Source organism: Rhinopithecus roxellana, chromosome 10 (assembly GCF_007565055.1).
Source record: "Rhinopithecus roxellana isolate Shanxi Qingling chromosome 10, ASM756505v1, whole genome shotgun sequence".
Lineage (NCBI taxonomy): Eukaryota > Metazoa > Chordata > Mammalia > Primates > Cercopithecidae > Rhinopithecus > Rhinopithecus roxellana.
In genome coordinates this window covers 73,994,849-74,215,828 of record NC_044558.1, presented here as the reverse complement: position 1 = coordinate 74,215,828, position 220,980 = coordinate 73,994,849, and the positions used below count along the sequence as shown (strand labels likewise).

Sequence of the window (220,980 nt, the reverse complement as noted above, 5' to 3'; positions counted from 1 at the left end):
TCACCATCGCCACCATCTTTCCACCTAAAATTGCCACCAACAATCCTTTAACCTCAGTGGACCTCCGCTCCAATGATCCCACCACAGTTTGATTGTTTATCATTTCCATCCTGTCCTCACTTCTTATTACCCACTTTAGATTTCATGGCCTATTAGACTGATCATCTCCTCTCTGCATCTACTGTTTACTTCCGTCTTGCTTTTTTTCTAGCTCCTTCTGGCAGAACCCCCAAAACTGGTTCAAACTGGACTCTCTATTCCATGCCTGTCCCCAAGCAGCTAAATGTAGCTGGAGAAAAATTATTCTGATTTTTGTCACTTTACATTCATTGTCATTAATTCCAAGGGCCTTTATGTGGCCCAGCAGTCTGCTGCATTTCACTGGGTAATTCCCCTCCACTCTTCCACTATCCAGTTTTCTTCTATTTCTGTTTATAAACTTTCAAATTCCTTTGTATGCTGTACTGTGTTGATGACATTTACTACCTATTTTTCAGCATCATTGCATTTTCTTTTCTTTTTTTTTTCTTTTCTAGTTGGAGTCTTGCTCTGTCACCCAGGCTGAAGTGCAGTGGCAGGATCTTGGCCCACTGCAACTTCCACCCACTGGGCTCAAGCAATCCTCCCACCTTAGCCTCCTGAGTAGCTAGGACTACAGGTGCACGCCACCACCCCCAGTTAACTTTTGTATTTTTTGTGGAGACGAGGTTTCACCATTTTGCTTAGGCTGGTCTCAAATGCCCAAGCTCAAGTGATCTGCCCACCTTGGCCTCCCAAATTGCTGGTACTACAGGTATGAGCCACTGTGTATATGAATTTCATTATTTTAAAACCTTCTTTTATATCTCTTCTCAAATCTTTTTTTTTTTTTTTTTTTTTTTTTTTTTTTTTTTTTTTGAGACGGAGTCTCGCTCTGTCGCCCAGGCTGGAGTGCAGTGGCCAGATCTCAGCTCACTGCAAGCTCCGCCTCCTGGGTTCACGCCATTCTCCTGCCTCAGCCTCCCGAGTAGCTGGGACTACAGGCGCCCGCCAGGTCGCCCGGCTAGTTTTTTATATTTTTAGTAGAGACGGGGTTTCACCATGTTAGCCAGGATGGTCTTGATCTCCTGACCTCGTGATCCGCCCGTCTCGGCCTCCCAAAGTGCTGGGATTACAGGCTTGAGCCACCGCGCCCGGCCTCAAATCTTATAAAAGAGTGAGAAAGAGGAAGAGAGAGGCAAAAAAAAATTGATATATATCAGTATCTTCTACTCCATAATCTTATCTCTATTAATTTTCATAATTTACTAATATTCATATTCATATAATTATCACATATATAAAAATTATCATTATGTATCTGCATAACTTTCTAGGGCACACATTGTAATGTTTTCATAAAATCCCTTATTTTCTTTTATGAATATGATGGGAAATGCTAGATCCAGGAATAATGAACAAAACAAAGGAATATAGATGCTTCATGTATTTATTCAACATTTATTGAGTGCTGACCAAGTGACAGACACAATGAAGACTCTGACGCTATAGAGGTAAATGGTCAACAACAGCAATAACAAATCTCAGGTCTCAAATCCTAGTAAAGAATTTCACAATCTAGTATGTCAAAACATTAGCATGCTTAACAACTATTGTATTCATGGTGCAAACAGAAATAGGCCTGTACGTTGAAAAGTAATAAAATTGTGAGACCGATTTTTCAGGATATATAGGGTTGTTAAGTTTGTTGAAAAAGTTTGGGAAAGTATTTTGATAATGAGATAAATTACGTATTACTAGAATTTTAGGTTTATTTTAAATTTTCTTTAAAATAAGTAAGGGATAAAGTAAGTAATACTCTAGTGGTTTAACAATATGTCCACATATTTTTGGTCTCCTTCCATTCAATGATTGGAGCCTAATTTCCCTTCTCTTGAAAATAATCTAGAATTAGTGACTAGCTTCTAATAAGAATGTGGCAGAAGTAATAGCATCCAACTTCTGAGACTAGGTCATAGATGACATTGCTGATACCATGCTCCTCTCTCTTGTATTGTTTGCCCTGGGGAGAGTCAGCCATCTGCGATGTCATGAGGACACTCAAGCAGCTCATGGAGAGGCTCACATGGGGAGAAAGGGAGGCCTCCTGCCAAAATCCAGCAACAACATGGCAATCATGCGAGTGAGCCACCTCTGAAGTGGAACCTCCAGCCCAGTCCAGCCTTCAGATGACCAGCACTCACTTTCCTGACTGCAACCTCATGACAGACCCAAAGCCGGCATTGCCTAACTAATGTGTTCCTAAATGTTTTGACCCACAAAAACTGTGAGAATAATCAATGCCTATTGTTTTAAAGTCACTTAAGTTTTGGGGTAATTTGTTATACTGTGATGAACAGCTGCATACAAATTGAAGTTTATTAAATTAGAAGTTGAAGGAGATAAATAAAAGTCAAATTCTAGTAGTCAGTAAATTCTAAAAGCTTATGATACTAGTTAGTTTTTACATCATAACATAATTGCTTCTTTTTTTTTCCTGGGCAAAATTGCTATGGAAAAACCCAACTCAACAGTTAGCGAAAGAGAAATACAGTTTTCGTTTAAAAGGCAAAGTACAGCTTTGCTGTAGGTCTTAGATAAAAATAGATTGTATAATCTGAATACCTACCCACAACTTTTTTGTGAGTTTATATTATTTTCTCCTTTTAAAAGATTATTAAACTGCCAACTAAAGGAATTTCAGAAGAGAACTGCCATAAAACATTTTAACTTCTTGTACAATGGATAGACTTATTTGCTATTTGTACAATATATATACTATGAAATATAATTTAGAATTGATTTAGAATTGTGTAAGTTTTTTTGAAAATAACTCTGGAGGTATAAGTAGAAGCTTGACTCTGAAATCAGACTTTTCCTAACTCATCCTCTTTCAACTAAGAAAAAAACTATCGGAACTGGGTGAATAAGGAAATATCAGACAGAATACGGACAACTGCCAGAACTTGTGGTTTTTTTTTTTAAAGGACTTGGGCAATGACCATGGTTGGTGTCATAATAAAGCACATAGATTTTTCTTTTAAAAAACATTTGTAAAAGAGAGTGGATTAAAGAAGTTCTTTATCTCAGAAATGGCATATACCCATGTAGGTTGTTATTTGTTGTATTTTCAATTGACTACCTTTCATACTTGGGATTCCCTCAAAGAAATAAAGTTCTCTGAAAAAGCTTTTGGTACTTTATTAAAAAATCCATCATATGAAGAATATGAAATAAAAAGAATTAGTTGAACTACCTGTATCTAAAAAACCACAAAACAATGTTGCTTAACAATAGTGAACTTTCAGCTGGGCACAGTGGCTCACGCCTGTAATCCCAGCACTTTGGGAGGCTGAGGCAGGTGGATCACCTGAGGTCACGAGTTCAAGACCAGCCTGGCCAAAATGGTGAAACCCTGTCTCTACAAAAATACAAAAATTAGCTGGAGATGATGGTGGGTGCCAGTAATCCCAGCTACTTAGGAGGCTGAGGCAGGAGAATCACTTGAACCCGGGAGGCAGAGTTTGCAGTGAGCTGATATCGCACCATTGCACTCCAGCCTGGGCAACAGAGTGAGACGCCATCTCAAAAAAAAAAAAAAAAAAAAAAAATTAGTGAACTTTGTACCTGATAATTATTTCTTTAGATACTTTCTTTAGATACTTTAAATAATGATTTTACATAGATATATATGTATTTGTACATCTCATGGAAAATGTTAAAGACAAGTCAGATATGAAAGAAAGCTAGTTGTTCTAGAAAGAATGGCAACACTCCGAAGCACAAATGAAGGAAGTCTTGTTGATGGAACTAAAAGAAGCACAGGCAATTAGGAAAAACGTTGAGAACTTAGATGTCAAGCTGGAAAAGAAAAAAATAAGTTAATGAGATACGCCCATCGAACTGTTTTGAAACATGTTGCTCAGAAAAGGAGGTCAAATTTATCTGTGTCTTGATCAAAATTTATGACTGGATCCCCCCCAAATCAAACATGGTTTGTAAAAGCAATGTCGTTTAATCGTTAAGACTGTGACCTCTGGAGCCACATTGCCAGGATTTGGACCTCAGCTATTGTTGTTATTGGTTAAGTCTCTGTGCCATTGTTTCCTCATCTATAAAACAGGAATAGTAAGAATTGGATCTCCCAAGATTGTTGAAAAGAGTAAATGAGATAAAATGTCTAAAAGTCTTAGACTAGTGCCTAAGCATAGAGTAAGTAAACTATTATATGAATTACAATAATGGTAATATTATTATTAATTTTAATAATACAACTACTGCTAATAAAAAAAGAGACAAGATCACAAGAAACAAACTAGAATGACTTCCCTGGAGAAACCCAGATCCAAAACCTCCTGAGTTGTTCTCTCACCAGTAGGACACATGAGACTATGCTGAATTAAATCAACTCTTAAAATGACTGAGGAACTAAGCCATTCCAGGAGAAGGTAGTCCTGGCCATAGGCACCAGGTAGATCCCGATGCTGAGACTGAGGTGAAAACAGAATTAGAAAGGAAACAAAATTGAGCTTCAATTTCTTTAAACTTAAACTTAAAAAATGGACAGAAACTTTACTTTTGGACTTTAATTTCTTTCTGGGATTTAATAATGGAAGTGAAACGTTCATTTCAAAGCTGGGCTGAGGATGTTATTTCATAACCAATCTCTGGTGAGTATTTTAAGACTAATGGCTGAGTATATTTTGAAATAGAAATTAGAAAATGATTTTTTGGCTTAGGTTGTACCATGTCTGTAGAATCAGCTAATTTCTATCTCTTTCTGACCTATTTCAAAGATCACTGTAGTCCAGTGCTAAACTCTGCAGTTCACTGAGTAAGGAAGACACAGGGGAACAGACATAAGCAGGCTCATGAAGGTGGGGCAGGCTGGCCCACATGCTCAACTGGTCTCCTCAAGAGAAATATATGCCCAAACATAGGCTTGGCTATTTTACCCAATGGGATAAGAAGAAATAAAATATTGGAGAGTGAGAACTTCTGTTTTTCTCCTGCATTTCTGCTTCTACCAATAGATTTAATAAAACTCCTACAAAAACATCTTTTCCCCACTTGGGAGAGAGTTGGAAGGGAAGGAACACTTACGTATTTTCTCTCCAATCCATTCCTTTTTCAACCCTGCATTAGTTTCCTAGGACTGCCATAACAAAGTACTGCATACTGGGTGCCTTATTATTTCATAATTATTATTTCATAGTTCTTGAGGCTAGTATTCTGTAATCAAGGTGTGGTAGCGCCATGCTTTCTTCTGAAGACTCTAGGAAAGAATCCTTCATTGCCTCTTCCTAGCTTCTGGTGGGTGCCGGCAGTTGGCATTCTTTCCTGGCTTTGCAGCTGCATCATACCAATCTCTGCCTCTGTCTTCACATGGTTTTCTGCCCACTTGTGTGTTTCTGTGTCCTAATGAGTCTCTTCTTATAAGCACACAAGTCATTGCACTAGGGTACACACTAATCCAGTATGATTTCATCTTACATTGTTTTTTTCTTTGTTTTTTGAGATGGAGTCTTGCTCTGTCGCCAGGCTAGAGTGCAGTGGTGTGATCTCAGCTCATTGCAACCTCTGCCTCCTGGGTTCAAGCAATCCTCCTGCTTCAGCCTCTTGAGTAGCTGGGACTACAGGTGCATGCTACCACGCCCAGCTGATTTTTTGTATTTTTAGTAGCGATTGGGTTTCACCATGTTGGCCAGGATGGTCTTGATCTTGACCTCGTGATCCACCTGCCTCAGCCTCCCAAAGTGCTGGGATTGCAGGCGTGAGTCAGTGCGCTAGGCCAGTCTCATCTTACATTGATTACATCTGCAAAGACCTTATTTCCAAAGAAGATCACATCCGTAGGTACTCGGGTTTAGTGCTTAAACATATTTTTTGGTGGGGCACAATTCAACCTATAATACTCTCTCACAGAGGAGATGGTAATTCTGGTAACTTAGAACTTGACATTCACTGATGCATATTGAATGTTGGGCAGGCTTTTTATGCTTTATGGTTCAAGCTTGATGATATGCCACACTTAGTTTACTTTCTGCATGCAGGCACAAGTGGCTCTATTGTGTATGGTGTGGCTGAGTGGTATTTACACCTGGCGGGCCTACCCACATAGAAGAGAGAACCACTGTTCTCTGACTCGGATACAACTTCCTGCAACTGGGTGATCAATTCATATTGGGCCCAGGCTATGGAATCAGCTGCCTTCAGTTCAGAGGAAAGAGACCAGGAAGTCTCACTTCTGTTTCAGATCTAAACTGCATTCTCCAATATAGTTTACTAGAAACACCAAATTTGGAGGGGTTAAAGCCTGTTGGTCTGGTTTAATCAGGTAGTGCTTCGTTTCCTATTTAGGTTGCACTTCTGCATATGTTCCAGTACTGCATACCTATAACTCACTAAAAGGAAGAACTTATGGAAGAAGTGGTATTTGAGCAGAGATCTGGACACAGTGAATTAGCCAGCCATGATAAGGTGTTGAGGGAGAAAATTCCAGACAGGAAACAGCAAGTGAAAATGATGAGAGGTGGTAACACAGAGAATCTACGTAAAGGTCAGAGTTACCTGAGAAGAGTGAACAAAGTGAAGTGGGTTAGAAATGAGGTCACAGAAGGACGCAGGTCTGGAGTATGTAAGGCCTTGTAAGACCTGGCAAAATCTTTGTACTTCATTCTAAGTGTGATGGGAAGCTCTAGAGAGATTTTGAGCAAAGGGGTGACATTCCATGATTGAGGTTTCAAAGGGTCGTCCTGGTGTGGTGTGGAGGAGAGAAAGTAGAGCCAGACAGAGAGGTGATGGTGAGGAAAAGTCAGATTCAGAAGGTGAAAATGTCAGGCTACTGCTGATTAGATGTAGTGTGACAGATGAACGCTGTTAGATTCCAAACAGTGGACAGATCATTAAGTAAAAATTCTTGTTAATTATACAAGTTGAATAGCACAAAGTTGTGTCTCCCTGCAACTTCAGAATATGACCTTACTTAGAAATAGGACCTTTGTAGATGCAATCAAGTTACACTGAAGTCATACTCAATTAGGGTAGTCTCTAATTCAATGACTGGTGGACTTGTAAGAAGAGGGAAATGTGGACACAGAGACACACATGCACAAACGAAAGAACACTGTATGAAGATGGAGGCAGGAATTGGAGTGATGCCGCTGCAAGCCAAAAAATGCTAAGTGTTGAAAGAAAAACTTTAGACAAATTAAATGTAATATGGTTTGTTTGGGCGAATAATGATTTGTGAATTAGGCAGTCCCACCCCTTCAACCAGAACAAGCTCAGAGACACTCCAGCACCCACTACCATATGGTTGGAGAGAATTTATGGACAGAAAAAGGAAAGTGACCTACAGAAACTGGAAGTGAGGTACAGAAACAGCTGGATTGGCTATAACTTGGCATTTGTCTTGTTTAAACAGGGTTTGAACAGTTGGCTACCAGTGATGTGCTAAATCTCTGTTACTGTTGCAAGAGTAAGTTACAGTCTGTTTATACATACAGTTAGCCACAGTTCACTATGTATGGAGAAAGCCTTTAGGCTGAACTTGCAGTCACCTAATGAGTTCTTCCTGCTTGCTACACTGCTATACACTCAAAAACCAATTCACTGAGACCATGGCCATTGCAGGTAAAGACAGAGTTTAATTGACACAAGCCCAGGTATATGGGAGAACTAGAGTTATCATTCAAATCAGTCTAAGAACTCAGAGGCTAGGGTTTTTATGGACAATCTGGTGGGTGGAGGATAGGGAATGGGTGCTACTGATTGGTTGGAGATGAACTCATAGAGGTGCAGAAAGCAGTCCTCGTGTTGAGTCCACCTCTGGGTGGGGGCCACAAGACTGGTTGAGTTGCAAGTCATGGGTTTAGGCAGAGTCAGCCTGCAAAACATCCCAAAAAAGCAACCTTAGGTTCTACAATAATAATGTTGTCTATAGCAGCAATTGGGAAAATCACAAATCTTGTGACCTGTGGCCACATGACTCCTGAGCAGTAACAGATTATAGAAACTTTGCCTACATTTTAGCAGAACTCAGGCCTCTCCCATAATCCTAATCTTGTGGCCTTTCATTAGTCTTACAAAGGTGGTTTCAGTCCTGGATCAAGGAGGGGGCCACTTTTAGAGAAGGCCTATTGTCATCCTCATTTCAAAGTTAAACTATAAACTAAATTCCTCCCATGGTTAGCTTGGCCTACATCCAGGAATAAGCAAAGACCACTTAGAAGTTAGAAGCAAGATGGAGTCAGCCATGTCAGACTTCTTTTTTTTTTTTTTTCTGAGGTGGAGTCTGGCTCTGTCGCCCAGGCTGGAGTGCAGTGGCGCAATCTTGGCTCACTGCAAGCTCCGCCTCCTGGGTTCATGCCATTCTCCTGCCTCAGCCTCCTGAGTAGCTGGGACTACAGGTGCCCACCACCACGCCCAGCTAATTTCTCATATTTTTAGTAGAGACAGGGTTTCACTGTGTTCGCCAGGATGGTCTCGATCTCCTGACCTCGTGATCTGCCTGCCTCGGCCTCCCAAAGTGCTGGGATTACAGGCGTTAGCCACCATGCCTGGCCTGTGTCAGACTTCTTTTACTGCCATAATCTTTGCAAAGGTGTTTTTAAACTTAAAATATGTAAAGAGGCAGCTTTAGGCTAAATTTAAGGCAAGGATTGCCAGTAAACACCAGATGCAGAAAGAAACAAAAGAGGATCTTGTCCTAGTACCTTTAGAGGGAGCATGTCCCGGCAGACACATTGATTAGAGGTTTCTAGCCTCCAGCCTTGCCAACATGGTGAAACCCCGTCTCTATTAAAAATACAAAAATGGGCCGGGCATGGTGGTGTGCGCCCATAGTCCCAGCTACTCGGGAGACTGAGGCAGGAGAATTGCTTGAATCTGGGAGGTGGATGTTGCAGTGAGCCGAGATTACCCTGCTGCACTCCAGCCTGGGCAACAGAGTGAGACTCTGTATAAAACAAAAAAGCAACAACAACAACAACAAAAAAACACCCAACATGCTAATTAAGATGAATAATAATATTTTGTTTTAATTTGCTTTTCTTGAGTGCCAGTGACTTGGAGTCCTTAAGTCTTTTGAGCAGTAGCTCTTCTTTTTAGTTTTCTGTTCACACCCTTAGCCTTTTCACCATTGTTGTCTTTGTGTTTCCTCATTGATATGTATGAAATCTTTTCTTCAAAAGGTTTAACTCAAGGCTACATTTCCTACAGTGTAGTAAGGTTAAACTGTGTGTGGTAGTCTTTTGCAAACATTTCAGATTTTGTTTTTATTTAAGTACAGATTAAAAAAAAAAAAAAAGACATGGACATGTTTTTAAAGGAATTTGAAAGAAAGTTTCTCCAAAACTAGAATTGCTCATTTCACTTGCATGGTATTATAATATTAGAATGTATAATTGCAAAAATATTGCTTTTGGTAAAACTAAAAAAAAAAAAAAAAGAATTCCTGTGGAATACATATCTTTTCATACACTATGCTTGCATATGAATTTTCTCTCTTCAAAGAAAAAGTCATGCTTTTCTGGTGCTTCTATTCTATATGTATGGAGGAGGCAGAAGAGGATACTTCAAAATTAGTGACTTTGCATAAGCACTGAATTTAAACTGAGATAATTTTTGGAATTAACTCTGAATTTAATAAAAATAAATACATAGTTTAAAATGTATAGTACATGGTATGCACTTTGAAGCTATGTACTTTCTTTAAAAAGTTGATGTTTAATGTTTTAAGTATAGAAATCATGTTTATAGTTTTTCTGATTACTTGCATTAAGTTAGAACTGATTCCAACTACTTATTCATATATCAAACTAAACTTTTAAAAACATAAGTTTGTAAACATCATTGGGCGTTGTATATGTGTATACACTGTCTTCCCAAATACAAAACTCAGAGTCATTGGCCATGTTTACCTACTTAATTTGTATAGAAGACTCGCAATTTTTGGATGGATTCTCTTATGAAGAGGTATTTGTAAATTGTTCAAAAATCTGAGATAAATTAGCCATGACTTAACGATAAGGCAAAAATGTCACTGAATGTGCTTACACTGTCATACTAATCAGCCTGCATGAGAGCATTTAGAGGTTGCAACTTTTGTTAATTTCTTTCTTTTTTTTTTTTTTAGTTGGAGAGTTGGAGGCTCACTGTGTTGCCCAGGCTGGAGTACAGTGGCGCGAGCTCAGCTCACTACAGCTTCCACCTCCTGTGTTCAAGGTATTCTCATGCCTCAGCCTCACGAATAGCTGGGACTACATGTGTGCGCCACCAAGCCTGGCTAATTTTTTGTATTTTTTAAGTAGAGATAGGGTTTCACCATGTTGGCCAGGGTAGTCTTGAACACCTGACCTCAAGTGATCTCCCTGCTTCAGCCCTCCAAAGTGCTGGGATCACAGGCATGAGCCACTGTGCCTGGCCAGATTTACTCTTTACTGTTAACAGGAGCTCAGACTGTGAAGTTAGACATTGCTTTCTCAAAGACTGTTGGTTTGTAAATTATTTTTGTCTCGTAGAGAAACAAATATTATTTTTCTAGTAGAAGAGATAAAGCCCAAAAGTTATGGTTTTATTGCCGTGACAGGTATTAATCAGTATTTTTAAAATCTGATTTAGCAATCTTTTTTCAGCATTCTTTCTTTCATTGACTTGTATATACTAGTCTCTCCTTTCTTCTTTTGAACCAACTTTACCATTCTTCTATTTCCCTCATTAAGCATACATCTTTGATGTATGCTCACTAATATTTGTATGAGGGTCTTGTTGTTAATTTTGGAAATGCATACTTTCACAAAATGAGAACCTAGAAATAATAGATACTGTGGTTAAGCCCCAACCATGTCTGCCCCAAGTGAATTTCCTCCCAGATGCACCTGGTATAACACATAATGACAATTTAAAAAATTAGACTATTACAATGACAGTAATTTTAAAAAATACATTGAGAATTTTATTTTAATAAACATTTTTTTCCTTTTTTCTTTTTGGGGACAGAGTCTTGCTCTGTCACCAGGCTGGAATGCAGTAGCACAATCATAGCTCACTGCAGCCTTGACTTCCTGGGCTCAGGAAGTCTCACCTCACCTCAGTCTCCTGAGTAGCTGGGACTACAGGCATGTGACACCATGCTTGGTTTGCTTATTTATTTGTTTACTATTTTCTGATAGAGATAGGGTCTCTCTATGTTGCCCAGGCTGATCTCAAACTCCTGGGCACCTCCCACCTCCACCTCCCAAAGTACTGGGATTACAGGTGTGAACCACTGAAACAGCCTTTGAAAAATTGTGACTGAGACCATGAAAGAGATCTATCTTAATTGACTCCATCTTGCTTCTGACCTCCAAGCTGTCCTTGTTCATTCCTGGGCACACACTGAACTAACTTTTAGAGAAACTTATAGTTTAAAACAAAGACGATAACAGCACTTTCCCGAAGCAGACCTTCTTGCCTGGGGACTAGATTGCCTTTGTAGGACTAACATTAGCGGCAATACTAGAAATTATGGTTTAGGAGTCATGCAGCTGGAGCAAGAATCTGACCCTCCCTAAACTGCTACTAAGATCATTCCTTGAGAAATTTTGCAGACCCTGCACTTGACGGATCATCGGGCACTACCCAGACTGATTAACTGGATCATCTGATCTTGTGGCCCCCATTCAGGGACTGACTCAATACAAGAAGCAGCTTCCACTACCTATTATTTCATCCCTGACCAATCAGCATTCCTGGCTCACTGGTTTCTCCCACCCACCAAATTGTCCTTAAAACTCTGCTCCCCGAATGCTCAGAAAGACTGATTTGGCTAATAATAAAACTCTGGCCTCCCACAAAGCCAGCTCTGCATGAATTACTCTTTCTCTATTGCAATTCCCCTGTCTTCATGAATTGGCTGGAAGCAGTGGGCAAGGTGAAGCCCTTGGGTGGTCACACCACCCTGCCCGGATTAATGAACTTTTTGATGACAGGTTTGATTAGAGGATGAGAAGAAAGCAGTGTCAACTGGAACATGACAAGTTCACAAATTTGGAAAGAAGAACTTTATTTCTCATAAAGGGCTGCAGTCTGCAGGGTGGCCATTCTGATAGGCTGGGAAGAGTAGCCTCTGGGCAGAAGCCAGAAACTGCACTTCACAGGAGGAGCAAAAAGGATAGGAATTTGTGCTGAGCATGGTAGCTGAATAGCCATATTTATGAAACTCTAGGAGTATCCATTAATATTTATGATAGGCGAAACATGCACATGTCCAATTGAGCTTCATCCAGTCATGAGTAGCACGCACAAAAAAATGGCAGCATTAGCATGATCCACGGGTGGAGATTTTGGGCCTCTGGTATCAAAAGGTGAAGCACAGAACACAGAAAGTCTCAGTGTGCAGCCTCCATAGACTGGCTAGAGCCACTCTGTGGTCAGTGGTCTCCTAGCACTAGTGAAGGCTGGTGGATTGTTTTGTTGAAATCTCAAAAGGGAAAGGCAGCATCAGGTGGTTGGTTGAAAACAGCCATGCAGTGAGTCTTTAGAGAGAACCAGTCCTCAGTGAGTCTTTAGAGAGAACCAGTTTCTGTTTAGCCCTATGGAAGAAAGCCTAACAGCGGTTAGCGAGGGAGGGGAGTGTTCTACTACCCTCTGCATCATGACCAGGAATGCACTTTGAAGGTTTCTCCAGTGTCCCCTTAGCAAAGAGGGAGTCTGTTCAGTCAGTGGGTGTGTGGTGGGGAAGGAGCTTAGGATTTTATTTTTATTTCTCAGTAGGTAGTGGGAGGCATTTATAGTCATCTATCCTGATAAAACATTTTAAACATGCTCAATACTTTTAGACATTTAATCCCATTGGTTCTTTATTGTTCACTCTTATCTCAGAGTTGCTGGTGTATGTTCCTTGATGTGGGTGTATTTTCACATCAATTCAAAAAGTTTTATTTTTTTTCAGTCACAGGCAGGGTTACTGGGTATAAATATTAACTCAGCATTATGTGGCAGGTACTCTTATTAACACATCTGCTTTACAAATGAGGAAACTGAGGTATGATAAGCTAAGTAATTTACAGCCGTCAAACTAGTAATTAAGAAGCAGAAATATCCACTCAGGCAGGTTGAGGCCAGAATCCACCTACTTATCCTCATACAAGCTGACCTGACTCTCAATGCTGCCTTTGGAAATGGAACTCAATTATCTCAGGTCACCAGGAGGGAAAATTGAGGTCCAGGAGGCTTCAAGCAATTTGCTCAATGTTAACTAGTTCATTAGTAGTGACTGGGGTTATTTTGTTTCACAATAAAAAAAAAGAAAAGAAAAGGAGGAAGCTAGGATACCAAGAAGCAGTGAGATCTTTTTGTGATAGTTGAACAAAGGCTGGAAGTGAGTAAACTCAAAGGAGAGGAAATTATTAATCAAAGTGGGTTTACATGTTTAAAAGTTGCCTCGGGTAGAATTGACTGAAATGTACAGCAATAAAGGTAGAAGAAACTGGGTGCAGTGGCTCATGCCTGTAGTCCTAGCACTTTGGGAGGTTGAGGTGGGAGGATCACTTGGGCCTAGAAGTTCAAGACGAGCCTGGGAAACACAGGGAAACTTTGTCTCTACAAAAAATAAAAGCAATTAGCCAGGTGTGGTGGTGTGCACCTGTAGTCCCAGCTACTTCAGAGGCTGAGCTGGGAGGATTGCTTGAACTTGGAAGGTCAAGGCTGCAGTGAACAATGATTGTGCTAATGAACTCCAGCCTGGAAGACAGAGCAAGACCCTGTCTCTAAAATAAATAAAATAAAATAAAATAAAAGTAGAAGAAAAGGTTGAATACAGAGACAAGGCAGACAGGAAAGAACAATGTTGTGAAAGTGCCTCTCTGTAAGGTGTTATCTGGGGTGAGGGATATTGTGTGGTGGTGCTATTCCAGCACAGCAGTGTTCTGTAGAGACCGTACAGAGCAAAGACTAGGGGAAGGTCAGCAGTGCATAAGATGTTCAGAAAGACAGGCTTCAGGTCTTGAACGCATCTTCACAGTCATCTATGTCTTTTCACAGTTATATTGCTATAGTAAAGCACTTTTCATGAATGCTATTGCTGATGATAAAACTCTAACTTATATAAAATAGGTCATTTTCAAACTACTTATTGCACAGAACATCTTACTTTATAAGCCTTCAGTAGGCCTTTATTAGAGTCCATGGTCCACCAATTGTGGATTGGTAGCAAGAAAAGTGCAGAGATTTCCAACTCAAGAAAATGAGTTTAGTGTATGACGATTAACAACTTGTTTACATTTATTTTCCTGGTTGGTGTCTTAAATAAATGAGTTCATTGAATGTCTTTATTCTTAGGAAAGGCATGCTGAAGTATTTAGGAGTGAGTTGTTATTGTAATATTTTCAACCTATTTCCAGAGGTGTATGTATATACACATGTATGTGTATGTGTGTGTGTGTGTGTGTGTGTGTATATATATATATATATAGAGAGAGAGAGAGAGAGAGAGAGACTCTAAATGTGGTAAAATGTCAATTCCTGAATCTAGGTGAAGGATATACAGGTATTCATTGTACTACTTTCAACATTTTTGTAAGCTTGGATTTTTAATACAAGTGGGAAAAGATAAAACAGTGTTATAAACCAAAAATAAAGTTCTAAGCCCCACAACCAACTGATGGAACCCCCTCTTGGCCAATGGATTCCGAAGTAAACCTGAAAATCTAGTTCAGGTCATGATGGGAAGGGGTGAGGATGAGACACGCCTCATTATACCCTCTTCTCTTTGAAATCCAGGCACAACTGACCAACATTAACACTAAAACAGAGATCGTAAGACTGACAAGACAGGCTTTTTGTAGCAATAAGACATCAAGTATAAGCATCACATGACAGATAGCAGGCCCAAAAAGAAATAAAGGTATTTTACCCCAAAATATATTTCTTGGACACAACTGGAAATGGTTTTGCAAAGCTGTCTCTTGTGGGGAAAGGCTTCATCCTGTAGAGAATCCCCCTTCCTCTCCAGGTCTTTCCTCTCATCCAAGAGAGACTTAACTAAGAGTCTGGCATCTTTTTAGGCTTGATAAGAGCTCTCAAGTCTGCTACAAGGAGGCTTCATCTGCGTGATAAAACCTTTGTTTCCACAACCCCTTATCTTAACCCAGGCATTTATTTCTATTCATTCCAGGCCTTCAGATAATAACTCTTTCAACCAACCCATTGCCAATCAGAAAATCTTTGAATCCACCTGTGACCTGAAAGTTCCCCACCCCATCTTCCAATTGTCCTGCCTTTCTGGACCAAACCAATGTACATCTTAGATGTCTCCCTAAAATATAAAACCAAGCTATAGCCCAACTACCGTGGGCACGTGTTCTCAAGATCTCCTGGGGCTATGTCATGGGCCACCAGTCACTCACATTTGGCTCAAAATGAATCTCATCCAATATTTTACAGAGTTTGACTCTTTTCATTTACACTATAATGAGTAGAAAAGATTCTTTCAGATTCTAGATTATGTTTTATATCAAGAATTGTAGTCCTGAGTGTTATTATTTTAAGCCAATGATTATTCCATAATTTTGTCTTATTTTTAAACATTTTCTCATTTTAAAATTATTTTAAAAAATTTTGATAATAGCTATTATTTATTTAATACTTATTTATTAGGAATTTTACATATATTACCACTAATCCTCACAAGAGTTCTGAAAGGTATGTATTATTGTCTCAATTTTTCAGGTAAGAAAACACATTTATTTGCCCTTGGTCACTTGCAACTATAAACGTTAGTGCCATGATTTGTGCCTAAGTGTGTTGGAATACAAACTCTGAGCTCTTCTCATTACATCACCTGATCCTCATGATAAGGAACTTCATTTGTAAGTTGGTGGGTAGGTGGTCCTTTGGAGGAGAGCCCTTTAGGCCAATTAAAATCTATTAAAACTTATTATTTTATGCCAAATGAGCAGGAAAACTAGTTCTGCTGCTTTTATCTGTGTCTCAAAGTCTTAACAACAAAGTTATCGAAATCTGAAGATCTCTCCAAAACCTTCTTATGAAGGTTCCATGCCTTATTTAATTGTATTAATTATCATAAGCAAGAGGTAATATACCAACTGCATGTTTAATAGTACTATTTCAACATACATTGATATTTGGTTGTTTCTTCTAATTTTCTACTTTCAAACATGCATATTGTTATCATTAAGTGGCACTTTCTTCCCATAAGGCAAAGCATTAATCATTCATTCAACAAATACTTATCGAGCACTTAATAAGTGCTTATCACACCATGTGTGCATTTTATGGAACATTCTATTGCAATCTTAACTACATTTTGTTCCCATTAAAGATAGTAACATTACACAATTTTCTTCCCCTTCACAATTTTAAAGTTTTCTGGCAGTAGCAAAGCTTTCATAGGATAGTTTTCTGGTGAACTATTTTTTAATATATTTACCCATAAACTCCAAATTAAACAAGAATATTTAAGTCCACAGTTCAAGAAAATTCACAAAGTTTTTCAGAGTTATTGATAAAGCCCCAGGATATTTTAAAAGAAAGGATCCTGTAATCCCAGCATTTTGGGAGGCTGAGGAGAGTGTATCACCTGAGCCCTGGAGTTCAAGACCAGCCTGGGTAATATGGCGAAAACCTGTCTTTACAAAAATTAGCCAGGCCTGGTGGCACTCACCTGTAGTACCAGCTACTCAAGAGGCTGAGGTAGAAGGATCTCTTGAGCCAAGGGAGGTCTTTGCAGTGGTCTGTGTTTGTGCCACTGCACTCCAGCCTGGGTGACAGAATGAGATCCTGTCTCAAAAAATAATAAACAAACAAACAAATAAGTAAAGGATCTTCTTGACTTTGGGATGATTTCAGTAGAGAGGACAGACGAGAGATGATCCCTTAGAATCACCTCTAAAATTGTGTGCTTAGATATATGATGAGTAGTAGTGAGTGTAGGCATTCCTGTTTTATTTTTACATTATTGGGGAAAAAAGTGTATTTTCTTGAAATTTTGCTCATTAAGCTTGGGTATATGACTGCCATTGAGGTAAAGAAGCTTATCTGTAATGGATAATTTTCTCAAGCCCTGCTTGATGAAGTGAGATGCTGCCAAGATTCTCTTTACCATCAGCTCCAGGGATTTTTGAGCTCATTCATCTGCAGATCTTTCTCCCTTTAAATGCAAAGTTAGAGTTCACTACTGGATGTGCCTCAACTTGTGTTTGCATTTACTTAAGTTTATTTATTTTTTCTCATTTAGAGCTTGAATTGTAAACTCTGCTTTAGAAGCAGTACCAGTCTTCTTCCCTCCCTCCATTTCATCCATCCCAGGAGCATTCAGAGAGCATTCTTAGAGGTGAATCTGTAAAGGGGAATTAAAGGCAAGCATTGATTCCAGGAAAGACAGAGCAACAACAGCTTTTGCTTCTAGGGCTACAGTGGCTTTGCCAACAGTAAGAAGAGTCTCAGAAATTGAGAAAAAATTAAGAAATAGATTATTTCTCTTGAGTCATGTCATTGACCACATTTCCAGGCTCTTCCTTCATTTTTAGTTATGAAGCTTACCCTTTTCAATGACCTAGTGGCCTAAATCTCTAGGCAGCCTTAATTAAGGATACAATTTTCAGCTGAGAAACCAAGTTACATCAAGATGTTAAGTTTTTTTTCATAGATGTTAGTGTTTTAAAAAAATAGTTATGTTGAGAAGGCAAAGTGTCACTTATAGGTGATTTTCAGAATCAAAAGGATCCTTTGATATGCTTCTAGTTAAAACATGTTGGCAATTTTCTACTTGATAATTGATGCACTATTGAGGTCATCACTAATCATTAAAAATATATGGATGGGTCACTTATGATCAGATATTGGAGAACTTGTTGTTATCTAGGTCATACAATTTTAGAAAGTCCAGGAAAATGTCCCTGACTCTCATTATCTGCCATATCCGACAGCAGTGATGTAGACATTTGATTCTTTAATTTGGGATTTGTCCTTTCCAGGACTGATCAGTGGATATCCAAACACTGTGGATGTGGTAAGGCATATATAGTTATTGCTCTTTTCACCTTAGAATAAGTTACTTCATCTGTTGTCTGGAGAATGAATGGAACAAGACTGAAAGGGATTATATATTAACCATCACTTATCAGCCAGAGTGCTATATGAGGCCTCTGAATAGAGTTGGGATAGATAGATGGATAGAGACATAAAAACCTAATCTCAGCTTTGCTATAATCAACAGGGCATCCTTGTGAAAGTCACCTCCCTTCTCTGGGTCTCAATTTTGTAATTTTAAAAAAGGGTATTAGATTAGAATGATCTCTCAGTTCCTGCACAGTAATGTGAACCCCAAAGATCTGAGACAGATCTCAGCTAATTTAGAAAGTTTATTTTGCCAAGGTTGAGGACACACACATGTGACAGAGCCTCAGGAAGTCCCAACAACATGTGCCCGAGATGGTTAGAGCATAGCTTGGTTTTGTACATTTTAGGGAGACATAAGACATCAATTGGCATATGTAAAATGAACATTAATTTGGTCCAGAAAGGCGGGACAACTGGAAGCAAAGGTAGGACAACTCAAAGTGGGGACAGGCTTCAGGGCACAGGTTGGTGAGAGACAAACGGTTTCATTCTTTTGAGTTTCTGATTAGCCTTTTCAAAGGAGGCAATCAGATATGCATTTATCTCAGTGAGCAAAAGGATGACTTTGAACAGAAGGGAAGCAGGTTGACCCTAAGCAGTTCCCAGCTTGAATTTTCCCTATAGCTTAGGGCTTTTGGGGGCCCAAGATATTTTCCTTTCACATATCCCCCCTTTTCTTTCTAAAAATCTTTTGGAGAAAGCATTTTAGAAGAAAATGAGCCTCCGGTTCCAAGTTTTGTCTGATCTCTCATGGCTAGGTGGTTTATTCCTAGGCACGTAAGTCCTGAGTTATTAGGAAAGGTCATTTTTAGAAGGTTGTGAAGTCTCATGTTCTATGAAGAGAAAATGCAGAGAGGAAGGGAGAAAAAAAAACAATAAACAAAAGAACAATCCTGGATAATTGACATAGGCCACATTACTCTGAAGTCCATACATTAGTAGGTAGGTATGAAAGTGGTTTATGTAAGTAAATAGGTTGCTGTTATTTTCTTCTGAAGTTTAAGTTGTCTAGCTTCAGTTCACAGGGCTTTTCAAAAGCACAGCTTAGTTTTCAGTGACTGCAAATTAGGAAAAATGGGGGAAAAAAGCAGGGGAAAAAATGAAAAATGCTATATTGAAGAGTTGTAGCCAAGAAAAATTAGAATTCAGTCCAAATGGTAGAAAATAATAAAAATGGAAAAACATTAGGCAAGATTAGAATCTAACAACAGGTGTACTATAGTTTTTGAAATGTAAGTTTTCTCTCTCCAATTTCCCATTTTTACTAAAGACAAATCATGGTAGAACTGTTTTGTTTTATTATACTGGGTCTAATTATTTGTATACAGTACAGTGAGAATAATTATTTTTTTACATAGGCTTTTATTTTATTTATTTATTTGAGATGGAGTCTCCCTCTGTCACCCAGGCTGGAGCGCAGTGGGGTGATCCTGGCTCACTGCAACCTCTGCCTCCCAGGTTCAAATTATTCTCATGCCTCAGCCTCCTGAGTAGCTGGGCTTACAGTTGTACACCACCACACCTGGTTAATTTTTGTATTTTTGGTAGAGGCAGGGTTTCACTATGTTGGCCAGGCTGGTCTAAAACTCCTGACCTCCAGTAATCCACCTGTCTCAGCCTCCTAAAGTGCTGGGATTACAGGTGTAAGCCACTGTAGCTGGCCTTACATAGGCTTTTAAATTGGATTTGATGGAACTGTGTTCCATAGAAGGAGTCCCAGATGAAACTTTCTAAAGCTGAGCCAGGCCATGGAGTTGTGCCATTAAATACCTATGAGTTCAATGATCCTTTCCTCCTGAGGTTCCAAGATAAACTTAGGGCTCCTGGGCCTGTTAGCAAGTGACATTCCTTACTTGCCACAGGTCAGAAAACATGTACAGGGTCTATATAGACAAATGTATGAGGCCAGTTTTCCCAAGGGTCTTTTATTTGTTCCATAAGTTAAGTTTCATTCCTTAAAGAAAAGCACACCGTTTCAGTAAAAGCCTTGGTAAAATAACCAGTTTCTCGAGTTGTGTCCTGTTACAAATGAAAAGAGATTCTTATTACACTTACGCAAAAAACTATATTGTCGTAAGTTAAGAATACTCACAAATAGGTTCCAAATTTTGAAGAAATCAGGTAGAGAGAAAGAAATATGCTCTACATTTTGTTCACAGGAGTATAACTTACTCAATTATTAAAAGCTGTAAACAGCTTAAAAGTTTTGACTCTGAGAAACAAAGAATCAGCAATATTTTGACCAAAAAGTTAAAAAGATTACTTTAGTCTTCTATTAGTTCAGTTCATGCAGTTTACTCCTCTTCTCCTTGATATTCATGAATATGTCAGCCCTGCATGAGAGTATTGAAATTGTTTTCGTCTATTGTAATGTCACAATCTCCAAAGTTATCAGAAACCTGCTTTTAAGGACACCTGTTAGAGTTTTATAGCTGATTATAAAACCACCTTCTAAGGAGGAACAAAACAAGACAACAATTGTCCACGGATGATGAAAAGGTTTTATGGCAGTCATAGTCAAAGACACAATTGACAAGGAAATTTGTTACCTCTGTGGCACACAATAATTTAACATAACAATTAAAATTATCACTGATAATGTACACTATTATAATTATTACTGATAATGTACAGTCATATCAGAAATATAGAAGTTTCCCATGATTTTGGAACATATAGCAGTAACATATTTATACAGATACAGCCTAAAAAAAAACAAATGCCATTTCATATTTGACAATGTTTCCTGTGTAATTTGTATACCAAATAAGCCAAATTATATCATTTTTGGACTTTAGGGAACCTAAAGTTCAGAAAAAGACATAAGTTATCATTTGATTTTGGAAAGTTTGTCAAATATCAAAGGTTTAAAACACTTGATGTCACAGGTAATTGTATAATAAATCATTCATTTGACCAAAATGATAACTTAAGAATTTCAAAAAAAGATATTAGGTTCCCTAAGGTCCAAAAAAAGGAAAAAACCTTCATTCTTTGAGAGAGGAGACTGAATTTTCCAAACAACAAAGCCCTAATAAAAACAATATGAAGCCAATTAGATTTATTTTCCCAAATTTTATAAACAATTTGTAAAATTTTAATCTTAACCATAAGATATAACTTCCATAAGCCTTTCATAACTTTTATTTAGGAGGTGGTAAATCTGAAATGGGCCTATATGCTGGTATTGCCTAAGTATGCCTTTGACATTAATTATTTATTCGTAGAGAAACTGAACTTACTTTATCTCCCAATATCGGCCCTTCCGATGTCACACTGCCACCTCTTCCTTGATAGTCTCTGGGACTTGAGGACTTGAATAGCTTTAATTTCTGTCTGTGTTTCAGGAAAGCAGTTTATTTTGATTGGCGTCTTCTACCAGACCTGAAAATGGGGCTTTAATTACCATCAGTGTTTAAAATTTAGCAGGACTCTGTGTTCTTTTTAGACAGGAGTCAAAGCCCTGTAACTCAATTTCACAAGTACCTTAAAAGCACATACAGAGAGATACATAGATGTAATAACCTTAACTAAAAAAAAAGATTAATTTCAGTTTTTTTCCTAAGAAAACCAAACCATATTAATAATAATATGACAACTTGATTATTTAAAACTTTGGGGTTTTAAAAAAATAAATCCTCTTACTGTAACTTACACATACCATTCGTGACATGCTTGAACTGTCTGGTTTGTCCTGAACATCCCTCTTTCTTAAATAAGCAATCATTTTACTTTAGGACTAAATTTACCATACAAGATTCTTTTGTATATGAAATTATTTCTCATTAAGCTTTCTTACCAAGAAAAACCTACTTATTTTTATAACTTTCTTTACATCTTTTTTATTTCGTGGTTCCTTTTACCTTGTTTTATACATGACCTTTAAATAAGCTTTGAATTAGATAAAAATTGCTCACCTTCTTTTTTAAAGGACACATCTTTTTTTTTTTAAGAATGTTTTCCTACAAATATGTTTTTATTGGAAAATACCCAAATAACAACATATCTTTTATTTAATTTAATATAACTTTAGATTCTAAATTATAACAAGTTTGTATACAAATATTTATCCTATTACATTTACCTAATTATTTCATTTAAATGTTTACCTAGAGTGTTTATGAAAACTGTGATAGTTATCATTTAAGTTATGGATCCGTCATTGCAAAATTATAACTGAGACAGTGAAGAAAATTTGACTTCGCTGACTCCATCTTGCTTTTAACCTTCAAGCTATCCTTGTTCATTCTTTGGTGTAGACTGAACTAACTTTGGAAGGAATTTATCGTTTAGCTTTAAAAACAGACTATAACAAACTTTACTGCCTGTGGACTAGACCACTTAAAGCCACAGGATTAAAAGTTATGATAATCTTATTAAATTCAAGATGTAGCTATTTTTAATAAACCAATATTATTGTCTTATTTAATTAAAGATTACACAAGCAAAGATCATTCTGTTTTGTCCTGGATTTATAGTTTTGTAATCTCTATGACAAATTTTGACACCTTAGAGTACTTGTCAGGGATAAGTATAAAATTGCTTGACTAATAAATGCTAACAAAAATGTATACTGCCAAATTCTTAAGACATTTCTAGTATTATTTTACCAATAATTTTAAAGCCAGTTTATTTATTAAAGATTTTACTTAAGTCATGTGAACTTGAAAAAGCATTTTACTAGTCTTTTTTTAGTATCTGATTTTAATGCTTTTATTTTTTAAGCCAATTAATTAGAGCTCTTTTATATATTTTTAGTAGTGAAATATTGTGTACACAGCACATATATACAAGTATTAGGCATGCCAGTAGAAGTACATCTTATAGATTCAGAAAGACTTCTATTTTTTTTCCTTTTGAAAAAAAACCTTACCCTAGGCCATTGTCAGCTAAATAGCCTTACATTTGCATATTAAAGGAAATAACTCTGGTGAAAATCAGATAATAAAATTTACATCATAAGGTATGAAGAGAAAGTCTGGTGAGTTATAGGAAAATTAAAACGGATTTAATGGCCAATTAAACATAAAATTATAGAAGTCTATTTATAGGCCCTCAAATCTATACACATACACATATACATATACACATACACACAAAAAGATTCTATAGCTTTTACTTCAGTACTCTAGCCTTTTGATACATACACATTAGCCAGCTTGCAAAAATCAAAACATTTTAAAAAATACCTGTTAGATCCAAACAGTTGTTTTTATCTCAGTAGAAATGTAACAGCAGATTTAAAACAGGCAGAAATGAAAATAGAGGTAAAGGGAACCTAGGAACTCTACAGTTTACAGGTTGACTTCAGGGCACTTTTTCATTAATGTAAATGTACACAAAGACCATATTACTTCCATTTTACTCTGGCAAGTAGAAGTGCCATAAAACCTACAGAGTGCTTGAAAGCAGGTCATTCTCCTTGTTTTCTCCTAATTCTTAGATTATCTGTTTCCTGCCTTTTTTTTTTTTTTTTTTTTTTTTGGTCTCAAAAGGAGGAACTGAGCTGTGACCTGGGGTTTTTGTGTGGTGGATTGATGCATGCTGCTTGTAGGCAGGACTCCATAGTGTGTCACCTCTGAATTGTTTCCACCCGCTTAAGTGTCTCAGTTTCTCTCCCTTTTCAGACCTCTGAGAGGGCTCAAAATGCCGGGTAATCAGCCTTATATGTGTTTCCTGGATGAGCTATTTTTAAAATTAATTTTTGTTGGGGATTTTCCTGCAGGGCCACTGCACGTCGTTATAGGGGTCAACCCCTCAGACACTCTCACAAGGGCCCTTGTCACCCATGGGTGCCTTTCGGTTGGGAGGCCCTTTCTCTTCAGAGCTGAGAAAACTTTGTCTCTCATTTACCTATGAAAACAACAGTTCAGTTCCTCATGCAAATGCACACAGACAAACCTAACTGAGATTATTTTGGGAGGAAAAGCAATAAAGAAAATCTTTTAGAATGTATCACCGAACTAGAATTAGGATCCTTAAAACAAACAACTTCGTAGGAGAAAAAGAAAAAATGACAGCCAAGACTGTCCTGTAAACTGTATTCAGCCACTTGTAAATTTGTAGCTCTCATTTGACATTATACACACCAAGGTCAAATCCTGTCACAGTGCAAGGTTATCTCTGGTATTCTCAAAACCATAGAGGTCAGGTCATGCAATACAGGAGAACGGAGCTTTAGACCAAAGAAGAATCTGCCCATGGCTCTTAAAACTCCACAAAGAAAATAGAACACCCCAAAAGGGGTGAGTGGCACCTTTGTTCTGAATTATTTAAAGGGGTTCAAGTCATTAGAAGCCTTCTCTAGATTTTTTTGGTATTGCAGGAAGCAAACATAAAAACCGAATGCGTGCTTTTTTGTTTTCTGTTTTTTTTTCTTTTGCAGCTGTAAGGAATTTTGGCCAGATTAAAGAAACCTTGTTACCTATAATTTTGATTTCTTACTCTTATTTGATCAAGTCAGGTAGAGTTGATCAAACCTGATGGGAGAAAAACCAGAACAAACAACAACAACAACAACAACAAAACTCCAACAATATGATCACTGAGTGCTGTAATGGTAAGGAGAAATTAAGATCAGCTGGTTGTTAAACTTTAGCCAAGACAAAAACTCCCATTCAGCTGCTTACATAGGGATGGCTCTCAGGCTGAAGAATGCTTTCTGCCATTTTAGAAGCAGGAAAAAACTCAAACTCATCTTCCCTGCTGGGAGCGAGCTCAAACTCTGCCTTCCGTGGTCATCGTCATGGAAACAGGAAATCTTGCCTTCCTAGTTGGAAGCAAGTAAAACTTCAAAAAAAGGAGTTGTACAGCAAAATATACTTTAGATCTCGACCAAATTTGGGGAGAGAAGGGATTCTCTAAAGGCGATGCTCCCAGACCTCAGCAAATTGTCCTATTGTTTTGAGTCATAAAGTTAGCTCGTGTTGGCATGAAGCACTGCTAGGAGATTTGTCAGATGTAAATCCTGAAAATCTGAGACAGGTCTCAGTTAATTTAGAAAGTTTATTTTGCCAAGGTTGAGGACGTGCAGCTGTGATACAGCCCCTGGCAGTCCTGACAACATGTGCCCGAGATGGTCAGAGCATAGCTTGGTTTTATACATTTTAGAGAGACAGGTGACATCAATTGACATATGTAAAATGAACATTGATTTGGTCCGGAAAGGACGGACAACTTGAAGCAAAAGCTGGACAACTCAAAGTGGGGATGGGCTTCAGGGCACAGGTAGCCGAGAGATGAACAGTTACATTCTTTTGAGTTTCTGATTAGCCTTTCCAAAGGAGGCAATCAGATATGCATTTATCTCAGTGAGCAGAGGGATGACTTTGAATAGAATGGGAGGTAGGTTTGCCCTAAGCAGTTCTCAGCTTGAATTTTCCCTTTAGCTTAGTGATTTTGGGGGCCCAAGATATTTTCCTTTCACAGTAATAATGTTCCATGAGGCTGTCCCTTCCTATTCTAAAACTTGGTGGTCTGGTGAAGAAGTTTACAAGTGTCCTATCTGCGTCCATCATCATATTATGCTCTTTGATTTTACCTTATTTCATCTGTTCAGACTAAACAGCCGTAAGTATTTGCTCCTATAGAAGCAACTTTATCTCCTATGCTACTTTAGTATTCTCCTTTGATCCTCCCCAGATTCGTTAAGTCATCTTTACAGTTTCTTATCCCAGGACTTCTTTTGAATGCCTTAGAGAGAAGGTGGATACTAAAAAACTAAGCTAGACAATCTGCCTGTTTCATAATTTCCTTCCTTCCTGAGAAATGACTGGTGTTTTATTGATTCTTTTGACCAAATAATACCCTATACTAATGTTCTGAAGGTCTAATTATGCTGCTGTCTTTGCTAGTTACAGTCTTTGTCTTATTAATAGCATACGGATTATTTTTCCCTCAATAGGTTACGTTGCTTTTTTCCCAATTGAACCTTATTTGTTACTTGAAGGCCTGGCTGCATTGCCCAATTTGCAGATACTATTCTTGCTACCTCTTGGGCACCAGCACACTCTCAAGTACAATATAAAACAGGAGGAACAGAACACACTGCTTCCATCAAAGTAAATCATGCTTTTCATCTTCTTCCTACTTCATCCTCAGGAACATAAATCTCAGTGGGATCTCTAGAGGGCCTATCCCATAATGTAAGTTCTAGGGCTTAACCATTGATATGTACAAGGTTAGTAAATGGAGCCTATGGTTCTACGACCAGATTGGGGATGTTTTCTGGGTGGCTTTGGCCCCAGTACATCAAACTCATGAGTCATAGATGACCCCTATTCTTATGCTAAATGTGCCACTGTCCTCAAGGTAAAAACTATCCCCACTAGAGAGTAGGAGGGATAATACCTAGAGCCAATGTGCTTTCCTTCCTGTGAGGCTGTTTGTTCTTGAAGCCACTTAGATGTGTTTTCTATCTTTACCCAAACGTTCTGTCATCATATTCTTTGTAACTATTTCCTTCATTTCTTATTCAACATATTTCTATAAGGCCAGTAGAAAGATAAGATTCAGTTCTGTAATCTATATTATATCCTTAAATATAATTTGTTTTTTTAAGTAAATGGAACATGAATTCAGTGACAAGTGGGAAAGAAGAAATGCTCAAATCAATTGGCCCATGTTTAGCAAAAATAATTTGGCAGAGCACCTACATTGGTCATGAGACCTTCATTAATTTAATAAATATTTATTTAGTCCTTAATATGTTCCAATCACTTTTATATTTGAACAGGCCAACATGGTACCTCATTCTTTTGGAGGCTTATAAACTACCAGAAAAGAAAAATAGTAAACTAGTAAATCTAATTACATAGAAGAAGGAAGTGAGCTCTAAGAATTAAAGATATACAAAACTGAATTTTGAGGGAAGCAATAACAATAAGAAATGCATATTGCCAGGCACTTTATATATATTAACTTTTAATCTTCATAACAGTCTTATATCAGTTTGCTGGGGTTGCCATAACGAAACACCACAGATTGGGTAAACAACAGAAATTTATTTTATCACAGTCGTGGATGCTGAAAGTCAAAGAAAAAGATGTTGGCAGGTTAGTTATCTTCTGAGCCTCTCTGCTTGTCTTGCAGGTGGCTGCCTTCTCACTGTGTCCTCACGTGGTTTTTCCTCTGTGCATGCACACATCTGGTCTCTCTCTCTCCACACATACCTCTCTCTCTCTCTCTTTCTCTCAGTGCATGTGTGTGTGTGTGTGTGTGTGTGTGTGTGTGTGTGTAAGCATGCACAGGTGCACAAGAGCCTAGAACAGAGAGAGAGAGAGAAGGGAACAATTAACTCCAAGAAATAAGATCAGTCATAGGCAATCAGACATATACACTAGCTTGTCCAGTAAAGAAACTTGGGACAATAGATATCAGCTTCTCCCCAATTTTCCTATTAAATAAATCTCTCTTCTTTTGGGAAGTAAAAGGGTGGAGAGAATCATGGCAGCTTTTTCCCCAGAACTTCCCCAAGGAAGGGTAAGTATTGAAGGGAGGTCACTAGTACTTCTTGAAAGGCAAGAAGATTTGGTGGGAGTACCTATTTTATGACTGACCCTAGAAAGAAATGTGAAGAGATGAAGAGAACAACTTCCTCCAGATTTATCACCGAGGATTTTTAGATGTGCATTTATGTGTGAAAAAAAAAAAAAAAAAATCAAAGAAACACTAAGGCTTTATAAATTTAGAAAGACTAATTATCACAAGTTAAAATATACTATATTATACCCTAAAGGGGATATATCAGAATCATCTGTGGGTCAGGGATGGAAGATACGTAGTCTGAAAAAACTCTGCTAGTAATTCTGAAAGGATCCCTCAATTCCCCTCTGCCCTCTTTCCCTACACACATAAATTAAGAATCATTGATCTCAAGCAAGAAGGGAAAAGTGTCAAAAATAATTTGGGGAATATCAATATTTGGGATTTAAGCCAATGAAGATAAAATTATGAAATAGATCAATAACTTCCTAGAAAATTAGGAGAATGCCAGAGCAAGGTGGATTCCTAAAAGCCAAAGGTGCAGATGGTTTCAAGAAAGGGAAAATAGTTAATATCAAATGTTGCTTAATGGTCAATAATATCATTACTATTATTCTGATTTCAAATGAAAATGTGCCAGTTGTTTCACATCTGTTATCTCATTTGATCTCTCAACAATTGCATGAGGTAAAACTGAAGATTCGAGATGTTAAATAACTTGCTGGGATATAAATTCAGGCCTGTAGGATTCAAAGCCCGTCCTATTGCCACACTGTTCTGTGAAGTCATTGGTGGTCTTGGTGGGAATGGTTTTGGTAGATTATTAGGCACAGAAGCCAGAAAGTTTTGAGTTCACAGTTAATAAAATTTGAGAGCGGATAGGCTGTGAGGACACCTGAAGTTTAACGGACAAACATGAGAGAGATGGAACCAGAGAGGTGAAATGAGTTCACCCTGTGTTTTGTTTTGTTTATATGATGCAGTTTCGTACAGCGACTTAGATCACATGCTCTTCATCCATACTGCATCTGCTGGAATCCCAGGTTGCCCATCAGCCGTGTGTTATTTAATCTTTGAGTTACTAAATGATATTGAGTTATTTTAAAATTTAATTTCCAAACATATTTACTGTTTGTTTCTTTGTTGTGTTTTGTTTGAAGACAGGGTCTCGCTTTGTCACACAGGTTGGAGTATAGTGACATGATCGTAGCTCACTGCAATAAATACTACATTCACCTTGTCTTTTACTTTAATACTGAATTAGTATTCAGAGACATAATATTGTCTAGGATACTTAAGAGCTTTTATGTACATGATAACATTTTTTGTTGTTGTTCCCAGACTTAGAAATAACTGCAGTTGACAATACAGGTTTGAGCTGCACAGGTTCACTTCTATGCAAAGTTTCTTCCACTGCTGCCGCCCCTGAGACAGTAAGTCCTACTCCACCTCTTTCTCCTTCTCCTTTGCCTACTTAATGTGGAGAGAGTAAGGATAAAGACGTTTATGATGATCCACTTCCATGTAGGGAACAGTGAATCTATTTTTTCTTCCTTATGATTTTCTTTACATTTTCTTTTCTTTAGCCTACTTTATTGTAAGAATTCAGTATATAATACATATAACTACAAAATATGTATTAGTCAGCTGCTAATTTTTTTTTTTTTTTTTTTTTTTTTGAGACAGGGTCTTGCTGTGTCACCCAGGCTGGAATGGAGAATGCAGTGGTACTATCCTAGCTCACTACAGACTTGAATGCCTGGGCTCAAGTGATCCTGTCACCTCAGCCTCCTGAGTAGCTTAAGGCTACAGGTGAGTGCCACCATGCCTAGCTAATTTTTAATTTTTTTTGTAGAGACAAGGTCTCACTATGTTACCCAGGCTGATCTCAAACTCCTGGCTTCAAGGGATCCTCCTGACTCAGCCTCCCAAAGTGCTGGGATTACAGGCATGAGTCACCATGCCCAGACAACGGTTTATGTTATCAGTAACATAAACAGTTGCTGTCAACAGTAGGCTATTAGCAGTTAAATTTTTGGGCAGTCAAAAGTTATATGCTGATTTTTGACTGCATAGGGAGGTCAGTGCCACTAACCCCTCCAACCTGGGTGAAAAAGCAAGACCCTGTCTCAAAACAAAACACAACAAAGAAACAAAAAGGAAATATTTTGGGAAATTAAATTTTAAACTAACTCAATATCATTTAGCAATTCAAACTCATCAAATAAACCAAACAAAAATATTATTCAAAGGTCAACTGTACTCAATATAGGTTTAAGTTTCCTCTTTTTATTTTTCCAAATACATCTTTTTTTTTTTTTTTTTTTTTTTTTTGAGACGGAGTCTCGCTCTGTCGCCCAGGCTGGAGTACAGTGGCCGGATCTCAGCTCACTGTAAACTCTGCCTCCCGGGTTTACGCCATTCTCCTGCCTCAGCCTCCCGAGTAGCTGGGACTACAGGCGCCCGCCACCTCGCCCAGCTAGTTTTTTGTATTTTTTAGTAGAGACGGGGTTTCACCGTGTTAGCCAGGATGGTCTCGATCTCCTGACCTCGTGATCCGCCCGTCTCGGCCTCCCAAAGTGCTGGGATTACAGGCTTGAGCCACCGCGCCCGGCCCCAAATACATCTTTAATACTGCTAAACTCTAGGGCCACTATTTTGGATAATTTTTCAATTATATTTTATGTATGCTTTTCGAGCATTTACTATAGGGAAGATGTCATACTAGATGCTAATGCCAAATTTCATGTTTCATATTTAAAACTGGCTCAAAGTGCTTTTGGTTTTGGGTTCCTTGCTTCAGTTCCAGAGATATAAAAAGAAATATACAGATGTTATTTGAAAATATTTCTTTGACAACAAAGCAGTAAATTTTAAACTGTTGTTGAAGAACAATCAGGAATCAACGATATAGTTTTTTCCTTAGAGGCTGCTAAATCATAAAAGCCTATTTTAAAATGTTGCAATGCTCATACTTTAAAATTCTTTTCTTCCAAAGATATTAAAATAAGACATCAACACCCCAGCAATTTTTATGCATCTGGAAGGGTGTCCTGGCAATGGGATGCTGATGCTGTAGGGAGAATAATGGTCAGCATTTGAGACACAGGCAGCCCATCAATGGATGAGCTCAGGGTGGGTTCCAGCCAGCAAAAACCAAAGGGTTGCCAACTCCCCAAGGACCAATGTAACTCCCAGTAAATGCTCTCTGCAGAAAGTGTCATATTCTCAAAGTAAGTCTCAAGCATAAAATATGGTAGTTTCAAAAGAAATATTGGCCAGGCATGGTGGCTTGCACTTGCCCAGCACTTCAGGCTGAGGCAAAGGATTGTTTGAGTACAGGAGTTCAAGACCAGCCTTGGCAAAACAACAAGACCCTATCTCTACAAAAGATAAGAAAACAAATTAGTCAGGCATTTTAGCAAGAGCCTGTAGTCCTAGCTTCTTGGGAGGCTGAGGTGGGAGGATTGCTTGAGCCCTGGAGTTTGAGGCTGCAGTGAGCTATGATCATGTCACTGTACTTCAACCTGGGTGACAGAGCAAGACCCTGTCTCAAAACAAAATACAATAAGAAATAAAAACAAAATATTTTGGGAAATTAAATTTTAAAATAACCAGTATCATTTAGCAACTTTTTATTGGAATTATAGAGATTTCTAAAATAGAGGAGGTAACATCTTTATTACTATAAAAAATAAATATTCATTGAGTGTTCGTCTTGTTTCATATACACATTGCTCATCAAATATTACCATTTGTTACTGAAATTTTAGATGGAAGAACTTAAAGAAAGGTTCAATAAACTGCCTGATGTTAAAAAAAAAAAAAAAAAAAAGAGAGAGAGAGAGGGGTAGGTGTGGTAGCTCATGCCTATAATCCTAGCACTTTAGAGGCTGTGGTAGGAAGATGGCCTCAGAAGGAGGCAATACTTAGCTCAGAGGGGGAACAAACTGAGCTCAAAGTTAATAGAAGAAAGGAAATAATAAAGATCAGAGCAGAAATAAATAAAATAGAGACTAACAGAAAAAAAATGACAGTAAATATGGGTTTCTGAAAAGACAAACAAAATTCACAAACTTTTAACTAGACTAAGAAAGAAAGAAGTCTCAAATACATGAAATCAGAAATTAGAGAAGACAGTACAAGAAATACCAGAGAAATACCAAGAATCATTAGAGACTACTGTGAACAATATATATGCCAACAAACTGGATAACCTAGAAGAAAGGACTAAATTCTTACAAATATATAATCTACCAATACCAAATCATGAAGAAATGGAAAATATGGACAGATTTATAATAAGTACAGAGATTTAATTAGTAATCAAAAATCTCTCATCAAAGCAAAACCCAGGACCTGACGGCTATACTGGTGAATTCTACCAAACCTGTAAAGAATAATTGTCAGTTTTTCCCAAACTTTTTCAAAATATTTAAGAGGAGGAAATACATTCAAACTCATTTTATGAGGCCAACATTATGCTGATACCAAAGCCAGACAAGTACCCTGTAAGGAAAGAAAATTACTGGCCAATATCTCTGACGAACATACATGCAAAAAGCCTCATCAGTTTCTAGCAAACAGCACATTAAAAGGATCATACACCATGATCAAGTGGGATTAATCATTGGGATTAATGGGTTGCTCAACATACACAAATCAATAAATGTGATATATGACATTAACAGAATGAAGGATAAATATCATACGATGATCTCAATAGATGCAGAAAAGTACTTGAAAAAATTCATTATCATTTCATAATGAAAAGTTTGAACAAATTAGGTATAGAAACGATGTTCCTCAATATAATAAAGGCCATACAATACAAACCCACAGCTAACATCCTACGCAATGATGAAAAGTTGAGTTTTTCCTTTAAGATCAGAAACAAGACAAGGAAAATTATTTATGTTGTTTTAGGATAATTTTAGGGCCTCTTCCAGCTTGCAAGTAAAATTTTTTTTTTCACATGGTATACTGATGTTTGAAGTCACAACATAAAATTTAAGGATCTTTAGTATACTTATATTAACTAAGATTCATAAGGCTTTATCTATGCCTCATGTAATTTATTAATCTTTTTCTTTAAATTATATTTCTACTCTTTTAAATAAATTCAAAATGTCCCTTCCACTTAAAAGATACTACGTTGCCAGGCGCAGTGATTCATGCCTGTAATCCCAGCACTTTGGGAGGCTGAGGCGGGCAGATCACGAGGTCAGGAGATCGAGACCATCCTCGCTAACACAGTGAAACCCCGTCTCTACTAAATATATATATATATATATATATATATATATATATATATATATTTATATTTATATAATTAGCCGGGTGTGGTGGCGGGCGCCTGTGGTCCCTGCTACTCAGGAGACTGAGGCAGGAGAATGGTGTGAACCCAGGAGGCGGAGCTTGCAGTGAGCCAAGATCAAGCCACTGCACTCTAGCCTGGGGACAGAGTGAGACTCCATCTCAAAATAAATAAAAGTAAATAAATAAATAAATAATAAAAAAGATATTATGTTATACAAACTTGAAAAACATGTAATAAACCCAAGCATATCAATAACCCAGAAAAATTATCAGAATTTTATCCCGTATGCTTCATCCATCTATTTTTTCTTTTTCTTTCCTTCCACTGAAGCATTTAAAGCAAATAAAAGACATGTTATTCCACCCCTACATATGAATTTCTAAAGCTATAGGTATTTCTGTACATAACCACAGTATGTTCTTTCCATTTGGACAAGATGAAGATGATTTTAGAAAAGATAGCCTCTAAAGCTGCTTAAACTCCACACATAGAGAGGAAGATCCACTTAAATAATTCTAAATGTTGTATAATAGTTTCAAGAATTCCATTAGTAGTTCTTTACATTGTTTTTCAGTTCTAACTGTATCAGCACCTTAGAAATCTCCCTCTGACACTTATTATGAAGTACCCATTAAAACACTCAGCTATGTTTTTTCTTTATATGTTCAAATCACAAGAAGAAAGTAGGATTTTTAGAGCTGTATATCATTTGTGAACAGCTTGCTATTTCTTCTGAATGACTAATGTGAGGAAAAAAAAGTTTTAAATAGCTGTGGCTCACCACAAGAAATGTAGGGTATAAAGTTAATTCTGCAAAATATAGTATGCTTTTTTATTTTTTTTAAATAAAGGGGAACAAACAAAAAAGAAACCCAATGAAGTATTACATTTTAATATTTTATCTTCCAGCATCTATATTCTTCTCCTAGAAGTTTAGTTTCCGGCATTCTTAATTTTTTTTTCAAATTTGTTTCAATCTTTTTTGTAATGTGCCATTTCCTTTAATTGTAAAAATAGATGCCTATGCTACCAAACAGGTTTAATGAGCAAAAAAAATAAGGAAGAGATAAAAATCACCCACAAATGCCAGCATCCAGAAATAACTAATCTATGTCAATGTGATATATAGATATAAATAATAGTCTGTTTCCATACTTTGACATCATATTATGCAGTGTTTTATACATACTATTCTAATTTATACTTGTATCATGATATTGTCAAACCATTTGTATATTTTTTGGATATTAGGATTTTTCTTTATTTTTTGCTATCATATACATTGTTTTTAGACAGCTTTATTGAGACATAAGTCACATACTGTACAATTCACTCATTCTAAGTGTACTTTTATGTGTTTTTTATCATATATATAAACCTGTGCAACCACCACCACAATCAACTAATGAACATTTTCATCATCCCCAAAAAAAACCCTGTACCCTTTAGTTGCCATCCCCCTATCCACCCATCCTAGTGTCTCCCTGTCCCTCAACCCCAAGCCACCATTTCTCTATGGTCTTCTTTCATTTGCCACAATGTTTTCAAGAATTGTCCATGATGTAGCATGCGTCAAAACGTCATTCCTTTTTAAAGACTGATTATCACTCTGTTGCCCAGGCTGAAGTTCAGTGGTGCTGATAATGGTTTGGCTGTGTCGCCGGCCAAAATCTCCCCTTGAATTGTATCTCCATAATCCCCACGTGTCAAGGGAGAGAAGAGGTGGAGATAATTGAATCATGGAAGTGGTTTCCCCCATGCAGTTGTCATGATAGTGAGTTTGTTCTCATGGGATCTGATGGGCCTGCCCTCCCTCCCTCCCTCCCTCCCTCCCTCCCTCCCTCGGTCTCCCCTCCCTCCCTCCCTCGGTCCCTTCCTTCCCTCCCTCCCTCCCTCCCTCTCTCCCTTCCTTTCTTTCTCCCTTCCTCCCTTCCTCCCTTCCCCCCTTCCCCCCTTTCCCCCTTCCCCCCTTCCCCCCTTCCCTCCTTCCTTCCTTCCTTCCTTCGAGTTTTGCTCTTTAGCCCAGGCTGAAGTGCAGTGGCGCGATCTCGGCTCACCACAACCTCTGCCTTCTGGGTTCAAGCATTCTCATGCTGCAGCCTCCCGAGTAGCTAGGATTACAGGCACCCATCACCACGCCCGGCTACTTTTTGTGTTTTTAGTAGAGATGGGGTTTCACAGTGTTGGCCAGTCTGGTCTCAAACTCCTGACTTCGTAATCCACCCGCCTTGGACTCCCAAAGTGCTGGGATTACAGGCACAAGCCACCGCACCCGGCTGGGGTCTGATGGTTTAAGGAGTTTCCCCCTGCGCTTGGCACTCACTCCGTCCTGCTGCCTGTGAAGAAGGAGCCTACTTCTTTGCCTTCTGCCGTGATTGTAAGTTTCCTTAAGCCTCCCCAGCAATGCAGAACTGTGAGTCAATCAAACCTATTTCCTCTATAAATTACCCAGTCTTGGGTATTTCTTCAGAGCAATGTGAGAATGGACTACTACAGGTGCCCATCACAGCTCACTTTAACCTCAAACTTCTGGGCTCTAGCGATCCTCCCATCTTGACCTCCCAAAGGGCTGTTGTTACAGGCAATGTGTGAACCACTGTGCCCAGCCTCATTACTTTTTATTGCTGAATAATATTCCATTGTATAAATATACAACATTTCATTGATTCATTCTTCAGTGATGGCATCCATAATGTTTGATCATGAATGCCTTTACATTTAATCTTTGCATTTCTATTATTGTTTTTATTTGATATTAGAGTTTTAAAAAGAATTACTTGAACAAAGGGCATGAATTCTTTCAAGGCTTTTAACACATATTATCAAATACTATCAATTTTATAGAAAAGAATAGTATTGCCATTACTGGTTCAATTTGTATTTTTTGATTACTTGAGAAGATAAATTTTTTCATGTTTTTAAGTTAATATTGTGTTAATTTTGGTATATTTTGCCCCACTTTATTTTGTGATGCCAGTTTTTTTTAATTGGTTGCAAAAGCTCATTATCGAATGAAGATCTCACCTTGGTACACATGCTGCCCTGTCTCCATGTGCAAATCTTGCTCAGTCTTCACTTCTTAACTTAATTGCCGCTCCTGCCAACCACCCGTCCCTGCCCTCCTCAGTTCTGGTTAAGAGCCCCTACTCTGCATTGCTTTGCATCTTTATATAGTAATTGTTTAATTGACATTTTTACCTATTAGGTTGTGAGCAGAACTGGAATGTACCCAAATAGGGCCCTGCAAGTTTATTGCCCAGGGGTAAAAACTGAGGCTAGCTAGTGGAGCCTGAAATCCAGTCCTTCTTAATTCCACAATCTGTAGTCAACAGGGGCACCTTTTTCTCCAGCTCCCGCAGAGGTACCCTGTGGACAGCAGCAGTCCTGGGAACTAAATCTATGTTTGCCTTTGAATCTTTAATTCCTACACAGTGTTGGCCAAAACTTAATATACGTTTGTTGAAGAAAAGAAAGAAGGAGAAAAGGAAAAAAGAAAAGATAACTTTTTACTCATCATCTGTTTTTCAAACATATTCCCTCTGTCCTTTGCCAAATAAATTTTAATATATTTTTATGTACTGACTTTAATTAATTTTTCTTTCACGAATCAGGCAGCCTCCAAACCAGAACAGGTTCAGAGAGGCTCCTGGAATTTAATTTTTAAAAATTCAATTAAATGTAATAATCTTTCTGGTGGACTTTTAAGACATATGTGCTCAGAAAGCACTTCCACTTTTTTTTTTTTTTTTTTTTTTTTTTTACAAAGTCTCATATCCATCTGGAATTTAAAAAGATGATGTTTATTTTATTTTATTTTATTTTTTTGTTTTTTATTTTTATTTTTTATTTTTTATTTATTTTTATTTTTATTTTTGAGACGGAGTCTCGCTCTGTCGCCCAGGCTGGAGTGCAGTGGCCGGTTCTCAGCTCACTGCAAGCTCCGCCTCCCGGGTTTACGCCATTCTCCTGACTCAGCCTCCAAGTAGCTGGGACTACAGGCGCCCGCCACCTCGCCCGGCTAGTTTTTTGTATTTTTTAGTAGAGACGGGGTTTCACCGTGTTAGCCAGGATGGTCTCGATCTCCTGACCTCGTGATCCGCCCGTCTCGGCCTCCCAAAGTGCTGGGATTACAGGCTTGAGCCACCGCGCCCGGCCTATTTTTATTTTTTTTGAGGCTGGAGTCTCGCTCTGTCGCCCAGGCTGGAGTGCAGTGCCGCGATCTCGGCTCACTGCAAGCTCCGCCTCCCGGGTTCACGCCATTCTCCTGTCTCAGCCTCCTGAGTAGCTGGGACTACAGGCGCCCGCCACCACGCCCGGCTAATTTTTTGTATTTTTAGTAGAGACGGGGTTTCACCGTGGTCTCGATCTCCTGACTTTGTGATCCGCCCTCCTCGGCCTCCCAAAGTGCTGGGATTAGAGGCGTGAGCCACCGCGCCCGGCCAGATGATGTTTATTTTGATACGTAAGTAAACTTGATATCCTTTTTCAATAATTTGTGAGTTTCTTCAGAGCTATTTACATAATAATCAATTTGTTCCCCATTGATTCATGATGTTTACTAAGTTCTCATGTACGCTAAACTCTGTTTTAGATCTATCAATTCTGTTTCATTGCCTAACAATATTTGCAAAAATTGCCTATTCTATTATTTTTGTGATATAATATACCTTAATATCTTATAAAGAAAATCTCCTATAATTTTTGTTTCAAAATTTCCTTAGCTTTTCTCACAAACTTGCTTTTGAATTTCCAAAACATCATGTTTAATTCCGATAATGATAATATAACCAGTGCCACCTTCATTGGAATCATGTTAAATCTGGGATAAATTTTATGGGTCTTTATCATATGAATTTTCTTGATTTAGAAATGTGGAATAGCCATCTATTTAAACCTCACCACATATTTGGATAGTTTTACGATGTTTTCTGCGTGTGTGGATGTGTATGTATGTGTTTAATAGACGCTGACACGTTTCTTGTTAGGGCAATTTCTAGAGATTTTTGTATCGTTTTGCTTTGTAATTTTCCTTTTTTAGACAGGTTCTCACTCCAGGTTGGTGTGCAGTGGCACGATCACGGCTCACCGCAGCCTCAACCTCCCAGGCTCAAGAGATCCTTCCACCTCAGCCTCCTGAGTATCTGGGACTACAAGTGCATGCCACCATGCCTGGCTAATTTTTGTATTTTTTGTAGAGATGGGGTTTTGCCATGTTGCCCAGGCTGGTCTTGAACTCCTGGGCTCAAGTGATCTATCTGCCTTGGCCTTCCAAAGTACTAGGATTACAGGTGTGAGCCATCATGATTGGCATTGTTTTGCATTTATTATTTTGTTGCTATTTGTATAAATCACTTTTCCCTATTTATTTACACACTGTTGTTGTTATGCTGCAAATATTTTAATATAAAGTTTATATTCTACCGCTTTATTAAGCTCTGTTACTAAATCTAAAATTTTTGTAATCACTCTATTAGGTTATCTAGACTCATAAAAATACCCGTTGCAAATAATGAAGCTCTTTCAAATAATTACTGCTCTGTTTCTGTTAATCTTATGCCCTTACCAGAATTTCCAAAGGAAAGCTAGGTAACAATCTCTGTTTGCCTCATTAGACACTAGAGCATGTTGCTAATGACAAATTGTATGAGTATCTGAGTTCCTTGAGACCAGAGCTCATGCTTTCTCCATTTCTGAATCTTCAGCACCTGTCACAATGCCTAGACTAAAGGAGGTGCATGATAAAAGTGTATCTCATCAATAAGCTGGTTGAAGTGAATAGAAATGTCTCTAAGGTTTTCTCATTAGTTATTATCCATGTTAAGAGTGTATCTTCTTATTCACAAATTTATGAGTTTGCATTTTAATTAATGCTACCTAATTACAAGAGTGGGAATTACTGATACTGATTTGTTACATGTTTCTAGAGGATTATTCTCACTAAATATAGATACTCTGTACGTTCTTTTTTATGGATATGCTTTACAGTAAGAAGTTATGCCAATAAACACAAACCTACTGAGTGCTGTGTTCGTGATGTATTCAGTCTTTGAAAGTATCTATAGTAACATGGAGGTAAAGAATTATATAGCTTAGTCAAGTGACACAGGTATATAAACATTAGTTTTTCTTGGAATTATGCCAGGCATAATAAATAACAAAAAAAGTTTTAAGCATATTTTTTAGAGATATTTTACCTATGTTACTTTTTGTTATTGTTGTTAATTTCATCAAAGGACTGTGATAATAAGTTTTGAGATTTTAAAAGTATTTTTTAAATGTTACCATTAGACCCACTTTTGCATAACTGCCTTCAAAGGAATCATAGTTTTCCAGGTGGCCAGTCACGGTGGCTCATGCCTGTAATCCTCATCATTTTGGTAGGCCGAGATGAAAAGATTGCAAAGAGTTAATGACCAGCCTGGGCAATGTAGTGAGACCCCATCTCAAAAAAAACTTCCCAGGTAAATTATGATCTCCAAATCTATTTCTTTTTTTTTTTTTTTTTTTTTTTCTTTTTTTGAGACGGAGTCTCACTCTGTCGCCGGGGCTGGAATGCAGTGGCCGGATCTCAGCTCACTGCAAGCTCCGCCTCCCGGGTTCACGCCATTCTCCTGCCTCAGCCTCCCGAGTAGCTGGGACTACAGGCACCCGCCACCTCGCCCGGCTAGTTTTTTGTATTTTTTAGTAGAGACGGGGTTTCACAGTGTTAGCCAGGATGGTCTTGATCTCCTGACCTTGTGATCCGCCCGTCTTGGCCTCCCAAAGTGCTGGGATTACAGGCTTGAGCCACCGCGCCCGGCCTCCAAATCTATTTCTTTTAGACAACTGTGGTATAGAATTGTGACTAGTGTATTATTTTGTGATCTCTTTTGTTACATCCTTAGTGTCCAATAGGATTTTTGTTGCGTTTGCTTTAAATCTGAAATTCTGCATTTTAATTCAGCTACATAAATAATGCATGTTTTCAACAAAACTCAGATACAAATAACGTTCTAATATTGTTATTTATTTCCGTATAGCATTAATCTCTAGTAAGTCTAACTTCACAATCTCTTTTCTCACTTTTCAGTATACCTCTAGCTTCCAGCTGTTTTACCTAGAGACTCTAAGGCCTGTGACTGCCAGAATGAAAGATTGTTACTCTTTTCCCTTGCTTATTAAGGTAGGAGGCCATGATGACGCACTTTCCTCAGTCTCTTGGCTTTAACTAGATTTTAGCTTGGGAGAGTTACAGTGAAGGAATGAGTAATTATGGTTTAAAACTTTGCTTCTGTGTCATACAACAATGCTGCATCATGAAATGTTGAGTCTTGTCTCTTTTCCTGGCAGAGGGCCAGAGGGTGTGATGGCTCCTACTTGACTGATATAATTGAAATCAAAGACTTGCCAAGTTATACCAGCAACTCCAGCAAAACTGTGAACTTACTGGCCTTGGAGGACTATGGATTGAAACACACAAAACATCTTTGGCTGTGCATGCCCTTCACACCGACTGCCTAGTTCCCTCACAGAGGACTGTACCATGTGGTGGTTGGTGTAAGAAACCATTGTGTATATGAATTTTGTCTTGAGGACCTAGTGGTCAGTACTCCTTCACATTACAGAACAAGGAAAATATAGTATGTATAAACTCTTCATCAATCCCTATTTTAGGGAGCCCAAATTCAATTCACCTAAATTGAAAAAGTTCAAATATAACAAAGGATTAGATCAGTTATCAAGCTAAATAAATCCCAAAGCATACTGCCTTCTAAACTAATTTTATTCTATACACAGCTGTAAGATTACTATGTAGATGGACTTTTTTTTTTTTTTTTTTTCAATTAGCTTTGTGCCACTCAGGAATGCAAAAAATGTTTGGAATATCTTTTTGAATCCATTGTTGTTCCCAAATATTTATAAATTTCTTTCAATTTTAAGCCCAAATTCTGTTGCACACTGTGGAATATAAAGTCAGCTGAATTATAATAGCTTGTTCATCCAACTTCTGTGAACAGGTAGACATTCACTGGAATCTTTCCAAGCCCTTGGCAATGGAAATATTTACCTATTGGTTAAGGCAACACTCTTTGCATTTCAAGTAGTGAACACGATGTTAATGCTTAAGCTATCTTAATTTTCCAAATGCTAATGGCATAGCTGAAAGTGTTAATAATATGACTATATCAGATCTTGTCTTTAGGGGGGCTTAATTTATCCTATCCTTGAGCAAACCATCTGGCATTGCTGAGCCCCAAGTTGCCTGGGCCTGTGTAACACTGGGTGGGTTTTAATTCTTTTGTCTAGCCTAGTAAATCATTCCATATGGTTAGTTTTTAAATGCTGGCTTGTTTTCCAAACTGAAATAGTAAGAGCTGATGATATAAACCAAAATTGAAACTAGAAGAAATTTCTCCTTCCTTATTTTACACAGAAGTGGGCTGGAGCTGCTGCAATCATGGGGACGTCTGACATTGCAACAAAGGAAGCAAAACAGAGCTAAATGACTCCTGTGCAATGAGGAGGCATATTCAGGTAGTGGCCAGAAACTAGAAACTGCTCTTTTCTGGTTAAAAACATTTGTGACCCATAAAACCTTCTCACTGCTTACTGAATAGCACAGCTCTGAGATACAAACCAGCAAATTTATAAATCACAATGCTTTTCCTGGTGAACCAATAGCTGTAGCAAATATGTATGTAAGTTGCGATGGAAGAATGAAGACCTCTTTAGAAGCCTGAAGAAAATTTATACTAGATAGGAAAGTTTGAGCAATCACATAAAAGCCCCAGTCCCTTAACATTGCTTTTAAGGTCATCAGTGTCCTGGATGTTGGTGACTTCCTTGGACCCATTTCTCCACTCCCCACCTTGAACTTCATGTTTAACTCTTATTTCTTCCAGTACTTAGTGAATACTCTCCTCTCTCCAAGCCTTTTCCTGGAGGAACATTCTCTTGTCTGACTTCCTAAGTCTGAGTTAAGTGGTCTCCTATGTCTCCTCTAATAAACTTATTTTACCCTGTCATTATTCTTAGCACGCTTGTTTAATTCCCTATTTACTGGCTTGTCCTGCTTCTAGGCTACAAGCTCTGGCATATCTGTCCTGTTCACCATTGTATCCTGAATGCCTGGCACTTAGAAAGCCTTCAATAAATACTTTTTGAATGGAGTTCATTGCAGAAACACTAAAGAATTTTTGCATGGTTTTACATTACGAAAAATCTTAGTAGCAGGATCAGATCTCAGTCATATAGTACACTCAATTGTGCACATGATTCCTGTATTTATATTCTTTACATAAACTGAATTTTAATTCCAAACTACCATTTCACTTGGATGTCAAGAAATGTAATCTCAGTCATTTAGGGGCTGGATCCTTCCCTGGGATCTCACAGAATCAGGGAGGTTTATATGAGATCCACGAAATGGCTGAAAGGGCTCCACTGTCTTTCTGGTCCTGCTCCTAGTCCACACATGAGGAAAGAAGCCCTGTCTATCTCTGCTCCTAAGCTACACAGGGTTTCAAGAATCTGAGCTGCTTCTGGGAAGCCCTGGCCCAGAGCCCCACCTTCCTAGTTATTCCTGCAAAGAATTTGCTCTGAAGCCTGGTCACTGCCTCGCCTTCTCCAGTTCACCCTACCTCCATCAACTCTGACCTTTTTTTTTTTTTGATCTTAGAAAAATTTTACCTCCTTCACTTCCTTCTCATTTCTCCCCTGAATACACTTTCCCCCTTTCATTGGCACTTAACCTTTCAAAATAGGACAGGCCTTAGAATAACAAATGCCAGGAAAGCATCTTGTTCTCAAGCCCCATAAATCTTGGGCAAGAAACATAAAAGGCATGAATAATCAGTTACAAATAGGAAGTGGAAGGAAATATACAGAGAACAAATATCCAAAATAATTTTCAACAGAGAAGACAACTACAAAATCCTGCTACTTCTTGATTGCCTTACGTAAAGATTTGCCCAGATGGCCCAAGATATTAATAATGTTAGATACAGGATTGGAGATAACTGCAGATGGGCAAAGATCAGAACCACTTCCCTCAGGCACAAGCTAAAATGGGTACCAGCTTTCAGAAGCATTTGGAAAGTAGCATCTAAAACACACAGTTTTATTTAAAGTATATTTTTCCTTCTTCTCTTTCATATTTATATGTATACACACGTATATCAATCATATGTGTATGTGTGATAAGCTTGCATATAATATACATATATACATGCATACATATATAATACATGTTATATATAAGTATATAGTATAACACGTATTTTGTGTTTGTTTATTGTATATTAAAGTATACATTATATTTATATATTGCAATATATAATATGTTAATTATATTAGATACAATTTGTATATTGCATGATATTGTATGTTATACAATGTGAAAGGAAAATATCTTGTGCCCTCAAAATCACTAAGCTAAAGGGAAAATTCAAGCTAGGAACTGCTTAGGGCAAACCTGCCTCCCATTCTATTCAAAGTTTTCCCTTTGCTCACTGAGATAAATGCATAACTGATTGCCTCCTTTGGAAAGCTTTGGAAAGGCTAATCAGAAACTCAAAAGAATGCAACCATTTTTGTCTCTCACCCACCTGTGACCTGGAAGCCCCTTCCTGCTTCCAGTTGCTTAGGAAAAAAATAAGAATTAAAAAAAAAATTAAAATTCAGATTATTACATGTGTGTATCTCTCTGTGTGCACTTTCAAAGTACTTATGACATTGAGTTACAGGGCTTTGACTCCTGGGTCCTCAAAGGGACACCAAGTCCTGCTAAATTTTAAACACTAACAGCAATTAAAGCCCCATCTTCAGGCCCAGTACAAGATGCCAATCAAAATAAACTGCATTCCTGAAACACACAGCCAGAAATTAAAGCTATTCAACTCCTCAAGGCCCAGGAACTGTTTTGGAAAAGGTGGATGTGTGAGAATGTAAGGGCCAATTTTAAGAGAAAAAATGAGTTCAGTTTCTCTATAAATTAATCATTAATGTCAAAGGCACACTGATGCAAGACCAGCATATGGACCCTTATCAGATTAACAAGGTTTTCTTGAAGCAGTAGCCAACTCTTAAATAAAGTTTATAAAAGGTTTATGAAAGTTATATCTCATGGTCAAGATTAAAATCTTGTAGATTGTTTATAAAATTTTGAGAAATAAATTTAATTGGCTTCATGCTGTTTTTATTAGGGCTTATTGTTTGGAAAATTCAGTCTTCTCTCAAAGAATGAAAGTTTTTGTCTCTTTTTTTGAAATTTTTGAGTTATCACTTTTGTCAAATGAATGACTTATTTTACAATGACCTGTGATATCAAGTGTTTTAACCCTTTGATATTTGACAAACTGTCCAAAATCAAATTATAAATTATGTCTTTTTCTGATCTAACTAATCCTTTAAGATATTAGGTCCCCTAAAGTCCAATAATGACATAATTTGGCTTTTTGGTATAAAAATTGTACAGGAAACATTGTCAAATATGAATGGTTTGTTGTTGTTGTTGTTGTTTTTTGAGACAGAGCCTGGCCTGCTGCCCAGGCTGGAGTGCAGTGGTATGATTACAGCTCATTGCAGCCTCTGCCTCCTGGGTTCAAATGATTCTCCTGCTTCAGCCTCCTGAGTAGCTGGGACTACAGGCACCAGCCACCATGCCCAGCTGATTTTTGTATTTTTAGCAGAGACGGAGTTTCACCATGTTGGCCAGGCTGGTCTCAATCTCCTGACTTTGTGATCCACCTGCCTCAGCAACTCAAAGTGCTGGGATTACAAGTGTGAGCCACCGTACCCCACCGGTGTTTGATTTCTTTTTTAGGCTATATTTATATAAATGTGTTATTGGTATGAATCCTCAAATCATGGGAAACTCCTATAATTCTGATATGACTTGGTGTACATTATCAGTAATAATTATCATTGTTATGTTAAATTGTTGTGTGGCACAGAGGTAACAAATTTTTTTGTCAATTATGTCTTTAACTATGACTGCCCTAAAACCGTTGGTCATCCATGGGCAATTGTTGTCTTATTTTGGTCTTCCTTAAAAGGTGACTTTATAATCAGCTATAGAACTCTAACAGGTGTTCTTAATCGCAGATTTCTGTTAACTTGGGAGATTGTGACATTAGAATAGAGGAAAACCTTTCAGGACTCTCATGGAGAGCTGAAATGTTCATGAATATCAAGCAGAACAGGCGTAAACTATGTGAACTGAACTAATAGAAGACTAAAGTAATCTTTTTAACTTTTTGGTTAAAACGTTGCTGATCCTTTGTTTTGTTTTTCAGAGTCAAGAAAAATTTTCTTTTAAGCTCTTTACAGCTTTTAACAATTAAGTAAAGTATATTCCTATAAACAAAATTTGAAGCATATTTGTTTCTCTCTACCTAATTTCTCCAGAATTTGGAAACTAACTGTGAGTGTTCTTAACTTACAACAACACAGTTTTTTGTATAAGTGCAATAAAAATCTGTTTTCATTTGTAACAGGACACAATTAAAGAAACTGGTCATTTTACCAAGGCTTTAACTGAAATGGTGTGATTTCCTTTAAGGAATCAAACTTAACTTATAGAGCCAATAAAAGCCCCTTGGAAAAAGTAGCCTCATACCTTTTTCTACACAGCTGCTGTACAGGGTTTCTGACCTGGGTTAGGTAGAGAATGTCAATTTCTATCAGGCCCTGGAGCCCTGGTTTATTGTGGAACTTCAAAAGGAGAGAGTCATCCATCTCATGGATATTTAATGGCACAAATCCATGGGTTGGCTCTGCTTTAAAAAAGTCTTATCTGAGAGTCCTCCTAAGGAACACAGTTCCCTCAAAGCCAATTTAAAAGCATATGTAAAAAATAATTAGTTTTGCAAGACTGTATGCAAATAATTAAGCCAAATATAACAAAGCGAACCAGCCCTACCATGATTCATCTTTAGTAAAAATGGGAAACTGGAGAGACAAAAATTATGTTTCAAAAACTACACTACACCTGTTATTAAATTCTAGCCTTGCCTAACGTTTTTCAATTTTTATTATTTTCTACAGATTGGACAGGATTCTAAGTTTTCTTAGCTATAAGTCTTCAAAATAATGTTTTCAAATTTTTTCTTCTTTTTTCCATTTTTCCTTATTTGAAATTACTAAAAACTAAGATGTGCTTTCATATAGCCCTGCAAACTGAAGATAAACAACTTAAACTTCAGAAGAAAATAACAGCAATCTGTTTACATACATAAGCCACTTTCATACCTGCCTATCAATATATGGACTTCAGAGTAATGTGGCCTGCATTTGTCTCTCACCTCTCTGTTACCTGGAAGCCCTCTCCCTGCTTAAAGTTGTTTCACCTTTACTTCAAGTTGTTCTGCCTTTCTGGTCCAAATCAATGTTCATTTTACATATGTTGATTATGTCTCATGTTTCCCTAAAATGTATAAAACCAAGCTGTGCTCTGACCACCTTGGTTACATGTCATCAGGACCTGACTGTCTTAGGCCATTTTTGCTGCTATATCAAAATTCCTTAGACTGGGTAATTTATTGACAAAAGAAATTTATTTCTCATCGTTCTAGAGGCTGGGAAGCCCTAGATCAATGTACCTTGTTGCTCTGTTCTCAAATGGTAGAAGGTGGAAGGGCAAGAAGGGTCTTGTTAGCTCCCTTGAGCCCTTTTATAAGCTTACTAATCCCATTCATGAGGACAGAATCCTCATGACTTAATCACCTCTTAAAGGCCCCATCTGTTAATACTGTCACATTGGGTCTTAGAGTCCAATGTATGAATTTTGGGGAGACATATACATTCAAACCATAGCATAGGCTCTGACGTTCTACTCACTGACTCATGAACCCTGTGGGCTGGCTTCAGCGCACACCACCCTTTTGTAATAGTTCTTGGCAACAAAATCACTACGTCCCTGCCACTAATACTAAGAGACATGGTGGCACGTTAGCTCCTTGAGCTTATTTGTCCTTACAAATATCCTTTTCTGTCCATTCCTTAAGTGTTGGTATTTGCTATGGCCTGAATGTTGGTGCCCCCTAAATTAATATGTTGGAACTTGCTACCCACTGTGATACACTACTAATAAGTGGGATTTTGGGGAAGTGATTCAGGAGGGTAGAGTCTTCATGAACATTTTTAGTGCCATTATAAATGAGATTGAAAGAAAAGCACTAGTTTCTTATACCCCTTCTGCCATGTGAGGACATAGCATTTGTCCCTTCTACCATGTGAAGACACAACATTCACCCCTTTTGCCGTGTGTGAATGTAGCAAGAAGGCACCATCTGGAAGAACAGGTCTTGACCAGACAACAGATCTGATGGTGCCTTAGTAGTGGACTTCCCAGCCTCCAGAACTGTGAGCAATAAATTCTGTTGTTTATAAATTACCAATTCTAATATAATTTGTTATAGCAGCCCAAACAGACAAAGACAGTATTTTTTTGATTTCTGTCCTAGGTGTTCTTTTCCTACTCTATAGCTTTCTCTGAGATATTTAATTTTTTCCTAAGAATAATTTATTATTTTTAAATTGGAGGCAAACCTACTGGAAGCTACATTTTTTTCCCTCATAACTCTTGACCTACAGGTATAGCCACATACCACTTGGATATGCTATTCACATGTAACATCCCGGATTCCAAAATTGAACTAGTTACTCCTATCCCTGCCCCTCCCCAACTAAGCCTTGTTCCATCTCTGGTGGTAGTTGGCTTGGTGAATACCACCACTATCACTTATTTTGTAAGCATTCATATTCCTTCCTTTGCACCCTCACATAAAATCAGGAAACCAATTTAACCCATTCTGTGACTGAAATTTGTCTCAATTCATCAACTGTTTTCCAATTCTGTTGCCATGGCCCCATTCAGGCTGCCATCCTCTCTCTCCTAGATCCCTTCAATAGCCTCCTAACATTCCTTCTTTTCCTCTTCCTCCAATCTTGTCATTTTTGTCTCTTTTCCCACCCTAAAAGAATAAACATGGGCATAGTGATCACTTAAAAGTACACATTTTTTTTTTTTTTTTTGAGACGGAGTCTCGCTCTGTCGCCCAGGCTGGAGTGCAGTGGCCAGATCTCAGCTCACTGCAAGCTCCGCCTCCCGGGTTCACGCCATTCTCCTGCCTCAGCCTCCCGAGTAGCTGGGACTACAGGCGCCCGCCAGGTCGCCCGGCTAGTTTTTTGTATTTTTAATAGAGACGGGGTTTCACCATGTTAGCCAGGATGGTCTTGATCTCCTGACCTCGTGATCCGCCCGTCTCGGCCTCCCAAAGTGCTGGGATTACAGGCTTGAGCCACCGCGCCCGGCCTAAAAGTACAAATATTTACACCTCACTATCTTGAGGAAAACTTTGCAGTGGCCACCTTGTTTTGTTTAGGTAAAGTCCAAAGCCCCTAACCTGACTTACAAGACCCTTCATGATGTGGCCTTGGCTTACTTTCTCAGCTTTATCTCTTCTCTCTCACTTATAATCATGCTGTCATCCAGCTACCAGATCTGCCTTCCAGACTGAAAGGTTTATTCTGACAGCTACTGGCACTGCTGTTGGTAGTCAGCCCTCAGCTGTCATCCCTTTTCGGAACTGCATATATCAAATGGCTGATATACATGAAGTTACTGTAGAGAACTGGTCCTGTCATTTCAACTCAGGACAGCTCTGAAGGGCCATCTCAGCTTCAGAGCTCCTGGTGAGGTTGGCTGAGGCTTCTGTTAAGACTATCACAGCCCGACTTTTCTCTCCTCTCAATCTAATTTCCTTCCCTTCTCTCCCATACTACCTGGTAAAGATAAACCTTCTGCATACTAATCTCTGTCTCTGAGAATCTGCTTCCAGGGGAAAACAACTTATAACAACTCTCTGGTTTGCATTCCTGGCTGTAGCCATACTGGATATCATTGAGTTTCTAGAATGCCTGTCTTGCTCTCTTTTGTCTTCAGGTTTGTGCCAGGAACACAGGCTTGAAGAAAGCCTTCTCTCATTTTATATCTTATTCTAAAAAGGTTGCCTTTTAAATGTATTCTCATAGTACCCTCATTTTAATTTATTCTCATTCCCTCATTGTAACACCTGTACTACTCAGCACTATAACATCCCGAGATCATAAACGATGTTTATGCCTGGTGAATAACAGATTCTCAATAAACAATTGCTGAATTCATTTGTTCATTAATTTTGGTAATAGGGTAGCTTCACCAAGTGTCCAAAATCCAGTAGTGAAGACATGCTTTCCAACAGTTCAGTCTCCTTTTCCTCTACTTTTCTACCAAAATTTATGTACTTTTCCTAGATGGCAGTTACTCAAGGTTGCTGCTTGCTTTTCTGTATTTTCATGCTCAATCCCTTTCAGATAATACACTTGTTCTTTAGATATGTTAATACATGTAATCCGTTAAATATACTGTTGCCTGCCTGGATACAGTTGTCTTTCTTCAAAGTGATTTTAATACACTAGTTTTAATCTGATCTGCTTTTGTTGATTTTATCCTTCAATTTTTCCCCAAGATCTTATGGGGGTGAGGAGTTTCTCTCTATGGTTCCCATGTTCTGGCTGCTAATTACAACATAGCCCTGTGGTGGAGGGGACTGTGTCAACATTCTTAATGGTTTAATGTTCCTTTTCTGGTGTACAGTAAAACAAGCATGTTTTCAATTCTTTATAGCAACTTAAATTGTGTTTTAGCAGGGTTATTGCTTTTACTTGGAGAGAAACACTAATTTCATGGAAAAGGTGACAATGGTAATGTAGAGATAATAAAAAGAGACAAGAAGTAGATTCAGAAATAATCTTCTTAAAGATAGTTACAATGGGAAAAAAGCCACCTCATTAATATATATATATTAAAAAACACCTGAAGATTAACTTCACCTGTAAAATAGTCATCCATTCCCATTCACAGCCCAGTGAGCATGCTACAGTTGGATTTCAGAGCTCACCACTGTGCAGAATTGTTCTCAGTAAGGTCGTCACTGTTACCCAATCTCAAGGGCACTTTTCAGTTCTTCCTGCTTTTAACCTTACTGGTAAACACTTCTCCTTTTAAGTACCTGCCTCCACTCTCTCCTTTTTTTCTCCTCTCACCCCGTCCCTGTACCTCCTGAGCCTCCTCTTACTCTTTCACTTCTCACATTCCTGAGTCCCTTCTCTTTCTTCCCTTCTAAGCATGGTGAGTACATCAAACTCAGGATTTTCTAGGCAGTCTTAGGAAACTTTCCCTTTCTCCCCTTATAACAACTACTATTGTATAATATAATGTAACAGTGTTGTATTGTTTCTTAATTGTTTGAGAATTTGTCTCACTAGATTGTCAGCTGCTTCAGGGTAGAAATTGGGTCTTTTGCTTTCCCAACACACAGAGCAGAGTCCACAAACAATAGGTACACAACAGTTGTTGATTTAATAAATAAATACCCTGGGAGATACTTGTTCCTATATATAAATATACTTCTTTCTACATAAATTCTTGTCAGAATTTGCCTTCTTATTTCAGAAAGTGCTCTAAACAAAGTAAACAATCACATTTAATATACTGTAGAAAGATGTGTGCTCCTAATAGCAGGTTTAATTAAAATCATCCATATGACAGTAAAAAAAAAAAAATCTGGATGTTTCAGAAACTCTATTACCAGTGGTGAAGGATATAATCCAAACATTTTTTTTTTATTTGGAAAATGTCTTTATTTTATAATTACCTTGGTAAGGTCATAAAACTATATTCTAAAGATATTTTAAAGTTATTGACTTGAAAAAACAATGTTTCTGCAAAAAGAAATTTCAAGTTACTTTTTCCTATAAAGAAGTGTGATAAAAAGATTCATCATCTTATTCTCGTTCTTAATATAGTAGAGATTAAATACCATGCAGAGATTAAATATCATGACTAATAATTTAGTTTAATCCAATCAATATTTCTTTACCTATAATATAGCCAGCAACCTGAAGGCAATGATCTGTTTTGGGTGAAATAGGCAACGGTTTGGTTTCAGCACTATACGAGTTCTCTCTGATACACTTAATATATACATGCACTTTTAAAACTTTTAAACTAGAATACAATATTGCCATATTGTTTTGGAAGACTGCTTTTTCTGAGAGAACCAAGCACGAAGACTGTGGATACTCTGCTGTTCTAATCTCAGAGTGACTCGGATTTGACTTTAATGAGCGATTATTTCAACTAAGATATGAGAATATCTTACCATAGCGCAGTTGTCATTTTTATCTCTATTTCAGAAACCAGAAAAAAAGTTTTTTTTTTCAGTATATATAAGGCACAGATGATAAAGAATAAGTGCAGTTTCAGCGATTAGATAGCTTATCTCTGGTTTAATGAAACTCACCTAAGAACAATAAAGTGATGGAAAAAGTTTGGATTGGGAAGCTGGCATCACACAGTACGGTTCTGCCTCTTAGTAATGCCTTTGAGAAGGTCATTTTATTCTCCTGGTCTTCTATTTCCATTCATTCAGTTATTCATCTAAGTATCAACTATTCCTCCAATGGCTCCTGTGTGCCAAGAACTGTTTTGAAGAGTTGGTAGAGAACAAAATCCAGGATGTCCTATGGAATTTTCAGTTATCAATGAAGTACAGTTGACCCTTGAAAAATACGAGATTGAACTGTGTAGTTCCACATATAAACCTTAGATGCCTTCACTAGTGTGCCTCCTCTTCCACCTTCTCTACCTTTTCTTCCACCTCTGTCAACCCTGAAAGGGCAAGACCAAGTCCTTCTCCTCCTCCTCCTTCTCAGCTAACTCAATGTGAAGATGATGACGATGAAGTCCTTATGATGATCTCCTTTCACTTAATAAACAGTAAATGTATTTTTTCTTCTTTATAATTTTCTTAATAGCATTTTTTCTCTAGCTTATTTTAAGAATACGGTATATAACACATATACAAAACTATGTTAATTGAGTGTTTATGTGACCACCTAACATGAAGCATTGTTACGTGTGTTATCTACTTTCAGTAGTTTTATTAGGCATGTACTTTTTTGGGTGTTTTTGGAAAATTTGGATGAAAATTCTGGAATTTTATGACATTGTTTTCTCATATATTGTGAACAATTTATTATTTCCTCATATGAAACTCCCACACACATTTCAAAGACTTCTTTCATAATTTGGTGAATGAAAAGGGTTAATTTGTTGATTTATTACTTTGAGCATCAGTGAAGTTGAAAATATGTTTAATTATTTTTATTATGAAATAAGTTAGAAACAGAATATGGGTAATAATATAATGAATACCCATGTACGCAATGACAAGCTTAAAGAAAAAGTTACAGATACACTTGTAGCCTATAAGATATCCTTCCTGGATGCATTTCTACTTTCTTCTCCCCAGAGATAACCACTAGCTAGAATTTGGTAAGTATTATTCCCAAGTCTAATTTTTATACTTTTATACATACATATATATCCCTAAAGTATACGAAACCTTGCATATTTTATATCATTGGAGCACTGATATCATGCCATAAGTATCCTCTGCAACTTGTAAAAAGCCCAGTATTACAATTTTTTGCTATTTAGCCATTTTGTTATTTTGCTATGGAGCTCTAGTTTAATAATTTTCACAGATTTATAAAAGTTCATTATATGAATATTTCCACTTTAAGTGTTGAAAGATATCATATGGTCTACATTTTCATTATAAGCAAAAAATGATGCACTGAAAATTCTTACATAAATGTCTTTATGGACATTTGAGAATTTCTCCAAGAAACAGCCTTAGAGTGAAAATGTCAGGTCATAGGATAGACACATCAGCTTTCCTAGATTTTGCCATTTGCTCTCCAAGGAGCTTGCTCTGATTTATACTCTTACCAATACCACAAAAAGTATTCTAGTTGCTCCACATCCCAGCCAGTAGTTATTGGTAATCGGATGGTCGTGAAATAGTATCTCATTATGGCTTTAATTTTTATTTCCTTGATTACTTGTGTAATTGAGCATCTTTGGATAGGTTTATTAAATTTATTGGCTTTTCCTCTTCTACATATTGCCATATATATATATATATATTTAGGCAAATTCTCATCTTGTTGCCCAGGTTGGAGTGCAGTGGTGCAATCTTGGCTCACTGCAACCTGTACCTCCTGGGTTCAAGCAATTCTTCTGCCTCAACCTCCCAAGTAGCTGTGATTACAGGCATGCACTACCACAACTGGCTAATTTTTGTATTTTTAGTAGACACAGGGTTTCACCATGTTGACCAAGCTGGTCTCGAAGTCCTGGCCTCAAGTGACCCACCCACCTTGGCATCCTAAAGTGCTGGGATTAACGTATAAGTCACAGTGCCTGGCCATATTTTTAAAACTTATATAAAAACCAGGCTACTTATCTTTTCCTTTATAATTTGTGATAGTTCTTTTTATATATTCTTCTTATTAATTTTTACTTGTTATAAGCTTTCCAAAAACCTTCCAGCCTATGGTCATCTTTTAACTTTGTTGATGGAGTCTTTTGTATAGTGTTAATTTTAATGTCTGTAAATTTAGTAATTTCTTCCTTTATGAACTGTGATTTTATTTTATTTTTTTTTTAGTTTAGAGAAAGGACCTTGCTCTGTCCCTCAGGCTGGAGTGCAGTGTGACAATTGTAGCTCACTGTAACCTGTAACTCCTGGGATCAAGTGATCCCCTTGCCTCAGCTTCCTGGGAAGTTAGGACTACTGGAACACACTACCATACCTGGTTAATTTCTAAATATTTTGTAAAGACAAGGTTTCTCTATATTGCCCAGGATGGTCTTAACTCTTGGCCTCAAGTAAGCTTCCCACCTCGGCCTCCCAAAGTGCTTGGATTACAGGTGTAAGCCACCATGCCTGGCCTGAACAGTAATTTTTTTTTCCCCTTTTAGTGTCTGATACTTTTCTATTTTTTCAAATGTTTTCTTTTCTTTTCTTTTCTTTTTTTTTTTTTTTGAGATGGAGTCTCCCTTCTTCTCCCAGGCTGGAGTGCAATGGCATGATCGGCTCACTGAAACCTCTGCCTCCCGGGTTCAAGCAATTCTCCTGCCTCAGTATCCACAGTGGCTGGGATTACAGGCACATGCCATCATGCCTGGCTAATTTTTGTATTTTTAGTAGAGACGCGAACTCCTAAGCTCAAGAGGTCGTCCCACTTCGGCCTCCCAAAGTGCTGGGATTACAGTCGTGAGCCACTGCACCTGGCCTATTTTCATTTTTTAGGCAAAAATATTCAATCCATGTGAAATTTATTTTTGAATATGGTGTGAGGTAGACATAATCATTTGATGCTTTTTCCACAAGCAGTGGTCTCAGATTCATTTATCAAATTGCCCTTTTTTTTTTTTCCCACTTGATACATAATGCAACATGTCTCATATATCAGGAAAGATGTATTTCTGGGTTTTCCATACTTTCTCATTGGTCATTTTGTACAGCTGTGTCAATAACATGCCAATTAATTTCTATAGCTTCAAAAAATATAATGCTTCCTATACTGTACAAGTTGTGTCCTCCATAAGAACACCAGGGTGAAGAAATGGGTAGAGACTGAAATCCAAATCCTGCTTGATACTCCCAGACATAAGGCTGTGTCTACCTGGAAGGAGGGGCACCTTTTTCTAATTCACAGAAAGACTGCCTGCTGGATAAACTATGTGCTTTCAGGGCTCCCCACTTTCATCCTAGGGGCACTTTTTCCTTCTTGGGAAATTGATAGAGAAAGTGTACTATATACTCTGAATGGATGTCAATTGGACATCCAAAAGGACAAGATGGCAATTCTCCCATCTTGTCCTTCTTCAAAAGTGTCTAGTCTATACTAGGTCTTTTGATCTTGCTGAAATCTATATAAATCTTGTTGAGAATTTCACTAATCTTGCATTGTTTTTTATTACTTTGTAGAGAATTGATATATTTTTGAATTTTCCCATTAATTAATATGTACTATCCATGTATTCATGCCTTTTTAATACCTTTTAACATAGTTCAATAATTTATTCATAAAGGTTTTGTAAGTATTTGTTAGATTTATTTTCAAGGTTTCTCTCATTGTCATGATACACACACACACACAATTACACTTTATAATTGTGTGCCACTCAGGTTTATGAACATACTTTTTTTTATAATGATGATATTAAAAAATATTATTGGGCCAGGCGTGGTGGCTCAAGCCTGTAATCCCAGCACTTTGGGAGGCCGAGACGGGCGGATCACGAGGTCAGGAGATCGAGACCCTCCTGGCTAACACGGTGAAACCCAGTCTCTACTAAAAAATACAAAATCTAGCCGGGCGAGGTGGCAGGCGCCTGTAGCCCCAGCTACTCGGGAGGCTGAGGCAGGAGAATGGCTTTAAACCCGGGAGGTGGAGCTTGCAGTGAGCTGAGATCTGGCCACTGCACTCCAGCCTGGGCGACAGAGCGAGACTCCGTCTCAAAAAAAAAAAAAAAAAAATACTTATTGGTCATTCAAAGTGAATTGCCTTTTCAAAACCTTAGTTTATTATTATTTTTTCCTGGTCTATCTGTGGCATAATACCCTCCTCCCAGTGATTTGTAAGAACTTTTGAAAGTTAAAGGCAAATTGTGTTTCATCATATGTATTACAACTTTTTTCTTCCAGTTTGCCATTTGACTTCTAGTTTCATTAATGGGTATTTTTTCTTTGACTGCAGAGAATTTAAATTTGATGGAGTCACATACACCAACCTTATGTGATTTCTTTCTTGTTTTTATGTTTTCTTATTCAAGATTATATAACTATTAATTTATATTTTATTTTTGAAGTTATTTTTATTTAACTTTTTAATCTATCTGGAGTTTGTTTTGATGTTTGCTGTAATTAGAAATGCCAGTATTATTTTTTTCTTTTCAGGAAGTTAGCCAATTGTTCTGGCACCATTTTATTCTCCACTGAGCACTGCTTCCATCATAAATTTGTGCCTGTAATCTTCATTGTCAGTCTTGTTAACTACCTGAAGAGTTGATAAATCTTGGAATTTTAGTCAGCCAATTAAACATTTTTGAAACCTAAGAGAATACTTCACCTTAACACTGTAGTAGTTCATGGGAGAATGCTCCCAACAGATAATTCATATTTTCATACTGCCTACTCACAGTCTGGCCAATATAGAGTAGATGATAAATAGGCAATAGATGGATGAATGAATTGTGGAAATTGGAGACATCTTTTTTTTTTTTTTTTTTGAGTCTCGCTCTGTCGCCCAGGCTGGAGTGCAGTGGCCGGATCTCAGCTCACTGCAAGCTCCGCCTCCCGGGTTTACGCCATTCTCCTGCCTCAGCCTCCCGAGTAGCTGGGACTACAGGTGCCCGCCACCTCGCCCGGCTAGTTTTTTGTATTTTTTAGTAGAGACGGGGTTTCACCATGTTAGCCAGGATGGTCTCGATCTCCTGACCTCGTGATCTGCCCGTCTCGGCCTCCCAAAGTGCTGGGATTACAGGCTTGAGCCACCGCGCCCGGCCGGAGACATCTTTTAATTTAGATTTATTTTTCGTTGGAAGGGAGGTAGGTTTTAATTTCTTGCAAGGTTGTAATTCAGTAGAATAGGAAGGGAGAAACTAATGCAGAGGAACAGAAGGAATGCATGAGATCGAGAATGCCTAGAAATATTTGAGACATTGATTAAGTCATCAGAAATGGAAACAAGTTTAGAAACAATTTAGAAAAGAATACACTGTAGGTCTGATAAATATTGTTAAGATTAGGATTTTTTTTTGTTGTTAAATTATGGAAAATGTTATATAGAAAGAATAGTAGAACAGACCACACGAACCCATCTCTTACTATCTTCAACAATTACCAGTTCAAAAGTTGTTATTGTTATCTCTGCCTCCACACATTTCATCTTTTCCTCCCCCACTGGATGACTTTGAAACAAATCCTAACCCTGCTACCATTTCAACTGTAAATATTTCAGCATGTCTCTGTAAAAACGGAAGACTCTACAACAACAAGACATAGATCTAATATCCAGGTTGAGTAGGAATTTGCTATCTTACTAATCTGATGAATAAACAAAGTCTAGAGCATTTTTATTAAAGTGGTAGAGCATGAAGAACCATCTACTGGGTATTAGGAGATTTGCCTGAGTTGAAGTCCTGGCTCTCAACTTCCCACCTGTGTGACTCCAGCAAAGCTCTTCACTTCTCAACTCCAAATCTCAATTTCCTCATTAGTGAAAGAAGGATACATAGTAGTAGTTTTATCCATTTCAGACTTGTCATCAGGATTGAAGTAACAGATGTGAAAACAAATCTAAAATTGTGAAGTAGTAACTTCCAGTCCAATCCTCTTCTTTGTAAATAACCTTGAGCACAGACACATCAACTGAAGGATAGATCATCTTTGCTTAGCCTTGTTTACAATGTTCTTGCTGGGTTTCTCTTTCTAAAAACACATTATTTAGGTACTTAACAGAACAAACACTCAAAAAACGAAACCAAAAAACTTTGGGGTTATAGACACCCATACTCATAAGTAATTCTGAATGCCAAGAGAAGAGTATTTCGGTTTGCTTCTCTCACCTTTTCACCTTTCATTTCATGTACCCTGTCCTTTGTCTTAGTTCTAATAGCTCTGAGAGCTGATTACTTTTCCGGTGTCCCACGTATCAGGATCCTGCCTAGTGCAACTCAATTCCAAAAGTTAATTTACTGGCCTTTTGGTGACCAGTGCTTCAGATAACTCACAGGGAAACAATGTTTATTTCCTCTCCCACTAACAGTCACAACAATAATAAAAAAGACAGTAGCGGGGCAAGTTTTGATGGCTAACCTCTCTCTCCATCCTTTAAGGGGAGAACTCTATAAAGAGAATGTTTTCCTAAAGGGGCCATCTGGGCGGTGTCCTCTTTGTCCCAGCGCCCTGATTTCTATTCTTAGATCTGGAGATAGGCGGCTTTCATTTTTCCTGCTGCCAGTTCCCAGACTTTCCCTGGGGCCGCAGGATCCCCGGCTGGCGGGTCGCGGAGGGTGGCCGGTCGGGCTGCGCACTGCGCGCCTCCGCTGCGGGGCTCCGGGCCTTGGGACTCGGCCTAGTCCGCTGAGTCAGTTTCTTCCTGCGCGACTCCCCGCCGCGCCGCCGCTGGGGTGGAATGTGGTCCCAGGAGGCGGCGCCCGCCCAGGGTCCGGTTTAAGTGTGCGTGGGGGCCACGGGCACGGTCATCCCGGCCAGGCCCGGCTCCAGCAGCCCCACGGCCGCCGCCGGAGTTCTGCGCGGCCCGTCGCCTCGGCTGAGCCTCTGGCAGGCCCCTGAGCTCGTTTTTTGGGGCCTGGCTGGGGGAGGAGGAAGCCGAGCAGGAGGGCTCTGGAGAGGGAGGGCAACGCGGGGCGGGGAGCCGCCGCCTTCCTCATAAACAGGCGGGCGTGGGCGCCGACGGGGCCTCCGGGGAGCACTGGCTGCGGGCGGTGAGCTGAGCTAGCTCCCGAGGAGCTGTGGCCGGCGCCCCTGCCGGTTCCCTGAGCAGCGGACGTTCGTGCTGGGAGGCGGCGGGTTGGAAGCAGGGGCCACCATGGCTAGTGGCAGCTGTCAGGGGTGCGAGGAGGACGAGGAAACTCTGAAGAAGTTGATAGTCAGGCTGAATAATGTCCAGGAAGGTAAACAGATAGAAACGCTGGTCCAAATCCTGGAGGATCTGCTGGTGTTCACGTACTCCGAGCACGGTAATCACTTGCGAAGAAACTGTGCTTCTATTTTTGCAAACTTTCGCCCCCTCCTCACATTTGCAAACTTTGTCCTCCTCCGCTGACGCTGCTCAAACCCGGACTCTTAAAGAGCCGTAAACTCCCATATCCTTTCCTTAGGGCGGAAAGGAGCTGAGAGTTCCAGGAAGGTCTTCACCTTTTTGACTTTTCTCCTCTTTTCAGACTTAAAAGGAAAGGGGGTGCTGTGGATTGTGACTTTGCTTCTTTTCCCCACCCACTTGTTTTCCAGCCTCCAAGTTATTTCAAGGCAAAAATATCCATGTGCCTCTGTTGATCGTCTTGGACTCGTATATGAGAGTCGCGAGTGTGCAGCAGGTAAAGGCATTGTTTTCACTTCAATTCATTCGCCCTTCTGTTTGGAAGGAGACGTTTTACTGGCAGTGTTATATAGCCGGGAGTTCTTGGTTATTTTCGAAATTTGGCTTGAGGAACCTCCGACTGTGATTTTCAGATGGGGACATTGTTAAATTTTTTGACAATGTAAAAAGGGATGAAGGGCCCCAGTATGTGTTCCCTGAGTGTCTTTAAGAAGTAACTTTATAAAACCAACAGTATGGGTGGTGGTAGAAGGGGGATAAAAATGGGTTCGGGTTTGGTCCCGTTATTGGCAAGATGAATTAATTACTGTTTAGACCTGATTATTCCAGGAATCTTCCCAATGTAGAGCATGTCCTAGATGAGAGGATTATGAGTAGTTTGGAAAAGGGGAATAACTAATAGTGATAAAATGCCACTTTGTCACTGGCAAACTCTTGTAGAGTTCAGCATTTCTTAAAATTAAAAGACAGATTTCTAGCCTTTAGTTGTAGTATACCTTGTAGTATCTAAAGAAAGTCATGTCTTTTGAGACCCTCATAATTTACAATAAAATGCATGTAAAACTGAAACTTTTACAATCTGTACCATAGGAAACCCAGAAATTTGCTAAATACCTTGGATATATTTTTTTTTAAGGGGGGGGCTTTAAAATGGTAATTAAGAATGATTTACAGTCAAAACAAAATTATAGGCCAAGGTGATAACTTCCTTTGGAGTACTTAGAGATTTGGGGAACTGAAATCAGTTTTGTCATCTGCATGTTAACTCATGCAAAGAAAGAGAGCTGTACTTTGAACTCCATGGAGGTGCAGTCAGAAAGCCAATGTTTCTTAATACTTGAGAGGCTTGACAGACGTAAGGCATCTCAATCTTTAAATTGGTGTGGGTCTATCTTTATGCTTATCTCTGTATCTAGCTGTATCTAGTCTGGATGAACCATCTTCTTTCATATGAGGACATTTGTATCTGGAAGAAATATTTTAATTTGTTTTCAACTGTGAAATATTTTCCATCTGACTGTTATAGATTTTCACGCCGCTATCAAATCAAACCAAGAAAAGATGGAGGCATAATAAAGATGCTGTTCTTTTAAGACTCAAAGTCGGAATTTTGCCTGTGGAATATGAGTCACTCTTTGGGCAATGGCCTATTGTGCTTCCTGCTCTGCACCCACGTCATCCCTTCTTGCCTCTGCTTTGGTGTTCAGAAGTGCCTGATTCTGGTCACCTTCATTCCCTAGACTCTGTACTTCATAGAGTCACTCCTGCTTGATACCGCTCAGGACAGTCAGACCCTAGGTAGGCTTTGGTCTGCAAGGTCTAGATAAGGGAGTGCTAGACTTGAGAACCCAAGGGACTCTGAAACATACCACCTAATTCTTAATTTTAGAAATTGCTCAAGCTTGAGCATGCTTGTCTGGAGTAGTTATGAGTGTGTCACTCAGTATTTCTGCCCAGAGGATACTGGAGGCAAAGTATGATGGAAAATAAGGAAGAGTCTTTTTATAAGTAATTAATTACTTTTTTGGATGTATCATAATTGTATATATTTTTGGGGTACATATGATATTTGATACATGTATACAATGTGTAATGTTCAAATCAGGGTACATTTTTCTTTGTGTTGGCAACATTACAATTCCTTTCTTCTAGCTATTTTGAAATATGCAATAAATTCATACTTTTCCTACTGTACTGTTAAATACGAACTTAATTGCTTCTATCTAATTATATTTTTGTACCCATTAACCACCTTCTCTTTATCCCTCCCCATCTTTTCATTCCCAGTCTCTGGTAACCACCATTCTACTCTCTCCCTCCATGAGATCCACCTTTTGGCTCCTAGACATAAGTGAGAATATGCAATATTTTATTTCTGTGCCTGGCTTATTGAATTTAACATAATGACCTCCATTCCCACCCATGCTGTTGCAAATAACAGGATTTCATTTTTTATGACTGAATAATATTCCATTGTGTATGTATGCCACATTTTCTTTTATTTTTAGTTAAGTAATTAATTTAGAGACAGGGTCTTACTCTGTTGCCCAGGCTGGAGAAGAGTGGTGTGATCAAATCTCACTGCAGGCCTGAAATCTTGGGCTCAAGTAGTCTTCTTTCCTCAGCTTCCCAGGTAGCTAGGAGTATAAGCGTGTGCCACCATGCTCAGCCAATTTTTTTTTTCTTTTTTTACTTTTTGTAGAGATGGAGTCTTGCTATGTTGCCCAGGTTAGTTTCAAACTCCTGACCTCAAGCAATCCTCCTGCCTTCGCCTCCATATTTTCTTTATTAATCTGTTGATAGACATATAAGGTGATTCTGTATCTTAACTATTGTGAACAGTGCTGCAATAAACGTGGGAGTTGAGACATGTGTTTGATATACTGATGTTCTTTCTTTTGGATATATGCCCAGCAATGAGATTGCTGCATCATATGAAAGTTCTATTTTTAGTTTTTTAAGGGACCTCCATATTGTTTTTCATAATGGCTGTACTACTTTATATTCCCATCAACAGTGTACCACCATTCCCCTTTTTCTACATCCTCACCGGCATTTGCTATTTTTTGTCTGTTTGATAATATAGCCATTCTGTCTGTGGTGAGATAATATCTCATTGTGGTTTTGATTTGCCTTTCCCTAAAGATTAGTGATACTTAGGATTTTTTTTTATGTGTGTGTGTGTGTGTATCTGTTAGCCATTTGTCTGCCTTCTTTTGAGAAATGTCTATTTGGATCTTTTGTCCATTTAAAAATAGGATTTTTTTTTCCCACTAATTGAGATTTTTGAGTTCCTTATGTATTCTGGTTGTTAATCTTTTGTTGAGTGGATATTTTGCAAATATTTTCTCCCGTTCTTTATGTTGTCTCTTCACTTTGTTGATTATTTTCTTTGTTGTGCAGAAGCTTTCAGCTTGATATAGTCCCATTTGTCTATTTTTGTTGTTGTTGCCTGTGCTTTTGAGGTCCTATCCCAAAAATCATTGCACAGACCAGTGTCCTGTAGCGTTTCTTCTAGTAGTTGCGCAGTTTCAGGTCTTAGATGTAAGTCTTTAATCCATTTTGAGTTGATTTGTGTATATGGTGAAAGCTGTGCATCTAGTTTCCTTCTCTGGCATAGCTAATATCCAGTTTTCCCAGCACTATTTATTAAAGAGACTGTCCTTTCTCCATTGTAGGTCTTTGGCACCTTTGGAAATAGGTTGCCTATAAATGCATGGATTTTTATCTAGGTTCTCTGTTCTGTTCTGTTGATCTGTGTGAGGAATAGTCTTTTGATTTGGTAATTTAATGCAATAGAATTATTAATTTCAGCACCATATGTGTATAAGTCTATAAGGGGCATTGCATATTACATGATTTGATTCTTACTGAAATCTCACTGCCCTCTCAGAAATCTTACCGGATGGTTTACTCTCATAGCTCAGTGAGAGTAAGCTACTAACTGAGGATCAAAGAGCTTGTGACAAACCTAAGACCCAAGTCTTCTCACACCTTCAAAATCTCTTTCCATCATACAATCTACTAGTTGCTGAATTCACAAGCTTTTTGTGCAAGCTCGTAAAAAGCAAAATGGTTTGGTTTTTGCTTTGGCCATGCTAGGTACAATGACATCAATTTAAATTATCATTGGTCTTACCAAGGGGATGTAGAAAGGGGTCTCCTACTGACATTTTAATACTCACTTGAAAGTAGTATTTTTCCTTCAGATTTCTTTATATAATTAGTATAATTACTGTAAGTATCTTTTAATGTTTTATATGTTGAGTTAGCTAGAAGTGCCAAATTAAAACTCTTAATGATGAATTTAAGGTATTAAGGTAAATTACTCCTTCATTTAATTTAATTGTAATTCTTAATTACTATTTAAAATAAAGATTAAGGTTTGTTTCTAGATGCCATTTAACATGATATTACATGCTGTCAGTTTTATTTTTGAAGTTTATTTCATATTTTATTAATGCTTCTTCATAAATGACAGTCTTTAGAAAATTGGTAGTTAAGCTGCCTTTATATTTTTCTTTTCCCGCCCATCATTTCACTGTGCTCCTAAATTTTACATCTCTTTATTCTCACGGTTTCAACCTTTGAAGAAGGGGAGCAAAATAAATGAAAGTGGCTAAAAATTTTTCTTTAACCCCTAGACTCTTTCCTGTTGTGCCTTAATTACATGCTTGAGTTTTTAGAATAATTATAATAAAGTAAAACTACCAATTTAATTGTATTGTAACTGTGCAGGATGGGAACCTTCTCTCTCTGAAAGATAAGCTTTTAATTGAATAGATTAATGGATCAATTGTTAACTCTGCTTTGCTGCCAGAGATTCTGTTTAATCACAGAAGTTCCTTGTAGTACTGGAGAGCTCAGTTGCCTGAATCTTTTTGCAAAGCACTTACTTATACTGTTGCTTCACCAACCAAAACAAAACAGGTTCTTTCCTTGAGTCAGCTTTGTAGGTATAGGGATGAGTTTGGCATCCTATGTGAATTTTTTCACCACCAGAAGCTGTTCAGAATGTTATTTTCTTAAATACTTCAGAAAAAAGTCTTGATGTATTTTATGAAAGCACAAAAATAGTTGGTTTCTATGACAGCTGGATTGTCAATGTCTGTTCAGCTTACGTGGAGGAGGATATCCTACTTAAGTAGTATAGGTAGAAATAGCTGTCAGAAATTGCTGCCTTTGAAAGCAATTTGAAATTATGTAAAAGGAAGTAATGACGAAATAAAGCAATTTCTGTTTAATCTGGAAAAGATCCAAAAGTAATATTGTAAAGAGATCTTGAGTAATCATTTTTATCTTCCTAAAATAGCCCTTGTTTACTCCTGTAAACAGGTAAGAAACTTGTGCCATTATTCCTTATTGGATGCATATAGATTTCTCACCTTGTCATTCAACTCCTTGCGATGTTCAACTTTACTTATGCATACAGCCTTATCCCAAAATAGCCTCTTTCCTGTAGCGGCTTCCTTATTATGTAGCAGCCTACTCTCCTTACCACTCAACAGTTCTTATACAATCTGGCTCAAGCTCTACCTCTTCATATTATATTCGCTGAGTAATTTCAACTCACACTGAATCTTACTTTCAGTATTTCTATTGTATTGGTATTTATTACACATCACACTTAGGTACTTTTCCATAAGTCTCTAGCGGGTGGGGTGTGTGTGTGTGTGTGTGTGTATATATATGTGTATATATATATATATAAATGCTCTTTCTCTTTTTTTTTTTGACCATGTCCAGTATAGATCTATAGTATAATAGAATTGGAGATCCTTTACATTTAGAGAGGAGTCTACAGTAGGAGGAGTAGGTTAATTTTAATCTGTGGTTTGAAATCAGGACTTTCAATTTTGTTTTCAGAGGTAAAGAGCAACTTAGGCAAGTTGGCATCTTGTAAACAGACTGAGTGAAGATATACTTAAAGTGCATCCATAATTTCATATTTTATTTCAAAATGTGAAAGAGCCTACTAGGGGTGTCTGTATCTCTAGACCTTATCAATTCATTCTAGAGAAATCTAGAGGGAGCCATTGAGGAGTTCTACCTCCTGTCTATGTTATAGAGCCCTTTCTCTTTTTCTCCTATCAGATGTAGAGCCAGTTGCTAAAAATGCCACGTTTCTTGCCTCTATTATTCTAGCTTCATTAATTGGGGAGCAGCCATTCTGATAACTTATATTTTGCTACTAAAATTTTCAACTTGCCCTAATCCTTCATTTTAAGCCACTTCATTTTTTCCTATAATTAAAAATTTAAATATGTGGAGGAAATTCTGTCAGGTAGCTATCACTTAAAAGTTACTAAGGACCAGGTGCGGAGGCTCACGCCTGTAATCTCAGCACTTTGAGAGGCCATGTCAGGAGGCTTGAGCCAAAGAGCTTGAGACCAGCCTGGGCAATATAGAGAGACACCTGTCTTCACAAAAATGTTTTAAAAATTAGCTGGGTGTGGTGGCACATACCTGTAGTCCCAGCTACTTGGGAGGCTGAAGTGGGTGGATCACCTGAGGCCATGAGTTCTAGGCTGCAGTGATCTGTGATTGCGCCATTGCACTCCAGCCTGGGTGACAGAGTGAGACCCTATCTCAAAAACAAAATCAAAACCAAAAAAAAAAAAAAAACAAGAAAAGAAACGTACTAAGGATCCAGTATAGCCATTCCCGCACATAATAATCTTGGTACAACCTCTGAAACTATTTTTTGTAGTTTATTTTATTTTGCCTTATTTAGACAATAGGCATGTCTATGTTCTTCATAATTTAGAAATTATATATAATTATATGTGTGTGTGTGTGTGTGTGTATTTTTTTTTTTTTGGAAATGGAGTCTTGCTCTGTCATCCAGGGTAGAATGCAGTGGCGCAATCTTGGCTCACTGCAACCTCTGCCTCCTGGGTTCAAGCGATTCTCCTGCCTCAGCCTCCCAAGTAGCTGAGGTTACAGATGCCCACCACCATGCCTGGCTAATTTTTGTGTTTTTAGTAGAGACAGAATTTCACCCTCTTGGCCATGCTGGTCTCGAACTACTGACCTCGTGATCCACCCGCCTCCGCCTCCCAAAGTGCTGGGATTACAGGTGTGAGCCACTGTGCCCAGCTGAAATGTTATATTTTTTGTATGTCTTTCTGGTCTGATTTTTGGAGAAAGGTGTATCCTAAGGATATGGCTTGCTTTTGTTTCTCGGTAAACATTTTAGGGTATCATTTTGTTTTATAACAATTATTTACAAGCGAGATAAGCATATATTCCACTAAGATTGAAGAGATTCATGTTTGACTCAGTATGTTCTATTAACATTCTTTAAAACATGTGAATATATGTCTTTCTTGTTTTCAGGTGGGTTGGTCACTTCTGTGCAAATTAATAGAGATCTGTCCAGGTACAATGCAAAGCTTAATGGGACCCCAGGATGTTGGAAATGATTGGGAAGTCCTTGGTGTTCACCAGTAAGTATGATAGATATGTAAAAACAAACTGCCTTGAGTATTTATCTATACACATGAAAACCTTCCCTTGATACATTGAATTTGCAATCCAAGGCTACTCTTGTGAAATTCTTTGAAATACAGATATTTTTCCTTGAGTCAATGATTTACATTTATAGAGAGCTTTAAACTCAGAAGTTTGATTTAGAAAGCAAACATTTAAGGTAATATATCAGGAGTTATTTTAATAATATAATCATATAATTATAAAACTGGTTAAGTTGTAGATTTTTGATGAGTACTTTTTTTTTTTATTTTTATTTTTTTTTTATTTTTATTTTTATTTTTTTTTGAGGCGGAGTCTCGCTCTGTCGCCGGGGCTGGAGTGCAGTGGCCTGATCTCAGCTCACTGCAAGCTCCGCCTCCCGGGTTTACGCCATTCTCCTGCCTCAGCCTCCCGAGTAGCTGGGACTACAGGCGCCCGCCACCTCGCCCAGCTAGTTTTTGTATTTTTAGTAGAGACGGGGTTTCACCGTGTTAGCCAGGATGGTCTCGATCTCCTGACCTCATGATCCGCCCGTCTCGGCCTCCCAAAGTGCTGGGATTACAGGCTTGAGCCACCACGCCCGGCCCGATGAGTACTTTTGAATTCAAACCATGAAGAGATTTTGCCCTTTAATAATAGAACTGATACAAACCACTAGTTCTTAAAAAAATGGGAACTGAGAGAAGTTAGTTCTGTAAGTAGTAATTTGAAAGTTGATGTTCTGTCTTTAAGTAGTACATTTATATATATATTCATATATATACACAGTAAATTTAAACTACGGCTTTCAAAAAGAGTAAGAAAGAGGAAATTACCTTTCAGCACATCTGCAGCCAAATCTTGATGGCAATTTTACCAGCTATGTTTTTGCAGTTTGCAGCATAATGACTTTTTTTTTTTTTTTTTTTTTTTTTGAGACGGAGTCTTGCTCTGCCGCCCAGGCTGGAGTGCAGTGGCCGGATCTCAGCTCACTGCAAGCTCCGCCTCCCGGGTTCACGCCATTCTCCTGTCTCAGCCTCCCGAGTAGCTGGGACTACAGGCGCCCACCTCGTCGCCCGGCTAGTTTTTTGTATTTTTTAGTAGAGACGGGGTTTCACCGTATTAGCCAGGATGGTCTCGATCTCCTGACCTCATGATCCGCCCGTCTCGGCCTCCCAAAGTGCTGGCATTACAGGCTTGAGCCACCGCGCCCGGCCAGCATAATGACTTCTTAAATGAGACTACTTCCTTAGCCACAATTAATTAAGAAAACCTTTTCTGAAGAAGAATGTGTTTCCAGGAAAATACATTGTTTCTTGACAGTTAAAAAATATCTTCTCAGCTACTCGGGAGGCTGAGGCAGGAGAATCACTTGAACCTGGGAGGCGGAGGTTGCAGTGAGCCGAGATTGCAGCACTGCTCTCCAGCCTGGGTGACAGAGTGAGACTCTGTCTCAAAAACAAACAAACAAACAAACAAACCTTCTGTCATTAACTTTAAATCTTTTTTATACCTAATGTGACTTTTCTTTACCACAGAAAAGGAAGTTGTGAATATTTTTGGCTTACAGTGGTATACAGTTTATGAAAATTTAATTTATGAAAAATTTTTAGGTGTTTATATTGGTGATCAGCATCAAGTAGTGCTACAAATTTAGACAAATTAGAGTTATGTGTTTGTCCATAAGTGAACATGTCTGTGCTTATACATTTTCCCCTCTTTGACAAATGTGTTGCTCTTCTTGTTTTCAGTACATAAAGGTGTGTTTGGAAAGAGCATATTTACAATTAATTGGAGTTCTCATCTTCAATCTAATCTTTGTAATTCTATGTTTCAGTTCTAAAGTATACAGCTTTTGATGAGGAATTACTCAGAATATACCAGTAATTAGCAATTGTAACTTTAAGCGTCCCTTGGTTTGGTTGAGAATTTCCAAGATGTCCAAAGATGAGCCAGTCTATAACCTCAGGGAGTGTTTGGGAAACTCATCTAGTCATATTCCTGTTCAAACTAGCTGTTCAAATTAAATTACATAAATGTTTATATAGGAAATTTGTACACTCACTCACTTACTCATTCTCTCACTTTGTTCATCCAGTCATTCATCTTCCATTCATCAAATGTTTTTTAAGTCCCTCCTCTAGGCCAGAAACAATGCAGTTGTGAAGAAGATAGACACACTGCTCTCTCCAGTGGAGTGTATTAGATCACTCCCAGCAAAAATTGATTGCAAAATAGATTTCTGTTTTTTCAAGGCCTTTTCTCTCCAAAGACTTATCAGTGCTGAAGAAAAATTTCTTCCGTGGTGATAAAGTCAGGAATAGTGGGATTGGTACAGGGAGAGGTAGGGGCAGGGTGATTAGGAGGAAGACTGGCAGAGAATTGAAGACTGGCTTCATCCAGTTCCTCCAACTGCCAAATGGAGATTATGCAACGTTTCTTGAATACATACAAAGCTCTAGATGTGGTCAGCTCAGTCTTTTCCCAACAATTCGCCAAACAATGCTGTGCAGGAATAGACTAGAGATTATATTTTGGGATTAATAATATAGGGATTAAAATCTCATGAATTTGAACTAAACATTATTGATATGTTAAGTTCACTTTTTTTTTTTTTTGAGACAGAGTCTTGCTCTGTTGCCAGGCTGGAGTGCAGTGGCCTGATCTCGGCTTACTGTAACCTCTGCCTCCCAGGTTCAAGTGATTCTCCTGCCTCAGTCTCCCGAGTAGCTGGGACTACAGGAGTGCACCACCACACCCAGCTAATTTTTGTGTTTTTAGTAGAGACAGGGCTTCATCATGTTGGCCAGGATGGTCTCGATCTATTGACCTCATGATCCCCCCGCCTTGGCCTCCCAAAGTGCTGAGATTACACGTGTGAGCCAGCGCTACCGGCCCACTTTTTAATATATTATTAATTTCTCTTTTAAAAACAGTAGCAATTAATAATTTAAATATTGAAATGAATTCTTAATTTATGTATACAAACTAACATCTTTATTGTATCTCTATTTTAGTATATCAACATGTCTAAGATAATTTATAAATTTATATCACATGTAAAAACAGGTTTGCTCTTGATGTATATAAGACTTCATGATATTTTGAACATGGAGTTGGGTGAAAATAGTGAATCTGAATTTTTGAATTTGAATATTTATTGGAAAATAAGTAGCGCTTTTACCTTGTTAAATGAGACACATAATAGTTCCCTGTTGATTTTTTGTTTGTTTTTTTAACTTTATTAAAGTAGAGTTGACAATTAGAAATTGTTTATATTTAAGGTATACAGTTGATGATTTGATATATGTGTACATTGTGAAATATTACCACAATCAAGCTAATTAGCATTCCCTGTTATTTTTTATAAGCCTGGTTCAGGTTTGTAGAAAGAAACAAACACACATGGCCAGGCCCGGTGGCTCATACCTGTAATCCCAGACTTTGGGAGGCCGAGACAGGAGGATCACTTGAGCCCAGAGGTTTAGACCAGCCTAGGCAACATAGCGAACTCTGTCTCTCCAAAAAATAATGAAAAAATTAGCCTGGTGTGGTGGTGTGTACCTGTATCCCTAGCAACTCAGGAGGCTGAGGCAGGAGTATTGCTTACTTGAGCCCAGGAGTTTGAGGTTTCAGTGAGCTGTGATTGCACCATTGCATTCCAGCCTGGGTGACACAGCAAGACCCTGTCTCTAAAAGCAGACAACAGACAACAAAAACACATGAGCTTCGCTATAGGGAATTAAATACAATGAGAGTAATAAAAAATAGGTGAGCAAAAAAATCTAAATAAGCAAATTTCTGAGTATGATATTTCATTCTTATCTTGATTTCTGTTTTTAACTCCAGATTGATTCTTAAAATGCTAACAGTTCATAATGCCAGTGTAAACTTGTCAATGATTGGACTGAAGACCTTAGATCTCCTCCTAACTTCAGGTAATACATGTATATGGTTTTCGTGTTGATTCAGTTTAAAATCAATTGATGCCATTAACTTAATTTTTTTTTTTTTAAAGATCAGGATTAGGGTAGCTTGATTTAAATGTCCTAAAATTGCATCTTTTTTTAGACCTAGTGATGGGACAGCCACAATGTAATCTAAATATCAGTTATTTCCAAAATTCTTTCTGTTTCCATCTTTTCTCCTTATCTCTTTTCTCTATACTTTGCCTCTCAAAAAATCTCATTCAATACCTTGGTTTTAAACATTACCTTATATATTATCCCCAAATCTCTGTTTGTAGCCTGATGTTTGCTCCCAAAATCTGGACCCATATCTCATATTCTCCCTAGGTTAGTGGTCATTAATGCCCTTGCATTATTACTTCTTTCTCCATATTTATCTTTCATATATTTTCTATAATATATGTTCTGGAGTGTGCCATAATAGTTACATTTTGAAAATACATAGCATTGCTTCTTGAGTATTTGCTAGATGCCAGTCTTCACAAGTAAAATGCTTCACATGCTTTTAAACACCTAAACCTGAAAACACCCCTCGTGATAGGGATTTTATCTCAGTTTTCTAAGTGAGAAACACTGAAATGCAGAGAAGTTGCTTCGGCCACTAAGTGGTAGAAACAGGGTCTGATTCTCCATGTCAGGTTCCTTCCCTGAGAAAACTTTGGCCTGGAAAATAACGGACCTGAAAACAAAAAAATCTTGAAATGATGCAACAGTTGTGGGCATTGCTGTGCTGGACACTGGCTATTATATAAGGTTCTTAGAAGAAAGGCTGCTCACAGGGAGCTAATCTTGTAGGGCTGGGAGGAGTTTCCTTCCATGTAGGGGAGGGCTTTTTAGGTTGAGAGAAGTATGGGTACAGAGGCCTGGGAGAATAGCATAAGAGAGGCTGGACATGTGATTGGGAAGGTTTGAAATGTCCTCGTCAGTCCCCATCAGTCCTGCTAAGAGATGAAGACCTTGCTGGAGAAAGAGAAAGATGAGAGTATGAGGGAAAAACAAGAAAGTACTCAGCATTTCACCACCGCTTTTTATGACCATATTCTATGGAATGCACTGTCTTAACCATGATTTAATGTAACCTCATCCTTGGGAGGTATTTTTTTTTTTTTTTTTGAGGGGTATTCATTCTTCATTTGGCAATGGACAGGAAGATGAGGGTTTATTAATCTGAAAAATCTCTCAACACTGGAATATGTTAAAGTTAGCCTCATGCAGTACTACCATTCCTATTCCAGTATTATTATTTTTATTGACAGAATAGATGCTGTTTGTGTTATGTTTTGGATTATGATAGGAGATGTTTGGTATAGTAAAAGGCAAGAGTATGACAAGCAGTTAGTCCAAGTACAAAGAGGTAACAAAGAAAATGTTTAGTGAGGAGCAGAGTTTAGCATATTTGGAGTGAAGACAATCTGCAGAAGGATAAGGGACTGATGAGATACATGTACTATAGTCAGTTGTGTGAAGGGTCTTTTTTTTTTTTTTTTTTTTTTGAGACGGAGTCTCGCTCTGTCGCCCAGGCTGGAGTGCAGTGGCCGGATCTCAGCTCACTGCAAGCTCCGCCTCCCGGGTTCACGCCATTCTCCTGCCTCAGCCTCCCGAGTAGCTGGGCCTACAGGCGCCCGCCACCTTGCCCGGCTAGTTTTTTTGTATTTTTTAGTAGAGACGGGGTTTCACCATGTTAGCCAGGATGGTCTCGATCTCCTGACCTCGTGATCCGCCCGTCTCGGCCTCCCAAAGTGCTGGGATTACAGGCTTGAGCCACCGCGCCCGGCCGAAGGGTCTTTTTTTTTATACTAAGGAGTATGAGACGATCTTAGAAGATTCCAGCAAGGGATTTGCAAGACCACAATTGTGTTTTAGAAATATAATGCAGGCAATAAACTAGTTGGTTAGAAACTGGGGCCTGTAGAGCAATTAAGCAACTGTTTTTGCATTCTAGATGAGAATGCAAAACACAATAGGAATGAAGGTGCCTTGTTCAAAAGGCATTTTGTTCAGAAAGAATCTTCAAGATGTGTAGGAGATATACTTAAAGGACTTGGTAACGAATTGATTTGTTGTTTGGATAGAGAATGAGAAGAGAAAGGACGATGGAAAAAGAAGATGACTCAGGAGTTTCTCATGGGTAGCTATTGGATTATGGTATCATTGATGAAGACAGGGAACAGGAGTAGACCAAGTTTGGGGTACCTCTGGAATATTCAGATGTTGTCTAAGAGGCGTAAGCATGTATTTCAGGTGTTTGGGGCAAGTTATCTAGGGTAGAAGTACTGATTGGGACTCACGAAATTGTAATAAAGTGAACTGCGAATTTATCTCATTTATAAAGATCTAGAGCTTGATAAGTCTAACATCTAAGGCAGTTAAGTGGTTTGTCAATGAACAAACAAAATCGTGAGTCTACAAACCATTCACAGTCTTCATGTAAAAATTAACACATTAAATGTTAAAGCAGATCTTTACTCAGAGCATATTATTCTCTTCAAAATAGGTAAAATCACCTTACTGATATTGGATGAAGAAAGTGATATTTTCATGTTAATTTTTGATGCCATGCACTCATTTCCAGCCAATGATGAAGTCCAGAAACTTGGATGCAAAGCTTTACATGTGCTGTTTGAGAGAGGTATTTTAAAATGTCAAATTCCTTAAAGTATATATAAGAAAAAAAGGCTTATACTGGGAAAAGTAGAACACAGTTATAAGAAGAAGGTTTCTAAAATCCTGCTATTAAGAAGGGGGAGTTGTCTGTCAGGGGTGAGGAATGGTGTTAATTCAGCAGTATTGCTTGTTTTGGTGGAGTGAATTTCATTCATGGGTTATAAATCATGCCACTGGTGTAGACTTTCTTCAGTTGCATAACAAGGCGTAAGATTTACTTTGAAAACTGGATGTGTGGGTGTTATGAAAGAAGAAATACAACTGAAGCCAAGCATGGGTTACATCGGGATTATGATGTTGAGTCATCACCAGAAATCTTAGAAATTGATAAAGGCTCTGCATAAAGAGCCAGGAGGTTTACAAAGTGTCTCTCAGGAAAAAGACTAATATGCATTTCATAGCCTGGCCCTGAGATTGGTAACTGAGATTGTCATGTAATTTTAGAGTTGGTTGGAGTCCTTGTTTAGTCTTTCCATTGACCTGAGGAGGAAATGGGTCACAGCAGTGAAGTGAGCATCCTGCCTGAGGGCACAGAGCTTGTGACAGTACAGTTCAATTAGCAATTATTTTGAGAGCCCTTTTTGTATCATTATGGGAGCCAACCATGCTAGGGGTTTAGATAAGAATGATTTATGGGGGCCCTGTGTCAGTTATCAGTTTACCAGTCTAATTTCTCGCAGTTCCCAGAATGGGATAGATCACCTAATAACTGAGACAGTTCCATGATATTCTTCACTTGTTAGAAAAACTTAACTGATTTCGCATTATATTATAGGGACACTGGCATAAAATTAAAAAAAAAATTAATGTTGATCACTTAGAGTGCCGTGTTTTCTAACATATTTCTGGCACCATTTTCAAGCTAGATAAACTAGAATTTTATACATGTTTTTGAGGTTGTTGCCCAATAACAGTGACTCCAAATGGAACTTACTGGCTTGATCAAATGACTTTAATTGTGAAAATTAATGATCTATATTTTTGCTGTCTGATGGAAAATCACTAAGACAGAGTATTTCAAAGTCTGATTACTTGCCATTTGCTCAAGTTGACAACTCTTGAACTGAAACATTTAGCCGAGCTGCCCTTCAGCAGCCTACCATTAATGCCTCCCTTTTAAATACTGCAATATGTCCAATTCCAGTTGGCCATCTTTATTAGTCACTGTCAGTTTTCTCTAGAATTTCCCAAATGAAACTGTAAATAATTTTGTTTTTCTGAGAATGACTTGCTGACTAGCACTTTTACATTTCAAAACATTGAGTACCGAACATAGACTGAAACAAAATTATTTTAATCTCCGTAGCTTGCTTTCCCATTATAACATTCTTAGGAAGGTCTGTTTTCACAGAAATATATTTTTTATTTAAGGAAATTACATTTTTTTACACAACTATCATGAATGTTGTAATTTTTGAATAATTAAACTTTTATATCATCTTTAGGCTTACTCAGTATTTTGTCTTTCATTTTTTAGTCTCAGAGGAGCAACTGACTGAATTTGTTGAGAACAAAGATTATATGATATTGTTAAGTGCGTTAACAAATTTTAAAGATGAAGAGGAAATTGTACTTCATGTGCTGCATTGTTTACATTCCCTAGCGATTCCTTGTAAGTAGCATTTATATGTGATTTCTTTTTAGTATCTGAAAAATCACAATATATCTCTTTCTGAGTATATTTTAACAATATTTTTATTATTTAGAAACTTGTGGATGCTAAACCCATTCATTCATTTATCCATTTAATTAATTTACATTAATTGACACTATACTGAAGTTGGCTGTGGGCTTGGTGCTGGAGAAACAATAGTGGAAAATACAAATGTGTTCCTTACCTTTTCAGAGTTTGTAGTACAATGGGGGACACAGATAAGTACAGAGGTGATTACAATTGCAGAAGTGATGGCAGAAGTACCCAGAGTTAGGAGAACAAATAGGAAGTGAGGCAATGTCTCTTAGCAAAGATTGAATAAGTAGAGCTTCCTGTGCACAGAGATGTGAGCTGAAGTGAGAGTGCAGGCAAAGTGGCCCAGGCAGTGGGAATGGTTAGTGTAAAGATGCTGTAGCAAGAGAGAGCAGACTGCCTTCAAGAAGACAAAAGTAGCTCAGTAAAGTGTGGGGTTATGAGTGTGCATGCGTGCATGTGTGTGTGCCACTGTGCATGCGCATCCCCAAATACCCTGTCCGTTTGTGTCTTCATTGACAGAGGCAAGGGAGAGCTTGATAAGAAGCAGTGGATGAGGCCAGAGACATGGAGTGGACAGCATGAAGGGCCTAAAAAGCTGCATGAAGGAGTTTGAATTTTATTGTGATTCTTGATTAGCATTTTAATGATGCTTTGAAATTTAGCCACCTTTTTCACCAAAAAATATTAATCAGAAGAAATTAATTTGATGTGTATGTTACCAATGATTGCTAATAAGCTAAAATAATGGCTCATATTCTGTTTTGTTTTGTAAATGCCCATTAACACTTTGTATTTCATGTGTGTTTCTACAGGATATACATATGCATTTATCTAGTGATATTTTCATGCTCACACATGTGAAGTTTTGAGGATTCAATGAGTTAAAAATGTAGAGTAGTACCTGGCATGTAATAAGTGTTCTAAAATCACTGACAGGATTATTACACAATATGTATTTTATATGTATGTTGTATACTATATGTAATTGCATTTATGGTTTCAGATATGGTGTGTCAGTCTGAAGGTGTGAGCCTTCAGTGTAGGCAGAGTAAAAACCCAATGCCCTTTCAGAATGCCTTTTTTTGGTGATGTTTATAAAATCACAACGTTTTCTTATCTACAGGAAATTAAACAATAGAAAGTGGGTGGGGCTGAACAATAATAGAGAAAGGCCATGCTTTTACATTTCTCTGAGTCATCATTGCCAACAAACTGAATATATTTTTCATTATACTTTTCCTTGGCTGTATTTATTCATTTATTTATTTATTTTGGGCTGGCAGTTTTTGGAATCCATTGTTTTCCACCCACATCTGACATAACTCCAGTAAAAATGTGTTGATTCATAATGCAAAAGTCAAAGAAAGTGGCAGCTAAAAATTAAGAATCAAGAGTTTTTAAAGCACTGATTCTAACTGAAAAACATTTGCTTTTCAGTCTTTAAGTCTATTGTTCTGAATCAAAGCAGGTAACTCATTTAACAGACCATTTCCATACGTTATTAACTTTTTTTCTATGTTTAAGCATTATAAGACACTTTTTGTGAAAACAGTTGATTAGTTTTGGCTGTGCCAAAAGAGATACTAAAATGTTTTGCAAACAGCCCTTTAAAAAAAAAAAAAAAAAAGAACAGATAACATTTGATGCAGAAATAGACATATTTTCTCCACGTAGGTTCACACTTCACTCCTTTTATTGATTAATTGCTTTTTCTGGTAGAGTCTTTGCTTCCTTTCTGTTTCACCTGTGTTTGTCCCTTAGACTTATATTTTAATATTGTGCCTCCCCTTTTTCCTTCTCCCATCTTTTCTTCCACCTATTTTGGAACCTTCAGGAAGCTTTATTTTGCTGCCTTGTACACTGGTTGCTCTCCTGGAATGGAGGAGGAAACAGGTCATAACTGATTTTAACTCTTCTATCTGGTGACATATTCTTGATTTTCTTTCTTTTGGTTGGGGAAAAAAAAAAATGCAAAAGTCATTATCCAGTGAGGTTAGCCTTGTTAAGAAAGAGACCCTCCAATTTATTTTTTGAAAACTTAGACCAATACATTACATTTCTAGACTTTCATTTTCAGTACTTTTCATTTCATTTTCAGTACTAAAAGTACTCTGAATTTTTCCTTTTTTTTGATCTTAAGGCTTTAAGCCAAGAAACAGGAAAGAAGTAAATTTTCCTTAATGCTAAAGATGAGTCCTACATCCCATTATGTTATCAATGAACAGCATAGAATTTTTTACAGCTGCTTAACAGAACATGATGTTTAAATTTGGAAATGCAGTCATTATGCTGCCATCTATTTACAATCTATATAAGACGTCTTTGCATATTTGAAAGGGGAAAATGGTTGCCTTATTGATAATTATGATCTCTTTAAATTCAGGCAATAATGTGGAAGTCCTTATGAGTGGCAATGTCAGGTGTTATAATATTGTGGTGGAAGCTATGAAAGCATTCCCTATCAGTGAAAAAATTCAAGAAGTGAGTTGCTGTTTGCTCCATAGGCTTACATTAGGTGAGTTTCTTAGTTAATATATCATCACAATCTGTATGATATACATATATATAATATATATATGTTGCATAATGATGGATAAGTAGCATATTATCATACTTTGAATGAAAATATTATAAAGTCCCGGAAAAAAAAAATTAAAAAAAAAAGAAAATACTGTAAATTACCAAACTGTTTTGCTATGCTTAGATGGACTTTTAAAAGGAGTGTCAAAAATAGGAATGTGTAGAATGTGAAAGAAGTATTATCTTAATCTTATTTTTGTAGAGATAGTTCTATAGATGAGTTTTTTATTGTTGAGGCTATATTTAAAATATAATTATGTAAGAATTGATATATACAAGAAATATGCATAACATATACAATGTAAAGCATAATGCAAAGAACTCACCATTCAACTTAAATATTGTATATTCCCAATGGGGAAGCTACCCTGGGCTGTTTCTTGCCCTTGCTTTCTCTATAGAGGTTAACACTATCCAGAATTTTGTGTTTACAAATCTTTTGCTTTATAAATATGATTTACTACATTTTCATGTTTCTTTAAGTAAAATTGTTAACACTTGCCTGCTTTTGCTTCATCACAATGTAATTATATTATATGTTGTCTTCTGCAATTTTCAAATACCAATGCTATGATTATAAGAATCAGAAATATTTTTGCATGTGGTTGCTAGTAGTAGTCTATTATTTGGAAATACCACAATTTATTTTTCCATTTTTCTATCAATGGACATTTGGGTTCTTTCTTGTTTTATGCTACTACTATCTGTGTTGTTAGGAAAATATAAATAAGGGTTAATATTTTAAAAAATATTTACTTGCCATTGGTAAGTCCTTCTTTGTGAAATACACAATCTGTCATTTATCAATATTTTTCATAGGATAGTCTGTCTTTTTAAAACTGATTCATAGCTTCTGGATAATAATATTTTGATGGTAGGTTATATGTATTTAAAATACCTTCCCTTGACTTGTAGCACGTCTTTTCACCATCTTTATGGTGGCTTTTGTGATATAGTTAAGTTTAATAATCAGTTCCTTTGTGATTTACTCTTTTTATGTATCTTGTTTAAGAAATCTTTCCTTTCCCGAGATAATAAATATATTGTATATTTTATTCCAAATCTTTCTCATTTATTAAACTGTTGCAGTTTGTTTTTGTAAAGAACCCGATTCCCCCTCTTTTTTGCAGTGTGGAGAGCTAGTTACCATCATAGCACAATTTATTAGAGGTTCACCTGTTTCCCAGTTGTGTGGTACACCGACTATATGTATTTATGTTTCTGTCCTTGTTGTTCTGTTGCATTAATCTGATTTGTCTGAATCAATATAACACTATTTAAATTAATAGTTCTGTAAGTCCTGATATCTGAAAAGCTAGTAGGTCAAGTCACTACACATTCTTTTTTAGGCACAGCTTGCCTTTTTTTGGGGGGGCCTTTACTATTCCATACATATTTTAGAATTAACTTGTCCAGTTCCTTGGAAAAGATTTTGACTGGAATTGCACAAAGTATGTGATCATTTTAAGAAGAACTGACATCTTTACATTATAATTTCTTCTATACATGTCTTGCACATCTTAGTTATTGCTACATATCTTATTTTTATTATTATTGTAAATGGTATTTCTTTTTAAATCGTATTTTTGAACTGTGTTTTCATAAAGAAATGCAAATGATTTTTTTTGTATATTGAGCTAACCTACCTTTCTAAACTCTTCTGTTAATTCTGACAATTTGTTTCCAAATGCTCTTAAGTTTTCTATATAGCAATTATATAATTTGTAAATAATGAGTCTGAGTTCTTCCTTTCTGCTTCTTATATTCTTTATTTCATTTCCTTGTCTTTTTACATGACCCAGAATTATTAATACAGTGTTGAATAGAATCAGTGATAGTAGACATCCTTGTCTTGCTTTTTCCTGATTTTAAACAGAATATTTTTAATGTTCTCCCATCCAAAATAATGCATCTTACAAGGTTCTACATTTTTTAAATAAATTTTAAGAAATTTTATTTTATTTCTTCTTTGCTTTTATTTTTACAATGTGGGCTTTAAAAAACCACAGGTGAATATTTAATTTTATCAAATATACTTAAAATGTAGTAAGTCTTTTTTTTTTCTTTTCGTTTTGTTAATATGAAGAAATACATCTACAGGTTTTCTAATACTAAGCTACTTTGCACTTCCTGATAAATTTAACTTGGTCATTTATTAGATTTTTAAAAACACTTCTAAAAAAATCTTCTCTGTTTATTTTTGCATATACCAGGTGAGTTTTGGCAGCCTCTTGTTTTTTTCTTTTTTACCCTTTCTTTTTTTAAAAAAAAATCCTTCTATTTCTTTAATGATTAATACATGGCTATTTTGTGTTTTGTATCTGATAACTATATGCAAAGTTCTGGGGAGTCTAAGCCAACTGCTTCTAGGCTGACTGCCCATCAGTCGCAGAGCCTTGTTTTCTTGTATGCTTGTGAGTTTCTCTCTGATTGAGTTTAATCTTTGAACAACCTGAGGACTTAAATTAAAGATGCTCTTTCAGAGGTGTTTGCCAGAAGTCAGAGTCCAGGACTGACCTGGGAGCAGTTTAGGATCTTAAGATCTAGGCTTAATATGGTAGACTCTGGTTGAATTACCTTACCTTGCAGAGAGTCTGAAACTGGATTGTTGAATGCAGCGCCGGAATTCACGCTTTCCCTCGAGACTACTCTGGCGTTCAACTCACAGCTCTTGTTTCAGCTTCTTTTTGAACTCCCTGTGCCCCTCAACACACACCTTGGCAACTTCCTTGATATTTTTGTGAGGACAACAATGCGTGTAAAAGGGAGTGGTTGGTGACTAATAAGGAATGATCGCTAACTGTTGGAAATTGATTCTGATGATATTTTCCCAAAAGGATAACCAGGAATATTTTGTGCAAAATTAGGATTATTATAATAGGCATTTAGTTTTTCATCATTACAAATTTTTGGGAAAATCATTAATCATTTGAAAAAACTAATTGACACATCTCCATTGTAGCAACTCGTATTTTCGCTTCTAGTATCATGATTATATCCCCTGTATAATTTGGAAATTGATTTTAGCATTAGGAAAGTTCCTAGTTTCAGTTAAAATGAATTTTTTGTAAGTTGAATTCTATTTTAAATGCACAATTTTAGTTTGTTATTTCTTTCCTTGATAAGCATTTATTGAATGTTGTTATATGACTAAAACTGTAAGATGATCATATTTAAATATTTTCACATTTCTTTCATAGTTTCCAAAGTGTATATATATACTTATATATTTGATATGTATGAATCTACTTATGTACTGTATATATAAATATAATAACATTGTATATAAATGTGTATAAATTATATACACAAATATAAATACTGTGCATATATATATATACACAGTATATATTTATATTTGTGTATATAAATGTGTGTATATATATATACACACACACGCACACACACACACACACAGTGTTTTTTGATCCATGCAACAATCTTGGGAGATGGGATATTGTTATTATTTTTACATTTACAGATGAGGTCCTGTGGTTCACCAATCTTTGTGTTTTATTCAAGATTATGTAAGCATTAAGGGGTGAAATCAGGCTGAGAACCCAGATTTCTTCATCCCTAAACAAAGTATTTCTTCTAAAATGTGGTAGCCATTTACTAGTTTATCTCTATCAGGTTACCCTTTATTCATTATTTTTCGTGAGAAGGTTGTAGTTGTACAAACTGGCTGATATCTGACAATGTTTTAATGTAATTCAAAGTTGATTTCTTAAATCCAGGTGTTAGAGTAGCACACTACTGTACAATTCTCTGTTTCATGTTTTACACAGTCAAGTTACAACTTGCACATGTTACATTAAAATGTGAGTTCGCCTTCATTTCTTGAAATGAGCCAGAGGAAGAAGTGATTTTGTTTTTGTGATTAGGGAAATGCTACTTGACTGCCAAATTGGTCTAAAAGAGCACATTAAAGGTGCTTGATTTTATACTGTTAAAATTAAATAAACCATGGCAACTGTCATGTCATATGCAACTTTTGTATTATTCTGTAAGATTTTTTGAAAATAAAAAGAGATCAAACTGATCTTCAGGTAAAGATGCTTTTTTCTCTTGTTTATCTCTTAGTGAATGATTATTAGTTCCATTTAATGGGTAGAGAATTTATTGTTACTGTTATTGTTTCAAAAGTAGCTGAATAAAATGCTTAACTTTTTCTTCATAGTTAAAATTAAAACCTCAAGTAAGTAAATATTTAACGTTTTGCCAAATTATGTAATCTAATTATGGGCTTAATGCATTTAAGGACTCTGTACAGTTTGCTATGTATTTTCACACAAGTTGTCCGAACATAGGTCCAGTCTTCCTGCCGTTTTCTGAGTCACACAGTGAGTCAATGACAGAACAGCTGTAGGCAGTGGTGTGGGTATAATAGGGGGGGACCACCCAAGTTTAGACAAGCTGGTAAAAGTAGAAGAAAATCTTTTTGAGAACACTAGTGATCTTTAAGGGCTGTGGAGAATGTTTGCTTGGTGAGTGAATGTGGAAGAGGCAACAGCATGGGAAGGTGTTGGTAAAGGAACTCCATAGTTGCTTAAACTGCCTTTTGATTGTGAGGCCGTTGATGAATATTTGGGCTTTAGGTTTTTTATGATACAGGATCTTTTCCATTTCTGGCTTTGTATCTCAGAGATCACTTAGTTACGCTTATAGATGAATAGGAGTTTTAATTCTTTGTTTTAGAAAAAAGCTTGGCGACTGTTAGTGAGTTACAAATAAGCCAAATGGAAAAAGGTACATATTTCTGGAATATCATATAAAGGTACATATTTCTGGAATATCGTATCATAAGGATTTAGACTCTTGGGTGTCATATTAATTCTCAGAAGAATGGGTATAAAAAGATATGGGACTTCTCCCCAGGGTGGGTTAGAGGTGGTGAAATGTCTCATTTATTTTAGTTTTTATTTTTTTTTCTGACGTCATCATAGACAAGATCAAATAATGGTAAGCATGCCAATGAATTTTCTGAACACTATTCCTTTAAGTGAAAGAAGAGGGTTTCAACAAAACTATTTAATATTGGATCTTCTAAAAGACAGATTTAAGAGTTTCATCTTTAAAAGTCAGAAAAATTAAGTTATTTTATACAATGAATATTGCCGTGCCATGTGTAACAGACATGACATGAGAGGGAATCAGAGAACATGCAGTTAATACAACCCAAACTAGTATCATTATTTTTGCTCAGTCACTTCCATTGTCTAAGTAAGATAAATAAATGACAGCATAAAATAAAATTTCAAAACTTTACTCAATCGTATTAAGCTATTTTAATTACAGTAAATGTTTTAATGCCATTAAATATTCATCACCATTCAAAATTATTGATGTAAATAGTGTTATATGTTAAAGGTAATTTAACTTCCATTGATGAGAATTCAGCTAATGTTCACTTAACTTTTAGGTAATTTTTTTAATATCCTGGTATTAAACGAAGTCCATGAATTTGTGGTGAAAGCTGTTCAGCGGTACCCAGAGAACGCAGCATTACAGATCTCAGCGCTCAGCTGTTTGGCCCTCCTCAGTAAGTAACTTCACTAAAAAGGAGATTCTTCCAGAGGCATTTGACATCCAGTGTGAACAATGTAACAAGAGAATCATATGTACAGATGGAAGTTCTGTCCTGTGTAGTTCATTTTCTAGTAGAGGATACTTTCAAGGAAACTAACAGTTGTGACAAGTATACACATCTCCATGTAGAGTTTTGCTTTACATCATTCTTGATTTAGCTTTGTCATTAAGCAGCTAATCTTTTTTTAAAGAATTTTTACTTGTGGCTGGGCATGGTGGCTCACGCTTGTAATCTCAGCACTTTGGGAGGCCAAGGTGGGTAGATCACAAGGTCAGGAGTTCGAGACCAGCCTGGCCAACATGGTGAAACCTCGTCTCTACTAAAAATATAAAAATTAGCCAGGCATGGTGGCAGGCGCCTGTAATCCCAGCTACTCGGGAGGCTGAGGCAGGAGAACCGCTTGAAACCAGAGGGTAGAGGTTGCAGTGAGCCGAGATCATGCCACTGCACTCCAGCCTGGGCAACAAGAATGAAACTCAGTCTCAAAAAAAAAAAAAAAAAAAATTTGTATTTTAAATTCTGGTGTACACACGCAGGATGTGCAAGTTTTTTACATAGGTAAACGTGTGCCTTGGTGGTTTGCTATACCTATTAACTCATCACCTAGGTATTAAGCCCAGCATGCATTAGCTATTTTTCCTAATGCTCTCCCTCCCGCAGTTGCATCCTCCAATGGGCTCCAGTATATACTGTTCCTCTCCCTGTGTTCATGTGTTCTCATTGTTCAGCTCCCACTTATAAGTGAGAACATGCAGAGTTTGGTTTTCTCTTCATGTGTTAGTTTATTTGAGGATAATGGTTTCCAGCTCCATCCGTGTCCCTGCAAAGGACATGATATCATTGCTTTCTATGGCTGCATAGTATTCCAGGGTGTATATGTACCACATTTTCTTTATCCAGTCTATGATTGATGGGCATTTGGGTTGATTCCATGTCTTTGCTATTGTGAATAGTGCTGTGATGAACTAATCTTTTCAAATAATCCTTCTCTAGTCTATTAGGTTTTTTTTTTTTTTTTGGTACTCTCTTCCTCATTTTCTTATTTATCTGTATAGGATGGTAGTATTATGAGGTGTGTAATATATCAAAAATTATCTTTATAATTGACCAAGGCTTCTACTAAAGCACACCTCATTCTGTTGGTAATATTTCAAAATATTGAATTAGAGTTGGTCAAACTGTTAAGTAAATCGTATATATAATGTTTTTATTTATTTTTTAATTTTTTTCAAGCTGAGACCATTTTCTTAAATCAAGATTTAGAGGAAAAGAATGAGAATCAAGAGAATGATGATGAGGGGGAAGAAGTTAAATTGTTTTGGCTGGAAGCCTGTTACAAAGCATTAACGTGGCATAGAAAGAACAAGCATGTGCAGGTTGGACTCTCATAAATATTAGAGTTACTCAAAATTATGTTTCTAATCATTTATATTTTGACAGATTTCTTTTTTCTCCCCTAATCCAGGAGGCTGCATGCTGGGCACTAAATAATCTCCTTATGTACCAAAACAGTTTACATGAGAAGATTGGAGATGAAGATGGCCAGTCAGTAGTTTTGATTTTATATGATAGAAAATTTCAGTTATATTTTAAATCAATACCTACAAAATAACCATAACTTTTATTGTTAGAAATATTTTTGATATAGCCTTTTAGTTTTAGATGTTGCTGCCAAATAGTAGTATGTATGTAGCATTTTGATCTCATTACCTCCAGGAGTTAGAAAAGGTAGCATGTTTGAGAGTTATTATTGAGAGATTTGGAATCAAGAGTCATTTGGTAATTCACAAATCATGGAGAAAGAATCTTTCTGTTTCCTGGCTGATCGTTTTAAAATGCCATATTAATTCATCTTGGGTGATAGAAATTGCAGAGCCATCTGTGATCTTTTCTTCTGTGGTGACTAGCAAGCAGGTTGTCAATATCAGGAATTAGATTTGGTTAGAGAGCTTCCTATGATGAGTTCCCATCTGATGTGACAGAGTTGACCTATCTTCTTTTGAGAGGGTTATTTGAAGCTGTCATCTCCAGATAACTCTTTCACTAGGAGTGCCATTCAAACATCATAAGACTGGCACTCTCTCCCAAAGATACAAACTGTAGCAAGGAGTTTTGTGCATATCAGGTTTGTTTCATATCCGTGAGCCTTTGTGTTTTATGGCAACTGATTATGCTTGTGCTATTTGCAATGGATATCCTCTGGGTTTTAAATTGTGAATGGCTTATTTTGGAAACAAATAGTAGTATTTTACATCTGAAATCTTGACAGTCTATTTGTTTAATTATCTATTGCTGATAAGAAGGGAATTAATAACACAGATGCTACTTAATTAAACATTTTCATTTTGACAAGAAACAGTAGTTCTTTTGAAAACTAGGCTAAATTGGCATCTTAATAATCTCATGTTGAGCAAGGCTTTTGGAGATTAGGGTAAGGGAGATTCATGTTGCAGTTTATAAATTTTAGTTCATAGGATACCTGTTTCTCAATATCCGTAAGAGAACTTTAAAATAAATATATTATTAAAACAAAGAAAATAAATTTATGTTGTACATCTTTAAAACCTGTCTTGCTTCTTGACAGTTTTTATTGTTCTTTTCTTTTTACCATTATCTTCTTTTCCTTACTTTACGTTTTTCCTCAGCATCTCTTTACATATCTGCTAAGCTTCTTTATTTCTCTCTGCTGCTTATTGGTTTTTGAAAAAGCATAAAAATACTAATTTTTTAGTATTTAATTAATTTGAGTCTTAAAAATGAACTATAATTAACTCTTGTAAGGGGAGGTGGCATAAAATATTGTTTACATGCTCTTAATTGTTGTTAGAGATATTTGATGATGGTAAGCGAGAATAGTTATTTAAAAGATTACTACTAACATTTTCGTTGAATTTTTGAAAGTTTCCCAGCTCATAGGGAAGTGATGCTCTCCATGCTGATGCATTCTTCATCAAAGGAAGTTTTCCAGGCATCTGCTAATGCATTGTCAACTCTCTTAGAACAAAATGGTAAGCAGTGTGCCATATTTTCAAATAAAGGGAAACACATTTTTGTGGTAGTTTTAATTATAAAAGCTATATATTGTGAGAAACTTACATAATTTATAAAGCTATATATTGTGAAAGATATCTCTGTGTGTAGAGATATATTGACATGTGGATTATGAACATATAGGTAAAAGGATGAAGAATAAAATAAACATTTGTTGTATATTTTTGTGGACTTCTATGTGTAAACTCACACATGACAAATACAAAATTTTACGTATTTTGTAGAAATATTATACTCTTTTATAACCAAATTTTATTTTCTTTATGTTGATACATGAGTATTCTCACATTATCATTTTTTATTTTTAATTTTTAAAATTAATTTTTGTTTTTAGATATGGTCTCACTCTGTCACCTAGACTGGAGTGCAGTGGCATGATCATGGCTCACTACAACCTCAAACTTTTGGACTCAGGTGATCCTCCCACTTCAGCCTCCTGAGTAGCTGGGACTACAGGTGTGCACTGCCATGCCTGGCTAATTTTTTGCAGAGATGGTGTTTTGCCATGTTGCCCAGGCTGGTCTCAAATTCCTGGGCTCAAGCAATCGATCTGCCTTGGCCTCCCAAGTGCTGGGATTACAGGCATGAGCGATTGTGCCCAGCCCAAATTATCATTTTTAAAAGCTATGTAGTTTTTCAGTGCATGCCTGTATTCTATTTTATGAACCAATTTCTTATTGATGAAGTTTTAGTTTGTGTCTAGTGGGATATTTCTGAAACCCATAATACATACCAATGATCACTTTCCTCCTCTGTTTTCCTTTATACATGGTTCCTATTATTTTCTTGGGAAAATTTCATAGAAATGCAACTGGGCAGAAAGCTATTCACCATTTTAAAATCTGGTAAAATTGTCTATTATAAATTTTCACACTATACTTTTTTAAAAAATGTTTCTTTACATATAATTCTTATAAGTCTTACAGCTCTGTATAATTAAGAAGAGAAAATGGCTTGTATACCTTCAGAAAGACGTGAGTTTTAAGCTTATTGTTCAGGCTGCTCAAATTTCTTCCCCCATAAACAGGAATACTGCCAGAAATCCTTAGGTGAAAACTCATCATAAAGGCATTGGGACTTGGCAGCTTTTGTAGGAGATTTTTATAGGGTGAAAATTAGAGAAAAACACTGAAAGTCAGAGACAGAGACCAGTGTAAGCACCAGCTTTTAATAGAGAACCTGGGTAAGGTGGAAAAAAAATAAAGCAACCACCTCATGCATGTTTCTTTGTATTATTATTGAAGCTAAATAAAGAGGACAATCATTTCTTCTTCCTCTTCCTTCTTTTTCATCTCACCTCTCTGATGGCACTTTAATAAAACGCTTGGAGTGGCAAGGGCACTGACAGACAGACAGGGGCTGCTCTCAAGGATAATGAGTCCGAGTAAAAGGGGAAGGAGAGGAAATCGCTGTTCTCGAATCTCTCATATTCTACTGTGCAGTTAAAGAGGGCTGGACAGGGATTTCACTCCCAAAAATGAGGAGTGGACTTTGTGGATTCTGTTGAGGCATCTTAGAGTGGAGGTAGACTTTTACTATGTACAGACAACATTGCATTGGTGACATCATTCATAACCACCTGGAAATCTCCTTTGATATGCAAATTAAACAACCAAAACTTCGTGAAATTTCGACTGCTTCCTATTATGATGTCTGAGGACTGGTTACATTCAGAGTCCACCCTGATGTCTTCGTTCAGTTCTCTGCTCTTTCTAGTTCCCTACTTCTTTGTTCCTGACCACCTGTCAGGTAAAATGTCCTCAGATCCTTTTGTATTGTCTTTGGAGTTCTGCCTTAATAAAGCATGAAGAACTTGAGTAGCTCATTCATCACCTTTCTTGGGCAATTTCTCATTGAAAGACACTTGAGAACCTTTGGGTGTACAGAGCTGGGCATGGCTTTTTTAGAAAAATGGCTACACTGGCAGGCAGAAGAACTGGGTCCTTGGAACCATGGAGGTCCCAAGGTTGCACACATCTTGTGTGACATTTTCCATTCAATTAATTAACTAATATTCATTGAGCTCCCGAGTGTCTAGTGTCTGTAGGCACTTGGGATACATTCATTAAGTAAAAATCCCAGGCTCATGGAATTTAAACTGTAGTGGGGAAGATAATAAGACTAACTAAAAAATGTAATATTTGAGGCAGTTAAGAATAAAAAATGAAGCAAGGAAGGAGAATATGATATGTTAGAAATCAGAGGAGATGAAGTTGTGAATAGGCAGCCAGGAAAGAAGGTGTCTATTGAGTAGTACCTGCAGGGTGTTGCATATTGTTTTTTGCCTCTTAAAGCAGTTAATTTCCTGTTAAAATGGAGTGGATGAGATCAAGAGTATTATGTAGATAGCTGGTAGATGCGATAGCATGTAAAATGTTCTGTAAAGTCTAACGTGACTTTATGATGAAATTTCTTCTCCTAGGTTTATTGCTTGCAATTTTCAAGTCACACATGGGGTTACTGTCTAGGATAGTGATTCTTAAAGTGTGGTTCCTGGACCAGCAGCATTTGCTGGGGAAACTTGATAAACAATGTAAATTCAAGGGCCCCATACAGACTTTCTGAATCATAAACCCTGGAGTTGAGACCCAGCAATCCATGTTTTAATAAGCTCTCCAGATGATTCTGATGCACGCTAAAGTTTGAGAACCACTGATCTAGTGTCATTTTTGTCTTTTAAAGCGTTGTCTTGGCTAGAAGCTAGCCACTTTGGGAAAGGTTGTTACAACTTCTGATGTGATCGAGCAAAGTAACCAACTGTTTATTGTATATTAACGTGTGATACTCTGAATGTGTTTAAAAGATACGAGTTTTTCAGGTTCTGGCAGTATTTTAGAATGTGTATGTGATTTCTATTTGTTTCCATGTGTTGTCCTATCTTCTTGAGATAGACTACTTATTTTAAAAGCAATACTTAAGTTAAAACTTTTTATGTTTCTTTTTCTGCCACTTTCAAAGTGTTGAATCACAGTGTGTAATGTTGGAATTGATATTTTTATAGAGGCTTCAAGACAATTGATGTTTATGTGGAAACTTGAAGACAATAGATTTATGTTTAGTGAAGGAAGTTTATTGCAAAGAGGAAAATTGGCCTGTTGTGATGGCTCTTGTCTGTAATCCCAGCACTTTGGGAGGCCAAGGCAGGAGGATTGCCTGAGCTCAGGAGTTCAAGACCAGGCTGGGCAACATAGTGAGATCCCCTCTCAACAAAATATTAACAAAAATTAGCCAGGCATGGTGGCACACTTGTAGTTCCTGCAACTTGGAAGCTGAGACAGGAGGATCACTTGAGGCCAGGAAGTTAAGGCTGCAGTAAGCTATGATCTTGCTGCTGCACCCCAGCCTCCGCAACAGCGAGATATGCTGTTACAAAAAGCAACAACAACGAAAAAAGAAGAAAATTATTGCTTAATCATTATTGCTGGAATATAGTTACTTTCCACAAATAAATGAAATACCAGTTGTAAAGCATATCTCTATGTTTCCTAGAGTTTGGCATTACTTTGTGAAAATAACCGTAATTACTTATATTCTATGTAAATGCTTTCCATTCCTTTGTATATGATGGACTATATTCTAAATCTTATGGTAAAATTATGAAAATGTGCTTTCATATCCATAAGTGACACTTTAAAAAATCTCAGTTAATTTCAGAAAAATCCTGTTATCAAAAGGAATATACCTGAATGTTTTGGAGTTAATGCAGAAGCATATACATTCTCCTGAAGTGGCTGAAAGTGGCTGTAAAATGCTAAATCATCTTTTTGAAGGAAGGTAATATAGATTCATTAACTTGTACAGAATATATCATATTGGGCCAGGTAGAATATCAATATTTCAAGCGTATTTCTAACAATGAAAAGAAAAAGAAAAACGTAAGACACTTGAAAATTGAAGCATTTTGCAATGTAATCTCGTGTCACTAGTACCATAGACTGACTTTATCTGACCACTGAAAGGAATGGCAAGATTGTGGAAACATGTTGGAAGTTTGCTTTTGAACCTGATGCTTGATGTTGACTATATTTTGAAAAGTGGTAATTGTATAGCATATAGCATACAGCAGTTTTTCTAATATTGTGTGTGTGAAAGTTATAAAAGATAAAATCAGGATATAGCTTCTAATTGTTGTTCTTTCACAATGAATATATTATTCCTTCATTTGAATGAACTTTGGCTTCTCTTCCTGCTCTCAATCTTTAGTTAGGGAAAATTTTAACTACATCTAGTCCAAGTGCAGCGATGTTAAGATTATACAGCTGCTGGTTAGTGGCACAACAGAGACCAGGTCCTTTGATCTATGTGTGGATGGTGGTGGGACAGAGGGGGATGAGGTGGGGGCAAGGGGTGGTAGGTGTGGGCAGAACTTGTGGCTTAAAAAAAAAAAACCTGTTTAAAAGACTAAAAATGAATAATATGCAGAAGGTACCTACTGTAGAATAGGCTCAGTGCCTTTTTGCATTTTGTTAAGCCAAAAAATATGATGTAAATTTGGCATTGTCTGAGTAAATTTCAAACAAAAAGAGGCTATATAGAAAACTCTCATGTGTAGACAAAATAATTGGCACAGAAGTTGCAGTAAAAACTAATTTGGTTCCTGGCTTTGCCACTAATTTGAGCCAACTGTTTCATTTCTAAAACTTCACCTTCCTCATTGGTAAAGAATGATAATAACAACCTTGAAAGTTGTAAGCTTAGAATGTAAGGATTAAATAAATTAATTTTTACAAAGGGATTAGGATAATGCCTGCTACATTTTAAGCACTCAACAAATTATATCTATTGTTATACTGTTATTAAGTGTGAATAGATGAAGTGCATATAGCATGAAATGTAACATAACTGCAGACTTGTAAGAAGTAGGGTTACACTGTTTTTATCATCAGTCTAGCTAATCTATGTTTATGTATCTCTTTAAGCTGTATTTCTCTTATTTAAATGTTGTTTTTGAACACTGAGATGAAAAGTTTATCTTAAATGTTGATTTTAATGGTGCCGGAAGTGTGCAAACCTTTATAAATGAGGCACAAACACAGTGGAATAAACTCCAGTCTAGGATTCTGTAGATTCTGGGCAAGCCATTTAATGTTTCTGGCTGCATGCTCTTAAGTAAAATGTGTGCAGTTGCAGTCCTGGAGATTCCACATTGGCTCTGGCAATGTGTCTGCCCCTAGAGAACTCACGTTAGTTGAGAGACTGATATGTAAACAGGTTATTATAATACAGTCTTAGAATGCAGTGACAGTAGTGTGTAAAATACACAATGGTAAGAGTAGAGTGGGCCCAGCTGAGGTTACCTAAGGAGGGGAGGCTCCAACAGAAGGATGTGTTTAAACTGGGACTTTAAGTTGGCAAAGAAGGAGTATATCTCAGTGTCCACAGAACCGTGCAAAGTGAGAACATGGTTCTGATATGCACAAGTTTCAGTTAGCAAGTAAAGCAAGGATTGACTGTATTAAAGTTCATAGTACCTACCGCATTCTAGTCAAGTGACATTTGCTCATATGTAAAAGAAAGAATAGCTTAAATACCCTAGAGAAAACAAGACTGTAAAACAAAAATAATTAAGGATACTATATAAGAAGTCCAGTGATGTTAATCTGGAAGAGGAAGGTTCATGTGCTGTAAAGAGGCCTTATCTTGGGGTCAGACAAGTTTGGGTATCAGCCTTGTCTCTGTCACTTTCTAGTGACAAAACCTGAGTTTTTTTTTTTTTTTTTGAGACGGAGTCTTGCTCTGTCGCCCGGGCTGGAGTGCAGTGGCCAGATCTCAGCTCACTGCAAGCTCCGCCTCCCGGGTTTACGCCATTCTCCTGCCTCAGCCTCCCGAGTAGCTGGGACTACAAAAACCTGAGTATTTAACCTCTATCTGCCTAAGTTCTTCATGTAGAAAATGGGGATAATAACACCTGCCTGCTGGGATTGTTGTCATTGACCCATCCTAGGTCAGAAGGATGTTGTTAGTTTTATGAAATGAAATAATTCCCAGGTTACTATGAATTCTATCTTATGAGTTCAAAGTTTAGACAATTAAAATTATGTATGCTTATACTACTGATTTCAAATGCATTTTCATATATTCTTTCCTGATAAAATATATTGGTTCTGTCCTCCTGTACTTACTTCAATTTGGTGTTTATACCACTGAATCAGATCGGTCTTCCAATGAACATGCCAATTTTATATCCCCAGCAACACTTCCCTGGATACAATGGCAGCAGTGGTCCCCAAAATAATAACAGTTATGAAAAGTCATGAGACATCATTACCAGTACAGCTGGAGGCACTTCGAGCTATTTTACATTTTATAGTGCCAGGTAAGTTACATAGTTGATTGTGGGAACAGATAACAATTTAAAGGGATTTTTGACTTTTCATGAAATAGCAATTTTCTAGGCAAATATTAAAAGACTAGTTTCTGTTGACTAAATGTAAATCTTTCTGTTACACCAAAAACAAAAATAGGGGTTAAATATGATGTAGAATTGGCATTTAGATTAATTTTTATAAAAAATATAAAATTCAGTAATTTATTTATTTTAAATAACTACAATGTAAGATGCGGAGATTTTATTTTTAAGGAGGGTGTTCATCTCTGATAATTGTTTTCTATTTTTGTTGCCGTGATCTGAGTTCAAACTTTTTTTCACTTGTTTGAATTGTACTATTAGCTAATTTTCATAACTATTCTCTTCCTTCATTTCCATCCTTTTCTTACTCTGTGATTGAATTAATCTTTCTCCAATGTGGCGTGTACTCATTTACCTCAATGGCTTCCACCCTCCGCCCACCTTTAATTCCTACTTACATCTGTTATCACCTTATTTGTTCTCAAAAGCCCCTTTAAAATACCCATGTCTCTATTCATTCAGCACATTTATTAAGTGCTTCTTATGGTCTAAGCACTGTGGTGCTGTTAAGCTTTGAAAGATGAATTGGAAAAAAAGCACAACTGTACTATTATAGGAGCTTAGAGGTAGATGGACGTGTAAATAATTAATTAACAGGCAGTGTGAGAGGGGCCATGATAGATGCATGTATAAAAGGCTTTGAGAATATTGATTGAGGCACAAATAATTTCTTCAGAGGAGTAGGACAGAGGTTATAATATTTGAGGTGGAAGGGTAAATAGAGCTGGCCTGGCAGAAAGACCAAGGAGGACATTTCAAGCAGAAGAACATGCACATGGTCAGGGGTGAGTGAGGCATAGAGGATGAGGAGAGTAGTACATGGGGATGAGTGTGGAAGGACAGGCTGAGGCCCAAAGAAAAGGGGCTTGAATGCAGTGTTGAAAAATCTGTGCCTTTTAACAATGGAGGTCAATCCAAGTTTATGAAAAGTGTTTACAGATTGTAGTGTCACACCGAATTTTGCAACTAAAGACAATAGCATTGTGGTGTAAAGGATGACAGACAGGGAGAGAGACTAGATAAAAGGAGATTGGGTTGGAGGTCTGTGGTAGTCAAGTGAGACCTGGTGAAGGAACCCTGCAGTGGAAACACAGATGAGAGGGCAGATTGGACAGATGGTTGGGAGATCTGCTTGATGTGACATCGTGATCCCTAAGTATGAGGGATGATGCTTTGTTCTGTGAAGTTCCCAATCTTTTGCAGTCGTTTTTGCTTTGTTCTTTTAAAATGAAATCTTCCTAAATCTATCATTTTCTCTAGTTATATAGACATTTTATGTTTCTCTGTATAAGAGTATTATTCGATATAAAAGTTTTTTAAGGACAGAGCTTTCTTCAGTCATGTTTTTCCAGTCCTCTGGTGGCTATTCAATCGGTGTTTTAAAAATTGAATCATTTCATAGTTTCAGCTTAATTTTGAGACATAATTTAACAGATGTAATTTTGCTTGCAAATATTATTGCAGGTTTTATTGAATTTTATTTTTAGATTGTAATTAAAAACAATAAAAATGCCTTTTGATTATCCTTAAAGTTGACAGCCTTATTCTTTTGAGAGAGGTTTTGAGTTTTAAAGATAACCAGAGGACACTCACAAACCGTATCTGTTAATGAAATAATATTCTTTTAGTCCAAAAGTAAGTTTGGAATACAGTATTTCTTTTCTTTTATTGTTCTTAAACTGACCCTGAAGCAAAATTGTTAGTCAACAATCAATCAGTTGTATTATGGGTGGCCTTGAAAATAATCACTTGAGGACTGTACTTTATGTAAAAGAATACATTTTATGAACATATTAGTATGTAAGTACATTCTTCTGGTAGGTAAAGGCTTAATCATTTACTCTATGCTAACATATTATACTACCACATTACACCATACTGTATTGTACCCTACCATTATGTACCATGCCGTGCAGTACCATATCATTCTAGGTATCAACAAGTAATTATGGTAGCAATACTCCGGTAGTTTCTAGGTTGAATATGATTCTGTTTTGAACATGCTAAGTTGAGGTTCTTATAAGATACCTAGGTGTACATGTATTCATTTATTAACTAGATTATATTCAGGTTTTTTAGTGGCAAAGATGTACATTATGGCAAATGTGTATAATTTAGTGTCCAATTAAGGATAACGTATTGCGTCTAGTATATGTATCTTAAGTTTCTTCCAATTTATTACTGTACATTTTCTCTTTTACTTTATAACAACTTGTTGAAGACATTGAACTGGTTGCTTTAAGAAAATAATAGGCCGGGCGCGGTGGCTCAAGCCTGTAATCCCAGCACTTTGGGAGGCCGAGACGGGCGGATCACGAGGTCAGGAGATCGAGACCATCCTGGCTAACACGGTGAAACCCCGTCTCTACTAAAAATACAAAAAAACTAGCTGGGCGAGGTGGCGGGCGCCTGTAGTCCCAGCTACTCGGGAGGCTGAGGCAGGAGAATGGCGTAAACCCGGGAGGCGGAGCTTGCAGTGAGCTGAGATCTGGCCACTGCACTCCAGTCTGGGCGACAGAGCGAGACTCCGCCTCAAAAAAAAAAAAAAAAGAAAATAACAATAAAGACCCAGTTACTTCAATAAAATATCATTTGACTTGTTGTTTCTTGAGTTACTGCTAGTTTTAGAGGAAATAATGTGAAATTCTTTAAGAAGGGATATAGGCGAATAGGGAAGTATACAGAAGAGTGATTAGGGAGATAAAAGCACATCAAAAAGAGCAATAAAGGGAACGGAGATTGTTTTATTTGAAGAAGAGATGACTCAAGGGGATATGAAACTCTGTTAAAATCTACTCACTTACAACCAGTAACAGTAATAATACTAAACGAACATGGAGAACTTAAAAAGTATTAGTCATTGTTTGAAGTGTTTTAAGTATATTAACTCTTTCAATTCTCACAACACTCCATGAGGCAGATATTATTATTATTATTATTATTGTTATTTTGGTATTGTATGGACGACAAAACTGAGGCATAGAATTGTAGAGATTTTTAAGGTCAGGCCTGATATAACAGCACCAGATTTTCAGCGTATGCAGGCTGGCTCCACAGTAGGCATTTTAAAATAAATGTTTGTGCAACAAATTTGTCCTGAACAACTGTTGTATTTAAAGCACTATGTCTAGAATCCTTAAGGTCTGGGGAGATGATGAGGTTATGGACACTGCTCTCAAAAAAATGTACAATCTGCACAACTTAAAGGACTGTTATGTAGAAAGGAGATTATATCCATTTGAATAGTAGGATCTCAAGTGATAGAACAAAGACTGGAGAAGAAATGTACAGGAATGTTCATTTGGTCTTAATATAAGGAAGATGTTTAGTAAGACCCATTACATGTAGCATGATGTTTTTACTACTCAAACAGGCCAGTTTTAGTGGTCACATTTTCTTAAGGCATAATAGGCAGCCTCAGAAGTTAGTGTGGTCTTGGTCATTGGAAATGATACACAGAGAGTTTAAGGGACTTGCCCCAGACCACACGACTGCAGTGAATGTCAGAACCTCTTTGAATATATTTTAAAATAAGGACTGAAAGTTAGAGGAAGGTGGTTATCAAGGCTGCCTTCTTTACCATAGTATTCCCAGCACTTAACAAAATCCTTGGCATGTAATTGGAATTCAAATTCTTCTTAAATAAATGAAAAGCCTGCTGTAGCCAGCTTATAGTTTGTATTAATGTAGATTATTAAAGTGGAAGATTATAAATGATTGTTTGTTAACAGTTATGTCTATAATCTTAGGTTTGGAAAACATTATTCATTCATAATATTTTACTTATATGTTATATTACCACATTTTTGACTTGTAGTGTTTTTAGCACAGTTCAGCCATAGTGTAGCTTAATAAGGAATATGATTTTTTAAAAATAACAATGCTATTCTATAGCCTTTACAGGACTTCTAAAAAACGACATGTTCTCTACCACTTTAATACTGAAACTCAAATCTTATTTTTTTGCCACGATTATTCTAGCTACTCTTTTTTGCCTACTTTTCATTTCTGACCTTTTTATGTTGTAGTCCAAATAACTTTGAACTTTTCTCAAGTTGTCCATTGTTGCATACAAATCTTCCAGCATCTTAAAGCACAGCCTACTCACACAAAAAAGTGATGGCTTGCCACAGAAAATTGCTTCACCATCACAATTTTTTGCTACTTCAAATTCAGTAAGCATTCTTACACATTATATTTATTTTATATTCAGTGATGAACTATCTTTATAGATTCCTTAAAATTTCTGGTTATTTCTTTGATAAGGAAACATGTACTAGAAAAAAGTACAACACATATATTGTACGAATAATTATGACAATTTCTAGAAAGTAACAGTCTGTTCAACTCAAATGTTTATAAGAAAAGTCTTTATTTATTTATTTATCTGTGCATTTAGGCATGCCAGAAGAATCCAGGGAGGATACAGAATCTCATCGTAAGCTAAATATGGTTAAAAAACAGTGTTTCAAGAATGATATTCACAAACTGGTCCTAGCAGCTTTGAACAGGGTATGTTGCATATAAGTTTTCTTTCTTTCCACTGTTAACTAAAGTATTAAATTTGGAGAACTAGGGGGCTTTTTCAGTCGAAGTTTTCTATTCTCCGTTTACTATGATTGCAGGAAGTCATGTGGTTAGAGACATAAGATGTGGGAAGTGAAAAGATACGTACTAAGCTAAGTCCAGCTAAGTGTATTATCAGTTGCAAATGTAGGCAAGATTCTTTTGATTGCCAGTAATATAAATCCACTCTAGTTTGCTCAACCAAAAAGAGAACCAAAGAGCCAGATATGCAGCTAGACCTCATGAGTCATGCTGAGTACTATGGCTGCTGTTTTCTCTGTCTGTCCTCTCCGGCTACTTATCTTTCTTTTCTGGTCTCATGGTATATGGTTTAGCCCATGAAGACATACCAGGGTTAAAAGTAAAGTCTTCGGCTGGGCACGGTGGCTCAGGTCTGTAATGCTAGCACTATGGCGAGGCCGAGGTGGGTGGATCATGAGGTCAGGAGTTCAAGACCAACCTGGCCAACATGGTGAAACCCTGTCCCTACTAAAAATACAAAAATTAACTGGGCATGGTGACGCGTGCCTGTAATCCCAGCTACTCGGGAGGCTGAAGCAGGAGAATCGCTTGAACCCAGGAGGCAGAGGTTGCTGTGAGCTGAGATGGCGCCACTGCACTCCAGCTTGGGCGACAGAGTGAGACTTCGTCTCAAAACCAAAACAAAAACAGAAACAAACAAACAAAAACAGTAAAGTCTTCTTTGATTCCTTGTGCTCCTTTTCATTGCTCTCCTAAGAGATAACCTCTGAAATGATTTGGTATACATTGTTTCCATTTTTTAGCATTTATATATCTATGTTCCTACATTATAATTAAAGTATCAATAAATCATACTGAATATGAAAAAGAGAAAAAGGGAATTACATTTAAATTGTGTAATGCAAAAAGTATTGGTGGAATTAAGTTTTGGAAATTTTGCATAAGATGCATTGGTTCTTTATTAAAGATGTTAAGAATAAAGACATGATTAGTGTGAACGTTTTTATAAAAGGAGGAGCCTATTTAAAGTAATTAATGGAAATGATTCCATGTGATTTGATACACTTTGATAAATGTCATAAATTAATTAAAGTAGCTTCCAAAGAGATCTCCCTTAAAAATTCATTTTAAATTGAACTTTATAATGTTACTCACTGCCTATAATATATTTGAGTCATTTATACTCAAACTTTAATACAATCCTTGCGTATGGCAAGAATTTATGTTGTAATGGGTTAAATTTAACTTGAGAAATATTTGTTGAAAATAAGTATATGGAGGGAAGCTGTTAGGCATTTAGAAGATAAATAAAAATGCTTTGTACCCTTCTCTCCTGAATCTCGTAATCCGGTTATTGATGTCTGTTGTGAAACCTCGGTGCTTTTCTGTAAACAAGAGACACACGGCAGAGGAGATGCAGCATCGAGTAATTTATTGCAAAAGAAAGAATATTTTGCAGGTTAAGTGAGGAATAGACACTTTTACCCTGACAGAATTCAGGGTGGGCTTTCTAGTAAGGAGGAGACTGCATAGACTGACACTAGGAAGACTCCATTTGTGGGAGTCATACATGACTTTTCATAAGCAGATGGGAAGAGGTGTTACTAGTAAGCATAGTCTAGGTTGTCCTCTGGGTGCACATGTGCAGTAGCTGTACATGCTTGTTCATATATCCCATGTCTCATAACTCTCTGAAATCTCCATCCAGCGGTGTGTGTTTTACTATTATAATGAGCAAAGGGTCAGTCTGAGGACAGGGAAAATCAAAATGTGCATGCTCCCTACAGGGGCAATTCCCTACTGGAGATAGCTTTGCTTGAATGAGCTGGACTACAATGCGAATGCTGAAACTTATTATGTTGACAGTAAGATTGCCACAGTTGCCGCGTCCTGAAGACATGGTTACTTCCTTTTAATACCTATCTTGCCTCATTGTGAGAGGAGTAACAACTGTGCATAAAATCAGTTGTTCTACACGAGCACTTAGGAGGGATACCAGCATTGTGAACATAGGCTAAGTACATAGAGGAGGGAACAGTTAATTTTATTCATGGTGAGTGTTGGTGAAAAGTGGAAGAGGTACCAAAAAAGCCATATATATCACTGGTTCCAGTTAGCCCACATTCTCTAAAGTTATTAGAGAAGCCTAAGTGAGATGTAACCTCAGCAGTCGGGAGCCAAGAGAGCAGGTAAGTGCTGTGATGTGGAGAAAATCACTTTGTTCCATCAGAGAAGAAATGGTTGAACACTGCTTTTCCCCCCATGCCAGTACTTCAGTAATGACACACAGCCTTTCACTCAGCACTGATTATCGTTAGAGGTGGGGAGTTAAGGTCATGGAGAAACACAAGTAACAATATTTTATTTCAAAAACCTCTCCAGTGTAATTCCCCTAATCCTTCACCATGGTTGAGAAAAATGGCTGTAAGAGATGAGAGTGATTACTGTAGCTTCAAAATTCTGTGATTGCATGTCTTACTCTGAATAGTAATTACAAAGCATCAGAGGTTTTAGGTCCAAATATTGCAGATACGATAAAATGAATTACATTTTAATACATCTAAACTTGGAGAGCAGAGTTCCAAATAAGGTAGAACTTGAGATTCAACTCTGATTATAAAGCAGAGACTAAGAAGAGTATTTATGAAAGCGAATCCATGTTTGGATACATAAAAATGCAATAAAATTCAAGCTGAAGTTAAAATCTCTGTCTAGAACAGCGATGTTCCATTTATGCCTGATCCTTTTAGCTTTTCCACAGATGAAGACTTTGTCACCTGTTCCAGAGAAATATATTTGTCCATTATTGTTTCCAGAGAAAAAAGCAGAAAATAGACTCTACACATTTTGGCTGCATCTGTGTTTTATATGTGGTGACACTCCTGTTCTCTTCAGTGAGGAAATCCAGTAAAGTAAAACAAATCTTCAGATGAAATGGGCACAAATCAGAGAACTTGCGAGCTTCACAAAAACCTTGAAGCAAAATATACTCAGCTTAAATATTGAATATATTTATTTCAGTAGTCAAAAAAGCTCATCTGCAAAAGCAACACCAATAACAATAACAACAAATTGCATATAAGTAAAATTTATAAAAGGTTTACAGGATGAATATACAGAAAACTACGAAGCTTAGGGGTAGAAGGAGTAGCTGAATATATGAAAAGATACATCTTCTATTTCGATAAAAGGACTAAATTTTTAAAAATGAAAATTGATCTATGTTTATGAACCCTTAGTAAAAATAACAATAGTATTTTCTGGAACTAAGTAAGCTAGTGTAAAATTTGCATGAAAAAATTAATACATATGAGTAATCAGGAGAATTTTAAACAAGAGTGTTAATTCATATGGCCTAACTACCAAAGATAATCAAATGTATTATATAATTTTAGTGATTATAATGGTGTGATACTGGCACTAGAGGAGACAGATCAGTGCCACATAAGGGTGGCTCAGGAAATAGACTTAAATAAAAATTTGTAATGTTATGATATTCCTCGACTGCTGGGAAGAAAATAGATTACTCAGTTACTTGTGTTGGAAGAACTAACTCTTCAGCCATTTGGAAAAAGCAAAAGAAGCTGAATATCTTACTCCTTTTGCCAAAACAAATTACAGATGGATGAGATTATAATCTATAATGAAATTGGTATATGTACACATTAAAAGTTTCAACTATAATTGTTATTAATGTAAATGATAACGAAACAGCTTGTTGGAGAGAAATTTGGTAATATCTATCAAAATTAAAATGCCATATTTTCTGATCAGCAATTTCATTCTAAGAATTTTTAATGTAGATATACTTGCTCATGTACAGAAAGATTATTAGACATGAATGTTCACTGTGGCATGATTTGTAATTGAAAATGTGGCAACAAACTAAAAGCTTACATGGTAATCATTCATGCTGTTTGCCAAATAGTTTTAGTTTTCCACCTTCTGGTGATTCTGGCGTAGGATTTAGTAGTTAGGTTGAAGCATGTGACTAAGTTTGGTCAGGGAGTTGTAAATGGAGGGAGCACTGCAGTGTTTGAGATAGTAGTTGCTCTGTCAGTGGAGGTCCCTGAGGGACTACAACAAGCAGAATCCCCTCCTGACCTGCAACACATATGTAGCATGAGCAATAATGGAGCTTATTATTTTTGCACCCCATAAAATTTTGAGAATTGTTACTGCAGCTTAATTTAATCGTTCCTGGCAATGCAGTACCCATCAATAGAGACTAATCAGATAAATTATACCATTTCCAAATTATATCATCCTACGTAAATGTTAAAAAACAATGAGGTGAGATTCCTAATGTACTGCTTTGGAAAAATCTTCAATTTTCTATGTGTATGAATGTATTCCCCAGGTATTCGTTTTTTTTCTTCCTGTGTGTTGACACCTATGCACCCTTTTGGCTGAAATTAATTTATTTCCACTGCTTTATGTCCTCTCCCTCACTTTTATCACCCAATTGTAGCAAATTATATGTTCGCTTTTATAGCTTTAGCTATGTAAAATTTTCTAATAGCTAAGTTTGTGGTTTCTGGAATTAAGATATCTGAATTTAAGTCTGACACTACTACCTACAGACTATGCACCCTGGACAAGTACTTAATGTCTTGGTTTTATTATGTATAACATGGAGATAATAACTGATTTTTCAGTTAGAGTCGTTGAAGATTTTATAAGATAATTCATGCAAAAGTGTCAGTATAATGATTGACACATAGTACGCACTCAATAAATGTTAATGTTATTACTGTTAGATTTAAAAGTATCTTTTGACCCCTGGCTATATAAGATGAGAGTATTTGCACTTCTGATATCTCCTGTTTTCCCACCTACTTTCTTTCAATAAACTAACTCCACATTGGCAGAGTAGATAATATTTATATGCAGCTTTCTAATTATGCTTTCTAAGTTTGTGTTTATCTTATTCCTACAGTTATTTGGAATCAGTCTTCATCTCAAGTCCTTTTGTTATTGTTTTTCCATTCATCTTTTAGTTGTCTGAATTTCTTTAGAAAAGTTTAATTCCTTGAATATCTAATGTTTATATTTCATTGTTGCTGTTTTTGCCTTTATAAATTTTGCACTCTTAAAAAAAGTTATGTTGGTTATAAAATATTGTGTTTTTTTTTCCCCTGAAGTGTTTGTAGGCATTTCACTGTGATCTAGTACTGAATGTTTTAGTGGAGAAGTCTGAGACCAGCTTCATTTGTTTCTTACTGTTAAATGCTTGGATTCTTTGCCTGGCGCTGAAAGAATTTTTTCTCTTGAAATCCATCCACTTTAGTAGGATATATCTCAATGTTAGTCCTGGGATATGGTATTCTCATTCTAGCTATACATTCAACTTTTTTTCCTGGAAAGTTTTATTGAGTTGCATCTTTATACACATGTATATTTCATATACATATACATATACATGGTAAAGATATTAAGGATACAGTTAGATGCTTTATAAATATCAATTCGATATAATTTTGGCATGAAGATAAACCTGTGGTGCATTTTGAGTTTGGAAGTAGAACTGGATATACTTACTTATTATTATTTTTAATACAAAAATGGAGACAGGGTCTCACTATGTTGCCCAGGCTGGTCTCAAACTCCTTGACTCAAGCAATTTGCCTCGACCTCCCGAAGTGCTGAGATTACAAGTGTGATGAGCCACCATGACCAGCCTAAATATCTGTATTTTTTTCTTTCATTATTTTAGCTCTCTTCTTTGAGGCTATCAGTCATATGATGTTGGATCTCTTTTGCCTTAGTCTTTTAATTTTTCAAAGACTAATCCAGAGACACTATCACCATGCCACTTACTTATAGACAAGGGAGATGATTCCAAACATTTAGCTTATTTATCAAAATCAGAGATGGGATTTATAAGAAAAAAAGGAGAAAGGGAGAAAACAAAACACAAATTATCTGGGAACGTGAGTCTGTTTTCCTTTCTTTGGCTAATCTACTTACCTAGTAGCTAGGAAAGAGGCCAGCGTGAGTATTTTTCCGTTGAGCTGGCAAGCTCACTCATTAGAGAAACCATTTCAATATTTATGGATTCTCTGAAAAAAACTTGGAGAGTAATAAAGCATAGGTGGTAGGATGCTGCCATCCTTCTGTTGGCATCTCCAGAGTTTCACTTGAAAAACACCTTCTAAGTAGACACTAGTAAATTGATTTTAATCCCTATTTGAGCACCAGTGCAATACGTTACTATTGCAAGATGGAGCATTAGATAACTGAAGGAAATTCTATTGTAGGTTTGTAAATATCATGATAGTCATACCTATGTAATACATATATGTATATATAAATATTAATTTTTAAACATTTACTTAGCTATTAAAAATCAAATGCTCATATTTAAAATTATGAGTTTATTAATGCACCATCACATGTTATCATGTGATACTCTGAATTCTCTTTTTGCATAGACAAATCAGAGATTATCTGTTACAAGTCATTAGTAATCATTGACCTGGACTGAAATGGTTAGAGCCTAGGGGAGTTCCAGGTAAAAGGACCAGTAAATGAGTAGAAACTCATTAGATGTAGAGCTATTAAGGACAAAGGTAGGTGCTTTATAAATATCAATTTGATATAATTTTAACATAAAAAGAAGCTTATGATACGCTTTGAGCTTGGGAGCAGAAGTGGATATGTAATTGTGTAATAAAATGGAAATGCACTCTCCTTGTTTGAAAATTATTAAGGATTTTACAAGGGTGACGACGGAGCATTGAAGCAAGTGCTCTCTGAGCATGAAGCCGTATATGATTGTACAAATACACACCTGTGAAGCTGGCCTTGCCTGTCAAACAGGAATATTGGTCCTATTAATCAAACAGAAAGTTCAGAATGACAATCTGACTTTGTTTTGTAGAAGATACTAAGTTTTGGCCTTGAATATTTGAATTTAAGATACTGGTGTCAAGCAAAAATAAATTTGGGCTTAGAACTTTAGAGAGTTTAAACTTGTGCTTTGACTTGTGTGCTCACATGTCTCTGTGTCACAATTTTTTTCATCCGTACATCAGGACAACAATAGTGTGTCTACATCACAAAGGTTTTGGGAGGATTAAGAAGGTGAATACATATGAAGTACTTAAAAGAATGTCTGACACAGAGCGAGTGCTACATAGGTTTTGGCATTGTCATTGTGGTCATTGCTATTGTTATTGTGACTTGAAGTCATCTTAGTGTATGAAATCCCACCCATGAATAGAAGATAGAAAGAACTTTGGGCAAGGTTTGGAGGTGAAAGAAGAGATTGTAAAGAAGATGGGTAAAGGAATGGTTTTAAAGATTGCGAATAATTAGGGGAGTACTGTGTCATGGAAATTAAGGGATGAAAAGCACCAATTAAGTTGTTATTGGACTTTTTTCTTTGGTTTATGTTCAGAATGGCTAGGAAAGAAGTCTGATTATAGGAAATTAAAGGGTAAGGCGAATGTGGAGGTAGTGGGAGTCGACTTTTCTATTAATAAGTTTAGAAATAAAGGAAAAGTGGTAACTTGAGGAAAGAGAGGACCGATTAAGGGAAAAATCTCTCATTAACTCTGAAGTTTTTCATCTCTGAGGACAGCGCTTAGCTTCAGGCCTGACCTGTGATGATTGCTCTCTCCAGGTCTGTTCCATGGACAGAGCCATCTCATCTCCTCCTCATCACAGCCTGCATTAGGAGAATTGTTTTAGAGATGAGGGAGCTGAGACACACAGCAAACCAGCCTTCCAATTTCACTTCGCACGACTCTGAATTTCTTTATATTTCTTGAATAGAAGTTTCACTTTTTACTTACCACTTCTTAGTAGTCATTGTCTGAGTAATTGTTACTTCATTCATTTAATGGTTCTCAGATTTATTTAATGGTTCTCAGATTCGCAGAATTTAAACCCAAATTTAATTGGCCTCCAAGCTGATGTGCTTATGGAAACAGTGACAGGAAACAAAAACGTCACAGGAGACAATGTCTTATTAAGATTATACATGAAATGATGTCCAAGCTGAGCAATTAAAGTGTGAAGTAGATGGACACAGGGTGAGAAACTGATACTTCTCAGCCTCTGTAAAGAAGATGATGAATAAAGATAATTGAGAGGCATTAGGGGACTAGACTGAGAAAGGGATAGAAATCTGTTCACTGAGAGTACAGAAATGAGGAAGCTTGGAAGGCAGAAGATTTCGGTCAAAGACATCCGGCTTGAAGCTATTTCAGCTCTTTGGATTATCTGTGGTGGAGGCCATCACGTCTTTGGAGTGGAGGTACCATGAAACAAGTGTCTGCAAAACATCATCTAAATGAAAGCAAAATTCCTGGGAAGGATGGCATTATAATTTTTGAAAGAAAAGCTATGAGTTGAGCATTCACACCAAGGTAGATGTTTGGAGCGTATTGCTTGTGTGTGAAAAGGCAGAGATGACCAGAATAAGAGTTAGATGTATGTTGCATTTTCTTCTTGGTTGATGAGTAGGATGGTCTGGACAAAGAAGTGACCTGTATTAAAATGCCTTTATAATGTCAAAGCATCTGGAGGAAATTCAGATTAAAGAGGTTGGATGATGTCGTAATGAAGATCCTGGGCTTTTAAGGTGGAAACATTTATATTCAAGTCCCAGGCCCAGTGCGTATTAGTTCTGTGACTTGAGCTCTTGTTTCTGCATCTGTAAAGTTTGGCAAACCTATTACATGAAGCTGTCGAGGAGACAAATGAAATAAGGCATGCAAAGAACTTGCAGTAAAGAGTAATTATCAATATTTTCTTTGTTGAGAGGCAGCATTGCATTTTACTGGTCATTACATTTTACTAACTATTAAGTTAGTGTGGACTTTGAGAATAGTTCTCAACCATTCTAATCCTCAGTGAATTCTTCTTCTAATGGGAATGATATCAGTATGGATTTCATGAGATTATGAAAAGAAAATGCCTACAAAGTATTTATTACAATGCCTGGCACAGAGCAAGCTCTCATTAATTGTAAAAATGCTAACTCTTATTCTTCATAATGCATAAACGTAATTAATATTATAGAAAACAAAATCAAGGATACTAATTTGTGTTTGGATTAATTGATTTATATTTCATCAGTCTATAACTGGTCTTAACTAAGGTAAGTATTAAGATCTCATTTTTAAGAGCAAGTATTCTTTTGATTTTAGTTCATTGGAAATCCTGGGATTCAGAAATGTGGATTAAAAGTAATTTCTTCTATTGCACATTTTACTGATGCATTAGAGGTGTTATCCCTGGAAGGTGCTATGGATTCAGTGCTTCACACACTGCAGATGTATCCAGATGACCAAGGTCAGTACAATTTGAATTCTGGATTTAGAATAGATTTTTGTAGGCCATTAGCTGGCGACTGGATGTCTGTAAATATTTTTCTTCAGTTTTGAGATTTAAAACAATTCTTTTTTTTTTTTTTTTCTCCTAGAAATTCAGTGTCTGGGTTTAAGTCTTATAGGATGCTTGATTACAAAGAAGAATTTATGCATAGGAACTGGACATCTGCTGGCAAAAATTCTGGCTTCCAGCTTATACCGATTTAAGGATGTTGCTGAAGTACAGACTGAAGTATGTGCATTATCTTGGAAAGAATTTGGGAACTTGTGCAAATTTCACTTTTGGAGCAGTTTGTGTAATTCCCACTTTGCGTGAATGGGGTATTCTAGTTAATGGAAAACCATTTATCATTTTGTAGTTATTTTAATTATACAAGCAAAGAAAATTGGATTGAATCTCTAAAGATCCAGTGTTTCATTATTAAATCTCTAAAGTCAGCATGTTTATTCACCATTTATCTTGCCCATAAAAGTTCAGAGACTGTGCTAAGAAATCCCAGCTAGCTGAATTTATTCACTTAGATTTTAGATAAATAGAATTTATAAATATTCCAAAGTTTGTCACTCTCTGGGTTTTATTGTAGGTTGCTTACCTCTAGTAATTTGACTTGTTGATTTTTTTCCTTGCAGTGAAAAAATGTTTTTAACATTTTTCATTAAGCAAAATTTAAAACATGATATATAATAACTATCTTTGTAAGGAATTCAAGATATTGGCCTAGAGTGAGTTCAGGGGAGATTAAGAAATAATTTTCTTTTAAATTGTAGCAAAACAAATAGTTTTTCTTCAAGAGTTTCTGTCTTGGTTGTGGAGTTTGCAACTTTCATAAACTACACTAAGGAATTTTTTTTTTTGGAGACAGGGTCTCACTCTGTCACCCAGGCTGGAGTGCAGTGGAAGATTTCAGCTCACTACAACCTCTGCCTCCTGAGCTCAAGTGATTCTTGTGCCTCAGCCTCCTGAGTAGCTTGGACTACAGGCATGCACTCCCATTCCTGGCTAACTTTTGTATTTTTTGTAGAGATGGGGTTTCACCATATTTCCCAGGCTGGTCTCAAACTCCCCGGTCTCAAGCAGTCTGTCCTGCTCAGCCTCCCAAAGTGCTGGGATTACAGGCGTGAGCCAAGGTGCCCAGCCGACTCAGGAAATAATTTTTTGTAACTGGCAGCATTGACCAGAAATAAAAATACCTGGTCCCTAATCTTTGCACAGACACCATCAGTAAGTGAGAGAATGTATGTAAAGTGTTTTAAAAAATTATGAAGTTAAGAACATACAAAATTCTTACATTAATAACAACAATGTGTTTTATAACTGCTTTTCATAATGTGCTTCAGGATAGGCTGATTAGACCAAGATAGGATTGATTAAACGTAATATTAGGGAAAGGAAAGGATTTTATGCAGGTATGGAACTCTCAGTCACTCTGGATTAATTCATCTAGGCATAAATTTTAGAATCTCTACAGTAGAGGTTATGAACTAAATCTGTACTGCCAACATATTTTATTTGTCCAGTTCAGTGTTTTGTTTTATTTTTTGAGACAGGGTCTCACTCTGTTGCCCAGGCTGTAGTGCAGTGGTACAATCTCAGTGCATAGCACCATCTGCCTCCTGGGTTCAAGCGATTCTCCTGCCTCAGCCTCTCTAGTAGCTAGGACTACAAGTGTGCACCACCATGCTCGGCTGATGCTTGCATTTTTAGCTGAGAGGGGTTTTGCCATGTTGACCAGGCTAGTCTCAAACTCCTGACCTGAAGTGGTTCGCCCACCTCGGCCTCCCAAAGTGTTGGGATTACAGGCATGAGCCACTGCACCCAGCCTTCAGTTCAGTGTTTAAAAGTTTTTAATTCGATTGATGTGCTTTCTGCACATTTGCATGACCTGCTCTGCTGCAGCATTCACTCGTTTTCAGGGACCTCTGGCTCTGGAGGCATGTAGACCACCTGTCCCTCAGACATACATAAATTAAGGCTACTTTGCTTATCAAATATTAGTATTTGTAGAAACTCAGCATCATAAGAGTTTGAAGTAATAATTTTAATATTTAGATGATTTAACTTAATTTAAATTTTTTTTGAGATGGAGTCTCTGTAGCCCAGGCTAGAGTGCAGTGGCACAATCTCGGTTCACTGCAACCTCTGCCTCCTGGGCCCACCCTCCTGGGTGGGCTCAAGTGATCCATCTCATTCTCCTGAGTAGCTACAGGTGCACGCACAGCTAATTTTTAAATATTTTTCATAGAGACAAGATTTTGCCATGTTGTGCAGGCTGGTCTCAAATTCCTGGGTTCCAGAAATCCCAGAGCGCTGGGATTACAGGTGTGAGCCATGGTGCCTGGCCAATTTTATTAATATATAATTTTAGAGGTAATAAAATGTTAAAAAGTTAAGATGATCTTTGGGTTTACCCAAGCTAAATAATACTAAAGTCAAATCCCAATCTTTCATTAAAAACATCACATGGGTGAAGAGGACAGACTCTGGGGATGTGCTTAAGGTGGTTCTAAAAAAGTAATGGTGTTCTTTATAAATAACTTATTGTTATAATGTAATCCTCAGAGTGCCCTCAGTGCTTCTGTATTACACTCAACATAAATGAAACCTAAGAGTCCACACTAGCCTTTTTGAGGTAAACTTTTCAGAAGACAGCACAGAAAGTTGGGGGATATGCTAGGCTCTCTAGAGAACCTACTGTTCATATTATAATAAAAATAAAAATAAAAATATATATAATCATATTATAATAAAAAATAGATTATTAAAAATATAATAATCTATTTTCCTATTTGGATGTGTAGCTCTGCTGATCCAACTGTTTTAATCCTGTTTAATATCTGGGTTTCATCCTACAACTATGGCTTTAGACAAGCATCTTTGAAAACCAAATTTGAAGGGATTAGTTCTTTTTTCTGCTTTGCTACTGGATGGTTAACTAGCATTTTATTTTTTGTGCCTGCTATATTTCTTAGTCATGAGAGAGAGAGGGAGTATTTATTTACAGGATAAATACTTTCAAGCACCAACCCAGTATATCTATAGTTAAATGAACATCCTAGGTACTGTTTCATATACAAACTCTCTGCTTTATACTGTTTATTCTTTTTGCCTGTAATTGCTTATTTTATTATTTTTTTCTTATACTTTTAGGGATTTCAGACAATCTTAGCAATCCTCAAATTGTCAGCATCTTTTTCTAAGCTGCTGGTGCATCATTCGTTTGACTTAGTAATATTCCATCAAATGTCTTCCAATATCGTGGAACAAAAGGATCAACAGGTACAATGTTTTCCACTTGCATCCTAAATGTTATGTATTTATCTGACTCTAATTCTCATTTCCACTCTTTTTAGTTTCTAAACCTCTGTTGCAAGTGTTTTGCAAAAGTAGCTATGGATGATGACTTAAAAAATGTGATGCTAGAGAGAGCGTGTGATCAGAATAACAGCATCATGGTTGAATGCTTGCTTCTATTGGGAGCAGATGCCAATCAAGCAAAGGACGGAACTTCTTTAATTTGTCAGGTAAATATTAAAGGCCTCACTTGTGTCTTTGCTCATTATTCTTATCAAGTGTAGCTGTGTATCTCTTACTTACATCATATTATTCTTCACTATGGAAATTTACCAGTTTATTGTAATTGCTTGTGTCTTGTAGTAGGGATTTAGATTTATAGAATTCCAGAAGTAATAGGGTCCTTTAGGTGTTATCCAGTCTAATCTTTCATTTCATCTGTTGGCTTATCTTGTTAAGTTGATAAATAACTTTTCAAATGTGTCCCTTAGTAGGCATCTCTACAACTTGTTCTCCAGATACACTCCACATAACACATAGTTCTAATGTTTTGATAATTTTTTAACCATTTTTTTCCATGGTTTTAGTTTCTTCGCCTACAGAGTTCTCTGAGGGCTACCACACATGGCTCTGCGGGCTGTGAATGTCACACTTTTGTGGGTGCCATTTACACTGACATGAGTTGCTATTGGCCAAAGTTGTATAGTACTGTGGTCTTTCTTTCCTTCTCTCTTCCCTCCTGAACCATGCAAACACATATCTGTCTGATTGTTCTGCTCTTCCTTCAAAATATAATTCAAATTGCCTTTCTTTAATAAAGCCCTCCCCACACCTCCAAACAAAATTAAGATTTACTTCTTCTGTCAGTTCATGAAAATATATACATATCTCTTGTATACTTGGTGAGTTGTGTGAAAATAACCATGTACAGTGTTCGTCTTTGTATAATTCAGAATATCTAGCTCATTGCTTTACATACAGTGTGTATTCAATAAATACTAAGTTCATTGCTTATATTTCAGATTTGTATTATTTGTATAAGTGTTAGAGTTTATACTAGCATTCAGGTAGCACTATGTCTATTTTTTAGAAATTTAATATTTTTAACAAATATTAAATTTCAGTATTTAATAATCAGTATTATTATCAGTAAATAATCAGTAAAGTACTACGTTTGCCAATAAGTTACTTTTTAAGCCTTATTGTATTTAATATCCCACTTGCCTATGAATTGAAGTCAATTTGTTGACTGTTAAGTCAATACTAATTAGTAATCAATATAAAAAGAAACAGAACGTGTCACCCATTTTCATGCACCATTATGTTTATGCATTAAAATCACATAAATAATCTAATTATTTAAATTTAGTCAAATTTCTTTTAAGCAAGCAAAAATTAAAATAGTAGTTCTACTATATTAAAGATAATTAAATTTTTCCATCAATAATATAATACATTTTTATGGTGCATCTTTTGCATGCAGATTATTGCATCAATGTTAATTGAAAATACTGAAGAACTAAAAAGAAACTTCCCCTTCTAAGTCCACATTAAGGAAACAACATACCTAAAAGCACCTGATACAACTTTACTGCATTCCCCACAGTAAATCGTCTCTGCTTTTCTTTCCATTTATCCAAATCTTCTTATACAACAGGATTTTTACTTTATTTCTCTTTCCATATTCTTTTGGCCTTCATATGCTTATTTTTATCTTTTCTTTTCAAAACAAAATCTTAAATCCAAGGATTATGTATTAGACTTAAAGAATTTATCCCAGTTGTCAGAGGTTATTTATACCTAGCAAATAATAACTGCTGATTAAATCTTGTGGATGAATTTATTGTATGTACCTTATTTGTGCCAGAGCAAAATAAGGTAATGAAGACTATTCATTTACCAAGAGGTTGCATGTTGAAGGAGTATCTAGTGCACGGGTGGAGTTGTGTTAGGCTTTCTGCAGAAAATTTAATAATGGAATGTACATGACTGGTGGAGAAGAATATGAAAGGTTAATACTGGATATGCAAATGCGTAGATAAAAACCTCAAGGTAAAACTCATCAAGTCACAGTGGAAAAAGTATAGTGAAGTCTGAATAAAAATAATAAGAGGCTGGGCATGGTGGCTCACATCTGTAATCCCAACACTTTGGGATGTTGAGGTGGGAGGATCACTTGAGCCAGGAGTTAGAGACCAACTTGGAAAACATAGTGAGACTCCATTTCTGCAAAACAAAACAACAAGCAAAAACTCATGTATGATGACACACACATGTAGTCCTAGCTTCATGCAGAGTGGCTCATGCCTGTAATCCCAGTGCTTTGGGAAGTCAAGGTGGGAGGATCATTTGAGCCCAGGAATTTAAGACCAGCCTGGGCAACGTAGTTACACCCCCATGTCTACAAAAAGTCACAAAATTAACTGGGTATAGTGGTACCTGCCTATTGTCCCAGCTACTTGGGAGTCTGAGGTGGGAGGATGACTTGAGCCCGGGAGGTTGAGGTTACAGTTAGCTGAGATTGCACCACTGCACTCCATCCTAGGCAACAGAGCCAGACCCTGTCTCAACATAACACAACATAAAACATAACGTAACATAACATAGCATAACATAACATAACATAACATAACATAACATAACATAACATAACATAACATAACATAACATAACATAACATAAGAAGGCTGAGGCGGGAGGATCACTTGAGCCTAGGAGGTCAACGCTGCAGTGAGTTATGATTGCACTGCTGTACTCCAACCTTGATGACAGAGTGAGACTCTGTCTCAAAACCAACCAACCAACCAACCAACAAAAAACCAACAAAACCAAACACCTCCATCATACGCATTACCAGCTGGGCACTGCTCCAAATACTTTACACAATTTAATCCTAATGACAACCTATGAATAGGTCCAGTAGGTTCTAATGTTATTCCCATTGTACAAGTGAGAAGTTGAGGCACTGAGGGATTAAATAACTTGCCTAAGAACAACCTCCTGGTAAATAGTGCAAAATCTGCCTCCACAGTGCCTGCTTTAATTTCTTGGCTACACAGCAGATTCATGGTAGTGGTGGTAGTGGTGTTCATTTACTCTAAAATAACAGTTTGAATAATTTGATTTTGATAATGTGCTGCATTTATTATAAATTAGATGATCAGAGAAAGATTGCAGGGATAAGAAATTATGCTTTTGATAAACTTTAGTTATTATATTCTGAATTTTCTTCATTATTATTTAAATGTAAAAATAAATATCTGTAAGCAGTAGTACTTTCCTGTCATGAAGTTGAAATTACTTTCATAAATATGTGTGAATATTCTAAAGAGAATGACTCTGTAGGATTTAAAGAAATTAATTCTTATTTTTGCTGGCATTTATTTCTTTTCTCAGATTCACTTTCTTATATATCTCTCTCTTCATGGCACCCATATGCCTAAAGTCAGCTTGGATAGTTTGGATCCTCCAAGGAAAATTCCTTCCACAAACATGTGCAGAGCACAGTGCTAGATAATTAATAGAGAATATATAAGGGGTTTCCTGTTTCACGAAGTTTATAGGTCTGTATGTGTTGGGACATTGACAAGAGAATAAAACATAAATCACCTTAGTACAAAGTAAGGAGTGAGTGGCATATCTTAGAGAAAAAAAGTTACTGGGCTACAGGAGAAGGCATTTGTGAGTTTTTCCCTCCCCTCCCCTCCCCTCCCCTCCCCTCCCCTCCCCTCCCCTCCCCTCCCCTCCCCCTCCCTCCCCTCCCTCCCTCCCTCCCTCCCTCCCTCCCTCCCTCCCTCCCTCCCTCCTTCCTTCCTTCCTTCCTTCCTTCCTTCCTTCCTTCCTTCCTTCCTTCCTTCCTTCCCTCCTTTCTTCCTTCCATCCCTCCCTCCTTCCTTCCTTCCCTCCTTCGTCTTTCACCTCCCTTCCTCTTAATTTTGCTATGAGCCCTTGAAGAGGATTTTAGTAATTTACTACTTAAATTAAATATACATCCTAGGTGTTGTGCTAGGCTTCAGGAATACAAGTTGAATTGCAGTAATGTACAGGCCTTTGCATTCTAGCAATAAAACAGATAGGTGTGTATGTTTGTTTGCTCAGTGCTACATTAAATGAAATGGATGGGAGCCAGGAGGGGAAATGGTGTGTTTGACCTGAGAGGTTAGTAGCAAGGACTTCTCCGCAAGAAATTTTGAACCCAATTCTTCAAGAATGAACACCTTTTTGCTGGGTGAAGAGTAGAGGAAGGCATTTAGGGTAATAGAAATAGCACAAAAGATAATGAGGTTTGAAAAATTACATGCTGTGTTTGGAAGAATGTCCGGAGCAGTGGCATTTTAGAAGGTTTTTAAAGAGGACGGTGACTTGATCAGACCTCTGTAGTGCTTTGAGTATGGGTTGAAGGTAAGTGTACTTGGAGACTGGTGGGCATTTAATTGGTGCCTTCCAACCACATGAATGAACATCCCCTCAAATCCCTTGGAAGCACTTTGATTCTAGAAAATTCAAGAATTGTCCCCAACATCTATTTTCTCTGAGTTGGTACCCTGGATCTTTGAGTCTTCTTTTCTTTCCTTTTTTTAATGTTTAATTTTGGGTAATGAAAGTCGCACAGGTTTTGAAGCCAGCAGATTTGGCTTCATATCCAAGTTTCAGTTGCTTGCCAGCTTTAAGGGACAAATTATATATCATTTCTAAATACTCATCTATAAGGTGGGAGAAATAATTGCTATGGCATAGGATTTTTTTTTTTTTAAAGATTAGAAATCACGTGTGTACAGAATTTAGCACAGTAACTGATGGATATTATTTCTATTACCTGTTATTTTTGTCTTCTAGTTGATAGCTCCTTGCTAATGTCTAGCTCCTTTCCAAAGCTCTTCCTGAGTAGGGCCAGTGTGCAGTGCTTCAGGTTGCTAAGGCTTCTCCTGGCTTGCTCAGTTGTTCTAGTTTTTATAGCACCTCGCGTGCTAACCCACCCTGAGCACATGCTCTGAAAACATAGCATTCAGAGGAAGGTTGAGGACTGAGAGACAAGGTATATATTTGAGGAAATTCAGATGCTTGTCCTGAGGAGATCAGGAAAACCAGACATGAGTAATGATTGTTGTTTAAATGTGGCATTAATAAATTTTACAATAGCTAAGTCCCCATTTAGTTATTCTATGACACAAATAAAGACAGGACAGTACTATTTACTGTGTTAAGGTACTGGTTTCCCAGATATCTTATAGTGAGAAGACAGAAGCTCAGAAAGTGTAAGCAATGTACATACTTGGTGGAGTCTGGATGTAAACAGAGATCTTGATGCCAAACCTATGGAACTTTGTCTCCATATAATATTGTCTCTTTTGTGATAACTGACTGGCATGTGGCAGATTATTCATGCTATTCTGACAGTTACGGCATTAATATCATCTTATTTTCCCAATCTATTCAAGGATCAGTTTTGTCTTATTTTATTTTGTTTAATTCTAAATTGGAGATGTAGAGAAAAATCACATGAAGTTTGATTTGCCAGTCTCCTAAAAGGAAGAAAACTATAGATTTTTAATATACTTAATTTTTTTTTTCTTTAACAGGTATGTGAGAAAGAGAGCAGTCCCAAATTGGTGGAACTCTTATTGAATAGTGGATCTCGTGAACAAGATGTACGAAAAGCGCTGACGATAAGCATTGGGAAAGGCGACAGCCAGATCATCAGCTTGCTCTTAAGGAGGCTGGCCCTGGACGTGGCCAACAATAGCATTTGCCTTGGAGGGTTTTGTATAGGAAAAGTCGAACCTTCTTGGCTTGGTCCTTTATTTCCAGATAAGACTTCTAATTTAAGGAAACAAACAAGTAAGTAACAAGGAGAATATTTTTGACAGTTCTTATTTTTAATAGTATTTTTTTAAGTCACTAGTCTTTTAGTGGTTATTCATGTCAGTTTGAGGGACCTTAAGCCAAAAACATTGCAAAGGTTTGGATTTTTTTGGCTATGAAATACTTCAAAATGACGCATTTAAGTTCTTTATGAGATAACAAATAGGTACTTATAAAATTAGAGCAAAATAGCGGAAGTGTTTTGAAGAGCTACTTTTTAATATAGTCCTTTTTTTATTTTTAAAGTAAAGCATCCTTGTTTTTTAAAAAAGAAAACATAAAATTATAAAAAAGAAAATAAAAATAACTTATTTTTCCCTTTTAAGTAATTAATATGGATATTTTTCCCTAACTTTTTGTATGCTTACATGTACCTATGCATTCAGATGTGTGTAAAAGCATACACACATATTCAGTTGGCATTTTTAACTTAGAATATACTTTATATTTCAATTGGTAATGCATTTTCTTTATATGTTCAAGCTCATATGTATTTTGTACATATTATGTGTATTGATCATAAGTTGCCATCCTCTGACACTGTTTTTGTCTTTTGAGCTCTTTCTTTTTTTTTTTTTATTATCATTATACTTTAAGTTCTAGGGTACATGTGCATAACGTGCAGGTTTGTTACATATGTATATTTGTGCCATGTTGGTGTGCTGCACCCATCAACTCGTCAGCACCCATCAAGTCATCATTTATATCATGTATAACTCCCCAGTGCAATCCCTCCCCCCTCCCCCCTCCCCACGATAGGCCCCAGTGTGTGATGTTCCCCTTCCCGAGTCCAAGTTTCCTCATTGTTCAGTTCCCACCTGTGAGTGAGAACATGCGGTGTTTGGTTTTCTGTTCTTGTGATAGTTTGCTAAGAATGATGGTTTCCAGCTGCATCCATGTCCCTACAAAGGACGCAAACTCATCCTTTTTTATGGCTGCATAGTATTCCATGGTGTAGATGTGCCACATTTTCTTAATCCAGTCTGTCACAGATGGACATTTGGGTTGATTCCAAGTCTTTGCTATTGTGAATAGCGCCGCAATAAACATACGTGTGCATGTGTCTTTATAGCAGCATGATTTATAATCCTTTGGGCATATACCCAGTAGTGGGATGGCTGGGTCATATGGTACATCTAGTTCTAGATCCTTGAGGAATTGCCATACTGTTTTCCATAATGGTTGAACTAGTTTACAATCCCACCAACAGTGTAAAAGTGTTCCTATTTCTCCACATCCTCTCCAACACCTGTTGTTTCCTGATTTTTTTAATGATTGCCATTCTAACTGGCGTTGAGATGGTATCTCATTGTGGTTTTGATTTGCATTTCTCTGATGGCGAGTGATGATGAGCATTTTTTCATGTGTCTGTTGGCTGTATGAATGTCTTCTTTTGAGAAATGTCTGTTCATATCCTTTGCCCACTTTTTGATGGGGTTGTTTGTTTTTTTCTTGTAAATTTGTTTGAGTTCTTTGTAGATTCTGGATATTAGCCCTTTGTCAGGTGAGTAGGTTGCAAAAATTTTCTCCCATTCTGTAGGTTGCCTGTTCACTCTGATGGTAGTTTCTTTTGCTGTGCAGAAGCTCTTTAGTTGAATTAGATCCCATTTGTCAATTTTGGCTTTTGCTGCCGTTGCTTTTGGTGTTTTAGACATGAAGTCCTTGCCCATGCCTATGTCCTGAATGGTACTACCTAGATTTTCTTCTAGGGTTTTTATGGTATTGGGTCTAACATTTAAGTCTCTAAACCATCTTGAATTAATCTTCGTATAAGGGGTAAGGAAAGGATCCAGTTTCAGCTTTCTACTTATGGCTAGCCAATTCTCCCAGCACCATTTATTAAATAGGGAATCCTTTCCCGATTTCTTGTTTCTCTCAGGTTTGTCAAAGATCAGATGGCTGTAGATGTGTGGTATTATTTCTGAGGACTCTGTTCTGTTCCATTGGTCTATAGCTCTGTTTTGGTACCAGTACCATGCTGTTTTGGTTACTGTAGCCTTGTAGTATAGTTTGAAGTCAGGTAGCGTGATGCCTCCGGCTTTGTCCTTTTGACTTAGGATTGTCTTGGCAATGCGGGCTCTTTTTTGGTTCCATATGAACTTTAAAGCAGTTTTTTCCAATTCTGTGAAGAAAGTCATTGGTAGCTTGATGGGGATGGCATTGAATCTATAAATAACCTTGGGCAGTATGGCCATTTTCATGATATTGATTCTTCCTATCCATGAGCACGGTATGTTCTTCCATTTGTTTGTGTCCTCTTTGATTTCACTGAGCAGTGGTTTGTAGTTCTCCTTGAAGAGGTCCTTGACATCCCTTGTAAGTTGGCTTCCTAGGTATTTTATTCTCTTTGAAGCAATTGTGAATGGAAGTTCATTCCTGATTTGGCTCTCTGTTTGTCTGTTACTGGTGTATAAGAATGCTTGTGATTTTTGCACATTAATTTTGTATCCTGAGACTTTGCTGAAGTTGCTTATCAGCTTAAGGAGATTTTGGGCTGAGACGATGGGGTTTTCTAAATATACAATCATGTCATCTGCAAACAGGGACAATTTGACTTCTTCTTTTCCTAACTGAATACCCTTGATTTCTTTCTCTTTCCTGATTGCCCTAGCCAGAACTTCCAACACTATGTTGAATAGGAGTGGTGAGAGAGCGCATCCCTGTCTTGTACCAGTTTTCAAAGGGAATTTTTCCAGTTTTTGCCCATTCAGTATGATATTAGCTGTGGGTTTGTCATAAAGAGCTCTTATTATTTTGAGGTACGTTCCATCAATACCGAATTTATTGAGCGTTTTTAGCATGAAGGGCTGTTGAATTTTGTCAAAGGCCTTTTCTGCATCTATTGAGATAATCATGTGGTTCTTGACTTTGGTTCTGTTTATATGCTGGATTACGTTTATTGATTTGCGAATGTTGAACCAGCCTTGCATCCCAGGGATGAAGCCCACTTGATCATGGTGGATAAGCTTTTTGATGTGCTGCTGAATCTGGTTTGCCAGTATTTTATTGACGATTTTTGCATCGATGTTCATCAGGGATATTGGTCTAAAATTCTCTTTTTTTGTTGTGTCTCTGCCAGGCTTTGGTATCAGGATGATGTTGGCTTCATAAAATGAGTGAGGGAGGATTCCCTCTTTTTCTATTGATTGGAATAGTTTCAGAAGGAATGGTACCAGCTCCTCCTTGTACACCTCTGGTAGAATTCAGCTGTGAATCCATCTGGTCCTGGACTTTTTTTGGTGGGTAGGCTATTAATTGTTGCCTCAATTTCAGAGCCTGCTATTGGTCTATTCAGGGATTGCAACTTCTTCCTGGTTTAGTCTTGGGAGAGTGTAAGTGTCCAGGAAATTATCCATTTCTTCTAGATTTTCTAGTTGATTTGCGTAGAGGTGTTTATAGTATTCTCTGATGGTAGTTTGTATTTCTGTGGGGTCGTGGTGATATCCCCTTTATCATTTTTTATTGCATCTATTTGATTCCTCTCTCTTTTCTTCTTTATTAGTCTTGCTAACGGTCTGTCAATTTTGTTGATCTTTTCAAAAAACCAACTCCTGGATTCATTGATTTTTTGGAGGGTTTTTTGTGTCTCTATCTCCTTCAGTTCTTCTCTGATCTTAGTGATTTCTTGCCTTCTGCTAGCTTTTGAATGTGTTTGCTCTTGCCTCTCTAGTTCTTTTAATTGTGATGCTAGAGTGTCCATTTTAGATCTTTCCTGCTTTCTCTTGTGGGCATTTAGTGCTATCAATTTCCCTCTACACACTGCTTTAAATGTGTCCCAGACATGCTGGTATGTTATATCTTTGTTCTCATTGGTTTCAAAGAACATCTTTATTTCTGCCTTCATTTCATTATGTACCCAGTATTCATTCAGGAGCAGGTTGTTCAGTTTCCATGTAGTTGAGCGGTTTTGATTGAATTTCTTAGTCCTGAGTTCTAGTTTGATTGCACTGTGGTCTGAGAGACAGTTTGTTATAATTTCTGTTCTTGTACATTTGCTGAGGAGTGCTTTACTTCCAATTATGTGGTCAATTTTGGAATAAGTGCGATGTGGTGCTGAGAAGAATGTATATTCTGTTGATTTGGGGTGGAGAGTTCTATAGATGTCTATGAGGTCCGCTTGGTGCAGAGATGAGTTCAGTTCCTGGATATCCTTGTTAACTTTCTGTCTCGTTGATCTGTCTAATGTTGACAGTGGGGTGTTGAAGTCTCCCATTATTATTGTATGGGAGTCTAAGTCTCTTTGTAAGTCTCTAAGAACTTGCTTTATGAATCTGGGTGCTCCTGTATTGGGTGCATATATATTTAGGATAGTTAGCTCTTCCTGTTGAATTGATCCCTTTAGCATTATGTAATGGCCTTCTTTGTCTCTTTTGATCTTTGATGGTTTAAAGTCTGTTTTATCAGAGACTAGGATTGCAACCCCTGTTTTTTTTTGTTCTCCATTTGCTTGGTAGATCTTCCTCCATCCCTTTATTTTGATCCTATGTATCTCTGCATGGGAGATGGGTCTCCTGAATACAGCAGACTGATGGGTCTTGACTCTTTATCCAGTTTGCCAGTCTGTGTCTTTTAATTGGAGCATTTAGTCCATTGACATTTAAGGTTAATATTGTTATGTGTGAACTTGATCCTGCCATTATGATATTAACTGGTTATTTTGCTCATTAGTTGATGCAGTGTCTTCCTAGCCTCGATGGTCTTTACATTTTGGCATGTTTTTGCAATGGCTGGTACCGGTTGTTCCTTTCCATGTTTAGGGCTTCCTTCAGGGTCTCTTGTAAGGCAGGCCTGGTGGTGACAAAATCTCTAAGCATTTGCTTATCTGTAAAGGATTTTCTTTCTCCTTCACTTATGAAACTTAGTTTGGCTGGATATGAAATTCTGGGTTTAAAATTCTTTTCTTTAAGAACGTTGAATATTGGCCCCCACTCTCTTCTGGCTTGTGGAGTTTCTGCTGAGAGATCTGCTGTTAGTCTGATGGGCTTCCCTTTGTGGGTAACCCGACCTTTCTCTCTGGCTGCCCTTAAGATTTTTTCCTTCATTTCAACTTTGGTGAATCTGGCAATTATGTGTCTTGGAGTTGCTCTTCTGGAGGAGTATCTTTGTGGCGTTCTCTGTATTTCCTGAATTTGAATGTTGGCCTGCCCTACTAGGTTGGGGAAGTTCTCCTGGATGATATCCTGAAGAGTGTTTTCCAACTTGGTTCCATTTTCCCCCTCACTTTCAGGCACCCCAATCAGATGTAGATTTGGTCTTTTTACATAATCCCATACTTCTTGCAGGCTTTGTTCATTTCTTTTTCTTCTTTTTTCTTTTGGTTTCTCTTCTCGCTTCATTTCATTCATTTGATCCTCAATCGCTGATACTCTTTCTTCCAGTTGATCGAGTCGGTTACTGAAGCTTGTGCATTTGTCATGTATTTCTCGTGTCATGGTTTTCATCTCTGTCATTTCGTTTATGACCTTCTCTGCATTAATTAGTCTAGCTGTCAGTTCTTCCACTCTTTTTTCAAGATTTTTAGTTTCTTTGCGCTGCGTACGTAATTCCTCCTTTAGCTCTGAGAAGTTTGATGGACTGAAGCCTTCTTCTCTCATCTCGTCAAAGTCATTCTCTGACCAGCTTCGATCCGTTGCTGGTGATGGGCTGCGCTCCTTTGTAGGGGGAGATGCGCTCTTATTTTTTGAATTTCCAGCTTTTCTGCCCTGCTTTTTCCCCATCTTTGTGGTTTTATCTGTCTCTGGTCTTTGATGATGGTGACGTACTGATGGGGTTTTGGTATAGGTGTCCTTCCTGTTTGATAGTTTTCCTTCTGCCAGTAGGACCCTCAGCTATAGGTCTGTTGGACATTGCTTGAGGTCCACTCCAGACCCTGTTTGCCTGGGTATCAGCAGCAGAGGTTGCAGAAGATAGAATACTGCTGAACAGCGAGTGTACCTGTCTGATTCTTCCTTTGGAAGCTTCCTCTCAGGGGTGTACTCCACCTTGTGAGGTGTGGGGTGTCAGACTGCCCCTAGTGGGGGATGTCTCCCAGTTAGGCTACTCAGGGGTCAGTGACCCACTTGAGCAGGCAGTCTGTCCCTTCTCAGATCTCAGCCTCCGTGTTGGGAGATCCAGTGCTCTCTTCAAAGCTGTCAGACAGAGTCGTTCGCGTCTGCTGAGGCCTCTGTTGCTTCCCCTGTTGTTTTTTTAGCTCAGCCCTGTCCCCAGGTGGAGTCTATAGAGACAGGCAGGTTTCCTTGAGCTGCTGCGAGCTCCACCCAGTTCGAGCTTCCCAGCGGCTTTGTTTACCTACTTAAGCCTCAGCAATGGCGGGCACCCCTCCCCCAGCCTCGCTGCTGCCTTGCGGTTAGATCGCCGCAGACTGCTGTGTTAACAATGAGGGAGGCTCCGTGGGCGTGGGACCCTCCCGGCCAGGTGAGGGATATATTCTTCTGTTGTGCCCATTGCTTAAAGCGCGGTATTGGGGTGGGAGTTACCCGATTTTCCAGGTGTTGTGTGTCTCAGTTCCCCTGGCTAGGAAAAGGGATTCCCTTCCCTCTTGCGCTTCCCAGGTGAGGCTATGCCTCGCCATGCTTCAGCTCTAGTTGGTCAGGCTGCAGCAGCTGACCAGCACTTATTGTCCAGCACTCCCTAGTGAGATGACTCCAGTACCTCAGTTGAAAATGCAGAAATCACCGGTCTTCTGTGTGGCTCGCCCTGGGAGTTGGAGACTGGAGCTGTTCTTATTCGGCCATCTTGCTCCGCCCCCTTGAGCTCTTTCATTTGTTCATGCTAAATGTGTTTTTAGCGTGTGAGCTCCCAGCTTTTCCTATGTTAATTTAGTCCCATGCCCATCTCCTTCCCCATGGTCATCATACTCCATGACTCAACACCTTTAGGACCATCTTGCAAATAACATGTTTGCTTCTCTCATTTTTATGATGCACTCAATAGCAAAACACCAGTTTTGGTCAGTCTACCAGTCTACTTTTTCCCTCACTTTCACCAAGATAACTGAGTGCTGTAGATAAAAGTACCCATCCATGCAATTTGGTGCCTTTATACATCGAGGTTTCCAACCTCTCAGTAGGCTCCAAAAGTGCCAGTCAGGCTGAATTTTCCTCGGTTTCTCAAACACTTCATGTACCCTTACTTCCAGTCTTTTTCCACTGTTACTCTCTCTACCTAACTCTAAATTCTCTCTTCACCTGGCTGTGTGTTCATTCTTCCTGTCTCAGCACCATCATCAGTCTGGAAGGTCTTCTTACTCATTGTCCCTATGGCAACTTATTTCTCACCTGTACTACCATTCACCACATTATATAATTTAATTTTTCATATTTATAATCTACTTTTTGGTAGATTGTTAGTACCATGAAGTCAATGTCAATTTTGTTCATGGTTGTAACCTTACCATTGATACGAATGCTTTGCACATAGTAGATTATCATTTAGAATTAAACATTTAATATTGGCAAAAATAAAAATTATGTAATACATTATGTTGCTAAGCATATGTGGAAACATGCTTCATACATTGATATGAATTTAAATTGTCCTCTTTTGAGGACAATTTGGCAATATCCACTAATATTTTTTAATATACAAACATACTTTTTTGACCTAGCAGTGTACTGTTAGGAATCTATGATACAGACATTCTCAATGTGCACAAAAAATTATGTACAAAAATGCACATTAAAACATTGTTTATAATAGCAAAGGAGTAGGGAAAAACCTAAGTATTCCCCAAAAGGAACTATTCAAATAAATAGTGGTACATTCATGTAGTGGAATGCTTTGCAATCATCGAGGGAAAAAAAAAATGTAGCAAATTTATTTTTTTATTTTTATTGTTTTTTTAATTCTCAGAATTTTAATAGGGTTTAGATAAAAGGAATTTAAATTATTTCAATTTAACACATGTTTATTATATACAGAAATGCACTTTATTGGATACTGTGGAGGAATCAGAATGGTAAAATACAAAGTCTTACTGTAATAAGCCTTTGTTGAGATGATCACAATTAAATACTTTAAGATAAACTAAGAAGGAAGTTCCCCCCATATGACATAAATTACTTAAGTTTTATCAGTCTGCTCTTTTATGTCCTCATCTACTATTTCCACAAAATGTCAGCCACTAAAAGACTTTGGTTTGGCCAAAAAGTGGGGTCATACTCTTCTCTGGAGGTATATGCTAAATCAGAAAATAATCAAGTTAATAATCTGTCACCATTACAAATGCTTCATTTCTGAAACTAACTTTGTGAAATACCTTAACAATTAATACATTCTTTTTTTTTTTTTTTTAATACTTTAAGTTCTAGGGTACATGTGCATAACGTGCAGGTTTGTTACATATGTACACTTGTGCCATGTTGGTGTGCTGCACCCATCAACTCGTCAGCACCCATCAAGTCATCATTTATATCATGTATAACTCCCCAATGCAATTCCTCCCCCCTCCCCCCTCCCCATGATAGGCCCCAATGTGTGATGTTCCCCTTCCCGAGTCCAAGTTTCCTCATTGTTCAGTTCCCACCTATGAGTGAGAACATGCGGTGTTTGGTTTTCTGTTCTTGTGATAGTTTGCTAAGAATGATGGTTTCCAGCTGCATCCATGTCCCTACAAAGGACGCAAACTCATCCTTTTTTATGGCTGCATAGTATTCCATGGTGTAGATGTGCCACATTTTCTTAATCCAGTCTGTCACAGATGGACATTTGGGTTGATTCCAAGTCTTTGCTATTGTGAATAGTGCCGCAATAAACATACGTGTGCATGTGTCTTTGTAGTAGAATAATTTATAATCCTTTGGGTATATACCCAGTAGTGGGATGGCTGGGTCATATGGTACATCTAGTTCTAGATCCTTGAGGAATTGCCATACTGTTTTCCATAATGGTTGAACTAGTTTACAGTCCCACCAACAGTGTAAAAGTGTTCCTATTTCTCCACATCCTCTCCAACACCTGTTGTTTCCTGATTTTTTAATGATTGCCATTCTAACTGGCGTGAGATGGTATCTCATTGTGGTTTTGATTTGCATTTCTCTGATGGCGAGTGATGATGAGCATTTTTTCATGTGTCTGTTGGCTGTATGAATGTCTTCTTTTGAGAAATGTCTGTTCATATCCTTTGCCCACTTTTTGATGGGGTTGTTTGTTTTTTTCTTGTATACTTGTTTGAGTTCTTTGTAGATTCTGGATATTAGCCCTTTGTCAGATGAGTAGGTTGCAAAAATTTTCTCCCATTCTGTAGGTTGCCTGTTCACTCTGGTGGTAGTTTCTTTTGCTGTGCAGAAGCTCTTTAGTTGAATTAGATCCCATTTGTCAATTTTGGTTTTTGCTGCCATTGCTTTTGGTGTTTTAGACATGAAGTCCTTTCCCATGCCTATGTCCTGAATGGTACTACCTAGATTTTCTTCTAGGGTTTTTATGGTATTGGGTCTAACATTTAAGTCTCTAATCCATCTTGAATTAATCTTTGTATAAGGAGTAAGGAAAGGATCCAGTTTCAGCTTTCTACTTATGGCTAGCCAATTTTCCCAGCACCATTTATTAAATAGGGAATCCTTTCCCGATTTCTTGTTTCTCTCAGGTTTGTCAAAGATCAAATGGCTGTAGATGTGTGGTATTATTTCCGAGGACTCCGTTCTGTTCCATTGGTCTATATCTCTGTTTTGGTACCAGTACCATGCTGTTTTGGTTACTGTAGCCTTGTAGTATAGTTTGAAGTCAGGTAGCGTGATGCCTCCGGCTTTGTCCTTTTGACTTAGGATTGTCTTGGCAATGCGGGCTCTTTTTTGGTTCCATATGAACTTTAAAGCAGTTTTTTCCAATTCTGTGAAGAAAGTCATTGGTAGCTTGATGGGGATGGCATTGAATCTATAAATAACCTTGGGCAGTATGGCCATTTTCACGATATTGATTCTTCCTATCCATGAGCATGGTATGTTCTTCCATTTGTTTGTGTCCTCTTTGATTTCACTGAGCAGTGGTTTGTAGTTCTCCTTGAAGAGGTCCTTGACATCCCTTGTAAGTTGGCTTCCTAGGTATTTTATTCTCTTTGAAGCAATTGTGAATGGAAGTTCATTCCTGATTTGGCTCTCTGCTTGTCTGTTAAAGCAGGAAAGATCTAAAATTGACACTCTAACATCACAATTAAAAGAACTAGAGAGGCAAGAGCAAACACATTCAAAAGCTAGCAGAAGAGAAGGAATAACTAAGATCGGAGCAGAACTGAAGGAGATAGAGACACAAAAAACCCTCCAAAAAATCAATGAATCCAGGAGTTGGTTTTTTTGAAAAGATTAACAAAATTGACAGACCGCTAGCAAGACTAATAAAGAAGAAAAGAGAGAGGAATCAAATAGACGCAATAAAAAATGATAAAGGGGATATCACCACCGACCCCACAGAAATACAAACTACCATCAGAGAATACTATAAACACCTCTACGCAAATCAACTAGAAAATCTAGAAGAAATGGATAATTTCCTGGACACTTACACTCTCCCAAGACTAAACCAGGAAGAAGTTCAATCCCTGAATAGACCAATAGCAGGCTCTGAAATTGAGGCAACAATTAATAGCCTACCCACCAAAAAAAGTCCAGGACCAGATGGATTCACAGCTGAATTCTACCAGAGGTGTACAAGGAGGAGCTGGTACCATTCCTTCTGAAACTATTCCAATCAATAGAAAAAGAGGGAATCCTCCCTCACTCATTTTATGAAGCCAACATCATCCTGATACCAAAGCCTGGCAGAGACACAACAAAAAAAGAGAATTTTAGACCAATATCCCTGATGAACATCGATGCAAAAATCGTCAATAAAATACTGGCAAACCAGATTCAGCAGCACATCAAAAAGCTTATCCACCATGATCAAGTGGGCTTCATCCCTGGGATGCAAGGCTGGTTCAACATTCGCAAATCAATAAACGTAATCCAGCATATAAACAGAACCAAAGTCAAGAACCACATGATTATCTCAATAGATGCAGAAAAGGCCTTTGACAAAATTCAACAGCCCTTCATGCTAAAAACGCTCAATAAATTCGGTATTGATGGAACGTACCTCAAAATAATAAGAGCTCTTTATGACAAACCCACAGCTAATATCATACTGAATGGGCAAAAACTGGAAAAATTCCCTTTGAAAACTGGCACAAGACAGGGATGCCCTCTCTCACCACTCCTATTCAACATAGTGTTGGAAGTTCTGGCTAGGGAAATCAGGCAAGAGAAAGAAATCAAGGGTATTCAGTTAGGAAAAGAAGAAGTCAAATTGTCCCTGTTTGCAGATGACATGATTGTATATTTAGAAAACCCCATTGTCTCAGCCCAAAATCTCCTTAAGCTGATAAGCAACTTCAGCAAAGTCTCAGGATACAAAATTAATGTGCAAACATGTAGCAAATTTAATGTCCTGATAAAGATTACATTACTCCATGGCAAAAAATAGGCACAGAACAGTGTTTTTTCTATGCTAATGCTGATGGAAATGCAATTGGAATATGATAGTTACAAACGTTTGAATATGAAATAAAACCGTCCAGAAATGGGGTCCGTGATTGTCTCTGGGGTCTTTGGAAATTACCGAGACATGGTTAGATCCCATGTTTCATTACTTAAACTAGTCTCATGCCAAAAACCTGCTTACTGTAATCTTCGCTATCTGATGGAGAGGAATTGTGGGCCCATTGGAGAAGGATGGAGGGAGGTTTGTCATTCACTATATTCTCTTTGCTCTGTATGAAGTTTTTACCATTGACACATCTTACCCGATTAAAAAAACACAGTAATGTCATTTGATTAATTGGAGGGTATAACCATGATTTCACTGGCAGCTGGTCTGAGTAAAGAACACTTTGGGTCATAGCTTTCAAACATTTTTCAGGTAGTATTTGCCTGAGTGACATATATGTGTGTGAACTCATCCTGCTGGGCTTCGGGATAATTTCCCATATCATAACATGTTATTCTGGAAAAAAAGAACTATTTGGGCATATGGGTATAGTTTAAGCCACAGTATCAATTGTCTTCTTGGGGTTTATCTTATGGGCTCACCACATATTTACAGTAGGAATAGATGTAGATACATGAGCGTACTTCACCTCTGCTACTATAATGATTGCTATTCCTACTGGCGTCCATGTCTTTTAGCTGATGAGCTACACTTCACGGCGGTAATATCAAATGATCCCCCACCATGCTCTGAGCCCCAGGGTTTATTTTCCTTTTTACAGTAGGAGACCTAACCAGCATTGCATTAACCAACTCATCACTGGATATTGTACTACATGATACAGTGGTATCATGTGGTAATATTTGAAGTAATTACAGTAGTAATATTTGAAGAAATCTTCCTGGCTGTATGTAGAACAATGAGGACTCTGTCAACTTATTCTTCATCGTAGAGCTGATATATAATATAATGAAGTTGTGAGAAGAATGTTAATTTTGAAATTCCATCAAATTTCCCAATAGTCATAGTGAATCACTCAGCAAACTTTATAAAAATAACAACATCCTTTATTTAGTATTTTATGTGTTCTATGCATTGTGCGAAACATTTTATATGCATGGTTTCATTTACTCTTTTCCGTTACCATATGCTGTGTATGTTATCATATTCGTTTTCCAGGTGAGGCCACTGACACCCAGGGAGCTTATATAACTCACAAATGGCATTTCTGTGACTTGAACAGAGGCCTGTCTGGCTTCAAAGCCTAGGCCTTTTCCTGAATAAAGTTCCATAGAGATTCAATTTTGCTATCTACACCAAAGCATTGTATACATGGTTATTTTTTTTAAAAAAATATGATCTGCCACCTGCTAATTATTCAGGATCACTAGTGTAAGGTGACTTTGGAAGGAAAAATAGAAATTTTCTCTAGAAGCATAGGAATACATAAGAACTTTGGTCCTATATATGTTTATTTTTGCATAATTGTTGATTTCTAAGTTCCTGGTGCATCTCTTTATTTTCAGATATAGCATCTACACTAGCAAGAATGGTGATCAGATATCAGATGAAAAGTGCCATAGAAGAAGGAGCAACCTCAAGCAGTGATGGAAATTTTTTTGAAGATGTGCTGTCTAAATTTGATGAATGGACCTTTATTCCTGACTCTTCTATGGACAGTGTCTTTGCTCAGAGTGATGATCTAGATAGTGAAGGTATTTATTATAAAAATAAATCCCTTTGTGTTTTATATTTACACACTGACATTGAAAAATAGGACCCGAGACAAAAACCTGACTTAAATCATTTGGAAAAACTTAAGTAGAAATGTGTTTATTATCACAAACAGTTAGGTTTACTAATTTTGGTCAAAGTGATGTTTCAAGGAAGTGTGTCTCTGTGCTTCTAAATATTATTCTTACTAATTGGTTAATGGTTAATATTCCAGGAAATAAACTCTGACTAGACTGGAACGAGATTCCACATTCTGACACTCACTAAATGCTTTTGTGGCTTGTGTAAGCTCCTTAACTTTGTTAAAGGTAGTAATGTTAATAAGATGTTTGGTAAAAATGGAGTGAGGGGCTTTTTTGTTAATATAGTATGACTGAAAACATTGGGTGATAGAATAAGGATATTTGAGAGGGCAAAAAATGAGAGTTGTTCCAAGATATTGTGTCTCAAGTCAAACCATTTTTAAAAATCAAGTGTAGTGATTTATATACATATATAATTTATATAAAATAAAATGCATTCACTTTAAGTATATATTTTCATGTGCTTTGAAAATTAACATATTCATGTAGTCATCATCACTATTAAGTTATGCAATATTTTCATCCTCCAAAAAAGTTTCTTCATACCTCTTCACTGAAAACATCCCCTTCCCCTGCCCCTGCCCCTTAGCAATCATTTGCTTCCTGACACTGTAGATTAATGTTTTCTCTAGTTTTATGTACATAGAATCATACAGTAAGTACTCTTTTGTGTCTGTTTTCCAAAGTGGTTGTACTATGTTCTACCCCCACCGGCGATACATGAGCATTCTGGTTGCTCTACATCCTTGTCTGTACTTGGTATTTTCAAGTTAATTTTAGCTCTTCTAGTGGAGATTTAATTCATTTGGATGTAATTTTCATTTCCCTAATGACTAATTACATAGAGGACATTTTCATGTTCTTATTGGCCATTCTTATTTTTGTGTGAAGTGTTGAGGTATTTTGCTTTTAATTGGGTTGTCTTACGATTACATAAAAGTTCTTTGTATATTCTAGATAGAAGTTGTGACAGGTGTATATATTGCATATATTTTTTTCCCAGTCATAGCTTGTCTTCTCACTTTACTAATTCTATTATTTTTAAAAAACAGAAGTTTTAAATTTTGGTGAAATGCAGTTTTCCAGTTTTTTTCTTTTATGGTTTGTCCTTTTCCTATCCCACTTAAGAAACCTTTTCTTAGCCTAAATTTGTGAATATTTTCTCCTGTATTTTCTCTTAGAAGTGTTAAATCTCAGCTTTAACATTTAGGTCTAAAACATTTTAAGCTGATTTTTGTGTGTGATGTGTCAATGAAGGGTTGACACTTATTTCTTTCTGTGTGGATATCCAGTTGTTCCAACATTACTTGTTGAATATACTATATAATTCCTCATTGAATTAATGGAAGCTTTGTTCTCTTTAATTGACTGTTTAGCTATGGTTCTATTTTAGCATTATTTATTCTGTGCCACTGATTTATACTTTATTCTTATGCCGAAACCACACTGTCTTGATTACTCTAGCTTAATAGCAGGTCTTGAAATCAGGTAGTCCAAGTCCTCTGGTGTTCTTTTAAAAAAAATTGTTCTTATTAATCTAGATTCTTTGCATTTCCATATAAATTTTGAATCAACTAACTTTATGCTGGGATTTTTATTGTAATTAAGTCCATATTTAGATTTTATATAGAATTAATTTATAAATTAAATCATATTACCGGTAATGTTAATATAATCTATACCATATAATTAATACATAAATAATAATTTCTATAGATTATATCTGTAAATCAATTTGAGGGAACTAATATATTAATAACAAGTCTTTTGACATATTAATGTGATATATAGTTCAATTAGTCTTTTAAAATTTGTAACAGTGTGTTGTATTGGATGTTTTCTGATGCTATTATAGATGGTATTGTATTTGAATTCTAATTTCCAGGAGTTCACTGCTGATATATAGAAATACAATTCATTTATTAGTACGTGAATTTTTTATCCTGCAAACTTGCTAAGCTCACTTATGTGTTTTCCAGTACCTTATTATAGATTCCACAGGATTTTCTTTGTTCGTAATTATACCATTTAGTAATAAAGACAGATTTGCTTTTTCTTTTCTAATATTTATGTCTCCTTTTTTTTTTTCTTGTCATATTGCACTGCCTAGGACCTCCAGTACTATGTTGAATAGAATTGGTCAGACTGGGCACCATTACCTGGTTTCCAAACTTAGAGGAAAAACATTCAGTCTCTAATCACTAATTATGACATTGTCATTTTTCATAGATGCCCTTCATCAAATTGAAGAAGCTTCTTCCTAGTCATTTTTGGAGAGCCTTTTTTTTTTTTTAATCATTAATAGGTGTTGAAAAATGCTGTTCAGCATCTGCTGAGGTATTCATATTTTTCACCTATATTTTGTTAATATGGTCAAATACACCAACTGATTTTCTAATGTTAAACCAACTTGCATTCCTGGAGTAAATCTCACTTGGTTATGGTACATTATCCTTTTTATATAGTATTACATTTTATTTTCTAAAATTTTGTTAAGAATTTTGCATCTGGCTGGGCATGGTGACTCACGCCTGTAATCCCAGCACTTTGGGAGGCCGAGGCGGGCAGATCATGAGGTCAGGAGATCAAGACCATCCTGGCTAACAGTGAAACCCCATCTCTACTAAAAATACAAAAAATTAGCTGGGCATGGTGGCGGGCACCTGTAGACGCAGCTACTTTGGAGGCTGAGTCAGGAGAATGGCGTGAACCTGGAGGTGGAGCTTGCAGTGAGCCAAAGTCATGCTACTGCACTCCAGCCTGGGCCACAGTGCGAGACTCTGTCTCAAAAAAAAAAAAAAAAAAAAAAAAAAAAAAAAAAAAAGAAGAAGAAGAATTTTGCATCTGTGAGAGATATTAGTCTGTAGTTTTATACTTCCTTGTAATTATGGGAGTAATGCTGGCCTCTTGAAATGAATTGGGAAGTGTTTCCCATTCCACAATTTTCTGGAAGAGTTTGTGTAAAGGTGTTTTCTTCTTAAATGTATGATAGACTTCACCAGCAAAGGCCGTCTAGGTTTTAAATTTTTGGGGAGAGGAGATTTAAACTTATGAATTTAATAACTTTGATAGATGTATGATTATTTTAATTTTCTTTTACTTCTTAAGTCAGTTTTAGTAATTTGTAACTTTAAAGGAATATGTCCATTTCATATAAGTTGCCAAATTTATTTGTTTAATGTTACTTATAGTAATTATTTAATTATCCCGTTAGTGATTTAATTATCCTGTTCATAATCTCTTCAAAGAATCAGATTTTTGTTTTATTGATTTTCTCTATTGTTTGTGTTACTTTCTCACTGACTTTTGTTCTTATCTTTATTGTTCCCTTTCCTTACTTATTTTCATTTTAATTGACTTTTTTTTATAGATTCTTAATTTGGAAACTTAGAACTCTGGTTTTTCGAACCTTCTTATTTTGTAACAGAAACATTTATTTAAGGCTATGTATGTCCTTATAAATATCACTTTCACTGCATCCCAGTATTTTGATGTGTCATCTTTCCATTCATTTAAAAAATTTTAATTTCCTTTGTGACTTCTTTGATTCATGAGTTATTTAGAAGGCTGTCGTTTATTTTCCAAATATTGGAGATTTTTCTGGATAACTTTTTGGTTATTGGTTTCAATTTAATTTTGTTGTGGCCAGACAACCTACTCTGATGATTTCTATCCTTTTATATTTATTGAAACAATGCTTTATGGATTATCATATGATCTGTCTTGGTGGTGTGCCATGTGCAACTGAAAAGAAAGTATATTCATCTGTTATTGGGTCAAATCAATAGGCCAAATTGTTTGGTAAAATTTCTCAAGTTTTCTGTGACTTTACTGATTTTTCTCTCTATTTATTGTATTTGAAAGAGAACTATTGAAGTTGTAATTGAGGATTTGTTGGTCGTCTTTTCAGTTTTATCTGTTTATGCTTTGTATATTTTGAAGCTCTGCTGTTTGTTGTGCAAACTTTAAGGATTATATATACAAAATAATTTTTTAAGTGAAGCAACCACTTTATGTTAATCTAAGTTTGCAGTTATTATCATTTTCTTCCTCTGGAAGAATTCCCTTTTACATTTCTAGTGCAGATCTTCCAGAAACCCATATGCAGATTACTGGAGCTCTTTTTCTGTAACTGCCCCAGAACTCCCAGCTATTGTAGTCTCCATAAATGTTGATGTCTATCTCCTCATCTCAGGAAAGCCGTGAGACTGTTTCAATTTCTTCTTATGTGTATGCCCCTTAATTTGTCTGCAAGCAGAAGACCAGAGTGATCATAGGGCTCACATAATTTGTTTCCCTCCTTTCAGGTATTACATAGTCCTATGCTGTCTGTCGCCCAGTGTCTATATCCAGTCATTTAATATATTTGTCCAGTTTTCTTGTTGTTTATGTGAGTAGGTTAAGTTCATTCACACTTGTTGCTCTATCATGCCTGAAAGAACTCTCTTCAAGTATTTTTAAAGAAAGCATTAGAAATTTTAACATAAAATAATTATAAAATGCATTATGCTGCTTGTACAAATAATGTGCTAATAGACATTTCACAAACATATAAAGTGGGATAATTATGATAATTTAATAATCTTTATAATTATGTAATTGTTACTACATTATAAATTCTATTTTATTAAAATCTTAAGCATTAAAATAATGTAAATTATAGAATTAATTAAACTTCAGTAATGAACGAGGTGGGAGCTGTTTATATCAGGATTTATACTGAATATTATAAAGGGGATATTTGGATATACAGATTTTATAATTTGGTTTTGAAGTAAAATGAATTCTTTGTTTTTCTAAGATAAAGAGTAGGGGAATTTAAAATCATAATTTTCACAAATGCATTCACATTATTTATCTTTAATATGATTTATTTATTGATTTTTTTTGTAAATTTATTGTTTTGAAAGTACTGCCTTTTCCTTATTTTGTAAAATAATTATTGCCAGCCAAATTTATTGTGTTTATTTTAATACCATTCCATAAAAGAAACCACGAAACACGAAATTCAGATAGGAATATATTCAAAATTGCTGTTAAATAATTTGTGTGATTACAACATTTAAAACAAGATTTGAAAAATTTATAAGAAAAATTCAGGGAGTTAATCCATTCTCTTTCCTATGCTGCTAGTTCCTATTCCAGTGGTCGCTATAAATAAATTCAGAGAAACAGAAAGCAGTAACATCGATCAGATTGCATACAAACTTTCTGCACACACACATATTTGTTATAGCTTATGTAACCATTGATTGATTTGGCTTTTTCCTGCTGGACTATGAGCTCCTCTGCGGGATAGATTTATTTTTTTCCTGCATATCATTATCCAGTGCTTACCCAGTGTCTAGTCTGTAACAGCCATTCCATAAATATTTATGAGTGAAGAAAAATGTTGTTGAATTTTTAAAGTGAAAAACCAACGTGGCTTATCATTTCTATTTTAAAGATTTTACAAAGGAAATGGACTGTGAAATTTCCGTTAATAAAAATAGGTTTAATCTTCCATGACTGAACAAGGATCTTATGATTGAGTAAGCTTTTCATACTCGCTTTCATGTTATTTTATCATTTTCAAAATAGGAAGTGAAGGCTCATTTCTTGTGAAAAAGAAATCAAATTCAATTAGTGTAGGAGAATTTCACCGAGATGCCGTATTACAGCGTTGCTCACCAAATTTGCAAAGGCATTCCAGTTCCTTGGTAAGTTGAATTGTGATTATGTTGTGTTTTGCTACTGACATTCTCTTGATAACTAAAATTTATGCCAAAGCTAGGAACAATTGGTAGGGATTTCCCTGATGTATGAAAACTATAATTTTGAGATGTTTTATATATGTATATATATGAAAACACAGTAGATGTAAATTATGCTAAATTCACATTTGTAGTCTTTTGAGTATGCAGGGTATGAATTTGTTTGGGGCATATATATGTATACTTACAGTACACTTCAACATGGTTTTCTTCTTCTTTCTTTTTAGAACTTCATGTCTGAAAAGAGCCCAGGCTAGACCTGTACCTAATGGTGTGGGTTGGTCCCATGAACACTTTAGCTAGAAATCTTACAGTGATTTCTAAGAAACCAGACAGAAGTCTGAAGGACACTGAACAAGATGGAGTAGCATAATATAATTCATTGCTCATCTATATATCTATATCTATATCTATCTATAGGTGTATTGAAAGTTATTTAATTTTTTAGACACCATTATTATTTCAACCTCCTGTCTGTTTTGGAACTATGGAAGGACTATTGCATATTTGCATGAGGAGTTTGATCATTCTAGTTGAGGAAATTGGGAGCCACCTTATTCTCAGGTTCACTTTGAAAGATCTATTTTAACCTATGCTCTAATTTTGATTATAGCTGAGTACTAAAAATATCAGTGTTGTTTTATGTTAATTCTAGACCTCAAGATGGGTGAAATGAATGACTATAGTTGAATCGGTCAAATTAGCTCTCAGCTTTATATATGCTCTTTCGAATTTATATATAAATTTAGTCATAAAAAGTAGTTTGGTTAATGAGAGAAATTATATGGATACAGCTTTTTGACTCAACCTTTCTGTTTTTCAGTTTCCTTATATTTAAAACAAAAGAGAAAGAGTAGATACTAAGGTCATTTGAGCACAAAAATGAATTGTTTTCTTTTATCTTCACAATTGGGTTCTTAGTTTTTACTTGCCTATTTTTTCCCATAATTATAAAAACGATTTAACCCTATTAAAATTCCATGGTTCTTTCCTTATAAAAATGTCCTCTTGTCCAACAAATGACGGCAATTTTATTATAAATATCATTATTTTTTAATAGGGGCCCATTTTTGATCATGAAGATTTACTGAGGAGAAAAAGAAAAATATTATCTTCAGATGATTCACTCAGTAAGTATTTGGATGTAATCATAAATAAATAGATACTTTGGGCAAAATACAGTGTTTGGTTGAATTTCCTCCAATTATTCAAATATTCTTGGGGCCAGTTTCATCTTACATAATTTCCCACAAGCTATAGAAAAATGAAGTATACATTTAAAATTTACCTTTCTTGAATATTATAGAACACATTAGTCTTTATTTTTACAAGTTTTCTGAAATGTAAATAACACCTCCCACCAGTGCCACTCTTCATTCTCTCTTCCAGTTTTCTTTTTTTTTTTTTCCACACCATTTACACCACCTGATTAAGCGCTTTTTATCTACTGTTCATCTCTGCCACTGGAATATAAACTCCATAGTTTGGTTTTCTACTGAATCTTCAGTGTCCTGGAGAAAGCCTGATTGCTAGGAGGTGCTCAGTAAACTTTCACTACATGAATTTAAATTATTTGCTTATATTTCCATTGTCTGTTTGTTTTTGACAAAAGGGTCATCAAAACTTCAATCCCATATGAGGCATTCAGACAGCATTTCTTCTCTGGCTTCTGAGAGAGAATATATTACATCACTAGACCTTTCAGCAAATGAACTAAGAGATATTGATGCCCTAAGCCAGAAATGCTGTATAAGTGGTCATTTGGAGCATCTTGAAAAGCTGGAGCTTCACCAGAATGCACTCATGAGCTTTCCACAACAGCTATGTGAAGTAAATTTAATTTATCCTTGTAACTTTTAAGACGTTTGAAGAGCTTTTGTATTTATATCTAGTTTGCCTGATTAAGTCTTTTAAAAGAACATTCTACTTTTGTGTCACTGGGCGATATGTCCCCCGTTCTTCTGGTTTTTGCACACATATCTTAGTCTGTGTGATGTTCAGGAGCATCTTTGAGGGCAGGCAGTGGAAACAGATCTGATTAGAAAGGAATTCTAGGTTTTGTACGGAGTACATGTTAAAGTCTATCAAGTGTATATTGATTAAACTTTAATCATTTAATTCAAGTAAGACAACATCAACTATTTAAATTAGATTAGGTAAACTAGAATTAGACCTGGTTTGGTAGTACTGGCTCTGACTCAGCTACCAACTGTGTGACAATACAAACATGTCACTCCTCCTGCTCTAATCCTTCATTTTCTCATCTGTAAAATAGAGATTCAACTAAATGATTGTTGTGGCTATTTTTTTTCCAGTTTAAAATAATGTGTAACTTAAAAGATTTTTTTTTTTTTTTGGTCAAAGTTCCTGTCTTACAAGAATTAAAGTATAATATAGTTTGTTGATAGGATAGCTCTCTGAAAATTGACTTTGCTCAGCATTTGTATGTACTACAGATCAAAATAGTTTTGAAAGCCAAAGAAGATACCATAAAAATTAAAATTATTTTAATGCAAATGTTTAAATTGTTAAATAAAATTCTCAAGGCTGGGCATGGTGACTCATGCCTATAATCCCAGCACTTTGGAGGCTGAGGCGGGCGTATTGTCTGAGTTCAAGAGTTCAAGACCAGCGTAAACAACAGCAAAATCTTGTCTCTACCAAAAATACAAAAAATTAGCCATGCGTGGGTGGGTGCACCTGTGGTCCCAGCTACTGGATGCTGAGGTAGGAGAATTGCCTGATCCTGGGAGGCAGAGGTTGCAGTGAGCCAAGATTGCACCACTCTACTCCAGCCTGGGCAACAGAGTGAGACCCTATCTAAAAAAAAAAAAAAAAAAAAGTCTTGTTGCAAATGCATTTCCCCCTTTTTAAGCCTAAAAAATTATCATAATTTTGAGATGTTTTAAAGGCAACATTACATAAATTTTAAGTATATTTAAGGGGTGTTTTTTTCTGTAAAGTTTTTATATCTGGAGACAGAAGAAAGAAAGGTGACCCACTCCTCCAGCCATGCTGTAATGTCTAAAATGTGTCTTTCTCTCTTCACCTCTTTGCCTTGCTAAATACTTCAAGTCACCCAGGGCTCAATTTAAATGTCACTTCATCACTCTCTGCTTCTCTTCCTTTTTCCTTCTACCCTCCAGACAACCTGGCCACCTAACCTCCATTTCCATAACACCTGATGCTTTCCCTCTAATTCTCATTCGGTCATCCAATTTGATTTAAAGTACCTTTGCCCTCACTAAACTGTGAACTCCTTGAGGACAGGACTTGTTTCAGGCTTGTTTCTGTCTATTCCCAGTGCCTAGTGAGACCTGACATATGGTAGAAGTTTAGTAGATACTTACTGAATTGATTTGTGGAGGAATTAATGCCTGAAACTTGGTAATACTTCAATTAATATTTGTTAAATGAGCAAGTGAAATAATTCTGGGATTTAGTCTAGTTAAAACAAAGAGAATTGGAAGAGATGGTGATAAGGTGAGACATGCCGGCATTCAATGACTGGACAAGCTCAGAACCTTCTCTTAGGGAAATTTCAAAATGACACCATTAGATGGTACTTTGTTTGTTTGTTATTGTCAAAGAGTCTCAACTATGTTCCTTTTTATAAGAAAATTTCCTGATTAAACCCTGGGAATAATTTTAAAGTCTTTACTTTGGAATAAGTTAATAAGGGTCTGAAACAAAGGCAGGAATTTTGAAACAACTTCTGGGACAAAGAGTCATTAATAAGCCTCTATAATCATATCAAAGTCTAGAATTTCTTGTATGGATAAATATACTGATATATAAAGAAGAGCATAGAGAAGTGATTGTTTTTGGCATTTGAGCTCTTTGAGAGTATTACATACCAAAGTTGTAAAAAATCGACGTAATATGTAAGTAGGGGTTTGCTGTTATCATTATAAAATCATAAACTGCTTAAAAATGGAAAGTAGAAATTTGAAACAAAAAGTTTCATAAAAAAGAGGAGGTTCTAAAATGAAACACAAATTGTATGTAACTATTTTTATGGTTAAATCTTATATGTATCAAAATATGTAACAATTTCTGACAGCATTTAAAACATATTCCCAGGATTGTGTTGTGCTTTTTCTTAAATCATTAATTCAAATATTTGTTGAGGCCTATTCCGCTTCCATTTTGCTCTTTCTGGGAATAATTTACGAAAAGCTGAAGGAAGCTTTCAACTCTGTTTTCATGAACCTGCTTTTTACAGTCTACCGTTGTAATTTTGCTGGTTTTACCCATGCTATAAGCAGAGATGATTGGGCTAATCAGTATACTGAAATTCTGTTGTGGATTGTGTTTTCAACTTTTTGAAAATTCTTGATGGTTCTAGTTACCAGAGGTGTGTAAGGCAGAAATATTAGCTAGACTTAAGTTCCTCAGATGGTTCACTTTAGAATTTTAAACTCTTGTCTTTTCAGACTCTGAAGAGTTTGACACATTTGGACTTGCACAGTAATAAATTTACATCATTTCCTTCTTACTTGTTGAAAATGAGTTGTGTTGCTAACCTTGATGTCTCTCGAAATGACATTGGACCCTCAGTGGTTTTAGATCCTGCAGTGAAATGTCCAACTCTGAAACAGTTTAACCTGTCATATAACCAGCTGTCTTCTGTTCCTGAGAACCTTGCTGATGTGGTAGAGAAACTGGAGCAGCTCATTTTAGAAGGGTAAGACAGAGCTCATTAAAAATAAAAGGACTGGCTAAATATGCTGATGTTAACAAAATACGCTGACATTTGTATAGTCATGAGTTTTGACAACATGGTGAAACTCCATCTCTACTAAAAATACAAAAATTATCCGGGGTTGGTGGTGCGCGCCTGTAATCCCAACTACTCAGAGGCTGAGGCATGAAAATCGCTTGAACCCAGGAGGCGGAGGTCGCAGTGAGCCAAGATCGCGCCATTGCACTCCAGCCTGGGTGACAGAGGCGAGACTCTGTCTCAAAAAAATATATATATAATATATATATTTATTATAATGTATAAGTATTATATATAATAAAAAACTGAGACAATGAATATTGCAACTACTATCAATGACTTATATTTTCACAACTAATTTTTAAATTAATGAATCCTTTTCGATGCTATTCTTTGAAAGCAAATTGTTTTTGGTATTTTTTCTTTAAAGCATATGAATTTATGCAATTTAATCATTATCTTGTCTCTTGTGACTAGAAATAAAATATCAGGGATATGCACCCCCTTGAGACTGAAGGAACTGAAGATTTTAAACCTTAGTAAAAACCACATTTCATCCCTATCAGAGAACTTTCTTGAGGCTTGTCCTAAAGTGGAGAGTTTCAGTGCCAGAATGAATTTTCTTGGTAAGTATTCTGTGTGGGTCTCCTCCTTACCAGGCCCTCTAAGTTGTACAAGATGAGTCACATATGGACCCTTTAGGTGGGGATTTAAAGGTGGCATTTCAGTCTAAATATTATGCTGGATTTAAAAAATAAAGTTAGCAGGTTGGCAATAAAAGAAAATGCTATCAAACTATGAAAATAAATGAAAGAACTGTAAATGCATATTGCTAAGTGAAAGAAGTCAATCTGAAAAGGCTACATACTATTCGTTCCCAACTGTAAGACATTCTGGAAGAGACAAAATTATGAGGACATTAAAAAGATCAATGGTTGTCGGGTTAGGGGAGGGAGAGATGAATAGGTAAAGCACAGAGGATTTTTAGGGCAGTGCAACTGTTTTGTATACTACAGTGGGGGATACGTGCCATTGTACACTTGTCAAAACCCATAGAATGTACAGTACAAAGAATGAACCCTGATGTAAACTGTGGACTTTGAGTGATAATGATGTGTCGAATATTGGCTCATCAGTTGGAACAACTGTGCCAAACTAATGCAAATTGTTAATAATAGGGGAAAATATATGTGGGGTGGTGGTGGTGAGAGAAGCGATATATTGAAAGTCTTTGGACTGTCTTCTCAATTTTTCTGTGTATCTAAAACTGCTCTAAAAATAGTCTATAATTTAAACAAAGTTATCACATTTTTATTGTCAGAGGTTAAAATGATAGTTACTTGGCCTACTGTGTAGTACACTGTGGTTCCTTTTAGTCTTCAACTAAACATGCACATGGCTGCCTGAGCTGGGTAAGGCATCTTATACTGAAATACTGTTTTTCATACTGAAGTTTCTTCAGCAATTTTTTGTGTGATAAATATGATTACTCTTATTGCTGTTGTTAGAAACAAAATTAATCATTTAATAGTTTTCAATTTAGTGAAGTTAATGTATATTCAATCAGCTCTTGTGCTTTGCAAGACATTACAGTAATGCAAATTATTATCATCACTTTTATTAAAAGTTGTAGAATCCCCTGCATTCTCTTAGCTTATGAAATAATAGAGGAAATTATGTTCATTTGTATCCTAAATGAACATTTTAATATTAAGGAACAAAATACTTTTATGATAATAAACAGGAATTCCCCATATTTTATCTTCCTTCATAGAGAATACTCACTTCTTGCCACCCATGTGATTATTCTATACCTGACTCAGTAAAATAATTTTTAATTCTATTTAATAGCAGAATATGGCTTGACTGCTTATTAATGGTATTTTAATTTGTCAGAGCTTTCAGAAACTGATAATGATCAAAACCATCTTAATTTGGATAGTATTTTCCTCCTTTATCCCTCCCTCCCTTCCTCCTACTCTCTTGAATATTGGCCACATTCTAACTATGATCCTGAAACTGGAGAGAGAGTGATTCACTCACTCACTAGTAAGCAAAGCAAACTCGGTCTCTGTCCTTAAGGAACTTGTGATTAAGTTCAGAGGACAGACAAACATTAAGTAATGATGGCACAAATAAATGTAATTTTATATTGTGGTACCTTCTGTGGAAAAGTTTCAGAATGCTCTGTGGTACCTCAGGGGAATCTGATTCAGACTGTGGAGTCAGGGAAGCATTTCTGTTCCTGTGACATTTAAGTTGGGTCTGGAAAGAGGAGCATCCAAAATGACCCTGAAGTTTGTGTATGGTTAGTGTGTCATCTCAGCTGAATCTCACAATGATCCTAATGGTCGTTGTACCTAGGACAGGTATGACCTCTGCCCAGTTGAGGAAATCAGAGCAGCGAGACTTTTTTTGTGTGATGTTTACAGGTGCATGTAATTGATTATCTTGTGAAAGTTTGAATGGACCCCAGTTCAAAATCTGTTTGCTTTGCACTACACAAGCTTAATAGTTTGAGAAGTGGTCTTACGTTTGAGAAGATGCCCCACGGAGGTGACATCTGAGCAGGACCACTAACCATTAAAAAATAATCCCATGTAAATGGTGAAACCTTGTCTCTACTAAAAACACAAAAACTTTTAGTTTTTTTTAGTAAGCGTGGTGGCATGTGACTGTAATCCCAGCTACTCGAGAGGCTGAGGCAGGAGAATCGCTTGAACCAGGGAGTCGGAAGTTGCAGTGAGTGGAGATCATGCCACTGCACTCTAGCCTGGCAACAGAGCAAGACTCCGTAAAAAAAAAAAAATAATAATAATAAATAAATCCCATGTAAAATATAGTTTTAGTTCTGTGGCCTTATGAATGTTTTCCATACAACATATGAAACTCAAGACTCTGAAGTCTTAAGTGGAGAATCATTTCTACTCATTTATTTTGCCAATAGGTGAGGTATAATATGTATCATTCTTCTTCTCAGGAAAACAGCTTCTAGGAATGTCCTGGAACATTTTGACCCTTGAAAATTGTCTAGATAAATCATAACCCGTATTTTTTAACCTTGAAAATGCTAATAACTAATTTCTCAAGCCATTTTCACAGAACCGCAGATTTGTAGATATTTCATGTATCTCAGTGTTCACCTGATCTAGCTGCACTCTTTTACAGATAAGAAAACAGGCTGTGTGATTTTCTATTTCCCAAATTGTGTTTCACAGAATTTTATTCCTTGGAGGTACCTCATACTGCATTTCTTTCTTAAGAATTCACAAAATAGGCCGGGCGCAGTGACTCACGCCTGTAATCCTAGCACTTTGGGAGGCCGAGGCGGGCAGTTCACGAGGTCAGAAGATTGAGACCATCATGGCTAACATGGTGAAAACCCGTCTCTACTAAAAATACCAAAAATTAGCTGGACATGGTGGCCCGCACCTGTAATCCCAGCTACTCAGGATGCTGAGGCAGGAGAATCTCTTGAACCTGGGAGGCGGAGATTGCATTGAGCTGAGATCGTGCCACTGCACTCCAGCCTGGGCAACAGAGAGAGACTCTGTCTCAAATAATAATAATAATAATAATAATGTAAAAAATAAAAAAATTCATAAAATACACCAGAGTTTTGAGAACTCAGATATTTTACTTTATTTTACCGAATGTTTCCCAATCTCTTAAGATTATATGGTCAAAGAATACTTTTATTAAATAACACCCATTATTATTCCATAGAACACTCTTTATGAGCTAGTACCATAAATCATTTTTGTCCTTATAATATGCTGTATATTAGTAAAGTGTTCAAAGTTGTTTTGCTGTAGTTATTTAAGAGTAATTTTAGTTAATCTATATGATATATAATAACATCACACATAATTTGAAATAAATATTCTAAAAATTTTTACTTTGTACAAATATTGGGTAGTTAAATTTATATTTAAATAGCTGTTTAGCTTCCAGGTTAAAAGATTCTGGTAAGTATGGCATTTTGTTTTATTGTTTAGTGGAAGTATTAAGGCTATTACCTTATTTTTAAAAGTGGATTTTTAAAAATTGTCAGTGTGAGAATGGAAATTAAATTAAATTAAACATCATTGGTAGCTGTTCTTATTTTTTAATTTAATGGAAATCTGGTTAAAATGATTAAAATGTTTATCTCATTTTTTTTCTTTTAGCTGCTATGCCTTTCTTGCCTCCTTCCATGACAAGCCTAAAATTATCTCAAAACAAATTTACATGTATTCCAGAAGCAATTTTAAATCTTCCACAGTAAGTTTATTGTTATTTTAGTTTTAAAAGCACATCAGCTGGAACAGAACCTTTAGAAACATGATTTCGATTCAGTCATGTGGAGGTAATTGCTTTCTAAACCTACTTAGCTTAATGTTTTTGTATGTATGAATGATTTTCACTAGATAAAAGACCCAACTCATTACTTAAAATGGAAACTTTTATATTAATTTAGTGGATCATTGTGTAAAAACAACTTAGGATTGTTTAATTAATTGCTGTATTAGTATAATGAAATGAGATTATACTGGCTATCACTTTAACTTTTAAAATGATAGTGGAACTTGATATGTTGCCAGAATACCCTAAACTTTGACATTATGCTTAAGTTGTGTTTGAGTGAAATTTTGGGTGAAGATTAGGCAAGTTTATGTAGTTCCAGGTTTTTGAGGTATTTTGGTTAATTTCATGAAACCAGAAGCTTCCTGTTAACTTTAAATCGAGGCATTAATTTGATCTTGATTGTGTTGTAATCTTAAATTCTATTCTAGTTATATCATACATGAGAAACCAAATTCATAAAATATATGTGTAAATCTATCTTTTCCTTTGTTTTCTTGCTGTCAGCTATTCCTTCAAACACTGTGGCTTTTTAGAATTAAGACTAAAATGCTGCTTGCATGATGCTGCAATGAACTCTTCTGTGAGCTCATATTTAGGCAAATAATAATTATAATTTAGCCATAAAGAGTGTTACACAAACCTATAATAGCTAACTTACACCTAGATTTAGAATGTGTTGAACTAATCTAACTACTCTACAGTGGTTCCCCTCTTTAATCTTCCTAATAATCCCTTACAATAGCCACTGTTATTATCTCCACTTCGTAAGAGATGAAGTAACTTGCCCAGCTCATGGTTCTTAAACTCTGGTGGTTCAACTTCAGGCTCTCAAATCACATGCATACGCATATGTCAATAATGCTAGTTTTGACATTACACCTTATTCTTACCCTGAGGAAAATTATTTGTGATGTTATTTCATGTATTTTGGAAATACTCACTTGATTTACATCTTTCCATTGTATTGTTTTAGCTTGCGGTCTTTAGATATGAGCAGCAATGATATTCAACGTCTACCAGGTCCTGCACACTGGAAATCTTTGAATTTAAGGGAACTCTTATTTAGCCATAATCAGATCAGCATCTTGGACTTGAGTGAAAAAGCATATTTATGGTCCAGAGTAGAGAAACTGCATCTTTCTCACAATAAACTGAAAGAGGTAAGATGTCACTTTTAAAATTATTGCCACTTAAAAAATATACTTTATGATTTGCATCATCACAAATTATCATTTTAAGTGATATTTAGTTTCTAAATACCAATTTCATGAAACTAGAAGCTTCCTGTTAACTATAAATTCCTGTCAACTATAAGTTCAGATTTCCATTAAATTAAAAAATAAAAACAGCTACTAATGGTGTGTCACTTAATTTAATTTCTATTCTCACACAGACAATTTTAAAAAATCTGCTTTTAAAAATATTTAAAAGTAGTAGCTGTAATATTTCCACTAAACAATAAAACAATATACAATACTTACCAGAACCTTTTAATCTGAAAGCTAAACAGCTAGATATAAATTTGTCTACCCAACATTTGTACAAAGTAAAAATTATTAGAATATTCATTTCAAATTATGTGTGATGTTATCATATAACATATTATAGATTAACTCAAGTTACTCTTAACTGTTACTTAACTATGACAAAAAAACTTAAAATGCTTTACTAATATACAATTCTTTATAGTACTAGCTCATAAAGAGTTTTCTACGGAATAGTAGTTGATGTCATTTAATAAATTCAAAATAAGCATTGTAAATATCAATACTATTCAATTTTTTTGGTTTTTAAATAAGTTGTAAGCCTACCCTGTGGTAAATGGATATGGTAACACAGCGTAATTTCCTTAAAAAATACTTTTGTGCTATATTTTTAAAGGATTATATGAATTATACATAATTATAGATTAATGTTATGCTGTGTGTCGTTGTATCACTAAATCTCTGTCCAATCTGTTAACAGACTCTTAGATGCTTCATTTTTCTCAAGTTGTTGCTGGCCTGTGTACTGTATTACTTGTTTTTCAGCTTTCTTTGGTACATTCTTAAATTTCTGCATTCCTGCACCATACTACCTATCACCCTAATGGATCAATCTTTTTTGTTTTGCTCCATTCTCTCTGTTATGAATCTGAAATTGATAATCTATTTGTCTCAGAAAATATTTTTTTTCAAGTTTAGCGTATTGCCTACAAAACCAAAAGAATTAAGTGTCTGACACTGTGAGGTTCAGAAAAACTGTGCATATATTTTGCTACCTGATTTTTTTTGCCAGCAAATGAGTGTTTTCTATTATAAATACGGTATATATTGCTTAAAAATTTGGAACAGAAAAGAAATCACTCCAATTAGGATGCCGCCTAAAGTATAAGCATGTAGCTTTACTATGAGAACACTAAATTGCATGCAGGTTTGTAGTGACTCTAGGTCTTCTTTCCTTTACTGAAGGAGCAGAATGAAGCCACAGATAATGGATTTGGATAACTAAATCCATTTTGTGGTAAGAACTTCCTTACTTTCAATGTCTTGAAGAGATGAAGTATGTTACCAAAGGAGATGGGGTTTTTTAAGATTACTGATGAGTGATATAGATTGTTTGGGAGTAAGTTTTTATATGTAAGTTTTCATGTTTTTAAACACATACTGACAACTTATGACAAACCTTTGGAAAGTTTTAGAACTCTGTTGAAAGACTGTGCAAGCTGCTGATGGAATCTGTGAGCCTTTCTTGTTTCTTATCATCTTGTTTTTTGGCAGAACACATTTCTTCCTTCCCACCAACAGCTTTTGCCCCTTTTTTTCCATTAAGATTCCTCCTGAGATTGGCTGTCTTGAAAATCTGACATCTCTGGATGTCAGTTACAACTTGGAACTAAGATCCTTTCCCAATGAAATGGGGAAATTAAGCAAAATATGGGATCTTCCTTTGGATGAACTGCGTCTTAACTTTGATTTTAAACATATAGGATGTAAAGCCAAAGACATCATAAGGTTAGATAATTTTTTTTCTCTCTGTTTTTATTAAATTTATTTCAGATTTTCTACTTTCTGTGACTTTGATGGATGTACATTGTTACAATTTAGGGAAAAATGAATAGTAATATTTGGCATTAATATGCTGTGTCATTTGCCTTTCATTTAATGAATGCGTTTCTGTGGTGCCACTGTAGAGATTTTTCATTCTTCTTAGCCAGGCTAATGTTGAGAGCAGCTTCTCCTCCTTCTGTTTCTTTTCACTGGAGTAGACTCTAAAAGAAAATAAGTATTGTGATTTGGTCTCTCGATTACACAGTCTAAAGAAATATAGCACAGTTTAATAACTTCTCACACTGTATTTCATATAGCAACTAGGTAACATATGCCTCTTACATCTTAAAGCATTATCGTTACTGACATCATATGAAATTACTAACTTCTATTTTGCCCATTAGGATGAGTAATCTACTCACCTTGATCAGTTTTGAAAGCACCAAAACTTCTCAAGTATCACTGTTTCTGGTCTTTACACTCTAAGCACTTTAAATATCTTTGATAACAGATTTTATCCCCCATTTTATTCCCTTTCAGCACATTGGTCTTATTACTTTCTCATAAAATCCTTTGCTCCCTTTTCCACAGTTACTGTATGAACATTGCAGACCTCAGCTCTGTCATCACCTCTCAACTTGACTGTAATATCCACCAAGGCAGAGATCATAGCTGTGTTCAGTCACTATTCAAATCTTGGCACCCAACACAGTGCCTGGCATACAATTAGTAGTTGCTTAATTACCAGTGATTTATACTTCCTGATTCTCTTCTGCCTAAAATCTCTTAAATTTGTATTTAACTTCATCTCTTTTTATGAGGAAGGATTTTGTTTTCTGAACTCCTCCTGAGCTTCATTTCATTTTAAAGGAAAGAATTTGTTAACTTTTGTGCTAATTGTGACTACCCTTCATCCTACACAATTATTTTTCTCTCTTGAAACTGGAAAAGATGGTTATATAAAAATTGGTTCAATTCTTACTAAACATTTAGTAGAACTAGCTTTTAGTTTAAATACTTTTAAACATGTTTAACATTTTCAGAGAAGACAGGAAGACCTAGAGCAGGTTAGAAATTGTAGGCATCATTTGCTTTTTGAAGAAAGCCGTTTTTCAAATAGTGGTGCATTCTTAATAAATAAATAAATCAAGAAAAGTAATCCTTTTTGGTCATATCATCAGGAATGTTGGTGAGATTCTTATTAGTAATAGGAATGAATTGGTCACTACTCCGATGTAGTAACTTATGATTTAGTCTTTTTCTCTAATTTGAGACTGTGGCAACATTTTAACGTATTTCAAAATGTATCTTTCTCTATGCATTATATTTTTGATAACACTTTAAATCTATTAGTTTAAAGGTAGTTTTTAAGCTACCTAAACGCTTCTATTTAGTTCGGTTTTTGCATTAAGATCATTAGGAATGAAAGCTTGTTAACAGTTGCTGATAGTATAATAGTTTATATTTATTTATTTATGATGTAAGGTGATCTCGCTATACATATATACTATCATATGCATATGTGATATATATGAATACATATCTATACATCATATATACCATATATGTGTATACATACACACATATATAATGTAACTAATATGACCTTATTATCAAGCTTTATTATAACAGTATACATATATGTATACCTTGTTTCTATGTCATATGGACTTTGTGAAATTTTATACTTTATAATTTATAGGGTTTTTCTTTTCTTCTTTTCTTTTCTTTTTGAGACTGAGTTTCACTGTTATTGCCCAGGCTGGAGTGCAATGGACTGATCTCAGCCCACTGCAACCTCCGCCTCTTGGCTTCAAGCGATTCTCCTGCCTCAGTCTCCCAAATAGCTGGAATTATAGGTGCCTGCCACCATACCCGGCTGATTTTGTGTATTTTTAATAGAGATGGGGTTTCACTATGTTGGCCAGGCTGGTCTTGAACTCCTGACCTCGTGATCCACCCGCCTCAGCCTCCTAAAGTGCTGGGATGACAGGCATGAGCCACCACACCCAGCCTGTAATTTACAGGGCTCTTCATACTATTTAAAGAAATTCAAATATGTATACATGTATGTATGTATATGTGTGTATATATAGATGTATATATATTGCATATCGTATTCTAATTAGTATTGCAAATGTATTTTGGCCTTTTGATTATTTCTGGTGATAGTGTAACATGTTTTCTTTGGTGATTTTACCAAACATTATCAACCACACTAAAATCTCTAGCAAAATATATGCATTAACAGTACTCTGAAAGACATATACATTATTACTTATATGAGCTATGCAATCTTTTGGATATTATAGTTTAGAATAGTGTGACATGCAAAAGAACTCACCTAAATCTTAAGTGTACTTTTCAACAGTTTATTATTTTATTTTTATATTTCAAATACTAGGTTTCTTCAACAGCGGTTAAAAAAGGCTGTGCCCTATAACCGAATGAAACTTATGATTGTTGGAAATACTGGGAGTGGTAAAACCACCTTATTGCAGCAATTAATGAAAACCAAGAAATCAGATCTTGGAATGCAAAGTGCCACAGTTGGCATAGATGTGAAAGACTGGCCTATCCAAATAAGAGGCAAAAGAAAGAGAGATCTCGTTCTGAATGTGTGGGATTTTGCAGGTATTTCTTTCTATAGAATTTTAAAATTCACTGTTACCATTTGTTTTGAACAGGGATTCAAAAACTGAACTTTCTGTTCTAATATCCAGAAACCTGGTAGACTGTATGGAATTATTCCAAAGCCCTTTACGTCTCCTAATTTTACCCTTGCCTCCAGAATGGAGAAGAACATGGAAGGATATGTTGGTAACAATACGGTGCTAGGTGTTTTGATCAGTTGGTGCCATATATGCTAAAAGTGGTCAGTCCCTTGTAAAAACCCAGAATAGTTCTCTAAACATTATCTGTTGTTTTTCTCTTAGTAGTATGCTAAATAATAAATAGTATTATTCCCCCCAGATATTTTTTTAAAAAGGGTTCTTGCCTGTTGTTTGAAAGATTTAAAAAATTTGTCTCTAATCTTTATTTAGGTCGTGAGGAATTCTATAGTACTCATCCTCATTTTATGACGCAGCGAGCATTGTACCTTGCTGTCTATGACCTCAGCAAAGGACAGGCTGAAGTTGATGCCATGAAGCCTTGGCTCTTCAATATAAAGGTTATTTATTCTGATCTTTTGAAAATAGAAAATAATGTGTGTGTGTGTGTGTGTGTGTGTGTGTGTGTGTGTGTACGTTAATTTATTTTGGGCAAACAGTTGCTTCAGTCTCTTTAAATACTTTCTTAAAAGAAGCACTAAAGTTTTGAGTTGGGAAACTTTCAGAGTAATTAAATCATAACATGAAAATAGTATGTTCCATATTGGTGAATGTTATTGGTAACCCGAAATTCTTTTATGCTGTAAAACTTGAAAATATATATGTTCAACTGTTTTTTTAAATCATATTATTTCTTAAATGAAATCTTAATTTTTCTAATTTAAAATAAGCTATATTAAAGAAAAGCAATCTATATATATCATCAACTTCGTACTCAGGGGCCATTTAGTGTGAAATCCTTCAGATTGTATCCTTTAAGTGGTCCCAGATTATTATGCTGTTATATCTGGAATCTCCCTTTTGTTGCTTTTGTATCTTTTCCTTTGTTGTCTTGTCAGCTATGCTTTCAAACACTATGACTTTTAAGAATTGAGACTAAAATGCTGCTTGCATGATGCTGCAATGAGCTCTTCTGTGAGTAAAGTCCTTAAAAAGGCTTGTTTCAGGATATTTAACCATGTAATTTGGCTGCATACATGCTTGTTTTGTAATTTGGGTGTTTTTTAATGTTTCTTTTATTAACTTTTTTACAGCTAGCCAACATGAGCAAATATTACAGTGGCAGTCATACTTGCTTGAATGGCTTTTATTCTTTCATTGTAGACTCCAAATTGAATGACTTTAAAATGAATTTAGAAGATTAAATTTACAGATAAGGAGGAGAAAATATACATGATATGACGTTAATTTGATATAATTTGTGGGTTTATGAAATGCTTATTTTATTTAGGAGTGGATAACTCATTTTAAGGCATGAAGATGAGAAAGGAAAACTATGCTACTACCATTATATAGGCTACCTAAAAGGGATAAAAATTGGATTAAGAAAGGCCTAAAAATGATTTTTTAAAATGTCTAGGTTACATTGTTTTCTTAGGTTTAAGGAGAAAAGGACAGTTGTTCTTTTCTTCTTCTGAAGTCTGTTAGTTTCTCTTTTCCACTCCAGTGAATGTCACGGAAAGCAAGTATCAACAGGAATGTGAGCAGGCCCAGTTTGAAAGCAAACACAAGAGGGTTTTGTGTCTTTCCCTCCAGGCTCGCGCTTCTTCTTCCCCTGTGATTCTCGTTGGCACACATTTGGATGTTTCTGATGAGAAGCAGCGCAAAGCCTGCATAAGTAAAATCACCAAGGAACTCCTGAATAAGCGAGGGTTCCCTGCTATACGAGATTATCACTTTGTGAATGCCACCGAGGAATCTGATGCTTTGGCAAAACTTCGGAAAACCATCATAAATGAGAGCCTTAATTTCAAGGTAACATGGTAGGCTGGTAGAGAAATGTAATTTATTAATTCTCATGTTATGTAACTGCCTAGAAATGTCAGAAATTTTGAGAAGTGAGCAACTCACTTAAAATTGTGGGGTTTCTTTCCCCATTGCTGTTAGCATTATTAAAATCTTTTCCATTTTAAAATTATTTATACCAGACTTCATTTCTAATTCATAGAAATGGGAATAAAAAATAATTAGAGGACCCTGAGAGAAACTAAGAGAACATTTCTGGGATACTGAGAAAATGTTTCTGAGAGAGAATCTGAGAAAATGTTTCTGAGAGAGAATCTGAGAAAATGTTTCTGAGAGAGAATCTGAGAAAATGTTTCTGAGAGAGAATCTGAGAAAATGTTTCTGAGAGAGAATCTGAGAAAATGTTTCTGAGAGAGAATCTGAGAAAATGTTTCTGAGAGAGAATCTGAGAAATGTTTCTGAGAGAGAATCTGAGAAAATGTTTCTGAGAGAGAATCTGAGAAAATGTTTCTGAGAGAGAATCTGAGAAAATGTTTCTGAGAGAGAATCTGAGAAAATGTTTCTGAGAGAGAATCTGAGAAAATGTTTCTGAGAGAGAATCTGAGAAAATGTTCTGAGAGAGAATCTGAGAAAATGTTATGTTTCTGAAGAGAGAATCTGAGAAAATGTTTCTGAGAGAGAATCTGAGAAAATGTTCTGAGAGAGAATCTGAGAAAATGTTTCTGAGAGAGAATCTGAGAAAATGTTTCTGAGAGAGAATCTGAGAAAATGTTTCTGAGAGAGAATCTGAGAAAATGTTTTTGATGTCTTTTCTCATCCAGCTTCTTGTAGTGGTGGTTCAGTCCAAGGGTAAAGGTGAATACTGAGGTCTTGGGATCATCTTTCTTCTATTATTCTTTGACTGTTATTTTTCCATTTCCTCCTTTCATTTGGAATTCCTGTTTTATGGACATCTTGATCCTTTGTGCCACTCCTTCATGTATTTTGTCACGGTGATTCCCATTCCAATTTTTTCCCCTCTGTATTGTGAGGGAGCTGTTTTATTTAGTCATGAAGACCACTGACTTGGTTTTCAGCAGTATCTCACTAATTATTTAGTTCATACAAAATGGGCTTTTTATTTTAGGAATTATGTTTTAAATGTTTAAAATTCTCTTCTGGTAAGCCAAATCTTTATAAAGCATAAATAAATCAGTTATCAGAGAGAACACTCTTTTTTTTTTTTTTTTTTGAGACAGAGTCTCGCTCTGTGGCCCAGGCTGGAGCGCAGTGGCTGGATTTCAGCTCACTGCAAGCTCCGCCTCCTGGGTTTACGCCATTCTCCTGCCTCAGCCTCCCGAGTAGCTGGGACTACAGGCGCCCACCACCTCGCCCGGCTAGTTTTTTGTATTTTTTTAGTAGAGACGGGGTTTCACCGTGTTAGCCAGGATGGTCTCGATCTCCTGACCTCGTGATCCACCCGTCTCGGCCTCCCAAAGTGCTGGGATTACAGGCTTGAGCCAGAGAACACTCTTTTTTAATACTTGCAGGAAAAAGAAATATTCACTGGGTTCTACAGGGAGTGTGGTGTAAACTGTACTGAAAAATACCCTTGATAGTTCCATATGACAAACATAATGATGAATTTCACTTAGTCCCTCTTGGCTTAGCTCATTAGCACTAATGATCAAGATCCTGGCTGATAAATAGAGTCCTATTTCGCCTGGGTAGTCCCAGCATAATTATTAATACTGTCCCACTATATTCTCAAAAGCATTCCAATTTGGATGATAAATTACATGGTCACCTTGGTTATAACTCCGCATTGGCCAGTTAGCTTACTTCTGTTCCTTTTATATAGATTATGTGTGCTTCTCTGCAAAACCTAATGAGCCATTTGTAAAAGTGATGACTTTTGCGGTGTCCAGGGAGAGAATTTGTATGTTCGTGTCCTTCAGCACACATTTATTATAGTTATTAAAAGGTTTTATTGATGATAGATGGTAATGTCATGTAAAAATGACATTATTTATTTGTAGATTTTCCTATTCTCTTGTTGGACATGTAATTAGAAAGTAATATGACTTAAAGAAAAACAAATACACAAAATTTATTCATCCAGTTAATCTCTTACTCGAGTTTTTTTTTTTTTTCCTGAGACTATACCCATACTTCACAAACTTTGTTGTTACTGAGAATATTTTGATAGTTTCCCTTTTCATCATTGCTGTCAGAGAATGTATCATATTTAAAAAGACTTGTTGGAGGACGAGTTTGTTTTGAAAAGGCCTGAATTTAGTTGATGCAAAGTCACAGATAAGATGGTTCATTAACCTGTATTAATACTGCTTTTGTCTAATAGATATCATTACCAATACATCAGACCAGTTTTCCTTTTGGGACTTGTAAATCAACTTTGAAGACAACTTTTTACAAGGAAGTAAAACAAATGCTTTGAGAAATACCAGTATTAGTGAAAGAAAAGTATATATTGCTAATGGATACAGCATTCTGGCATAATGGTTTGAAAACTCATTTGATTGCTTTGTAGAAGAGTGACTCTGCTTTGTAGAAGAGTGACTCTTTCAGAGGACCCAGGGCCTGTGGGCCTGCCAGAACTTGAAAATTCTTTCTTCCCTGAGGTGCTTCAACCTGATTTCAAAGAGCAGCTTTTAATCTATTAGAGATCTTTTTTTGTCCTCTCATTTATTTTTCATCTTTCCCTTTGATCTTAGCTCTTCTCTAATCTTTTTCTGTCTCAACCTTATTAACATGTGTCTGTGCAGACACTTTAAGTTTTATTTTTTTGACTCAGCCTGTCAGTGAACTGATAATCATGCTGAAAGAAGAAGCAGGACAATACAGAGTTCAATGCCGACAATACTCCTTTTAATCTTGTTCAGCCCATTAGCAGAGCAGGCATCCCTTTAGGCTTTGAGTCCTAGTCCCCTACAACTCATCCCGTTTCTACTTGATTTGCTTTCTTTGAGAACTCTTGTTTACTTTTGTATGGAGGTTTCCCTCCTTGGATTAAAACATAAACCTCAATCTGAAGTTCCATTTCATCTTAGTTTATGAATGACTCTGAGAGGGAACATGAAAAGTGGAAATTAGTGAAATTATCTCCAATTCTCTGGGTCAAAAGACACACGAAAACAGTCTCTTGAGTAACCATTCGCAGGTAAATACAGAATAATGGTTATGGTTGTCTCCTTAAGGTTTTAGTCACAAATGAAAAAGACCAAGTTAATTTTTTGTCTATGTATGCTGAATTTCTATTTGTAGTAAGTGTAAGAATTTAAGCAGAAATTCTGTTTCTTATTTTCAGGTGAAAAGAATATGTAATTTCCATAGGTCCAGAAATAGGGAGAGTTTGCCATCTGGTGGTTCTTAAAGGCATTGCGGATATTATTAAGAGTTGCTTTTCTATTTGAAATTATATTTTAAAAAATGTTTGGAAGACACTTTTATTATAGAAACTATTCTCTTAAGCCCATTCTTTAAAAAATCTTTTTTTAAATGTATTTCTCATTTTGTAGACAGTGATTAGATTCTAAAAGCAACAGAACAATGATCATCCTCTCCTAGCACAATCACTGGTGTTTAGATGATTTCTCATTTTCCCAAATTCGAGGTTCCATGAAAAACACAACTTGAGTGGGATTTTATGTCTCCAGGTTTCACTGTTGATATATACATCCCATCAATGTAACATTTTACAAATAACAAGCACAAAATTAATGTTTTACCTTGAATATTTAAAATGTAATATCCAAAAGCTCTTGTAATTTGTACTGATATCTTATGCTAGCGTGTCTGTTTCACATTAAGTTTAATGTCTTAAGATATAAAAAGTCTTTCTTATGGTTAGTGATTTATCTTGTTTTTTGCCATGGAATTTCTGGATAGCGAGATAAACATTTCCATACTATTTTATTTGGTATTTCCTAATTTGTCTCTGGATCAACAGTTTTCCTATTTTAATTTCATTGTACTTATTCCTTACAATCTAAGGAGCTTTTTATTATATTTTGATTTTATTTAAAAATGTACTTCTGAATAACATATCTGTTTCTGTAAAAACTGTTAGCACTGAATTTGCCAACCATTTGACAAATACACGAATAAAATAGATTTTTACGGCTTGTCATTTGTAATTTCATAGATCCGAGATCAGCCTGTTGTTGGACAGCTGATTCCAGACTGCTATGTAGAACTTGAGAAAATCATTTTATCGGAGCGTAAAAATGTGCCAGTTGAATTTCCTGTAATTGACCAGAAACGATTATTACAACTAGTGAGAGAAAATCAGTTGCAGTTAGATGAAAATGAGCTTCCTCACGCAGTTCACTTTCTAAATGAATCAGGTTTGTGTTTCTTTCCTTATTTTCAAAGCTCAGCTGTAATAACTTATAAAAGTGTTTCTGAATCTTGTATAGAATTTACATTCAAAGCTGAGAGAATATCCGTACAGTTCTTTAATAGGCCACTGATTTTTTTCTTTTTGGAGGATCATCATGTGTGTGGATGACAAATCATGTATCGTGTTGTAAGAAAACAAATTTAGAAATCACCTAGGAGTAAAGTAGTGGAAAGATTCCCTGAGTGGGAGTTAAAATATTTGGGTTCTAGAACTTACTTGTACTATTCAGGAGCTGTGGAACCCGGAGCACAGCCATAGACTTCCATAATGTCAAATGAGTTTAGTGCATGTGAAACTTATTTTTATAATGCAAAGGGGAATTATTGTTGGAATGGGACGCTTTGAGAATCAATGGCTCCCTGAGATGATGCAGGTGCTGAATGGAAGATCTAGCTCTCTTCCATCAAATGTTGATCTCAAAGATGAAAATTCTCAAACCAACTTCAGTGCTGATTGTGTATTTGATCATATTACTTTGCCAGAAATGTGTGAGTTGTTTGATAGTACTAGAGTAAGTGACTGGGAAGCTGCTTTTGATCCCTAGATTCTGTTGTGTAAAAAATAGCTTCCCGTGGTTTATGATCTGTTCCTTTTCCCCATTGTTCTTAAGGTATGCTGAAATATTCTGTGTTTCTTATCTGTATTTGAAAATAAAACATGTCTTTGTAGTGTTTATTCAGCAAGCAAAACAGAAAATTATGAATTTCTATGTATGCATGAAATATGCTTTGTAATGCATGTCAGTGTCTCAAATATGTTTATATATGATTGTTTTATGTAGTTTAAAAATACTCCATTATAATATTGGGACTTTAGACCATAGGATGCACAGCTTCTAGTCCCAGCTCTGCCACTAGGTATGCTGAAATTTCTTTACCTGTAAAATGAGGAAGTTGGACTAGATTCTTTCTAAAGCCCCTTGATATTTGTTCTACATTCCATGTTTCACTGTTTGATGAATTTTTACTACAGGAGTCCTTCTTCATTTTCAAGACCCAGCACTGCAGTTAAGTGACTTGTATTTTGTGGAACCCAAGTGGCTTTGTAAAATCATGGCACAGGTTGGTGTCTTTTATTTTTGTGGCACGGGGTTATGGTCAAAGCATAGAACAGATGGCGCCCAGAGCATTGAGCATTTCAGAGTTTGGGTTTAGTTAAGGCAGAAACTTTTGTGAATTTAGAAGACTGTGGAACATTTCACATAGAAGACTACTTGAAGAGCTTCATGGAAGAAGGAAAGATGTCTTGAGTTCACTTCCATGACTTGGTTTTCAAGCCACATACAGATGTTTGTATCACTCTGTCCCATGCTGCTTTACTAGATCCTGATGAGGTCATTGGTTTGGTTACTGAATTAGTCAATTGAACGAAGGCTTTATGGAAATCCTTGGGGTAAACACATAGAAGAAAATTGGGTTGCTGAGCCTGTGAAACCTCTGTCTAGATAACATGGAGGGGAGTTTTGACTGAAGTGAAATGATCTGAACTTTAAATGCTTACAATTTTGAAAACTTTGGATGGCGTTGGTTATAGCTGCTTTTTTCTTATATTTCACATGGAAAATGGTTTTTTCTCCGAATGATAATCCATTACCAGTGAGTTTAATTAGTTACAATAAACCATCTCTGTAGCTTTGACATAAAAGACCATTTGAGCAAAGCATACTACCTCAGGGCTTTTCAACGCCAGCATGATGACATTTTGGGCCAGATAATTCTTTGTTGCACATTGTTGCATGTTGGCAGCATTTTTGGACTTTATATTCTAGATGTAAGTAATATCCTCTAGCTGTGACAAGCAAAAATGTATCCAAACATTGCTAAATATTGCTTGGAGAATGTGAAAATGACCATAGTTGAGAAACATTAAGCTTCTGATTTGTTGATGAGTAAAATTTATAGTTTTGCATGTGGCTGCCCGAGTCCCTAAAATTGTTATATATTTTTATATTAGAAATATCTCTTCCAATTAAACCATAAAGGTAATTAAATTCACTCAGACAGTCTTGAATAATTGTTCCTAAATTCCATCTAAGGAAAAAAAGGAAGCTATTGTGAAGAGAGAACTCAGTCGAGGCTAAATCCAGTACCATGAACTCGAGAGCATATTGAAACATTGCAGTCAGTGATTGTTTGCAGTGTGCTAGTTACTGCTATTTTGGTAGGTATTTTTAAATTAGACTTTCAACCTTCTGCACATATGTCATGGATCGTGTGATTTTACTCAATTATTAAACGATAATGGAGACAGTAATGTGACCCAGAGCACTTACTCGAGCATCACCTTGACCGATGCTTCAGTCTCTTGTAATTAATTATTAGTTCTGTGAAATTTCTTAATGCATTAAGCTTTTGTTTACTTATTTTTTAAATAAGGAAAATAACAGTTGTCTTCTATATTGCCTCCCTAGTTCAGTGTAAGTGAGGGGTAAATGTTAGCCAATGTTATACTGGATCTATTTGGCAATTTAAAGAATGTTAATTAGGAAATTTTTAAAAATTCAGAACTGTAAAGAGGTACTCACGTAGTTTTGGAAAGTGTGTCATTTATGGGCACAAATAAAAAAGATGTGTAGGTAGCTGCATCCTGTACAGCAAAGGAAGTTTTAAATACATCCAGCAATTTTGTTGTCCTAGTTGGCGCATGGTAGCTATCAGGAGGTAACTCAACTCCGTTTAGTCAAGGAAACGCCATAGTTGCTCCCTAAAGTGATGTGTTTCCATGTCACTATGGAACACTTGAAATCGCACACATGTGAACATTAGGGTGGGCATATCTTGTACAGTAGAATAAGGAAGAAGTTTGCATCAGAATCCCCCTTTTAAGCAGATTTTCACTGTGACTGCAATAAAATTCCTAAAGATTTTGTGGAGTAATTAAGTTGAAAATCCATGAAAGTTCTTCTCATTAGCATAGTTATAAATATGATAACTTAAGTAAAAATTAAGTTAATTTGAGCCACTCAAAGTTACTTTGAAAGACAGATTTAAAATGTCAATAAAATGATAATTTAAATTTCTTATTAACCTAAAAAAGAAGTACTATCATTTTTATTTATGCCAATAAATTGAAATATAATGTCATTTTCTCACTAAGGTTTAAAGGAAATGAAAGCTCTTAAATAATCAAGTGAAACCAAGAGCAACTTGTCTGACAGCTATTAGCAAAAATAAATAAGAGTATTCACCTTCATGAATCAAGGCAAGGGCATGAATAATTTCATGGTGCAGAAGCTCTAATGAGCCCACCCACTCTATGTGCCCCGAGCTGTAAGGTCACTAAACTTATTTTTAAAAGGTACCATTAAGGCAGGGAGAAGCTTACAAGACTCATTTAACTGTATGATAAAAGAGATATGAAAGAGACCTATTGAATTCATCAGGTGGAACATTAAAAAGCTTATATGGCAATTTAACCTTGATAAAAATATATGGGAGAAATACAAAGGAATTTGGAAAATTCTCTGTCCTTGAATAAGGCATCAGTTAGCTATTCAGGTTGTGAGGTTGAAGGAATGTTAGGAGCTCTTTTAAAGATGATGAAGTCAAGATAATGTTGCAGATTTTATTCTTACGTAACAAACCCCCTCAAAACTTGGAGGCTTAAAATGTGAACAATTTATCATTTCTCATTCTTCTGTGGCTTGACTGGGCTCAGCTGCATGGTTCTGCTCCACACGGTATTGGCAAGGGTCATTCACTTGGCTTCATTCATTAAATTGAGCTGGAAAGTGCAAGAAAGGTACGTGCACGTTTTTGGAGTACTGGTGCTTCTCCATGTGGCCTATCATATGGCTAGGTTGGGCTTCCTCGTGGCGTGGTGATTACGGAGTAATTGGACATCTTTCATGGTGGCTGGTTACCAAGAGAAATGAAGCAGAATTTTTCTGTCCTCTTAAAGGCTAAGCCGAGGACTGGCAAAAATATTAATTCTGCTACATTCTAGTAACCAGAGTAACCACAAACCTACCTCAGAATAAAGGGGAAGGGAAATAGACTCCATATGGATAGCACCTGTGTATAGGGATAGAAATGATGTGTCCATCTTTGGAAACTTCTGCTGTAAATAGTGGTAGCATGCTATAGATCCACTAGGAAAATCAAGCACAAACTCTTTAAAAAATAAATGTATCTTAGTAAAATAAATTAGAAAAACTAGAAAATAATGGCTAACACCCATGAGGTTAATATGTGCTTTTCAAAGATTATCTCATGTAATTCTCACAGCAACCCTTCCAAATGATATTTTATTAACCCCTGTGATACAGATGAAGAAACTGATTGACAGAGAGGTTGAATAATTTACCCAATGGTACACATTCAGGAAGAGGTAGAGTTAGAATTTCAAACCAAGTCGTTTGACTCCAGGGCCTATGAGTTACGTTCATAGGGCTAATATTCAAATGAGAGAAAAGAAGTAATAAATAAACATATAATATGTTGAGTGGGTGCTACGAAGAAAATATGAAGTGTAGTTGGAGATGAGTTGTCAAAAAAAGGTCTTAGCACTTAAAAAACACTAAAAGAGCAAACAATTCTCTTTACCACCTGAATTGTAACAGCAATCTGGAATTGCTATAAAGTACACAACATGGGAGAAGTCTTAAACAACAGTTTTTATTATTTATAGGCCCATTGCACAGTGTCATTAAATACCAATATGTACAATCAATCATGCATTCATTGATTCAATAAATACTGTGCAAACAAAATAGAAATATAGAGATGGGTAAGACAAGTCCTTGGGCCTAAGGACTTTATAACCTGGTATTTCACTCAACTACATTATAGCATAAATAATGTTTGCTTCTGTTTAAGTATTCCTTGAACATTATAGATCTACCAAAGAAAATTAAATACAAACCTCTTTTTAAAGTGAATTTGTAAAGCAAAATAAATTGGAATGTATAGATAAATATGCTAAAATTTGTCATATGTACTTTGCGTGCTTTGCATGTGTTATTTCATTCTCAGGGCAATCTAAGACGATCACTTTTACTATCTCATTTTACAGAGAAGAAAGCTGTGCATTAAAGAAATCAAATACCTTTCCCAGGGTGACACAGCTAGTAGCAGAGCCTGGATTTGAATCTGGGTTCTGAGTTTTAACTGCCATGACAATGATCAAAGCTCAAAGTGTGATCTCTGTGTTAGAATCATCAGGGTTGCTCGCTAAAAAAGCCGATTCTCAAACCTCATCCCAGACCTACTGACCCAGACACTGCAAGTAGAATCCATCAAAATGCAGTAGTTACTTTGAGAATCATGAAACTCTACTACACCGTCTGTCTTCCTATTCATGGAAACCCTCTCCTAGTATATAAATGTGAAGTAATATTTCTGTTTCAAACCTGTATTGATAATTGTCTGGAAGATCATTTTCCTGGGAATATATTATTGATGAGACTGCAAAACAGAGGTGAAGTATTGGATTTATCTTTTCACTGAAGCTAGGGAAATATTGATGTTCATTGGTTCCAGAGAAGTTCAATGATTTCCGATCTGAGTTAACTCCCTTAATTTAACAATTTTTTTTTTTTTTTTTTTTTTTTTTGAGAGTGAATGCCCCTCTGGGCTTCTAGGCCACATAGTTGCTAGAGAAATTAGGTACTTTGTTGCACTTGAAAACATTAAAATCTTTCTGAGCAAAGAGACCTAAAATGCTTTAAATTTGCAACATTTCAGAAAACAAATTCTAGTGATTATTTATGACTCAATCTTTCAGATTTTGACAGTGAAAGTGGAAGGTTGTCCAAAACACCCTAAGGGAATTATTTCACGTAGAGATGTGGAAAAATTTCTTTCGAAGAAAAGGAGATTTCCAAAGAACTACATGTCACAGTATTTTAAGCTCCTAGAAAAATTCCAGATTGCTTTGCCAATAGGAGAAGAATATTTGCTGGTTCCAAGCAGGTAAAGAAAACCTTAAAAAATAATTGCTACATGGAAATTCACTATCCTTTTAATTGTCAAAGTAACTGTAGTCTATAATAGATGTATTAAATAAATAAATAAATATATTTTGCTTCCAGTGTAAACTTTCTGCTGACATACTTATTTTGGAATGAAACATTGCATCTGACACTTTAAAGATATAGTAAAACTTATTTTATATATATAGTTACTAGTTGGCTTATCACTGTTTAAATTATTTAAGAAAGGTAAATAGTGGAGAGAAATGTGTGTGTATGTGTGGGTGTGTGCATCCCTGTTTGTGTATGTGTGTGTTCTTAAACAACACTGAGAGAGTTTATTAAGCAAGTTCTGAGAAGATAGTGAGTTTTCAACAGAATTTTAAAAGCATTTATGGCATCACAGTGGATGCCTAAGTTTTAGCTTATACTATGGCTGTCCTACTCCTTTATAAGCAAGTGGGAAATGTTATAAAGTAATATGATGTTGAAATGTGCAAATTACATTGATTGATGGATGCAGCCAATTGTAAAAATAAATATACACCTTTTTTCTAGGACATGTATTTTTCAGGATTTATATAAAATTATATTTGTCTATGCATAACTAATTATAATAATTTATGTATTAGTGCAGCAGGGATTACCAAAAATATTTCATGCATCTACATCTGAGCATGCATTTGAATTGATTAATGACCTCTGAATTTTTGGTGCAGGAAAAACACGTAGTGAAACAATGTTACAAAAAGGCCACAGTTGCTTGGAATGGTTACCTTCATTGATTTTAAGCAGTAAAATCATTTGCTCAACATTTTTGGGTATTCTGTGAGGCTGTATAACCATAGTGTCCTTTTTCCTTTAGTTTGTCTGACCACAGGCCTGTGATAGAGCTTCCCCATTGTGAGAACTCTGAAATTATCATCCGACTATATGAAATGCCTTATTTCCCAATGGGATTTTGGTCGAGGTTAATCAATCGATTACTTGAGATTTCACCTTACATGCTTTCAGGGAGAGGTAAGTATTTAATGAAGACTTAATATTTAGAGAAATTAGGGAAATGGCATATGAAAAGTAATATGCCATTTTCTCAGAGTTTACTTGTTTGGAAGGCAGCTGAAGAATTAGAAAATACGCTCATAAAACCTTGGAGTAGGCAATGTAAAGATACACAAGCACATATAACCTCATCCAATTTGTCAGGAAGAAAATTCCTTAGGTGCTCACTCAGCTCTTGGCCATGATTACATTGTAGGGACTGTGATTATCTCTTTTCTGTTGCACAGCCACTAAGCCATTTACAAAAAAAAGAGCAAATCCGGTGTTTATAATCCTAACTCTTTCCTCTAAAATAAATAGAGACATTTTGGTACTCCAAAGGGAAAATACCATTTTGGGGATTAAAATTAACTTTACACAGGTGTTACAGGTTTCCAAAATAAACCTTACTTTGATTGGAATTAATCAACATATAGGTAGTTACATTGCATTAAAAAGTTCAGAAAGTTTTGGGTTTAGCACAATCAATTTCTTTTTGAAAATTATGAGGACTGATTTATGATTCTCTTTCTTCATCGGTTAAGCCTATTAAACTGCTTAACAGCATCAACCTGAAATGGGTCTTAATCTACAGGGGATTTAACTCGTTTTATTGTAAAGTTATGGATAAAATATTTAATAGATATGGATGAGGACTCATACCATTAACAACCCAATACTTTCTTTCAAAATGAATAGATCTGTATTACGATCACTTGTGGTGTATGCAGTAGATTTTTTCCCTTTAATTTAGGAAGTAGTTAATAAACAGCTCCATTTGGATCCACTTAAATTTCTTTTAGAACGAGCACTTCGCCCAAACAGAATGTATTGGCGACAAGGCATCTACTTAAATTGGTCTCCTGAAGCTTATTGTCTGGTAGGATCTGAAGTCTTAGACAATCACCCAGAGAGTTTCTTAAAAATTACAGTTCCTTCTTGTAGAAAAGGTAAGGAAATCAATTTAAATGCTTCAATTGTAACACTAAAGAAATCTAAACTTAAAAAAATATATGTATATAAACAAAAAACTTTTATCTTAAAGCTTTGTGACAGTATGAGGTTTAGACAAGACGTTGAGCTCTGTTTTCAATCATGTAGGCTGTATTCTTTTGGGCCAAGTTGTGGACCACATTGATTCTCTCATGGAGGAATGGTTTCCTGGGTTGCTGGAGATTGATATTTGTGGTGAAGGAGAAACTCTGTTGAAGAAATGGGCATTATATAGTTTTAATGATGGTGAGGAGCATCAAAAAATCTTACTTGATGACTTGATGAAGAAAGCAGAGGAAGGTATGTTTGAAACAACTTGCAAATGCGTTTAAGTGATCCTTCAATACTTACAAAATGACTTTTATTAAATGTACATATTCTTATTCATAAGGGATGAGTTGAAAAATAGTATATTCAGTTATAGGGACTGTTCAGAAAACTGGATTATATTTATTATCAATAAAATCTTGTATCCTAGATTCAGAAAATGTTGATTTGAGGGTTTGAATGCTGGCTCATTGAGCAACATATCCTCATCTGTGAAATAGGAATACCAACCACATCTATCTCATAGAATTGTTATAAAGATTCAAATGGACAATACACGGATGCAATTGACCAACAAGTCTGCCATATAATAACAGCTTCAGCTTCATGAATGTGGCAAAAGCAGAGAGTAGATAACTTTCTAGTCAGATGTCTGGTAGTCTGCAGCAGTTCAGAATTCTACAAGTGAACGTAGGAATAAAATTTTGAAATTCCAAGTAGATAGATAATTAAGTGAATCTTTAAAATGTTCTCAAATTTTCTAGAGAAATATAGGATTGGTTAGAAAGGGAGGGGTTAGAAATTATAGAAAATATTCCATTATTTTTTCATATCAAAACCACAGATTTATGTATCTCCTTAAATGTTGTTTTTATTTAAAAAAATGTTTTATTACTTTTCAGGAGATCTCTTAGTAAATCCAGATCAACCAAGGCTCACCATTCCAATATCTCAGATTGCCCCTGACTTGATTTTGGCTGACCTGCCTAGAAATATTATGTTGAATAATGATGAGCTGGAATTTGAACAAACTCCAGAGTTTCTCCTAGGTAATTTCTTTTTGTTAATTTGAGAATAAAAATTAGGATGTATTTTTCTCCTTATAATTTAGAAAATAGATCTCATAATTATATTGTCATAGATGTTTACTGTCTTTGTATATTTGTTATAATGTTTTTTATTTGGAATGATATATTTTAAAGGAATATCATGTTACAGATCTGGAATTTGCTTTGCACATAATCATGTAGACTAGGATCAAGATGAGGATGAGATTATTGTGAAAGCACAAATATTGATGAAACGTATCTTTGTATTTGCCTTAATTGCCAGGGATATGGGAGGCAAATAAGAAAGTTTTCAGGTGAGTTAAGTGAAGCAGCCATATTTTGTATTTAAAATGACAGAATAGGTAAAGGAAGCACACCTCAGTGTAGTCATAGCAGGGGTTTTATGACTGAGTGTGACAATGCTGAATTCTCATAGAAATATTCATAAAAAGCCTTGAAATTAAAAAGTCAGAAGTGTCACATGGTGATATACTCAAATTCTTTTTTTTTTTTTGGTATGCTGAACAATTTACATTTGTTGGTTCCATGAATTCAATCTGTTATTTTCAATAGAGTATGATGGAAAACATTGAATTCATGTAGCATGTTTAGGTGTTCATTGAGAAAAGGTGAAGTATGGTAACCATGTTCCAATATTCTCGTTTGTATCTTGACTTCCTGGACCTGTCCTATCATTGTACATGGATTTTTAGGCCTAAAAGATGTTTTTAAAAAATGCTCATACACTTCAGAAGATGAAAAATGTATGCATTATAACTACTTTGGGAAAGAAGCAGTCAACATAAGATATGTTACTGTATGTTATTCCGTAGATTACATGTGTGGCTTCTCATGTCTCTCAGAATAAAAGCTAATGTCTTTACAAGGCCTGTGATGCCATGATCTATCTGACTCCTCGGTTATTGTTTGTTTGTTTGTTTTTTTTAATATATTTTATAAAAATTTATTTTTTTAATTGACAAGTAAAAATTGTATATATTTATGGTATACAACATGATGTTTTGATATATGTATATGTTGTGGAATGGAGAAGTTTAGCTATTTAACATATACATTATCTCAAATACATATTTTTGTGGTGAGAAGTTTTAAAATCTACTCTAATAGCAATTTACAAGTATACAGTATGTTATTATTAACAGTAGGCTGACGTACTCAAGTTTTAAACATTCCAGAGAGTCATTGAGACAACTAAGAAATGCATTAGACTGATTTAATGTAAAACATTTAAAGACAAGTTTGACCTTACTTTGTTTAGTTTTTGTTGTTGTTGTGTGTATAAATTTAATTTTAATCAAATTACCCCAGAGATAATGCCTAAAATCTGTCAGTCAGGACATAATATTCTTAGCAAAAAATTGTCCAAAATTTGGGACATGATGTTTAAAGCTAAATAAACACCTTTATACCTTTCATATTGGCATTCATTGGGAAGTTTAGGATGAATTTAAATGCTTTGGAACTGAGGAAGTTAATGTATTAGTAATAGAGGATTAACACAAAATGCTAAATTGTCAATGCTGAATCCTACTACATTTTAATGAACTCCAAACTTCAAGGTATACAGGAAAGTACCAGACATAGTGCATCCTTCCTCTGAAGAAATCCCAAACTGTCAGACGCAGATCCCTAAAATATTTCTTTTTCCTGCATTAAAATGTGTTTCAGATGAATGGACACGTTTTGAGTAGTGTATGTGGAAACATCATTTACAAAGTCTGTTTAGTTGACCGGGTGTAGTAGCTCACTCCTGTAGTCCCAGCACTTTGGGAGACCAAGGCGGGTGGATCATGAAGTCAGGAGTTCAAGACCAACCTGACCAAGATGGTGAAACCTTGTCTCTACTAAAAATACAAAAAAAATTAGGCGGGTGTGGTGGCAGGTGCCTGTACTCTCAGCTACTCTGGAGGCTGAGGCAGAGAATTGCTTGAACCTGGGAGGTGAAGGTTGCAGTGAGCCGAGATTGTTCCACTGCACTCCAGCCTAGGTGACAGAGTGAGACTCTATCTCAAAAAACAAAAACAAAACAGAAACAAATAAACAAGTCTGTTTAGTTACACAGATAAGAAAATGTTTGTGATTACTCTCCCTTCTCTAGACCTATGTCCCATAAATCCATAAATCCCATGTTCATTTACAGAAAGCAGTCTAGATAGGAGTTTCTCAGTCTTTGAGCTGTTGCCATTTTGGCTGGGATGACTGTTACCGAGGTGAGGTGCATCGTAGGATGTTTGGCAGCATCTCTGGCCTCTACCCACTAGATGTCAGTAGTATCTCCCCTTCTTCCCTCAGGTGTGACAATCAAAATGTCTCCGGATGTTGCCAAAGATAAGGGGTGGGGTTGAGTACCCGTGATTTAACAAATTAGGTGCATCCTTCTAAAAACATTTTACAGGTAGAGACTCCAGCATCTTTATATTACGGTAATCTGGAGAAGGTCATGCCTCTCTCCATTTTCCCTCTTCCCATTTTTATTGTAGGGCAGCAGTACATTCAGGCTTTTTGAAAACTCTCTTTTTCCCAGATAGCAGTAACTATTATGCAGTGACTAATACGACCCACCTTAATAGATATGAATAGACTTGTTTTGTGAATATATTTTAAAATATAAATGTATGGGATTTTGTTCATGCATCTAGGAAGCTACAAGGTACATTTCCTCTTTGTGGAGCTATTTATTTTTCTGGAGAGCCAAGACAGGTACTTCCACTTCCGTGGTGTGATTTGAGGGATTAGGAAAATTTCCTTGCCTTCAGTTTTCCTTCCAACCTGGATATCACAAATGCACAATAGTAGTCCTTAACTTTATTTTTGTTCTCAGTCACCTGAAAGACATGACAATCCATACTCCATATTAATGCAGCAGTGATTCTCAAATAGAGAAGGGCTTTAAAAATTAGAAATCCCTACTCCATCTTGAAATTTTGATGTATCTCCCTAGAGTATGTTGCTTCTCTATGCTCCATTACAATTTCTCTTTATTGTTGATAGCTGTCCAGATTGAGGCGAAACAGAGCAAGATGCATCTATTGTATGTTTCCATCTCTCCGACCCGTTCTCTCCCTTTCCCCTCTACTTGCTTTCTTTCTCTTTTCCCTCTTCTGTTTACCCGATTCTATTTCTGATTCCAATATATAACAGTTTCCCCTGAAACTCTCTCAATACCAACAATCCTAACTAATGGTTTTAAAAAGTCAAATATTTATTAAGTACTGGAGGGATAGAATGAGAGAATACCAAGACTGATAAGATGCAAATAATACTTTTAACATATTTACAATCTAGTAGAAATACAAGACATGCTCAAATGAGTTAATTATTTTAATATACTCTGTCTCTGAGCATAAAATATAATTATATATGCTCATTATAGATGTATAAAAAATAAACAAATAGGTAGAAGCTTTCCATAGATGTGTAATTTCACCACTTGGAAATTACAGGTTGTTATATTTTCTTATAGACTGTTTTGCGTGTATTCACTTATATCCATCAAGTGACTACATTTCAAGGCACTATATGAGAACCATAAATATTGTATAAACAGGATTTGCTGAATGTCGTTGGAGAGTAACAGTCCATGGGGCTGATTGTGGTCAGTTTCTGAGGCAGGCCTCTATTTCTTGGTATGTATTGGTCCCTATAGGCTTGATAAACTCCCTGGAGGTGGTGATGATGGAGTAGCAGAGCTCATCAAGGGTATGGAGGCTTGAAGGTACAAAGCATGCTCAGGAAATTTTGGCTATTCCGGTTTGTCTAGAGCACTTGTTCTCAACCTTACCTGCTCGTTACTAATTCTACTAAATATAGAATTAAAAGAAGAAAAAATCTGATGACTATTTTCTCTTGGGACTAATTAGATTCAAAATCTTTGAACCTAGACATTAGTGTTTTAAAAAGTTCCTCAGATGTATTGTTCAGCCAGGACTGGGGCAGGGAAAGCTACTGAACTCGAGCCTTGAGAATGAGAAGAACAAGAAGAGAACTTTAAAAGGATTTAGGGGCCACAATATGACTGTGGAGCTGAATTTAGATTTAGTTTCATAGGCAACATGGAATAATTTGTGTTTGAGCAGGAGAGTGACACAATCAAAGTAGAATGATAGGAAAATTAATTTTGCAAGAGAGAGAGAATGAGTTGGAAGTAAGGAACTCAGGAGGCCTCTTGGGACTCAGCAGAAGGCTCTGAGGCCACCAAATGGGTGTGGTGATAGTGGAAATGGAGAGGAAGGGAATGTGAATGAGGCTACACAGTGAACTGCCAGTGTTAGCCGTGGGGTTAGACCAGAGCAAGAGTTAAAATGATTTGTCAATTTTAACTCTAGAAAGACCTCAAAAAGAGCTTTTGTCTTGTTATCATTAGCTATATGGAAGGTAGAATAAAAACTGGTTAGGAGAAAAGATAATAAATATGGCTTTTGATAGGCTGTGATTGAGTTGGAAGGGCATACCAGTGAAATATCCAACACAAAGTTAGAAGTGTAGAAGAGCACTTAGGAGGTGGCTATAAGTGAAAATGTGAAAATTATCTATGTTAGAGGGATAGATGAAGTCACAGAAGTGGATGACATAATTGAGCAGGTTGTATGTAGAGGAAAGATGAGAAGGTTGAGGACAAAATCTTTAGATGTATCTTTCTTGGAGTAGAAGGAAGAGGAAATGTTAAAGGAGATTTGATTCAATGAAACAAGTAGATCCGATTTCTATTCAAATATACAACAGATATAATTAAAACAGATATAATTTATTTAGTTTTTTTTTTGCTTGGACAAATTAAGTGCTTTGTATTTTCTTTTCAACAGGTGATGGCAGTTTTGGATCAGTTTATCGAGCAGCCTATGAAGGAGAAGAAGTGGCTGTGAAGATTTTTAATAAACACACATCACTTAGGCTGTTAAGACAAGTAAGAAATTCAGTAATATAATTATATTAAATTACACATTATTAATCTGCTGGAACTCTTATTTTGTGTACAGTTGTGAAAATGCAAAATAATGACCACATTTCTACTTGAGTTTAATTATGCAATTCTAGTTTGTCTTTTCTTTGCAGAATAGAAAGTTTTGTGTTATTTCTCCTGTTGAGAAACAAAGCACTATATTCTGAGAATCCTTACAATTGTGATACATAGTATGTTGTAAAAACTTTTGTAAGACTCACTTACCCTCCTCTTTTTACTTTAGAACCTTACTGAACCAAATGTGCTCCATGGATAAGTAGCCAGGCATTATCCGGGAGATTGTTAGAAATGTAGAAACTTGGGACTTTTCAGCGCCATGTTTTTGTCCCCGGTGCTCCACAGTAGTCAGACTCCTAGCTGCCTCCACTTGCTTCCAGACCTTGAAGCCTAGCAAGCTCCTGACTTCACCTTCTGTTTTCTTCAGAGTGTTTATCTTTTACATTTCTGGTCCAGGGAGAGAATAATTTTTATTTTTATTGAACATGACTTCTGTGTGTTCAGAGTGAAAGAAGAAGTTTAATGCATGACCTCACATTGCTAATTTGATTGAAGGTGAGAAATCTTAAACCAAAACTCTCACTGGTAAGCTTGCACCTTTCTTTTCTGGATTTATCCACTTCAGTAAGAACCACTATTGATTACTTGCTACAAAGATGGAAAAGTCAGCACGCTTATCCTATTTCCTACTTCCTGTCCCTGCCCACTTCCTAAAATTTAAAATTGGTTAAATTAGTTTTCCTCATATATAACAATTATAACTTGGAATGATTTACAAAACTTTGGATTTTTTAGTACACCAACTCTAGACAGCATGTGGACTCCTTGCTATGTGAGATGAGGAAAATTACTGCCATTCTTTCTTCTCTTCCCATCACCTTCTCATGTCCCCTAATTTATTCTATTATTTTTATGTAGTGAAAGTTTATAACGTTTATATTCTGTTCTGTGCTTACAATTAAATTGTTCACATTTTGTCTATAGTTTGGTTCTGAGGACAAAACCAATAAATGCCATTTATATATATTTTTTATTTGTACAGAACCAAAATATTTCTACTTTTAGACAAAAAAATGCAACGTTCTGTCACTAACTTCTTTTCCTAATAGAATAGTAACATTCCAAATAACAAAGTCAAACGGATCCTTTATTGTTATGTATTTATCATCAATCTATAAAAATAAGGGCATATTTTAATTCAGGCCACATTTTTACCCTGATTTTAAAAAAAATTGTTTTTAGAGACGCAGTCTCACTAGGTTGACCAGGCTGGTCTGGAACTCCTGGCCTCAAGTGATCCTCCCACCTTAACCTTCTAAGTACCAGTGGTGATTTATTTTATGTAGCTTTTTGAGGTTTTCTGATTATATATATATATTTTTTAAAAAAACATACTTCAGGAAAAGATATATATTTTCATCATGCCTTCAGGTGTTTCTAAGTTCTTAATCAGACAGTTTGTATAATAGAATCTACTTTCTTCTTGAAGACATTCATCATTCAGCACATGACTTACTGCTCTAAACAGGAGAGATGGATTTCTAGGCTGCTTGCGCAGTGATTAATCTATGAGTTAGTTTCCTTGCCCTCTTTGATTATTCTCAATGTTTCTTGGATTCCATGCCTTCTCTTGGTTGAATTGTCCTTAGTTTTTGTTGAAGAATATCTTTGAGTAATTTTTTTAAGAAAAGGTGTTTGTAAAGTAAATGTTTGCAGTCCTTACATGTTAAAAATATCTTAATTTTGCCCTCCCATGTGGTGGATATGTTATCACACTTTATATTTTAGGAATCTAGTTTTGAAATAATTTTTCTTCAAAATTTGAAGAAAATTCCGATGATTTTTAATGCCCACTGTTGCTAATGAGAAGTCTGCAGTCAGTCATGTTTGCTCCTATCTAAGCTACCTTTAATTTCATTTTAAAAACTGAAAATTTGATCTTTTGAATTTCATTTGTTTTCAGTGTTCTGAACCTTCACAAGTATATGTTTGTGTGTAGGTTGTTTTTCATTCCATCTAATTCATTATTTTGTGAAAAATTGTCTTCTGTGTATTATCTTCTATTATTTATTATTTCCTCCCTAACTTTTATTAATCATTTTTATTGACAGCTACTATGTACCAGGTTAGGTGATAGGATATATAATATACATATAGTAGTAAGCTAAACCCAGTCAAGCCTCTCCTTCTCTGGAGCCTATATCTAGTTACTTATGATTCATTATTGCTTGCCATTGCTCCAAGAGTATATATTAGATGACAAGCCTTCTGGGTCTATCTCATCCATGTTTGAGTTCCCTCTTCAAGTTTTATCTATAATTTGTGTTACTTACTTGACTATCTCTTGCAGGTTTCTAGTTTGTTTTTCAGAATTGCCTCATCTATTATTTAGTTTTCTGCTGAATTTTGTTTTGATAATCATATTTTTCACTTCCAGCAATTCTTTCCATCGCCTCTCCTTGTTCTTTTGTAGCCATATTTTTGGGTGAAATATCCTCAAGTGTTTCTGTTCACATCAACTGGAATTTAATTTTTTGTATTACTTGCATTATTGCTGTTTTCTCTGAGGTCATTTGCTCTATGGGTTCACCTTGATCTTTCTCTTTAATATTGTTGGTTTTCCAAATTGAGTAGTTTTGGATGACTTCATATCTGTGAAGTGAGTACTGTATTGACTATTAAAGATAACTAGAATGGGCATTCTTCACATTTATGTAGGTTTGCTTGTTCAAGTTACCACTTTCTGAACAAGAAGGTAGACCATAGACTTTAAGGGCTGTGTACTGCTTAGGGATGCTCTGTTTTTAGGTTATGTGGGCAGGGATCACCAGGACTGCTGAGACCATACCTACCAAAGGAAGGCAGGCTAACGATAGTTGATGAGCTAAAAAAAAAAAAAAAAGGAAACAAAAAAAACTCATAATGTTTTAATAAAGTTTATGAATTTGTATTGGGCCACATTCAAATGCATCCTGGGCCACATGTGGCCTGTGGGCCACGAGTTGGACAAGCTTGTTCTAGATACTTCAGACTCTGTTCTACATCTCTTCATAGATCAATAACTTGCTGCAATGAGCTTATCAGATAAATTATCTTCTTTTCATCCATAAAAAAAGTCATGGGAGGTACTCACTATAGGATTGGTTTATTCCAGTGACTCTGGCCAATTTTCTTTAAAATTCCTTTAACCTTGTTATATTGGTTTAATTTCTTCAGAATGACTTTTCCCATTGTGGTAAACTGGCTTCACAATTACTTATTCCAAGTACAGAAGAAAAGAGGGCACCTCTTTTGAGGACTTGCATTTCAAAGGAATCAAATGGCCTACATAATAACCCATTAAATAAATAAATGTCTCTCAGCCCCAGTTGAGTCACCTGTGCTTTTCTCAACAAGCACTGTGTTCAGGGCAATGCTCTGTGCTAATTGGCTTTAGGTCTCTGTTACCGAACTGATCACTGTGGCCCTGAGGGTGCTGTTACTTAGAATATTCTCACCTTTTCTGAGAGGCTGATGTTGGGGTCAGTTCTGCCTGAACTAAAGTCCATGGGCTGCATGGGTAAAGGTTTGAGTACCTCAGCAAATATCATGGTACTCTTACGAGGAAAGGAAGGGGAATATACACTGTTAGTTAACAGTGGTTACTCCTGTATTCTCTCTCGTTTAGATACTACTGGGGATTTATTTCCTTTTCTGAGTCTTTATTGACATTAGGAATGAGAGATAGAAACAGGGTGAGAGAGGAAGTAAAATTCAATGCTAATTTTTCCATCTTATACCAGAACTCAACTGTATTTCTGGAATCTATATATCCTTACTTTTCCTTTGATTTATTACAAAAAAATTCTTAGTGGCTACACTAAAAATTTTGTAACCTTTAAAAAATACATAGTTACACTACTTCAGTTACTCTGAGTAATAGAAAATTTCATGTGTGTACAAAATATCCTGGGGGCATTTTAATTAGTAGTAACTACAGTCACACTGTAGTTCTAGAAGCAAATTAAACATTTTGCATATAGAAGCTTATCTGTGAAACAAATCTGGGACAATCTCTTTTAATGTGTAGGTAATTTGTTATATAAATTGATTTTTTAGCCTTGTTTGTTAGTTGTCAGCATGCATTTCAAATTTTACACAATGTATTTGGGGAACTCTGATGGAAGTCAGTACATTAAAAATGTCTACAGGGCCAATTAGTGTATAGGCAGGGAGGCAAATTAAGGGAATGGTGGAAGAAATTGGAAAAAAAAAAAAAAAAAAACCAATGTGCATAATGTGCTTCTTCTCTTAAAAAAAAAAAAAAAAAGACAACATAAAGAAATAAAAATGACATTTGATGGTCATTCTGCCAGTAGTCATGGGGCAGATCTATGTTATACTGTACTATTATGCTCTTTTTTCTTTGCAATCAGTGAGTTGCTTTTCCAGGATAGAAAATTTGGATTAGGCCTCTGTCTGTGCCTATGAAAATAAGTAGAGCTAACTTAACTTGTTCTCATCAGTTTTAACCAACTGAGCTAATCAGACATGGGCATTAAAAAAAGATTTTATCTACTAAGCAAATATGATCACAGTCTGAAACTTTGTTCTTGGAAAATCCCCTCTCAGGGTGTTCAGCCTTTCTTCTTCAGCTTGCAGAATTCTCCACGTTTCAGTTTCCTGATAAATCGGTGGGTGCTGCTACTCCACATCTTTGAAGCTGGTTGTTAAGAAGCAGCACTTCTACAGCGATCACAGTTTAAAGCATGAATCAATTTAACATCACATAAGCTATAAATTTCAACGGAGTTACAGTTTCAGAGTAAAGTGCAATATACAGTATAAAGTGAATCTGGAATTCAAGCCCAACAATGTCATAAAAGAGGCTGTGAAGTCTCACATGATGTGGGCCACAGAGAGGATTGTTGCCATTCAGATCTTAGCTCAAATACTACCACATCCTCGGAGTGGCCCACCACGGGCCACCCTTACGAAGCCAATCCCTCTGTTCAAGCCAAAATGATATCTCAGACTTTTTTTTGAATTGCAGAGAGATTGTTGCAGCCAGGGATTGCATTAGTAAGGGTGGCCCATGGTGGGCCACTCCGAAGATGTAGTAATATTTGAGCTAAGATCTGAATGCCAAGAAGACTTCAGCCATGTGAAGGGTGGAAGGATTTCTAGGGAGAGGGGTCAGCACAGGCAAAGACCCTCTGATGGGAAGAAGCTGGGCACAGCTTGGGATTGAATGAATGCCAGTGTGGCTGAAGGGTGGTGAATGAAGGGGGGGGGAAGGAGAAGGTCTGGGAGGCCTGGGCATGATCAGATCAGGCGGTGAGGCCATGGAAGTAGATGGGATTTTCATCTAAGAAAAATGAGAAGTCTTCAGAGAGTTTTCAGGAGGGGATGATATATATTTCTTTGAAGTTGAGCGTTATCCACAGTAAACTTTTGTAGTCATTAAACCAGAGATTATAGGCAGATTTTCCCTCATATGCCAGTTGCAGCTGATTAGTAGTGGCTATAGAGAATCCTGGGCTGAGAAGGATTCTGTGGCTAACCAGAATTCAGCAGACGAGTTTGCCATGGCCCATTAGTATGACTGTACTGTGTGCACTGTTTCTGCATTAAATGTCTGACAAAAGCAGAGCCAAAGGAAAAATAGAACTTAACAATTTAATTCTGACAATACAGTTGACCCTTGAAAAACATAAAGGTCGGGGTGCTGACCCCTTGTGCAGTCAAAAATTTGCATATAACTTTTGACCTCCCCAAAAAACTGAACCACTGATAGCCCTCTGTTGACTGGAAGCTTTGCTGATAACACAAACACTTGATTAACATATGTTTTGGATGTTATCTGTATTATATACTCCATTCTTACCATAAAGCAAGCTAGAGTAAAGAATATTTTATTTAAAAAATCATAAGGAAGAGAAATATATTTACTCTTCATTAAGTAGAAGTGGATCATTATAAAGGTCTTCATCCTCATCATCTTCACATTGAGTGGGCTGAGGAGGGGGAGATAGAGGAAAGGTGGGTCTTGGTGTCTCAAGAGTGGCAGAGGTGGAAGAAAATTTATATATATGTGGACTCAGGCACTTCAAACCTATGTTGTCCAAGGGTCAACTGTAGTTTCAAAACCAGCTTTTTATTACTGAAAATATGTAAAAAAAACTCAGGGAAGAAATGGAAAGTTTGCTCTGATCCAGTCATCCAGAGAAATCCATAGTCACCCTGTTGATGCACTTTAAAGAAGGAGATACGTGGGTAAGGCCTGATGGTGAATTACTCTTATATGATTTTGGACTTTTGCAGGAGCTGGTGGTGCTTTGCCACCTCCACCACCCCAGTTTGATATCTTTGCTGGCAGCTGGTATTCGTCCCCGGATGTTGGTGATGGAGTTAGCCTCCAAGGGTTCCTTGGATCGCCTGCTTCAGCAGGACAAAGCCAGCCTCACTAGAACCCTACAACACAGGATTGCACTCCATGTGGCTGATGGTTTGAGGTAAGTAGGTCGTGTTGTTTAACATTCAGTGCATGAAAAGTGTGACCCCAGACTTACTCTCAGGTTCCGAGAACACTTCCCAGGAACACCGTGCCCCAGTAACAATTTACAAACAATTTGGATGAAAACTACCATTTCCCTGATCAAATTTGGTAATTTCAGAAAATAAGAGTATGAAAACCATGTAGAACCTCATAGCAAGTAGTAATAGACTTTGAACCCACAAGTTCGGCTGTGGAACCCATAATTTTAACCCTGTACTGATCTGCCTTCTGTACAAATGTATAAGTTAGGCTTCACAGTATCAAATTGAGGGTCAATTACATGATTCCAGTGAGGAAAGATGAGTCCATACTTCTCAAGGGGACTAGAGTGATTCACGTTGGATTCTTCGGTATGACCATCTCACATGTCTCAGAGGCACACCTATCCATGCAGCCAGAGCAAGCTTTGGAGAGGGAGCACACTGGAGTGGAAAGGCTGTTGTCTTTGAAGACAAAAGGCCTGGGATTAATCACTATTCCACACACTTAGTAACTGTGATTTTATATCTCTGATTCCTATTTTTTAAATAGTCTGTGAACCATGACTTATATTTAATGCATAAAATTGTGATGACCTCTGCAATAATGGAAGACATTCCAGATGAAACTCTTGATGTCCTCTCTGCCATTGCTCCCCAACCCCAGTCACCTCTTTACACCTGAGAGTCACCTTTCATTCTTTTCTTTCTCTCTCATCTCATAGCTAATCCTTTAGCAAATCTTTCAGCTCTGCCACCAAAATATATCTTAATGCTTCTAACAATTTCTCTCACTAACATCTGAGCCAGTATAATCTCTCATTGCCTTTCAGTCCCCTGCTTCAATCTCTGTCTCATGGTACATCCCATTCTTCACACAGCTACTGGGGTGATTTTTCTAACATGAAAGTTGGATCAGGCCTTGTTTCTGTTATCAACCCTCCCCTGCCTTATTTCTTGGGCAGGGTGCTCAGCCACTCCTATCCCTGAGGTTCCTTGCAGATACCAGAGGCTTTATATTGGCTATTGATTTCACTCAGGAATGTCTGACTCCCAGATGTGCTCTCTACTTATTATAAAGGATTATATGAATCCTTTCATTGAGGACTCTCAGCACAGAGGATGTCCCCGACGACCCTTTGTCTCTCCAGCCTCTATAGGAGTATTGCTGCCTAGGATTTTTTATGTTTTCATTTTTTAAAAAATTTATTTATTGTCTGTCTTGCCATCAGAATCTAAGTACCATTAAAGGAGGGACTTTTCATCCTGTTCACCATTGTATCTCTAGCTCCTAAAATAGTAAGCCTTCAGAATTCTTGTGTTGACAGTAGGGGAAGAGGGAGAAACGAGGAAAGAAGGAAAACAGTGCCTGGTGCATAGTAGCCAAGCAGCGTATGCAACTTTCCTTCTCTTCTGAAATGCTATGAATATGCCTTTTAGGTAGTATCCAGAAATGTCCCTTCCTGAAAGGGTCCAGAAACTACTGAAAACTGTCCAGGTTATGAAATGAAACAGGGGGCAGGGATTTGCATTTGAGTTGATATTTCTACTTTTGAACACCAGGGGGAACCTTGGGTTAAATTAATGTAGGTAAAGTGCAGCTTAGTCTCCTGTATTTTAACACTGTTCGAAACACCTTATCTCTAAAATGACTTATTCTAGTTCTGTGAAACCTTACTTTAAACAACAAATCCAGCAGTTTCTGATGAAGTAAATGAAATGTCAGCATATTAAAATAATTTGCCTAATTTGTTCTTAGCTTAATGCCAGGAAAGCTTTCTGGATTTTGTATCACAAAAGGCTAGTAGATTTCAGTATCTATCAATCTTCTACCAGCACTAAGTAATTTTTAAAACTCAGCATTAAGGTTTATTTTCCCAAGTATGTTTTAGCACAGAAAAGAAAATCATGCTCCTTTGGAGTCCCTTGAACGCTGGAGCTGTTTAGAGTGACATATAAGAACTTTCTTCACGTTACATGCTCTCCCTCCATCTTGCTTTTACCTGTTAGCTTACCTCTCCAGTTCAATCCACTTCCTTTGAACTCTTTATCATAATTCTATAAAACTTATGAAAATATAATCACCTGCATTTTCTATATGTTTCTGTGTTTCAATATCTTCAAAATGGAATGTACTGCCTTGGTACATCACCCACTATAAATCTATTATTTCTGCTATATCCCACACTTGCCAGGCCAGGATACTTGTTGTCCCATCCAGGCCAAACACCTTTCCCCAAAAGCAACTATGCATTTGTCCACCAGGTCCTTGACTCTATTTTGCATGATCATTTTAGTCAATTCATTTACTTTTATGCCGCTTACTGCTGCCTTAGTTCAGCATGTCCAGGGAATTATCAGAATTTCTTTTCTAAAATAAAAATCAATTTATGCTTGCAATTCGGTGGCAGTTCTCAATTATCTGCAAAGTGCATCCAAACTCTTGGCATAGCATCAAAGCTCTTTCTGTATGCCTCTTGCTTCCCTTTGCAGCCCCTGCCATCCTACTGCCCACACTGCATTCTAGCCATGCTGGCAGTCTTGAATTTTCAGTTATGCTCATGTCTCTCCATCATTGTATTTGTTATTCTTCTCTTTCCACCAAGTTGTCTGCCTAGAGAGCTCATTTTCCTTAAGAATTTCCTCAAATGTCATCTCTACTGTGAAGCTCAAATGTGTCATGAAGTGTTAGCTTCTCTAACTTGTGTTTCTTGCACACGCTCTGTGCAAGACATTGTCTTAGGTGCTAAAGAGGGAAAGCTAGATATTATATTGTTCTTGAGGTTGAAAGCTTACAGTCTAGTGGGAGACTCAACTTTGCTGTCTTTACCTCAATGTTTTTCTCCCTCTGTGCTTCCCTAGCATGTGGTGGTTACATATTTCTGGAACCTTGTTTGAACACCTGTTTGAGAACTGTTTGAGCACAATCCTTCTGGATTGTGACACCCTCAAGAGAGCAGATATACAAAGATGGCTTTGTATACTAAATGACTGGCCCTCATAGATACCTAGTACATATTTGTCAAATGAATGAATGCATTCTATTTTTGGAATAATTCTATTCAGAATGAGATAAAGTTTACTTTAAGCTATGAAGAAAAGTTTCTTAGCAACTCTTAAAATAATCACAATCAAAGAATGACTGTTTAACTTAATATAAACCAGTTTGTTTTAATAAAATATTTGACAATAATGAGTCACGGTTACACAATGTATAAATTATGGCTAAATTATTGTCAGGAAGGAAAGATCCCTACTTATTATTTCAAAAGCTATTTTGCTAGTCTATTAAAAGCTATTAAAACTGCACTTCTTAAGATTAAATTCTATAATTGAACATTTTAACTAACCAAGATATTATCTCTTTCCCACTGACATTATTTCAAATTAAGCTTAACTATTCCTTTTTAGCCTTTGGAAAGTATTCTGAGTCTGTGTTCTATAAATATACTTAGAGAGGCATGTCTTATAAAGGATTTGGATACTGTTCAGTGATGTATGACTTGGCTTTAGTTTTTTTATTCTTAATCTCTCAGCTTTTCTCTTCAGCATGGCAAGAGTACCTAATGGCCTTTCAGTAAGCCCTTAGTAAATTTTTCTTTCAAGCCCATTACTTACTGTGAAGGTCAACTTCATTAGTGTATTTATCTTATTTTTTTCAGCCCAAAATAGGTATATTGAAATGAATGGGCCTAATGTCAAATGTCCCAACTACATCCTGGAAGAGAGAGAATCTTCTGCTGTATTAGCTGATGCAATTAAATAATATGTACTCTCCAGGCCATCATACAATTCAAAGTTCAGGGTATCATTGCCGCTCTCTTCTAATCCTTCCAAAAGTGATTGGTATTAGGTAATGGAGTAACTATTAATTGATATAATGTGAGCCAAAACTAATAGTCACGAATAAGCAAAGAATTTAAATTTAACTCCATTAAGTCTTGTGAAAAATTATTTTCAACCTAGGTTGTCACATAGCTGTGACATCACATGAAATGCTGTAGTCAATTTGACATCATGGGGCAGAGAAGACAGAGTTGGAAATCAGAATTTTATAGACATATAATGTGATAATAGCATTAGTAGCTGAGACATGGTAAGCTCACTGACCATGTTTCCAGAATGGATAAGACCTGGTTGAGACGAAAACTTTATGTTATTTTTTTATATTAACTAGCTTTTACTCTTTGCCTGAAATGTTCAACTCTAGTTGCTCATGATTGCATGGGTTAGTCTCCAAAAGGATGGAATTTAATGTTACCCATCATCTTTTCCAAGACAATGTTTTATTCATTCTAACTCAGCCCAAAATACTCTTTTTTAACCTTAATATCTAACATGATTAGGTTTATGGTAAATTATATACTCAAACAGAAGAAGAGACTAATAGCAAGCAAAAGTCTTATGTTTCATTTGTTTTCATCCAAAAAGTAGAAAATATTTTCCAAACATTGGGAAACATTTTAGTCAGAAAAATAAATATCAATGGTAAATAGAAGAGGAAAAATTTTAAATCTGAGCCAAACCTCTATATGGTTTTAAGAAAATCAAAACTATTAAATAAATGGCAAGTACAACAAAATCCCGTCAATTCTTATTTAACTTATTTGAAATAGCTAAAATATTCACATGATCATTGAGGGAATTCAGAATTGCCTTTAAGTAATTGTTCATATATACTAAAGAAAAGTCTCCAAAAATTGGGTCTTTGCCTGAGATAGATTTGTCTTAAAATTGAAATCATTCGCTTATCAGATTTGACCCTTTTTTAAAGCATAACTTTACTTTGTAATATTAGACTTGTATGTTTTGGTTTTCTTCTATAATACCACTTAACTTTAAGGTTCAAAGTGAGCACAGAATTTTTGATGCTTGGCATAATGGACATGTATATTTAAGGAAATTAGGAGAGAAATTATTATAATGTAATCACATTTGAATAAGATTTCCTGTGCATTTTCTGGCAGATACCTCCACTCAGCCATGATTATATACCGAGACTTGAAGCCCCACAATGTGCTGCTTTTCACACTGTATCCCAATGCTGCCATCATTGCAAAGATTGCTGACTATGGCATTGCTCAGTACTGCTGTAGAATGGGGATAAAAACGTCAGAGGGTACACCAGGTAGGTGATCAGGTTTGTCTCATAATTCTGTCTTCAGGATGGCTAACCACTGACCTCAGATATGAGTTCAGAAGAGTCAAAAGGAAACCAGGGTCTATCACATTGGGAACAGAGGTTTACTGTGTGAAAAATTGCAAACATTACATTGTGATTTTTATCATTGTATTTTATAGGAAAAAAGACAATTGATGTAATTTTTCAGGGCAAAAACTGAATAAAAAAGAAGAGGAAGTTTGATATCAAGTTATATTTTTGTAAGTTAGATTTTTAGATTCTTTAGATACTCTAGAGGTTGTAAGAAGTAACAGCAAAAACTTCAGTCTAGGTACTGTTGACACTTGTGAGGCAAATCAAATTCAGGTCCACAAATTATTTTTCATAACTCTGAAAACCCCAAGTTTTTTTTTTTTTTTAATAACTAATTTGGTGTCAAAACCTAAGCAAACTGACTTGATGCTTATTACAGTCTTTATTTCTCATGCCCAGTGTGAATATGCATACATTTTGCTGCAGAAATATATGCATGTTTGAGTACAGGGGGCCAGCCCTGACCCTTCAAAGGGTTTCTGTGCACATCACTATCTACCCCAGGAATATTCCCTCCCTTTCTCAGTTCCCACTCCACTTCTTCTACTCAAATTCATCAGAATATCAAGCTCAGATTCCTAAAAAGCAGTTATGGGGCCAGTGATCTGTACAGACATGTTGTCTCAGACATCAGTTTGAGCAGGAAATACAACATTTAGGGTTTGGCATTTGTTTGGAGGGGTGGATCACTCTATCTTTAGGGAAACTTTATATAGTTAGTTATTTGTAAGTAATATTACAGGTGGCTGTACATCATCTTGATGATTGCAACTCAATTAAATCACCATGCCTGACACAGAAGAAAATATGCTAGAGGATATCTCACTAGGGAAAAGGTTCTAGTTCAATTCCTGCCCACTCGACTTTTGTATTTAGATAAACAAATGGCTCCAGATTCCAATGCCTGGTTTTATTTTTGCTCCAAATACATATATACTCTTTTGTTTTGCATAGGTACATTTTAGAAGTAGACTGTGTATTCTCATAAACACTTCAAAGTGTATGTTCTGGCTTAGAGTGTCTCTGTGTAGTTCAATGAAATTAATTATCATTTTTTTCAGTACCGTGCTGTGTGTCAGGCCCAGTGCCAGGTATATTAGAGACAAGATCTCTTATCCTCATGCCAGGGCTGAAAGTTAGCTATTATTTTCTCATTTGCCAAATGAGAAAACTGAGGCTCAGGGAGATTATATAACTTGCAGAATATCACTCAGTAATTGGCCGAGATAAGAATTCAGTCTGAATGAGAACCAGATCCAGAGATATTTGGCTTTAAATTCTATAGTCTCTCCTAAACCATATGTGACTCTAACATGAAGAAGCTTATTTAATTTTCCCTATTAAAAAAGTCAAACCAAAACAACAGAGCCATGAATAGCAACTATTGTCAATGAGAGGTTTGGAAAAACAATCTTAAAGGATGAAATTCCATAGACCTCATATATTCTCACCTGAAAAAAGTGGGCACAGGACAGCGATTTTCTTTTGGAAGATCTGCTCATTTTTGTCATAGGACATGAAGGTGGACGGGACCACTCAGTTTCTTCTTTCTGCATCTCCCAACCCAGTCTTTCTGTTCATGGGGTGAAAATCTGTTGTTGAAGCCTTGTCTACTTAATTGGACAGTGGAACTCTCGGGTCCCTATGGGCTGTGCTCTTGTACTTGAGCTCGGCTTCTCCGCTCTGTGGTCTGGGTCAGCTAGCAGCCCACTCAGTTCACCTTGGTTTAGACTCATGGCCTTTCATTTTCAGTATCTGACTTCTGGTTTTGCTCAATACCTGTCTAAAATGTAATACTCATGTGATTCTTCATACTAAGCCACACAATTGCTCCTGATCCCTTTTAATCTCCAATATTGAATAGTGGTAACATAAATATGGAGACAGATCATGACAGAAACCCAGGGCCTAATCTTTTGTGCCCACTCTTCTCACAGGCTTCTTAATACTTTGGAAGCTTTTTTTTTTTTTCTGGCTGTAACCTAGATTTTCCCTTTATCATTACTCTGTTATTGTTAGAGCACTTCTAATTATCTTAGCCCTAAACTCTGCCTCCAATTTTAAATAACAATAATTCTTACTCCTGCTAATACTGCTACTAGTACTACCATCACCAAACTTTTTCTTCCCCAAAGCAGTTCTGTTTGGGAAGAAAATAGTTCCCTCTCATACAATTTCAGTTATCTTCTTGTCTTTTCTGTTTAATGAATCTTCCTGTTAATGCTACATCTTTTAACATGGAAACTTCTAGAGAAACAAAAGATGATGGATTTGTTAAACTTTTTGGGTGCAGTTTTATACTAACTCTTACCAAAGTGTGTGCATTATGAGTGTGGGTCCGTTACAGCTGTAATAGGAGCAGAACCTTCCAGAGCATGAGCAGTGTGCTGGGCTTGTGCTTAGCTCTGTCCATGAGTTGAGCATCTCAATCCTTAGGACCCTCTGATATATGTGCTATTACTATTTCTAGTCTATAGATACAGAGACTAAAGTTTAGAGAGTATTCAAAAACATTTACAAGGTCCTATAGGACAAAACTGTAAGACAAAATGCATACCCAAGCAGCCTGAGAGCAGAGCTCCTGTCCAGCCCTGTGATAGCTGGGGACGCAGAAACAGAAACAATGCAATTATTGACAAGGGCCGTGGTGCCATGTCTGTCCATATTTTGAAAATAATTATGGTATGGATATTTTCACCTTTAAATAACTTGGAGAGTTTCAACATTAACTCAGTCAAATGGATATATTTATATCATATCCGGTTGGGAGTGACAGTTAATTCTGGGTCCGGTGGCAATTGCACTTGACTGAGATGAATGCTGACTGATGGCTTTAACATTTAACTAATGTGATATTATTTAACACACCCACATAAATACTACAGTCTTTGGGTAAATAAAATGTTACTGGCTGGACATACACGAATATCTGATGGAGATTATGGAACATATTCTACTCATACTTCTCTGAAGGTAAAAAATAAAGTATATGTTTCAGTACACAATGTGATACATACTCAGACTTCATTCATAAATTTCTCTTATTCTTCATTTATGGATCCTTTCTTTATTTACTTACTGCATTTGTTAAAATGCAGGCTTCTCTGAAAAATTATTTCTAAAAATAGTTTTTAGACAATCATATTTTCTCAATTATTTTAACATTATAATCATTATGATAATTCTCCAAGGGGAAATTATACTTATTTTTTATTCATTTATTCATTCATTTGGCAACAATATATTGAACATTTGCCAAGCACCAAACTGGCTCTGCCGCTTAATAGTGGCATGACGTTCATCAGGAAATTGTTAGTGCAATCAAGAACACTAGAGATTCACTGGGAGAATTTAAAGAAGCCTTTAGAAGGGTATTATATTAGAATTGAGGCACTTGATGAATCTATAAATAATATGATGTTTTCATGCTAGAGGTCGTGCCAATGAAGATATTTACTTTGAAAGGGGGAAGATGAGAAGTTTCAAAGCATTTCCATATTGAAGTAAATATTCATTTCCATATCTTCACAGTTATCTTCTCAGAGTTCTCTGACTTATTGTGAAAAAAAATTCCAACCTTCTGCACAGCTCTACGATCTTCGAATTGTTGCCTAGAGGGGTAAAAACTATTCTAAAAGGATGTGTGCACTGGATGAGAATTTAGAATTAGATGAAATGACCCCTAGAGTCTTTTCCTGCTTTAAGAGCCTGTGATTCCAAATTCTCACAGTGCATTTATCAAGAAAAAAATATGCTGAACATTTTAGTAGTTTTTGAATAGTACCTGGATAAAATAGATACCTAATAAATGTGCTCAATGAATAATAAATAACTGATTAAGATTTAAATAAACCTCCCAAATCTCTTTCACATTCTAAGAAGGGAAGCATAAAGGTTGTTAATGAACTAGTGACTGTGTGGGTAGCTCATTATTTTTAAGTACTCTTGACTTTGCTGTTCATTATCTGTGTGGCCTTGGGAAAATACATACATTTTGAAAGGATTATGTCATTTGTAAAATAGAAAGTCCTTATCTGTCTACCACAGATGATTCTTGTGCATATCAAATGAAATATTCGATAAGGCGTCTGTAAAATAGTAGAGAGAGATGAATTAGGAGCTATTGTGATTTGTTTACATTATGTCACAGGTGCACTTTATTAGGGATATGTTTTAGAGCTATCTTAATTATGCAATTCTTTAACTTAGATTGTGAGAATGATATTATGGTTATATAGGAAAATGCCCTTATTCTAAGGAAATGTATAATATATTTAGGTCTGAAACATTGTATCTGTAACTTAATCTAGTATATAAATTATGCTAATTTACATGATAGTTATATGTAATTATATTACTATGTTAGTATGTATACAATCTATTTACATGCATATATGTGGGGGAATGTTATCGGTTAGTGTAGTAGGAGTTAATCATGCTCAAATTCGATGTCTCCACCCTTCAGTTCTTCATGCTTTTCCAGCATGGTGAGGACTGCTGAGCTCCATGTTTTGCTGGTAGTCTCTCTGTCAAATAGAACTGTTTCCAAATTCAGTCATTTACTCCTTGAAGGCTATGAATTCATACTTTGTTATATTTTTCTGGCTGCATATTTAAATTACTCTTACAATCATATAAGTTCATTGTAAAAATTTTCGAAATAAAAAGGAAGATAAAATGTACAGATAATTTTAGCAAATGAAATAATAATTATATTGGGATATTTTCTTCTTAGATTTTAATTTGTACATTCCCGTCAACTTTTTATTTTGAAAATGTTTAAGCCTACAGAACAGTTGAAAGAGTAGTCCAGGCCAAGTGCAAAGGCTCCTGCCTGTAATCCCAGCACTTTGGGAGGCTGAGGTGGGTGGATCACTTGAGGTCAGGAGTTCAAGACCAGCCTGGCCAACATGGTGAAATCCCGTGTCTACTAAAAATACAAAAATTAGCTGGGCATGGTGGTGGGCGCCTGAAATCCCTGCTACTCGGGAGGCTGAGGCAGGTGAATCGCTTGAAACCAGGAGGTGGAGGTTGCAGCGAGCCGAGATCACACCACTGCACTCCAGCCTGGGCAAGAGAATGAGATCTCCATCTCAAAAAAAAAAAAAGAAAGAAAGAAAGAAAGAAAGAATAGTACAGCGTACACTCATATACCCTACACATAAATTCATTGATTATTTACTTTTTGCCTTACTTGTTCTTTCTTGCTCTGTTTGCATATGAATGAATTGCTGAAATTAAGTTGTAGACATCATGCCATGTCATCTCTGAACAGTGTGTGTATTTCTTTAGAATAAGGATGTTTACTTACATGATTGTAATACCATTATCACAGCTAAGAAAATAATTCAGTTGATTTTTTCCACATATTTGATAACTTTCTGTCTATCCAGGATTCTGTCCTACATTTTCTTTTAATTTATGTCATAGCGTATCATCTTAGAAAGTGATCCTTAAGTTACTGCATGGTATACATTGTTTAATTGTTTAACCATTTCCCTTTGTGATTGGATTTCTTTAGGTTGTTTATATTTTTATTATTATCACAAATGTTGAAATCACTCTTATTTTCTGAAGAATTTAAAAGTAATTTATCTCTCTTGTGGAATAAAAGATTTATTTCCTCTTAAAAGAATTTCAGGCATGAACCCAAGAGAGAAGGGATTTTTTGTTTTAGTTGTTGTTTTTATTTTTATTTTTTATTTTTTGGGTAGAAGGAGCAAAGTGACAAGTTCAGGAAATAATGAGAGTGTTAGAATTCTGGTCAGGTTAAAGTGAGTTGGAGTGAAGTTTAGAAATCTCCTTTCTGCTCATCTCTCCTGTTTTTAAAACACTGTCCTGGAAATAGTTAATATTAGGAATGAGAAAAATGATATAGGTTTTCCTAGTAAGCTTTATTTCTTAATTATGAAATACTACTTAATAACTTACCATTGAATGTTTATCCTTATTATCCTTCAAGGTAATTTTATTGAAGATTGAAGATACTTATAATAAAGATTGAAAGGATTTTATTGTCCTTTGAGGTCAACCTCGGGGGATGAGATGTTATGAGACAGGACAATTAATTGACTTGATCAAGGTACCTGGTTATAAAAATAACACAGCCTGGTTTAGAACGTCTCTTCCTGACTCTCTTGTTTGGCATAGAGCCTAAGTGTATGCCTCCTTGGATGTATGAGCCCTGATGTTGGGCATATTTATTTTATCTGCTTACTTTCAGGGTTTCGTGCACCTGAAGTTGCCAGAGGAAATGTCATTTATAATCAACAAGCTGATGTTTATTCATTTGGTTTGCTACTCTATGACATTTTGACAACTGGAGGTAGAATAGTAGAGGGTTTGAAGTTTCCAAATGAGTTTGATGAATTAGCAATACAAGGAAAATTACCTGGTAAGCTCTGTTTCCTCTACAATGAAGATTATTTTTTCTTAATATCAGCAGCTTTATTTTTATTTAATTGTAGTTGTGTGCTTAATTCCTTAAACAGATGATCATTTTTTGTTTAAAGCATAAATATTCTTAAATCCTGTGGCATATTAATAAAAATCACCTGAAAAAGGTAGCAATTTTAGGCTTTTTAAAAGAATTCCAAATTAATATTGGTGTATTTAGTATTATATTTAGAAACATACTCAGAAAAGGAAATTGCTGTTAGAACTCCACATTTGGTGATTTTTAATTTTCATAAATAATTACTGCGTACTCATTATCCTGGAATGTTTTCATTTTCTTGGAGTGAAATAATTTACATGCAGGAATGGAAGACTGAATGATCTATAATAATAATTTTTAGTAAGAATCGGTAAATGCATATTTAATGTTATCAAAGCTCATTTGGAATGGTTGTCTCAGGCTTTCAAGAAATTAGAGGACTTTGTAATTCATTCCTTAGCCATTACTTTGGTTCTCACCCCAAAATGCCCTTCTAAATTTGTTGAGCTCTTCTCATCTTTTCTGCTTTCCCTTTCATTTAAAAAATACTTTTGAGTGTACACGACGTGCCATGTACAGGAAATAGAGCTTTATCTTTTTTGAGTGTAACTTCAAGATCATGGCAAAACACAACTTATTATTAATTGGATAAACCTTAGATATAATCTAGGTATTTCCTTTATTTTACTAGTTTTCTAGTGAAAATATTCAGGTCTCTGCTGGGTGCAGTGGCTCACACCTGTAATCCCAGCACTTTGGGAGGCCCAGGCAGGCACATCACTTGAGGCCAGGAGCTGGAGTCCAGCTGGGCCAACATGGTGAAACCCTGTCTCTACTAAAAATACAAAAATTAGCTGGGCATGGTGGCACGTGCCTGTAGTCCCAGCTACCAAGGAGGCTGAGGCATGAGAATAGCTTGAACCTGGGAGGTGGAGGTTGCAGTGAGCCAAGATCACACCACTGCACTCCAGCCTAAGCAACAGTGAGACTCTATCTTAAAAAAAAAAAAAAAAAAAAAATTCAGTTCTGCATTCTGCATCAACCAGAAGAATAAGCAACATCTTATAAAAAACAAATGTGTACAAACCATCTGTGAGGACATAAGGATTAAATGCTTGCCTACTTTGAGTATTCAAATAAAAAGTAGAAGCTTAATTATTATATGAGTAAAAGTGTTTCCAAAGTCTATTTGAAATGCAGGTATATAATGAAAATCTATTATTTTATTAAATTGTTATTTGGGTCTCTTTTGATTCCATAAAAAATCATCTTTTTCCACATCTCTTAGTGGAGATCAATTTAACTAAATTAGCTTTAATTTTGTTAAGTAAATTTACATAAATATAGGATTATGGAGATAATATTTTTCTTTGCAATGTCTGGACCTTTTATAAACATTGAGGGGAAATTTAAGTGTTCTTACTTATTTAGTATGCTAGCATGATTTTTTTTAATGTTTTAGATCCAGTTAAAGAATATGGTTGTGCCCCATGGCCTATGGTTGAAAAATTAATTACAAAGTGTTTGAAAGAAAATCCTCAAGAAAGGCCTACTTCTGCCCAGGTATTCTTATAATAAAATTTTGTTAATATTTTGTACAGAACATCATGTGCATATATGTGTATATATATAAAATCTTCAAATATATATACTTAAACACATAAACAAACACACACAGACAGAATTAAAAATACTTATAAGGCAAACCTCCTATAATTTTCACCATCCCAGGCACAGAAAAAGGACATTGCCAAAACCCCACGTGCTCCCATATGCCTGTCTCCTCTCCTCTTCTTTGAAATGCCTGCCCGTTATTTTGCCCATTTTTCTGTTGACTCTTTTGCCTACAAATCAAACGAGAAAAAAATTTTCATATATAACCTACTAATCCTTTGTTGGTTTTATATGTTGCAAATTTCTTTTTCGAGTTCGTGGCTTGATTTTTAAATTTCCTGTAGGGTGCCCACTAATGAACAGAATTTCTTAATTTTAATATATATAAATTTAACAATCCTTCTTTTTCCTTCTTTTTCTAATTATTCCTGTTTGGTCCTGTTGTAGAGTCCATCTTTCTTTTAGAGCCATAAAAATATTTACCTATGATTTCTTCAAGCCTTTTAAAAGTTTGGTTTTGACAAGTTTTTAATCCATTGGAATTGACATTTTTATCTGTATCTAACTCCTTTTTTTCATGTAGAAAACTAGTTTTTTCAGCTTGATTTATTAAATGGTTTCTTCCCTTTTGTCCCATTGATCTGATGTGTCCCTTTGTAGTTTATTAAAGATAATGCACATATCCACATGTACACTGTCTTCCACTGATCAACTCGCTTATTTTTCCTCCAGTATTACCCTGTCTTAATTCCTGTAGCTTTTTAATGGTCTCTCCCTATTTACTTTTCTCATCCAGGAATATTTTAACCAGTCTTAGGCTTCACTTTTCTACATAAAATTTAGAATCATGCTGTCAAATCTTATGAAAAACCACATTGTCCTTTGGTTTGGTCTTAGATTAATATGGAAACAATCTGGAGAGGATATCCTTATGGTATTAAGTCTTTGTATTCTTTTTTTTTTTTTTTTTTTTTTTTTGAGAGAGGGTCTCGCTCTGTTACCTAGGCTAGAGTGCAGTGGCAGGGTCACAGCTCAATGCAGCTTTGACCTCCTGGGCTCAAGCTATCCTCCTGTCACCTCAGTCTCCATCAACCAACTGTGTGCCACCAGGCTTGGTTAACTTTTCCCTTAATTTTTTTTTGTAGAGAATGAGTCTCATTATGTTGCCTAGGCTGGTCTTGGAGTCCTGGCCTCAAGCAATCCTCCCGCCTAGGCCTCCCAAAGTGCTGGGATTATAGGCATGAACCACTGTACCTGGCCAAGTCTTCCTATTCTGGAATGGCATAAATTCTCTCTGTTTACTTAGGTCTTCTCAAGTGTGTTTCAGTAAAGTTTTGTAATGCTACGTATAGGTCTTCCATATCTTTGGCTGGATTTTCTTGCTGCACATTGCTTCAAATGCAATTCATGGCTTGAGATTTGTTTTTTAACTGCCTAGTTGATGTAAATCCGGTCTATGAATTGTACTGACAACAAGCTTGTGAATAGCAATTTTTCAGCAACCTTTTGCTCCCTCTACCCCTTTCCCCGCACAGTCCCAAAGCAACTTTCCTTATATACCAATGAAGGTGGAAATGTGGACAGGCTGATTTCTGCTTCTTGTTTATGCTGAATATGCAGTCCCTTAGGGTCCCAGCTTTATGGGTACAGTCCCTTTACTAAGACTGTCTTAGCTTGGGAAGGCCGTAGACTATAACTTCTTTCCCATGGACCCCACAAAGCATCCAAGAGTATACATTTATTTTGTCTCACTTTGTCTTGGCAGACAGATGTCTTCAGGGCAAGTCTGGCTTTAGGGGTCAACTGACCTCTCTGGTTTCTGTCTCTCACTGTGATTTTGGCCTGATAATACCTTATGGTATCAGATCTTCAATGTTTTTTAATACATTGTTTTGTAAAAAAATCATTTAGCATTTTAAATTGCTTTTAGTTGGAAGATTTGCCCAAGTAACCTCGTCCACCATATTATCTGAAAGAGAACTCTTGTGATGTTTTATACTTACACACATTTTAATAAACGTGGGTTATCTTTATGTTGGGAGCTCTGGATTTTGTGTTGTAATTAATTGGAAAAGTTTTAACTTTAAATTTTCTGATCAAAAATAGTCAAGTACAACTATAATGACTTTATCAAACATTACATGCTTTCTTTTCTACATGGCTTATTTGTTTTTAAATTTATGTTACCACCAGTGTTAGTCACATGAACTTTTATATTTATGTCAACAGTAAACATTTTTCATAACTTGTAGTTTTACTTCTTTTTTCATTTTCGACTGTATTTCACTTATACTTAACAGAATATATAACAAGTATATATATATATATATATATGACAATATTAAAAAGCTTAGACATACTTATTTTATCTTTAAAATATAACATATACTAGGCAAGACAGGAAAACTCATCACCTTTATGAGATGAGGCACAGAGAGAGTAATGGGCTTTCTTGGTGTCTCCTGAGTGGTGGGTAAGTGGCCATGGCACACCTCTAATCCCAGTTTCCTGACTTATGGTTCTGTTTTCTTACAGTGCCTTCATACTGTATCTCCAGATCATTAGTGTTTGAAGGACAAACATAAAAACAGAATCTAGAGGTGACTTCTAAATTTTGTTACCAAAGACTGAAATTCCTGTTCCTTTCAACTACTAGAAGCTCAACTAAATTGTTGTCCTAAGGGTTTTTCTGTCACTTACGGTGGCTCTGCAATGTAGAATTGCATGAAGAGTACCTCCTGACTCTGCTAAAATCCTGTTTAATTGACCCTTGAGATTTTCAAGTTAAAAAAAAATACTACACATACCAAAAAGTATCAAGTACAGTTTAAAAATACAGATCTGCCTTTTCATGTAATTGTATCTGTAGTTTAGACACTAATCTTGATGAGCTAGTTGGGTTCCAGTTTAACAGTTTTTGGTTTTGCTTGGCAGAGCTATAACATTTAAGTCCATGTTTGATTTTTCAAGGGAAATGAGTTAACTTGATAAGTACTGTTTCATTGTCTTTAAACTTTCTCAGGTCTTTGACATTTTGAATTCAGCTGAATTAGTCTGTCTGACGAGACACATTTTATTACCTAAAAACGTAATTGTTGAATGCATGGTTGCTACACATCACAACAGCAGGAATACAAGCATTTGGCTGGGCTGTGGGCACACCGACAGAGGACAGCTCTCATTTCTTGACTTAAATACTGAAGGATACACTTCTGAGGTAAATCCAATGCTCTTTCAATCTTTTGTAATTTAAAGCATATACCAGTTAGAAAGTTACTTAGGAATAATTTTTTAAATTTATTTTTTACAAAGTAAAAATTTACAAATTTTAATTTTACAAAGTAAAAACAAAAGTATAATTTTTTTACAGAATAAAAAATAAATTAAATAAGAGCCAATGTAGGAATATTATTCAATTAGCCTTCTGTTAGAACAAGAGTATTCAAGAGCTAGTGTGTTTTGCTTTAGGATAACAGTATATGTCTTAGTTCAGCGTACCCAGAAACAGCCTGAGATGTTGCACAAGTGATTTAAGGAAAGAGAATCTTAGAGGGAAGTAAAGGAAGCCAGAAAGGGCAGAGGAAGAAGCTCAGTAGAAATGTGGTTTCTGAGGAGGTCTAGCCTCAGTCTCTGCCCACAAGGAGCTCTGGAGTATGAACAGTAGCACAGAATTTTCCCACCGCCAGGCAAGGGGGCCAGTCTTTCATTCTCACATACTGGTCAGTCATTGGCTGCAATCTGCTGGGAGGTGGGGGTAGTGTAACTTTCAAGGCATTTCTGGGCAAGCTGCCTCTTGTCATCTGAGGGCATTCTGGGGTAAAGAGCACAGCTCTGAACTATAGTAGCCAACACTCATGGTAGCCAGGGGTGGTGTACCTGATGGATAAAGGAGATCCGGGCATGGCTCTACAAGTGGATCAATACATTGTATTGCCAAATATAAGATAAATTTCTAGACTTAAAAGACAACCTAATATTTTGACTGCTGCCTAGAGATAAATATTGTGCCTCGACATTAGTTCTGAGGTTAAATAATATTCTTACATGGTTTGAAGGAATGAGAATTCACACTGAACAATAATTTTTAATTTTACTTTCAGATGTTATCTTGATAGACAAAACTTGTTTGCCAACTAACTCAATTATTATTGAAAATTAAATAAAATTGGCATTGTTTTTAAAAGTAAATGCAAGAAAGCAAAAAGAGTTAAGTATGTTGATAACTGAATCCTTTATTCTGTACAAGTTCTAGTTGCTTAAGCTTAAATCAATTCCTTGTAAGAATATTTTCTTTTCTTAACAGGAAGTTGCTGAGAGTAGAATATTGTGCTTAGCCTTGGTGCATCTTCCTGTTCAAAAAGAAAGCTGGATTGTGTCTGGGACACAGTCTGGTACTCTCCTGGTCATCAATACCGAAGATGGGAAAAAGAGACATACCCTAGAAAAGATGACTGATTCCGTCACTTGTTTGTATTGCAATTCCTTTTCCAAGCAAAGGTATGGTAGTGAATTTGATCATTGGGGGAAATTACAGACCTTTTAAATGACTTAATTGTGTGCAGAATTGTTATTGCATCAGTAAAGATTGTTCATTTTTAACCCATTTTCATTGGTTTGCATATATTAAAGGGAATTGTGGAAGGTCACAGAGATATTTGTTATTTTTCTGAATACAGATCTAGCTGAGACAGTTATAAAATAAGTCAACCATTTCTTCAGGCCTACCAGCCCTGCTCCTGGTATTACCTCAACTGTGGCTCTCTCTCTTTACTTCTCCTCAGATCAATGCATCTTTGTAGGGCCTTTTCAAGGATAAATTCTCATTCATTCATTCTGTGTGTGTGTGTGTGTGTGTGTGTGTGTGTGTGTGTGTGTGTATAAGCCCATTGTGTGCCAGGCTTAAACATACCAATTGTCTATCAAATTAAGAAAAAAATTAAATAAATGAATTAATAAATTCTGAATTGGTGAAAATGACTTAGCTCTTATCAGTTGCAGGGTTCTTGTCCCAAAGAAATATATCTACATAGCAAAATTTCAGGTGTGAGTTGTAGGTTGGTGTCTGTAATATTTGGGGCAGGATGATTTCCAGGAGGCATTAAGATTATACCCCATATATTTCTCTGGTTTAAGTTAGTATTGGAAAAAAAGTATTAGAAAAATGTGAAGCCTGCTTTTGGTACCTGAAATATCAACTCCACTGGCAGTTTTGGAGTTGAAATTATTTGAATATGGTCAAAGAAAAATTTCAATGGATGGGATCGGGCCAGGAAGACTTTATTCAAGCCTATCACAACAGGGGAGAGAGATCTGATTGAACTAAACTCCACTGAAACAAAAGGTGGGAGAGTTTTAAGTGCAGGGGTGAGCTAATGGAAAAGTACCTGAGGATGTGTTGCGGGGAAGTGGGAGCAGTTGTCAATGTGATTAGGCCATCTGTGCTTGCTAATTGTCCCTTCTTGAAGGTAGGCTCCTATCCTCCCACAGACACTGGAGAATAGTCTTCCTTCCTTCCTTCCTTCCTTCCTTCCTTCCTTCCTTCCTTCCTTCCTTCCTTCCTTCCTTCCTTCCTTCCACCCACCTTTTTGCTCTTGTTGCCCAAGTTGGAGTGCAATGCATGATCTCGGCTCACTGCAACTTCCACCTCCTGAGTTCAAGCGATTCTCTAGCCTCAGCCTCCCGAGTAGCTGGGATTACAGGCATACAACACCAAACCCAGCTAATTTTTTGTATTTTTAGTAGACAACGGGGTTTCACCATGTTAGCCAGACTGGTCTCGAACTCCTGACCTCAGGGGATCTGCCCACCTCGGCCTCCCAAAGTGCTGGGATTACAGGTGTGAGCCACCTCACCAGGCCTCTTTCTTGATAATTACATTTCAAAGGAATGGCTCCCAAGTCCTTGGAAAAGACATTCCTGGGGTATAAAACTGGAAAGAGTCTGGGAAAAGGGGCAGAGAAAGAATTTATAATTGCAAGTCTTCTAAAGTAAATACTCTAAGAAAAGGGAGGTTAGGAGTTTATAGTTGAGAAGTCTATCTAAAGTTTAATAAATCAGAGGAGAACATTAAGGCCATTTTAGTCAACGTACATGTTCTTTTTGTAACAATTTCAACATTTTTCCTTTCAGCAAACAAAAAAATTTTCTTTTGGTTGGAACCGCTGATGGCAATTTAGCAATTTTTGAAGATAAGACTGTTAAGGTAAATGTTGAATGCATTCTACATCTAAATTTATTTTAAGTCTTTTGTTTTATATATATCTCACCCCCCTCTTAAGGGATTATAAACTCTGTGAGAGCAAGAATCATAAATTATGCTTATATTTGTATTGCTTCATAAAGTCTTGCACACAGTAGATCCTCTGAAAATACTTGCTGATTGACTGTATATTTTATATGAATGAACTAAGAATAAGATGATAAATGACATCTGATTGATAATGTTAGGAATGGAAATAATTCAATTTGTACAGATTTGTATCTGAGGCAGATAAGATAATTCCTTATAAATATATGGTGGGAAAAAAAACCAAAAAGATACTTAAGTTTTAAATATGACTTGCCATTAACTTTTTCTTAAGCATTGAAGAAATCATTTAATTTTGTGTTCTTCAGATTCTTATTTAGTCATTAAAGCATTTATTCCTCTATCCATCTATTCATCTTTGGTTCCATCTATTCACTCTACTTCCTACCCATTCATTCTCCTATTACCAAAAAGCTTATTATCTGAGGAGAGACATGGAATTAGAGTATAATAACCCTTAGGTTATTTCTTATGTAATTTTTACATGGGGAAAAAGAATAGATTGAATGTAACAATAATATTTTGAATATGACTTAAATTTTTTTATATATAGTATTTGTACATATTTATGGGGTACATGTGATATACTGTTACATGCATAGAATGTGTAATGATCAACTCAGGGTGTTTAGGATATCCATCACCATGAGCATTTATTTCTATGTGTTGAGAACATTTCAAGTCTTCTCTTCTGGTTATTTTGAAATGTTTTTAACTGTAGTCACTTTATTGTACTATTGAACATTAGAACTTATTCCTCCTATCTAACTCTATGTTTGTACCCATTAACCAGCCTCTCTTCATCCTCCCCTTCTCCCACACACCCATATCCTTCCAAGCCTCTGATAACTATCATTCTACTCTCTACCTCCATGAGATCAACTTTTTTAGTTCCCACATATGAGTGAGTACACGTGATATTTGTCTTTCTGTGCTTGGCTTATTTCATTTAACATAATGACCTCCAGTTCCATCCATGTTGCTGTATATGACATGATTTCTTTCCTTTTTATGATCAAATGGTATTCCATTATGTAAACACACACATTTTCTTTATGCATTCATTCATTCATGGGCACTTAGGTTGATTCCATTTTTTAGCTATTGTGAATAGTGCTGCAATAAACATGGGGATATAGGAATCTCTTTGATATACTGGTTCCTTTTCCTTTAGATTAGTATCAGTAGTGACATTGTTGGATTGTATGGTAGTTCTATTTGTAGGTTTTTGGAGAAATCACCATTCTGTTTTCTGTAGTGGCTATAATAATTTACATACCCACCAACAGCATATGGGCTTTCCTTTTTTTCCACATCCTTGCCAGCATGTTATTTTTTGTCTTTTTTACAATAGCTATTCTAACTAGGTGAAGAAGATCTCGGTGTGGTTTTCATTTGCATTTTTACTGATGATTAGTTAATGTTGAGCATTTTTTTTTTCATATATCCATTGGCCATTACTATGTCTTCTTTTGGAAATGTCTATTTAGATCCTTTGCCAACTTTTTGTTTTGTTTTAAGACAGGGTCTCGTTCTCTCACCCAGGCTGGAGCACAGTGGCATGATCATAGCTCACTGCAGCCTTGACCTTCTGCACTCAAGTGGTCCTCTAACATCAGCTTCATGAGTAGCTGGCACTACAGGTGTGTGCCACCATACCTGGCTATTTATTTTTATTTTTTGTAGAGATGGGACCCCACTATGTTGTCCAGACTGATCTCAAACTCCTGGGCTCAAGCAATCCTCCTGCCTCATCTTCTCAAAGTGCTGGAATTACAGGCATGAGCCACCGCACCCCACCCTTTGCCTACTTTTCAATGGGGTTCTTTTTTTTTTTTTTTTTCCTGTCGAGTTGCTTTTTCGAGTTTCTTGTGTATTCTGGATGAATAGTTTGCAAATATTTCCTCCCATTCAACAGATTGTCTCTATATTGTTGATAGTTTCCTTTGCTGTGCAGAAACTTTTTAGTTTATTATTGTCCCATTTGTCTATTTTTGTTTTTGTTGCCTGTGCTTTTGGGATCTTAACCATAAACTCTTTGTCTAGACCAACGTTCTGAAATGTTTCCCCTGTTTCCTTCTAACAGTTTCATAGCTTCTGGTCTTACATTTAAGTCTTTAATCCATCTTGAGTTGATTTTTGTAAATGGTAAGAGAGTGGGGTCTAGTTTCATCCTTCTGCAGACTGATATCCAGCTTTTCCAGCACAATTTTTTGAAGGTGGTTTTCTTTCTCTCATGTATGCTTTTGGTGCCTTTGTTGAAAATCAGTTGGCTCTAAATATGTGGGTTTATTTCTGGGTCCTCTACATTGGTCTACGTATCTGTGTTTTTGCCAGCACTGTGCTGTTTTGGTTACTCTAGCCTTGTAATATATTTTCAAGTCAGGTAGTGTGATGCCTCCAGCTTTTTTCTTTTTGCTCAGGATTGTTTGGGCTATTTTGGCTCTTTTTTGGTTTTATAATTTTTTTTTTCTATTTCTGTGAGAAATATCTTTGGAGCTTTCATGGGAATTTCATTGAGTCTGTAGATTGCTTTGGGTAGTATGGTCATTTTAACAATATTAATTCTTCCACTCTGTGAGCATGAATATCTTTCCATGTGTTTGTGTCCTCTTCAATTTCTTTCATGTTTTTCAGGTTTCCTTATAGAGATTGTTCATCATCTTGGTTAAATTTATTCCTAGGTGTTTTATTAATTTTTTGTAGCTACTTTAAATGGGATTGCTTTCTTGATTTTTCAGCTACTTTGTTCTTGTGTAGATATGCTACTGATTTCTGTATGTTGGTTTTGAATCATTTATTGTCCTTATTTATCAGAACTAAGAGGTTTTTTCTGATGGAATCTTTAGGTTTTTGAGGTTTAATTTTAATATCTCTAATCATTTAAGATGGAAAGTTGTTTTTTGAAAGCACAGATTTTTAGTGTTTTATTCTGTGGATGCTCAATTTGCTGAGTGTGTTTTCTTTTTTTTGGCAAAGCTTGAAGGAGCTGCTCCTTTGAAGATACTAAATATAGGAAATGTCAGTACTCCATTGATGTGTTTGAGTGAATCCACAAATTCAACAGAAAGAAATGTAATGTGGGGAGGATGTGGCACAAAGATTTTCTCCTTTTCTGATGATTTCACCATTCAGAAACTCATTGAGACAAGAACAAGCCAACTGTAAGTTATTTTTTATCTGTACAAGTAATTTGTCATTATCTTTATGTTGATTCCTTATAATCATTAATAATACTGTTGATAATTCATAAGGAAGATCTTTTAAAGTGCATAATTTATTTCTATCATAAAATTAAACATTCATTATAAAAAATTTTAAAAATTTCAAAAAGCAGAAGGGTGTTTTTAAAAAGTCACTCAGCCTAATCACTTTTAGGGATAAAATATGTAAACTCATTGTAATCTTAATATTATTTATCAATCTAAATTTTTAAACAATTTTTATTATCTGTGTTTCAAATTAGACATGAAATTGGAAGACAATCAACTCTGTATTTTGCCAAATTCATGGACTTTACATATGCAATTTGAGTAATTTCCATTAAGTATTGATTGTAGGAAATATAGACAGCAAGTATTCTTGCTTGTCTCAAGTTGTTTCTAGATTTGATAATTATGCAGATGTCTACTAACAACCAAGTTAGTGATACCAGTTTCAAACAAGAATAAAATAAAATATTAATATAAACCTCTTTCAAGTTTGTTTTTTTCAGTTGTATTTTAATCAAATCTTTGCAGTTGGTCCTTATTTATCACATTCCTCAGTGATAAGCAGTGTAGGATTGTGGATAAGAGCATAAACCATAGTTCACCTATTGCTTTGCCATCTATTGGTTTTGTGAGCTTGGGCAATAACCTTTCACATCTTCAGTCATCTCTTACCTGAGGATTGTAATATTCTCTATCTCAAAGGGATATTTGGAGGAGTAAATAAGAACATTAATATATGGAACTTAATTAACGTAATGACCAGCACCTGGTAAGCTGTCAATAAACATTAGCTATTGTTATTATTCTTATTATTAGCTTTCAGTCACAAATCCCTACCTTAGAGAATATCCTAGTTTCCCAATATCCATCTAATTGCCCAAGATTGGCACTTGGGAGTAATCTTTGACTCCTTTGTTTTTGCTCCCTTTATCCACTTGACCCTCCTAATTGTTATTCGAATCTTTGTACTTCTCACTGTTCTCAGTGCTGCTACCATAGGCCAGACTGCCATCCGTAATCTGTGGCCACATTAACAAGAGCATCCAGTTCTCATCCGCTGATTATACTCTCTTCCACCTATTTTCAGTATTGTAGACAGAGGGACCTTTTTAAAATGTACATCAATCTGATGCAATTCTCCTGCTTAAAACCATTTGGTGGCATCCCATTGTCCTTTATATGAAGTCCAAATTCCTTAAGATAGCCTACTGGGCCCTTCATAATTCAGTGCTTGCTTAGATGTCTAGATTCATATTTTGCAACCTTCTTGTCATCTGTGCTTTACCCAAACTGAAATTGACTCAGATCTCTAAGATAACCTATTACCTTTCACCCCCAGCCTTTGAATGTAGTATTCTCTTTACCTGGATGACTATTATGCACCCTGCCTATTTCAGTCCAAATGCCACTTGCTCTGAATGCCACTTCCATTGCATCTATTGTTTTCCATCACAATAGCTATTTTACTTTTATAATTGTATTTTTTAAAGTAGTTTCTTAATACCACTAAATCTATTGGTTTTCAACATTGGCTGTGCATTTAGAAACCACTAGGTAGCTGAAAATAATGATACCTGGGCCCTACCTCAGACCAATTAAATCAGATCAGTTAAGCCTGGGATGGGGAGCAGACTTGTTTTTTTTTTTTCAGCTTCTCAAGTGATTCTAAAGTATATTCGAGGTTAAGATATACTGCAGACTGCAATGTATTGTAAGTTCCCATGAATGAGTATTTTTATTTCTGTGTTTACATATTTGTTTACTAGTATGTGGTTAACATTTAGATCAACTCATTTTCATTCTGTAACACCCACTTTTTAAAAAATGAACGTAAAAATGTATTTTATTATTTTTATTTTTCAAATTTTATTTTAGACTCCGGGGTACATATGCAGGTTTGTTAACAAAGGTATAGTGAGTGATGCTGAGGTTTGGAATACAACTCAACTCACAACCCAGCAAGTAAGCATAGTACTCGATAGGTAGTTTTTCATCCTTTTTCCCCTTCCTGTGATTTCCACTTTTAACCTAATACAAGCCTGATACAAGCCTGAAAACCTTTAAAAAGAAAGGGCCTCCAGTTTATTTTTTTATTTCATAGGTCATTTTATGGGCTCATGGATATCAATTAACTCCTTAAAGTTCCATATAAGATTTGGAGCACAGATGCTTTACTAGAGAGCATCCATAAAGATCAAGCTCTCAAAGATGTTCATCTCCCAAAAAGAGACTGGGACCTAGTTGCATAAACACTTAGAGAGAAATATTTGCTCTCTCTTCTGAACAAGTATCTCCTGTGGCCTTGATCTCTACCCCATGAAACAGACATCACATCACAAATCAGAGGTTGCCTCGTTATCAGTACCCTCATCATCGTCAATACACACCGACTCAGAGGCATATTGGGTAATGAAAGATGACTGCCTTTGAAGCCAGAAGACTGCACAACTTTTGGAGTTCTAGATCTGCAACATGTTTTTAGTCCTAGGTTGGCAAGCATGATGTCAGTAGTCATGGAACCCTGAGCAAATTATTTAGCATTTGTACATGTTTCTTTCTACAATTAAAAACACTGAGATTTGTCATATTTTATGGTTTTTTTTAATTAAGGATCAAGCAAGATAACACACGAAAGTATTTTATAAAATACGAAAATGCCCTGCAAAACTTTGTCCTAATTGGAACTATTTTCTATTAAATACAGCAAACATCCAGGAAGGCATTACCTAAAACGTAGTGGCTCTCGAACAACACATCACATTTTTATCTGCTTTTCTAGAATAGAAAGAAAAGGGGGAGAAAAAAAAAATCTTCCTGCTCTAGGATGTACTAATGATTGTTGAATCATTATGGTATTTTCATGTTATCTATCTGATTTAAATGCAATTTTGACTATTTTTACTTATTCCTGGCTGTTCATTCATACTGTAGTGCCTTCTATCCCCCCACTTCACAGACTGCTTGGTATATCAGAGGTGCTTATCTGTGCAACTCTTTACTGGACGAGGGTTATATAGAAAATACATCGTCCTCATCCTTATGAAAGTACACTCATAATCTAGTGTGAGGGATGCCCTAATAAAGACAATTTTATATTTAATAAGGTCTATAATATGACAGTGACACCAGTGGGGAAAAGGGACTGGTTAGTCTATTTTGATAGGTCAGGGAAGAAATCCAGAGGAGCTGACATTTAAGTTAATCCTCAAAGGACAAGTAGGAGTTTGCCGTGTTGATGTGGCCCATGGTAGCCAATCTGTTTGTGAAATATGTATAATGTCAGATGCCTTAGGTTGAAAGGGAAATATTTTAGGTGTTCGTAATTTTTCTTTATGTTTAAAAGGGGAAAATGCCAAATATTTTACTTTCTGTTTATGTTTGGATGATTTGGATTTCTGTTTCCTATAATTTGACTGGCTCAACTGCAAAGATATACCTTGCTTTAAAATTTGAAGACACTGCAACTAAATTTTTTTTCAACATTTTATATTTTATAACTCTAGATATAAAAGGCTAATGCTTAGTTTTCTGAGCATTCATGAAACAAAGTTTTGCAACGACATTCAAAAGTTACAGATATTATAATATTTCCTTCAGAAATTTAGATATAGTATAAAATTCTACAAAGAGCCACATAGAATTGAAACTAAAAGTAAGACCAAAGTAAACATTGGACATAAACTTTATTTTATTATCAAGAGAAATTAGTATAAAGTAACCAAAAGTATGTAAAATACCAAAGCATGTTATATATTCAATTCAGAATTGTTAGGGAAGAATATGAAATAATTGCAATAGTCTAGCTTGTTTAGTTTTCAAAATAGTGTTTTTACATGCATTAAGAACTAAGGTTGTATTACATGTAGAAATTTTAAGAATAAAACAAATAGTGATGACTTTGTTTTTTTTTTTCTCTGTAGGTTTTCTTATGCAGCTTTCAGTGATTCCAACATCGTAACAGTGGTGGTAGACACTGCTCTCTATATTGCTAAGAAAAATAGCCCTGTTGTGGAAGTGTGGGATAAGAAAACTGAAAAACTCTGCGAACTAATAGACTGTGTGCACTTTTTAAGGTTAATTCATTGGTTTTTAAGTTTATTTCCAAAAGAATTATCTTTGCACTTCATGTGTCGCAGAGGAAGGATTTGTCTTCCTTTCTGCCTCTGAATAGAGAATTTTTTTTAAATGCAGAAAAAAGTTTGTAATGCTTCTCAGCACCATCTTTTCAAATCAGGAACATTTTGTCTTGGGAAAATAAAAAAATAGGAGCATAATATGCATAGTTTTTTCATGGTATTATAAAGAATGCTCTGGAATGAAAATAGTATATTATTGAAAATAAGCATACTGGAGTCTCTGCTAGCTTTGATGTAGTTGTGTCACAGTGTCAAATACACTATTTATAATTAAATTATGGGCCCCAGGATTATCTGCTCTAAAGAAAAAGAGTCACAAAATAATAGACGAATATGGGGGGAAGCACAATGGACTCAGCAAGGCACTAACTAAGGAGTTGGGATCAAGACCCCAGAATGAGAGCATAGTGCTTAGTCTGATGCAGCCCGTGAGTGACAAATCCATAGCAAGCACATTCTTTCTGTGCTGGTGCTGAGAAACAGGACCATTTTCAAGCTTATTTGCTAGCCACTTTATATTTTTATTTTGTTTTGGTTTTACCTTATAGATCTATGATACTCTTGAGAACATTTGAGATTACACACTGTATCTGTAAAAGGAGACTTCAAAGTTTCCTTTCTTAGATTCATCTGACAGTTTTTCTCTGGATTGTGAGAAGGGCTCACAGTTTATGTTCAGAAGAACCAACAGGTCTCCTTGATAAAGGGTTCCTTACTTCCTGAAGTGCCAAGACGATTAGGATTCTTTTATTTCTGGACACTTCATTTTGGTCGTGAATTAGATTATTCACTGGTTCTGGGAAAAAATCCAGTGGTTTGTATCGATATCTCTTACATGTGAGTGACTATAATTTTATATTCCTTTGTAACACTGAGACTTCATGTAAAGCTTTTGAATCTAACTTTTTTTTCTTTATCCTGGGCACATGCATGCTATTTTTACTGAATTAGATAGCTTTGGTATTTATAAAAATTGTATCCCTCTTATTCGTAATTTCCTGAAAATGAAGGGCTATTGTTGTCTTTGATAATTTATACTTTAAGTAAATAAATGTGGCTCTTTGGCATTCTGTGTTTAGCAAAATTTGCTTTGTATAATTTTAATGATGCATAATGTGTGGTGTCATGTTTTCATAATTTAAAATGTTATTTATGTTTTCATATATAAATAGCATTTATCTCTTAACTGGTGGTAAAATTATTAATGTATACTTTATGGTTCTAGGGAGGTAATGGTAAAAGTAAACAAGGAATCAAAACACAAAATGTCTTATTCTGGGAGAGTGAAAGCTCTCTGCCTTCAGAAGAACACTGCTCTTTGGATAGGAACTGGAGGAGGCCATATTTTACTCCTGGATCTTTCAACTCGTCGAGTTATACGTATAATTTACAACTTTTGTGATTCGGTCAGAGTCATGATGACAGCACAGCTAGGCAAGTTTCTTTCCTTTAGATATTTTTCATATTCTCTAAGTCTTATAAAATATGCCTTTATTTTACATTTACTTTTTCTCTGAGCTTTCCAGTGTCATTTCGATGGTCTTGGAGGTTCACACGATGAAACATAAGACTGGTGTAAACTGTGAATAGGGTCATTACAGAAATGGAGGGAGTAAATGCTCTCAGTCCCATAAGAGAAGCAGATTACTGCAGCTGAACACTCAGTTTGGGTCTTACTTGTTTTTTTCCTTTTTACCTAAGGCAAAAATGGGAAATACATAGTGTTGAATATATTTCACTTTTTGAGCAAAGAAAATAAAGAAAATGTTTATTTTAATCATAGTCTAGCCTCCCATGCTTGTTAAAGAATCTCATTTGGTTTTTCATTCTACAACAAATCTTTATTCTTGCAGCAATACATGCTGAACCACACAACCTACAAATATTGACAAATCATGTTTTACTGAAATTTTGTCTTTTTTTGCTTCTATTTTTCTATTTAAATATGATGAAATTGTGATAGCACATAAAATATATTTTCTGCATAAATATATTTGTGTCTTCCTTTGATAATTTGATTTAGAAAATAATAATAGCACATATACAAAAGTTTACAAAAACAACACTAAGGGGTTTAATTCTTTTTCTTTTTCTTTTTTTTTTTTTTTGAGACGGAGTCTTGCTCTGCCGCCCAGGCTGGAGTGCAGTGGCCGGCTCTCAGCTCACTGCAAGCTCCTCCTCCCGGGTTCACGCCATTCTCCTGTCTCAGCCTCCCGAGTAGCTGGGACTACGGGCGCCCGCCTCGTTGCCCGGCTAGTTTTTTGTATTTTTTAGTAGAGACGGGGTTTCACTGTATTAGCCAGGATGGTCTCGATCTCCTGACCTCATGATCTGCCCGTCTCGGCCTCCCAAAGTGCTGGGATTACAGGCTTGAGCCATCACGCCCGGCCAGGGGTTTAATTCTTAAAAAAACTAGAATTTATGTAACTTTAGCAAATAATTAATGAATGTTTTGAACATGGTGAAGACAATAGATTCATTACAAGTATGTGTGAAAGAGGAACATGTGTTTCTCTAGCACCTTCACCTATTTTTCATTTATAGACGTTAGAGTTGCACAGAAGGAGTTAGAATTAGATGCTCTTGATGACTGCGAACTATTTTTATTATTATTATTATTATACTTTAAGTTCTAGGGTACATGTGCATAACGTGCAGGTTTGTTACATATGTATACTTGTGCCATGTTGGTGTGCTGCACCCATCAACTCGTCAGCACCCATCAATTCGTCATTTATATCAGGTATAACTCCCAATGCAATCCCTCCCCCTTCCCCCCTCCCTATGATAGGCCCCAATGTGTGATGTTCCCCTTCCCGAGTCCAAGTGATCTCATTGTTCAGTTCCCACCTATGAGTGAGAACATGCGGTGTTTGGTTTTCTGTTCTTGTGATAGTTTGCTAAGAATGATGGTTTCCAGCTGCATCCATGTCCCTACAAAGGACGCAAACTCATCCGTTTTTATGGCTGCATAGTATTCCATGGTGTAGATGTGCCACATTTTCTTAATCCAGTCTGTCACAGATGGACATTTGGGTTGATTCCAAGTTTTTGCTATTGTGAATAGTGCTGCAATAAACATACGTGTGCATGTGTCTTTATAGCAGCATGATTTATAATCCTTTGGGTATATACCCAGTAGTGGGATGGCTGGGTCATATGGTACATCTAGTTCTAGATCCTTGAGGAATTGCCATACTGTTTTCCATAATGGTTGAACTAGTTTACAATCCCACCAACAGTGTAAAAGTGTTCCTATTTCTCCACATCCTCTCCAACACCTGTTGTTTCCTGACTTTTTAATGATTGCCATTCTAACTGGTGTGAGATGGTATCTCATTGTGGTTTTGATTTGCATTTCTCTGATGGCGAGTGATGATGAGCATTTTTTCATGTGTCTGTTGGCTGTATGAATGTCTTCTTTTGAGAAATGTCTGTTCATATCCTTTGCCCACTTTTTGATGGGGTTTGTTTTTTTCTTGTAAATTTGTTTGAGTTCTTTGTAGGTTCTGGATATCAGCCCTTTGTCAGATGAGTAGATTGCAAAAATTTTCTCCCATTCTGTAGGTTGCCTGTTCACTCTGATGGTAGTTTCTTTTGCTGTGCAGAAGCTCTTTAGTTGAATTAGATCCCATTTGTCAATTTTGGCTTTTGCTGCTGTTGCTTTTGGTGTTTTAGACATGAAGTCCTTGCCATGACATGCAAGGTTATTTATAGATTCAATGCCATCCCCATCAAGCTACCAATGAGTTTCTTCACAGAATTGGAAAAAACTGCTTTAAAGTTCATATGGAACCAAAAAAGAGCCCGCATTGCCAAGACAATCCTAAGTCAAAAGAACAAAGCTGGAGGCATCATGCTACCTGACTTCAAACTGTACTACAAGGCTACAGTAACCAAAACAGCATGGTACTGGTACCAAAACAGAGATATAGACCAATGGAACAGAACAGAGTCCTCAGAAATAATACCACACATCTACAGCCATCTGATCTTTGACAAACCTGAGAGCAACAAGAAATGGGGAAAGGATTCCCTATTTAATAAATGGTGCTGGGAAAATTGGCTAGCCATAAGTAGAAAGCTGAAACTGGATCCTTTCCTTACTCTTTATACGAAAATTAATTCAAGATGGATTAGAGACTTAAACGTTAGACCTAATACCATAAAAACCCTAGAAGAAAACCTAGGTAGTACCATTCAGAACATAGACTGCGAACTATTAAGATACATGTCCACACAAGCAGAGCAGTAGGTATCTCAATGAGTTGTCTCCGTAGTCTTATTCTACCAAAGTGGTTGCATTCTCTAGTTGAATTGTATGTACTTTGGGACCCAAATAGCTTGCTTATAACTGAAGTTATAGTGGAATTTCAATAGGTTACAGTTTGATTTTAAAATAAAGATCAATTTGAACATAGCCTACAAGGTGCTGCATGAGCTGGCTTCACTGTACCTCTCCTGCCTCCATCATCTACCACATTCCTACCAGATCTTCCTTGTCTAGATGCACATCCAGTTCTTCTTAATTACTGTGCTATATTTTGCCTCAGGGATTTGCACATGCTGTTTATTTCTTTGCTTAGTTAAAGTAGTTTTTTTAATGCTTAGTTAACTCATACGGTTTGAAATGTTAGCTCCTGTGTCAAAACCTCTGAGAAGCCAACACTGATTAGGTCAAAGTTCCCGCTTTGGGTTCCTATAACAGCTTTCTTGCATAGTTGTGATCATAGTCATTTTTTTTTTTTTCATTAATGCTAGTCTCTTCACTAGAATATAAACACCAAGCAGGTTGGATTAGTGTGTTTTGGTTTACCCCTTTATTCCCAGGATCTAGCCTAGGACTTACATAGAAGACTTTTGATGCAAATCTGTTGAATAAATTAGTGAATAGTTTGAGAAGAAAATATGATATTTTGACATAGTATCAGTATATCCATCCATCTAAGTGTCCATCTAAATACTCATATTTGTACCTTACCGTATCCAAATAACTTTTCACACACATTACCTCATTTAACATTGTAACTTTGGGGAGGGTAATGTATAAATACTAAGCCTATTTTATAGAAAGGTTAAGCTGTTTTCTCAGACTCACATAATTAAGAATTGCAGCAAGGAGTGGATCACAGATTTTGTTACTTTTTTTTAATGCTGGTCTTTATTCAATATAATTTAAGGGTCACCTAGAAAATAGAACTGTGAATTCAGTTCCAAGGTATTTGTGTCTTAGACTATGAACAACTTTACTTTTTTTCAGACCAGCTTAATATATATTTTTAACGGAAAACTTCCATATTTTGTTTTTGTAAAGGGAGCCTTAAAAATGTCATGCTGGTATTGGGCTATAACCGGAAAAGTACTGAAGGTACACAACAGCAGAAAGGTAACATTTAAAAGGATACTGTATTCCAAACAGTGCAATGACATGAATGATGGTAACATATTATGTGTTTTATAAATTTGTAGAAAATATTACATATGGTATAATCAGGAATTTTAATTGGTAGTTTATAGTATAAAGAACTTAGGTGTAAATTTTCAAAATTACAAGTGATATGAAGTGTTAAATATTTATATTTTCAGATGAAGTAGAGGTGTCAATCACTAGCTTAACCTTAAACTAAATGTGAATATTTTTTACAACTTACCTATATTTACATAATGTTTAATTTTGAACAGTGTTTGAAAAGCTTTATTTCTTTTAGATTATGAAATGTTAATTTATCAAATGTCCACACTCTTCTCGAAATTTAGTAGTTTCTATAATGTATTATAAAAATTGTCCAAGTACAGTTTTTTATAAATAATTATTTAGTGCATTAGTTATAGCTGTGTATATATATACATTTATCTAAGTCAACTAAAAATACATAAGCCAAACTGAAATAAAATAAGAATGTTTTATGGTGGATCTTTGAAACATGATTTCATTTTTTTCTTTTTCTAGAGATACAATCTTGCTTGACTGTTTGGGACATCAATCTTCCACATGAAGTGCAAAATTTAGAAAAACACATTGAAGTGAGAAAAGAATTAGCTGAAAAAATGAGAGGAACATCTATTGAATAAGAGAGAAACAGGAATTGTCTTCGGATAGGAAAATTATTCTCTTGTAAATATTTATTTAAAAATGTTCCCATGAAAAGGGTACTCACATTTTTTGAAATAGTTCATGTGTATATGAAGGAATATTATATTTTTAATTTAAATATATGTAAAAATACTTACCAGTAAACGTATGTTTTAAAGAACTATTTAAAACACAATGTTATATTTCTTATAAATACCAGTTACTTTTGTGCATTAATTAATGAAGATAAATCTGTGAAGTACCTAATTTAAGTACTCATACTAAAATTTATAAGGCCGATAATTTTTTGTTTTCTTGTCTGTAATGAAGGTAAACTTTATTTTAAATTCTGTGCTTAAGACAGGACTGTTGCTTGTTGATTTTTCCAGAAATCTGCAAGGTAGAATGAAAATATTAAGACAGTTTCCCATGTAATATATTGCCTCTTAGATTGCTTTGAAATGCACTATCATATATGCTTGCAAATATTCAAATGAATTTGCACTAATAAAGTCCTTTGTTGGTATGTGAATTCTCTTTGTTGCTGTTGCAGACGGTGCATCTTACACAACTTCACTCAGTCCGAAAGAAAACTCCATTAAAAGTACTAATGAAAAAACATGACATACTGTCAAAGTCCTCATATCTATCATCTAGGATATGAGGAGAGTTTCTGTGTCTTTCCTAGACATGACAGAGTTGTTTTTCAACTCTATCTTTGAGTGTGGATACCCTGAATTTTGTATAATTAGTGTAAATACAGTGTTCAGTCCTTCAAGTGATATTTTTATTTTTTTATTCATACCATTAGCTACTTGTTTTCTAATCTGCTTCATCCTAATGCTTATATTCATCTTTTCCCTAAATTTGTGATGCTGCAGATCGTACATCATTCAGATAGAAGCGTGTTTTTTTTTTTTTTTCAGAATTATAGAATTCCACAGCTCCTACCAAGACTATGAGGACAAATATCTAACACTTTTCAGTTGCTGAAGGAGAAAAGAGCTTTAGTTATAATGGATAAAAATATCTGCCACCCTAGGCTTCCAAATTATACTTAAATTGTTTGCATAGCTTACCACAGTAGGAGTATCAGGGCCAAATACCTATGTAATAATTTGAGGTCATTTCTGCTTTAGGAAAAGTACTTTTGGTAAATTCTTTGGCCCTGACCACTATTCATTATTTCAGACAATTCCCTGTGATAGGACAACTAGTCTATTTAATATTCTCAGAACTTATGGCATTTTACTATATGAAACCTTTAAATTTATTTATATTCAGGGTGATCAAATTCTTAAACATGAAAGATTTTCTGTATTTTAAAGGAACCCATGCTTTAACTTGCTACGTAATTAACAAAAAAAAAAAAAAAAAATACAATAGAGCTCTTTGTTCCAGTATTATCTCTTTCATTGTTACTTTGTATGTATTTGCAAATTTTTTTTACCAAAGACAAACACAAAAAAAGAATACTGTATTTAAATGGAATAATAAAATTTTTAAAAGCATGTTTATGAATTTTTAAACTTTGTGATAGTGTTTTGCTTTTCACATATAGGTCTGTTATCCATCTCATGGGAAACTTTGTATATTAATTTGTATATGGAACATTCCACGATAAGAAAGTGCAACTAAAGTTTTTTCTTGAGAACTTAAGGAATATTTAAATTTAATTTTCTCTAATACGTATAGTTGCCAGGATCCCAGGACAAAATCTGATGGGTATGAAACATCCTATTTTCAAGTTCTCTTAAAAATTTTTTGTAAGTAAATTTGTTTGCTTTTGAGTACTGAAACAAAATATAAGACTTTAGAGTAAATGATATATACAAAAAATAAGCACAGTCACTTCAAGTGTTTTCTGATTAGAAGCATAAAATAACCTGCTAATTATGATCCAAATACAAACATATTATCGTAACAGAAAATATTCTTTTGGGAAAATTTTGAATTTAAAAAAGGGCACCTCTCTGACTAATTCACTCTATCGATTATGTGTGAACTATTTTAACTAAAATGCAACTTACTTTTCATCAAGGCAGTGAAATATATTGATGAAACATAGCAGAATTAACAAAAGAAGATCGTGAACTTTCCTAAGTTAAATGTAAGGATGCAAATGTTCTAATATTGAGGGGAGATAAAATTCAAAACCATTGGGACTTTGCTTCTTTATCCATCACTTTGGGTATCTTAACACCTAACCTGGTAAATTGAATGTTTTTCATGGAGGCTCATCAGCAATTCAGTGAAATAGTAAACTATGTCAACTCGGGAGAAACTGACATCCTCATTCTCCATGCTAGCCAGTTTCTGATCCAGGGTGTCATTGTTTCTAATAACAATTCAGAATCTGGCTGCTTAAAGGCACGTAGGTACTTGGTTCTTTCTAATTTGTCAAGGAATTTGGAGTGAGCCTATCACCCTGATTTCAAGCAAGAGACAGAGAGTCACCTGACCCAAAGGCCTGCTGTCTGAACACACTCTGAGTGAGTGAGCAGAGATGTGGTGGTTCTCTCTATGTGCTGCCACCACACTGTTCTTGATTTCTACCCTTACCTGGGAAGTCTCTACTTGATGTCTGTCTCAGGCTAAGAAAAAGAGAAGAGAAAAGGAATGAGTATTAGCATCTGGATCATGGGACTGCTTCTTGGCCTTTATGAGACTCCACTGTTTTACAGCAATCAGGGCCTACAAAACTAGATGTTATAGAGTAAACAAGAGGTATCATTCTGACCTGGGCTTCACCACATTTACCCACTGAACATTCCCAAGAGAAGGTTGTTACCATTTATTTATGAAAATACCAAACTCCGATACATACTCTATTAGAAGTATTATGGAAAAGTAGAGAATATGTCTACCTGGCCAGAGAATAGAGGATCCGGATCACAAAAAAAGTACAAATATTTAAACAGAGACTTAGGACAAATGGGCATTCAACAATTTCCAGAGTGAAATAACATTCTGCATTCAACAATTTCCAGAGTGAAATAACATTCTAGGCAGATGATGATACATGTGCTGTCTTAGGAACTTGAGCTTATTTTGAAAGCATCCCTATCAAATACATGCTGAAATTTGTTGCAAGTTCCCATTCCTTACAGTACTTACAGGATACACTTAAGTGACTGAAGATGCAAAAGAAGTATATATTTGTGTATGGATATAGCAATTTTATCATTAATTGAGAGATTATAAAGTTAATGAGCTGTTCTTTGCAGAGGGAGTATTTGTTAGGATGAAATGGGGAGAGATGTTTCAAACACCAAGTTTATCTTATAGGTTAAGAAATCCTAGAAGGAATCCATGACTTTATGTACAAGAGATTTATGACGAGATTTCCCCATCTTGCAAAATGAGCACAAAGTAACTAATTCAAAGCTTGTGCTATTATGATAAAAGTTTAAAAGGTTAGTACATAGCAGAAATGTGATATACTATAATGGGGGTCCAGGGGATAAAATCTTTGCAAGCTGATTCTCCCATGTTGGCACTTTTTCGATTTCCTACTATGTTATGTAACACAAATGAGATCGTACATTAGAGTAATAAGGCAACCACTGATAGAAGCTGCATGCAGGCAAAAGAGTATTCTCTGATCATAAGCTTAGTTTAGTTGGATCCTTGCTGCAATCACTAAATTAATAAATCTGTGCTAGTATTGAATCAGGAAATCTCTGCCACAAGCAGATAAATAAAAACTTTCTGCTTTGGCTGAAATAACTGCTTTTAGGAAAAGAAAGAGTATACGCTTATCAATATAGCTTGGGATGTGGACCTCTTTGATGAGACTATACAATTCAGGGTAGACAAAGTGTGCCTATAAAGAAATTTAAAATAAACTTATACGTTCAAATGGAACGTATGACATTTATAATGTCATTATACGTATAATGACGTATAATGTCATTTAATAATGACATTTTTAAGGGCTCTGCATTTATTCCATGAATAATGGAATAAATGGAACATTATTCCATGAATGTTGCCATTATTGTTCAGTTTTTCTTAATTACCTGCATTCACTTTAAAAAACAGAAAAAAAAGAGAAACAGTTGCAAAAGAAAGCAGCCAGAAAGAACATACATTTAGAATTGAAAAAGACCTCGGTCTAAATGCTAGATTTGACATTTACTTAGTAATCTGAACTGGAGCAAGTTGCACAAATGGCCAGAGAATCTTTTTTTTTTTTTTTTTTTTTTTTCCCGTAAAATGGCAACAGTAGTATACCCACCTTCTAGAAGGATGAGTGTAAATTAAGGAATTGTGCAATTAATTCCCAGGCAAGTCACACACAAGCACCACCTTATGAGGCAAGTCACACACAAGCACCACCTTATGAGGCAAGTCACACACAAGCACCACCTTATGAGGCAAGTCACACACAAGCACCACCTTATGAGGGGATTCATATTAGACATCAGTGTCACTAAAAATTCATTTCTCTAATAAAGCACACATACTACACGTTTTGGATATTTGGAAGTTGCTCCTGGTAACCACTAATAATAAGTTCAAGGTGCCAAGGGTTTTAATTGAATTTGCCAAACAAAGTGTGAAAAGAAACTACTATCAAGATACTGACTTATGACATTTCGTTTTTATGCTTTTAGTGAAAGCCATGACCAGATACAGCCAGAAAAATGATCTCTGCCCTCATGATGTCCTTATGATTGCCTTCTCTTCTGTTTCCATTGTGACTTGATAACAATTGATAACATCTATGATTTTTTTCTTTAAACAATTCACTCCAATAAATTGCCTGAAGCTGTTGATTTCTGGATAGTATACATCATCCATTCTGAGTGGGATAATGTTTTGTGCAACAAGAAGGAGAGCAAGTTTGCTCTTTCTGTTGATTTTGGTGGATGGTGTGGGAGAAAAGAGCAGCACCGAGGTTGAAGATCACTGGGTGACAACTCTTCTGCTATAGCCAGAATTATTTTTTTGATGTAACTTACACACATTACAAACAATCTCTACTTTCCTCCGTGCTCCTCCCTTCCCCACCTACAATATAGGATTTTACTATTTACCCATTTCATGTCCACTGTGTCTGAGTAACATTACTAACTAGTACAATGCATGTAGCAGATAATTTTACATGAGAATTAAATTTCACATTAAAAATCACCTACACAGTTCTGATAATTTTGGACAGTTCTTTATTCTTAAAGTGGAAAATTATAAAATAAATGAAATAATTTTAGTTTTATGTGTCACTGCGCTTAGGTAAAGCTGGGAGTATCTTTGGCTCTCAATAAACTGTGTGTTTAGCAAGAAGGATTTTATTTAAAAGATAAATATATTTTTGCCACATACAATAGAATGTCTTCATTGATATATATTTATTTCAAAAGTAAACATAAGTGGTAGCAATATGTTGTAATACCATAAGTTAAATATTATGTTAAGCTTTTAAGTAAATTCAATCACCTCTTCTCTAAATGCTCTCAATATTTTATACACTTTGGTCTTCCATAAAGATAATTAGTATGTGTCAATTACTGAGAAATAAGCTGTCCTTCATCCAGGGTTGCTGATGTTTTGCTTCTTACTTCTTCCTTTTGTGTTACTTTCTTTAAAGAAAATGGTTTTCCAGGTGTTATTTTCTAAATGTCATCATATAAACTGAGGCATAAATTATTTAATTGCTCTCTCAAGTAGCTTTTATGCTTTCAAGGTAATGTAAACAGGAAGAAGGAAAACACATAATTTGAAACACTGACTGAGGAAGATTTTTATAGCACAATTATAAATTATGGAAAATGAGAAGAAATAGTCAACCTGTATCTTTAATCACTAATTGGAATCTTGTGTATCAAAAACTGATGAAAAAAAACTCCCTTGCAAATCTACACAAGCAGAAGAATTAATCTTTTTTTTTTTCCATCTTGTGAGTTAGAATCAAAGACATCATAGAGGTTAGAGACATGGGCCCTGGGCTGTTGGGCCTGGCCCCCTCTCTTATGCCACTTTGTTGCTCAATCTCTCTTTGTACCAATGTCCTCATGTGCAAAAAGATATAAAAATAGACAGTTGTTGTGAGGAGCATGTTGTTCTCAGATTCTCCTTATCCCCAAGCCTAAAAGGACTCTTAGGTGCTTTCTATTTGTTGATAAGAAAAAGGAGAGTTTTAAAGTTTGAAGCTGGCAGATGGAGCCGATATTCTGGTGATTATTCATTCAACAGAGTTTCTTGAGTGAGTGGAAGATTAAGGTCCTTGGATTATAGAGTATGAATATCAGTGACCAGGAAAGCTGGTAATTTGGCATCCTATCAAACTCATACTTTGTGTTTAGCATTTGTTTAGTTGGACCTGGGAGAAACTGACTTTGTGTCAATAAAAATAACATGAAAACAAATTGGCTTGGGTTTCATTTCCAGTAACAAGATAATGATTTGGAGAAGTCCACCTGCTGAAAACTAAAAAGGTTAGCTTAAAAGGAAAGGAAGAATATTAAAATGAACATCTAAAATTACCAAAGATCTGATGAGATGGTATGGAACTATCTGGCCAAAATCAAAGTGAATTGTAAGCAGAGCACCAAAGCTATGTTTTCTTGTGAGCATTTGTTTAACCTAGTGAATCTGACCTTTAGTTTCCCCAGCCTTGAAAGGATTGGATCACATCTCAAGGTCAGGAGTCAAACACATGGGTATTTCCGTTAGACTGGGGCACCAAAGGAATACAAGTCAGTGTGACAATCAGAAGTATAACTGTCCACCTTCTACTCACTGGCAAGATCCTGAAAAAGCTCATAAGCAATTCCTCCCGGAGTTGCCCAAATTCACATCATCTATGTTATTTTTTTTAAAAAATTACTCAAGCTTTTAATTAAATGAAAATTTCGGACAGAGAAGACCTCAAGCAAGGAAATTTATCAGGGAAAAGAAAGGCGTTGTGTAATCATAGAAGTGTCTTTATACCCACATAGACCAGTTGTTGGATGGGGGATGCCGGAAGAAGGCAGAGTGAGCTTGGGCATGGCCACATTTTCAGCAGAGATATTTCTAGGAGAAGGCTGTAAGGTAAGTTGACCACTTTCCCAGCAACTGGGAAGCATTGGTCAGGTCTGGGTGGCATTGAACAGTATTTATGAAAGAAAACTCAATTAATAAATTAATAAATGCATGTGTAAATAATTGCTTTGGTGAAGGTATTTATTGATTCTACTGAAATTGAGATGAGGTTTCAAAGGACTTAAGGTATATGTGGAATGGAAGACATAAAACATGGAGATACTAATTACAGATTGACTCTTCAGTAAAAGCTGAAACCCAAAATAACTACAGTCATGTGCTGCATAACATTTTGGTCAATGATGAACTGCATATGCAATGGTGGTCCCATAAGATTATAATGAAGCTGAAAAATTCCTGTCCCCTAGTGACTTAGCATTGTAGCACAATGCATAACTCATGTGCCTGTGGCAATGCTGACATAAACAAATCTACCGTACTGCCAGTCGTATTAAAGTTTAGCACCTACAATTATGTGAATTACCTAAGACTTGATAACAAACGTGATATTACTGGTTTACGTATTTACTACATTATAATTTTTTTTTTTTATTATACTTTAAGTTCTAGGGTACATGTGCATAACGTGCAGGTTTGTTACATATGTATACTTATGCCATGTTGGTGTGCTGCACCCATCAACTCGTCAGCACCCATCAATTCATCATTTATATCATGTATAACTCCCCAATGCAATCCCTCCCTCCTCCCCCCTCCCCATGATAGGCCCCAGTGTGTGATGTTCCCCTTTCCGAGTCCAAGTGATCTCATTGTTCAGTTCCCACCTATGAGTGAGAACATGCGGTGTTTGGTTTTCTCTTCTTGTGATAGTTTGCTAAGAATGATGGTTTCCAGCTGCATCCATGTCCCTACAAAGGACGCAAACTCATCCGTTTTTATGGCTGCATAGTATTCCATGGTGTATATGTGCTACATTTTCTTAATCCAGTCTGTCACAGATGGACATTTGGGTTGATTCCAAGTCTTTGCTATTGTGAATAGTGCTGCAATAAACATATGTGTGCATGTGTCTTTGTAGTAGAATAATTTATAATCCTTTGGGTATATACCCAGTAGTGGGATGGCTGGGTCATATGGTACATCTAGTTCTAGATCCTTGAGGAATTGCCATACTGTTTTCCATAATGGTTGAACTAGTTTACAATCCCACCAACAGTGTAAAAGTGTTCCTATTTCTCCACATCCTCTCCAACACCTGTTGTTTCCTGACTTTTTAATGATTGCCATTCTAACTGGTGTGAGATGGTATCTCATTGTGGTTTTGATTTGCATTTCTCTGATGGCGAGTGATGATGAGCATTTTTTCATGTGTCTGTTGGCTGTATGAACATCTTCTTTTGAGAAATGTCTGTTCATATCCTTTGCCCACTTTTTGATGGGGTTGTTTGTTTTTTTCTTGTGTATTTGTTTGAGTTCTTTGTAGATTCTGGATATTAGCCCTTTGTCAGATGAGTAGGTTGCAAAAATTTTCTCCCATTCTGTAGGTTGCCTGTTCACTCTGATGGTAGTTTCTTTTGCTGTGCAGAAGCTCTTTAGTTTAATTAGATCCCATTTGTCAATTTTGGCTTTTGCTGCCATTGCTTTTGGTGTTTTAGACATGAAGTCCTTGCCCATGCCTATGTCCTGAATGGTACTACCTAGATTTTCTTCTAGGGTTTTTATGGTATTAGGTCTAACATTTAAGTCTCTAAACCATCTTGAATTAATCTTCGTATAAGGAGTAAGGAAAGGATCCAGTTTCAGCTTTCTACTTATGGCTAGCCAATTTTCCCACAACCATTTATTAAATAGGGAATCCTTTCCCGATTTCTTGTTTCTCTCAGGTTTTTCAAAGATCAGATGGCTGTAGATGTGTGGTGTTATTTTTGAGGACTCTGTTCTGTTCCATTGGTCTATATCTCTGTTTTGGTGCCAGTACCATGCTGTTTTGGTTACTGCACTTGTAGTACAGTTTGAAGTCAGGTAGCGTGACACCTCCAGCTTTGTCCTTTTGACTTAGGATTGTCTTGGCAATGCGGGCTCTTTTTTGGTTCCATATGAACTTTAAAGCAGTTTTTTCCAATTCTGTGAAGAAACTCATTGGTAGCTTGATGGGGATGGCATTGAATCGATAAATAACCTTGGGGAGTATGGCCATTTTCACGATATTGATTCTTCCTACCCATGAGCATGGTATGTTCTTCCATTTGTTTGTGTCCTCTTTGATTTCACTGAGCAGTGGTTTGTAGTTCTCCTTGAAGAGGTCCTTGACATCCCTTGTAAGTTGGCTTCCTAGGTATTTTATTCTCTTTGAAGCAATTGTGAATGGAAGTTCATTCCTGATTTGGCTCTCTGCTTGTCTGTTGCTGGTGTATAAGAATGCTTGTGATTTTTGCACATTAATTTTGTATCCTGAGACTTTGCTGAAGTTGCTTATCAGCTTAAGGAGATTTTGGGCTGAGACGATGGGGTTTTCTAAATATACAATCATGTCATCTGCAAACAGGGACAATTTGACTTCTTCTTTTCCTAACTGAACACCCTTGATTTCTTTCTCTTGCCTGATTGCCCTAGCCAGAACTTCCAACACTATGTTGAATAGGAGTGGTGAGAGAGGGCATCCCTGTCTTGTGCCAGTTTTCAAAGGGAATTTTTCCAGTTTTTGCCCACTCAGTATGATATTAGCTGTGGGTTTGTCATTCAGGAGCAGGTTGTTCAGTTTCCATGTAGTTGAGCAGTTTTGATTGAGTTTCTTAGTCCTGAGTTCTAGTTTGATTGCACTGTGGTCTGAGAGACAGTTTGTTATAATTTCTGTTCTTTTATATTTGCTGAGGAGTGCTTTACTTCCAATTATGTGGTCAATTTTGGAATAAGTGCGATGTGGTGCTGAGAAGAATGTATATTCTGTTGATTTGGGGTGGAGAGTTCTATAGATGTCCATTAGGTCCGCTTGGTGCAGAGATGAGTTCAATTCCTGGATATCCTTGTTAACTTTCTGTATCGTTGATCTGTCTAATGTTGACAGTGGAGTGTTGAAGTCTCCCATTATTATTGTATGGGAGTCTAAGTCTCTTTGTAAGTCTCTAAGGACTTGCTTTATGAATCTGGGTGCTCCTGTATTGGGTGCATATATATTTAGGAGAGTTAGCTCTTCCTGTTGAATTGATCCCTTTACCATTATGTAATGGCCTTCTTTGTCTCTTTTGATCTTTGATCATTTAAAATCTGTTTTATCAGAGACTAGTACTGCAACCCCTGCTTTTTTTTGTTCTCCATTTGCTTGGTAGATCTTCCTCCATCCCTTTATTTTGAGCCTATGTATGTCTCTGCATGTGAGATGGGTCTCCTGAATACAGCAGACTGATGGGTCTTGACTCTTTATCCAGTTTGCCAGTCTGTGTCTTTTAATTGGAGCATTTAGTCCATTGACATTTAAGGTTAATATTGTTATGTATGAACTTGATCCTGCCATTATGACATTAACTGGTTATTTTGCTCATTAGTTGTTGCAGTGTCTTCCTAGCCTCGATGGTCTTTACATTTTGGCATGTTTTTGCAATGGCTGGTACCGGTTGTTCCTTTCCATGTTTAGGGCTTCCTTCAGGGTCTCTTGTAAGGCAGGCCTGGTGGTGACAAAATCTCTAAGCATTTGCTTATCTGTACAGGATTTTATTTCTCCCTCACTTATGAAACTTAGTTTGGCTGGATATGAAATTCTGGGTTTAAAATTCTTTTCTTTAAGAACGTTGAATATTGGCCCCCACTCTCTTCTGGCTTGTAGAGTTTCTGCCGAGAGATCTGCCGTTAGTCTGATGGGCTTCCCTTTGTGGGTAACCCGACCTTTCTCTCTGGCTGCCCTTAAGATTTTTTCCTTCATTTCAACTTTGGTGAATCTGTCAATTATGTGTCTTGGAGTTGCTCTTCTGGAGGAGTATCTTTGTGGTGTTCTCTGTATTTCCTGAATTTGAATGTTGGCCTGCCCTACTAGGTTGGGGAAGTTCTCCTGGATGATATCCTGAAGAGTGTTTTCCAACTTGGTTCCATTTTCCCCCTCACTTTCAGGCACCCCAATCAGACGTCGATTTGGTCTTTTTACATAATCCCATACTTCTTGCAGGCTTTGTTCATTTCTTTTTCTTCTTTTTTCTTTTGGTTTCTCTTCTCACTTCATTTCATTCATTTGATCCTCAATCGCTGATACTCTTTCTTCCAGTTGATTGAGTCGGTTACTGAAGCTTGTGCATTTGTCACGTATTTCTCGTGACATAGTTTTCATCTCTGTCATTTCGTTTATGATCTTCTCTGCATTAATTGGTCTAGCTGTCAATTCTTCCACTCTTTTTTCAAGATTTTTAGTTTCTTTGTGCTGGGTACGTAATTCCTCCTTTAGCTCTGAGAAGTTTGATGGACTGAAGCCTTCTTCTCTCATCTCGTCAAAGTCATTCTCTGGCCAGCTTCGATCCGTTGCTGGCGATGGGCTGTGCTCCTTTGCAGGGGGAGATGTGCTCTTATTTTTTGAATTTCCTGCTTTTCTGCCCTGCTTCTTCCCCATCTTTGTGGTTTTATTTGTCTCTGGTCTTTGATGATGGTGACGTACTGATGGGGTTTTGGTATAGGTGTCCTTCCTGTTTGATAGTTTTCCTTCTGACAGTCAGGACCCTCAGCTATAGGTCTGTTGGAGATTGCTTGAAGTCCACTCCAGACCCTGTTTGCCTGGGTATCAGCAGCAGAGGTTGCCGAAGATAGAATATTGCTGAACAGCGAGTGTACCTGTCTGATTCTTCCTTTGGAAGTTTCCTCTGAGGGGTGTACTCCACCCTGTGAGGTGTGGGGTGTCAGACTGCCCCTAGTGGGGGATGTCTCCCAGCTAGGCTACTCAGGGATCAGGGACCCACCTGAGCAGGCAGTCTGTCCGTTTTCAGATCTCAACCTCCGCGTTGGGAGATCCACGGCTCTCCCCAAAGCTGTCAGACAAAGTCGTTCGCGTCTGCACCGGCCCCCGCTGCTTCCCCTGTTGGTCTTCAGCTGTGCGCTGTCCCCAGAGGTGGAGACTACAGAGGCAGGCAGGCTTTCTTGAGCTGCTGTGAGCTCCACCCAGTTCGAGCTTCCCAGCGGCTTTGTTTACCTATTTAAGCCTCAGCGATGGCGGGCGCCCCTCCCCCAGCCTCGTCGCTGCCCTGCGGATAGATCGCGGCAGACTGCTGTGTTAGCAGTGAGGGAGGCTCCGTGGGCGTGGGACCCTCCCGGCCAGGTGTGGGATACACTCTCCTGGTGTGCCTGTTTGCTTAAAGCGCAGTATTGGGGTGGGAGTTACCCGATTTTCCAGGTGTTGTGTGTCTCAGTTCCCCTGGCTAGGAAAACGGATTCCCTTCCCCCTTGCGCTTCCAGGTGAGGCGATGCCTCGCCCTGCTTCAGCTCTG

General features: G+C 36.4%; 1 protein-coding gene across 3 annotated transcripts; it reads left to right on the top strand.

Annotated features, from left to right (window-relative positions):
- The first annotated feature begins 58,166 nt into the window (after positions 1 to 58,166).
- On the top strand, positions 58,167 to 210,039 carry LRRK2 (leucine rich repeat kinase 2). 3 transcript variants are annotated; one of them, XM_010366111.2, is made up of 51 exons: positions 58,305 to 58,589; positions 58,861 to 58,946; positions 65,789 to 65,898; positions 69,752 to 69,840; positions 72,365 to 72,499; positions 74,012 to 74,146; positions 76,608 to 76,739; positions 82,227 to 82,346; positions 83,628 to 83,770; positions 83,860 to 83,939; positions 85,296 to 85,402; positions 89,090 to 89,219; positions 91,637 to 91,761; positions 96,254 to 96,366; positions 105,561 to 105,705; positions 105,836 to 105,975; positions 108,892 to 109,020; positions 109,095 to 109,265; positions 114,615 to 114,873; positions 127,881 to 128,069; positions 133,752 to 133,870; positions 134,985 to 135,054; positions 135,537 to 135,754; positions 138,361 to 138,611; positions 139,125 to 139,273; positions 142,817 to 142,910; positions 143,968 to 144,154; positions 145,806 to 145,987; positions 148,428 to 148,657; positions 149,068 to 149,195; positions 150,391 to 150,609; positions 154,745 to 154,946; positions 155,975 to 156,063; positions 160,727 to 160,914; positions 161,779 to 161,933; positions 162,758 to 162,904; positions 163,056 to 163,247; positions 163,898 to 164,044; positions 168,868 to 168,968; positions 175,326 to 175,516; positions 180,506 to 180,666; positions 186,977 to 187,147; positions 188,652 to 188,752; positions 191,826 to 192,020; positions 193,107 to 193,300; positions 194,933 to 195,005; positions 198,090 to 198,274; positions 202,243 to 202,395; positions 203,684 to 203,892; positions 207,773 to 207,844; positions 208,409 to 210,039. In XM_010366111.2, exons 1-51 carry the CDS (start codon positions 58,439 to 58,441, stop codon positions 208,528 to 208,530), a joined length of 7,584 nt encoding a protein of 2,527 aa, XP_010364413.2. In that variant the 5' UTR covers positions 58,305 to 58,438; the 3' UTR covers positions 208,531 to 210,039. The 3 variants fall into 3 exon arrangements, 2 of the variants coding, with proteins under 2 accessions (XP_030794439.1, XP_010364413.2); XR_004059522.1 differs by lacking the exons at positions 202,243 to 202,395; positions 203,684 to 203,892; positions 207,773 to 207,844; positions 208,409 to 210,039 and adding an exon at positions 196,632 to 196,753 and having other exon boundaries at positions 58,170 to 58,589; positions 198,090 to 198,212; XM_030938579.1 differs by lacking the exons at positions 193,107 to 193,300; positions 194,933 to 195,005; positions 198,090 to 198,274; ... (2 more) ...; positions 207,773 to 207,844; positions 208,409 to 210,039 and adding an exon at positions 191,339 to 191,403 and having other exon boundaries at positions 58,167 to 58,589; positions 191,826 to 191,961.
- Positions 210,040 to 220,980: the final 10,941 nt, after the last annotated feature.

Excerpts from the sequence above, each read along its gene's own strand:
- LRRK2 (XM_010366111.2), top strand. The coding sequence starts at position 58,439 with ATGGCTAGTGGCAGCTGTCAGGGGTGCGAGGAGGACGAGGAAACTCTG. Across the intron at positions 135,755-138,360 it reads TTCCACAACAGCTATGTGAA|ACTCTGAAGAGTTTGACACA; the intron begins GTAAATTTAATT and ends TTGTCTTTTCAG. Across the intron at positions 198,275-202,242 it reads GAGACAAGAACAAGCCAACT|GTTTTCTTATGCAGCTTTCA; the intron begins GTAAGTTATTTT and ends TTTTCTCTGTAG.